Below are 243,829 nucleotides of genomic sequence, written 5' to 3'. Positions count from 1 at the left end.
TTTATGGGCTTTTTTCTCTGGAGATAGGCACTGATCAATCCACTCCTCCATAGTAAAGTTGTTTCCCTTTAACACCGAATGTGTCGGCGATTGCAAGCAAAATGTTTGGATTACCGTAATTATGTCATATTTTAAGTAATCGAAAAGATTTCAACGGTTTCTGAAAGCTGAGACTCTGCGCTTTATAGAATATATTGATTAATTACGGTAACTTCACTTACCGGAAGCCTGCGAAACAGCGCCTTTGTTCTGAGCGAATACACATACAGCGGATTTAATTAAAATGGAAGCAAGACGGTATGTAAATCAACACTTGTATTGCGTGGTGACTTGTTTAGAACAGTGTACCAAGTCTGTAAGGTTGTACTAGGTGTGTAATTATACTTAATCAACTAACGGACGTAATTTAACAGCTGTAACGGTGTAGCTTTTTCTCAGACGCGGAGGGATACTGACTTGTTGTGAAAAGTAACTACAATTCTACCCGTGATATACGCTCATTATATCATGGCTAAGATTCGTGATCAGATTAATCAGATCAGATTGCTTGATTTGACATGTCCGTTTTTATATTCAGTCTTATATGTCAGGGCAAAGATACTTTACATCCACTGCAGCCTTGCACTTCGCCGGTTTTACATTTATTGTCCACTTGATGGCGCAGTAGATCAAATGAAGCACCATGAAGCTTTGGCACATGTGCAAACCAATTGGATGGAAAGCTTCAATGCTTCATGAAGCTTCATCTCGCCATTACTACTGTAAACTCACTAACTTGATAATCAAGTTGTTCAGAGAGCCACAGTACAACAAACATGATGCATCTTAATTCAGTAGACAGGCTGGGTTGGAATATTTAAAAGCTTTTAAAAACATTTCACAGTAATAAACTATTTGCATAATGTGGATAATGAATAAGTAGCAGTGCAACATAATCCATCTTCCTTTTAATATCTCAGAAACATATTACGCTGAGGATCCACGTTGGAAAGCACCTGTCTTTTTCCATTAAAAAGTGTATCTACTATAATGCTTCATAATAACAAGAGTGTGTTCTAATGCAACCCTGTAAAACCACTGCAGTTTTGCCTGTTGTCATAAATTACAAGCAGACAACGTGTGATTGCCTCTCAAAGGGAAAACAAGTGGATGAGACAGGTTTAGTGAGAATTATTCAAATTAATTGCTCTTGTTTGCAGAGAGAAAGGGGGATTTTGAAAAGATGGGCTGCCTAGAATGGGATGGGTCCTTTTGCAGCCAACATATTTATGAGCACAGAGTTAATTCTCTTATTCACAGAGACATGTCAAGACTCTGGATGTGCGTCTCCTCCTCTTCCTCATGTCTGCAGGCATGCATGTTTGATTGACTGTGACTGAATCCCAGTATATATGGAGAATGTAAGGTGCATTGAATACACTGTTTAATTCAAACTGTGTGATTTACATGCTGTGCATCAGCATTGTGATGCCTTTAAATCATAAAAGCTATGAGAACGACAATACGTCTGTGTTGAAGGGGTTTTGGGGTTATTAACATGAGAAATTGCATGTTTTTTGTTTTTCAGCACTGAGACCTGAGCCTGGCCCATCTCTATCTCTGCATCCAGCTGAACCCCTTTTCCTATGAATTCTGTTTTCATACTAGGGACCACACATTACTAGAGACATTTTTTGAGTTCAATTTAGTTACTTAGAGATTATATTCTTTCTTTTGGGTTCAAACACAACAAAACCCACGAGAATTGGCTTCCCTTTATGGAGTGGAAGTCAGTTAGAGGAGTTTCCACAAATATGTATTCAATTATTCCCCATAGTCTATTTTAGGGGTCGGGAACCTTTTTGGCTGGGAGAGCCATAAAAGCCAAATATTTTTGTTATGTATTTCCTTGAGAGCCATATAAATTTGAATGCAACTTTATGCATGCATTTTTTAATATAACACGTCTCCGAGTACTAATAAAGGTATCAGTGTTTCATTGAACAGGTGCTCTTTTATTAAATAAACTAAACGCTTACGTTATTTATATCATTTATGTGCACGTTTCAGTGTTTACTGCACGGGTGTCCAACTCAAGGCAATTATATCCGGCCCGCAAGAAAATATCATATGTCTGTCATAACTGGCCCGCCGGTTTTAGTAATTAAATCAATGCATGGCACAACCACAGGGAAATACATTTGAGGAAGTATCTAAGTATGTGAATGAAATGAAAGTTTTTGGAAAGCAAAGAGAAAGACACCACAGATCTCTGGGACAATGTGAGCGGGACTGTTTGTGCGACATAACGAAGCAAACCTGTAGCTTCAGGGCCGTGTGATCACGGACATGTATGATGCCGAGCTGCCTGTGGGAGACTCTGATGCAGAAGGAAACTTTGGCACTACGTGTTTCCAAACACCGACAAACATTTCCACCGCTGTGTTCCCGACAGAATTCTGCTGATCAACTGAACACATTTGCCGACTTTGCAGCTCAGCAACACACACACACACACACACACACACACACACACACACACACACACACACACACACACACACACACACACACACACACACACACACACACACACACACACACACACACACGTGTGAACACACCTTAACCTACAGCCAGAGACAGAGCGGAGGATAGAGAGGAGAGAACTAAAAACAAATCCGCTGCTAAATGTTTTACTTTAAAATGACACGGTACAATTATGTATTACTTGTTAATCATGTTAAAAAATGTCAGCTCAAAATTGTCTGCGAGCCATATTACATTATCGAAAGAGCCTTATATGGCTCATGAGCCATAAGTTCCCGACCCCTGGTCTATTCTCTTCATTTCATATCTTTCCTCTTGGTTGCGCTGCTTCCAGCCTCAGATCGAGATTTGGAGGGCTGGCCTCTATGTTAGAGCTTTTATCCAATCATATTTCAGCCATAATGTGTTGCCAGGGTCCAAGAAATCTGCCCTTAGGCCTTCAGAATCAACAGTGCGGGCACCTGTCGCTTAAAGTGAACGGAGACAAAACTGTGTTAACCAATCAGATATCGAGTTGGGGGCACCGGGGCCAGCTAGCAGGCGTACGATAACGTCAGCACGTCCATGTCTTTTGATTGGATACGCACTATTTAGAGGCAGAGCTATGCAGAGCTAGCAAACTTTGAACAAGCTAATTTGTGTAGATTTCTACAACCCCACAATGGCTAAAGGAGGAGAAGAGATCGATTTGGTCACAGATTCTCTCCTCATCCTCCTTGATCTAACTGCAGCATTTGATACCATTGATCATGACATCCTCCTCAACCGTCTTCACTCCACAATCGGACTCTCTCACTCGGCCCTAAACTGGTTCACCTCATATCTCAATGGGAGGACTGAGCATGTCACCTTGGGAGTGTCAAAATCACAAACACACTCTGTCACCTGTGGTGTCCCTCAAGAATCTGTCCTGGGCCCCACTCTTTTCACCATCTACATGTCCCCCCTTGGTCGTGTCATCACCCGGCATGGAATATCGTTCCATTGCTAAGCTGATGACACACAACTCTACACCAGAACTAACCCAACCCCCTCTGCACCTCTGCCATCATCCACATTAACCACCTGCCTGGAGGAGATAGAGGCGTGGATGAAGCACAATTTCCTCCAATTAAACAGCTCTAAAACCGAAGCCCTTCTAGTTGGCACCCCACATCAGGTCCAGTCCTCCTCCATAACCTGCATCACCTTCTCCGGTCAGAACATTCCACTCTCATCAACAGTCACCAATCTGGATTTTAAAATGGATCCTCACCTGACCTTTGAGGCCCACATCAGACAAACATGCAAGAACTCCTTCTACCACCTCAAAAATATTGCCAAACTCCGCCCCACACTCTCTGTCAGATGTCCATGCATTTGTCTCCTCCAGACTTGACTACTGCAACGCACTTCTCATCGGGATTCCTAGCAAAAACATCCAGAAGCTGCAATACATACAGAACAGCGCTGCTAGGATCCTGATGAGAGTGCGAAAGTACAAACACATCACACCCATCCTCAAATCACTGCACTGGCTCCCGGTCTCACTCAGGATTGATTATAGAATATCCCTTTACACCCATCAGTGTATTCACGGAAATGCTCCATCCTACCTCAGAGAACTGCTCACCCCACAAACCTCCACAAGAAACCTCCGTTCTGTAAAGGCTAACCTCCTCCTTCCCCCCAGGACCAAGCTCAAAACCATGGGAGATCGCGCCTTCTGCTCTGCCGCTCCCAGACTGTGGAATGCTCTCCCTAAACATCTGAGGACGCCACAGACTGTGGTTGCTTTTAAAACAGGCCTAAAAACGCATCTTTTTAACAGAGCATTTTGCTAGACTTTAACCATTTTAAAGTGTTGTCTTGTTTGTCTATCAAATGTTTTTATTTAATTTTTTTAAATGTATATTTTGCTCATTGTTTTTACTCTGTAGCACTTTGAGGTTTGTTTACGCAAATGAAAAGTGCGTTTATAAATAACATTTATTATTATTATTATAGATATAATTACAACGCTATTTTCAAGACGAACTTTTCAAGAAAAGATAGACATCGTGAGAAGAGAACGGCCAACCCCGACGCTAGCGAGCCTATCACAGCTGGGAAAAGGGTTTGTCCGTCACTTTCAAATCACTAAATACGAGCGGTACCCCCGGTTCACAGCCTCCGAGAGGCACTGCACATTGTACTGCTGGGAATGCCTGCTATTTACAAATAAATGTTTCGTAAATATTAATATAACTCTGTTGTTAAGGTGATGCAACGCTCGGTTACGTCCGCCCAGAGGAAAGTATCTCAGAGGAGAGAAACATCAAATCCTGGCCTTTGCTTATCCGTGAGCAACAAAGCAGAGTCAGGATAATTCTTCTTGAACCCCGTCAAAGATGCACAATTGAAAGCAAGTGAAGCATCTTCAAAGGAATACGCTGTGATCGATAGCTCTGATGCACTTTGAGTGATGTGACAGCCTACTTACAGACAGGAAGGCCATGTGTGTGTGTGTATCTGCTGATCTCTTATCATCATCATACATTGCATTCAGGTAGAAATCACAGGTGGTGTTGACACAGTGACAATCTATCATCATCATGAATCACAGTCTTCAGCCGTCCCACTGAGAGTGGACTCACACATGTACAGGTCAATACCGAATCTGCTCTGCTTGTGCACATCCAGTATTTGATTGAGGTGACGATGGCTCTGAACAGCCAGACTCTCTCATAACTTGGGATAAGCTTTAGGAACAATAAATCAAAGGTGCAAAGCTGTCACATCATTATCAATTGTTTTGTTTATATCAATATTGAAGCAGTGATTCCCAACCACTTGTACTCTGGAGTTTTTTTTTGTTTTTGCAGTTGCCAGGGAGTACAAGCAAAGAATGTAGAAATAAAGTAGATCAAATATAAATTCTTATATTATCTATATATTTTTTTAAACATATTGAGCTGTAGAATCTGAACACTATTGGTTGCAACTGTGTAAAACTTGTTATTAAGCAGGCAGAGAAGTGTTACTGTTAACTTAAAGTCATGGATACATGATTGAAATACAGCTACAGCAAAGAATAAACATTTGAAATAGTTCACTAAAGGTAATGGATGTGTGTTGATATAGAAAGCTAACAATGAATGGATAAATACCGTGGTCAAAAAAGCTAAACGTGACGGAAATAAACATTGACAGTTCAATTGTGTGAGTAATATCTGCTTTAATATCACTTACAGTGTTTGATAGCATCCAGTCGAATGAACACATTTGGTGGATGGGGGTGAGTTCATGTGACAGGGCTGTAGGGGGACATCAGACGAAAGCGATTGGGAAGCACTGACCTGAAAGAGCTTTTTAATTGTTGAAGATGAGCATAGTGTGCAGAACATTTCAAGTCGTCAGCTCTCCTTCATGTGTCCTTGTGCAGGCAACCTGTGTACGTGCTCGGAGCCCTGCTGGCTGAGAGATGAGGATGTCCTCAGGGTCGGTTTAGCGTCAGGAGGCTGAAGCAGAGTGTAATTATATTTGTGGTGTGGGGTTAGGTGAGGTTCAGGAAGCCAGCTCCGGTGCGGTTGGAGCATGCTGCTGTGTGGGGGACATGATGGATGGACTCCTCCCCGGCTGCTCACATTGATTCCTCAAACTCTAATGGCCCAGGGAGAGGGGTCGGTATAGGAGCCTCTTCTCAGAGATGAAGGAGCTGTACCTGGAGCTCCTTCTTTCCAGGCCTGGACCATCACATCTTTATTACACATTGATTAGCAGTGACGATAAATGCCTTGCTGTGGTTAGATGAGCGGGCTCCTTTCTAGCAGAAACCAGGGATTCATTAGCAAAGCCACTGCAGCCCTGACCTGACATTCATACCTCAATATTTAATTATCCCACTCTGTAGGGCTGCAGAATTGTCTAAATCATGTGCTGTGTTTTGTTAGGGTAGAACCAGGAACACAGGACACAGCAGGGCCTGGTGTGATCAAAAGGTCCAGAGAAAGATCTGTGTCTGATGTCCTACACTGGGCTTTGTCTGGAACCTTACAGAAGACCTATTTCATGTAATGGCTTAGTCAGTGGTGGAAGAAGAACTCCACTTATGTCAAAGTAGTACCGCAGTTAAATTTCTACATTTCAAATGTAACTTTTTAAAAAGCCACAGTAAACTTCCTTCTCATCAGCAGACAGACGCAGTCAGAGCTGGTGAACATCGTGCAGCATTTAGCAGCTACAGAAACAGACACTTCCCTCAGGAGTCGATCTTTGGATTTTATTTGCTGTCTCTGCTTCGTGCCTGCCTGTTGCTTACAGTCAAGTCCAAGTAAGCCTCATTAATCCTTCCTGCTCTGTTTGTGAGTCCGAACACTGTTGGGTACAGTTTACAAAGGCATCATCATATATCATAAGCTGATCAAATGTCCTCTAAATCTTAACCTGCAAAGTAGCCAGTAACCAAAGTAGTAAGTAAATGTAGTGGATTAATAAGTACAATATTTCCCTCTAAAAGTATAAAAAATGAAAAGTAACTCAAAATTGTACCTACACAGAGAAGTTGAGTACATGTAGTGAGTTTTCTCTTCTTCACACCGACACACTAACATGCTTTGTAGTTTAAGCATAGCTTTAAAGAGCCATGTTCTGATGGATGATGTAGATACAGAAGTATTTTCCCCTCATAAACCTTTCTCTATTTAAACATTTAGAGCATTCGTTCCTTTCACTTACATCCTCAATTAAAGATCAGAATCTTTGCATTTTAATTGGAATTTTATTAGCCCAAAGTTTTATCCATAATTTTGAAAAAAGGATTCATCTTGATGAAAATGTCTCCGGATGACACAGTGGTGAAATGAGGCCATCACTTTGGGGCTGAGCAGTGAAGTGTTATTTGTACCTGTGACACTTGCCCAGCTCCTGAGAACTGAGTCACTGAACCTCCTCACACCATGTATGTCGTTATGCTCCATGACTCTCTAATAGGGCTGTCATTTTTGATTCAAACTAAAATGTAAACGTGTGGAAAAATATTTACTTTGTAATTTTCTGTGTGAATTCAAAATTCTAATTGTTCTCCATTTCAGGACTCCTAAAATGCACTCTCTGTTTGACCCATTGCATGCCCCGCTGTCTTCTCAGTAAACTATTGTTGTTGGTTGGAGAACACATGATACCAAACCATCCGAGAAGAAATGTGGTCCAACACCATCGATGCTTTACAGTCATGTTAACCTGTCAATCATCTGTCAGAACAACTTTAATTCTACAATGACGTTTAGAATGAAGTTATTAAAATGGTTTTAGTTTAAACAACCTCCTATTAAGGAATCCAGTATAAAGTGTTTATCAATTGTAACTAATGGGTTTATTAATGATTAACAGTTAAATCATTTACTAATACTTTACAGAGCACTAATAAGCCAACAATCCACCTACCTTCTGGATGTGAGCTAAATTCCATCCATCGATCCATCGTCTACCGCTTATCCGGGATCGGGTCGCGGGGGCAGCAGCTCCAGTAAGGAACCCCAAACTTCCCTTCTCCGGGCCACATCCTCCAGCTCCGACTAGGGGATCCTGAGGCGTTCCCAGGCCAGTGAGGAGATATAATCTCTCCACCGAGTCCTGGGTCTTCCCCCGGGTCTCCTCCCAGCTGGACCTGCCTGGAACACCTCCCTAGGGAGGCGCCCAGGTGGCATCCTTACTAGATGCCAGAACCACCTCAACTGGCTCCTTTCAACGTAAAGGAGCAGCGGCTCTACTCCGAGTCTCTCACGGATGGCTGAGCTTCTCACCCTATCTCTAAGGGAGACACCAGCCACCCGTCTGAGAAAACCCATTTCGGCCGCTTGTACCCGTGATCTCGTTCTTTCGGTCATGACCCTGCCTTCATGACCATAGGTGAGGTTAGGAACGAAGATCGACCGGTATATTGAGAGCTTTGCCTTCTGGCTCAGCTCTCTTTTCGTCACACCGGTGCGGTAAAGCGACTGTAGTACCGCCCCCACTGCTCCGATTCACCGGCCGATCTCTCGCTCCATCGTCCCCTCACTCGCGAACAAGACCCCGAGGTACTTGAACTCCTTCACTTGGGGTAAAGGCTCATTCCCTACCCGGAGTAAGCAATCCACCGGTAAATTATGTTTGTAAATATATTAACTACTTATTAAGCATTTATTATTGATTTCTAACATTGAAATATTTGTTATCACCAAGAAGAGTGGACAGATGGCACCGTGAGGAGTTTTCATGACCTCACATTATTTGACCACTTACCTTCTGGAAAAGGTATTTACGCATTATTACATTCATTAATGGCTTCCTAACATTAATAACTGCATTTTAACCAAATACAAAGTGTAAACCCTAGCCAACCGGAATTCTGTTAATAGATTATAACTGATCTATAGAAGGGGCTGATTTGGCAGAAAGACAACTTATCTTGTGAAAAACTACTGTAATGGTTCCAAAATCAATTAACTAACAACTTATCAAGCATTTAATAATGAATTACCAACATTCATAACTGCATAAGGACAAAGACCATCCAATGACATTTTTCACAACCTGGCAACCCACAATGTGTTCTGATTAATGGCTTATAACTATCTATAAGGTATTAGTAAATGAATTAACAGAAGTAAGGCATTATAGAAGTGTTTATAAGGTGTAGCTATTGGCTTTATCATTGTTGATAAATGGTTGTAGGTGTATGCTGTAACTAATTATTCTATCATTAGTTACAATTTATAAATCCTTTATAGAGGGTGCTTTTTAAGAAGGGGGTCCCACCATGGGAACATATTGATGTTTATAGCATAGGGCACTGAGAGGCATGCTTGGTGTTTACAGATGTCCACAGTGTGGTACCACAGTGTTCAGTGACGGCCATGTTGCAGTAACATGATTCTGACTTCAGCCAAGTTTCCTCACCTCTTCTGTCAAGGCTTCATGCTCATGTAGAGGGATCGTTGTGAAGGGGGCTAAATTAACCAGAATCCCACTGTGTTACCATATGCTTCACTCATTTTGTCAGAGGCTCACGTTGAGGAGCGGTCTGCTGCTGACTGTCTGAGATCAAAGGGAGAAAGAGACTGACAATATCTGAGCTTTGTTTTGTCGGAGGCCTAGGTTGTGTATAAAGCGGAGAAAATGGCGTGAAGTAGTTCTATTTCTTACCCACCTTGTACTTCAAAGTCAGATTTTTCTCTCTCCTTTCCGATTCTCATCAAAGTAATTATTAACACTACTGAAATCTCAAAGCTTGACGGTGCGTCCCTGCATCCCCACGGAGCTCTGAAAGCACTAGCTATCTATAAAGTGCTAATCAGCTTCTATCAATTTGAAAAATGAACTTGACAACAGATGCTTGTGTTTCTCCTAGAAATCAAATGCCTGAACAACAGCCAGAAATGTCCCTTTTCACCTCCGGACAATAAAGTATCTGCCTCGCCAAGTACTCTTTGACATTGGTCCAGATGTCCAAGTCTATCAAATGGTGTTCAAGGACTGCCATGACCATTGGCAAAGCTGGCCAAGAATGCACTCTGCTTTTCTAATTTCTTTGTGACTTTGAGTATACAGAGCTTGCCCTTCAACTTGGATGTCCCCTTCTTTTTTGACATCGCAGATAGCTGCTTTTTACTGACCTGCTACTGTTTCAAATCATCTGTTTGTGCTTTGATGTAAAATTAATTAACCAGTGGCAGTCTGTTTGTGTCATGCATGCACTGTAGTGACACAAGCTGACCTGATCAAAGTCAAATATTGTAGCTATGTTACTTGTTTGGATTTTGAGTGAGATATCGCCCGGTGTTGCCAAGATGAACGCTTGTTGATGACAACATCCCAACTTACTACTTCCAACTTACTTTCCCAACTCTGTCTGCATATGAAAGGATTGAACAAGTCAGTTCAAGTAATCTTCCCCCCGAGCATGATCAGAAGAAGAAACATTCAACAATCTTTATTTGGAGTTTGTCAGGGCCTCCGCTTCGCCCCTAAAGCAGAGAGATGATCGATTGCGGACCTTTGTCTTTCTAGCTCCTAGAAATGAAGATAGGTAATCATCCATCAGACCAGCGCTAGTGGCTGCTTCCCAGGGCCTGAATCTATGATTACATTTCTTTGACTCCATTTATCTGCATACCTCCGATTCAGCAGTGTGGACTGGAGTGTACTACTCCACCCCAAAAAACTGCAGCCTAGAAAATTCCTCACAAGATGTCCCAAATCCTCTTAATACTATCAATCCTGCTTTCACTCATTCCACTTCATTGTCTCTTTATTTCCGCACTTTCCTGCATGGGGAAGCTTGATTGATTTGGCTTTCAAGGATGGGAGACAGGAAAGTTGGGGGCCTAGGCAAAGTGTTTGGGTGCATCGTATAAACTCTGACACAGACAAATGGCCCGGGCCGGATCGGATGAATTATTTGACTTTCAAAATATAGCAGAGGTTTACTTTCAGACGAGCGGCCTCGTCATGCCTTTTCTCCTGCTTGATAATATGGTGATAGGCACATCTGTTTTCCTCTGGCCTGTATCACTTGAGCACAAGATGAGTAAACCCACAGGCTGATTTCAAATTGACCAGGAGAAAAGTAAAGTTTCCTGGCAAATAAATGACACCCTCAGAGAAATGAATAGAATCATTGTATTATATTTAAGCAGTGGACCATTTTGGGAATGTTCATGTTTTTCACTCAAAGTCAGATAAGAAGATCAATTTCATAATTTTGCTGCTTGTGTAACTCCATCAAACGAGAAGAACGTTCCCAACAACTCTCAAGATGTCTCTTGTGAAATACATGATACACATACATAATGTAACAATGAGTGCTGGCTAATTTTGTAGCGTAGCACCATCAGTGAAACAACACGTCCTCCAAAGACACAACACGTCCTCCAAAGACAACAAAGCTGTCCAATAACACCTTGTGGATGTAGAGGCCATGAGCCTGGCCAATAGTGCAAGAACTGTACACAATCCAAGTTGGAAGTATGGTAGCCTAATGTGTTCTCAGATGATCATTTTCCAATGGTCAATAACAGCATATGTGTTTTCAAATGCACTTAATGAAATTGGCTACAGCGCTGACATTGGTATAGATCTTATCAGCTGACTCAGATTTAGACCCGGAAATAAGAAGGAAAAAATAGAACTGCTCCTGTAAAACATGTTATTGAGAACTGTCTCTTACCCCACAGTGAGAGTATTTTCCTCTAACTGGATGGATCTATACGATGGAACAACTGCTCCTCTCCAGATACAGCACATTCTCAGCCTCAGCAGTGACTAAAGGAACATAAGGAGGGAATATAAAATCCTGTACGCAAACATAGTTACAGAGTTAGCCTTGTTATGGAAATAGCAGTGGCATTGATTAACACCATGTGCAGATTAGTCAGGCAGAGCTAAGAGGCAGCTGAGAGCCACACTGTGGGAAAGGGACTTGGGGGCAATTAACAGCATTGACACCATTTTGTGTGTTGATCCTGAGCAGCAGGGTTTTCACAGAGAAGTCGTACCAGTGCCAAGCAGCTCTCCCTCACTAATCTGCTAGATTTCCATTTTTAATTAACTTAATTTATTTTTGTTACAACTGCTTAAACATTTCAACAGGGTGTTTTGTGTTGCATATTGGAAGGGGCTTAACTTGATGTATTTCAAATAATTGATGGAGGAGGGGCAAAGTCAAAATAAGCATGAACTCATTTCTGACCATCCAGAAATGAGGCAGACAATGAAGACATCGCCTAGCTCCACACTACATCACAATGTGTGTGACTCTATGGCCGTTCTCACACCTGTGTTTTAGATGGAATCTGACCCTGCTGGGTTTCAGACAGCTTCAACTTCTCCCTGATCAGATTTTAAATTTAATGAGCCAAGTTACTTATTGTAACTTGTATATTGTGATCAGACAATGACAGGAAGTGTAGAATGAGAGAAATGTGATTTTCAAACTGTCAGTGAATTGACTGAACTGTGAGTTAAGATAATGGATATTTTCCCACACCTTTTTTGGTATGTGTCAAGTGTTGCAGGTAGTGGGTCTGTGGGTCACTTAATAATGCTAAGTATTAGAAATATGCAGCTAGTGGTGATGCTAATGGTCTGCATCTTGATTCATTTGCTACACCTGCACTTTAAGATCTCTGTAGTTAAATGCATACAAGGTTTTATAGGATAAGGATGTACTTTTTAGTTTACTGAAGTTATATGGTTTTACAAAGTGCTTTTGTGCCTCCAAACAAAGGTCAGACTGGTATTGGTTGTGGTTTAGGAATAGTACAACATTTTTACTGCTTTTTCATTTGTACTACAAGTTTGCCTATTAGCTTTCTTGCTAAGAGTAAGATGAGAAGATCAATACCACACTCATGTCTGTATGGTAAATATGTAGCTGGAGCCAGCAGCTGGTTAGCATAGCATAGCACAAAGACTGATAATGGCTAGCCTGGCTCTGTCCAAAGGTAACTAAATACATCTAGCATCTCTAAAGTGCCCTAATTAACACGTTGCATCTTGTTTGTTCAATCTGTGACAAAACTGAAGTGTAAAATCGAAACTTTAACGTTTTACAAGCAATTATGTGCCGGACTACGTCACGGCTGGAACCAGTTAGTTCCTGGAGTCTCCACTGGTTGCCTGGGCAACTAATCCCGAGCTGTTTCCCCTTGTTTCCTGTCTTTGTGCTAAGCCATGGTAACTGACTGACCATGGAGCGGCTGTTGCTCCATCACCTCAGACCCCAGGTTCGCCATGCACAAGATCCTCTGCAGTTCGCATACCAGGCGAAGGTGGGCGTGGATGACTCCATCCTCTATCTGTTACACAGGGCTTACTCTCATCTGGATAAGGGGAGTGGTGCGGTGAGAATGATGTTTTTTGATTTCTCCAGCGCCTTAAACACCATCCAGCCCCTACTCCTGAGAGATAAGCTAACAGAGATGAGGGTGGACTCACATCTGTTGAGATGGATCACGGACTACCTCACAGAGAGACCACAGTACGTCAGGCTGAAAGACTGCACGTCCGACACTGTGGTCAGCAGCACTGGAGCGCCACAGGGGACGGTACTCTCTCCTGTCTTGTTCACCATCTACACCTCTGACTTCCAGCACAACTCTGAGCTCTGCCACATGCAGAAATACTCAGATGACACTGTGATCGTTGGCTGTGTCAGGAATGGACAAGAGGGGGAGTACAGGAGCCTGGTGGAAGACTTTGTGAGGTGGTCCAAGTCGAACCATCTACAGCTGAACACCTCCAAGACCAAGGAGATGGTGGTGGATTTCCGAAGGATCAGGCCACAACTGCAACCTGTGTCCATCGAGGTGGTCGACGTGGAGGTGGTCAGGTCCTACAAATATCTGGGCCTGCAGCTGGACGACAAGCTGGACTGGACTGCAAATATGGACACTCTTCATGAGAAAGGGCAGAGTCGTCTGTACTTCCTGAGAAGGCTGGGGTCCTTCAAAATTTGCAAAAAACTACTGTTAATGTTCTACCAGTCTGTGGTGGCCAGCGCTCTCTTCTATGCTGTGGTGTGCTGGGGAGCAAGCAGCAAGAAGAGGGATGCTGGGCAGCTGGACAGACTGGTGAGGAGAGCTGGCTCTGTAGTGGACACAGAGCTAGACTCCCTGGTGACAGTAGCAGAGAGAAGGACCCTTGATAACCTGTCATCCATCCTGGACAACACCCACCACCCTCTGCTCAGCACATTCACCCGGCAGAGGAGCGTGTTCAGCGACAGACTGCTGTCCCTGTCCTGCTCCACAGAAAAGGCTCAAGAACTCTTTTGTCCCCCTGGCCATAAGACTGTACAACTCCTCTTGGTGATGGCATGGGGATTCATATTCATATTCAGATTCAATTCAATTTCAAATCACAACAGCCTGTACTTACACTTTCACTTTGTATTTATAACAGTTTTATTGTATTTGTAACATTTATCACTTTATCACTTAATTTCACTTTTTATTTTATTTTAAGTCTTATTTGAAATGTACATTTGTAATGGCGGGAGGGGGTAGATGGGTAATTGTTGTATGTCATGTTTTAAGCTACTGGATGCCTAAATTTCCCTCGGGATAAATAAAGTATCTATCTATCTATCTATCTATCTGCTTCACATCTCATGATGGCTGGTGCACACTACTTTCTACATGGCAACGTGATGGTATATTTAGAACTAGACATACCCCTTTAAGTTGTATTTGCTAACCAGTCAAGTTACAGTTTACATCCATATCTGTCTCAAAATGAATGATCCTATTAGACATTAGACACATAGTTAGCATATGAATTTTGACCTTTGACCACCAACATAAAATAATTTCATCCGTGAGTCAAAGTGGATGTTTGTGCCAAATTTAAAGAAATAACGAGGATTCTGAGATATTGTATCACGAGAATGCAATGTATGTAGACCTCTCGCCGGTGCAGAGGCATTATAAAGTCCGCAAGACAAGACCATTGCTGTGTGTAGAAGCAGTGGAAAGAGTAGCACCTACAAAAGCTCAAACTACAGCAACACAAAAGAAAAAACACATAACAGTTCTGACTGCACTGTTTGACATGTCACCATTATGGAGCAAAACTACGTCAGCAACAATTCCTTGCATCACCCCAAAAAAACCTAATGATTACCACTTTAAATGTGACTTCTGTAGAAGTCTAAAAAATAACACAAATAAATCAAACAAGAATCCTTCTTGTTTCCAGTGTACAGCTTTTAAGATGGACTAACATCTGTTGACTGCCACCGTTGTTTACAACTCAAATGTGCTTCTGTTTCAAGGTTGGCCTGCAGTGCAATGCAATATTTATTGAACCTTATGCTCCGCTTATTTTGACTTCCTCAAGGACAGAGGCAGAGATGTTTTGATATGTACGGGCAGGAAGGCAGGAGCCTCTCACTAATGATCTGGCAGATGATAGGAGCCTTGGGGGGCTCTCTGCTTGCAGACTGAAGCAACAAAACGCAAATTAGGAGGGTCACCACTTAACTAATGAGGCCCTATTGTCCAGGGACAACGGTAGGAGAACAAAAGAGAGAATGTGAAGACAAACAAAGATATCAGAGGAAACATTGGGTGTTAGGTGAATAGATAGGCAAATAATTCTGGAGCTTTAAACAACTTCTCAGAGTTTTGATCAGCTGATGGAATGTTCTCAAACACTTATCAGATATGGAGGGTCATATGAGAGTTGCAAATGAGTTGCATTACGGGAGATTATCAAGCGTTTTTCGGAGCTTGTAAGGCTCAAAAACACCCAAAAGTCAGGATATTGCAGGCTAATGCTTGGACTTTGACTGCTGGGTCAAATCGCTGGGGTAGCTTTTAAAGTTAATTATCAGGGAAATATGCCAAACACTGCTGCTCCAGCTTGTGAGGATGTGAGGATCTTTCAACTTGTCTCTGTTCTATGACTTCAGGATATTATTGGGTATAGGTGATTACTTCAGGGAGATAGATACTGAAACAATCCTTCAAAATATCTGTGAGTACATTAATATATTTTTTTCTTTGGCAGAAAAAAGAAGTTCCTTCTGGATATGATACATTCTAAAATTCCTGACAATAGTGTACCTTTCAATTGTATACAGTTGTCCAATATCCTGACCCTGAAGCCTGTCCGGCCCTAAGCCTGCTGCAGCTGGGGCAGTGCTGCTTCACTGTCAGTCTCAAATGAGAGCAAAAGTAATTGAGCTTGATTAACCTGGCCTTTTGCCACATCATTAGATTGATAGATGGAAGTGGCAGATCAGACAGGAGAAGGCGGGCAGCACTTAAGTCATAAAGCAAGGTCGTTCTTACCACGTGACTGACTCATTTGCACTGTTTGTTTCCACCTGCCTTGGCGCGCTACTCGCAATGTCAATTGCATGAAAGAGAGGCAGCTATTTCACTTTCCTGGGTGACCGTCTACGTGACGGCTGCATTGTAAATGCAAATTGAAAACAGCAGACCATGAATCACTATGCATATACATATATATATTTTATGGACGGCTGCAGTCGCTATCTGTTTCAGTGGCAAGAAAGCTGCCATGTACATCCTTTTATCACATTTAATCTGTGCTATCTGATAAGATGATCATTGAAAGCAAGTCAAACCTAGGTAGTGTTTAATAAAAAGAAAAGATAATGCAAGCAGATAAAAATAAGACATCTAAGGACAGACCGCAGGACAGAACGCGGGACAGACCGCGGGACAGACCGCAGAACAGAACGCAGGACAGACTGCGGGACAGAATGTGGGACAGACTGCGGGACAGACTGCCGGACAGAACGCGGGACAGACTGCAGGACTTCAGTGGGACGAGAGGAGGCAGACTGTGTTTACATGAATGATGCTTGGTGCTCTAACATCAAAGTTGATGGACAATATTTCCCTGATTTAATTATTAATGTTATGCCAGTCATATTATCTGCCCAGAGAATTCACCATTGTTTTTGTTGCTGTTTGTTTGTTTTTTGTTGTGTTTGTTTTTTGTTTTTTTTCATGTTTTGCTTGTGTAGCATAATGGACTACAATTGCATTTTGTTGTGCAACCCTGTGTTGCACAATAACTGATCCGTGAATCAGAGATATTTCAGTCTGAACCAAATTGGTGGACTAACAGACTAACATTCCTATCCCTGCTAGCATAGCTAATACATGCTGTCCAGTGGAGGAGAAATTAATAAAGAAAGAAAGAAAGAAAATATTAGTTGTAAAATCCCTTAGGTAGCCTATCGTATGTTTCACACCAAACAATCTCTTGATAAAGTCGTCAACCACTTCAAGAAAGTCCCAGAAAGTCTCCCCCCAGAGGCTAGGTTGCCTAAAATATAAGACATTTTCTAGGACCAAATATTTGTCACTGAGAATCTTTGTCTAGTTAGGACTGATTTCTATTCTAAGGCTTGGTAAATGTGGGCCCTGGCTTTCAAACCTTGTTGCCTGTCACCTAACCCTCATTTTTCTATGCAAATCTCCAGAAAGTCAACTGATTTCTTTCCTAATACTATACGAGCAAGTGCAGGTTTTGGCAGCTAACAAGATATACAACATGAAGCTACAGCCAAAGCTTGGTGAGACCTCCTTAACATGTGGATTTGTGTGCGGTCCTCAAACTCAAGAGGTGCTTTGGGATGCACTAAGCCGTCTGAGTCTGAAGCTCTTAGTAGATCATTTATATTAAAATGCATATGGAGACATCAGCTAATTGGTCTGTGAACATCTACAGCAGATGAGAATCCTCTGTGTCCGCCCTGCCTTCATTTAGGGAGAGAGCTCCGTCCAGGGAGTACACCATTACTGCTTTTAATGATGTGCTGTGGGCGTTCAGTGTTTTATGGTTTTCGTGTGGGAAGATTTTTGGGAGAAGGAGATTACACTGATCTAATTAATTACCATCGTAAAAACAGCAAACATCATTAAAGTGCAATTCCATTAGAACTCCACATTCCACCAGTATTCATTAGCAGAAGAGTGGGAAATGGGAGACGCTGAGGTAGAGAACGTGCAAGCGTCCATGCCCACACTCACACACACGCTTACATACACACACTCTCAAATGAGGCTGGGTGTGAGTACAAGAATTTAGATCAGTGTTATGCTGTTATAGTCAGAGATGGAGCAGAAACTTAAGACATTGAATTTGTTTGATTGGCTGTCACCAAAAACAGCTCTGCATTCATCTGATGGACCTGCACTCAAACCTTGGTGTTAGTAAGCTGTTTTCGCCTGGTGCAAATGGAAAAGGGCGACAGAGAGGAGACCATGAAAGAGATTGTTTTTTGTAGACACTTCAACCCCTTTGCAGAATGTTAGTCTTATCAGCTGACCTATAAGACAATCTAGTTTGCCACTGATAAACTCGGAGTAGCAGAATACTTTGGTTACTGGATCGGGCTCATTTGGGTGCCTGTCTGTCCTCTTGACAGACCCTGAAAGGTCGTGAGGAGACAATGCCTCCACCCCAGGTATATTGCTTTTGTGTTGTTGACTTCTATCTCATCAGACTTTTATCACTTAATCCATCTACTTAACCTTTGGAGGAGTCTCCAAAACTATTTATTTGAACAGATTTTGCATTGAGCTCAGATCCCCGAGGACAACGAAAGCCGTTTCTGAATGATTAGTGCCTCGCTTTGTTGTGCCTGAATGGGGTTTGTGAGAAAAGCTTTTTCAGCTGGAGATCGGTGGAGTGGAGAGACACTGACAATGCTACAGGAATAAATAAAATTCTCAAACCCAATAGTCATATCTCACCGGCTACCAAAACAGATTCATTAGGAAGAGTGGAATGCAGAGTGCCTGCTAGGTACTCCTATTCATTTCAATACGATGTATGGCAAGGACCTTGCCAGCAGGCTGTATTCTTTCCACCTTCGTCTTTCTTTACACATCACTGATGATCACAAGCTGCACAAGATGTCACAGAACTGTATTTGTCACAGAAAGCATTGCATTCAATCTGTAGTGATGGAGCATAGTGGCCAGTCTTCATGTCCATCTAGTCAAGTGTTGATTGTCTGAGATTGTCTGCAGTTCATGGCAATGGTGCAGGAGAGGCAGAGGGAGAGGCCTCTCAGACATTGATACCGTATCGAAGGAGTGGCAGAGGGAAAATGATGCAAAATGTGAATATTTAAATTCTCCACAAGTGTTTGTGCAATATTCATGCCAATACAACACTTCAGCTGAGAGAGAGGCAGAATAGAAGATGTCAGGGCATAACTTGGATTTGCTTGGCTCAAATGTCTAGTGCCAGGATTAAAGTACTTTACTTCAATGGACTGCTTTTATACAGCTCTTTTCCAATCTTTTACAAACACTCATAGCTCTTTACAACACATGTCTTCATTCACAGAGTCAGAGGCTACCATTAAAGATGCACAGCAAGCTTGTCAGTAGTGATAACCATTCTCACTCACATGTTGAATGCGTGGGCCGGGTATCGAACCACTGACCTTCCGTCCACTGGACAACCATTCTACCTCCTAAACCACAGCCACCCACTTCAGAGATTACATTACTGATCCTCATGTAACCGTTTTCTTGTTATAAAGGCATCCTTAAGTTTCAAATGAAGTACTTGTGGGATACTGAAAGCTCCTCCTACCACAGCTGTCTGTTATTCTTATATCGTAATTGCTATGTAATGTTATCTGTTCAGTTCTAGGGTTAGGGTTATAAGCAATTCTATATTGTTTTGATTATATACTTTTTTGAAATTAGTTTATTTCAGCAACAATTCAAATTTGAACAGTTTTTTAAATTGACTGCAAGTTATTTTATAGTTTATTTGTGTTGTCTTCCTTGTCATTTGATGTAAAGCAGTTTGAGTGGCATACAACTATAGAAATAATGTTTATTATTAATAACATATAAAATCTGCATTTTTTACTTTGGACATTTAGGGCTAATGCAACAACCTGCAAACACAGCATCTGTAATATTACTACACAAGTGTGTTAGTCTAAAGTGTTAGCATACAATAGCTTGCACAATGCTTAACAATGCAATTCAACCGACACAGAGCAACATTAGCGTTCATTTGGAGCTGTGTTTATAGTCACCTGACAAATCTAACTCTCATTTTAGCCTCCTTGTCGAACCAAAACAATGTGCTAAAAGATAGTACAATGCTGAATAAAGCTAAGGGGAGTTACAGATTGGTGATAGTTCTCTGGAGATTTGTCACTATGATTCAGCCCTTTCAAAAAAACCATAGCCATTTTTATCCTTTGTTAATAACAAAACATTGGTAAGCTTTGAGTCAAAACGAGTTGTTTCTGCCATTTAGTGATACCACAGTTCTGGTCCACTTGTGTTCATTCTTAAGTGAAGATTATAAATATGAAAAAATTGGTAAATGCAACTTGTTTTCTTGCATCACTTGCCACTAAAGAAAAATGTGTTTACAACCCCCAAATATCAGATCTCCTCCTGTCTCACTCTCTGCACATCTCTGCTGGACAAGATAGTCAAAGTGCTCTCTCATTAGTCAGCCAGCTGAGGTGTGCAATATCTTTAGCAGGAAGTGTGAGTAGGCAGTTAACAGGCTGGATTGTCCGAAACACTGGGCCGCTGCCAGTACAACAGTCCATTTGGCACAGGCCTAAGGACTTGATAAGGCGTGCTGACTTCACTTCTTCATATTCTGATGTAAATGCCAGAGCAATATTTTATATGCTGAACATTTGTTGGCATAGTGATTGCATACAGATGTCTTAATTCAATGTTTTAAGATATTATAAGGCTTCATTGACAGTGTGGAAATAATAATAATAAATTTCATTTATAAGCGCACTTTCATTTGCATAAACAGTGCTACAGAGTAAAAACGATGAGCAAAATATACATTTAAAAAAATAAAATAAAAACATTTGATAGACAAACAAGACAACACTTTAAAATGGTTAAAGTCTAGCAAAATGCTCTGTTAAATATACGTTTTTAGGCCTGTTTTAAAAGCAACCACAGTCTGTGGCGTCCTCAGATGTTTAGGGAGAGCATTCCACAGTCTGGGAGCGGCAGAGCAGAAGGCGCGATCTCCCATGGTTTTGAGCTTGGTCCTGGGGGGAAGGAGGAGGTTTGCCTTTACAGAACGGAGGTTTCTTGTGGAGGTTTGTGGGGTGAGCAGTTCTCTGAGGTAGGATGGAGCATTTCCGTGAATGCACTGATGGGTGTAAAGGGATATTTTATAATCAATCCTGAGTAAGACTGGGAGCCAGTGCAGTGATTTGAGGATGGGTGTGATGTGTTCGTACTTTCGCACTCTCATCAGGATCCTAGCAGCGCTGTTCTGTATGTATTGCAGCTTCTGGATGTTTTTGCTAGGAATCCCGATGAGAAGTGCGTTGCAGTAGTCAAGTCTGGAGGAGACAAATGCATGGACATCTGACAGAGAGTGTGGGGCGGAGTTTGGCAATATTTTTGAGGTGGTAGAAGGAGTTCTTGCATGTTTGTCTGATGTGGGCCTCAAAGGTCAGGTGAGGATCCATTTTAACATCCAGATTGGTGACTGTTGATGAGAGTGGAATGTTCGGACCGGAGAAGGTGATGCAGGTTATGGAGGAGGACTGGACCTGATGTGGGGTGCCAACTAGAAGGGCTTCGGTTTTAGAGCTGTTTAATTGGAGGAAATTGTGCTTCATCCACGCCTCTATCTCCTCCAGGCAGGTGGTTAATGTGGATGATGGCAGAGGTGCAGAGGGGGTTGGGTTAGTTCTGATGTAGAGTTGTGTGTCATCAGCATAGCAATGGAACGATATTCCATGCCGGGTGATGACACGACCAAGGGGGGACATGTAGATGGTGAAAAGAGTGGGGCCCAGGACAGATCCTTGAGGGACACCACAGGTGACAGAGTGTGTTTGTGATTTTGACACTCCCAAGGTGACATGCTCAGTCCTCCTATTGAGATATGAGGTGAACCAGTTTAGGGCCAAGTGAGAGAGTCCGATTGTGGAGTGAAGACGGTGGAGGAGGATGTCATGATCAATGGTATCAAATGCTGCAGTTAGATCAAGGAGGATGAGGAGAGATGGAGATCTGGCGTCAGCTGTCATCCGCAGATTGTTGGTGACCCTAACCAGAGCAGTTTGTGTACTGTGGCCAGGGCGAAAACCAGACTGGAATTTTTCAAAGAGGTTATTGACGTTGAGATGGTCCTGAATCTGAGTGGCAACTACTTTTTCCAGCACCTTGGATAGAAATGGTAGGTTGGGGATGGGTCTGTAGTTGGCAAGGACATCTGGGTCTAAGGTGGGTTTTTTGAGGAGTGGTTTGATGACAGCAGTTTTTAAAGGGGATGGAACATGACCAGACTGGAGGGAGGGGTTTATCACTGTAGCAATCAGGGGACTTATGGCACAAATGCTAGATTTGACCAGGGCTGTGGGAAAGGGGTCCAGGGCACAGGTGGAGGGTTTCATCTTTTTGATGATGGCCTCAACCTCTTGCTGCGAGATGTCAGTGAAGCGGCAAAGAGGCTGGGTAGGTCCGGGCTGGGGGTTGGAGAGGAAAGAGCCGATGGTATCTACTTTTTTTCTGAAAAATGCGATGAAATTGTCACATTGCTCCTCTGTGGTGTCTTGGTGTAAGGGAGTTTGAGGTTTGAGGAGATGATTTACTGTGGAAAAAAGTATAAAAAATACTGTTTTTTTCCAAAAAGAAAGAGAAAAAGTATTTTTCTTTTTTTTAGTTGTTATAGACAAATTCATATCGTCTAGAATTAATTAAATCTCCATTTGCCTATTTGATAAGGTGGTTTTAAAGCCACTTTCTGTGATTACACCTCAATGTGTATACCAGCCTCCTCGCATGTTTTTTCAGGAGTTTGGTGTATAGTTTTATCTTAATCTGGAAAGTGCAGCATCCCATTGATTCTGACACTGATGTGGGAAAAAAAGGTACATCTGTCATCAAGCGACACCATCTCCAGCCTGTCATGCTCACAGCCTAACCTGCCTGCCCTGCTGAGCTCCCGTCTCATAATTTCTCCAGCTACGTGCTGCCACGCCATTCACATGCTCATCCTGGTGTTTTTGGACAATAAAACCTTTCCATGCCTGCCTGCCTGGCTACATACTGCTCGCCAAAGCTTTGTATCCGCCCCGCAAAATATGAATGAATTCAGAAAATTTGATCCCTTACGACAGTGGTTCACAATCTTTTTTGGGCCAGCGCCCCCCTATCCATTATCCACATCCCTTAAAGCCCCCCATTGCCCTAATACACCATGTACCAAGGGAGCAAACAAAACCATGTAAATAGAAATTTTATTCAGGTGTGTTAAACAAATTTGTTTAGTGTTAAACACAGCATCCTCAGAAATGCAAAACAATTTGCACTCTTAAGTGTTCCAACAATAAACGAGCAGTCAAAAAAGGAGTCTGTCTGAGGTAAAGTAAAGAACACATTAATTAGAAATGAAGTGACGTCGACCCCAATGTTCAGGAACTTAGGCAAAAAATATCTGCGTGTTTTAAAGGCACACAGCCTGAATCAGCTCATCTGCTGCTGGTCCAAGTCCCGACCAGAGCGTTAGTGTTTTACCATTAATTCAGATTAGTTTTATTCTTGGCGTGTCCTTGGAAAAACTTTCATGCTTTCGAGCATGCCTTGAACTGAGGGGGGCGGCGCTGTTTTTTTAATTTTAATTTTTATCACTTTATTGCTCAGCAAAATAAAAATAAAAGTCTAAAAACACACAAAGTTGCCTGAACACTGGTCGGAATCTATTCAGAATTTGGTTTATTGCCAAGTAAATTTACACATACAAGGACTTTGCCTCGCTCTTTGTTTCAAATCTCAAGTTTTAACAACATAGCAGAGCCTATAAAACAAACGTCCCCCAAAAACACATAAACGCCCCCCTTTCAAAAATATTGCTTCCAGCCCCTGGGGGGCGCTACCGCCCCCTTTGAGAACCCCTGCCCTACGACAATCACTTTTTCTTATAATTACTGGATTCAGTATACCTGTCACGGCCACGCCTCCTGTCATTCCTTGTGTTTCCCCTGTTCGCCTGCTTGTTTTTCTCTTTGTGTATGTGTCTGTGTTGTGGGCGTGTCGCCCCCCTCACTCTCCCTTGATTGCAGTTCAGTCAACTCACCTGCTCCAAGCATCACTCCTGCCATCCATTAACTCATCAACCCAGCAGTATATCAACCCCAGTCTTCAGCCACTCGTCGCTAGATCGTCTACTCAGCTACAGTGGTAGTTTGCATCTCTGGCTGCCTGAATTGTGGATTCAAGTACATTTGCTTGTGTGTTATTTCGTATGAATTCTTACTGATTTTTGTGCTACAGGATCCCTGGCTTACTGTCCTACCTGCTACGCACTTCACCCTCTACCTCCACGAGCCGGATGTTCTCCCTCCTCCGTCCCCTTTCCCTGGAAACCCCTTCAATAAACCTCCCACCTATTGCTCCAAGTTTGTGTCCTGCATTTGTGTCCTTCCCTTGTTGCACATGTGACAATACCTCATGTTAAAAGCAGATGCATTTTGCTATACTAACCTAACTTGTGAAGAGTTGAGGACTGTACTCCACTGCAAGGAAATGCTGTTAGAAAATGTGTAGCCTATCATGAACATAATTACTGATAAAAATAGAGATGTTAAAATAACCACAGCTTCCCAGAGACTGTGATGGTGGAAGTGAAACATCTGCATATTTTTTCTCTTCTGCGTTGTTGTGGATGGTCAGAATTGCACCTTTTAGTTTAATGCTGTATTATAAAATGGACAGACTCACAGCCAAAGAAGTGGAAGACCATTTTTTGATAGGCTCACCCTTAGATTTTACCTCAAACGAAGCAAAACCGTCCAGCTTGCCCTCTCTCACCGCATTTACGTCTTCCTCCTAAACTAGTATCTAAACCCTTTCAAACCCATTCTCACCTGGATAACCAGAGACTAGCCGACCATGCTTCTCCACAAGACCCGCTCTTCACCAAAGAATCAGGCAGATTCACTACCTGCTTCTGGTTCCACCACCATCTCCGCCAAGTTCTGTCAAAATCAGGGATTTCTCCCAAACTATACTCAGGTCACACATTGGAGCCGCTTCCACTGCTTCCAGATAGGGAATGTCTTAATGTTTTAATGTTTCTGTTAAGCACTGAGTTGCCTTGTTGAAATGTTCAATATAAATAAACTTAACCTGCCTTGCCTTGCTTATAAGCTTATTGTCTCAATAAATCATTGTACTCTACCAGTCAGCCTGAATTTTGGTCCTATCCCTGTTACCCTGAGCACATCAAATGTGACACATTTATATTTAAGACATCCCTGTGTACAGTACAGCCTAACAGAGCTGCTAATATATGTAGACTTTTAGGCTTTTAGGCTATGGCTGAAATCACTCCATATTTACATGTGGTGGGGAATGCTCCACTCCACCGCACTTACACTGGGCTATGTAATCATGATGATATTGATGTGGGTCTCTTTTTTGGTGAAACTACAATTTTCCCAAGATAGACTACTAAAAGCACATTTAGATACATTGGTCCATGCGTGGACAATGGTGAAAATTAGTACTTCATTACAAAGGTTGGAATTCAAATAAAAAAAGGAAAGTGAAATTAAATGGATGTCACATTGAGACTGGTTGCTCATGCACACCCTCACACACCCTACTCATATTAATTCCCAATAAATCCCAATTAGTATTATTGTACGAAAATAATGAAATAAACAATACTTATGCAATATATGCAAAAAAGTGTTATGCCTACAAATCTGCTACTGTACATATCACCATTCTTAAGTTTCAAACATGTTGTCAAAAAATAAAAAGCTTAAGAAACACCGCACAACTCAGTAAACACTTTGAAATGTTGACTTCATTTGATAATTTTACAGCAATTATTTCATAGTTTGTCTATTGGTTAAACATATTGTTGAAAGTTCAAAGCATAAGAGCATTTTAGCAAGTTATGTTAAAGTGGTGAGGTTTGCTGTATTCAAAGGCACTGAGGCACAGGAGTTCACCTGCTTTCTGTGATAAAGTGTGTTTAGTTTGCTAACTGCACATGTGGTAAGTATATGCTAGCACCCTGAGGCACACCTAGTGTCGGCTGATACCCCATTAACCAGCCTCTCTCTTTAAATACAAGTAGACCACTTCAACTTTTAATAGTAAAATATTTTAATTTTGAAATTCTGTTCTAAAAGAATGCTACTTAGCTTTACATGTTTTTAAATAATTAACTACATTTTATTTTTCAGCAACATTTTGTTGTTTCCTTATTTGATTGAAGTAAATAAAAATAGATTAACTTTGAACCAGGTCTCTGTTCCCTCGGTGAAAAAATCTGTGTGCCTTGTTTAATTGTGAACTCGAGGTAATTGATAGCTGGTTATACATTTTCCCAGTTATATATTTCCGGGGTGCAATTCGCCAGGTGGCGTTGTCGGACATCTATCTCCTTCACCTATCAGATATAGTTTTGTGTGTTTGTAGTCATTTTGCATCACATACTTTCTATTTTCTTACTCTTAAGTAGTTTTGTGTCTTATTGTCGTTGCATCTCTTCATTGTTTGGATACTCTTTGTGTTCGTCTTGTGTTTTTGTAGCAATTTTCAGTCTCTTTGCAGTAATTGTGCGTCTCTTCATTGTCAATTAGGACATCCCTCCTTTTTAACTAAGCTCTATGACTTTCCAACAAGAAATATTAAGTCACTTCAAACATGTGGGCTCCATTTGAACTCTGGCAGAGAAGATGGAGGAGAGCGTTTGACCTTGACAGTACTCTGCCTCCCCTTCAGCAAAATTGTCCTCCCTCCTCCTCTGAGTTCATGCAGGCAGTCACTTGCCCACGCATCTTTGAAATGGCACATAAATTGGGCTGGGAAAAAAATCATTTCAGCTCTTTTACACAGAAAGGCAGAGGTGGGTTTCACTCTCAATCATAGCAGCTGGCAGGACAATGCATCTCGGCGATATTTCAAAAATCTGCAGGAAAACTCCCCCCCTCCCGGTGCAGCGAGATTATGTCTGTCAGCTCCATCTTCTCATGTCCAACCTTGGGGAAGGCCTCGACCTGCTGTCCCATAGGGCAGATGCAGAATGACAAGCAGAGCGGAGACAGACAGAGAGGCAGACCCGGAGAGGAACCTGTCGCTATGCTAATGCAGCACAGAGGCGCCACAGTGACACTCCCCTCCCCGTCTGGCTCAGCTGATTTTTCTCACTTCCACAGGCAGCTTTCATTTCCCACACTACTGGAAACTGGACACTGGATACTGTTATCTATTATTGAGTTTCTGTGCTGTAGAGCCTATCTCTGAATGCAGGGCTTTCAGGCTCTTGAGCAGGATTATAGTAGTTTGTGATGGGCCACTGGGTCACACCTGAAGACTCGCTGTTAGCAAATGAAAGCATTCATTCATCTATTTTATTCCATATGTTGTTTCAATGGAAACAGAGGTCTGCAGCCCCTAAAAACAATCTAATTCCAACCACTTGGAGATTTTGGCCTTAACACACTCAACAATAACCCTAACGTCAAAGTGAAAACGGATCTCTCACAAGATTCACATTGATCACAAATATTAAAATATTTGTTTGTAAGAGTATTCATGCTCTCTAACTCTCTAGTCACCTTTGGCAGCTGTTACAGCTTTATTTGGACAGGTCTCAATCAGCTTTGCTGCAATTATACTCCATTCTCAACAACCGGAGCATGGGGATTGTGAGTGAACAGTCTTTTTTGATTCCAGCCACTAAATCTCAGTTAGATTGAGATTCAACAGAACATTAACATTGTTGTTGTTGAGCCTGTGTAGCTTCAGCTTTATGTCTGGCTCATTGTCTCGCTAAAAAACAGCTTCTCCCTGAAACATTAACTTCCTCCAGGCATTGATTGAAGCCACAATAAAACCTCATTACTACTCAACGGGCCTGTGATGGAGGATTACATAAAGAAAGCTATTTGTAGTAGACAGATTGGGATCCAGTGGATGAATCAACATAATAAAAGAGCAAAACATCCATCATCCACCTAATTACCTTCCAGGCCAAATTACAGGGTGTCAACAAAAAGGTTACTTTAGCACTAAAATGTAGCACAGCGGTCACCTGTTTCTGATGCTTTTTTTCCTCTTGATTTTTCTTTAGTGGTGGAACTTTTCACATTCAGTGCTGTCCGTCAAAAGAAGTCAATATACAAAACCAAAAAAAAATGCCAGGGAATAAATAGGACTATTTAATAAAAGTCAAGAGATCGCATCTTGACAAGCAATGATTGTGTTCTGCATAAAGAGTAAATGCCACATGATGTACAGGTGTGCTAAATCAGCAGCACACGAATATGCTTGCCAGAAATATGGCACATCTTTGTTTAATGTCAAGGCTGGTTATACAGAAATCTTCATTTTGAGTGTAAAAGTGTAAAAATGAAGGTATTTAATTATTATTTGATCATTCTAGAAAAAAAGTGTTCAATCTGTCAACACAATTTTAAAATATTCTTATCCAACAACATTGTCACTTTCTAACATTTTCAAGCAGTAAATAAGATTCTTATCTGTGTCTATGAACACTCAACTTCATCTTTATGACCACATTTGATCTTAATATTAGGAGTCTGAGGACATAATAGAACATTTGCATTCTGTACGGCTGAAAAGCAAAAATCTTGCAAGTACATTAGCTTCAAATAGGTGAAATCATTTAAGTGCAGAACAATAGCTTCAAATGCAACATACATAAACAATAGAATAAAAACTCAACCATTAGCTTCAGATGAGTCAAACCAATGTAGTGCTAAATACAACATAATTATTATTTTAATACTATCATTGTCAACACAGGTGAGTTTTCAGTCTGCGATGGAAGGCGTGAAGACTGTCTGCTGACCTGATATCAATGGGGAGGTCGTTCCACCATTTTGGAGCCAGGATAGCAAACAGGCAGGTTTTGTTTTAGGGGAGTCTGGGTCCCACTCGCAGTGAGGGAGTAGCGAGCCGATTGGCCGATGCAGAGCAAAGTGAACGAGCTGGGGTGTATGGTTTGACCATGGCCTGGATGTAGCAAGGGACTGATCCATTCACAGCACGGTAGGCCAGCACCAGAGTCTTGAAGTAGATTTGGGCCGCCACTGGTAGCCAGTAAAGGGAGCGGGGAAGCGGTGTAGTGTGGGAGAACTTGGGTAGGTTAAAGACCAGTTGGGCTGCTGCATTCTGGATGAGCTGTAGAGGTCGGATTACACATGTGGCCTGCCTTGAAACCAGATTGGTACGGATCGAGAAGGTTGTTCTGGTAAAGTGTTTTGGAAAGAAATGGAAGAAGAGAGACAGGTCTGTAGTTGTTCACTTCAGAAGAGTTGAATGTGTGAGTATTGGTACATTACTTTAGTATTTCCATTTTACACTACTACTACTACATTTCAGGGGGGAAAATTGTGCCTTCTACTGCATTACATTTACTTAACTGCTATAGTTACTACTTATTTTACAGATTAAAATTTTACATAAAACAACACATGATCTTATAAAATATAATACATTGTTACAGAATTAACTGCTTAACAGTAATAAGTAGTTAAAATGACATGAAAGTTCTGCATGTTAATGCATCAATAATAACGATCCAATAATACAATGGTATTCAACTGACAAGGTTATTTAGAATACTTTTGATACTTTATGTTCATTTTGTTACCAATACTTTTTGTTTAAGTAGGGTTTTGAGTTCAGTGCTTTGACCTGTAATTATTTTCATAGTGTGGTTTAGTTTCTTTAACTTGAGGAAAGGAGCTGTCTTTTTCAAAGTGTCAAGTTAAAACGAATTTGAACTGACATGTAATTTGTTCAAATTAATTCAAATGTAGCCCATGTAAGCGTAATGCCTGAGTCAGAGAGACAGTGAGCTGTGTCACATACTGTAAGTGTGATGTGTATAGTCTTCAGTATAGTCTTCATGTTTTCATTTTTGGAATTGACAACAAATTGTCAATTTACAATGTATAATTATATGCACCAAACTGTGTCCTTGAATATTATACAATGAATCAAATCCACATAAGGTTAAAAGGTGTTTTTATATTAGAATTCAAACAAATAAGTCGGCGTCTTTAGACGATGATGAGTACATGACTGTTACAGCTACCAGAGAACCCAAGTGCAGAACAGAGGCTTGAGGCAAAGAGTTGTGCAAAGCAATCGTATTTAATAATGTAAAGTTCAGTTTGAGCTGCGGGGGGTGCAGTGCAGAGTGGAGCCAGGGAATGGAGAAGGCGGAGGCAGGATGGGGTTTATGGCTGAAGCCAGTGGGGAACCGAGCAGGCTGGAGAGCTAGGAGACAGCCAAAATAAAAAGCGAGGCCAGGATCCAGGAGAGGGAGGAGGTCTGGAGACAGTAGCAGGAGTCCTGCTGGAGGAAACTGCAAGCACAAGGAAAACAGGGATTAGGAACAGAATTGGCAGAGCGGTAAATCACAGAGCTAGGACTTGACTGACTGAGAATACAAAGTCTGAGATCTGGTGATGTGGAGGAGTCATAACCGGAGCTTTATAGCGGAGTTGAGGTGATTAGATTGGCAGCTGGTAACCTGGCTCCCACACACACACACACACACACACACACACACACACACACACACACACACACACACACACACACACACACACACACACACACACACACACACACCCTTGTGTCATGTCTTGTGTTTACTTCCTGTCTTTGTGTGGTTTCCCACCATCGTCAGTGTCTGCCCCGCCCATGATTGTTTTCACCTGTTCCCACTCACCTCTTGTATAAATTGTCCTGTCTCCCCTTGTCGTGGGATTCAGTTCGCCTTGTCTTATCCTTGTCATAGCATGTGTAAGTTCCAGTGTGCCAAGTACCAGTGTGTTTTTTCAGAGAACTTTGTTTATCCTCCTAGTGAGCGCTTTAAGTTAAGATTTTGTTTTACTGAAGTAAAGTATTGTTTTTTTTACACTTTACCATTGTGTCCGGAGTCGTGCATATGAGTCTTCCTTCCCTGTGTCTGAGGCGTAACAAATGCACACGCACGCACACACAGAGGGAGGGTGGAGAGAGAAATGGAGGCCATGACAGAGACTAAGAAGTCAAACTATTAAACACCAAACTATATATAAACTTTGTGGAAAAACTGCTCAGAAGTCGAGATGATTAAAAAGTCAAGAACAATAGTGACAAAACATCACCTGCAAAGCTCATTTTGGAAGATTTTTTTCTTATGAGCTTTTATGCTTCCTCTTCATTAATAATCTATATGCTGTGTGCAGAGATTCAGTTTCCCACATCACACACACCTTGAGCTCCTTGCGAGTCAAGTGGAGAAGGCTGGCCAGGAGCAAAACAGACAGATGGCAAAAAGTCAGGAGAGGGTGGGATGAGGGAAGGAAAAGGGGGATGGAAGAGGGGAAGAAAGTATTTCGGGGGAATCTCGGCTCGGTGGAGTCACGCTGAGAGACAAGAGAATCTGGCTGCTGAAGCTTACTTCTCCTCAACATCTTTTCTCCATCTCAGGGGTTGAATAGGAGGCTTAACAAGGTGAAGATCAAGCAGCTCTCATTCTGTTTTTACGAAAGGTATAGGGCCGTCTGCAACCGTAAGAATAACAACCAATAGGTAGTTTCATGGAAAAGAATCCAGGTCAGAACCAAAGCAAAAAACACTGACAAACATGTTCCCTCTCTGGGAACCATCACCTTATCGTGGTGGAGAGGTTTGTGTGTCCCTATGAACCTGAGAGCTGTGTTGTCTGGAGCCTAGTGCTCCTGGTAGGGTCTCCCAAGCCAAATTGGTCTCAGGCAAGGGGCATACTAAGAATGGTTCAAAAACGACTTCATGAAAAAAAAAAAAGGGAAAGGAAAGGAGAGGCCCTGCCCAGAGGAAGCCCGGGGCCCCTGTCTGGAGCCAGGCCCAGAGGGAGGGCCCGACAGCGAGCGCCTGGTGGCCGGGTTTGCCACGGAGCCCGGTCGGGCACAGCCCGAAGAAGCTACGTGGTGCCTCCCATCCATCCATCCTGTGGGCCCACCACTCATGGGAAAAACTGCTGGGGTCGGGTGCGCTGTCACACGGGTGGCAGTGATGGTTAGGGACCTCGACGGACCAGACCCGGGCAGCAGAGGCTGGCTCTGGGGACGTGGAACGTCACCTCTCTGTGGGGGAAGGAGCCGGAACTAGTGCGGGAGGTGGATCGCTACCAGTTGGATCTGGTGGGGCTTACCTCTATGCACAGTCTTGGCTCTGGAACCGTACTCCTGGATAGGGGTTGGACTCTATTCTTCTCTGGAGTTGCCCAAGGTGTGAGGCGTCGGGCCGGGGTGGGGATACTCACTAGCCCCCGGCTGAGCGCCGCTACGTTGAAGTTTACCCCGGTGGACGAGAGGGTCGCCTCCCTACGCCTTCGGGTTATGGGGGGGAAAACTCTGACTGTTGTTTGTGCCTATGCCCCAAACCGCAGTTCGGAGTATTCGGCCTTCTTGGAGACCCTGAATGGAGCCCTGCAGGGGGCTCCAGTAGGGGACTCCGTAGTCTTGTTGGGAGACTTCAACGCACACGTGGGAAACGATGGAGACACCTGGAGAGGCATGATTGGGATGAAGGGCCTCCCTGATCTAAACCCGAACGGTCGTTTGTTGTTGGACTTCTGTGATAGTCATGGAATGGCCATAACAAACACCATGTTCAAACAGAAGAATGCTCATAAGTGCACGTGGTACCAGAGCACCCTAGGCCAAAGGTCAATGATCGATTTTGTAATCATATCATCTGATCTGAGGCCGCATGTTTTGGACACTCGGGTGAAGAGAGGGGCGGAGCTGTCGACTGATCACCATCTGGTGGTGAGTTGGATCAAGGGGTGGGGGAAGACTCTGGACAGACCTGGTAAACCCAAACGGGTAGTGCGGGTGAACTGGGAACGTCTGGAGGAAGCCCCTGTCCTGGGGATCTTTAACTCACACCTCCGGCGGAGCTTTTCAGATATCCCTGTGGAGGTTGGGGGCATTGAACCTGAGTGGGCGATGTTCAAAACCTCTATTGCTGAAGCTGCGGTGATGAGCTGTGGTCTCAATATCTTAGGTGCCTCAAGGGGCGGTAACCCTCGAACACCGTGGTGGACCCCGGTGGTCAGGGAAGCCGTCCGACTGAAGAAGGAGTCCTTCCGGGTTATGTTATCCGGGAGGACTCCGGAAACAGTTGCAGGGTACCGAAGGACTAGAAGGGCGGCAGCCTCTGCCGTGTCAGAGGCAAAGCAGCGGGTGTGGGAGAAGTTCGGAGAGCCGCAGGGGTTGATGAGATCCGTCCAGAAATGCTGAAGGCTTTGGGTGTTGAGGGGCTGTCTTGGTTGACACGCCTCGTCAACATTGCGTGGAAATCTGGGACAGTGCCTAGGGGTTGGCAGACCGGGGTGGTGGTTCCCCTATTTAAAAAGGGGGACCAGAGAGTGTGTGCAGGGGTATCACACTTCTCAACCTCCCTGGTAAAGTTTACTCCAAGTGACGGGGCAAAAAAACAGAGCATTCAGACAATCAGGTTGTAAACAAACCAACAATGTGTCTAGATCATCCAACCCACTTCATCTTGAAAGTAAATAAAAAATAATGCACCCAAAATACAGTATAGGTCAAACATGAAGCAGGAAGCTGTTCTGTAGATTGTAATGGTTGTTTACCACAGTTTGAGTAGTTTAACTGTTCATCTTGGTTTTTTCTTCCAAATAGGTTTAGCTACCTGGGGTTAGTTTACAATGTGTCTGATGGTACATCCAGATCAGCAATTAACTTTTACATTACAGGTCATTCAGCAGACGCTCTTATCCAGAGAGACTTACAGTGAAGGGACAGCCTCCCTGGAGCAGCTCAGGGTTAAGTACCTTGCTCAGGGGCACAATGGTGGCAGTCCTGGTATTGAACTCACAACCTTCTGGTGTTTGGAAGCCGTACCACTAGACCATGAGGCCACCACCAACCTATTTTCACATACTTATTCAAATGTTAACAATGATTTTCAAAATCTTACAAAGTGAAATTAGCCATTAATGTTACCTCGTGGAATAAAAAGAAAACTTGTGTTTTCTGAAGTGGCTCCACTTTCCTCCATCGTACATTTTATTTTATGTAATGATGACATCGTATATAGTTATAGTTCTTTCCTTTACTCTTAGCCTGTATTTTTCTCATGGTCAGTTTCATTATTTAATTGTTTTCTTTTGGCCCTTTTATTTCCCATTTCGCAGCTTGTACTTTTTGTTTTTACCTTTGTAAACAAAGGTATGTGTTTGTATATACTTGTTGTATTAATGGAATGCTAGACGTTTAGTTGGAAAACAATCAAACATTTTTTTAAAAACTTGTGTTGCTGGAGCCAGTGGCAAATATTTTTCATCTTAAAGCTGCACAAATCAATATCTTTACATTAACAGTAGTTCAAATGACCATGTGTAATGTGGAAGGTGTTGCTCGTAGTGACAAACCCACACAAAATTATCTCCAACTCTCCTCACTTCTGCAGAGCATTTTAGCTTATTTTACCTTTGTTTAGATTTTATAGCCCTCTCTTTGGTTGACTCTCTGCTCTCATCAACTAAAAACTAATAATTATTACTGATAAAGCCACTGTACACTCCCTGCTCATCAGCAAACAACAGACTGACACAGTTAGACACGAGCTGGTGAGCATCGTGGAGCATTTAGCAGCTAAAGAGAACAATTGTTTTTTCAGTAGTTGGAGGATATCACAGAGCTGAAAGTAGAAATAAATACTGACTTTAGATTTAAACACCAATCCAAATGAAATGTCTCTCTGTGTCCCCTGGGAACTTACAGGAATGAGGCCATCATTTGTTGAACATGCATTTGATGATTAGTGATTAGTGCTGTTTGAAGTAACTTCAGAGAAATATTGGGTCTTTAAATGGATGTAATATTATGCAGAGAATAAAAGCATATTGTCTACCCTGTCACCCTTGGTGAGGGGAAAGAAGACATGGCATGTGAGTCGAGATGGAGATTTATGACTGTTGAAATGTTTCTAAAGTATGTGAGCGGAGTGAGGGAGGAGGACATCTGGGCTATGATTTGATCATGGCACCTGGCCCTGGGAGTGCATTCCCATGTCCAACACCTTAGATTACAGCCGTCCAGGTCATTAGCAGAGCTACTGCGGGAGTGTTTGAATCGGAAATCTATTCATCAGCTTTTCTCATATTGATTTGTGGTGGCTGACCCCCCCCCCCCCCCTACTCTTCTTCTCTTTCAGCTGCAGAATACTGTTACTGATCAGTATGAGTACAGCAAGCTATGGAAGTTCTCATAAACTCCCTCTCTTTCTCTGATGGTTGGGCAACTAAACTTCACACACGGGAAAAACAAAGCATTGTCATTCGTCTGTATCAACACATCGCGGTGCTGGCAGTGGACTCCTCTGCCATGCTTCAGTACACAGTGAGTGCAGAGAAGCTGGGAGCCATTTCCAGCCATCTCTGAGAGTGTAACAGACTCACTACCAGTAATGAGACTATTAAAGGAGTGCCTGGCTTCTCTTCCCCACTGCATTCACCTCCTCTTAAACACAATTATTCTGATAATACTGACACTTTCTGCTATGAACCGGCTCTACACTATTAGGCTTACTTTTAAGCAGAAAAAGCTGTTTTTACACATAATATGTGTAAATGTATCAACACCATATGCAAACAAAGATCTATGTGATTATAAATACAGCCCACAATAAAAACATGTTTTCTTACTAATCTTTATCAAGTCATCTATCTATCTATCTATCTATCTATCTATCTATCTATGTATCTATCTATGTATCTATCTATGTATGTATCTATGTATGTATGTATGTATGTATGTATGTATGTATGTATGTATGTATGTATGTATGTATCTATCTATCTATCTATCTATCTATCTATGTATGTATGTATGTATGTATGTATGTATGTATGTATGTATGTATGTATGTATGTATGTATGTATGTATGTATGTATGTATGTATGTATGTATGTATGTATGTATGTATCTATCTATCTATCTATCTATCTATCTATCTATCTATCTATTTATGTATCTATCTATCTATCTATCTATCTATCTATCTATCTATCTATCTATCTATCTATCTATCTATCTATCTATCTATCTATCTATCTATCTATCTATCTATCTATCTATCTATCTATCTATCTATCTATCTATCTATCTATCTTTTGTCCTGTCCATTATTACCAAACTGTTCATCACACATCACCATTGAGGGAGAAACCAATAGCAAGTTTATGCTGATGCATTTTGTTGATAATTACTGCTCTTTGCTCCTGATATCTCTGACAAACACAGTTGCCCAGATATTATAATGTTCATGATATATTTATTAGTGCAGTAAAACAAGATTTTGAAAGAATGAGTAGGTGAAATAATTGCCGTGGTAACTTACAGTAGATGAAACTCAATTCAGCCTGAGTGTGGTTGTGTGATTGTGTGCAGACGTGCTGCGTCCTCCTGCTGCTGATGATAATGGGACGTCGGGCTCTTATTGGGCTGTCAGCTATTACAGATGTGCTATTCCCTCCTGTAGGTCACCCCTAGGCTGCAGCAGCTGCCTCCGTCTGCTCGTCGCTCCTCGCCCACCTTCCCCCTGTCCTCCCATGTTGGTGGAACTGAACGCCAGCCAAGCAAGCTCGGCCCCCCGGCCAGTCGCTCCCTTATCCACCGGTCGCCTCAGGCAGGAGATGGGCACTCATTTACAACTGTCACACATCACGTGAAGTATCACCTCTGCAAAACGTTTGCTTTTCAAAATCCCATCACTGTTTTTATCCTTTGATTTCCCCAAAGTCTTTCTCAGACTGGAGATATTCAATAGCCAAGACTGATAGGGTGTGGCAGGAAGTCACTGGAAGCCGGTGATGAATCAAGAGGATGTACGAGCTTGTGTGAGCTGTAATTTTATTAACTGCAGCCCATGATGGATCATCCTCCCCTCACTCGACCATCTAAAATAAACGGTTGCTGCATAAACAAAACACACAAAAGCAAGGTGATGTGGATGTTAACATTGTGCTCAATTCCCCTCTGTCTAATGAACAAACAGCAGTGATGTGATCCATTTCCACGAGCCGCCGCCTTGATTTCCAGAGGAATTATGGGCCTGGGTAGGACCGTGGGGAGAGTGTGAACTGATACTTAAGATTCAGCTTCTTCTGTATTCCACTCTCACTATCCTTTAATGTGCCTCTTCATACATTGTACTTGTCAGCGTATACAGACTTGTCTATTCCTCTCTCCCCCTCCAAAATATAATGCTTTATTCCATCATCTCTGCGTTCCTCTTGAATCGGCCGCAAGATTATCACCATAACTATTTCACCAAGGTACAGGGCTCATACATCGACTGCAAGGAGCTTTCAGCCCTTTTTTAAATGTATTTTCCAAGAGCTAACTTCTTTTTCATGCATTTAAATCGTGCTTAAATCAGTACGAATGTCAAAAGCACATACAGGCCTGCAAATACTTTGCCTCAAAGCACAGATACATCATTACATTGCCAACAGGTGTTTTTTCTCTGAAATGAGAGTTAAAGTATTTACTTCACCAAAACAATTCACAGGCCAATAGTCTTGGTCAAGTAATATCTTGAAAGGATTAGAATGGCTGACCGGCCAGCTCTGGTGCAAACAGATGCATACACTGGGACTGTGCTCTCCCGAGCAGCTGCCAGAGCTGTGTGCACTTCCAGATTTTGTAACCAAAGTAATGTAAATCCAAATTTGCTGACCTAACATTCTGACACTGTCAAGAGATAAGTTATGACAAGTAAAATAAAGCACTATAGAAAATAAAGGAAGAGTACTTAAATTTGACCTCCCTAACTCCTCGAGCTTACTGGGAGCAATATCAATCTCATGTCTGTGCATTAAGTACAGGATATGGTTAGCCTAGCTTAGCATACAGACTGGAAGCAGGGGGAAATGGCTAGCATGGCTCTGTCCAAAGTTTAAAAATACATTAACTAGCACCTCTAAAGTAATGATTAACATGTTGCATTTGTTTAAAACATTTACATACAGGTTTTTTTTGTGATGGAACCATTTCTTGATGAGCATCACAGCAATGTTCTCCCAAGGAGTATCACACTTCTTACCTGCTTCAAGGGCTTTCCCAGCAACATCACACCTCATACTGTCTACCACTACAGGAGATAACCAGATGAAGAATATCTTATTGATGGTCTCCCTGAGACAATGGTCCTTTGTGTTGACCAACATTTACAGTGCAATTCATTTCCTGAACTGAATCTGAATTGATACCTTGACAAATATTTATGAGACTTGTGCACAGTAAACTCTTCAATGTAATGCAAATGAGTGTGTAAACCCTTTGCACGTCCATGTCCAATACATTATACTAAATCACCTTCTGAGAAGACATTGTTTTCGTTCTTTTATCACATCACCTCTGTAAGGATTTCTCTTTCATCAGTGATGCTGTCTGAATAGAACATTGTATCTATATTCAGTTGATTGCAGGACTATCTACTGCAATCAATACAAAACCTCTGATTCCTTTATTTCTCTTTATTCTTTTCATATTGTATCCTCTCTAGCCCAGTGAGTTAATGCAGTAGGGGTGGCGTACAGATACTGTAGGGAAGTTGTTAAAAGGTTTCACCAGAGGCCGGTGAATTACGGCTAGAGCCAGAGAAGAAGAAGGAGAGCCATCACTTTATCTCTCCTGGGCCGGGGTCACAGGAGTCACAGGGCTATCATGCATGTCAGGAGCTCAGTCTTTAATCACAGAGGAGACACTCTTATACTTTTGCTTCGGTCACCTCATTGCTTACCCCCAGATCAACCAACCTATCTGCCAGCTTCCTGTCCAAACAGCTGCTGAGTCAGCTAACGAATGGGTGCCTGAAGATTTGTGAGTTGTTTAAAGCTTTGATGTGACTGAAAGCTCTGAAAAGAAATTAGTAAGTGGACCTTAAATTGAGACATTAATTGTATCTTGTTTGAATAATCTTTACAAACAGATTTATTTATATATAGCACATACACAGTTAGTATGTATTGGATTGGAGCACAACGTTAATCCTGTTGTTTAGTTAAGCTGCAGCTTGTTTTGTTCGGAGCAGTCACTAGAAGTAATATTCATACATATATGTCACTACTGGTTAATATATACAGTACCATCATGTAAACGTTATGGCTGAGTTTATAAGGCACCACGAAATGTTTTATTTGTTATTTGTTGTTTCTTCATTTCTCACATGGACCTTTTCACTCAGTGTATAATGTTGTATATTCTCCATTTGTGCTGAAACAGAACTCTCTTCACATCTACTATAACATCCAGACATGGAAACTGACATTACATCTTCTGTGTCTTCCTCTTTAAAAAAAGAAAGAAAGATGAACACAGGCAGAAGTATCAGCCTGACTCTAGTTATATATATTAATCATGTTTCATAGCAAATAAAAGAGAACATTAATAAAGGGAAAAATGCTCTGGGGTGACTTGTGCAGCGTCATCCTGCCACTGAACAGATATCACTATCACTATGCTCTGAGTGTTGTCTGTAATTGTTTTCAGGTGTTACTCTGCACGGCTCATTTATTTCCTGAATAAATAACATAGAGTCTTGAAGTATTTTAATTGTATACCCCAGCCTGGGGGCAACAGATTTGATGGATTTCTCTCATGCCAGGCTACATGAACAATGAGACAGCGGTGCCTCTGAGGAAGAAGATAACACCTTTTCACTCTTTAAGGATCCTCATTAGGAGCATTTAAATGAACAATGCAGGACATTTGAAAACCAGAGGCAGCATTTAACAATGAGCTTCTCCTTGACCAGGCCTGATCCCACCATGCCTGCCTGCTGTTAAGACTGATCTCTATCATCAACCCCATCCAAGCCATTACACCTCCGGGTCTCATTCAGCACCAAAATGCCAATTTATGCATTAATCAAAGATGAGCACTCAGGGTAAAGGTGTTTAATTTCACATTATTGCATTAATTGTGTAAGAGTCCTTTTCACAGAGCAGCAGTAGAAGTAAAGGCTTATGTGAAGGTGCTCCGTGTCATCGAGACAGGTATCGTGGTGAATGATTTGTTTGTGCAGGTACTGCCACTCACTCAACCCGCAACCAAAGTTGTTATTTCTAATGTCCTTCCGTTCATAACCGATGAGTTTCTCAGCAGAGAGCTATCCAGACACGGGAAAGTTTTTGCCCCGGTGAAAAAAAAGATGTCTGGATGTAAGTCTCAGTTACTGAAGCATGTAGTGTCTCACCGTAGACAGCTGTATATTATTCTTAATAACCAGGAAGTGGAGCTCAACCTCCGCTTCCATATTAAAGTAGATGATTACGACTATGCGATTTTTGCTCAGGTATGATATGTTTTGGTTGCGGGGAGGAGGTACACACCGCAAGAGCTTGTCCGAGGCGCGGGGACCCAGCTCCGTCTGGTCCTGGAGGGGAGGCGGCTGCTGCGGCGGGGGATCTCCACCGAGGGTAGCCGTGGCTCCGGTGGGCGGATCTCCACCGCCCGCTCCGGTTGTGTCTGACCTGGCCCACGAGGTGTGTGGTGTTAATTTAAATAGTGTGGGGAAAAATAATGGGGAAAAAATGACCAAGATATTCTAGGTGAAGTAGGAGGAAGTGAGGTTGAAAAAAACAAGGAGGGAGAAGACGTGCAGGTAGAGGAGGCAGGTGGTTTGGGAGGAGAGCAGGTAAAGGAGGCAGGTGATTTGGGAGGATAGCAGGTAAAGGAGGCATAAGAGGTGCAGGTAAAGATGGCAGAAAAAGAAAGGGTTACATGGAGTGAGCAGGTAGAGGAAGCGGAGATGGAGGAAGAAGAGGCAGCAGCATCACTGGAGTCAGTACAGCATAAACTTGCTACTAAACGTAGGAGAATTAAGCCAAAGAAAGCAGTAAAGTTAGGGAAGAGGGACAGACTGTGAGAAGACAGGGACAGACGGACGAGAGTCTTAATGAGGACGAGTGTGTGTCGGACAGCAGTGGTATCCCTGGTTTTAATTTAAGTAAGTCAGAATGACTATATCAGGCTACATCCACACTAATACATTTTTGTTTTAAAATGCATAACTAGCATCCATGCTCCAGCGTTTTCAAACCCCTAACACAGAGACTTATAAGCCTTACATTGAGTAGCATGTCAGTGGCACGTGCATGCTCAGTGTACGTCAATGGTCATGCATTTTCAGGCATGTTCGTATGTACAGAGATTATTGTTGAATTATTATTTCTGTGTACGGAGATTTCGTATGAGAGAGGATTTAACCTCAATGTGCACATAGATTCTAAGTGTTGAATTAAAATGCACTTGAAACATTTCAAAGCTACCCTTTAAACCTTGATGAAGACCATGTGTGACATGCTTTGGCGAATAGTGCAGACTCCTCCAGAAGTTATCTTTTACATCAAATCAAATCAAATCAAATTTATTTGTATAGCCCAATATCACAAATTATACATTTGTCTCAGTGTGCTTTACAGACTGTACAGGTTACGACATCCTCTGTCCTTAGACCCTTGCATCGCACAAGGAAAAACTTCCTAAAAGAAACCCCAAAATTAAAGGGGAAAAAATGGAAGAAACCTCAGGGAGAGCAACTGAGGAGGGATCCCTCTCCCAGGACGGACAGACGTGCAATAGATGTCGTGTGTACAGGATAAACAACATAGTACAAATACAACATTTGACAGAAATTATGTTGTGTTGGAAAAAAAAGAAATAGAAAGTATGGATGAATCCAGGAAAATGTCAATAAGGCTTCCCGGTGTCCAGCAGGACCAGGTCAGCAGGCGCTGTCACGATTCATGATCCTGACGTAAACTTTATCAGTGGCAACCTGCCACATGAGAGACAGACACTCCGGGGATGATACATTACATGATACATTACCTTTTTGTCACAGAGTGTTGACAGGTGAGGCAGCAGCACTACACTCTTCTTTCTAAAATGGAAAAGTAATCTTTTTCAATGTGTAAAAACTAAGAAAATTAGCTAAAAAGGGTTATGGAACCATTACTACATGGTCTGTTAAATTGGTCTCATGCTGGAGCCCCAGAGGCAAATTAAAAAATGATGTCACAGAATGAAAACAGCATGTAAAACTCATCAGAGTGACAGCAGCAGCCACAAGCCCTGTTTTATTATCATATTATCTGACAACAGACGCAGCATTGAGCTAACTTTAGAACAAAAACATTTTCATTTTAGATGCTCTTGTGTCGAGTCTTACACAAGCGAGTCGAGTCAGTTGTCTTGCTCTTATCTAGATTTCAAGCTTTCTTTGAATATCTTTGCCATGCCAAGATATCTTTTCAGGCGGGTGAACTGGGACAGATTCACTCATGGTGCTTAATCTGTTTTGGCAAGATTAGTTTCACAGCACTCGTCTTTTCTAAGGTGGTTCTGACAGCACACTTTTTTTTGTACAAGCTTTAAGATGGAAAACACACCACTGGCTTTGCTGTCATTACTGCTGCCTCGTTCCAAGGTTATGTGGATTAGTGCTACATGTTGTTCGGGTGCACATGAGGAATATCTGCTGTAGCTAAAAGGAGATACATGCAGCTTTAGCACTCTGACCTAAATTAATCATTCAGTGCCCATGCTTCAAAATGCACCTCTTGCACTTAAGCTATTGCAGGCGGTACGGGGCAGTGGCCTGTTTAGAGGAAAGTACCTGCTCTTTGGATTGCATTGTCTGCAGTGTAAAGGTCTGGGAAGCAAAGTCTGTTGGATCTCATTTCTGTGCTTGTGATGAAATGGCCATGCATGGCTTGCTGGGCGGCGAGGAGGAGAACCATGGTTCACTTATACCACATTTGTACCCGCTGAGCACTGCAAATATTTGAAATGTCAATCCATTTGAAAATGTCAGTAGGCCTCAAAAAGCAGACTCTGCACTAAAGGCAACTCACACCGCTGAATATTAGCAGCTCTCTCTTCCCTCTCCCCCCATTTTCTCTATTTCTTCCTGTTTACTAATCCCTCTCTGTAGCGGCTTCAGTGCAGATTACCAGCAGAAAGCAGGGAGCTGAGCGGGCAGGCCACAGATGGCTGCTCAGCCCTCTGTAGCCCACAGTGAAGCCAGTAATAGATGTGTTAATAAGACACAGCAGGACATTTGCCTCAAAATACCATCAAGATGTATGGATGGGCCCATGCAGAGAAGGTATTTTTTGGAATAAAGGAATCTCATTTATATCATTGCACAGGTGTCATAGGAGAAACTGGTTAGCCTCAGTGTGCACTATCATGCAGATGTGGACTGGCTCATGTTGTCTTTCCTCTCACCGCTAACGTCACAAGCAAACACTTGCGTAGGTGGCTGAGCCGAAATGGTTGCTATGAGGGTGCGTGTTGAGCTTTGATCACGACGCCATCATTGTGGGTAGGGATGGTGTTATCAGCGGTAACTGCCGTATGAGCGCAGTGCAGAATGGCGGCCATTATCTAGCAAGTACAATCAAGGACTCACATGCAATAACAAGCAATAACATGCCGGCATGCATGGCCAGCCCAACTACATAAACAAAGAACAGAGAAACTGGGATTACATGGAGTGCTCATTGAGTGCAGCCGCTGTAACCCTGATATGTATTCTTCTTTTTTTGAAAACGAAAATAAAAATCATATATAATTATTTATTTTATTCAGTCTTGTCTCTTTTTATCGACAATATTGCATGTTAAAGTAGTAGTAGTAGTTTATCTGAATTTTTATCTGCTTCCTCACCCATTCATTTAACACTAGTGGAGCTAATAATCCACATAAACATACTCATCAGTTTACATGATTTCTGAAAAGTGACAAGTCCAATAATTATCTTGCACTATGAGCTCTGTCATCAACTGATCTTGATACAGTCGACACTTTTGATAAAAAGTATTCAGCATATGTTACTGTGATTACAACAATTTCCCCAACTCTGAGCAGAATGAACGGACCTTCTGTTAGTGATGGCTTTGTCCACAGAGACGACAGCCACTGTGTGCGCTGATGCAAAAATACCACCTGCTATCACACACTTTCATCGAGATTGAGTGTGACAGGCACCCACACAGATCTGGTATTGAAACGGCTCGGTGTAAGACCAGCAGACATGCTGACTCAGGCAAGCGTCTGCAGTTTGATTGAATTTATGGAAATAATGCTGCATGTTTTCAGAAACAGTACAATTGTTTTGTGTGCGACCTTGCATTCAAACAGCAGAGCAATTCATCACTGTGTCTGCCTGCCACAAGACAAACTGGACTCAGAAAGTATGAGCATGAAGGAAGCCGAGCACTGCTGTAATCGCCCTGAGCCCCTTCACATTATGGTGTGCACAGTAATGATCAGGGTTCTTCATATTTGCAGCATTAAATTAATCTATGAAATGTGGATAAAAAAAAGGCTACAGTGCAGTGTGTGTGTGTGTGTGTGTATGTGGGTGCGTGTGTGTGTGTGTGTGTGTGTGTGGGTGCGTGTGTGTGTGTGTGTGTGTGTGTGTGTGTGTGTGTGTGTGTGTGTTCCAATGAGCCTCATTGCCTTTTAGTTTACCTGCAGCTATCAAGATGAATGGTGTTTATTGTCATCTTTGCAAAGTTTGCTATCGCTTTTTATAATTCTTTGCTGTTCAGACTTGTGCTTTATCTGTTTCCTCATCATCTTGTAAGAAATCAAAATAATGTGCTGAAAAATAAGTCTGCAGCAAGCAATCTCAATCCCTCTTACACAGTTAATGATAATGATGACAGACATATTAATATCTCAATTGTGGGATGTGAGTGCACAGATCAAAAAGAAATATTGGGCTCGGTTTTCATTTAGTGCATCTCATCTGGCCTCTGACAGATATGAACAACTGAGGCCCAATAAGTTTCCCTCAGGCCTATTTCCCTTTTTCATTCATCTCCTTAATAGAGGCAATAACAGTGAATTCAAAGTGACGACACATCATACAGCAAGATTCAAAAGGGCTGCCATCACTAGACACACATGCTTAACATGCCAAACAAAGACCTGGAGATAACATACAAATAAATAAAACAACAGCAGTGTTTAGAATGACCATCTATACCTGGCAAACATATAAACAGGGAATGAAAGGTAAAACATAGGAAGGACACAATAAGTACCATCTACTGAAGTTTTAGCCTCACGTGGACATCGTGTCCATGACTCTAAAAAGAGTTGTTCAAAATATTGAAATGCTCATCTACAGCAGGTCAATAATGACTATGCATTCACAGCAATATGTTTTACAACCAGCAGCCACGGCTTTGAGGACTTTCTTTTTCTTTTTCACTGCCGAGGTGTCATTGAGCAAGGCACCGTCCCTCACACTGCTCCCTGGGCGCTGTGTAGTACCTGCCCACTGCTTCTAATACTAGGATGTGTTAAATGCAGAGTATACATTTCACTGTGTGTGCTATGCTGTGTACATGTGTGTGAGCATTAAAAGAGGATTCAAAATCCCTCATGTCCACCCCTGATTGGTGGTTGTTGGAGCTGTACGTAGCTCAGAAGAACATCTGCTGACACTACTCAGAGCTAAAAACAATGACCTGATCAAAATATCAAGTCACAGAGAAGGTAGTAAATGACTGATCATACTGATATTATAGAGAGTCTGTGTAAAACATTTAAATTGTTTTAGTTAATTAATAATCATTTCATTTACATACATACTTCTTCTTTAGTTTTTCTGCACAACTACTAACTTCATAATGTGTTATTTGCTAAATTGATTTAAAAGAAAAGTTTTCTGTGTCATTTATTTAATTTGGTTTACAAACCCCGGCCTTCATTGTGTCCCCCACCACTTGTCTTACACAGTGTGCTAGCACAGCACAGTGAATCCATCCGTTGTTTCTCCCTGTTCTGTTTGTGCATTCTGTGTTTATTCACACAAAACAGCCATTCGACTGTATAGAAGTGTTAGCTGTAGCTCACAACATTGTATAAGCAGATTTGTTTCTCTTTATCTCCTTTTTCCTATTGTCTCTTCACATTCTTGAACTGGAGCTTTGTGATCAATTAGATTTGTTGCCCAAATTGAAACCTTTTCAGCAGATGTGTTTTTAATTCACTTCCCACTAAAGCAACTTGTGTCTTAAGGTGACATCATACACAGTTTCACTGGCTGTGCACTTTGCTTTGTATCCAGTCTAAAGAAAGGGAATTGTTTGACCTTTTAAATGATGAAATACACTGCTTCACCATTCAGTTGTGGGGATGCTTGGTGCAGAACAACGTTTCTTCTATGGGGTTTTCTATTATATTCTTGGTAGGCAAAAGCGACAGAGCGTCTTGTGTTTTGTATCAAGCAAAAAAGCTTCACACATGACTGTAAGTATAACAAAAGGAACAGTCTAAAATCCTTCCCTCACTCAGAAGGCAATCATTTGAGACTGAATATCCCATATGCCTGAACATTGCGATGACTGCTATAGTAAAATACAGCGTGTGGTTGGCTGTAGGAGAAGGCTGGCAGCAGAGGGCTGAGATGGATCTGCATTAGATTCATGTGGACAGAGAGGCCAGCAGCAGCCGGTCTCCTGGGCAGCAGCACACACAGACGGCTGCCATGATTGGATTCAGATCAGGTGTCTCAGGGAGGCTGAGCTCCATGGCAATGAGGGCTTCCTCAGAGACCGTGGTCGTGTGGATCCATCTCTTCCTGCAGTCGCTAAGTTTACACAGCAGCAGAACAGACAGAGAGGCTGTCTCTGTGGTGAGACACTGACCCCAGAGTTTTATTTCCTGCCATCAGAGTCACCTTGTTGTGTAACGCTGAAACATCAAGCAGCTGCACAACATTTCTTCCATACATCAAACTTGAACAACAATGATAACACTAAGTTGCAATCCCTTACATGTGATGCAGCACCTGCCGTGATTTCTGCACCTTCCAAGATCAGGTGGCAGTCAGACACAGGGCTCTCTGCTGTAGACTCTTTTTCCTGTTTCAACAGACACTCATTGTTGATTTATTTGAACCATTAACACGATTGTTCCCTCACCTTAAGTGGTTAAGGTTCTATTCAGAGGGACAGAGTGTTTAAAAGGTTTAAGAGATCTGTTGGCTTTTCCAGACGATATTCTCTATGAGGGATACATATTCAGCAAACATTGTAAATACAAACTTAATGAGCCATAATGTTACCTATATGTTCTTGAAGCTGTGCAGCTACAGTAGCACAAACTGTGTGCATTGGATTGCACTTTTTTTACATGCATTCAGTTGGTGATAAAGAAAATGTAGACAAGAAGACTGTACGCTGGGCTATTCAAGCTGAACTACCAGGCATGCTGATAGGATTCAGTGTAAATGTTCAAAAATTCTAAATGTTATCCTTTTACTTTTATTGTCATCTATACTGGTATTTGCATAAAAACACACAATTCAAATAAATTATTGTTATTATTATGTGCTTTGATAAAAGCATTTAAAAAATATTTGCTTCAGGTAATATTAACACTTTACATTTTACACAGCATACATCATATTCTCCTTACACTAAACGAATAGTGAAGGCACAGCAATTACAGTAGGTATAATTTTGGATTATGTTTTTTGGCTTTGTCCTGATTTCTGTATATATACTGTATATCTAGTACATTGATAAAAAATTTTATTTGATCACTTTGATTTGGCCCAAAACTTCCCAAGTATCCTCTATTATGCATGTTTTTATGCAAGAGCCATGTCCAAGTCCGGCTAATTAAAGCTGCAGTTGTACATGTGTACCTGCTCATCAAGACCTTTGCATTCATGTGTTATAGTTCTTTGCACAAGCATTGATACTTTGTGGATGGTGTGTTGAGTGCCAAAGACTTTAGGACTCATATTTCCCTGTTCTCTGCACCAGCTGCATGCCCTCGTTCTCAGTCCCACACTCGTCTGCGCTGTTTGTCCTTCAAACATACAACAGCTTGCTGGTAACTCTTGTAATTTGTATCTGTTAATTGTGCATATATTGTACTACATCAGCTGATGATGAAGACTACTAAAACAGGTTTATTTGCATAAAAAGTCATTTTTTAACAACCCATTTGACAAAAAAAGAAGGAAAAATCATAAAATCAAAAACAAAGTTCTGCTTAAAGGGACAGTAGTATTTAGTAGGATCTATTAGCAGAAATATAATATAATATTAATAACTAGGTTTTTTCGTTGGTGTATAATCACCTGAAACTGAGAATTGTTGTACTTTCCTTACCTTAGAATGAGCCCTTCATATCTACAGAGGGTCCTCTGCACAGCGTCACGATGATGCAGCGTCATGTTTCTACAGTAGCTCAGAACAGACCAACCAAACTCTGGCTCTAGAGAGGACCTTTAATGGTTTTAGGTTACCTGAAGGCCACCGTAGATCTCCGACACTGCGGTAACGCTTGTCCTCCTGTATTTTGTTGCTCCTAAAGTACTGTTATGGTAAGGATGGCTGAGCAAAATGATGATCTTGAAAGAGTTACTCTGCGGTCGTTACCACAGTCTTGAAAAGGGAGGGCAAGCAGAAGGGGATTCAGCTGGTTACAATCTGTGACCGCAACCCTAGATGTCGCACACTCTCCCTTTAAGAGGATTTTTTAAAACATACAGACTGCCATATCATTATGTCTCGGCTCTTTATTCTTATTAAAAGCCAAGCTCAACGCAAAATGAACAATACGTTGTACTGACACTTCCTGAAAGTGAGTCCACCTTTCAAAATGATTTCAATGGGCAATCACATTGTGGAAGTTTCAGGTTCAGTTTTATAAATTCCACCAACTCAAAACTATCCAGGAATTCATGAAAAGAGATAATGCATTGTTTCTTTTTTTATTTTGTTCTGTAAAGGGACACAAAGAGTGGAAACAATATCCCATTCATTACCAATCTTGTTGTCCAATTAGAAAGATCTTTAGGAGCTGAATCTATAGGTCTCATGCCCTTTAATTAATCCAGTCCGCTGTAGATTGGACTTAATTAGCCTCTTCTGTTCTCATGTTATTATTGATTCTCATTATCTGCTAAATCTATTCTTTCATTCTCTCGCTTTCATTCATCATGACAGGATGGTGGTGGCATAGTGATCTGGTGGTTCAGCTTCCAAAAAGAATGCCGGAAGTTTGTGAGTTCAATACCAGGGCTGCCACCATTGTGCCCCTGAGCTGCTCCAGGGAGATTGTCACTGTAATTAGTTCACTGTAAGTCGCTCTGGATAAGAGCGTCTGTAAATAACATGTCATGTAAATCATTCTTTGATAACTGTAATGCACTAGAAATAAAATGTAGGGAGAAGTGTAGAAAATGAAGACTGGTGTGTGTTGTGTCTATATTTCTCTGCAAGACTGTTGATATTTTGTGTATGAATTTTCAGGAAGACAAAAACCCTTCTTTAACCCCCCCCCATAGTCAGATGAGAAGTGCCTCAAAACAATATATGTTTACATTCAAGTGACAGGATAATATACAGGTTTCACAGGGACCATACATGTCAACATTGGAATTTCAAAATAAGGGACATTTTCTGGCGGACTCCGTCCATACCTGAACAGCTCTGAGCCAGCCAGCCATATAATGACATTATATGGGTCCCTTATGTGTTTACATTTACATTATAATAATGTAAATGTAAACACATAAGGGACGGGTTCAGGAAATACATGTTTATTTAAAGTATGTATTACTGGTAGAGACATGTTTATAAGATGTATGTATTTTAATTGCATATACATTTTATTCAGTGTGGGAGTCCCTAGCATCTGCAAGGGACTTGTTGTAAACATAGGTTGCAGACTTGGGCGTGCTTGTGCTTGGACGCTTTTTCCAGTGCGTGCAAAGCTAACATCTGAATGGCACACTTTACAAAAAGCATTAGTTTGCCCGACTCTGCTTTTTATTAAATAAGGGAAGGTCTCCTCCCATTTGTTCAGGTACTTACATAAAGTTTTAACTTGTTTGGCAGGTACAACTGCGTCTCCATCTATCTCCCGTTCACTGTGACTCTCATCCATATGTTTTCGTCTTCTTCTGTGTTATTGTTCCTGTTTTCTTCTTCTGTATGTTTACTGGCGGATAACATTTTTCAACTAAAGTTAAACATAATACTGCCACCTGCTTTACCGGAGGCCACTTTACCACTGTACACTTTTTTAAATTAGGCCTATTTTTATTTTTGAAAGGTTAAAAATACGGGATGATTACGGGAAAATACTTAAATGGGAGGACAGCGGGATAGAAGGAAAAATACGGGATAATCCCGGGAAAAACAGGAGGGTTGACAGGTATGACAGGGACGTCCGCTCCGGGAGGAGGTTGGGATTTATCAATGGGTGTACAAAAAATCAACGTTATTATGGGAGACTGCTGTTGTTGTTTTTACAAACCATTACCACAGTTGTTCCCTAAAATAAACCTTATGTTTGTACTGTAACTGAGACGACTAAAGTCCCCTAATCTTAGCAAAGTAGTCCTATAAACCCAAACCATGATGTGTCCCGTTACTTATTATAACTCGTCATGAACAATCCCTAAACCTATCTATGTCATTATTTTATCTAAACCAAACCAAACTTTAACCAGAGCACTGTTCCATCATCAAACATCATTTATTTAATATGCATGTTACATAATATATCTAAATAATGATGTGTAATAGTGTTGAAGTTACATACAGATGATGTCCTCCTGTTGAGAGTAGGACCAGATCAGAAGATGTTTCTATTGATCGTTCTAAAGGTTGTGGACGCTGGAATGGAACCATTCTTTGTTTAATTTGAAGAACTTGTGGTTAGTTACTTTTTGAGCCTGATATGTCCTACTTATCCTATCTTACTCCTATTTCATGGCTTCTATTACTAAATGCTAATTTGCTGCCTGTTCATTGCTATATTGCTTTTTGAGAGTTTTTTAGCCCCACTAGACTCAGAACTGACCTATGGAAACAAGATTTAGTTTGTGGTCCAAAAACACTGCCAGCGAAACCATCAAATCATACACACTGCTCATAACTGAATGAACACACACACACACACACACACTTGTTTTTTTTGGATTTTTTGCCGCAGCCGCATTAACAGCTGACTAGGCCGAGTGAGTCACCTTAACATCGTATAAAATGTTAGTAATGAGTGTTGTCTTTGTAAATCCTTGGGAGCGAGCAACACACCTGCTGCATGTCTGTCTGTTCTCAGTAAAGTGATGAAAACAAAGGAACAAGAGACACAGAAAGGCCTGAAACAACAGCATAGGAGAGTGGTTCTCAACCTTTTTTGGGCCAGCGTCCCTCTATCCATTATCCAGATCCCTTACCGCCCAAATAAAATGTATTCATTTTGTATTTAAATTCTTATAATATTTTTCTTATTATTAGACTGCTATATTATGGTATTATACAAACTTAAATTCTCTGAGATTGAAGTTACATAATAACATTACTGAATAATAATAAATATTATATTATTAAAATATTTGTGTTGTTGTTGTTTTTACCTTCAATTGCCCTAATACGCCATGTACCCAGGGAGCAAACAAAGACATTTTATTCAGGAGTGTTATACAAATGTAACGATAATAAGTTTGTCATAGACTGCAGCCAATCAGAAACAGGTCAGACATTTAAACTTGAATTGGTGTTAAACACAGCAGCCTCAGAAATGTGAAACAATTTGCACTCTTAAGTGTTCCAACAATAAACGAGCAGCCAACAAAGGAACAAGTCTGAGGCGCTGCCCCCCCTCCCCCCAAACGGATCACCCTGAAATTCAGGGTGTTTTTTAAAAATAAATATAAAGCGCCAAATCACAACTCACTATTCACATTGAACAGGTTCTCTTTTATTAAATAAAATAAACACTTATGTTATTTATCTAATTCATGAGAACACTTCAGTGTTTACTGCGTTGCTGCTTTGTGCATTCACATTCTCTCCTCTTCTCTGTTTCGCGAAGGGCGGGGCTCCACTCCCGACACACACACGCACACACCTACATTCAGAGACAGAGCGGAGGAAAGGAGAGGAGAAAACTACAAAGTGCAAAAAAGTTAAAAATCCAACACACTAATTATAAATGGAGCGACGTCAACCCCAACGTTCAGAAACTCAGTCGGAAATATCGGCGTTTTTTTAAAGGCAGATGTGCTACAAACAGCCAGAGTGCAGCTTGTCCGCTGCTTGTCAAAGTCCCGACCAGAGCGTTAGTGTGTTACCATTAATTCAGATTAGTTTAATCATGGTGTATCCTTGAAAAAACATTCATGCTTTCGAGCAGTGGCAGCTGTTTTTTTTCAACCTGCACTTTATCGCTCAGCAAAATAAAAATAAAAGTATAAAAACACACAAAGTTGCCTGAACACTGGTCAGAATCAGAATTTGGTTTATTGCCAATTAAATTTACACAAACAAGGACTTTGCCTCGCTTTTTTCAAATCTCAGATTCAACAACATAGCAGAGCCTATAAAACAAATGCCCCCCAAGAACCCATAAACGCCCCCCTTTCAAAAATATTGCTACCACCCCCGTTGACAACCCCTGGCATAGAGTGTTAATGCCAGTGTTTTATCCATGTGGCAGTACAGATGTGCTTGAGGTCAAAGCGTCGGCTGCGAGGGGGAAGTGCCAACCTGAGCCAGACACATGTCGGGCCCCAACGTGCTGAGTCGATTTGTGGCGGGCTCGGGCCTTTTTTGTCTTTTATAGACCGTCTTAGGTCGTAATCGGATTTAATTAACTTCTCACCTTTTATTGTACACATATACACCTTTGCGCCGCAGAGAACACATATACTATTGGGTAAAGTTTTTTTGTGACATTTCTGAGGTTATTAAATACCTGCAACGATTCCACCGCAGCAGAAACAATAAGTGTGTCTCACCATTAAGAGACACTGTGCGCATTTACGCATGACACACAACAGCGTAACTTCATTGATTATTTAAATCATGTTTTTCTCATGTATTTTCAAAAATGACATGTAGGGGAGCTTTATTTTTTTAGTTTTCATGTCATTGCATGCTTTCACTGTGACAGCATCCCAAAATAGACAAGTTTGAGCAGACACTCCTTCAGTTACTACCAACTAATAATATTAATAATACCAAAACTAATAAAAGCGCTGATCTTTGGGAATTTGACTGTTTTAGCTATGAGGCTCATTTGCATAGAAAGTGACAGAACATGTATGTATGCACATTACCAAATGTTAAGATGTGCAAATAGCACAGGAGCATCAAGCTCTCTTTGGATCCCGCATGTCTTCATCTTGTTTCAAGTTCTTGCTCCTTGCTTGACAATAACCTTTTTTTGCTCTCACCTTTGTCTTTGACTCGGTTCTCTCCTTCCAATCAGTTTGATGTGATCCGATCACAACATGAAATTATCTGGTTTGTAAAATAGTTGACAATCTGTACTTTGGATAATTGTCGGCAGCTCACACATATCCTCACTGAGTCATAATATTTAGACCCAAGTTAGAGAACTCATCAGCATGTTTCCGGAGAGAGTGGTGCTTGTTACAATTTATGGGCCATTTCATGCTCCCATTTCCTTTAGTAGGTAATATGTGTCACTTTTATAACACTGAAGTTGGAAGTGTTGAGGTGAAATGTTAAGTGATGTTTCAGCGATATGCAAAAGGAAGACATTGACTTAGCCTTAAGTGGATATTCCAGCTTTCATCAAGCCATGGGAGGGATCACAGCCATTTCTGACTCTGACTTAACAAGGCGGAATGGAGTGTCTGTGTCCTTGACAAGCCCTCACAGCTCCACAGCCTGTGGGGCAAGAACATCCCACTGTACTGTCATGCAGTGCAATATAATGTGAATAGTTTGGTCAAGAAGTGACAGTCCTGTATTTGTTTTTCATTTGTGCATTTCAGTGAGTTTACCTGCACTATTGTTTGGTTTCTTTGTGTGGGTGAGCAGGATGTCACACATCAATCACCCTCCTCCCCTTGTTTCATTTAGCTATGTCAAATTTGTCATGAGCTTGGCTTTTAGTTTTTTCTGTTTCCTGTTTCCTGTTTCCTGATTATTTACCCCGCCCTGATTTGATCCTGTTGTAGGATCAGCCTGCTCCCCTTTTGTCTTTGCCTGCCTCCTCCAGGTTAGAGTTCTTTACAAAGTAAAACAGGAAACAGAAAAACTAAAAGCCAGAATCATGACAGAATTGCTTCCTTTTTATTGTCATTATACTGTATGTTACAGAGAAGCTGTCCTGTTTGTGGCAGTTAACAAATAAAAGCTTATGATTAAAGCAAAAAGATATTAAAATACAACATTTCTTGTGATGTAGACATGGGAGGCCACAGGTGTTTAATACAGGGACGCATCTTTTTAGTTTAAAGGTTCCAACTCACTGTAAGATATAGCCAACACTAGAGGTAACACTCTATACAAATGTAATCACGTTTGATACAGATTCCAGGCCCATACAGAATTTCTCAAACATCCCAGAATCAGTCTGTAGTAGTTCCATTGTGATGTTGCGCTGCTGCAAATCATTGTTTGATAATCTTGTCATTGAAACCAGCAATAACCATAATGACTAGATTCATATTTAAAATGAGTGATCACAGAGAAAGTTAAATATAAAAGTTGTCTTAACTTTTCTGCTACAGCCCCCAACTCTCTGAGTAGGCACATGGGGGGAAGTCAGCCTTCAGGGCTTTCTCGCAGGAATCTTCTTAGGTTTAGGCAACAAACTACTTGGTTAGGTTTAAGAAAAGATTATGGTTTGGGTTCAAAAAGACAATTTTTGGCAGAAAGCCCTGAAGGCTAACTTCTCCCATGAGCTCTGGGCAGGCAGCAGAGACAGCCTGGTACTCTAATGACCGTCAGCCAAACCGCAAGCCATCCCCCACAGAATTCCATGTAAACCTACACATCATGACAGTGCAGACAAAGCAACCATTGCTGAAGGACACTTCAGAACCATGGATGGTGAACCCTGCAGCACAAACAATATTGTTAACAAATAATATTGTAAATTGGCACAGCAGCTTATTAAATATACAGTATATGTTTTTATTTAGGTCATTATGCAGGATTAAGGAAAATATGTTGTTGGTACATTTACAGATTAACCGCTATTTCTGCATGATCAGCTTTTTTCAGTGAAAGCAGTGGCCAGATTAAAATCAATTGGCATGGCAGTTTAGATTTTGATTGATTTTCCCTTTGACAATCTCAGTACTTGAGGATTTCTATACATTTCCTAAATCTGAAAATCGATCTTTGGTCCCTGTGCAAAACAGTTAGCAAAGTTTAAATCCATCAAAAGCCATGTTTTCTGCACAATTAAGATCTGGTGTAGGTCTATTAACTTTTCATTAAAAATGTCAATCTGTAATCTTGTAGAAGGCATGGATACTAAACTTGTGGTGCTTCCATCATGAACCAACAGGTTAGCCAGCATGTCCTCCCCGCTTGCGTGAGCTCGTGATTGATGTCCCCTTTGCAGAACGTTAGCGATAACAAAAGCAGAGAAAGTTGAGAGCAGAACATTTTCTTCTTAACAGAGACAGCAATAGTTTTAATAGTTCCACAAAGAAAACATTTTAGATATTGATTCTCAAATTATGAATGGAGGACGTCCGTGCCATGAACCCAGCAGGCCAACCTCGTACAGAATGCTGGCTCAAAGTGGCAGTGATGCAAAGATCTCTTTTTGATTGACACTTCATTTGAGCCAATCGGAGCTTCCATGAGTTATCTACAGCCATCAAGAGCCGATGAGTGCCAACTTCATAAGGAGGTGCTCTTTTGTTTACAGACGGAGCCAGCAGCAGCCCAGTCTCCCATTGACTGGTGTATCGTGTAGCCAATGAAATGCGGAAGAGTTAGACATGCGTCAATGTTCTTTTAACACATTGTATTTTAGAATTAGTATTCAATGAGTCAAGCAATAGTTCAGGCAAATGATTTAAAAATACCAAAAGTCTAGTCCAGTTAATATGAAACAACCGCTCCGCGTTTTCCCTTGCGCCAGGGAAAGGGCGTGCTCCAGCTGGACTGTCGATAGAGTGCGGCGAGGAGCAAGAGGGATCCGATCCGGTCCGATCTGCGGGGAGGTAAGGCAACAACTGTCCTGGGAAACATCCTCCCGTCAGTGCACGGCGAAGAGCAAAAGGGATCCAATCCAGGCCGATCTGCGGGGAGGCAAGGCAGCAACTGTCCTGGGAAACATCCTCCAAGGTCTGGTTCATCAGACGACGAGGAGCTGAGGAGGATCAGTGCGCGGCGAGGGAAACATCCTGTAAGGGCTGGTTCACCAGATGAGGAGGAACTGAGGAGGACTTTTACCCTCTCTCTTGAGTTTTTCCTTTTTGAAGCAAGCAATCGACGTGCCTGGAACTCAATCGGATCCACTGAGCTCTAGCAATCAAGAACTTGCCTAAGACTTTGCAACTGCCCCAGCCTGTTCTACCTCTGTTTTCCGCAAAGCAAGGAACTGAAAAAAACAGTGCTTAGTATCTCCATTTTTTGTGCACTGAAACCAGATCGGAGTTGGAGAGACCGACAGCTGCCGACCCCCTGCACCGTGGGTTGAGAAACACAGAGTCCATCAGCATTCCAGAGAGAGAGTCTCAGCTCAAGCCTAACTACATAGTGGGTTCCGGACTGCTGGAACGCTCCAGTACATCAGATCCAACGCCTCCATGGCCTCCTCCGCCTCCTCCGTCGCCTCCCTTCAATCGAGTAGGTCAAACTTTGCATTTCTGTATTCTGGGTTTAGTGCTCCATCAGATATTGATTATAGGGTAAGAGATAGAAGTAGGGTCTCCCAATTAATATTGGCCGAAATGGGTTTTCTCAGACGGGTGGCTGGCGTCTCCCTTAGAGATAGGGTGAGAAGCTCAGCCATCCGTGAGAGACTCGGAGTAGAGCCGCTGCTCCTTTACGTTGAAAGGAGCCAGTTGAGGTGGTTCGGGCATCTAGTAAGGATGCCACCTGGGCGCCTCCCTAGGGAGGTGTTCCAGGCACGTCCAGCTGGGAGGAGACCCCGGGGAAGACCCAGGACTCGGTGGAGAGATTATATCTCCTCATTGGCCTGGGAACGCCTCAGGATCCCCCAGTCGGAGCTGGAGGATGTGGCCCGGAGAAGGGAAGATTGGGGTTCTTTACTGGAGCTGCTGCCCCCGCAACCCGATCCCGGATAAGCGGTAGACAATGGATGGATGGATGGATGGATGGAAGAGCAAGCAGAACGAGATACTTAGTAGCCCAGTAGTGTTGGCTGTGCTTCCCACTTGTCCGAAGACTCCTGCGAAAGACTCCTTTGTCTTTGTCTTTCTGAGTCTTCGTCTGAAGAGCTGCCGCTGTACACTGTTACCTATTTAAAGAAATACACTTTCTCACAGTTTAGCAGAAGACCCTCCAAGATTAAGATGAACTGAATCTGTTTATCTAACTTCAGCTGTGTTAGCCACACCCACTGTATTGTAATATATATATATATATATATATATATATATATATATATATATATATATATATATATATATATATATTACATTACAATACAGTGGGTGTAGCTAACACAGCTGAAGTTAGATAAACACACTCTGTAGAGGTTCCAGATATAATATATATATATATATATATATATATATATAATATCTATATATATATATATATATATATATATATATATATATATATATATATATATATATATATATATATATTAATTAAAAAGGACAAGGACACCACAGAATTTGGATCATATCTTCAAATTTCATTGCTAAACACAGAAAGTAAAGTTATTGCCAAAGTGATAGCCAGACGCCTCTGATTATCAGAGAGCAATGGAACTGTATCTTTGATCACCTAGCCACATGACTCCCTAACATTAAGTTATGCCCCAAGTAGTCTTGGTTTAACCAATTTTAAGAGCTGATTTAGTTACTAACTAACTAGTAGTTACTAGTAATGCCTTAGAGAGAATTTACGGCACAGTCCTTGTGTAACTCCCTCGAAGCACAGGCTTCTTTTAACGGGTTTATTGGAAGTTTTCTCTCCTCCATATCCACCATGAAAACTAAACATAAACATAGTCATAAACAGGAAACAAAAGCCATGTTACACAAACAATAGCATGCACCGCATGTAGCATAATCTCTTACCAACGTAAATAACAGTACAATACAAAACAACTATACCTTGTTGGCTGCATGCTAGAACATGAGGGAAGTCTTGTGGTGTAGTTAGAACCGCACTGAAGTCTTTTGTGACCGGCATAAAAAGTGTCCGTGCTTTCTGTTTGGTTGCAGGTGTTGTGAGTCTTATTCACACGTGAGCAATGAAATGAAATAATGTAAATAACAAATGCAACTTAAATACATTCTAAATCATGTTCGTCTTGGAAAAGGTAACAAATTATAATTATAGAAAACAATCTAATGGCTACAGTTGCACCTTGTATCATAAAGAATACAGTGAGACAATTCACCAGCATTGATATTGCTTTTAGAGTCCTCACTCTATCACATCCAGATATAAAAGTGGGAAGTTTTTTTGGTTTTGGTAAAAAAATGTCCAAAGTTAAGGTTAGGGGACCTTCGTCATCATGGTTACCAAAACATTACTTAGTTATTATTATTACAGTTCATTTAGCAGACGCTCTTATCCAGAGCAACTTAAAGTGAACTAACTGGAGCAACTCAGTTCAATGTGCCTTGAATTGAACTCACAAGCATCTGGTATTGTATTTGAACGCCACCACCCATAGTTAATGTTTTCATGTTTATAATACACATACAAAGTTGACTATCTACAGAACTTAAACACACAAACCTCTTTTATGAAGCCAACTGCTCTGCAAGTATGTCATATTTTTTAATGTTTCATGTAGTTTTTATAGGGAAGGACATGCCTGAAGACAAAGAAGAACAGCCAAGAGGAAATGAAAAGCTGATGGTATGTGATGGTTTTGTTTGGGCATTTCTTTAAGACCAATGCAGAGCATTTACTGAGAAACTTTACTTCTATTGCAAAATTTAATGATCTCACACTGAATAGTTTTGCAGCCCCAGAGGACCTATCATTTATTTGCAACGTAGCGAGCTCTGAGAAGGTGTTGTGTTTATTGTCAGGCTTTGAGGTAGGGCTGCGCAATATGGACCAAAGATCCTATCGCTGTATGTATAGGCTAAATGGTGATACATAATATATATCTCAGTCTTTTCTATGAAGTGGGATAAATGATTCATTTGTAAGTCAAAGCCACATGTCACATTTCACAAGCACTTTCATTAAAACAGATATCATTCAATGACGTGGTTAAGCTACGTGTGAGACAATAATTTAGGAAGTGGTGGGCTGTCAGGGCCAGCAAGGCCTTCTCTGCTGGCCTAAATATCATCAGAATATAAATTTCATTTTGATATATTTTTTCCACAAATATGTATTAAATTATTCCCCATAGTTTATTCTCTTCATTTCATAGCTTTCCTCTTTTTTGCGCTGCTTCCAGCCTCAGATCAAAATTTGGAGGGCTGGCCTTTATATTAGAGCTTTTATCCAATCATATTTCAGCGATAATGTGTTGCCAGGGTCCAAGAAATCTGCCCTTAGGCCTTCAGAATCAACAGTGTGGGGGCCTGTAGCTTAAAGTGAACGGAGACAAAACCAATCAGATTTCGAGTTGGCAAAACCGGGGCCAGCTAGCAGGCGTACGATAACGTCAGCACGTGCACGTCTTTTGATTGGATACGCACTATTAAGAGGCAGAGCTATGCAGAGCTAGCAAACTTTGAACGAGCTAATTTGTGTAGAAGCTGTTTTTTTTCAACCCACAATGGCTGAAGGAGGAGAAGAGATCAATTTGGTTGCAGATATAATTACAACGCCATTTTCAAGATTAACTTTTCAAGATTAACTTTTCAAGAAAAGCTAGACATCGTGAGAAGAGAACGGCCAACTCCGACGCTAGCGAGCCTATCACAGCCGGGAAAAGGGTTTGTCCGACACTTTCAAATCACTAACTACGAGCGGTACCCCCGCCTCACAGCCTCCGAGAAGCACTGCAAATGCTACTGCTGGGAATGCCTGCTATTTACAACTGATCGATTTGGTGTTTGGAGCCACACTGGGTTTACAAACTTGAGTTGTCTAACCAAGGCAGCAACGAGACACCAAAGCACGGCTGGGAACTTACAAGCAACGGTGCTTTTGAAAACCTTTGGGGACACCAAAGTGGATCTACAGCTCAACAAACAAGTGCGCAGGGAAACGGAGCTCCAGAATGGTGGAATAATTCAGGTGGGACTGTGTAGGACATCACTGAAGGCCTAGGTGTGAAATGCACGGCCCGCCACTGAATTTAGGACTGCTTTAAAGGTGCAATATGTAAGACCTTCCAGAATTTAAACTTAAAACATTAAAACAATGAACTAACATTATCACCAGAGTGTGAAGAGGTAACAGAGTTGACATTAAAGACGTCTATGTGTTGTGTTGCAGAGATATCTACTGAAGTTAGCATGCTAACAGCTAGCTGCCCTCTGTCCAGTCTGTAATACCACTTGTTCCTCTAGACGTGATAGTGAGTCAGTGTAGCTGCAGTCTGCCTCAGTACAGAGGGAGAAGAAGTACAGCTGCTGACTCAGCAGAGTCAAGGTCAATATCACATTCATGATCTCTGCACGCTTTGATAGTTTGTTTTGTTTAAATCCAACGTGGCAGAAATGAGAAAACAACTCGCAGCCTCGCCTCGTTTTTACCATATGCGGGAGACTTCTTCGCCAGGAGCAGAGTGTGCGAGAGAGACAAGAGACAGACAGATCTGCTGTTAGCAGATAGCTCTGATTCAGCCGACTCCCCCTGGATCGTCAAACTTTCTGTTGCTGCCGTTACTCAGGTAAGGGAAGTAGATATTCGAGTACATTGTAGTGGGAGGTCGAACGAATGTGAATTGGACTCGGCTATTGGCGAATCCCTGTTTAAAATGTATGTTAGACCCAGCGCTCCATCAGCCTGCTGTGACTCCCGGTGCTGAGATATACGCGGGCAGTATCCAAGCCGGATTCATTTGCTCCTCTCTGCCGCCCGAACTCTCTCTCTCTCTGACAACAGCTCAAAGCAAGGCCATTCAGACACTGTTTTTTTGTTGTTGCTGTTTTTGCTCGTTGGCTGTCACACACTGTCATAAGCTCTTGACTGAACTGACCTTTCAGGCCCATTAACAATTAAAGCCTGACATATTTCAATCTATTTGCTAATTAGCATGCAAATACACTCATGTATTATGGAAAAGAGTTAACTGCACTAAAGTTGAAAAAACTGTTGAGCAGATGCAGCACTCAGACTGTTATGCTAATAATGCTTTATCTATACAACCAATTCCTGAGTGTGTGTGTGTGTGTGTGTGTGTGTGTGTGTGTGTGTGTGTGTGTGTGTGTTTGTGTGTGTTAAGACAGAGTTTAAAATATCAAATTCATTTGTTTATTCTGTTTATTATTAAAGACAAGACAGAGTTTAAAAGTAACATTTACCTGATTTGTATGATTAATAGAAATAGAAGAAAGTCAGGACCAAAAGGTCAAAATATTAAATGTATTAGCTTTTTAGTATTATTTTGGACCATGGTAAATGGTCACGAATTGCGGTGTTTGACTTGTGCTATTAATTATTATTCATGCGCGCTTCCGGTTCATTCGTACAAAAGGTGGATGATTTCGGCCCCTTATTTTCTTTGTTCCATAGACTCATCACATGGCATCAATGTAGAGAAGGCTGCAGAGACGACATTGTTATGTTTCAGCCGGTTAAATGTATTTGTTTGTTTGGCGGATATGTTTGATAACTACGGCGGAGTGCATTTACTTATATAATTTCATGTGACGGCGCTGCGCCTTTGTTTGTGTCTACTGCGTTTAAACACGCGGTGTTTCTAATATTTATCATGTTTATCCATTTATCATAAGGATTTGTGGTTTGTGGTGTGATAAGGTTTAGTGACATTAATGATTAATTTTGATTTATTAAAGATAAAATATAACAGATAAAAACAATAATTATAAAATGCTGAAGGAAATATTTCCAGCACAAACATTTGTTCAATCAGGTGTTTAACATATATCATATGTCTAATATATCTTTTGTTTTCTATTTGAAGGTTTTCAACCTGTTGGAACTCAAATGAATTGATAAATAAATTAAAAATATGAGTTGAGTTGTCCAGGCGTCCTCTGTATTCTTCTGAGCCTTTCAAGTGTGGGCAGACATTGAATGAAAAACCACAGTAACTTGACAGTGTGTTTCAATTCAAAAGGTAAGGCTGATATTATTCTGCATTTGTCCCATTAAAAAAAACTAATAACAATGATGTGTTCTCTCAATACTTTCTTACTTCCCTACTCTGTGACTCACCACTAGGCCCGTTGGTAAATATTTGAATAGATTCAGGACATAAGTTAACATACTTTCATTTCATAATGTAATTTCCTAAAGCAGCTGGTCACTGTAGTCTTACTCACACAGGAAGGAGTAGTGTATTCATTGGGGACTATTTGTAGCGGTGGATTAATCCATATTCTGAGCTCTAGTGAGTGTGTGTTGCACGGACGGTGGTTGTGGGATTGAGTAAAAACAAACTGCAGTGTGTGTTCATGAAGGAACATGTCAGTCAGTGCAACAGTGTGGCTCACTGATGTGTTTTACTATGCCACAGAGGAATATATTGGGCTTTGTTGCTAGTTTGGGTCTTTTCATGAAATTTGTTGACAGTAAAGAATATATTCAACCTTCTCCTTTAACACTATTTTGTCATATCAACACTTCCCTGAAAATAATTCACTAATAACTGTAGCATAAAGGATCCATTTCCTAGAGGTTGTGGCTCACTGTGATGGAGCTTTCTGTGCATACTAGGGAAGTAGTACCAAACACGAGCAGAAGGTATTTGTCTGCAAATTTCCCAAATGCAAAAAGTGCAACAACTACATACAACGTGTACTGTTTTTACTGACATGATAGAAGAGGACTCCATTTCTGGCGAATTGCTCTGCCCGCAACAACAGCTAAAATGCGTTCCATGTGCCTTCTGTGATTACATATGGTTTGACCCAAAGACAAGTGTTTGAGGGGATTTTTGTTGAATGGAAGTTTTTGGCAAAGCTTTAGGAGGCTCATGCTTCTTGCCAGGAACACAATTAATACAATTCTTGCCGAAGAGTCCAGAGAGTCCAGCAACCTATCTGCAACGATCTCAGTACAATGTTCATTTGTGCTCCCTTGTCTTTCAACCATGTGCTTGAAAGCAACATCGACCATGACTTCAGTTGTTGCATGTAAACTCATTTGAAACACAAGTCAGACTCAGCCTGTGAACTTGAAGCTTTGCTCCAAACATTTTGGTTATGAATCAGTTTTATGCATCTTTGAGTTCTCAGAATGGAAAAGTATTAATGAGGTGTCAATGTTGGAAAGGCGATGGACCACACAAGCGATGGACCACACAAAGCTCATGTACTCATTTTCATGAGGTCACTGGGCTCACCAGGTGGCGGTGTGGCTACTTGATATACAAGGCGACAGTAAAGGGAAATGGAACTTGATTGTCATGCTGTGTTGTGAGTCGTATTTCTCTCTAATATTGTGAGACGCCAATAACTCTTGAGAGGCAAGTGACAGGGCCTGCTGGTGTGGAAAGTGATGCACCAAACATGGCAGCTGTAATGCTGAAGCAACTCATGCCTGTAATTAATTTTATCCTTAATTCCTCTGTGGATAATTATTAGATGAATTACATACTTAGCATTGCAATGAACAGTGACCAGCAAATAGAGCAGAAATAAATGCCTGCATTTAGTTATGCAGACTGTGTTATGGGTCACCTTGTGTTTTATGTGTTTGTTTAGAAGAGGAATGTGCAGATGTATCCGTTGATGCACTTTTTAAATTAATGTGAAAATATTTCTGATTGTAGATTTGAAGACCCACACCTTTGATTTTGTTTTGTTTATTTTACTGCTGACCATTTTTCAGAACATAAACCTAATGTTTGAGTTTCATTTTATATCTTTCAGACTGCCAGTGATTGTCCATCTCAAGTTCAAGTTTTATCTGTCAAATGTAGGTGAACACAGGGTGAACGGTACAAAGAAATGTGTTTCAGAGAGACAGCACGTCAGCTCAGCAGTCCAATAAGAAATATAAAATATGGGACTTCCGGTTGGGCGAACATGTGAGGGCAGCGTTGTCTCGTTCTCCCATGACTCTACTTTATGAACATTTCATTTATAACCACCGACTTTTAGCTAAAACAGTATTTGTGAACATAATTTGTACTCTAAATTAGTACAGGCCGATGTGATGTCGAAAACTGCATCGAAAATGGTGACGAATAAGGCAAAAAAGGCCGAAACTGCTGTCTCAGCTGCGAGTACAGTGGCTGGCCCGGACATGGCTAGTATAATTAGCCTGCTTGAATAGCACAGAGCTAGTATTTCAGCTGATTTTAAAGCCACCTTTGCGGTATTGGAGGTGAAACTGAGCATAACGCAGACCACGGTAGCAGGAGGGAGAGGGCGGGAAAGGGTGGGACATTTATCTTGATGGGGCTATGGGTTTCCATTTGTTGGAGGCAGCTATTTCATTTATATTCTGTTTTGTCATTTTTATGTACACTGTTCTCTCCATTTTTAGTTATGGATGTTCTAGGGCTGACCTGACACATGCTATATGTGGTGTCATGGCTAATGTAACTGGTACAGGGACTGGTGGTGGACAGGGGGTCAGGATACTATCTCTGAATACTGGTGGGTTGAATGCTCCGGTGAAACGCACAAAGATTATGACATCTTAAAAACTGGAATGCGGATATAATGTTTATACAGGAGACACATCTTTGTAACTCTGATCAGCGAAAGCTGAATAGGCTGTGGATTGGACAAATGTTTCATTCGCACAGCCATTTTAATTAGGAAAAATGTAAATTTCACCACTACTAATACAATTTTAGATCCAAATGGACGTTATGTCATAATTTCTGGCACACTCTATATCATAATTTTGTGAAATTGCTATTCTCCACCATTCCGGATTTGAATTCTCATCTATTAATATTGGGAGGAGATATGAATTGTGTTATAGACCCAACACTAGACAGATCTAGTTCCAGATCCGTTGCGCCCTCTAAAACGGCACAGACTATCTCTGCTTTTATGGATCACTATGGCTACGTCGACCCGTGGAGTTTTTTACACCCCTCGGTTAGGCAATACTTTTCCCATGCACATCGTTCATACTCGCGCATAGATTATGTAATTGTCGATAAAACATTTATTTCGTCGATTGTCTCAGTTCATTACTCACCGATAACTGTATCAGATCATTCATCTGTGATTTTGGATCTTAACTTTGATCATAAGCCTAAGGAATTTAGATTCTGGCATCTTGACCCTCTTTTACTATCTGATGCAGGCTTTGTGAGTGTATTTTGGAATCAATTGCATTCTTCTGTGAGACCAACCAAAATGAAGAGACCTCTGCGTCCCTACTCTGGGAAATTCTGAAAGCTTTTCTTAGGGGTAAGATCATCTCGCATACGTCTCATGTTAATAAAACTCGTAGAGCACGCCAAAAAGAGCTGGAGGAGGCTATCATTAATCTAGACAACAAACTCTTATCCACTCAATCACCTGATATATTTAAAGAACGGATGGGGCTCCAAACAGAACTTGACCTTCTCCTAACAAGAGAGGCTGAACGACTCCTTATACATTCACGAGGGTCTATATATGAACATGGAGATAAGGCTGGCCGTCTCCTGGCCCACCAATTAAAGGCTAGGGTGGCCTCGAATCAAATCACCCAGATTCGGGATGAGTTGGGCTCTCACACTTCTGACCCGGGAGAGATTAATAACATCTTTAAATCATACTACTCTCGTCTCTACACGTCTGAATCCCCTGATAGCGACGATCAGCTACTTACATTTTTTGATAAATTATATATGCCCAAGATTTCGACTATTGACCAACAGATACTAGATGCCCCCGTGCAGCTCGCTGAGATTAAAGAGGCAATACAGTCCATGAATAGTGGCAAATCACCCGGTAGAATTTTATAAAAAATTCTCAAATCAACTGGCCCCATTACTATTAGATATGTTTAATTTGTCGTACGACCTAGGCTCACTGCCACCCACCCTTACGCAAACCTCTATCTCTCTGATCTTTAAGAAGGGCAAGGACTCGCGAAGATTTTTGCTCGTCGGTTGGAATCTATTATACCCTCCATTATCTCGGAAGATCAGACGGGATTTATAAGGGGGAGGCACTCATTCACAAATGTCCGAAGACTTCTCAGCGTCATCCACAGTCCGCCTTCTCCTGTCGAACCGGAGGTTGTCATATCTCTTGATGCCGAGAAGGCCTTCGATAGGGTTGAGTGGGCCTATCTGTTTTCTGTCCTTCGACATCTGGGCTTTGGTCCTGGCCTTATCTCTTGGGTTAGACTTCCGTACTCCTCTCACCTTCTGTATGTGCGCGATCCTATAGCTAGTAATCCACATATACTCTCACTTTTGGTTCATTTTCAGGATAAAAATTAAACATCCAAAAGAGTGAATGTTTCCCTATCAACCAATCGGCTACAGAGTTACCTCCGTTGTCATTGGCTTTTAGAATATCCAACTCAAGGTTTAGATATCTAGGCATTGCAATCACGCAGTCTTTTAGTGCGTTACGAGAACAAAATCTTACTGTCCTGACGGCAACAGTCAAATCTGACCTACAAAGGTGGGGTCACCTGTTACTTTCTTTAGCAGGAAGAGTTCAGACGATAAAAATTAACATACTGCCCAGATATCTATACATCTTCCAATGCCTACCTATTTTTTGCCTAAATCTTTTTTCACTGCTATTGATAATATCATTTCCTCATTTATTTGGGCTGGTAAACATGCTAGAGCTAGTAGACCATTACTGCAGAGGGACAGGTCCCTAGGTGGGCTTGGTTTACCTAACTTTATGGGCTACTACTGGGCCACAAACACACATAAGATCATGCTCTGGTTCACTTCGCCCCAGAGTGACTGGTGTCTTATGGAGGCCAACTCATGTCGATCCACGTCACTTCAAGCCCTTGCGTGTAGCACTCTCCCCCTTTCCCCCTCACAGTTCACATCTAACCCCGTTGTAATTAACACTCTAAAGATCTGGGCACAAGTTAGACGTCACTTTGGTTGGCTCACTCTTCCTCAAGCAACTCCTGTCTGTAATAACCATCTATTTTTGTCAGCCACAATTGACCCCCAATTCTTTTACTTGGAGAAGGGAGGCCTCCACTGCATAGGGGAGTTATACATTGATGGCTTGTTTGCCAGTTTTGACCAACTACGGGTTGCCTTTCATTTAAAAGGATCTAATTTTTTCAGATTCTTTCAACTAAGGGATTTTGTTAAGACCCACTCTCCTTAATTCCCCCAAACTCTGCCTCCCAGTGGAGTGGATCTGGTACTTAAAGCAAGAACTTTATCTAGGCGCCATGTTTCTTATTTTTATGATCTTTTTTCTGCGGTTGATGAATCTGCCATTAATAAGATTAGAACTAATTGGGAGAAGGAACTACAGATCAACCTCCCTGATGACTTTTGGAGGGAGGCCCTGAGAGCCGTCAACTCATCCTCCAGTTGTGCTAGACTTAGCCTAATACAGTTTAAAGTTCTCCATAGACTACATTATAGCAAGGATAAGCTCTCCAGGATTTATCCAGATAGATTGGATGACAGGTGTGATAGATGCTCCCAGGCCCCCTGCGACCTGACTCACATGTTCTGGTTGTGCCCTAAATGATCTACCTTCTGGCAATCTTTCTTCGAATGTATTTCTGAAATTGTAGGTCTAAAACTCTCCATCCCCTCATGTAGCTATTTTCGGTAGGCCCCCAAATGGAATCAACATGACAAACATCCAAACCAATGTCATTGCCTTTACCTCCTTGATTGCTCGTAGGAAAATCCTTCTCTTGTGGAAATCTCCTTTACCACCCTCTTTTAAAATGTGGCTGAGCGATACTATGTCTCTCCTAAAGTTGGAAAAAATTAAGTTTACTCTCCGGGGTTCTTCAGATAAGTTCTATGCTCATTGGAGACCACTGATCAGTTATATAGACCGTCTTCCCCCTTGATATAGTGTCACTGTAGGGATTCTCCCTGTATCTGCCTATAATGCCAATATTTTTACTCCCCTGTCCACCACACATGCAGCCTATGTGACATCCCTTGATATATGTGTTAGTATGTGTACTTTTACATGTGTGTATGTATGCAGGCATGTGTATATATGTGCATGTATATTATTGTATCTATCATTTGGTATGTAATTGATGTACTGTTGCCTTAATGCTTGGGGAGAGGGGTCGGTGGGATGGGTTGGGATGGGGCTGGTGGGATGGATTGGGATGGGGCTGGATTGAGGGAAAAGGGTTCTTTTGTTTAAAAAAAAAAATGAAAATGCCTTATTTGCTGTAATGCACTGTTACACTTTTTCATGTGAATAAAAATGTAAAAAAATAATATATATATATATATAAAATATAAAAAAAGAGTACTATATACCATTAAGTTAAAATCAATATAGTGTATGTATATGGAAAAAAGGGTGGTTGTGCAGTACAATAAATAATGATATTTATACTTATTTAGAGCAGACCTCAGTCCACTATGACCTGAAAACGTGAAGACATGGAACTTTGAGATTTTTTCATCCATTTTAGTGAATGATGAGTTGCCTTTATTTTGTCAACATTACGTTATTGTCCAACTGGCGTATAATTAAACCAATAGTTATAACATCAATAATTTAATGGTTGTCATAATAATACAAAAATATATAATTAATTAATAATTCTTCATCAGGGTAATGAGGTCCTAATATGTGAATTGGGAGCGTCGTCATCAACTGGTTAGGAGAGAATAAACTAGTCAACGCAAAACGTAGTTTCAAATTTTACGAATGGTTGTTATCAGTAATGTGTTCCAGCTATTTCATGGAGTCTACAAGCAACATTCTGGTTTATTATAACTTGGTTCTTATTTTTGTAGCTTTTAAAATAATTTCTATTAGTTGGGATAAAATTGTGGTCACCAACGTAATAACTGTGATCTGGGAACATAACACAATTAAAAAGGAGTCTGGCAGATCAGGCTACACGAGCTGTCAGACAATGATGTACACAAGCCAACACTTTAGCCAGATTGTGTAAACCAATTTATTTAGAAGTAAAACCAAAGTCTGTATAAAAGGACAGGGTCTGAAATGTGAAGCCAATTAGTGATTCTAATTCAATGTGGAAGTGTCTTAAACCTTCATTATTGCTAATTGCCAGCAGGGGGCGCCTCCACTGATTACAAAAAGAAGTCCGACAGTATAGAAGTCTTCTTCTCACTTCATTTATTGTCTCAGTAAAAATGGTCCTAATGAGTTTATGGTCTCAATCGCTTGTTTAAAGTTTTCTTAAACTACAGAATGATATTCAGTTTGTAGATTATGGTCCAATTTAGATTCAAATAGACACTAAAGTAGGGAATGCTTTATTGCTTGGCTGTCTTGTGATTGAGAAGTTGTTACAACAGCAACCTGTCAATCAGGATAGAGGCGTGATCATGTGTATCCTTCTCTAGCGCCTCTCTCTCCTCCAAATATGGTCACTTCTGGCACTTAAAAACGGGCGACGATCAAAATGGCAAACTCAAGGCTTCCAAATGGTAGTTCACAAGTGGGCAACGTCCACTTCTTATATACAGTCTATGGCTGAAACTGAAATTGTTGTTATCTCTGGTTGCACAACTAAGTACTGGAGGTAAAAATTGATGAAATTGTCACAGGAACAACTTTTGTGCATTAGTACTACATGTGTACATCCCACTGCCCTCTGAGCAAAATAAAAACAGAAAAGTTGAAAAGGATTAAAATAATTTGATGTCATTAATGTAGGGGTCCCATCTGCATGCAATGTGACTGTATGTGCTTTGATCTTCACAGTGATACACTGAACCGCTATGCTTCGCTCCATCAGAGATATCCTCCTCTAGTCTCAGAATCTATCAAGTTAATTGTTAGTCATGCTTACACACCACATAGAGAGGATGAGCTGGCATTAAGTCAGCTCACTTGAAAGATGACTAGAAATACATAACCTCACTGACTTGTGCTTGCACATCATTTGACCCTTTGAACACTGATCTAGAGTAATCAAATCAAATGAAACCCCATCAATCCCTCTGAATGTGTTTCAGCTCTATCAATCCTTGTTAAGACACCCTCGTCGAACATTAACAGTGTCCAATATGCTATTAAATGAACATGACAAATATGTTTCTTTTAATCTAATTGATTTATTAAGGCCTTTCACGACATTACAGTAAAAATGATACAAGTCAGCAAGTTTAAATGGCTTGCTGATACTCAAAGCTGCACTGTTTTCACTCCGTCTGTGTCAAGGTTCGAGTGTGCTTTGCAGGGTTAGCAGTTCACTATGGAGCAGTGAGTGAGCAGTCAGATAGCAGCGCTGCTCCAGCAGACATGGTGACCCCCTGTACACTGTCCCTTCGCTCCAATTGGTCACACTGAAGTTCTTGTCTGGTGACATTCACAGGGCAAAATGTCAGTCCATTTAATTAATTTTCAGTTTTATGGTTAAGTATTAAAGCGTCTGAACAGTTCATCACTGACACTGTGCTCACACAGACTAATGCACTGCCATTCAAATGAGTGGAATCACTTATTTGTTGATTGTATATTGACTAACAGTTCTCCCTCGACTAACCTTCTTGTTAGAGGCATTATTGTGCACCTGACACTGAAACAGGAACCTGTTCCTATTTAAATATGCATACATTTTGATGCCGAGCTTCCAGTTTATTTTACCAATGACTGTTGATTTATCCTATTTCTATCCAACTGTTGCTTCTGGTTGAACCATTTCACAGCTTTTTTCAAATAAACCAATTCTAGCTGCAAATAAATTACTTACGTTAGATGCAAGACTAGTATATGATACTACGCCAGCAAGACCCAGCGGCCTCTGCAGCGGCGGAGCCTACCACCAGCACGAGCCGCATCAGGAGGAAGCGGTGCGATAGGAAAGGTAAACGCAGTGGTCGGGGAGGGCTATCGGCTAAGCTAAAGGCTAACCCCTACAGAATGCCACTACCTTCCATCCTACTTGCCAATATACGCTCCCTGGAGAACAAATTGGACTTCCTGAAGCTGGATATAGCGGCAAATCGGGAGATGAAGGAATCCATCCATCCATCCATCGTCTACCGCTTATCCGGGATCGGGTCGCGGGGGCAGCAGCTCCAGTAAGGAACCCCAATCTTCCCTTCTCCGGGCCACATCCTCCAGCTCCGACTGGGGGATCCTGAGGCGTTCCCAGGCCAGTGAGGAGATATAATCTCTCCACCGAGTCCTGGGTCTTCCCCGGGGTCTCCTCCCAGCTGGACGTGCCTGGAACACCTCCCTAGGGAGGCGCCCAGGTGGCATCCTTACTAGATGCCCGAACCATCCTTTCAACGTAAAGGAGCAGCGGCTCTACTCCGAGTCTCTCACGGATGGCTGAGCTTCTCACCCTATCTCTAAGGGAGACGCCAGCCACCCGTCTGAGAAAACCCATTTCGGCCGCTTGTACCCATGATCTCGTTCTTTCGGTCATGACCAAGCCTTCATGACCATAGGTGAGGGTAGGAACGAAGATCGACCGGTATATTGAGGGCTCAGCTCTCTTTTCGTTACAACGGTGCGGTAAAGTGACTGTAATACCGCCCCCGCTGCTCCGATTCTCCGGCCAATCTCTCGCTCCATTGTCCCCTCACTCGCGAACAAGACCCCGAGGTACTTGAACTCCTTCACTTGGGGTAATGGCTCATTCCCTACCCGGAGTAGGCAATCCACCGATTTCCTGCTGAGAGCCATGGCCTCAGATTTGGAGGTGCTAACCGCTGCACACTCGGCTGCGAACCGATCCAGTGACTGTTGAAGGTCACAGACCGATGATGCCATAAGGACCACATCATCTGCAAAGAGCAGCGATGAGATCCTCAGGTCACCGAACTGCAACCCCTCTCCTCCACGACTACGCCTCGATATCCTATCCATGAAAATCACGAACAGGATTGGTGATAAAGCGCAGCCCTGGCGGAGGCCAACATTCACGGGAAACGAGTCCGACTTACTGCCGAGTATCCAGACACAACTCTCGCTTTGGGCGTACAGGGATTGGATGGCCCTCAAAAGTGACCCCCTCACTCCATACTCCCGCAGCACCTCCCAGAGTATCACCCGGGGGACCCGGTCATACGCCTTCTCCAGATCCACAAAACACATGTAGACCGGATGGGCGTACTCCCAGGCCCCCTCCAGGATCCTTGCAAGAGTAAAGAGTTTGGTCTGTTGTTCCACGACCAGGACGGAATCTGCATTGTTCCTCTTCAATCAAAGGTTCGACTACCGGCCGAACCCTCCTTTCCAGTACCTTGGAGTAGACTTTACCAGGGAGGCTGAGAAGTGTGATACCCCTGTAGTTGGCACACACTCTCTGGTCCCCCTTTTTAAATAGGGGAACCACCACCCCGGTCTGCCAACCCCTAGGCACTGTCCCAGACTTCTACGCAATGTTGACGTGTAAACCAAGACAGCCCCTCAACACCCAAAGCCTTCAGCATTTCTGGACGGATCTCATCAACCCCTGCGGCTTTGCCACTGTGGAGTTGTTTGACTACCTCAGTGACTTCCATCAGGGAAATTGACAATGATCCCCCATCAGCTTCCAGCTCTGCCTCAACCATAGAGGGCGTGTTACTCGGATTCAGGAGTTCCTCAAAGTGCTCCTTCCAGCGGCCGATAACCTTCTCAGTTGAAGTCAGCAGGGTCCCACCCTTGCTGTACACAGCTTGGATGGTTCCTCGCTTCCCCCTCCTGAGGTGCCGGATGGTTTTCCAGAAGCACCTTGGTGCCGACCGAAAGTCCTTCTCCATAGCTTCTCCGAACTTCTCCCACACCCGCTGCTTTGCCTCTGACACGGCAGAAGCTGCCGCCCTTCTAGTCCTTCGATACCCTGCAACTGTTTCCGGAGTCCTCCCGGATAACATAACCCGGAAGGACTCCTTCTTCAGTCGGACGGCTTCCCTGACCACCGGGGTCCACCACGGTGTTCGAGGGTTACCGCCCCTTGAGGCACCTAAGACCTTGAGACCACAGCTCATCACCGCAGCTTCAGCAATAGAGGTTTTGAACATCGCCCACTCAGGTTCAATGCCCCCAACCTCCACAGGGATAGCGGAAAAGCTCCGCCGGAGGTGTGAGTTAAAGATCCCCAGGACAGGGGCTTCCTCCAGACGTTCCCAGTTCACCCGCACTACCCGTTTGGGTTTACCAGGTCTGTCCAGAGTCTTCCCCCACCCCTTGATCCAACTCACCACCAGATGGTGATCAGTCGACAGCTCCGCCCCTCTCTTCACCCGAGTGTCCAAAACATGCGGCCTCAGATCATATGATACGATTACGAAATCGATCATTGACCTTTGGCCTAGGGTGCTCTGGTACCACGTGCACTTATGAGCATCCTTATGTTCGAACATGGTGTTTGTTATGGCCATTCCATGACTAGCACAGAAGTCCAACAACAAACGACCGTTCGGGTTTAGATCAGGGAGGCCCTTCCTCCCAATCACGCCTCTCCAGGTGTCTCCATCGTTTCCCACGTGTGCGTTGAAGTCTCCCAGCAAGACTACGGAATCCCCTACTGGAGGCCCCTGCAGGGCTCCATTCAGGGTCTCCAAGAAGGCAGAATACTCAGAACTGCGGTTTGGGGCATAGGCACAAACAACAGTCAGAGTTTTCCCCCCCATAACCCGAAGGCGTAGGGAGGCAACCCTCTCATCCACCTGGATAAACTCCAACGTAGCGGCGCTCAGCCGGGGGCTAGTGAGTATCCCCACCCCGGCCCGACGCCTCACACCTTGGGCAACTCCGGAGAAGAATAGAGTCCAACCCCTATCCAGGAGTACGGTTCCAGAGCCAAGACTGTGCGTGGAGGTAAGCCCCACCAGATCCAACTGGTAGCGATCCACCTCCCGCACTAGCTCCGGCTCCTTCCCCCACAGAGAGGTGACGTTCCACGTCCCCAGAGCCAGCCTCTGCTGCCCGGGTCTGGTCCGTCGAGGTCCCTGACCATCACTGCCACCCGTGTGACAGCGCACCCAACCCCAGCGGTTTTTCCCATGAGTGGTGGGCCCACAGGATTTGATGAAGGAATGCTGCGCAATAATTCTGACGGAAACATGGCTAAATTCATCCGTCCCCGATGTCGCCGTTAGCATGGAAGGGCTAACAACTTTCCGGTCGGACAGGAAGTGCGATCTCAGCAGAAAATCCCGTGGGGGTGGCGTGTGTATCTACGTGAGTAACAAGTGGAGTACAAATGTCACAATGCTCTCTAGCCACTGCTCTCCTGACATTGAATTTTTAACAAGAAAATGCAGACCGTTTTATCTGCCCAGGGAATTCACCACAGTCATTATCACTGCAGTGTATGTTCCCCCCAGTGCAAACGTTAAAGAGGCAATGACTCTATCAGAACATCAGTGAGTTGCAATTTGTACATTCGGAGGGCGTTTTTATTGTAGCAGGGGACTTTAACCAGGCAAACTGTCACGGTGGGGAAAAGGTGAGGACTCAAATGCAAGACGACAGACGAGGAGATTAACAAAAAGAGGGCTTTATTCCAAAAAGCTTACAAAATAACAAAAATACAAAAGGTAAAAAGTAAACTGAAAAGACAAACCAGGATGACACAGGAAGCACAAGGAGACATCTGCAAGGGTGACACTTAGATGATGATCTGACAAGGAACACTGGGAAAGACAGGGATATATACACACAGACACTAAACGAGGGGAATGAGACACAGCTGGGGAGAGAAGCTAAAACACAAGGGCAAGGTGAACGGACACAGGAGGAACAAATCAACAATCACAGAGGGAAAACACAGACAGGAAGTACAACTAGACATGACATAAGGGGGAGTGAACATTTCAAAATAAAACAGGATATATAAAAATCCCGATCATGACACAAACATGAAGACCGTTCTCCCTCAGTTCCATCAGCATGTGGATTTTGCAACCAGAGGCTTAAACACACTGTATCTGGCCTACACAAACATTAAGACGGCATTCAAGGCAGCCCCCCGACCCCACCTCGGCTCCTCAGACCATCTCTTTGTTATGCTAATTCATGCATACAGGCCCCTGCTCATCAGAGAAAAGCCCACGGTGAAGCAGGTGAGGATCTGGCCTGAAGGAGCCATGTCAGCATTGCAGGATTGCTTTGAATGCACAGACTGGGACATGTTTAAAGAGGCTGCAACTGAAAACCACTGAATTGATGTGGAGGAGTATGCTGTAACTGTATCTGCATACATCCAGAAGTGCATGGAAGATGTCTCTGTCACCTCTGTCAAGTACATCACTACACGTGCCAATGAGAAACCCTGGATGACTATGGAGGTGCGTGACTTGCTGAAGGCACGGAACGCCGCTTACAAATCTGGTGACGTGATGGCTCTGAGATCAGCAAGAGCCAACCTGGACTGTGCCATCAGAGAAGCTAAGCACACCCATGGTCAAAAAGTCCAGAGTTTCTTTAATGACGCCATGAATACCAGGCGCATGTGGCAGGGAATTCAGACCATCACTGGATACAAGGCTGCTCCCCCACCCTGTGAGGACAACACAATCTTTCTCAACAACCTCAATAATCACTTTGGACGCTTTGAGGCACTAAACAACACAACTGCAATGAAAGCTGTTCCCAAGCATGATGAACAATCACTGATCCTTGACACAGCTGATGTCCGGAGGATGCTGAAGAAAGTTAACCCCCGGAAGGCGGCGGGCCCGGACAGTGTTCCAGGATGGCTGCTCAGGGACTGTGCCGACCAGCTGGCCCATGTCCTCACGGACATCTTCAACATCTTGCTGGACCAAGCTGTTGTTCCATCATGTTTCAAATCAGCAGCCATTGTTCCAGTGCCTAAAAAATCCCCAATCACTTGTCTGAATGATTACTGGCCGGAAGCACTCACCCCCATCATGATGAAGTGCTTTGAGAGGCTGGTCAAGGACCATATCATCTCCATACTTCCCCCCAATCTCAACCAGTTCCAGTTCGCTTACCGCCCAAACCGCTCCACAGAGGACGCCATCTCCTCTGCACTCCACCTGAGCCTGGCCCACCTGGAGGAGAAGAACACCCATATACGAATGCTGTTCCTGGATTTCAGCTCGGCATTCAACACAATCATCCCCCAGCATCTGGTAAGCAAACTGGGACCCCTCGGCCTCAACACCCCCCTGTGTAACTGGCTGCTGGATTTCCTCACGAACAGACCCCAGCATGTGCGGGTTGGAAACAGCACCTCCAGCACCATTTCTCTGAGCACGGGCTCCCCACAGGGCTGCGTTCTGAGTCCACTGCTGTTCACCCTGATGGCCCACGACTGTTGTGCCAGGTTCAGTACGAACCACATCCTGAAGTACGCGGACGACACAACTGTGGTGGGACTCATCAGGGACAACAACAAACTGGCCTACAGGGAGGAGGTGAAACATCTGACAGACTGGTGTCACACCAACAACCTGATCCTGAATGTTGACAAAACAAAAGAGATCATTGTTGACTTCAGGAAAAAACAGCACTGGCACACACCACTCCTCCTCAACGGCTTAGCAGTCAAGACTACAGACAGCACAAAGTTCTTGGGGATGCAACTCACAAACAATCTGACCTGGTCCCTTCACACCTCCTCACTGGGGAAAAAGGCACTTTCTGCGCAGGTTGAAAAGAGCACAGCTCCCCCCTCCCATCCTCACCACGTTCTACAGAGGCACCATAGAGAGCATACTGACCAGTTGCATCTCTACCTGGTCTGGAAACTGCAACACCTCAGACTGGAAGTCTCTGCAGAGAGTGGTGAGGACAGCGGAGAGGATCATCGGGACGTCTCTTCCTTCCATCAGAGACACTGCTAATAAACGCTGCCTCACCAGAGCTCTGAACATTATAAAAGACCCTACTCACCCCCACCACGGCCAGTTCTCCCTGCTGCCCTCTGGCAAGAGGTTCCGCAGCATAAGGAGCAGAACAACCAGATTCTGCAACAGTTTCTTTCCCCAATCCATCAGACTGTGATGTGAACTCCACTCTTATAACTCTTAAATGTATATACTTTTTAGAGTGTATATATGTTATTTATATAAAGTACATTTATATTTTAAGTACACATTTTATTTAATATTTTATATTTATGCATCAGCACCACGACACTTTTAAATATTTATGATCAATTACTCAGTCACTTTTACAGTAAGCCAAGACAATGAAATTGCATTTGAATTGTACATTGTATAATCTTGTAATGACAATAAAGTTTTTTGATTGATTAATTAATTGATTGACATTTTGATGCTGAGCTTCCAGTTTATTTTACCAATGATTTATCCTATTTCTATCCAACTGTTGCTTCTGGTTGAACCATTTCACAGCTTTTTGCCTCTACAAAACAAACCCTTCACTTCTATTTGTAAAGAAAACTTTCTACAGAAAACTTTCTACAACTTGCATGTACCCAATCAAGCTTTTGATTCAAAACTTTTGAGCGGCAGTGTGTAAATATATAAAAACAAAAAGACACTGACTGAATGAAATAACTTCATTTAAATACAGTAGCATGCTTCTATACCCTAAATTCACTTAATGCTATTTTCAGTCAGGATTTTCTTGCTGGAGGGAAATCACAGTCACATGATAACGTGTCTTTGTCCACATCATTGTGTCTTCTTATTTATTTTCACTGAAACAGGTTGCAACCAACGCACCTCTCCTTCTGTCTCCTGCTCATGCTGGTAGCAGCGTGTGTTGGGCCCCTGGACTCCAAACTAAAAGGGTCTCAGCTTTTTATGCATCACAAAATACAACTGTGTGAAAACAGCCCCTGAAATAGACTAAAACAGAGCAAACTGAAAATGGACTCGTTTCAAAGTGCTCTAAATATTGCACAGGAATCCATCAGAACAACGTTGAGAAAAAGCAAATAAAATAGAGAAATTAATCTCAGCTAAAAATGAATGACATTTTTTTTTGTACATTTTTTTTTTTTTTAAATAAACAAGAACTAGATTATAGTGATAAATTGTCCTGGATTGAGTGAAGTCCATAACAGTGCAGTAGAAACGTTTTTTCAATCAAAAGCACAGGAAAACGTATTTAATTGTAGTCAGCTCGCAGTACAGTGGGAGTTATTAGAAATCTCCTCCTCTAAAGTAGCACCACACTTTGTCCTCACCATAAACAGGCTTTTGACGGTGTCTGGGAAACTTGGCCCCAGCGCCACCACAACATGTGTTGAGCAGTCACCAAAAAGACTTTCAGTAAATGTGTATCTCCCTTAATGCTTTTTCAAAGCCCAGATTTTTTTTTTTGTTTGAAAAATGCTATATTTCTTCCTTATATTGCAATTCAATTTGATACAATTAAGTCTGAATATAAATATAGTTTTTTAAATGTTTCAGAATCTGTAAAATGTGAACTCTTCAAGTCATTACAACCCCATGTTCCCAGACAGGATACTGAGGACATGACTCTGGTTGGATAATAAATAATGATTACACGTATATTAATAATCAACCTTCCAATCAACCAATCATATCTGGAACATGATCAAACCCAGGATAAGACATACAGTAACAGGGTTTAGTGTTCATGTAGAATTAATAATTAACAGATGATGTTGATGACATGACACAGAGCAGAAGTTGAATGAAGTTTTTAAATAATAAAATATCAAAATACGTCGTACCCTAGGATCCAAAAAGTTTCCAGAAACGGGGCTGCTTTCCTGGATACTATTTATTATCTTCTTACTTTTGCCTATATCAAGATGCCACACTAACACAGACTGTGTGTGGTCCAAGACCTTGTTTTTCACTGCTCATGGTTACAGCTATTAATTTCTTCCTGTATAATCTGTCACAGAATTCAACGAGTGGTTTGAGGTCAAAAAACAAAATCCAAATAAAAAATTCTAAGAAAAAAATGAGATGACAACAACAAAGAAGACTTGAGAAAAGAGAGGTACTGCTCTCAAGTGTTTCACATTCTGCAGAAAGTAGCTCAGCCCGCTGAGGAGTGATGAATTTTAGAGGCTGCTGTGTAGTGTTCCATATGTGATCACAGCCTCATTTGCTCCCCAGTGTCTGAGGGCCTGGGAGGAAGACCCACCATCATTCTCAGTGTGAGCAGCTCGTCGTTCATAAGATCCCTCCCCATTATTGATCCACCAGGCCGAGTGTTAGAGGAAAGCTTCCGTCATACATCAACGCTCCGCCTCGGAACAGCTGATGAAAAACCCTGGCAGCCCATCACATCCTTCCCCCTCTAATCCGTCAGAGGGTCCATCCCTGAAGACGCAGCGCTCAAGTCGCCCCAGCAGCCAAGGACATCAGCCTGTCCACCCCGACAGTACTCTGACCTCTGTCCACTTGAGAAATGGCGCAGAACTTCCCCAAAATCAGTGATCATCTGTCTTCATTGGACTTGCAGTAGAGATCCTCAGCGTGCCAAGATGAGACAACGATTTCAGCCATTCATCTCGATCTGTCAGGTGAGATAACTTTCAGTTTCTGGCTGTAACAGCTGGTAACCAAGGACGGAGCCTCCTCTCTGGCCTTCACGCCTCTCAGAGCGAGTGGGAGGGATGACGCCATCAGGTTCAGTTCAATCCCTCAGAGTGGTCTTCATGTCTATTCTCTGGACTCAAACTTGGTCATGAGAGTTACCACCCTTCATTTGTCAGGTCAAAGGTTTGTGATGAGACGTGATTGAGCAGAAACTTACGGTCTGGTTTTGGGTACATGGACATATATTAGTTGTGGTTGTTGACTTTCTATTTAAAACTAAATCTTTAGTGTATTGTATATCGGACGTGTATAGCTCACTGCTGAAATATTAACAAAGAACATGAAAGAACAAAACAATATTGAAAGTGTATAACCATGACAAGAGTGTTTCCGCATGAAGATAAACCCTCCATTTATTGAAGGTACACCTTTTTATAACACAATCCAGTTAGGCTTAAACTACGTGCAGACAAACCACAAGACAATTCTTCTCATGACGTGAGGGTGCACAAACCACATAACTGATCTCAGAGTAGATGTGATGATCAAGGACTGGACTAAAGGATCGCTATAGTGCAAGAAAGTAGCATGAGAGGGCTCTGTGGAGAAGATTGCAGCAGTTTTTTCAGGTGCAAATGTGATGCATTCTTCCCCAAACATACTGTATGAGGTGTATGTATCAAACATTAACCTTGTTATTGAGGTAAAAAATAGTGCAGTGTCACATGATACGAGAGATCATTTGTATTTTTATTTCATTGGGTCTTATATACTCAAAACTCCACCATTATACTATCAAATGTTAACAACTTGTGGGCTTGTACAGGGCTGGATAACCAAAAGGGCAGGGCGGGCAACTGGGCACCATATTCTCCATTTGTGTCTCCTCCTTCTAGTCCCCAGCTGTCCCAGCTTGGACATTGGGGTTAAATCCTAGGCCGCAGGTATCCCTATTTGGAAATATGTTTTTTTCTGTCTTGCCAAGCGTTCTGCAGGGTATATATGAAGCAGCAGCCAGCTTGGTTCAAATCTTCGACAGTCAGGAAGGAGCTTACAACTCAATAAATACACACTGACAGACAACAGACTGGAACTGTGGAGGTATCCGACCAACTGTTACGTGTTATTGTACCAAAACATTGACAGCAACCAGCGGCTTGCACTGTTCATATGAATTGTTTTTTTTTCTTCACTCTAAATTGATTTTCCAGTTGCCAGCCACACAAGTGGTGTGTGTGATATTGAAATAATGGTCGATAGATAGAGAGAATTTCATTTTCAAGTTCTTTTCATCCCAATCAAGGCCAAAGAGGGTCACGTTTCCGGCACAAAAGGCCCTTGCCAAATGATGCTCTCTTCCTATTACAGGAGAAGACAGAGAGGGTAATTTCATACTTGTTTATGTCTCACATTCCCCGGCTCTTCTCACATCAGAGTAAATTGATTTCAATCTTCATATTACAGCAATTCTCCAGTTTCCTCCACTCCATGCTGAAATGAATCATGGTAATGTCCCCTCTAAGTGAAAAGAAAATTAATTTTCACAGCCATACTGATCTAACTAATAACAGGGTACAAGTAAAGAGAAAATGGGAAATCATTTCTCAGCGAACATTATCTTTATTATTTGTACCCACTTCTGAGCAGAAATGAAGGGTCAGCCGCGAAGGAAGTTCAGGCGGATACCTTGAAGTGTGTCTGACTTTCAACAAGATCCTGGAGAAGGCATTAAAAAGGCAATTGGCCATTGATTGTTTCTTAATAGCAAAAAGAGGAGTGAAAGAAAAAATTGCTGCAACAAACTTTTGTCTTGCCTAAAAAAACGCCTATCCATTCATGCATGTTATTAAAGCCATTGAGCTGAAATCCTCCGTTGAAAGACACAGGATATGGAAGATTGGATCTTGGCAACTCAGTAACTTATTAACGCTTATTTGACATCCATAAATCAAAATGACACCCTGCTAAAATCCTTATTTGTCATCTAAAGCAAATATCCTTCTATTCCCATTATGAGCCGGTTTTAAGTGCTGCACAGTTTCTGTTGCTTCTGTTCAGTCCACACTTTCATTACATACATTCACAGGATGTAATAGAGATGAACCTTTAATTCTCTTTATCAAGGACAGTAAAAACAGAAGGGGAAGCAAGGTCAAACTAAAGGGGCATTCCATCCATTTTACAAATGAAGCTAAAGCCAGGCTCAGACTACACAAGTTTTAAAGTCCTGAATGATTTTGAAATGGCGTTGCATCACGCACATAAGAAGAAACTTCACAGATGTTCTTCTAGTCTCAAACATGCACACACTACAGATTTGAAAATAATGGCGCATCACACACTACAGGATGTTATTAAGATTATCGTGCCAGAGGATCAGTGTACCGCCTAACATCATCGCACGTGATCTCAAGGTGCAACAACTTGCTTTATTAATGCTTTGCAGAGAGAAAAAACAAAAGCAGAAGGCACGAGTCAGGATGCTGACATGTTTGGGGAGACGCCGTCAACACGGGTTGTCTATTCTTAAGTGAGAACTGTCTCAATGTAAGATTTTAGCTCTCAGTTTTAATATCTGTCAACAGTAGAAAGCTAGCTCCTCAAAAGTTTGAATCCTCAAACTCAATGGATGTGCAAAATGTGAGAACTTGTAGAATACAATGTAAAAAACTGAACTTGTATGTATAAAATATTCACACACATGAAAGCTGAATTTAAAGTCACAGAAAAATAAGCAAAAGAAAACACAAGCCAAGAACGCTTTATTTATTTATTATTATTCCTGGCTTGACTTTTCTGCTTGCTTTACCTTTGATTTGGGGACAAACCAAGCAGCCAACCACTCACACTGCATTTTACATCCCTACTGCTCCATCTCTGATGTCAATTTAGGATACCTTGGCATGTTCCCTCCATACTGTCTCTCAAAACTGTATGTCTATAAACTCAACAAAGTAGCTACACATGCCACCGAGCTAAAGGTGGCCTGAGTGCTGCAGGATTACCATGTGTTCTCAAATCTACAACCAGTGTCTGCTCTTAAACATGCCTGCCTTAAAATGCTTCGCTCAATCTTTCCCCTGCGGGGACAAACCTGCTCATGGGTTTTACTTTGTGTCAGTTCACAAATTGATTTCTGACCGTTTGCTTGTACTGTAGCTCCTTCAGCACATGGTGGTGTTGTCAGGTGTATGGTCCTTGGGACAGACTCAGTCTACATGCTAACAGAACATGCAGAAGTAACTACCTACAGTCCATGTACGGGGCAAGTCGTATACATACAGAAGATTCACAAGAAGTCAGTTTGCCTCTACTCCAGTATAAAGTTATTTATTTGTTTATTTATTTATTTGTATAAACATGAAGCACAGCTATAATCACAGGCCTGCCAAATTATAAATTGATCAAAATCATAATCTTCGACCCTCAAACTTCATGGAATTAGTAAAACCCTCAAAAAAACTGCACCCTAGATTCCCTGCGGCCACGTTTCTTCCTGTCTACACTCTCGCTCTTCATCCTCTGGCCTAGTTTGACTCAGAGACGGTCTTGGTGCTTTTGCTGTCCTTACAGTCCTTCTCCTGATGAATTTGCTATTAAGCCATCTCTCTTTTCCCTGATGGAGCTGCCCTCCTCCATTAAGTTTCTTCTTCGTGCACAGATCTGAGCCTGACAAGGAGTGCTGAAATCAATAAAAAAACATCAGTTTAGAAAGTTAGCACTACATGTCATGGATATTGTTTTGTTTTGTATTTTCTTTAAAGGAGAAGTCTAGTAATACTTTTTATATTTTTCTTCATGTTGACAAATCCGATGTGCAAACCCAAACCAACAATAATGTCTCTACTAACTAAGTATTATATTTAGATAAATATTCTTCCTCTGTGCCATAGAGCTCCATTGTTGTCCAAATGATGACATGTACCTTCATTACTATGAACACACACACACACCGTCCTGCTGCCACAAATAGTCTTTAGAGCAGTGGTCCCCAACCACCGGGCCGCGGACCGGGCCGCATAGAAAGAGGTTTTATTTTTTTTAAATCCCCGGATACATCCGTCTGTGCGTCCGTGTCTCTTGTCAGTCACGTGATACTTTACTTCAAAAATTAAGCCTACAAGCAAAAATTAGTGGAAAACAAATGTCTTAGAGCTTTTTTGGAAAAGGGAAAAGACAGAAGAAGAAGAGCCTACGACTTCCAAGAAAAATAAAGCTGCATTTAAAAGATAATATCAGGAGTCACTTAAAATACGAGTTTATCGCTACAGGTAATTCTCATGCACCGCTCTGAATAATACACAGGCTCACAAATGAGGCAACGAAGCCTTCAAAACTGCTTCGGCACATGGAGACCAAGCACCCGGCATTAAAAGACAAGCCCTTGGACTTTTTTGAAAGAAAGAAACATGAACAAGAAGGACTTAAAAAATTACTGATGGCCATCGCATCAACAATTGCGAATGCACGGAGAGCGTCATACTTAGTGACTAACCGTATCGCTAAGGCGAAGAAACCTTTTACTATTGGTGAAGAATGTATCCCCCTATATTGGACCGGCTCGTTGCAGAGACACAAGCTCAGGGCTCACACTAATTCAGCGTGATGGTGAGTTTTTTTATGCACTTTATATTTGTTTTTATGCCGGTCGTATCATTTTCTTTCGTCACACTTTGAAGGCCTGTCCGTGAAAATATTGTCTTAGATGAAACCAGTCCGTGGCGCAAAACATATTGGAGACCGCTGCTTTAGAGCACCAAATGTGGATCAATCCTCCTCTGAAAATAGTCTGCACTATTTCTTTTAATAACGTTAAAACTGAAATGCTCCACTGACATTCCATAATTTTCCTGAGAACAGGACATACAGTACATCAGAGTGACACATCTGCTTTAGTACAATGATAAGCATTCATTTATGTCACCATATTGTTCAGAGCGTAAGTATTACTGGAGGAGTGGGGAACAACTCAGCTTCATGCAGTAGTTCTAATTCCAGGATTTTCTAACAGCTATGATATGTTCTAGTAAACTGTTGGCACAACTGCTGAAAAGCCACCATCACTGGCAATTACAAAAAATAAATAAAAAATCATTTAAACTCCAATTCAATCAATTCAGAAAATGTATATGGTGTGACTACAAGGCTAGCCATATGGGTAATCTTCTTGGCATAATGTGGGAACACTCCTGAGTCAATATAACAGAAGGTTTCCTATTCTGCCAATACTGCATAAATGCATGTGCCTAGGTCCAGACCTTTGAATCTGCCCACTGACAATTATGTCAGATATCAGGCAAGAAGTGCAGCATTATACACTGTGAGTTCACTGTGATATTAAATGTGCTATGCTCATAACAGATTAAATAAGGTTCCTGCTTTTGAAATCCGACAGCCCGATAATGTACTTAAAGTGTTTAAAGAATTGACTAGTGCTCTTTAGTTTACTCACAAGTTTTGAGTTAGACGATTAGTGTGGCCTGTTGGAGACTACAGCTGGATAGTGAATATATGGGATTATTGCACAGTATAAGACTTAGTTACCTTCTTCTCTAAAATAACAACACCTAGTGGGAATCATGCTTTAACATTTGTTTCATAAAGAAAAGAAGGGTCTTTCTAAGCCTCATGAAAGCTGTTCGATTCACAGCCCCATCTCTGATGTTTCCTTTCAGTGTCTGTTTGGATGAATTCTCAGGATAATTAACAGCCAGGACCTAGACAGCGTGAGAGGAATGGCTTGCAGAGGATAATGACAGATTTCTTCATCCTCTCAGCAAACAGCCATGGCCCCTGTCTGCCCGGTCTCCCGTCTCTGAGACCCACCTCTACATCAGCCAGGGTTCATGAAGCTTGAACAGAACAGGGGCCAGAGGGGACGGAGGAGGAACATCAGGATGTACACAGTGTCTCAGGCTCTGCTGCTGAATGCAAAAAGAGTACAGCAATGTGTATATATCTTAATATCTTTAATAGCAGTAAATACAGGTTCTCTTATATCAATGTATTGATCATTGGAAGAGAGTTTCTTATGAAAGCAATTATGTGGGCTGAGTCCCTTTCAGTGTGGATGAGTAATTATTACCTGAGACACCACTGTGGACAGGAAATCAATAGTCATAAGCACTGAAATGTAGTTACATACAGTATAGATATTATAGCCTAAGCTGCGTCTCATTTAAGAATAAATCAGCAAGAACTCTATGCAAAAGTGACCCATAGCAGTCACTGTGGATCTTGGAGGAGTGGAGATGTTCTGAGCTATCTCGAGGGTCTGTGAAAAGAGACATGAAACAGTGAAGACCTGGAGAGGTTCTACACTACATCTTGATCAGATTTTCCTGTTTTCCCCTCAGGAACAGCATGTTTGCCTCTTTTCTCTTTTTGAACAGATTGAACAGATAATATAGTAATATAATAAGAACTGATAATGTAGTGTAGAACCTCTCCAGGTCTTCACTGTTTCATGTTTCTTTTCACAGACCCTCGAGATACCTCAGAACATCTCCACTCCTCCAAGATCCACAGTAACTGCTATGGGTCACTTTTGCATAGAGTTCTTGCTGATTTATTCTTAAATGAGACGCAGCTTAGGCTATAATATCTATACTGTATGTAACTACATTTCAGTGCTTATGACTATTGATTTCCTGTCCACAGTGGTGCAGAGATATCATTGTTTCACACGTTTTTCTTCCTTGTTAAAACCTGCCGCCTACATTACCCACAATGCAACTCGATTGAGATTGAGATTCGGGTGTGTTGTGCTAGTAGCGACTAATGTAGCCTGCAGCAGAGATGAGCAGCGGGCTTTAAGTCGTTAAGATCAATTCTTTGTAACTCCACACTTCATTCTCAGACTTCACAGCTCCCTCTGGAGACTCAACATTTTATTTTCAGTCCGTACTCCCCAACATCTGTAAACAGACTTTGATGTGGAAAATCAATGAGGTTCTTCTTGAAGACTTTACCACTCCAATTAGTAATACTGTGGGCTACGATAAAGGAATCACCAACCAAAATAAACATTTAAAACATTTGAAGTTGATTTTGCTTCAGTATGCACACTCTTTTATTTAGTCATAAAGTTCTGGCAAAAAAAAATAGATGGCAGTAAAATATTGAAATAAGACATAACTCCTTTAAAGAATGTTTGCTTTGTGAAGCTTAATATGTTTAATATGTGTACATACTGGTATGCTTTGTTCATCTTGTGTACAGCACATTTTGCATTTTCTGGAATTTGTTTTTACATGAGGGAGAAAGAGGAATGTCATTCTAAATTATTTTTAATGAGGTTATTTAACTTTATAGTAAAAAAAAACATATCAGACAGAATATATTATTACACGCAGATTATTATTATTGCATGTCTGGAGGGGATTCTTCTTGAAATGCTTCTCAGCGGGGGCGGTAGCACCCCCCAGGGGGCGTTCAGAGAACGTCGGGGGGGGCGTGGAAGCAATATTTAAGAAATGTGTTCATGTGTTTTTGATGGCCGTTTGTGTGTACGGCCAAAACTCTACTCCAAAAAAAAGTATCCAAATCTAAACAGCAATAGAATAAAACAGGCGACTGACTGTTTTTCCTGGCCAAGGTCAGGGTCCTTGAACACAACACAAGCGGAACGTGTCATCACGTGGTCACGTCATGTAAAAGAACTTCAATATTAAACGAGACTGTCAATGACATCAGCGAATGCAGCATGGCGAGTGTAAAACAGAGAAAGGTACTTTCTAGGAGAAATAGACGAACGATTATTTCTTTGTGGAAGTTAAAGGCCAGTGTGTCTAGCTTGTGTGAACTCGCTTGCGATGATGAAAAAGGCTCTCGAGCATCATTACAGTACGAAACATGCCAAACTGCACGAGCTGAACGAGTGCGTTTGGATAAAGTTAACGCTCTTCGGCGGAGTTTGTGCCCAACAAGCAGCTCTCTCCAGAGCGTAACATGAAAACATGGAAGATACATGGGTGAAAAAGTTCGTTTTTTTGAACAGCATGAAAGAAAGGTGAAATTAATGGGCTGTGTCTTAAATGTTTTAGCAGAGGTTATGAATTCAATAATTAGTATGCCACTCAAAGGATTTTGTAAACATTTCAATGCCCATTGATAGAAAAAAGGTTCTCCCCCCCCCCTGTTTTATAGGCTCTGCTATGTTGTTAAATATGAGATTTGAAAAAAAGAGTGAGGCAAAGTCCTTGTTTGTGTAAATTTACTTGGCAATAAACCAAATTCTGATTCTGACCAGTGTTCAGGCAACTTTGTGTGTTTTTAGACTTTTATTTTGCTGAGCCATAAAGTGCTGCTTGAAAAAAAAAAAACACCACCGCCCCCCTCAGCCGCCACTGCTCGAAATAAAATGTCTTTGTTTGCTCCCTGGGTACATGGCGTATTAGGGCAATTGAAGGTAAAAACAACAACAAAAATATTTTAATAATATAATATTTATTATTATTTAAAAATGTTATTATGTAACTTTAATCTCAGAGAATTTGAGTTTTATATAGCAGCCTAATAATAAGAAAAATAATCTAAGAATTGAAATACAACATTTATATAATCAATATGTAATATAAATAATAAATACTAAGAAGAAGATTCATGACAATACAAACAGAATAATAATCAACATTAAAATTCAGGGGAGACATTTTATTTGATGGGGGGGTAAGGGACCTGGATAATGGATAGGTTGAGAACCACTGCTCTACGCCCTGTTTTTCTCATTCTTCCTCACTGTCCATCCCTTCAGCCACATTCACACTTCCCCAGTCCCCTGAACATTCTCCATCCACTCTCCACAATCTTCTGACTCAAACTCTCCCTCACTTCCACTTGCTCACCTGCTTCCACTTTCCCTCATCAGCCCTGCAGTATTTATACGAGCCCATCTCCACTTGTTTCTTGCCAGATTGTCAATGTAGTTATGTTGCTCATGGTCTTTGCATCCTGCCACCCGGTCTTTGTTACCTGTTTCCTGTTTTGTTTGACTGCCATCATGTTGCCAACATGTAAGACCATCGCCTTCTGTAAATATCCCTTTATCTTGGATGTGTTTTTCCGCATTAGAGTCCTACTCCCTATGTTGTCTGAATTCTCCCTTCTGACCGTAGCCATCAAGCCAGTGTTTACTTTACAATTTCCTCACTAGGTTTGCTAAGTTTTAATACCCAATATTAGGCCACTATTTGCTCAGTGAGCAGATCACAAAAGTGAATGCCATCCTAGTGTTCCTAACAACCAATCACCATTCTCCATTGTTTGGCTGGGCGTGTCCTTTTTGCTCTAAATTATTTAGTATTTCTATGAGGTTTAAGAGGGCTTAAGGGCTAATTACATGTTATATGAGAGAAAACTTCTCCCAAAATGCATTGGTAGCTGAAATTATAGACACTCCAATTCTGGAATCCATCATAATGGCTGATTTTTATGTTCATGCCCAATGTACATTTTACAACTAAGAATCTCACAGGCCTCCTCTGGGGTTTTGTTAAAAAGCATTCTGGGATATGTTGAAAGCACTAATTGTAGCCGATCGTTCAAAGCATATTTCAGGAAACAAGTAGATGAAAACTTAAATTCCCGCAGTCCTGCAGACAAAATGATCTTTTAGATCCTCTGATGTGCATTTATTTATAAGGATGATGTAGGGGATGATCAGCATGCTCCGTCTCCTACAGCAACTGACATCAAGCAGGTGGGAGAAAGGGCTCCTCTTCCCCCTCACTTGAGGTGAGGCAGGGCAGTCATTGGACTTGAATGTCATGTATGAGAGCTCAATGGAGTGACAGGAGCCAGCAGAGAGGCCCGGAACACTGACAGCTCCGCCATGAATATTTACATCCTCATCGAGCCCAGCACTCTCTCCCGTGTTGACACATACAGCCTCGTGTGTGTGTGTGTGTGTGTGTGTGTGTGTGTTTGTGTGTGTGTGTGTGTGTGTGACCAGTAGGTTTAAACAACAGACTGGTTATATATTTAAGTTCACGCAGCATTTGGTGCTTTAAAAAAACAAATAAAAAAACAACCAAGTTTTTAAATTTTACTGCATTTCATTTCCAATCTGTCATGTTCTTAATCTGATAAACATTATGAATTATTGTTATTGTATGTCAAAGCACAGCAAAGAGATGAGCTAGAGTCTGCAGTGTCGAACAGCTTCAGCTAGTTTGATCTGGCTGTACTCTCAAACATTCACTCCTCGATCTTATAGTCGCTCACAGTAGCTCCCAAATCTACGGAGCCCGTAGTGTTAAATACGTTTACTTAAATAAAACGTTTAATGCTTATTAGGAATGTTTTTCAAATATTGTGGAATGATACTTATAGATAATAAAGGATCTGGCTTCCTCTTCAACCACAGGTCCAGGACATCAACACTTGATATTTTAAAGCAAAACAATAAATGTATAAATTAACAAATAATGGAATGTATAAAACAAATACATAAATAAATAAAATAAATATCACAGCATGGCTTCTGTGTGCTACAAATATAGAGACTCTTAAATCAATATATACTTGATGTACTATATAATAATATAGTCACTACTGCATGATCAGATATAACTCCCTGTAGGAATATTACAGCAGGCCAAAATAACAGTAGGGTCACTATAAATGTACCATTCAGTGCAACAAAGTAAGAGGTGTTACTATGTCACCCTAAGGCATTACAAACATGCCATGTTGGATTTGGAAATCTCCACCATTAAATGTGTTGTTTCAAACATTAACATTAGCTGGGATGTCTTTGTGAAACCCAATAGTGCCGTAACCAAATCAGCACTTTTTTAAAGCACGGCTATGTAACTTTTGCTAAACAGCGGCAATTTACAGGATAAGATACAGGATAACTTACAGTATCCAGAAATAATTTGACTATACCTTAAAGCTGCACTAATCATTATGTTTTATATAACATAATATCACATCACTGTGTGCAATAAGAAGGGTGTCTTTTTGTAGAGATGAGTGCACAGAGAATTATTACACTCTGCCGTGTCCCTCAGCTCTATCCAGAGCTGTACGTGTCTGTTAGCCAACCCTGTCCCCTCCAAATGATGTTTGCATGCTGCATTAATGTAAGGAGTAGGGACATGGTTGTGTAAGATGGAGAAGACATCCTGACTGCTGCAGTTAGGCACTGTGGTAAAGGTTGGAAAAGATTGTGCTTTCAGTTATTATTACATCATGTCTCACGCAAACCTTTTCCAAGTGCTGTAAATGTCTAAGCACAACATACAGGCTAACTTTTATAACACTGTCGTCATGACAAGCTGCTGCTATATTTTGATGGAAAATAAAATGAATATCTTGTCAGATATATTCAGTATCGACATTTTTTAAACATATTTTCTGATAAAACATTCTAAGTAAGTACATGTAAAGGAAGGAGATGCGTTAAGCTCATTGTTGATTTTTTTTGGCATTAAAACTCCGAGAACTAAAAATATAAATACACAATTGGCCTGGCTCATCTCAAACAAGCCTAATATCTCAATAGGCTGTTCACAGTTTGTCAGTGCCTTCAAGTCTCTGAAAGGTCCATTAATGCTTATAATGTTTCAACTTAATAATCATGTCAAACTACACATTCATTGTAATGTTATCAGAACTTTAGCCTCCCTTTACCAGCGTTCACAATAAGATGTGGTGTGTCACTTTAAACAATGTTATAACTCTCCAGCCTATCACACAGCATGTGTCTGGATCCAACACATACACATGTGCACATGTACATTACTGATGCAATTAGCAGATACTTGCAGTAACAACTTTTTGTAATTACAGTGTGGGGATGATCAGATTGTTTAATTTCTTTCATACAGGTTGTTCTCTGGAGTGCATAACTACCTTGTTTCCCTGCTGTGAAGAGGCCCTCATCTGAAATTGGACTACTTATTGGAAATGAGCCTCACTTCTAAGCAGTGTGTACAAGCAGGACAGGCCTCTTGACTGAAGACGTGCTATTAACCCATTTCACATAAGAAATCTCCTTTCTAATTTTGAGTGATTCTTAGTGGAGGAGGTAAGCTCGAGAGCGTCGCTGTAGAGCCACTCAGCCAGAGATCAAAGCGCCAACCCCCAACTGGATTACTGGTCCGCTCTCAGGGTGATTACACCACACACTCTCAGGTACACACGCAGCGCCCTCCATGTGAAGTGGATTTCTTCATCTTGTTGTGAAAGGATTAGCCCCCCACCCACACTTTGACAGCCAACAAAAATAGGGACGAGACCACATCCGTGTGATTTAGTTCGGATCATCTCAACCTTGACAAAGTGTGGCTGGTTTTAGTTGGAGGCAAACGAGGTGGGTGTGAGGAGAAAGTGAAATATGGAACATATATCATTCCTAATGTGGTGATATATTATAAAGCAGTATTTTGTAATGGCTTGTATTCATAGTGTCAATGGCTCTGTTAAAGTGACAGGAGTTATCCTGCTAAGTTATGGCTCTCATCATGATCCCTGCCATCGGTAAAGCCTCACTCTAATATCACTAATGGCCAGTATGGTAATTGTAGCACATTAAATGTCTAAGGACCCACATGAAGTCTTTCAGGAAATTTATGACAGTGTTTTGGTTTATGGCTTTTCACACGTTCTTGTCTAACTTTAGTCATTTCCATAATTGTGTTTGACACTCTGCCTTAATGTGATGCATTAGAGAACGGCACAAACAGATACTGTGTATCTATTAAAAAGCTTAACTGCTTGTTTCTTGATGTGCTAGCGCCGCTGTAAGCTCAGCATTCACACATAAAAGTCGGATCAGGAGAATAATGTATGATTCTCATCCCTCTCTGTGAAAGCGTAACACACTCTGAGTCTGATCTGAAAAAGAAAAAAATGATTCCGTTGCTGCAGTAAATTGTGAGCCAGGCATAAATTGTGCATTCGTGAAATTTGAATGTGGAGTTGCATAACCTGATAGCATCTCTGCAGTAGCTGTACACGCTCATCCGCTGGTGTTTCCCGGCACAGGAAGAGGCCAGCCAAGTTGTTTTACGCACGACAGCTTCAATCTGCTGTGGGATGGCTGAATAATTCAAAGTTCTTACACAGGACCATCTGGCAGCCCAAAGCAGGCGCGTGAGACACCAGTCTTCCTCAAATAGCATTTGTAAAGCGAGTATGGGTTGAAGCAGCAGGACCCCTGCACAGGCAGATTGAGCTGCTTACCAGCAGACTGAAATGTGCTGTGTCAGACTGATGGCTTATTTGGGAGGATATAGGCAATCAGAGAGGGAGCTTAAATATTGTTGATATGACATAAAGTCCATTTCTCTCCACGCTCAGGCGGCATGTCAGCTGGAATGCCAAATCTCCTCCTGTCTGTTACACACACACACACACTCTCTCTGTTTGGTCAGGAGTTTGGAGACTAACAGTAACAAAGATGTCATTTTAACTTTAACTGTTGACATGAGAATCTCCACATCACATACACTGCTTTAGTATTTCTTTCCTTGTTTTTTATATTTATTTTTTGTTGAATCCATCATTCAGAAACTAGAAATCCTTCCCGTGCCATCCTATTTAACAATAAGGAATATTATGTTGGAATATAAACGTATAAGTAGATGTGCGCACAATCATGCATATCTTCTTATTTTAGGAATATTCTGTGGATGAATCTATAGATTCTTGGAGTTTGTGTGCATAATGTTTGTGTAGGTTTTTGTGCAGAAATATATAGTGATGTATATACATGAATAGAGCTACCTGCACTTGCATATATATAAGCTATATTATAAATTGGTGAAAGAAAGAAAAAATAATAAGGAAGTTTATGCTTAAGCTGAAATAATATACAGCTAATACTTGTTTAAAGCTGCTGTAATCAATATTTTCATATTAGCAATAAATCAAATGACGAGCAAGGTGTCACTCATGACAAACCCTCAGACAATTATCAGAACTACAAATTAGCTCTGAGCATTTCTTTATTCTTAAGATTAATTTCTTTTCTTTTTTTGACAGTTTGACAAATGACACAAAACGGGGGGAGCCCCTCTCCCCCCGTCTGACCATAGACTGTATAAAGTATGAACGTAGCCTCTGTGACGTCACCCACAGGTTTCTGAAGAGCCTTGTTAAGCTCAATGTGGGGGGGCTCCCACTGTCGCCATTCTGGCATGTGTAACTCCCGGCTAATCTAAAAAGGGGCCACATAGTGCATAGTTTATTGTCTGCGTGTATTTCTGTATATTTCTATGGGGATTGATTTGCTTTTGGAGCAGGCCTCAAGTGTCCATTCAAGGAACTGCACTTTAACAATGGTTTCAACCCACTTGGTTTAAAGAAAATTTTGTGTAAGCTTATCTCCAGTGGTTTCACTTCTCGGTTGTGTACAGGTGTGTGTGTCAGTACACTGTGACATCACTGGACAGCCTGGTATTTAGCTGCTCTTTAAGAAAGTGTTTAGAAGGTGATTTTTCAGGAAAGCAGAACATAAATGTCTTGTTTTTTCAGGTGTTCCTGTAATATTTGCTTTTTCATTTCCTTGTGATTCTCAGCATACATTCAATTATTCAAGTCTTCCAAAAATGCAGAAATCATTGTACAATGGAGGTAGGCATTGATTCATTGTGAGGACTTGCAAGCAAAAAGGCTGAACGCCTGTTTTCTGTAAAGCTACAAGTCTAGAAACATTTGAATTGTTCTTGTTCCTCTCATGTCGCTATGATCAATCCCATGTTACTCCAGGATACTGAGAAAGATATGCATTCCTTCATTCCTCCCTGTAATCTTCCTTTCAACTGCATACACTGTAAAAAGAGAATAGTTGAACCAATTACTTCAATTGGTAACACACAAATAAATTAAGTTAAGAAGTTAAATTAACCAAATTGCTTTAGGTTGAAAATGAGCAATATTTTGGGTCAATTCTATTCAATTGAGTTGGAATAACTTGCATTAAACTGCACAATACAATTTATTATTTATGCATTGGTTTCAAAAATTTATGCACAAAAGTTCTGAACAAAGTTAAGCATATTAGCACAACAGTCTCAACACATTATTGCAACACTATGGAAAAGTACCAACAGAGTTGAGCCACACATTTTATGCTCAGAGAAACCCCTTTAACCAACTAGTGCAAATTGAACGGTGTAATTTATGGGGTTGTCACAAAAGTATTTGCAAATGTGTGTGGAGATATGACACTGTATTTCAATCCGTGTGTGCGTAAACAGATTTGTACATTTGTGGAACATCTGTAAATGCATACTGAGATTTGTGAATGTGTAGAGCAGGGGCGTCCAAACTTGTTTCACTGAGGGCCAGATACAGAAACATATGCGAAAGGTTGGGCCACTCACTAAAGTTAAGGTATATCGCCTCATCGCTAGTGTATTAACAATTATACAAATCAATCAAATGTAGGTAAATTATGCTTGATAATTTAATATACATAAAGAACAAAAAACAGCAAAAATCACATGTCTCCACTAATGGGTTTTCATTTATCAATTTTTGTTTTTTACAAAAAAGGGTTGGCAGCTCACTCTCAAAACAGCAGCCTTAGATTGCTTCTTCATCAGGATGGGGACCCCCTTCACAGACCTGTATAAAGAGGGAAAAATAAGAGGGGAAGGGTAACGTTAGGCTATATTTAAGCTAGTTATGCAAATAATTCATTGCTGTTAACACATCAGCTAACGCTTTTTAGAAAATGTTATCAACTTTAACCCTTTAATATCCAAGCCTAAAAAGCCTCAACATTTCCACCTGGACTTTTTTGCTTATTTTGACCATAAAAATGTCCTGTGAGTAAGTGCTTTTGCCCATTTTCCAGCAATACCTGGATCTTTTGTAATAAGTGTAAAATGAAGAGAAACACAAAAGCGGAATTTGTTTAGTGAACAAAAAACACTGCAATTGTACATGAATAAGAGATTTGACATGTTACATTTGAAGTGTATAAAACTATTTCCAGTAAAAAGTTTTGAGTCTTTTACTCTTACATCTGCAAAAACAGACCATAAAATGGAAAATATGTCCAGGCTTTTTTCCCCACACAGGGTAATTCTCTCCTCTCTGAGTGTCCCTTCACATGCAGAGGTCTTGGTGGTACTGCCAGTGACTGTTCCTGTTGCTCCTGTTTTCTTTGGATCACTCGTATGAAGATTAGATCAAATGGCCATGAACTGTCCTGTACAGTCTGGGGACAGTTTGCTTACACCAAAAGTTGCTCATCTTTCTGCAGGTCCAACACTGACATGTACAGCAACATGCCTGTGGATTTCTTCATTTCTTCTGGAGTTATTTCAGTCCAGATGAACTGTCTCCCTCTCTCCAGGCTTTTGGCTGCATTCTTGTTTGTGTATTCAGAGAGGAGTTTGAAAACTGCAGCATCAAAGTGGGAATAAATGTCACCTGGTGCTGGGTTTCCCATATTGAGAGGAGGTTGGACACCTGGGGTGGTTGAGGGACTCCATCATCAGGCTCTGCCTCAGTCTGCCATCTTTGATGATGTGGTGAGGGGCTTCTGTGTCTGACAGCATCACCAGATCATCCAGCATCCCCACAGCTCCCTCTACAGGCCTGAATGTGATCTCTAGTGACACCTCGTCCTCTCCAGCTAGAGCTTGCACACAGCCTCTGCTAGGACGCAGGCTACTTGAAGAAGACGTGCACATTTACGCATATAAAGTACAATTACACACCTAGTACAACCTTACAGACTTGGTACACTGTTCTGAACAAGTCACCATGCAATATTAGTGTTGATTTACATACAGTCTTGCTTCCATTTTAATTAAATCCGCTGTTTTCCGGCTCCATTTCTCTGCTGTGTTGTCTGTGTTTCTCCAGCGCTCTGTGTGTATTCGCTCAAAACAAAAAAGGCGCTGTTTCGCGGGCTTCTGGGAGGGCCGTAAGGGAAGTTACCGTAATGAGGCGATATATGCTGTAAAGCGCAGTCTCAGCTTTCAGAAACCATTTAAATCTTTTCGATAGCACAAACCCTGACGTAATTACGGTAATTCAAAGTTTCGCTTGTGCAACGTGTCACCGACGACACATTCGGTGTTAAAGGGTTAATTGACTGAACTTATTAAGTAATTGGGCTTTTGAACACATGAATACTGTGTAATATATTTTAACTCTCCTATAATGGGAACAGCGTTGCACTCAATGGGAGCAGTGATGATGCGCTTTGGACTGAAGGATGCTGCAGGTCAGGAGTGAGTTTGGTGGTGATGCGAAGGACATCACAGAGATGGCTGTCGGTCAGTTTGGTTCTCAATCTGCTTTTGTTCAGCGTCAGAGTAAATGTTTGCTCACATATGAATGTTGTGCCAAACAGACTAGTCATTCTTTTTGCGTGGCGTCGCATCAGAGGAAACTTGGCCTTTTCTAAGCTGCGGTAGAAGTCGGGTAGGGAGAGGAGCTGATGATTCTTCAGAGAATTATCACACTGCATTTCGATGAGTTCTAATTGCAGACCCTCTTCCACTTCTTCTGCATCCACCAGGAAGGGAGTTGAGAACAGCTTGATTTCTTTCTCAATGATTGAATTCTGCAATAAGTGACGTGATCACAGACACATATTCCCCCTTTTTAGCAGAAAGGTTGGCCTTTTGACGAGCACATTTTATTTCAGATAGCGTGGGGAAGTGCGCAAGGTTTAAGTTGCGTAGTTGTGTCTCAAAAAGACGAAGCTTCGCACAGAATCCTTTCATGTGTGCATAAAGTTGTGGTACCAGCTGGTCTTTGCCTTTTAGGCCCTTGTTCAGTGAGTTCAGATGACCAGTGAGATAAACTAGAAAAGGCCAGGTCTGCCCACCATAGAGGATTACTCAGTTCATGAAGAGGTCGGTCCTTCTCTTTCAAAAACTGGTCAATTTCTGATCTCAGGGAATAAAACCGCTTCAGCGCGGAGCCGCGACTCAGCCAGCGCACATCACAATGATAGAGTACGTCCCCATATTCAGCATCGACATCAGACAGGAACGCTTGAAATGCTCTGTGGTAGAGTCCTTGTGCTCGAATTATGTTGACAGTTTTCACAACTGTGATCATCACATCGCCAAGCTGGACTGTCTTGGTGGATGATACAGTGCAATTTAACAGCCTCGCCTCCACTCTCACGCACCTTGGCGCACACCATAGATGCCATTCCTTTGCGCTCGCCTGTCATAGCTGGAGCCCCATCTGTTGCAACTCCACACAGCTTGTCCCATTTAAGTCCCATCTTGTCAATTGCAGCTGACACAGCTTCAAACATATCCTGACCCGTTGTGCCCTTTAGACTCCGAAGATCAAGCAGCTCCTCCGTAATGCATAAGTTATCGTCAACTCCCCGCAACAAAATGAACAGTTGTGCGGTATCGGTGGCATCTGTGCTCTCATCACATGCAATAGAGTAAAAATCAAAAGCAACAGCTTTATGTGACACTTAATTTTGTAAGTTAGCTGACAAGTCTTCGATTCGCAGCGCAATTGTGTTTCTGGACATACTCGCGTTGTTGTATTCCTGCATTATTCCAGCGACTTTAGTGAGGCACTTTTTAACGAAGTCACCGTCTGAGAAAGCTTTCCCGTGTCGCGCAATGAGTTGAGCTACCTTGTAGCTGGCTATTGTAGCATTTTCTTGTGTGTTAGCACGGTAAAAGTACTGTTGTTGAGTCTGCAGGCTAGTTGCTATTTGCTTTACTTTCTCCTCTCGCTCAGCATCACTGCGACTGCTTCATTGCAAATCAAACAGACACACTTCCCCTTGACTTCTTTGAAGAAATATTCAATTTCCCACCGTGTCTGAAACTTTCTGCATTCACTTGCTAGCTTGCATTTCTTTGGTTCTGACATTGTTGTCATCGCGCGGCAATTTCTTTGGTCAACATTTTTTTTTCTTTTGTGGCAAAGCGGCCTTAGGACTGCAGCTAGTGAGTCGAACTACAATTCAGTCAAGCGGAAGTTTCATGTGTGGGCTACATTCCATTCTATTTTTAGAATGTGCTGCGGGCCAATAAAAAATGGTTCGTGGGGCGCAGTTTGGACACCCCTGGTGTAGAGCATAGGTCAGTGTTACTCATTGCGCTGCTCCAGCTTTAATTGGTGGCTCGCGAGGCAGTGGGCTAAATAAAGGGGTGATAAATATGACTATGCAGTCAATACAGATATTTCATTAAAAAAAACCAAGCAGGGCTATTACATACAACCCATTAAAACACTGAAACAGTCTACTCTATTAGCCTAAAAATACATAATAATTGATAAACGATGCAAATATAGACTAGAAACAAGATATTTAAACTTGCTCGGCCGACACTGACTCACTGCAGAGTTGCCAGTTGTGGCGGTCTATCCCGCGCTACAATGGCGAATGTGCTCTTGGACGGGTAGATACATGGTGGGCTAGTATAGAAATAAATAAACTTAAGGTCATTAAAAATATGTTATCATAAGCATGCTTATGGTGTACATTTGCTAAAAATATTTATATTTTTATATATATATATATTTATAAATTGGAGCATTTAAATTGGTGGATACTACACCAACCTGGCACTTCATACTCGCATTAACTTGGCTACGGTCAACTCGTATCACCATTTCATGCTAGTTAGCACGTCTTTCTACGGAGGTACAATGGAGGGATTTCTTATCAAAAAAGGTTGCACAGGTGGACAGACACAAAACGTGACAAGTGAGGAAAATTAAGATTTATCTTTGGCGCATCCAACCACCTCAAATCGAGAGGAAGATGCCGGAGATAGGGTTTGTGGAGAGGCAACAGGTGCTCCGGTTAAAAAAAGAAAGGTACGAGCCGTACAAAATGAGCATAGGAAATTTCAACAAACGTGGACAGAGGAATTTTTATTTGTCCTCCACAAGTCGAACCCGCTCTGGTTTTAAGCGAAGAAATTTGGAGGGGCATTTCCAAACGACGCATCCAACATTCAATGAAACGTACGCACCTGGTAGTGAAATTAGGGGGAAATAAAATAGAGAAGCTTACTTCTTCTCTTTTTGGACAACAAAGGCTCATACACAAGACAACAAATACAGCGGAACGATTAACTGAGGCATCTTTTGAGATAGCGTGGATTTTGGCTCGGGCAAAAAAAGAAAATCTTCTCAGACTCAGAAATAGTAAAAGACTGCTTTTTGGCTTCAGCAGAAATATTGTTTGCAGAGTTTGACAACAAGGACGCTATTGTAAAGCAAATTAAAGGATTACAATTATCCGACTCTACCCTAATGAGGCGGATTGAAAACATCGGCAAAGATGTGAGTGACCAGCTCTGTGCAGATCTGTCAGCAGCACCATGTTTCAGCATCGCGGTGGATGAAAGCACCGATGTGACAGATGTTGCTCAGTTGTGTGTTTGGGCGAGGTTCCCAAAAGAAAAACTCTTTCCAAGAAGAAATGCTGTGCTTACATTCTGAATGCACTTCTGGCATTTTTTGATGAAAAACAAGCTCAGTTGGTCAGGTCTAGCAAGTGTATGCACGGATGGCGCCCCTAACATGCGAGGAAAACAGAAGGGGCTTGTTGGGCTCATGAAAAAAAGAAGAAATGCCCAACTTTATCAGTTTCCACTGCATCATACATCAGGAGGCACTGGTATCAAAACTCAGAAATGATACATTCCAAAAAGTGATGCAGACTGTTGTCCGTGTGGTAAATGTTATAGTCTCCAGAGCGCTGAACCACAGACAGTTCCGAGGTCTATGACACCGAGTATGGTGATTTAGTGATGTGCAGTGAGGTGAGATGGTTGTCCCGCGGAAAAGAGCTTGAACGGTTTCTGAGCCTCCTCCCTGAGATTCGCACATTCCTGGACAACAAAGGAGCGGGAGCCACAGCTGGAAGACCCAAACTGGACCACACAGCTGGCCTTTCTGACTGACATCACCTGTCACCTGAAAACTCTCAACTTGCAACTTCAAGGAAGAGATAAGCTTCCAAGCAACATGCTGAATACAATCAGAGCATTTCAGAAAAAAATAACTGTCCTGTATATACCTGATTCATTCACTTCCCCAAACTCAAAGCTGTCACCACAAATGACCCATCTCTGCAGAAGCACTTCAGCCACAGAGGATTTGTGGATGTTTTGGAAGAGCTGAGGGGGGAGTTTGAATCCAGATTCAGTGACGTGGATGAGCACAAGGAGATGTTCAAAATGTTCTCAAAGTTGAACTCAGAGCAGGTGTTGGTCACTTCTGGAGTTTGGTGTCTGAGGAAGATTTTCCGCATTTGAAGCCACTTGTGCAAAAAGTGATTTCCTTCTTTGTGAGCCCATACACTTGTGAGTCAACATTCTCAACCATGAACTCTATAAAGAGGAAACAAAGAAACCGCCTCACCAATGAACATCTTCAACACCTCACGAGGATTGCAACAACAAACTACAAATATGACATGAAGAAAGTCAAGGAGATTCATGCATGCTTCCGCTCATCCCAGTATTAAGGTAATCCTGCTTTCAATGTATGCATTTGTTGGCTGCATATTGTATGTTATGGGTGGGATGACAGATTAATAAACAGACATGCTTTTCATACTTTGCGGTAAGTGGCTCTCCTATTGACTTTGTCCCATCAATGTGGCTCTCGTGTAAAAAATAGTGAAGACCACTGGCATAGGTCTTCAACGGGGTCCGCGATCCCCAGGGGGTCCACGGAGGTACTGCAGGGGGGTCACGAAATTGTAGATAAAGCAATTAAAAAAACCAGTCCGAGACTGAAATTAAACAATTTCCTAAAACACACATCTGCAGTGCCAGAAGTGTAGCAAGTCACATGTACAAAGACAGCCAATTGAATGAAAGAACTTTGCAAAGGCTCTCTTTTACAGCATTATACATTTTGAATATTTGTTGTGTGTTCCTTTGATAAGATGTGCTGACATGCAAATTACCATTGAAACGTACAAGATATTCCTTGATCAGAGCATCTGAATCTTCTCTCAGGAAGAAGATTAGGGCTTTTAGGACACATTCCCGCTGAAGATGGGTTAGGGTTAGGCTCAGTCTAGAACAGGGGTTCTCAACGGGGGCGGAAGCGCAGAGCCCCCCCAGGGGCGTTGGAAGCAATATTTTAGAAAGGGGCGCGTTCACATGTCTTTGGGGGGCGTTTGTGTGTACGGCCCGCGAGGTAATTCATAAACACACGCAGAAAATCTACTCCAAAAAAATTAATCCAAATCTAGTCACATATAGAATATAACCAGCGACTGATTGTTTTTCCTGGCCAAGGTCAGGGTCCTTGAACACAACACGAGTGGAACATGTCATCACGTGGTCACGTCATGTCAAAAACTTCAATATTAAACGAGACAGTCATTGACATCAGAGAACGCAGCGAGTGTAACAAAGAGAAAGGTGGATGCGGAATGTTCCAGGAGAAATGGAAGAACGATTATTTCTTTGTGGAAGTAAAAGGCCAGTGTTTGTGTGGACGAGTTTGCGGTCATTAAAAAGGCTCTCGAGCTGCATTACAGCACGAAATATGCCAAACTGAAAGGACGAGTCGAGTGTGTTTGAATAAAGTTAACATTGTGTGTTTTTAGACTTTTATTTTTATTTTGCTGAGCGATAAAGTGCTGCTTGAAAAACAAACAAGCGCCGTCCCCCTCAGCCACCACTGCTCGAAAGCATTAATGTTATTCCAAAAATACAACATGAATAAAACGAATCTGAATTAATGTTAAAACACTAACGCTCTGGTCGGGACATGGACCAGCAGCAGACTAGCTGCACTCTGGCTGCTCGTAGTAGCGGAGCTAACATCAGTAGAGCTAACACCTTCAGAGCTAACGTTATAGCAGAGCTAACGTTATAGCAGAGCTAACATCTGCATCACTGCTGCCGATTCAGGCTGTGTGCGTTTAAAAAGCGCAGACTTGTTGCTTTGTGCTCGTTTATCGTTGGATCACCTAAGAGTGCAAATTGTTTCACATTTCTGAGGCTGCTGTGTTTAACACCGGTTACAGTTTGAATGTCTGACCTGTCTCTGATTGGCTGCAGTCTATGACACATATTAAAGTTTGAATCTTCTTACCGTTGCATTTGTTTAACACTCCTGAAAATAATGTCTTTGTTTGCTCATGGTACATGGTGTATCAGGGCAATTGAAGGTAAAAACAACAAAACATTTGTTTAATATAATATTTATTATTTTGAAATGTTATTATGCAACTTCAATCTCAGAGAATTTGAGTTTTTACAACATAATATAGCAGCCTAATAAGAAAATTATAAGAATTGAAATACTAAATTAATATAATCAATATGCAATATAAATTATAAATACTAAGAGTAATAATTTGAATAATACAAACAGAATAATAATCAACATTAGAATTCAGGGGAGACAAACAGGAAGCATACATTTTATTTGATGGGGGGGGGGGGGGGGGGGGGAGGAGCGGTGGCTTTAAGGGACCTAGATAATGGATAGGGGGGCGCTGGCCCAAAAAAGGTTGAGAACCACTGGTCTAGAACAACATAACATTTATTAATTTTATTTTTCCAAATCTCTGATGGAAGTTGCCTTACTCTTACGGCCAAACTCCAACACATACTTCATATAAAAACAGACATTTAGTTTTTTGAAAAAACGGGGAAAAAAGAAAAGAAAAACGATACAAGCTCAATGGTACCTTCAAGGAGCTGAAAACATTTCATGCATATTCCTTGTTATGGAGTGGAAAGAGATGAAAGAGATGAAGCAGAGGAGACAGAGGACAGGGGAAGAGTAAGTGCATGGAAATGAGAAAGAGGAAAGAGACAGCGCTGCAGATCTACCTGGTCCAAAGTATTTATGATGTCAGCAGTCTTTTGGCGTGTTGCTCCTCCTTTGGTGCTGATGACTAATCAACTGGCTTTAGTGCATGTCTAACTGGGCCATGGACTTCTCCTCAAGAGGAACAGTAGTAATTCTCTGAAACTCCACATTGATCTAGAACACAAAAACAAATGACACTAGATATATCATCCTGAATGAAAGAAAATACAACTGGCCTAGACCTGTAAACAATTGACATTTTCACAAAGTAACCACTGGAGCATACCCATGCGATGGGGGGGGGGGGGGGGGGGGAGCGTGCGTGTATGCACGGTTTCTATTTAGTTCTCTCCTCTCTTCCGCTCTGTAGGTGTGCGCGCACGTGTGTGTGTGCGTCAGCTGCGAAGCCCCGCCCTTCGCAAAACAGATCATATATATATATATATATATATATATATATATATATATATATATATATATATATATATATATATATATATATATATATATATATATATATATATATATATATATATATATATATATATATATATATATATATATACATACATACATACATACATACATACATACATACATACATACATACATATATATATATATATATATATAGCTTATATCAAAAATGTAAAACAAACTTGCATTAAACTTACCTTATTTTTAAATCCAAATGTAACTGCCCCGGAGAAAAGTCCAACCACTTGCAGTCGCGAGGGAAAATCAAGATCTGAAAACGGATCTGACGTCACCACGTCAGGTGCACACAACCTAACTGATACGAGTTCGCTGATAATAGAATATCAGGTTGAGGGAACAAAGTATAATTTCAAATTGATATAATCCACGAAAGTAGATTGCAGACTTTTTTTAACTAAAACTGCCTGTTTGAAATTGATTTTAAGATTGTTTTCATCAGCACATATTAAGAATATTGAATCTTTATGCAAAATGTAACGTGTGCAGCTCCTAAACTCTGGAACCCTTCACTATAAACTGTAGAGCATCTGGAGACCATGGTTTTTTTAGCCATGATGTACTTTTAGAAACTTTTTAACACTCTCATTCTGAGCTGAGCGTCGTCTTGCATCCGCCCTCTTTCTCTTTCTCTTTCTCTTTCTCTTTCTCTTTCTCTTTCTCCTCCTCCTCCTCCTCCTCCTCCTCCTCCACCTTCTTCAGGAAAACGCCCCAGCTCTCCCCGTGCAGCCTCCCTCCTCCAGCTGCACTACAGCAGTACTACAGCGAGCTCCACCAATCCATGGGGTGCTGGAGGAGGGCGCTCCGGTCTAAGTGGACTTCAGGAAGGCTTTCTGTTTACCTTCGCGGTCCTGTGAAACGAGAGAAAAGGTAACAATCTCGTTGCGACAGGACGCATATTTCTTCCTGCATGTTCTTTGCGCACCTGGCTGTCCGAGCGCGGACATCCGAATTGGACCCCGCTTACTTGCACACCTGACGCTACGTGTCCTGTTTAACCTGAGGCCACACGCCTCTGAGGGACATGTGGAGAGGCTTTCTGACCTCAGCTGCATCCCGCCTGTTCCTCCTGAGCGTCTGGCTGGAGGGGTAATCGCCGCGTCCCGAGGAGGATGCCGAACAGGTAAACGAGCCCCACGCATCTTTTTGATTTTCCGTTTGTTTAGTCTAATAATTTGCAAAATGGGCTCTGCATGCAGGAAGCAGAGGATTAAACATAACCACACACTGTCACCGTGCTACCCAGAATGAGTTGATAGTGACCTCGTGGCACTTCGTGGTGTGTTACATTCTTCATTAAATCATTAGGACATTCCTGCAGAGAGACTGGACATGCTGGTGTGTTATTTCTGTAGTTTCCTTGTCTCATCAGGATGATAAATCTTTTACATTTTTCACATCAATGATCAAGTTGCAGCAACACTTCAACACACTTGAGTTTACCCAGGCATGATTGCTGGTCCAGCATCTTAATGATCCAACTTCATGTATTCAAAGACAAACACATCTTTACATGTGCACAGAGCAGCTCAACCTGAATCACTGCAGTGAACTTCCCTCCACATCTACAGTTTAATTTAGATTTCAGGAGTTCCTGTGTTAACACTTTTCACCGGCACAGTTACTCTGAGACTCCCCTTCTCTGTGTTTGATAAGGTGGAGAGGATTAGTTAAAACTGAGTGTTCCGGTTAACACATTCAGTGCCTCAACATTTCTTACTTTCCCCCTGTGTTTGTGTCAGTGCACCATCAGTCTTGTCTCAGGCAATTTATTATTGTCTCAGGAGACAGGTGCTATTTTCAGTGCTGCTGCTTGTCATCATTACTCTGCATTAACTCTCTAATACGGCTTTTGTTATTGGTTAAGTGCCTACAGCTCTGTGGCAGCCTATGAGAATGAAGATGAAAAGACGGAGAGCAAAAGTGCAGATAAATAAGCAACGTTATGTTAGGGGTGTTGGATATTTCTATGCTTTGCTTTAATAACAGCATCAGCATGATAATGCTGCTTATGTAAGCTCCTCCAGATACTTGGTTATCCCAGACAGTTCTGCACTGTATCTACCATATTTCAGGCTTCAACATGCATGGCTTGCACTGCTGGACTCCACACCAGTCAACAGCTCTGTGCTCTGAATAAATAGAGTCAACAGGGAATACTTGGAGACAGGAAGTAACAGCAGTTTGTATTAGTGAAATAATTGTCCTTGGACCTACAGTCACTTTGTAATCTGAGACTGTTCTTCCAACCCCTCACAAAAGGACAGCGCTGGTTGTTAACCAGTTTCTTAAAATGTGTATTTGTCCTGACCAGCGACCTCTTGTGGTCAACGCTTGAAACTGAGAAGCAATCGCGGAAGTAATGTGACATTTCTGTTGCCCGCCCTTTTCTGTAAATGACCATAGTCTTTCCCTTACCCTAAGCAAGTCATTTCAGTTTCCTAAACTTAATCATAGAGTTTGTATAGACACAATCATCTTTGTAAACTTCATAAGCGTTTGTAAAGGCACTGAGGCTGCAGTCAAAAAAGTGAGCTTTTTTCTGATAATATGTGGTAAAAATATTTTTTTAATTTATGGTTGAGTGGGTTTCAAGTATGATGGCATACAATGGTAAATGAGGAATAAACAAAGTTATGGTATTATTTTAAGCTAGGGCGGGAAATTTATTTAAAAAAAATGTTTTGTTGTATTTGTTGAAATACTCTTTACATCCCGACAGCAATGGACAAATCAAATGCTCTGAAAATAAATTATAATATTAATAGTGAGATTTTTTTTGCCATTTTACATTTCACAGATACGTTGAATGTTAACGTCTCATAAATATACATATCAGCCTTGTATCACACTTGCAGAAACGCACATTATTATGTGGTTAATGCTGTGAAACGATTAGTTAGGTTTAGCCAGTTGGTCAGTTAAAACAAAAAGATCATGGTTTGGGTAAAAAAAAAAGATATAGACATAACGTCATGTGATTGACAAGACAACCTCACATGACAAAATATTGTCCGTAAAAATAACAGAACTTCTGGTTTCACGCGGGACACGGACATTCTTCTGGGTGAAAGTCCTGTGTGAAAAATATTAACAAAAAATGAGAAAGCTATTGACAAAGTATTGAAAGTTAATGTCAGTAGCAATCTTTCACTTCGACGTCTCCTCACAATGGCTCCCATACATCAGTCCTTGAGTTTGGATCTCATCACAGGATAACAGTAGATGTGTTCCTGAAGGTGTAATTTGAGCGATCAGAGGTCATGATGGCACACAGTTAGCAGCACCCAGGACAGCATATTGTCCTATTCATCTTAATGACTCCTGTGGGCAGGGCTGCAGAGGACATTGAGGAAGGGCCTGAAAATGCTCTCCGATGACCTTCTGCGACTAACAAATGGAGCGCAGATGAAACAAGCGCGCCCTGCCAGGGAGGCTGCCGTCTCCAGTAAAACTGTAAAAAGAGAAGAGAGCAGGAGAGAGTTAGTCTATCACTCGGATTTTACAGCAGAAGCGGCTGCTTCCTCACTCCCGAGCCAGTTATTACATTTCACTCACGTTTGCCTTTGCAGAAGCGCTAATTTATTGCATCCGATATTCAGGAAAAGACCCACCTACTGTACCAACATGATCTTGGTTACTGGTTCCTGATAACTTTAGTGAGTGAGACACTTCAGTGGAAGTAAAGCCCTGCGGTGTGCTGCCTCATCACTCCAGAGTCATGATGGTCAACCTGATACAACCAATTACCAAAGACGTGTGTGGGTAGCTACAACATGGATTAATTTCTGACTTGGCAAGCTATTATTGAGGCAGACACAGAGAGGAGGAGGGTGGCTCTGTGGTTTTGAAATCGGAGGATGGTGCAGAAATTTGTCAGCCCTTCACGCTGACACCCTTATCCAAGTCATCTTCTCAGGATGGTGATATATGACAAAGGTGACCGTGCTCATTATTCACAGACTGGTCTTCTTCTTCTTTCCCTTGGCATGCCTTCCTCCTGGGTCTGATCAAGTGCGTTCTATTATCCCGCAGTAATGATTTGTGGAGGTCTGTGGCGCAGTAGCATCTGAAGGACGGTGCGTTGCAGAGCCTTCCAAAACAAATAATAACACACATCCATTAGCCATATGGGTTCCATTCCCCAGATTTGCTTGATGAAATTTGGGTGTCCTCCCACAGCGGAGCCACAGTGCAAGCCTGGGAGTCATTTCATTAGATTTTTTGCTCCTCTGGTTTCTACACGTTTCTCAAAACGTTTCTCAAGTGTTAGAATAAAGGCTGCAACTGAGAATTATTTACTGATCATTCTCACAATTACATTTTGGATTAATTATTTAGTCAGAAAAATATCATAAAAAAACATTACAATTTCCCAAAATTGTTTGTTTATTTTTTCCAACCAACAGTCCCAAACGGTACAGTATTCGATTCACATTGACCTTAAACAGAGAAACATGGTACATGGCTGGTACCAGAGAATGTATGGATGTTTTGCTCAATTTAAACAATTATTTGATTATCAAAGTTGTCAATTTTCTGTCGGATCCGATTAATTAACTAATTGAGTTTGAAGTTTTATTCTTGACTTTGGACATAGTAATCAAAATAAAAAATCATAACAGTGGAACAGCATGGCATCATCAGCAGGAATGTGAAACACGTTGTGTGCTTTCATGTGTGCATTTGCATCCTCGATCACACTCCTACTGTACAAACATTGCTCCATAGTGTAACTAGTGGTGAACAACTCTACAATGTACTTTTAGGTTTTTACAAAGATTATTTAGAAATATTTGTGCTAAGTCTTAAAGATAATTCTTGTTTCATTGCAAAGAAAATACAGCATTTGTCTTCTTAAAAACTGACACCATTTGGTAGGCTAATAGTGTAGTTTAATCTTCATGTAAAGCTATTAGATCAACAAAAAAACACAAGAAAAGATATTTACAAACTAAAGGCAGGTCATTAAAATACATTTAAAAAAGCAAGTGGCCAATAATAGATCCTTGAAGGACCCCTTAAGGAAACCTGTTGGCATGTAAACAAGAATAGATACTAATTGTGCTCCGTCAAATACATAGCTAACACACTGTCTTAAAGCATTGAAGCATTATATAATCAAGTGTATCAAATCACTTTTGAGAAATCAAAAAATACACCAAGGGAACATTTCAGATAGGATACTTTGAACAAGTTGCAACGGCAATTTAGTTTTCTTCTCATCTTTATACAGAATGTGTTTACATATTCTTATTTATAGTCAAAGGATGACATTTTTTTTTCTAAAGAGCCTCATAAAGATTGAACCAGTTTGTATGTACAAACTGGTTCAATCTTTATGAGGCTCTTTTTTTTTTTTACATGTGTGCCATGCTCACCAGACTTGGTGATGTGTATTACTGTGTGTCACCTGGATGTACAGCTGCTTGTGTGTTTTATGTTTTATTTTTGCTTCAGTGCAGAACAATGAAATCCAACAGCTCTTCCTCTGCAGCGCTTGCATTTTAAAGCCTGTGATTGAAGTTGTGCCGGTGTTTTGCATGGATCCATATTTATTACTGCTGCTGTGTTCGCTGTGTAATTGACTTCTGAACACATAAATAATGGCCGCAGTTATGGCTTACCTTCCCCTTCTCCCCCTGCCTGCTGCATTTCTCATTGACTGTTCATCCCCTCCTCTGTCTCACCTCTACCTCCTATCACAGCAGCCCTACAAAGAGCAATCTGTTTGAAACATAGAGTAAACAAAGCCGGAGTCCAGCTGGATGAGGTGTCTGGAAATAAAATAAGATCCCATCTAGCCGTGAATATTGTTTATAGGCCTGTGTGAGGGGTTTAATTCCCATGGGGGTCACTCATGCTTAAGATGTAAGCGCTCAGGGGATCAGAAGGTGATTGTGTTTAGTTGGCACTGCTATATCCGCTGTAGCAGGATATAATTGAAGAAGTGTCAGTAGATAGAGCTTGACTTTATGAGGCAGACATTAACATTAATTAATTAAGAAATTAACATAATATATCTTGGAGTTTAAAAAAATTAAATAGCACTTCGCCAAGGCCAATGGTGCATTCACTTGCTCTTTGGATGGTCCCATTTTGAGAGTTGGTAAGCCGTCCTTCCGACTTTGGTGTGTTCATGAGCTTTAAGTCGTAATGTGCAAACATCATGGACGCCACAAAGAAGATGTATTTTATTATATTGCTCAACAGCACATTGATATCTGTGTTTTGTATTTTCGGAAAATCTTACCTGTTTAATGCATCACAATTGCTCTATCTTGCAATGTTAACAAAAGTGAAAAATTATTTATGATTCCCCGCGATTCAGATCCGCTCCAAAATGTAATGTGTTCTTCCTCGGCCCATGCTTCACTCTTCCAGTTCCATGAAAATTAGGCAAGTGATTTTTCTGTAATCCTGCTGACCGACAAACAAACCGAGCAGGAAATATAAACTCTTTGGCCGAGGTAATGATAAGATCCCTGTGAAGTTGGTTATTAGTCCAGATTGTACTCTTGACCATGATGTGTACTCAGCAGGATAATTTATGTTGAGCATGACTAGAGCTGGTTGGTGTACATTTTAATTTAATTTAATTTAATTTAATTTAATTTAATTTAATTTAATTTAATTTAATTTAATTTAATTTAAATAATAATAATAATAATAATAATAATAATAATAATAATAATAATAATAAAATGTAACTATATTTTAAACAGTAAACTTCCATGGAAATGTTATTATTTTCAATAAAAACTGTAACTGTACAACACAACAAAAACACCAAGAATATACTTAAGGTAAGAAAAATAATCAACTATTTATTCAAATAGGATCATATCTGTTCTGTCAGACGCGTGAGACTGAAAACGCAGCTGAAACGCCTCGTGTGCAGCCAAGCTGTTAGTCTTTAGACGCTGGGCTTTTGGTGCCTCGAGACATTTTGGCCAGTTTGTATCCAGCTTTGTATACAATAACTCAAATGAACCAGTAATACAGAGCTCTAATCAATCTGCAGTGGCAGGCTCACTCTGTGCTCAATGTTGCGTCAAGTCTGGTGGAATCAATTTAGTGTGCCTGAACTTCATTGTATTCTGAACTATTTCATCACCATTATAATGGTTCACATTTCAACTCTTTCATTTCTGCTGGTATGTCTGTCAGGTCCGTTATACGCCCAGTATAGATATGTAATTTGAAAACAAGCAACCAGAGCAAATTTTTCGTAGGCAGAATTTCAAACTGTGCAGTCTGTGTGAGCTTTTTCATCAGCTCACTGTGTTGACTAAAAAAGCTGTAGTCTCCGAGCTCCAACTGTCTGCCGACAGACAAACAGAGGCAGCAGAGGCAACGTTAGTTCTTTTTTTTCTCTCAACTTTGGCTTCTGTTGAATCATGGCTCAATATTTCTGCTGCTGCTGAAACACTGCCATAAAAAAGACTTACCACTCAAGCTTTATTAAGATGCGTGGATATAGAGCTGCCATAGTAAACGCAAAAAACATTCATAATTACATTAATTGCAGGGAGCGAGAGTAATGTCTCTAACTAAACGAGAGGCCCGTTCATCACATTTTGCGGGATGTGCTTTCCCTTGGAGCAATTCAGTACGGGTGAAAAAAAGACAGAATGAGACATATTAAACTTTGTAAAAATGATTTGCAAATAAAAAAAACTAATACATTAGCTTAGAAAATGTTTTTTTGAGACATGAACCTCAAATGTGGGTTATTTAAGGATGATCTCGGATTTTTCCCAGCAGAGCACCCTTCCATCTGAAGCCTGGCCCGGCCTCACAGGGCTCTGCATGGGTTTTGTCTGGCTGTCAGTGCCTTTGTCTGCACGTAGCACCAGTGATCTGGGCATGATGCTTCATTCTCTGCAGCTATCTGCTGCTATCAATTAGAGCTTTTATGGGGAGGTGCTGTCAGAGTTACCAAGGCAACCAATGTCTTTGGCAGTGCGTTGCATCCCCTGCAGGGCTGTGGATGGAGCGCTTGCAAGTATTACTGCACAGTACATTTTAAAGATTCAAAATCTTCAGCGCCTGGGGACAGGAACAATAAGCATGAAATACATAGCAGTGTTGTACTGCACTGTTTGTGGATGTTGTTTCTCCTCAGATGGTGTTGTAATGTATAGCTTTGACAATTTGAGTGGAAGTTGAAAAAGTGTTAGCAGGCAGAGGTAGTAAGTTATACAACAGCATGTACTTACAAATTATCTGCTCACACTTTACAAGCTGCTTTAGGATTCTGTCAAATGAAAATGTCTGAGTTAACAACTAACCAAACTTCTATAAGACACTATAGAAGTTAGTCATGACCGGATTTCTTCAAATATTAGGATTAAGTGGTGCTTTGTACAGTTAGTGTTAAATTGAAATGTCAAGAGATGTTGACTCTCAGGGATCAGAGCCAGAGCTACCATTGAAAATGCAGAGGTCATGTTCTCTGTTGATCTCATATTTTAGAGTTTATAGTCTATGATTAAAACCTATACATGATGGGTATTTTACAGGATAGCTCCTGTTCATTTAGATAGATAGATAGATAGATGGATAGATACTTTATTAATCCCGAGGGAAATTTAGGACTCAATATACTTGTCACAGTGCCATTAAAAAGAGGACCTAAGCGCAGTACACACAACAGGCAGGTAGTAATAACAAGAAGCAAGATGTAATAAACAAAGCTGAATACAAAACTCAGATATAAAACTAAACTGAGGGAGCAGGTTAAGGTAACAAGAAACAGGACAAACCAGGATGACACGAGGGAACACCAGGATCAACGTTAATATATACAGTTAGGTCCATAAATATTTGGACATTGACACAATTTTCATCATTTTGGCTCTGTACACCACCACAATGGACTTGACATTACAAATCAGATGAATGGTGGAGGAATTACAACACATTTTATACGTGGTACCCCCTTTTTAAGGGACCAAAAGTAATTGGACAATTGACTGTTCAGCTGTTCCATGGCCAGGTGTGTGTTATTTCCTCGTTAGTTCATTTACAAGGAGCAGATAAAAGGTCTAGAGTTCATTTCAAGTGTGGTATTTACTTTTGGAATTTGTTGAGGTCAACTCTCAATATGAAGTCTAAAGAGCTGTGACTATCAGTGAAGCAAGCCATCATTAGGCTGAAACATCAAAACAAACCCATCAGAGAAATAGCAAAAACATTAGGTAATGCCAAATCAACTGTTTGGTACATTCTTAAAAAGAAAAAACGCACTGGTGAGCTCAGCAACACCAAAAGATCTTGAAGACCATGCTGTCCTTCTGTCATCCACTGTGGTGGGAGAATTCTTCTCCTGGTGAAGAAAAAGCCCTTCACAACAGTTCAGATCAAGAACAAATCAAAGTCAAAGTGAACAATCAAGAGAAGACTTCACCAGAGTAAATACAGAGGGTTATCCACACGATGTAAACCATTGGTGAGCCTCAAAAACAGGAAGACAAGATTAGAGTTTGCTAAAACGCATCTAAAAAAGCCTGTAAAGTTCTGGAACAACATCCTATCAACAGATGAGACAAAAATCAAGTTGTACCAGAATGATGGGAAGAGAAGAGTATGGAGAAGGGAAGGAACTGCTCATGATTCAAAGCACACCACCTCATCAGTGAAGCATGGTGGTGGTAGTGTTATGGCATGGGCTTGTATGGCTGCCAATGGAACTGGTTCCCTTGTATTTATTGATGATGTGACTGCTGACAAAAGCAACAGGATAAACTCTGAAGTGTTTCGGGCAATATTATCTGCTCATATTCAGCCAAATGCTTCAGAACTCATTGGACGGCGCTTCACAGTGCATATGGACAATGACCCAAAGCATACCCAAAGCAAAGATACTGCAAAAGCAACCAAAGGAATGTTCTGCAATGGCTCTCTCTCTCTCTCTCTCTCTCTCTCTCTCTCTCTCTCTCTCTCTCTCTCTCTCTATATCTATATATCTATATATATATCTATATATATATATATATCTATATATATATATCTATATATATATATATATATATATATATATATATATATATATATATATAAAAACACACACACACACATACAAACTGGAGGAGGCAGGCAAAGACAAAAGATTAGGGAAAGGAGGATCAAATCAGGGCGGGGCACACACATCACAAAGGGCGGGAAAACACAGGAAGTAAAACGAGACAAAACTGAAAGCCAGGATCATGACATCACATATTGTATATACTGATTCAGTTTTGATTAAATAATATTTCAGCTCGAGCTTGAACAGGATTAACAGTCTTACTTTTTTGTGATTTAAAATGTATTACTATCAAATAACTATATTTCTTTTAAAATTGGAAATGTATCAGCGTTGCACTCAGGGGGAGCTGTTTTTCAGCTTTGGACTGAATGATGCTGCAGGTCATGGATGGTTGTCGCTCATTTTGGTTCTCAACCAACTTTTGTTCACATATATGAGCCGAACAGACTCATCATTCTTTGTGTGTGGCGTTACATCAGAGGAAACCTTTCCAAGCTCCAGTAGAAGTCGGGGATGGAGAGAAGCTGATGTTGATTATTCAGGGAATTATTGTATATAATTATTATATATAAGTTTTAGTTGCAGACTCTCTTAAACTTCTTCTACATTCATCAGGAAGGGAACAACTCGAGTTCTTTCTCAATGATAGAAAAATCTTGGAAGTGCTGACTGAATTATGTCATGAGAGACGTGACATGAGATAAGAGACGTGATCACAGACACACATTTCCCCTTGTTATCAGAAAGGTTGGCCTTTGGAAAAGCACATTTGATTTCGGACAGCGTGAGGAAGTGCGCAACATTGAAAAATGCGTAGTTGTGTCTCAAAGAGACGGAGCTTCACACAGAATGCTTTCATGTGCGCAGTAGGCTCTTGTTCCGTGTTGAGATGACCAGTAAGATCAACTAAACAGGTCTGCCAAACATGGAGGGTCTCTCAGCCCATGAAGAGGTCGGTCATTCTCTTTAAAAAACAGATCGATTTCTGATCTTAGGGAATAAAACCCTGTATTCAGCATCGACATCAGACAGGAAAGCTTGAAATTCTCTGTGGTAAAGTCCTCGTGCTCAAATTATGTTGTGCCCTTTAGACTCCTAAGACCAAGCAGCTCTTCCGTAACGCAAAAGTTATCGTCAACTCCCCGCAAAAAACAGCTGTGTGGTGTTTGTCGCATCTGTGCTCTCATCACATGCAATCCAGTAAAAATCAAAAGCACAAGCTTTATCTGACACTTGATGTTTTAAGTTAGCTGACAAGTCAAAACTGTGTTTCTGTGTTAACTAAGACGTACAATACATTCAAGCACAATTTTCTATTTGGGCCATATTCCATTATACTTTTAGAATTTGCTGCAGGCCAATTAAAAATGGACCGCGGGCCGCAGTTGGCAGTCTGTATTAAAATTAATCGAAGCATCAGACTAAAAATGGTATGGAGGGTGCAGAGCAAATACATGTACCTCTCTGAGCCGCTATAAATGTAACGTTCTTGTGTGTGTGTGTGTGTGTGTGTGTGTGTGTGTGTGTGTGTGTGTGTGTGTGTGTGTGTGTGTGTGTGTGTGTGTGTGTGTGTGTGTGTGTGTGTGTGTGTGTGTAAAGAATGCTGATATGAGATATGAAAAATAACCGGTAGTCAATGTTCATGCTGCTAAGATAATGGTGAATAAGCTACTCAGTTGGGTTCATATATTTGTAAATCTGACTCTGAAAGAGTCAGTGCCTCCCCAGCCATGAACCTCACCGCATGTCACTGACTTACACTGACAAACACACACACATGGAAGGACTAGAGTTCACACACACACATGGAAGGACACAGACAGATAGAGAAACCTAAACAGTTGCTTCCCAGTTTTGTAATGAATAGATATTAGCTCATCTTTACAGCCCTAAAGCTGGCTAGACCTCGTGAGTTCTATTAATCTTGTATGATGATCACACTACATATTATAATCGGCCTTTCTGCATGCAACAACCTCTGACTTTTATACTCGTACTGTACGAATCAATAGACCTTTTGTCCTCTGACGATTCCAAAAATGTTTATTCATCAATATGGATGCGCACTCAACAATGCTGACTAAAAGGAGAGATTGTTTCTTCGTGCAGTTCTGCGGTGAACAGAAAATAATAAGAAAAATAAACCAAATAGAGCTGCAGATGGTAGAAGATGCTTACTGTACGATCTGTGTGTTCTGTGGTGAAGTTCAGTTTCATATCACAGCAGTCTCAACAATATAGTTTTAGTCAAAAATACTAAAATACTACTTCAGTAAAATTTAACAAGCTCACTACGGCAAATAACAGATCTTTTGACAGCAGCGATGTTGGGAAATCGCTCTGTTGAACTGCTTAAATTGCAGACAGCCGACCCAAATGTTCAGACATTTCATCCTTCCTCAAACTGCACATCAGTCCACTGATCCAGCAGACGTTTGTCCCGGCTCTTAAATTAGTGTCGGGTGACCAATTTGGGCGAAAACCATGTAGAACAGTGTCTAAATTTAGACATGTCGGATAAAAATACAGAAAATATAATATTTATATAATGTAAATGTATTATTACTTGTGTATTACTTCCTGAGAGGAGGTTGTATTGTATTGTGGGGCTCAATACTCAATTCTGACACTTTTCAAACTAAATATCTTTACATGTGACTGTTTTAGGCACAAAACACATTATATTAAGAAAATACGATAAAAGGATTTAGTATTTCTCCACCAAAACTATAGAAACGTTACATAACAGCACATAGATCTTTATGGAGGGAGATAGAATTTTCAGAAATTGTTATGGAAAATAACTGACTTCTTTTGATGGTTAACATCCTGGCTATGGCTCTGTCAAGGATCAGCAGATAGAGAGTGGTCCTCATGTGCAGGAGGTGGCCGGCCGGCAGCCTGTGGAGAGACGCTGATGAGCCGTAATCTGAACCTTTAAAGTGAGAAAAACAACCGTGAGTTATGGCTCTCTGTTATCACATGGAGCACTTAGTCTCCAGCCCGGCCTTGTCAAGTATTCTTTTCACTTATGCCCGATCGATCACTGTTGCCAAGTGTTAATAATGAGTCATACTATTAAATGCGATGACCTGCGGATGTATTCTATTGCATTGTTTCTTGCACAGCAGAAACCCCGTAATTAAGGTTCAAGTGGAAGCAGTAGGAGAAGCAGGTTGGAGCCAAAACTCAATTAAAAATAGCGTAGATGAATGAATGTAAAAATGATTAGAGTTTAAAAGTTGTATTGCTTTATTGGTTTCTGTCGTCTGAGGAGATGAATGTTTTCTAAACTGATGCTGCTGAGATGAAATACTGCTGTACGAGTGGCAGGATAATCATTTACTGAAATTAACAGCCAGTGCCAGCCTTTTTAATTCATAATGTTGTCATTTTTCTACGGAGTCTGTGGGGAATGTATGGTAAAAGACATCACGCAGAATGCTCTGGTCAGACCGAGTGGTTTTACCCTCATTAATAATGTAATGTGACAAAGCAGGATGTGACAGTGTTACGCAACAAAAAGGTGGTTCACTGTGCTATCAGCTGTCTGTTAACCTGTCAGAATTGTAAAGAAATGCCACGGAGTAGATACATTATCTTTTTAGACTTTTACCATCTTGATGTCGGAGGTCAGTGCATCCTTCAGATTGACTGCCACAGGCCACTTTAGAAGTGTTCTGCTGCTCACATGTGGATCGTCGATACGAGCAGATCCAACATTAGATCAGTGGTGTGTGGCTGTTATCTGTGTGTGTTCTCTTTTGATGTAAACAGTTGATACTCCACTCGAGAACCCACGTGTGTTTTAAGGTTTGCTTTAATATGGCTATTTTGTTTTACAGTGGAGACAGAGAGATGAAACATGGCATGGTTTTAAGGTTCCAGTGAGACTACAACACATTCAACTTATCTTTGACTCTGCTAGTTTTTATTTGTATGTGTTATAAAGTCTGTTGCATTGAAGGGTGGGGGATTTGCTTCCATCTAGCAAATGATATACAAACTCATATTATAATAACATCTGGCTGTTTGTCCTATTCAAGTCTAACAAAAAAGATTTTAAATGTGGTCTAAATGTCTGCAACCATAATGAAATAAACATGAAAATGTTATTTATTCATTGATAGCAGGGCAAATAAGGCAAATGTTTGGGTCCCCAGTTGCAATGACAACTATAAACCCCGTTAACCCTGCCCTGTAAAATCCCTAAATGTGTCCCCTTCAAGCTGGAGACTGTTATTTAGGACAGTCAGCTCTACCTGTAACTGTCTCACATACAACGCTCTCGTACATGCCCCCCAGAGTCTATAGTTGCACACTATGCACTAATGTTGTGCTGTTTTGGTTGTTTGTGCAAAGAAATGTCCTTTTCAAGCTTTACTAACATGAAATGATACAAGATGCCCACCCCCAGACACCACGCTGAACCTCTGGAACGCCACTGTCAATGAAATCTTTTCCAAGATTTTACTCGTTAATCATTTTCTGGCGTCAGTATCACTGAGCCATTGCAGCACCATCCAGCTGTGAGGAGCTCTATTTTCATTGGGTGTTGCATTGTGGGACTGCTGTGTCCATCAAGTTCAGTCAACAAATATTTGAGTGTTTTTTAAGGCATACTTAATTTGAATTCTTTCTTGCAGTGGACTGCTGAAGGATTTGAGATGTTGGTGTAAGGAGATAGTAGGAAAGCAGATTACTAAAATGTATGATTTGAATCTTCTGTTCTTAGTCCAACACTTACTTTGTTCAGTAAAACAAACTATATTTTACATTCCATTGATTAAGGCTGGGCGATATGGAGAAAATCAAATATCACAATTATATTGACCAAATACCTTGATTTGCGATAACCAAATACATTGCGACAATATTGTAGGGTTTGACTGTGCTTTCACAAAATATTTACACAAATCATCAGTTATGTGGATATAATGACAGATAATAGAAGAGCTAGAACAGTCTCACTTCATTTAATGCAGCCTTTTAAACCAACTACAATATCCAAAATCTAAGATGATATTTAGTCTCATATCACAATGTTGATGGACAGTTTGTGAAGAAAATGGATATTTCCTAACTTGCCTTTGCTCATGAATTTATTTCCAAGCTTGCAGTCTTTCCAAAAGAAGGCAGCAGTCCTCTCAGGTTTATTGCATTCAGGTCAGCTTTGTAATGCTCTAAGGGATTTAATAAAGGATGTGTCAAAGGCCATAAAGGCTGGAAAACTGGAAGTACTCTCAAGTCAAAATAGGAAAATGCTATTAATATTTAATATGTTCCACTGTGAAAGAGCTGGGCTGAGACAGATTCCCCCTTTTTTTTTTGTCAATTAGCTGTGTCATCTGTAATCATAAGGCACACCTACCTGCTTGGTTTTCATCATACGATGTTGTTTTATGTAAGTTGTACAGAACACTGCTGCACTGCTGAAGAAGGAGGTAGTGAGTGCAGAAAAAAGGGGAAAGACATCAGCATATCAGTGATGTTCTAATGCTTTGTGCTGTAGAGTATAGGGGTGGACAAAAGCTATTCATCATATTTACTTTGTCTTAAATATTATATAATACATAATATATTTCTCTTTTTAAGAGAGCTCTGGATGCACACCTTTTGACCTTTTGAGAGGTTTTTATTTTTTTATTGACGAGATATAAAATGGAGGATGATCACGACACTGAAGCATCTGAGAAACAGTGTGTGGAATGATTTTGGATTCTTCACACGACTGTATAAAATATGTACGTAGTTTCCGTGATGTCACCTTTTGTTTCTGAAGAGCCATGTAGCTTAATGTGAGCGGCTCCGGCCGTCGCCATCTTGGCAGTGACGACGGCATCTAATTCCCGGTTAATCCAAAAATGGACAAAGTGGTGAATGGTCGGCGGGCCCAGATGATGCAGCAGAGCAGACAGCTAGCAGCTAGCAACCTGTGACGGCAACCACCTGACTCTCAAAGCAGCCACGCCCCTGATAATGCGTAACGAGTCTTCATTTAATTAGCTAAAGAGATCAAAACCTTTTTTTGTAACAGTCTGTAAACATGTTTATTTGTGCTGTAAAATTTGGCATATTTGGGCTCTATGGAGAATGACTCGCGTTCGAAGCCTCATGTGGCCACTCGAGGAACTGCAGTAGCTTCATTTTTCAGCAGCGGAGGTTGCTGCTGAGTTCTTCCCCGTAGATGTCAAATAACCAACAAAGATATGGCTCTTTGCCGACTTTGCTGAAGTAGCTGCCTTATCCACAACTTGAAATCTCAGGACTAACCTGCTAGTGAGAATTGTTTTATGTGATTTTAACATAGAACAGGATCACATTGTGATTAAACTGATATCATACTAACCATTGTCTAAAACAAATATTTAATTTGTAAAAATGATCACAATTTAAATCACATGCACTTCGGTCAGAAAAATTGCAATTATATATTTTCCTCAAAATGTTCAGCCCTAATTATATTTCGGGCTGAACAAGTTAACAATATTCGTAACTCAGAATAGGATAATATTTGCTAACCAGTGCTTCTTTATTTTGGTTGCACTTGGATGCTACACCACTTTAAAATCTCTGTACGTGCATCTTTTTTAGATTTCCCTCCTTATGTAATGTCCTAGGCTTCCCTCCCTGCTCCCAGTTGGTTTTGTTTCCATTTCAACCAATTAATTTCACTCCTGAAATATGAAAAAAAATCCTGTATATGATTTTATGATAGTTGTTCATTATTAATTTCTACCAGAAATACTAAAGATTTCATACAAATAAAAGTAACTTATGGGGTTCTGCAGGCCATGTGAGTCCTGGTGGGGCACTGCATTTCAAATCACTATTTATTCGTTTCCTGAGTGCTCTTTTTTCAGCAATATTGAAATAATACTTATTTCAAAAATACCACCAACTCTAGCTGGATTCCAGTTTACTTAAATATTGAAAATCCAAAGCCAGAAAAACACAATATGTTTTCAGATACCTGGACGATGCTCCTCACGGGGAAGCTGTGGTGGTAGATAGTATAAAATCTCTGAGGCTGCAATTATAAGTGCTGAAGGAAACACAGCAGGGCACAGTTCTTATTCTCCAGAGCGGTTCTGCTGACTTTCCTCTTTCAGTTTTCCCTCACCTGCACAAAGTACAGCAATGACCCTCTCAGTTTTGCTCCTGCATGTGCCAGAATAGTGCAAAACAATGTGAATAGAGTAGAATACAAAATAGAACAAGATAAAACAGAATGTAAAATTAAATACTCTACAGTAGAATAAATACTGTATACTGTAATAATATATATATATATATATATATATATATATATGAATATGTTTGTGCACTATAAACATATGTAAGTAGGGACACTTCACAGAGCTCAGGTGTTTAACAGAGAACAAACAAACATTTGAAAAGAAATGCATCTCTAAATTATGATTCTAGTTTGTAGTGTGAAAGCAGAACGTTCTGTGACTCTTTTAAGATAAATGACAACAATATCGTTTGTAATTTATTTCTGGGACGATCTAACGTCCAACAAAAATAGTTATTGTGTCAGGCCTGACTCTAAATCCTACCTAGCCCGGTAGAGTCAGTAGTTTCCAGTTAAAGGCTGATGCTGCCCTCAGTTATGTGTGTGGATACCTGCAGGTGGAAACAGTGTTGTGGTATCTCAGTCAGCTAGCCAGGCTGACCGGAGGAGAAACCAAAATAATCTTCATAATGAACAAGAGTAAAAATACAAATGCAAACTTTACAGGAAGTGTAAACAGATATCTGGGTGCTGGTGGAGTAGGAGGTGAAAGCAGGGACGAGACGGGCCAGCTCTTTAAAATGACCTCAGGGTTAACACATGCATTCACAGGTCATGAGTGTGCTCCCTCTCTCCTGTTACCTCCATCGAGTTGAGGACACACAAGCATTTTCCATGATTAGGTGCTGCTTCTGCCTCACAACCACAATGGAGATGAGAGAGATGGTGGGGGATGTAAGGGGGGGAAACGGAGGAGAGTGTCCAGCTGGGATTGGATTGGAGATGAGTGCAGCAGGGCCATCCATTCAGAAACGCCAGCGAATGGCTGGATCACTACATCTAATATGTGGATGAATGTCTCGACCTGCAGTGGTTATCTTCAGCAGAGACCACTGATCTGCACATCGCCCTCTTTGTCAACATTTTCTTAAAGCTGCACTCAGCAAGATCCATCCTACAAAGCTAAATCACAAAGTAAGGCTGTAGTGCAGAGGAATATCTGATTCTGATGAATTTGCTCTATATTTCCCAAATTTCCCAAATGACATTCTGGTTGCAGATATTGTCTCTGTTTCACCCACAGGAAGTGACTATATGCTAAAGAGAAGTGGTTTGCCGAGAGAAAGCTGCATTAACTAGCATCTGTGGTATAACGCATTACTGATGTTGTGTTGCATGATTTTTGGACAGTGAAGCTAAACATAACGGCACAGCAGCCATTTGTCAACTAGCGGCCTTGAGAGATACAGTAGACAATATGGAAAACATTCATGGAAATCTAGGTTTAAGATTTAATATATAGCTTTATCGCTTCCAGCAAGTGACCTCCTGTAGTTGTGACAAGGCTCTACTCACTTTTGGTACCAGGTCCTTTTTTCTATTTTGTTTTCCACTGCAGATGGTTTCCCTGAGGTCAGGCGCCATTCTCAGCTGATTGCCATGAAACTAGAGTGACATCATCGTCAACGCGACACTCGTGAATCCTTTCATTGGCAACCAAACAGAGGAATGTCTGCACTTTGTCAATTGTACAGCGTAGGCTTGCGAGCTGTCATTTAAAAAAGTTGAATCCAGTTATTAAAAAAATTGCAATTGTTATAGACTATAGGCATGGCTATTTAAAATGTTTTGCTAGTTACGATTCTCTAGCAGTGATCTGCAGTGTTTTAACTCCACCTTCTAGTAACGGCTAGGCTAACTTGGAACCTCGACCGAGGTGAAACCAAAAAAAAGGAAGAGGTATCCACAACTTTTGCAAAGAAAAAAAGAGTTGTTCTGTCCTGCAGTCACAATGCCACGTAGCAAAGGTGGAAGTAGCTTGAATGTCTGATTGAGGAGTACAGTTTTATAAAAACATGTGAGTTTAACACCAGAGACCATTTCTAATAACAAAAGTCAATGTTCTTTACTTTTGGCTATGATCACAATCTTTCCCTAATCTTAAGTAAGTATATTTTAGCCATGCTAGCTGTGTGGTTCGGGATGGTAATGCACAGTGCATCTTTTCAGCTGCTGAGGTATTGCACACATGATGTCATGACATTTTAACAGGCATTAATGTTCCCCAGAGAGACAAGGTTGACATTTTTAATTTGGAGGGAAACACCATTGATGTGGTTGCCAGGAAACATGTTGCAGTTTTCTGGAAGTTTTTTTTCCATAAGATACTTTCTTTGTACCATCGTCTGGTCGAAGTTTGTCCAATATTATTTGGTTTATGTCTAAATTCAATGACTCATTTCTGAATGAGTCTAAATGTTCCTAACCTCCTAAAACTTCTTACAGACTCTTAATGATTCTTAAAATCAATATATTTGCAAATTGACTCATGACAATTTAAACTGAGCAGAATTACACATATAAATACATATTTGTGGAAGTAGAGGAAGAATCCTGCGAGACCTTGGTGCTGTCCAGGGTGCTGAATAAGCCTCTTCCCCAGGATTATCCTGTACACTGACACACAATGAGAGGATCAAAGCTGAGGGCAGTGTGCTCATCAGCTTTTTGTCACAATAATGGGTTTTACCATTTAAGAAAACGAATGTAATGATTCTCCGCTTATCTCCCTAGACAGGAAGGTATTTTTACATTGAAGGCAAAATAATTAATAATAATGAACAAGCATGTCAGCGATATATGTATTGTCTATGTAATTGGTAAAGATATGTATTTTGTGATGAATGTGGTCAGGGTACAAACCCATTTAAAACCAGGCAGACCACGATACCATGGATGAGGTACAACTCTGCATTTCTTACTTTACATTGTATCAGTGCATTCTGCACTAAGCAAAAGGAAGTTATAAATAAATCTGTTACGATGTGACATGGGCTGCATATAAAGTGTGCTGCTGTAATATCCTATGTGTGGCACAAAGCAAATATGACGATCGAGGCCTGGGTTATGAGGAAGACTTTATATGAGCTCTGTGATCACTGGAATGCATTTTTTACTCCGTTGTTAATGACCGGTGGCCCATGGCTGTAAAACAGCAGAATACCATTTATTTTTCTTTCTTTAACAAGAGGGCCCATATTTTATAAAGCCAACTTGACTCATTATTTGTGTCATGGTCCATAGCTGGGCATTGGGATGTGGGCTCAGCAGGATCCCATTACAATGTGTACAGGCCTATACAATAACACATGTAGATGACAGGCTGCACAGACATGTAAGCCAATGTTCAGAATCAGAAATCCTTTATTAGTCTCACAACGGGGAAATGTACCTTGTTACAGAAAAAGAACAAGAAAGTAAAGAGGTGAGTACACAATAATTAAATAGAATAAATAGAGTAAAAGTAATATAAGTAAGTAGCACAAAGAGGTTGATAAAAAGTTGTAAAAGTGAATATTGCACATGACAGTGATAATTGCCCACAATGGTGGAATAGTGTGTTCTTGGTGTGGTGGTCCACCAGTGGCCGTGGTGATTGTACAGTCTGACCGCTGCAGGGAGAAAGTTCTTCTGTCGCCTGTCAGCTGTCACATCCCTTCTTCCTTTTATCTCCTTTTTCTCTTTCTGCTTCATTTCTGTCATATAACAGACCATAAGAGATTTAAAACAACCCTTATGCCTGTGTGGTAAGGAGCTGGTGCCAGCTTGTGGTTATCTTAGCTTAGCGTAAAGACCGGAAGCACTGGCAAACAGCTAGCCTGACTGTCCAACATGAAAAAGTACAACAACTCTATAGGGAAGCATGACTGTACACAGCACACAGGCTGGGCTTTCCTCACTGAAATAACTCCTGATAACTTCACTGACTTGATGTTTGGCTGCTCATGATGAAGTCATTTGCTCCAGGCCCCCAGCTGTTGCTCTCCACACTATTTGTCAACACAGCAGAGCATTACTTATTAACGAGTTCTTTATGCTTTATTAAACTTACTGTCATAACACCTCATCGGGGACTGTGAAGGGGGTTCACTCATACTGCTCCCACGAGTGAAAAGTGACTATTTTAAGGTAAGACCTAACGTTCTTTATTTCTCATATTTACTCCTAATTGCATACAGGCTGTGACAGAGTTTACAGAGCCTGGAGGAAGTTAGATAATTTTGGAGGTCTTTGCCTACAGCCTGCGTGATGTGTGCCGAACATCTTAGAGGAGACTGTTACTGTTATTTACAGTAAATTGTGTGTTTGCATCCTTCAGGCAGGCAGTGCATTGGCTTTGGACCGCTCACTCATCACTATTTATCTTTGCTGTTGATGTCCATTTACAGAGCTTCACACCTGATGATTTCAGCAATCTAAAGTTATCACCGCCTCACCAACGAGTGCTGTAATACCAAATGGGCCCGGTGCCTGCCAACAGGAGCACAGCTACACCTGCCACTTCTTATCTGAGTAGTAGTACCTCCTGCGTCCCTCCCAGCGTCTCCTGCAGGGCTCTTTATGGATGTCACACACTGCAGGAGGACACAGCCATGCTTGACTTGGCCCTGAAGTCCTCTGGTGGGGACACAGTGCCAGGGCCAAATGATTTGAAACACTTCCTAAAGAGTCCGTTGTTGCTTTACGGAAACTCTGCAAAGTCATTCTGTCTTTTGAGACTTTTCTAATAAACTCACCCCTCTCTTTAATTCACTTTAAATATATAAAGATATCCTCAGAAGCATGTGTTTGTTATTTTTACTGCTAAAATCTTGTTCATCTGCAGCGCCACGATGCAACACCTGGACATATTACAACAGAACAGATGTGATCTGTTCTCAATGTATGCTTTGACATGCAGACAAATGAGATAATTCCATCACTACCTGAGTGTGGCATGGTGTTGCACCATCTCAGCTCAGATGATCAAAGACAGGAAAAACAACCTAATTGGCACTCCCTGGAGACTCTGAGCTGGAGGAGAGATCCAGCCTGTCTTAAAACAGTAAAAATATTCTCTTTGAAATTATGCACTGTTAAAGTATGCAATGCTCTACAGTATGTCATCTAAACAGGCAATTTAAAAATGAAACCATACAGAGGATTCTAAAATACTTTCTGAACTCCCTCTAAGTTTTTACTAAACTGGCAAAAAATGCCAGCGTTACAGAATTAAAGTTGCACTCAGCAGGATTTCTGTACATAAAAATACAGCTGTCTTGTTAGCTGAAATCACAACGGGAAGCTGCAATAGTTCTCTATTCTCATTTCATTCCTTCCTATGGGTGGAATGTCCAATCTCCCATAGATTCTTCCTGTGTGCCCGAATAAAACTCTGTGTCACTTTGTGTGAACTGCTGAATGCAAACTAATGGAGCATACTGGTGCCTCTGCATGTTTCCCCACTAACTATACATTCCAAACTTCATAGAAGTGCTGACGAGTTTCCAAACTATTGTTTCACTTCTTTGCAGTCATTTCACTACATTGATCATTTAAACAATTATCCTTTTTCGGTGCAATGTGTACAGTATTCCTATGCTAGAAAATTACACGGCCCTAGTTTGCTGTGTAATTTGACTAAACACAAATTAATTTAGGAATATGCACGTATGTACGTGCAAGCATAATATCAGCTGACACGATGAAGGTCCTAAAACAAGATTTTGAGACAGGGCTACAACACTAAGTAATAAAGCAGGGCCAATCTTAAGTAGGTGTGCATATTCCCTTTCAAATGAACATTTGGTAAAATCACTACAAACTACGAGTAGAACTAAGGATTTTGGGGACCCTGGAGATCTGGGCCCTGGAACAGGTGCCGACTTTGCCCAATTGAAAGCCCAGCCCTGGTCATGAAAGAGTGAATCCTTTTTTGTCAAAATGACTTTATGTTTGTCTATTACTGCAAAAAAAACTGCCTGGGTGTTTTCATATCTGAGAATTCAGATTAAGCAGTCAAACAATAAACGTTTCTCAGTAAGAAATGGCCAAATGTAGATTACCCTTTTTCACAGTGGCCATGCTTTTTGTGCAACTCTCAAATCTTGCATGTGAAGCTTCTGTGAGCCTTACGAGGGTCAATGGACAGTCTATGTGTTCTTTGAAGCATTTATGGTGTCGATGTCCATCACTCCATCACATTACGTGTTACATCATCTCCACATGTAGCTGTTTGAATCCCATGCTGTGAAACTATTAACTGTATTTATACTGATGGATCAAGGTCCCCACTTTCACTCTCAGCTTTCAGGTTTCAACGGGGGCGTATAGAGTGACAGTGAGCTGAAGGAAATCAGACAAATATTTCGGGTGCGCTGTCACATGGGTGGCAGTGATTATCTTGTCTTATACTGTCCTATTATTCATATGCTCATCTTATGTTTGTCCTACTTACAGCGATTGGGACCAGAGTACACTCTGGTCATGTTCCCTTGATATTCTTGTATCTCTTGTATCAGCTAGATGTGCGTAGTTGCACAGCCCATTGTCTGTAAACATAGCCACCCACTTGGTGACTATATAGTCTAATTGTATTCTCTGTTCGTTGAACTTCATGGTAGACTGTTTGAACTTCATTGTAGACTGTTTGAACGTCACGACAGACCGTTTGACACTCTGTTTTGTTGTTCCATTCCTGTAGGAAGAAAGAGCTCACTTCTAAAACCAAGTGTCTTTATTTCAGTATAATAGATTTACTTCTCACCACCCTTTGGTTTTGTTTGTATCGGCAGAATTCCACGATAGGGGATACTCACAAGTCCGCGGCTGAGCACCGCTATGTTGGAGTTCACCCCGGTGGACGAGAGGGTCGCCTCCCTACACCTGCGGGTTATGGGGGGGGAAACTCTGACTGTTGTCTGTGCTTCTCCAGCTCGGAGTATTTGGCCTTCTTAGAGACGTTGAATGGAGTCCTGCATGGGGCTCCAGTAGGGGACTTTGTAGTTCTGCTGGGAGACTTCAACGCCCACATGGGTAGCAATGGAGACACCTGGAGAGGCGTTCTTCAGAGTAATGGCCTCCCTGATCTAAACCTGAACGGTTGTTTGTTATTGGACTTTTGTGCTATTGATGGAATGGCCATAACGAACACCATGTTCAAACATAAGGATGCTCATAAGTGTATGTGGTACCAGAGCACCCAAGGCCAAAGGTCAATGATCGATTTTGTGATCTTATCATCTGATCGGAGGCCGCGTGTTTTGGACACTCGGGTGAAGAAAGGGGCGGAGCTGTCAACTAATCAACATCTGGTGGTGAGTTGGATCAAGGGGTGCGGGAAGACTCTGGACTGACCTGGTAAGCCCAAACGGGTAGTGCCGTTGCAGAGGCAAAGCAGCGGGTGTGGGAGAAGTTTGGAGAAGTTATGGAGAAGGATTTTCGGTCGCCACCAAGGTCCTTCTGGAAAACCTCAGGCACCTCAGGAGGGGGAAGCATCCAAGCTGTGTACAGCAAGGGTGGGACCCTACTGACTTCGACTGAGAAGGTTATCGGAGCATTTTGAGGAACTCCTGAATCCGACTAACACGCCCTCTATGGTAGAGGCAGAGCTGGAAGCTGATGAGGGATCATCGTCAATTTTCCTGGTGGAAATCACTGAGGTACTCAAACAACTCCACAGTGGCAAAGCCGCAGGGGTTGATGAGATCTGTCCAGAAATACGGAAGGCTTTGGGTGTTGAGGGGCTGTCTTGGATGACACGCCTTGTCAACATTGCTTGGAAGTCTGGGACAGTGCCTAGGGGCTGGCAGACCAGGGTGTTGGTTCCCCTGTTCAAAAAGGGGGACCAGAGAGTGTGTGCAAACTACAGGGGTATCACACTTCTCAGCCTCCCTGGTAAAGTCTACTCCAAGGTTCTGGAAAGGAGCGTTCGGCCGGTAGAGGAACAATGCGGATTCCGTCCTGGAACCAGAACCCAGACTGACTAACTTTCAGAAGCTGAGCCCTATCAACTCTGTTGCTCTGATAACAGCAAGGCATTCAGTAAGCTTTGTCTTTGCTCAGGACAAAGACAACAGCAGCTGTGCGGAGGGTCCCTGTCATCTTAGAGATTAAATGTTCTAATATAAGACTGCGATCTGGTTATGATCAGTTAACACCCCCTACAACATTTCAAACTCCACTTTTGACAATCACATCCCGTCTCTATCACAGTTCATTTAGCCTTATTAAAGAGTCACTAGCAGGAAAATTGATCAAGTGGATGATGAATTACTAATTAGTTATGAACTTGAGTTATATATTTTTAACTAAAACTTTGTTAGATCAAAGAACAGTCAAACAGTGCAGCAGTTCTGAGTCAGCCCTCTCTCATTTTAACTTCATGAATGAGGTCAGAGCTCATGAGAAAGGAGGTGCAGCAGAAGTTTTATGTAATGACATGCAAGCTGATGCATTTTAAATATATTTCCTATTGACTTTGTTTGTGTAGTTATTACTAGTGGTTCTAATGATCAACTGTTCATAATGATGATAATAATAATAATAATAATAATAATAAGCTTTATTTGTATAGCACCTTTCATACAAGAATTGCAGCCCAAAGTGTTTCACAGCAATGATAGTGCTAAAGAACTCTAGTCTCCATCATTTTAAACTGTCTCAGAGTGTGAGCCCATAACAAGGTTTGACGTTTGATATCTCTAAGTCAACATCACTCACAAGGAACAATACAAGGAAATAAAAACAATGTATAGCAGGCAGAAATCACAATACAGAAATGCCACACTAGTAGAATTTCATAAAACCGATTGTTGTAAACCTTAAATTGAGACAAAACTCCACGTTGATTATGACATATACATATACATCTTCACTATACATTTTATTCTTTTTCACTTCTTATTCTTTTTCTTTTTCTTTTAGCCAGAACAGCAGCATGGCTCAGGGCTGGCTGAGGTAAGACCGAAATATCTCAACAACTTTGTTACGCACATCAATGTCCCACTCAGGAGGACTTGAACTATGTATATATATTTTTAACTAATGACATTCATATCAGCCTCAGCTTTACTTTGTGTTTATTGCTAGTTAGCAAATGTCAGCATGCTAACACTGTGAAGTAAGTGGCCGAACATGGTAAACATTATACCTGCTAAATATCCCTTAGTCTCTGCCTCAGTCACTCTTTGCCATGTTAAAATTCCCACAAGCCTGTAGAATCTTAGTTTTGTATTCATTCATTGATCTCAGTGTCTAAAACACGTTGAATTATCTTTTGCATGAATTGCACTGTACAATAATGTTGCCTAGTTTTGCCTCAATATCCATCAATCACAACATATTGTTTGTACTGTATACACATATACTGATGTGATGAAGAATTTCTGGACTGCTCACATTTTTGCGTTACTTCGCACTGTCCTGTGGAATTGCCATTGTGAGCCGTGCAATGTATTTATCCTGGTATATTCAGATAGGGCAAGTGCTTGTCCTGCCCTTCTACATTTGTTGAACCTCAGTTAAAAACACAGCCTAAAATAGCAGTTTAATTTGCTGTGTGAGCAAAATAGGCAAAACACAAAATGTCCTGCTGGCTTCTTGGTTCTATTCAGCCTAAATGGGTCTAAATGTCAGGGAACAAGAGGAGCTGCTGTAGCCTAGCAAGCCGCTGTCATACTGGTAATAGTCGACTGGCACATAGAGTCTGCCACAGGAGCTGGGCAATTACATGGGCAGACTAACTCCCTTATCTCTAATGAACACTTGCAGTTGCTTTAAAAGCTTTCACATCTGTCCTGATAGGAAGGGTCAGGGATGTCTTCTCTGAAGTGCTTCAGTAATTCAGTATTCTTTAGAGAATGTGAGCAAATGGGCTTGATGGGCTTTAAGGTGAATAATCTTTGGTTTGTTTAAGAAGGAATATGAAGTCGTGTTGCACACCATGAACGTAAGTCCCATCTTGACTCCTTTTAACTCTGATTTGGTATCTGTCTCTTTAGCTGCTAAATGCTCCACCATGTTCACCAGCGAGTCTCTGTCTGCTGAGCAGGGATTGTACAGTGGCTTTATCAGAACCTTTTCACTGAAAACAGCTGCTGCTGCTGGAAACCAGCAGTTGATGAGAGTGGAGAGACAGTGAAGTTGTGGACCGTAAAACCAAAACAATGAGCTTAAAGATGTTAAAAGGCTTTGTAGGGCAGAATGGAACTGCAGCGTTGGGTAATAACTCTCTGAGAGTGTATTACTATGAGTATATCACATAGCTATTTGATCCATTGTTATAAATATATTGATTAATGCAGCTTTAAAATCCGGGCAAATAAAACCAAAACTATCTGCAAGACCAAGCACCTCTCGAGTGAGAATAATATGTTAATGTTAATTAATCCTAATTTGGGTGAATTGACCCTTTAAAGAACCAACCTGTAGTTAACACATATTCACAGTATAATCAGGCTGCAGTATTTGTTTATGTATGGTACATGAGGTATTGATTTCTAACAACAATGTCTGTGTTCATTTATTCATCTACCACTTCCTGATTGAGCTTATATTTGCATACGTAGATGCTAAAGATGCTTCTTTTCACTTCAAAGCTCAAACCCTGTCAGTATTCAAGACACTTGAAAATAGACTCTCAACAAACAGAGAGAAAAGAGAACATATATTTGCATAACTTAGCTTTAACTGGTCACATCTATGTACCTGACAAATTGCATCTGCTAAGACCATTAGCATGAATCAGTGTGGAAGCCTGACACAGCAATATGAAAGGCTACAGAAAGGAATGAGGATGATTAAATGGAATCTCAGAGCGGGCCTATCTCTGGCACACACGCATGCCGTGGCTGCACGCCACACTGTCACAAGACGAGCTGTTGCCAGTCAGCAGAGGAGCGTGTAGATGGCGAGGAGACGGAGAGCGGCTGGTGTTTATTCTCCATGAAGGCTGCTGGTGACAGGGCAGCGCAGCGTGATTGACTGCGCGGTCTGTGGAAATTATCACTGGGGGCTGAGGAATAATGCAAAATAAGCCTGGTGCTATCACATGTCACTGTCCCCTGTGCAGAGGAATACACATGTCACCAAAGTCTGAGGGACTGTCTGGGCAAATGTAGCGGTGTGTGTGAGATAGCGAGGGATTACATTTCTCATTAAAGCTGCACAAGGCAGCCTGGAATGTTGGCAAGCTCTGCACATCAAGAGGTCACATTATGTGGTGTGATGTCAGTAAACTACACACAGCATGCTCACATTCACAATGCCAGTGATACACCAAAGACAGCAACAGGACAAGAGGTGAAAGGTCAGACATTGGTCAGTCGTGCTTTCTATTTCTATTTCACTTTTTCAGTTTGCCACTGATGACTGCCTGTAGAAGTTTGTTTCAACCATAGACCGTATAAAATATTGACGTAGTTTCTGTGAGTCGTGGTGGTCGGCTCCAGCCATCGTTATCTAGGCAGTGATGACATCGCCCAACTCCCGGCTAATCCTAAAATGCAAAGAGGTTGATCGTTGGTGGAACTGAGGCGGGCATGTTTATTTCGGTCTCACAGGAGAGACACAGTCCCCTCTGGTCTTGAACCCAGCAGAGGAACAGTGAGCAGCTTCTTCTCTGAGATCTCCAGGCTGTGCACAGTTTGTATGATCCCCTGTCCAGGTTTTAGTTAAAAATGCATTTTGCACTAGTTGAAGTTGATTTATTTCTCACCTGTTAAAAGACTACTGTATGTGGTCAAGTCGTGAGGAAACAAAGGCGCAACATCTGCATTTTAGACATTTTAAATCTGTTTAATCTCGGGATCAAAATTTGGAACAGATTAAAAAAAACACCAACATTTTTCACCACAGGATTAATAAATGAGATATGTCTAATACAAAGCAAATTTACACATTTGCTTTGTATCTCTTACACAAAATGAAAACAACAAGTCTGATAGATTACCTTTCTCAAGAAATATTAAACTCTTTGCAAGGTAATTCTCATTCTGTAGTGAAATGAACTGCAACCAGGAAGTACCCTGAAGGATGGAAACTGATGCCTGCAGCTAACCAGTACATAGCATGAGGGTATTTTAGTCAAATCTTTTTTTTAAGCAAAACTTATTTTCTAACATCCTCCTGTTTATGTGCCATTGACTGGGGTCGGTTTAGCGGCATGACACATGCTGAACGACCTCAGGCTCCTGACCTTGAACAAGAACGCACCTTGACGTGAATCTTGTCTGAATACATAAATAAGTTCTTGCACCGTTCACCAGCTTCATTGTTGTTCAGCAGCACATGAAAGTCCTGCAAGAGCAACATTCAGCTTTGTGCTTAACAACTGCTCATAAATTATGCTCCATAAATTGTATGATCCTAGTTGGATAATAGATAATAATTGTAAAAAAGATTCCAACCATTTGGCTCAGTTACTGGGCATTTTGAAAACTAAAGCAGATCTTTACTGATTGACCTTGCAGCCTTTTCATCACTGGTGCTGTGATTTCAGCTAATAAATTAGAATAATGTTGACATTAATTATTTGTCGATGCAGCAGCCACTGATATTTTTCATTATTCCACCAGTCTCTGCCCATTTTCCTCACAAAACTTAGATCCATTAAATAGATGGACTGTGAGCTCATGATTGATCAGGAAACCCAGTGACACCTTTCGCTAGGCGCCACACAAGAGCAAATAAATTCTGAAGTTCAGCCTTTAAACTCTTTATGGAAGCTGCCAAGTAATTGTCTGTCCTCAGTTATGAGTACCATATTTTATTGAACCAACTTTAAAAGGCCTTCACATGGGACTGGGTCATGCTCCCATTTCAGCTGGCCAGTGGCTGGACAAACGGCGGCTGAAGTTGGAGCGAGCTTTCTTCATGAAGCCTTGGCTGATGATGGTGAGCTGGGCTGTGCCTGAAGGCTGTCACTTTTACAGCTGACTTTGATCAGAAATCTTAACAGCAATTTATGACAAATAATGTACTAAGGAGTCCCATTTCCAAGATTCACTGTCACTTTGCACTCAACCATCACTCTGTGTGAAAGACAATCTGCACTCCTGACAGGGAGTCCAATAAAAAATATTGCCAGCCACCTTGGTGTCCTATCCAATTATGTAAAGAATAATTAATTATATATTTTAAAAAGCTGCTAGTTTTGAACAGTTATTGCAATGTATGCTAGCTGCTACCAGCCACATTTAGACTCACTGACTTGAGGCATCATTACTTTCTGTTTGGACTAACTGATGAAATAATTACTGAATATTCAGATTTTTCTCCAAACCCGACTCTTACTGCCGGCAACATGCAGGAATGTATTATGATCATGTCTTGAGAAAGTAAGCAGAGCTTACTGTTGCTGATGTTTGTTAAAATACACAAACATCTCTTTGATCAGTTTCTGACTTTTTTGTTCAGTGATGTTGAACTAAGGAGAAGCTAAGACTGAGGGCGAGGGTTTACCAGTTGGATCACATTATAATGCTCACTTATGACTTTGAGCTTTAGAGCAGGGGTGTCAAACTCATTTTAGTTCAAGGGCCACATACAGCACAATTTGATATCAAGTGGGCCGGACCAGTAAAATCACAGCATAATAACCTATAAATAACTCCAAATGTTTCCCTTCGTTTTAGTGCAAACAAGTACAAGTACATTCTGAAAATGTTCAAATGTAATCTTTTTACAAAACATTATGAACAACCTGAAATTTCTTAAGAAAAAAAGGTGCAATTTCAACAATAGTGTTAGTTTATCATTTACACATGTGCATTACAACTTACAGATCACAGTGTATCTACAAAGGCACAACACATTTCGTCACAGGTATCTGGAACTGAACAATAATCAACTAATTTTTACACTTTGCAAAGTCATCCCGCGGGCCGGATTGGACCATCTGGCGGGCCGGTTTTGGCCCCCGGGCCGCATGTTTGACACCCCTGTTCTAGGGGGTTACCAAAAGAGTGAGACCATTAGCAACAAGCCAGGATGTGCTGAGGAGCCAGTGTGATAAATGTTTGCTCTTCAGGTTTCTAGTTGTTCATAATGGGAAATAAGACATTGGCATATCCTGATAAACCAATAAACAGAAATGCTGATGTTTTTGAGATACATTACACTTGAACTGACATAGGGCATATACAGGAGGTTTCATTAGTTTCTGTTGGAGTTTGAGGTGATTATCTTTCCTTTTTAAACATACAGTATGTGGCTTTTCACCCAGAGGCAGGATTTTTATTGTTTTCCTCTTTAACCTCAATTTATCAAGTTACACTTATGTTAATGAGTTGTCTACCGTACAATGGCTGAGCGAAGAAGAGTCTGCAAAGACTGCAGAGATCTCCTATGTTTAGGCTTCACATTTAACTTTGCTTTTCTGACATTTTTTCTGTTTTCTATCATTCTTGTTGTTCCTATAACTTCCTTATGGCCTACAGCAAATGGCATACATTCCAAAACGTCCTAAAGATTAATTACATTACACTAATCACGATTTTGTAATTTTGTAATAAATGTAGGATACTCTGTTGGAGATTCAAAGTGAAGGTTATAGGTAAGGCTGCTTAACTCAAAACAAGAATTTTCCCATTTACCTCTAAAATGATTAGTGCAATGAAAATACCTTTTTCAAAGAATCAGTGCATTTCTCATGTAAACTCACTCCTGATATGTTTATCATGAATGATTACAGCATGATCAGTTAATGGATAAGAAAAAGACTCAAAACAACAGTGAATGTATCTTCTAACAAGTATCATGTGTGTGTCACAGCCTGATATATCGTCGTGTTCTGTCACATAGAGCCCCATTGTTGCACTAGCTGACATGTTCCACACACACACACACACACACACATACACATACACACACACACACACACACACACACACATATATACACACACACACACGCATACAACGTACTGCTGCCACAAATACTCACTAGATCACCAAGTGTGTATTAAGGAATGGAAGGAAATAGTCCCCCACGTATATTTGACCCATTTGAGTGGGAGTCACACAACGTCAATTTCATTAATTGAAAATTAAATGTAACGTTAGGTCAAGATGAAAAATAGGGAATTTGTGGTAGATATTCATTTAAGTTTAAGTATATAAAAACATTTTTTAAACTGCAATGAAAGTAAATGTAGGTCAGTAAGAGATTCATAACGTCAGTGATTGGAGAGATTCCAGATTGTCCTGATGTAGTTGTAGGCCTTCTCATGGTTCAGTTAGCTAACATCATCCCTCTGTCTCTTTCTCTTCCACCCAATCGTTCCTGTCTCTACCTGCTCTCACATTATTCTGAGCCATGCTTAATGTGTAGAGTCCTCCTGTCCGTCACTGAGAGATCAAGCCTGCATGTGGTGCTATTCTTTGATGAAACCAGCAAGTCTAACCCATTAATAATTACAATCAGGCACACAAGGACATCTGTTTCCTGGGGCTGTATCAGTGCTTACACAGTAACCTGATGCAAGAGGGCTAAAAGTGGACTTGTGGTGACACTGCAGTTTTTCACATAACCTCTCTCTCTCTCTCTCTTTCTCTCTCTCTCTCTCTCTCTCTCTCTCTCTCTCTCTCTCTCTCTCTCTCTCTCTCTCTCTCTCTCTCTCTCTCTCTGCGGTGCATGTTGGGAGTTTGTGTGTGAGTGAGACACTGAGCGTGGGTTTTTCGATTTCATTCTTTTTGATATTTTTGTTTTGTAATGGGATTTAATTTATTGGTGATAGTTTGATTTAGTTGACTTTTGGTGCATTTGGGTGTGGTTTTTGATGTGTGTGGGGTTTTCTCTTTCCGGTGTCTCGCCGGTCGGCGTCTGACGCCATGGTAAATGGAGAATTCACCAAGCTCACAAGGATGCACGGCATAACATTTTCAGCCCGCTTCCCGTGTAGCGTAGAAGATATAGGTTTAGCTGTGGCAGAAAAGGTTGGGCACGGCAGTGTAAAATCACTGGCGCGGATTAACAGCGCCGTTGTCATCTTCCTGGACCAGGTGGAGAAGGTGAACCGCGTTATCGGAACAGGTATCGTGGTGAACTATTTGTTTGTGCAGGTGTTGCCACTGGCCCTGCCCGCAAGGAGAGAGTGGGAAGAGGAAGTCATTTTAAGCCACAACACTTCTCTCAGTGGAGGAGTGGGCTTTCTCTTCTCCAAGTCTTTTACTCCAGTCTCACTGGAGGTCGAGCATTTTATCGAGGGGAGGTTGCTTTTGACCTTTTTACAGCTGTTTTTATAAATGTGTACACTCCAACAATCGGTGCAGAGCTGTATTTACAAAAGTTAATGATGTTTTAAATGGCTGTGCCTCGGAGGATGTTTTATTCTTGGGAGGGGATTCTAACTGCACAGAAAATGCATCTTTAGATCGCAATCATGCAGAGCCGCATCCTGCGTCCCAGAATGCTCTGAGGCAGCTGGTCCACTCCCATGGTCTGGTGGATGTGTGGAGAAGGATGCACGCAGATGATAGACAATATACGTGGTCTCACCACCGAGATAATAGTATTTCCTCAGCCAGGTTGGAATTAGAAATAATTAGTGAGTTCACAGGAGATCGTGGATATATTGAAATCCTCTGAAAAATACGCTCCAATTTGCAAGGTTTGTTTTTACCTGGTTTTAATGGCAATATTGTTTTATCGGCATACGCGGATTACATTATTGTTAGAAGCCAGAGGGATGCAGAACTGGCGGTCTCCCAGTTCTTCCCCAGAGCCTCACCTGGAGAAAGGACGGTTTTAAATATCTAGGTGTGTTTTTAGGTAAAGAAAATATAGTCCAGAAGAACCGGGAAAATGTCACTGAAAAGATTGAGGGAAAGCTTTCCAAGTGGAAATCGCTGCTCCCTCAGATTTCTTTTAAAGGTAGGGTTTTGGTTTTAAACAACCTTGTGGCATCCCAACTGTGGCACCGTCTGACATGGCCTTTACCAAAATACAGAAAGAAATGGTGGATTTATTTTGTACCACAATGGGTGCTGTTTTTATCCAGAGAGGATAGTTCACCTGGCTAGTCGAACAGCCACGTTTAGACTCCAGTTTTTACAAATATATCTTACAGGTCCAGCTGATTTGGTGTGGAGAAAGGTGCCCAAAGTCTGATTCTCTGCACTGGTTGTTGAAGGAGCCACTGATCCACAGAGCCATGCTGGACATCAGCAGCAGCGTCACACCCGGCCTGATGGTGGCTCTGTGCAGGTCCAAGACCCTATGCCTGCAGCAGCTGGTAGATGCAGTGGGGCCGGTGATGAGTGATGCCCGGGCCCTGGGCTCTCTGCTGGGTCTGAACTCTGTCCGGGTGACTCAAAGGATCTTGCAGCTCTGGAGCCAGAGGCTTACTGGAGAAGAGAGGAGCCTCCTCACCAAATACAGCCAGAGAGAGGCTGATCCAGACCCAGCGGACCCAGCATGGCAGCTTCTGTGACACGTACCGAAGTGTCTCCACAATGTGGCGCTTTGCAGTACCCCGCAAACGAGATATACACACTTTTCTTTCACTGTTGTAAAAAAGAATTCTTCCTCCCAATCATTGTCATCATCACCTAGCGCCCCATCGTAGCTGCTCCCGCTATCTTGTCTCAGCGAAAAGGGAAATGGAGATTTAGCTTGCGCGTGGAATTGAACTCTGACCCCAGACTGGGTACAGAGTATACATCATTTTTTTTTGTTTTTTTAATTCTATATTCAATATTGTCATTTTAAAATAAAGAATAATTCAAGTGTTATTGATTTTTTAAACAGCAAAACAATTAAATACAAATTTTAGACAGAGCATCATGGTGACTAGTGCTATTCTTAGAACATGCCCTGCGGGCGTCTCACATGCTCCCTGCGTAGTTTTTACTGAGAGTGTTTTTATCATGGGAGCTGCCTACAAAAAAGATAACAAAGAAACATGGCAACTCCTAAACTTCCTCTCAGGAGAAGCCAAAATGTCCATATACATAAGCAGGAAGATCACAATAGAAAACAGAGAAGGGCAGGAGGCCCATTCAGTCTGGCTCTGTAACATCTGGCTGGAGTTCAGATTTTTTAAACACAGTGATGATTTAGAGACTTTTAAACAGGGTTGGTGCTTCAAGGATATTAATTGTTTCATTGTTTTTTATTGGATGAAGAACAAATATATACATATATAATATATATATATATATATATATATATATATATATATATATATATATATATATATATTCTAAAACAGAAATGGATTTTCTTTGCACTTTATTTGTAAACTGTTTGTGAAGTTAGAATTGTTTTGTAAATAAAGTGTTTTTTGAAAAATCAAAAAAGAATCTCTCTCTCTCCCTCTCCCTCTATCTCTCTTGGCTGTCTCAGCCTAATGCCAGGCCATGTTATAAATTAATGCATTAGCAGTTTTGGTTTGGCTCCTGTGGCCTGATAAAATCAGGTTGCAGAAGAGCGAGATCCCCACAGCTGTGGAGGTGGGATAAGCGCTGGTGGACATGAAAGCTATTTGTCATTGTTAATTATTTGACTGCTATAGCCCCACAAAAGACATCCAAACTAATTAACAAACACAACTAGGAGAGCAGCAGGGGACATTGTGGACACATTAACACAGGGGATTGTTTCGGAGTTCTTGGGAAGGAGTTTGACTCCAGAAGTGACTTTTATTAAATAAACTTTCAAGAACTTTGGGAAGAGACTTTGCCTACTTATAATCCTGTCATCTTTCAACTCGAGAGCTATTTTTTGCTTGGAATATGGAGAAGTAATTGTGAGATTAAATATACAATACATCTTTGTCCGCCCTCATTTCTTTATTGTTTTTTTTCTTTCTGTGAGAGATGCCTGTCAGCATTATAACAGTGCAATCCCAGATATGCACAATCACTTACTGTAAATGTACATCATATGAGGAAATCTCACTTTAAGGATGATCTTTGTCATTGAACGTGAATGTCTCCCATGATCTCTTTTCACTGACTCCTGGTTGATGACCTTTGACCTTTTCCCAGTTGAGTGGTTTATAAATGATACGTACCAGGTTACCATCCTGTTTGTGTTGACTGGTAAACCTGATGATTAATACTGGTGATGTGATCTGAGAGAGCTCCATCTGCTGAATGTAGACTGAATAGCCTTAAAAGCTCAGATTCACTGCAATAGGTTGACTCACTATTAGATTAGTGATTTGTCTGGATTAGAAGTGGTTGGATAGGTCAAGGGTTCTGTGTGCTTCAAAGAAACTACTTTGTACAGATTGTACGAACACGTCTAAGGATAAAAGCATTTATACGGCTGTGGCTCAAGAGGTAGAGTGGTCGTTCAGTGGTCGGAGGGCGGTTGGGGTTGTTCGATCCCCAGCCCCTGCATTCAACATGTCGAAGTATCCTTGTGCAAGATACTGAACCCCAAATTGCTCCGAATGGACAACCGTGTGTGAAAATGGTTATCACTACTGACAAGCTAATGAATGTGTGTGAATTGGTGAAAGGTGACATGTGTTGTAAAGCGCTTTGAGTGATCGCAAAGATTAGAAAAGCGCTATATAAAAACTAATAATAATTAATAACTAATAATTTTTCATTTACCATACCTGTTACAAATGGCTACACTCGAAAGCCATGATCAAAAACAAACAAACGCTTTTCCTAAGAAGCATTCATGATTTGGCAGCGGCTGTTCACACAAATAACAAAAGAAGTGAAAGAAGAATAAAAAAAATAGAACTTAAGTGAGAAATTCAAATATTGCCTATTTAACAACTCTGTCCACCTGGACAAACACTGCATGAGCTGGGCATGCAGTAGGATTGTTGGTACTGTAAGTTACCTTATAAACAAACACAATTGCACTTAAAATGGTATGCTGATGCCATGTTATATCATGTGATATGTTTACACTTTGAAATGAGCTAATACTGTTAGTTGGGCTGCCAGGGTAAGTCTATTTATTCTACATCCACAGCGTAGTCATTTCTAGACACTCTTGCCAAAGGACACTTTGACTTCCAGACTAATTATCTGTGCCTTGATAAACTACCTAGAAGACAACTGAGCTCTGCTTGAGCACTTTCTGCCAATTATCAGTACAGAGTGTATGTTGATACAAACTATTAGACTGGTAAAAGCTGTGGAGACACACTCTCCTCAAGAAGACATACAGTAATCTGATGGAGAAAAGCAGAAAGGCTAGTTTGAAAAATGTTTAAAGATTTGACAAATATGTTTCATTTAACAAGCTGGATGGTAATTAATCTAAAAGGTTCAGTTCTTTAAATGTGAAGCAGTATATAGTTGTGTTAACTGCATTCCCAGGATAGTTACACCAATACTTAATATGATTACACATAGTAAAAGTTTTACATTTATATTAGAGGGAGCTTTTTTTTATAATGCAAGATCCTTATCAGCACATCAAACAATAGCTTCCATTAAAAAACTCTTCTAAATGAAGAGCCTTTGTGCAGCTGGGAAACGTGTTTGACAAATTAATCTGGCTAATGCTACTTATAGTAATAGCTGGCATGGAATTGTTCTTTTTATATTATAAAAGTAAGCATGTTCTTTCACAAGCATTGGGGGGAAGGAGGAGTTGTCTCTCAGCTACTTGAGCATTCAACCATAATTCAGTGATACAACTAGTATTCCCTCTCTCCCTATATTCCTGTGTCTCTCTCCTCCACTCCCTCTTTCATCCATGAGGCTTCAGTGTCAGTGATGCTAAAGTTCAGCCACAGGAGAAAGATCCTCGGGAACACAAAGGGCCACTAAGACTAAAAGAAAAAGAAGGCAAGTGCAAGTAATAACTGAGATCATCCAAACTATAAAATATGTAGTTTCTCATTGCCACCTATATTAGCTTTAGCATATAGCCTATGGCACGCCTTCAGACCTTTTTCTCAGCAGACAGGTTGACTTGTGATAGCAGGTAAATCCGTACAGTACTACAGTCACAACTAACAATGGAGCTGTTCTATTCAAGTGTCTTAGTGAGTATGACAGTGAGCCACAGTGCACTATACCAGCACTATATATATGTATATATTAGGGCTGAGAGAGAGAGAGAGAGAGAGAGAGAGAGAGAGAGAGAGAGAGAGAGAGAGAGAGAGAGAGAGAGAGAGAGAGAGATAGAGAGAGAGAGAGAGAGAGAGAGAGAGAGAGAGAGAGAGAGAGAGAGAGAGAGAGAGAGAGAGGAGATAGAGAGAGAGAGTATGTGAAAAACTGCAGTGTCACCACAAGTCCACTTTTAGCCCTCTTGCATCAGGTTACTGTGTAAGCACTGATACAGCCCCAGGAAACAGATGTCCTTGTGTGCCTGATTGTAATTATTAATGGGTTAGACTTGCTGGTTTCATCAAAGAATAGCACCACATGCAGGCTTGATCTCTCAGTGACGGACAGGAGGACTCTACACATTAAGCGTGGCTCAGAATAATGTGAGAGCAGGTAGAGACAGGAACGATTGGGTGGAAGAGAAAGAGACAGAGGGATGATGTTAGCTAACTGAACCATGAGAAGGCCTACAACTACATCAGGACAATCTGGAATCTCTCCAATCACTGACGTTATGAATCTCTTACTGACCTACATTTACTTTCATTGCAGTTTAAAAAATGTTTTTATATACTTAAACTTAAATGAATATCTACCACAAATTCCCTATTTTTCATCTTGACCTAACGTTACATTTAATTTTCAATTAATGAAAGTGACGTTGTGTGACTCCCACTCAAATGGGTCAAATATACGTGGGGGACTATTTCCTTCCATTCCTTAATACACACTTGGTGATCTAGTGAGTATTTGTGGCAGCAGTACGTTGTATGTGTGTGTGTGTGTGTGTGTGTGTGTGTGTGTGGAACATGTCAGCTAGTGCAACAATGGGGCTCTATGTGACAGAACACGACGATATATCAGGCTGTGACACACACATGATACTTGTTAGAAGATACATTCACTGTTGTTTTGAGTCTTTTTCTTATCCATTAACTGATCATGCTGTAATCATTCATGATAAACATATCAGGAGAGAGAGAGAGAGAGAGAGAGAGAGAGAGAGAGAGAGAGAGAGAGACTGTGAGGATGAAAAGAGAGAGAGCCAGAAGTCAACACTGCATGAGAGGAAGTGGAAAGATGCTTGCCCTTTTGACTCACATTGTGTACCAGACATAGGGAATCCTGCTCTCTCCCAGTTCTCTTGTGTTTCATCAAGTACAAGTACAATGTTGCTGTTACTAATTAGAAAGGAGGTGTAAGACGCTGCCGATTCACCAGCAGAACAATCTGTTGCACACAGAGCTGTCTCATTTTAATAATTAGAATGAATTTACTCTTGTGCATATTTGCATAAAGTAAATGAATATTTGTTCTGCAAGGCTTGGCAAAAACATTCCCATCACTACAATGTGTAAGCATGGTTATGATTGGCAGAGTCTCTTGTCTTGCAGGAGTGGTAATCTCCACACTGTGGCAGTGATATCAGGGAACAGCTCAGGTTCACTGCCTTTTGTTTGACCCTATCATGTGTGATTTACTGGATTTCCTCCCGATGCAGTCACACTTTTACGGTATTAAAGTGCTCATAGTCCTCCTGGACATCTGCTCATTTGAGGGTTTGCCAACAGTGTTTTCTTCCGTAGCCTACATATATAAATAACAAACATTTCTATATAAGGATACTTTAAATTGAGCTCTTAGTAATTTATCGTAAATAGTTTTTTAACATTAAAAGGAAGATAAATAAAAGTATTTGAGGAAATATCTTTTTCTGTTAGCCTCTGGGTAGGTGGGCCTGTGTACATGTTAGACAAGTAAAGGCCAAGCTATGGACCGCAGCAAATTGTAGCAGTGCATTTTTCTCTTGTGGATGTTTGTTTGTTAACATGTTTAATCAGCTATGTTGTCCGACAAGATGGGCTCTTTTTGTGAGTGAAAGATACACAAACGTCTCTGCAAACCTACCCAGAGAAGGGCATTATGGGTAAACGCATATTGCAGAGGATTGCATTGAAGCCAAAATTGTGCGCACAAGCCTGTGAGTCAAGCAAGCTGATTGGTTGACCCGGCTTTTGTTAAGAATAGACCAGGGGGAAAAAAACATAAACTTCAAGAAGTTGTACATACAAAAATACATACATACATACAGCCATGCAAACATCTCCGTCAGTGACAGGATGCAAGGACAGCTGTGTCTTCAAAAATGAACTAACAAAGCTCCCCAGTCATTATGTGCATTTTTGCCCTGTATTAGGATTAGCTATTTTGAACCGGGTTAGGGTTAGGTTTAGGGTAACCCTAACCCTAACCCTTGAGACGGGGCAGACTGCAGTTTCAAATCATGCACATTTCATGGAGCCATCAGAGGCCACAATCCCTTCTTTGTGAATTCACCCCTCAGAGTCTGCAGCCATGCTAGCTGTAGCTGCACTTACTGTAGACACAGTGCTACATGCTAACATGTTGAGGATTAGCAGGTTTAATGTTTACCACGTTCATAGCATGTGCTAATAGGCCTTTTCTTAAAGGAGAGCATGGGACCTATATATATATATATATATATACACACACATATAGATATATATATATATGTGTGTGTATATATATATATATATATGTGTGTGTATATATATATATAAGAGATAGATATATATATAGATGGGGGATATATATATATATAATAATAAGATATATATATATATAGGGGGGGATACATATATATATATAATATAGAGAGAGAGATAGGGGGGGATATAGATATAGAGAGAGATATATATATATAGAGATAGAGAGAGAGAGATAGACACACAGATCTATAGAGAGAGAGAGATATGATATATATAGATATAACACATATAGTCTATATATATATATATATAGATGGTGGGTATATATATATATATAGACATCTATATATAGAATAGATATGTGTGGATAGATATATATATATAATATATATACATATCTAATATATAGATATGTGTGTATATCTATATATATATATATATACATAGATATATATATATATATGTGTGTATATATTATATATATATATATACATATATATATGATATATATATACATATATATATATATATATATATATATATATATATATATATATACATATATATATATATATATATATATATAATGTGTGTATATATATATATATATATATATATATACATATATATATATGTATATGTGTGTATATATATATATATATACATATATATATATACATATACATATATATATTTATATATATATATTCTATATACAATTTTATTTCAGTTAACTTTGAATCATTTTGAAAAAGAAAGGTAATGAGGTGTGACATACAGCGTGGGAAAGTAACTTGGGAGTGCTCTCTGCTCGGTACAGTATGTAACAGAGACACTAAGCTTAACGCATATCTTCATCTTCTACCATTCTGTAGCTGCGGTATCTTGTCATTTATAATCTGACACATACGCTGATAGAGATATTATATGATCAGGTGATTTCAGCCGATAATATTGGCTCACTCATCCATTGGCCAGGCTCCAATGGCTAGTAGCTGTTTCTGCCTCTATCTCTTTTAGTGCAGTCTTGGCTCCAATGAACACAGTGTTTGTCGCCCATTTTTAGTATAAATGACCCCAGTGGGAACTGACCCCCTGCCTTTGCAGTGGTAGTGGTTTGCTCCTCCAACTCTACAGTTAAGATAAATTCAATTCTTTACATTTTCTGTGAGGACAGGGATTTTTATGCTTTAAGTTTTTGCACAGCGATGGTCACTGTTTACATAACTGGTTTCTGACATTCTAATACTGTACAAAACTCCTCTCTATCCAGAGCATCCACACACTTAGAGGGCCGGTTTTAATTAACGGACAGGAGGGACAATTTTACACAGATGAATTATCATCTGTGGGTATATATCAATTGAGCATGCAGCCTCCTAACTGGATGCCAGGAGCTGCATCAAATTAGCCATGCAAACAAGGAACTGGATGAGCCTTTTCCAGGCTGGGAGCTGAACATCAGTCAGTGGGATTGTTCAGGCATTTCCATGGTGTGATGGTTTGTAATTCAAAATTAGTAGGGCAAGAAATGTTTTATTAAAGTATCTTCTCTACTATATGTGCTCACCAAAGTTATTTTGTTTTCTTCATAGAATAGATTTAAAAACAGCGACTTTCCATTTGCTTTAGTCTGAATATTACTCTCTGTATTATAGATACTGGATCTGAGTGTGTGCATAAAGAAGTATCCTGGAGCAAAACATCACCTCTGGCAGTCATGAGGAATAGAGGGTATGTATTGCTATCTCTAATTCACACGATCCCACACTTCTCACTCCTGCTGAGTAGCGAAAACAACATACTTTCACTGATATATGAGGGGCAATACAGTGTCAGAAAACGTACAATTTCTCTGTCCAAATACTATAATTTATATAGGTTTTGTGCTAAATTAAAGGAGTATAGTGATTTAGCTCTAACATAGGCTTTCTGTTATAAACATATATTCTCCAGACCCAACCCGGGATAACCCTATTTTTCCGACTTTAGACAGCTCTTCCAGAGCCACAGAACACATTGTGTGTGCAGGCCGAGCTTCCTGCTCAACTTCATGTGTAACTTCACTTTGATTCTCTTTACCTAAAAGGTGCAGAGCCACCTGCTCCAAAGAAGTAGGGCGAAGTATTTCACCTTATTTTGTATTTCAATACAATCAAAATGTATCAATCATCAAAATCATCAGTTATTAAAAGTATATTAACCTGTTTATATTTTAGTTGTATTTTGTCATATTTATTGTATTCTAAGTTTTAGAGTATGTATTATTTATATTGTATATTGTGTTCTACAGCTCTCTCTTATAGTATTGATATATTAACTGTGTATCTTTTACTCCTGTATAATGCAGAATATATACTGCTATTTAATATAATTCACATAAAGCTTAGATATCTGTGTTTACTGTGTCACTGTAAGCTGTACAGTCCGTGTAACGTTACGTTTTGATAGTTTGTATGTTGGCTCGGGGCAGCAGAGAAGAGGGAACAACTCTTGTTTATTTCCTCCTCTGCTCCGGGGCGTAGAGCGGTCGGCAACCCTATCAGGAGGAGCTTCCGTTTGAGGCTGTGGTGGCGAAAACCTGAGCACTGGGATTCACTGCAGGCTGATGGAGCACTGGGTCTAACCTGTGTAACGGCAACAAGACAAAGTTTGCAGTTCCCCGGGATTAGACCATCCGTGGTTGAACTAAAGCTAATTGCTAACTGCTAGCTGAAGCTTACATATAGAATGGTCTGTGGCTATAAGTAGCTAACTGACCTTGGCTTTCGACTTTTTCGACGTTTACCTGTCCTGCTCACGGCTGATGAGACTTGCTGCTGTTAGTTTAGTACCAACCTCAGCTGGTTGAGGGTGGAATTGAGCGTAGGTAGGCAGAGCAGTAAATCCACACCAAACTCATCCATCATTGTGCCCATGTCGCTGCTCTCTCCCTCCCTCTCTCTGCCTCTCTCCCTCCAGTTTAGCTGAGCTACGTCCCTCCTTATACACATTCTGTGGCACATGATTAATCCTACCTCTCATATCTCTTCTCGTGTCAGCACCTTCGCTGCTTTATAGGCTTATTCTGAAATGAAGTGACATATAGTGACAGTTAAGTGTTGAATTATCACCAAATTAGGACTGCTGGCATGTGTAAACAACGCAAATATACATCAAAAAACATAAATCAAGTGAAGTGTGATGCCTAACTCTCCTATTAAAACTTTGTTGACCCTGTTATATTGAAAGGTTGTCTTGTGTGGTTGAGCCTTTTTAGCTGATTCTATATTAGTCATCTCTCAGCTCACTACTCATTATTGATGATATTTGTTAAGTTCTGTGCCTTACTTCTTGAAAAGTTGTATTCATAAATCACACATAGATGTGTTAGGTCCAAAATAAACACACGCATTTGGGAAATGGTAGATCTTAAAACGCCATTTCACTGATACGATTGCATTTACGTGCAGGAGAATAATATAAGTCATAAAACTCAGATATCAGTTGAAAATACATTTTAATTACAAAAAGTAATAGACACCATTCAAAAAGGTTCATGGAGTTTTTATGTTATTTTAAATATATTCGTTACTCGAATTAAGTTAAACTGAAACTTGAATTCTCTTCCCTTTTTGTATTAGGAAATATAAACTTTAATGTGGTGCGGTTTTGAAATGGGGTTTAAGTTTTAGGCCTCTGGGCAGATCCCAAAGCAGTAGTTGACTGACATCTGAGATTCAGTCTCTGTTGTTACTGACTGGATGTCTTGGCTCTCCATATATCTCTATATATAACAAGCTAGCAAGCTAGGCTAACTAGCTTACACTTTTTTACTCTAGACGTAACTTTTCCTTCAGGTCATTTCAACAGCTACATAACAGTGTTGTGTTTGTCCCACAGCATACAAAGGTCAGGTTTGGTCAGAGGTTACGGCCCGAACATTTTGAGTGTAGCCCCAAATACAATTTTAAATGTATGCCTGTAGAGCTCGACAAAAAAATTAATAGGCCTTATGTGTTTTTGTTTTTGTTTTTTTACGTGTGAATGTCTTCTTATCATAACAGCCTGTCAAAACAAATGCAGGTCTCTAAACTAACTCTTTGTGTCTGTGTTTGTGATGATCATTACTCTTCATCATTATTGTAAATGGTGTTTATTTTTTATTTTACTAACCTAAGGTTGCATAACATTACGTTACGGTGGTGCTCCAAAACAAATTAAAAAGGTAAATCACTCCTTCATTTTACTAGGCTATAATTTAAAACTCCATGCCCGAACAAACTTTCTTAAAGTCGCAGTGGAGAGAAAGACAGACAGCAGCAGCAGAGGATGGAGGGAGAGAGAGAGATTTTTATTTTTATTTTTCAAAAACACTTTATTTACATATTCTTAAAACAAACAGTTTACTAATAAAGTGTAACGAAAAATCATATCATATCAAAAATATATATTTATAAATAAGAATTCTATAAATATATAAAAATTATCCAATCAAACACTGTGCAAAGTGTAAACATTCATTATTTACAGTGCAGATAATATTTTTAAAACACCAACGTTCTTAAAAAGTGTCGAGATCCCCGGTATGTTTGTAAAACCTAAAATCGAGCCAGAGTCTTGCCCTGATGTTACACAGCCACACTGTCTTGGCCTACTGCCCCTCTCTGTTCTCAACTCTGTTCCTCCTGCTTATATAAATCGCCATTTTAGCCTCTCCCGAGAGGAAATTTAGGAGCTGCCACTTTTCTTTGTTGTCTTTTTTGTAGGCAACTCCCATGATAAAAACACTCTCAGTAAAAACTACGTTAAAAAGACTAAAAACAAATGGTAAAAGAGAGAAAAACTCTGTGAGTTTCTTACACTCAGTAAAAACATGGAAGACAGTCTCACGTAAGTTGCAGAATGGACACTTGTTAAAAACAGCAGGATTAATGACAGAGATAAAAGCGTTACAAGCGACGGCACCATGTAAAATCCTCCACTGGAGGTCGGCTGTCCTCTTTTTGAGGGGAGGTTTGTAAAAAGACCCCCACTGTGGGCTTGGTCCACTTCCTCCACACAGTCTGTTACTCCATACAATGGAGGGTCTGCTGCACAGGCCTTTCTTGTGGATGCTTTTTACACAATTCGTATATAGATTCTTTTTGTCGGCTCTGTGCAGCGTCAGTCCTGCCGGGTTAGTGACCTTGCGCAGGGGACCGGTCAGTTCTCCCAGCCCTGGGCTCAGGTTGATCTCCGGAAAAGGGTCTGCTGGGTCTGGAGAAGCCTTCCCGTCACTGTAGTCTTTTATTAGGCTCTTCTCCTTCCCAGATAGCCTCTGGCTCCACAGCTCCAGAATCCTCTCAGCCACTCGAGCGGAGGTCAGACCCAGCAGAAAGCCCAGGGCTCGGGCATCACTCAGCGCCGGCCCCACTGCATCCACCAGTTGCTGCAAGCACAGGGTTTTGGACCTGCAGAGCGCCACCATCAGGCTGGGTGTGCTGCTGCTGCTGATGTTCAGCCTGGCTCTGTAAATCAAAGGCTCCTTCAACAACCAGTGCAGAGAGTCCAACATTGGACACCTTTTATGATTAAAAAGGGCCCAAGACTTAAAAACACCCTGATTAAACGGAGGCAGCCCATTTAACTTTAAAAAATTAGAATCAGTTAAAAACAGAGCAGCATTCAGCCCCAGGTTATTTACACGTCTGAGAATGCAGCTGGTCACATCTCTCCACACCAAATCAGCCAGGCCGGTAAGATATTTTTTTTAAACTGAAGTCTAAAAGTGGCTGTTCGGCTGGCCAGGTGGACAAGGCCCTGTCCCCCCTCCTCTCTGGATCTGGGTCTACACAGGTCAGACGGTGCCACAATTGGGATGCTACAAGGTTGTTTAAAACCAAAACCCTACCTTTAAAAGACATCTGAGGGAGCAGCCACTTCCACTTGGAAAGCTTTCCCTGAATCTTTTCTGTGACATTCTCCCAGTTCTTCTGGACAATAATTTCTTTTTCTAAAAACACGCCAAGATATTTCAGGCCGTCAGTTCTCCAGGTGAGGCTCTGGGGAAGAACTGGGAGACCGCCACGCCACTCCCCGACAGCGAGGGCCTCACTTTTCTTCCAATTTACCTTCGCTGCCGATGTTACACTAAAACTATCTACTATATCTGTTAAAATGTCCGCATCTCTCTGGCTTTTAATAAAAACAATAATATCGTCTGCGTATGCGGATAAAACAAATCTGCTATTAAAACCAGGTAAAACCAGACCTTGTAGGTTGGAGCGTATTTTGCAGAGGAGAGGTTCCAGGGAGAGCGCATAGAGCATCCCCGACAGAGCACAGCCCTGCCGGACCCCTCTACACACTCTAAAAGGAGCACACAGACTACCATTAAACTTCAGCACACTCTCAACTTCACTGTACAACACCTTGATCTTGCCTATGAAACCAGCGCTGAACCCAAACTTCTCCATTACTTTCCAGGGAAGTTGTGCTCAACGCGGTCAAAGGCCTTTTCCTGGTCTAGAGAAATCAGACCAGTATCAAAGCCCAATGAGCTGGAGACCTCCAAAACATCTCGAATTAGGTAGACCTTGTCTACCATGGACCTGCCGGGCACACAGTAGGTCTGGTCCCGGTGGATGACCTGCTCCATAGCTCCCCCCAGCCTGGTGGCCAGAGCCTTGGACAGGAGCTTGTAATCCACACACAGCAAAGACACAGGGCGCCAGTTTCCGATGTCCTGCAGGTTTCCTTTCTTGGGCAGGAGCGTTATCACGGCCCTGCGGCAGGACATCGGCATGGAACCAGAGGCCAGACTCTCGTTAAAAACATCTAAAAGATCTGTTGCTAAAATGTCCCAATATGCTTTAAAAAACTCAACAGTGAGGCCGTCGATACCGGGAGCCCGCCGTCCTTGCATTTTCTGCAGAGCAGCCTGTAGCTCCCGTGTAGTCAACGGCCCCTCCAGCTGTGAGTTGGTTTCCTCGGCTACCTGAGGTAGCCCCCCTAAAAACCCCTCTAAAAGTGTTTCCTCCCCCTCATACTCACTCGAGTATAGGGAGGAATAAAAACTCACAGCCCGTGTTCTGATCTGGCTTGGTTCCGTTATTTCTTTCCCTGTGACTGAGAGCAGTGAGTGGATTACCCTCTTCTGTCCGTTCTTCTCCAGGCCGAAGAAGAAGCTAGATGGAGCATCCATTTCGGTGGCGTTTTGGAACCGAGACCGGACCAGTGCGCCCTGGACTTTAACGTCTAGCAGGTCGGCTAATGCCATTTTTTTTACTTTGAGGATTTCAATATATCCTCGATCTCCTGTGGACTCACTGATTTGTTCTAGTTCCACTATATCACCCTCCAGGTCTTTCATAGATCTGGTGATGTCATGTGTGACATTGAGGGTGTGTTGCTGACAAAGCATTTTAATTTCAGTCTTACCATGGTCCCACCACTGCCTAAGACTGTTAAAATCACCCTTCCTCTGCCTAAAAACACTCCAGAAATAAATAAAAGCTTCTCTAAAAATTTTATCAAATGTTAAAACTGAGTTAAAGTGCCAGTATGCGCTTCTTGGCAACACATTTCTAATAAAAACATTACATAAAAGCAAAGAGTGATCTGTAAAACCAACAGGTATAATATTACACATTTTAAAAATGTTAAAATGATGTTTAAAACAATAAATACGATCTAACCTGGCAGAGGAAATCCTATTTTCTCTGCAATGGGACCATGTGTATTGTTTAGCCTCTGCGTTCATCCTCCGCCATACATCCACCAGACCATGAGAGCGGACCAGCTGCCTCAGAACATGCTGGGACGCTGGATGCGGCTCTGCGTGGTTCCGATCTAAAAAAAAAAGCATTTTCTGTACAGTTAAAATCCCCCCCCAAGAATAAAAAATCCTTAAAATGTATTCTCTTTGCATTATTTCCTCTCTGCAACCGATTGTTGGGGCATACACATTTATAAAAACAGCATTAAAAAGGTCAAACCGGGCTTTTACTAAAAGCAACCTCCCCTCGATAAAATGCTCGACCTCCAGTGAGACTGGAGTAAAAGATTTGGAGAACAGGAAGCCCACTCCTCCACTAAGAGATGTGTTGTGGCTTAAAATGACTTCCCCTTCCCACTCCCTCCTCCAGTCTATCTCGTTAAAGCCGTCGCTGTGCGTCTCCTGTAAAAAAAAGACATCAATGTGTTTTAATTTTGCAGTTTCATATATTTGTGTCCTTTTTTTAAAAACTCTGGCTCCGTTCACATTTAAAACACCCATTTTAAAAGTATCCATGGCTGAGATTTTAAAATAAGAAATAAAAACAAATAAATAAATTAAGACACCCATCATCACTGTTTATTTGTTTTTTTACTCTATAAACCTCCTGCTCAATGAGGCCAGACTCTTTTTGGCTCATATGGAATCTGGTTGAGCTAATAAAAACGAGTACATCCGGAAAGTAATCCTCCACTTTTACTCCGTGTTGGTTTTTTGTGTGTTGGAGAAAAACTTTCAACATTTCAACTGGGTACATTTTTGTTTTCTGGCTGTTGCTCAGAGTAAAACCATGGATGTCGCTGCTGTCTGACACACACTCCTCTTCACTAAAACTGTCTTCTGCCTGTCCCTGCTTCCTGCCTGTCTGTCCTTCCTCCCCGACTTTACTGTTCTTGGCATCACTGGATGCATTCTTACTTTTCTTTTTCCGTTTTGTGGCAGGTTTTTGTTTTATTACCTCTTCCTCCATCTCAGCCTCTTCTACCTGCTCACTCCACGGAACCTGTATTTTTTCTGTCCCCTCCCCTACTACATCGCCCGCTTCCTTTACCTCTTCTACTCTTACCTCACTCACCTGCTCTGCACCACCCACCTCCTTTACTACATCACTCACCTCCTTTACCTCTTCTACTCTTACCTCACTCACCTCCTCTGCACCACCCACCTCTTTTACTACATCACTCACGTCCTTTAAATCTTCTACTCTTATATCACCCACCTCCTCTGCACCACCCACCTCCTCTGCACCACCCACCTCTTCCACACCACCCATCTCCTCTACACCACCCACCTCCTCTACCTCTTGTCCTCCCATACCACCTGACTCCCCCTGCACTTTTTCACCCCGACTATCCACCATAACGCACCAAAAAGTAAACTAAATCAAACTGTCACCAATGAACTAAGTTAAATCAAACCCATTATTAAATAAAGAAAGAAAAAGAAAGTATCGAAATAGCACCCGCTCAGCGTCTCACTCACACAACCAAATTCCCAGCATGCACAGAGAGAGAGAGAGAGAGAGAGAGAGAGAGAGAGAGAGAGAGAGAGAGAGAGAGAGAGAGAGAGAGAGAGAGAGAGAGAGAGAGAGAGCAGATGATGGAGAGAGAGGTAACCCCTCTAAAAGCGTTTCCTACCCCTCATACTCACTCTAGGATAGGGAAGGATTAAAAACTCACAGCCCGTGTTCTGATCTGGCTTGGTTCCGTTATTTCTTGCCCTGTGATGATGGAGATGGAGAGAGAGAGAGACAGCAGCAGATGATGGAGAGAGAGAGACAGCAGCAGAGGATAGAGAGAGAGAGAGAGAGAGAGAGAGAGAGAGAGAGAGAGAGAGAGAGAGAGAGAGAGAGCTATCAGCAGAGGATGGAGAGAGACAGACAGACAGCAGCAGATAATGGAGGGAGTGAGAGACAGAGAGAGACAGACAGACAGCAGCAGATGATGAGAGAGAGAGAGCAGCAGATAATGGAGAGAGAGAGAGAGAGAGAGAGAGAGACAGACATACAGCAGCAGATGATGGAGGGAGAGAAAGACAGAGAGAGACAGACAGCAGATGATGATGAGAGAGAGAGAGAGCAGCAGATGATGGAGAGAGAGACAGACAGACAGACAGCAGCAGATGATGGAGGGAGAGAGAGAGAGCAGCAGATGATGGAGAGAGAGCAGCAGATGATGAAGAGAGAGACAGACAGCAGATGATGGAGGGAGAGAGAGAGAGCAGCAGATGATGGAGAGAGAGAGAGAGAGAGAGACAGCAGCAGATGATGATGGAGAGAGAGAGAGATAAAGAGAGAGCAGCAGATGATGGAGAGAGATAGAGAGAGAGAGACAGCAGCAGATGATGGAGAGAGAGAGAGAGAAAGAGAGAGCAGCAGATGATGGAGAGAGAGAGAGACAGACAGAAAGACAGCAGCAGATGATGGAGAGAGAGAGAGATAGAGAGGGAGAGAGAGAGAGAGACAGCAGCAGATGATGGAGAGAGAGATAAAGAGAGAGCAGCAGATGATGGAGAGAGAGAGAGACAGAGAGAGACAGACAGACAGCAGCAGATGATGGAGAGAGAGAGAGAGCAGCAGATGATGCGAGAGAGAGAGAGAGCAGCAGATGATCAGATGATGAAGAGAGAGAGAGAGAGAGAGAGAGAGAGACATACAGACAGCAGCAGATGATGGAGAGAGAGAGAAAGCAGTAGATGATGGAGAGAGAGAGACAGAGCAGCAGATGATGGAGAGAGAGAGCAGCAGATGATGGAGAGATAGAGAGAAAGAGAAAGAGAGAGAGAGAGAGAGACAGCAGCAGATGATGGAGAGAGAGAGAAAGAGACAGACAGACAGCAGCAGACGATGGAGAGAGAGAGAAAGAGAGAGACAGACAGCAGCAGACGATGGAGAGATAGAGAGACAGCAGATGATGGAGGGAGAGAGAGAGACAGCAGCAGAGGACGGAGAGAGAGAGAGAGAGAGAGAGAGAGAGAGAGAGAGAAGCATATGATGGAGGGAGAGAGAGACAGACAGCAGACTGCTTAGACTCTAAGGCTTAGAGAGTCACCTAGCTGGTTAACTTTACGGTTAGTGCTCGCCCTCTTGGGCTGAACAATTACTCCAAATTTACTTTGGACATGGACTGCAATTTTCAAATCGCATGAGGCACAATATTTATTAAAAGGTGAAATGTATGTCAAAATAATTTTTTTTAATAAATGTGGTGGTGCTGCAGAGATGTCCTGGCCTACACATCATATTCTACAGACTTAAGAAAACAACACTGTTCTCACAAAAATAATTTAAAAATGTTTTTCAATGAAAATTAGATTAATGACTCAAAAATGATCATTTCCTCTAATAATACATTGCATTATCATTAAAAAATAATCACAATTTCATATTTTTTCAAAATTGTTCTGCCCTACCGCCCACTACCGACTTTTTTGCAGGTGATTTCTCTCAAACATTTATTTAGTTTTCAATGCGACTTTAACAACAGCAACACCTTCTACCTGATTCATTTACAGTCAGTGTCTGTCAGGAGTACTGCGAAAAGCCCACCGTTGTGTAAAGTTGGATAGGTATACAGAGGATGTGAGAGAGTTGGAGAGCTAGAGCTGTGGAGGTGTGTGTGTGTGTGTGTGTGTGTGTGTGTGTGTGTGTGTGTGTGTGTGTGTGTGTGTGTGTGTGTGTGCAGCTCTCTGAAAAGCCTTCACTGGCCCCTGGCTTCTGAGGCTGACTCGCCTGCATATGCATGAAGTTGAACATTTTGAGCGGATTGAACTGATTGAAAGGAAATGTAAGCAGCTTCGCCGTACAAGCGCTCATATATGGACTAAAGATAATGCAAGGCGCAGCACTGGAACCAGCTGTTTCACTGTGTTTAAATTATCACCTGTCAGCACAAATATAGCCTGCGTCTGAAGGGGCTGGAATTCAAATTTTCAGATTTGCTATAGAAATAACCCAGCACCCCTCCTTCCACTGTCACAGAACATAAAGTATAGGCAATGGAGGCATAGCCATCAATTTCCCTCATTTCCTTTTTGAGATCACAGGGTTCAGTCTTACTCACACTGCACACCAGTTTCTATCAGCTAGCTAAGATATGGTAAATGTCAAATCAATAGATACTCTTCTAGTACTCAGTATGTATCTGTTTCTCTTTATTTCATTGATAAATAATGAATGAATCTTCTCTTAATAAAGCAAGATATTCTCTAATGATTAGAGAATAACGATTTTCTCTTATGTTCCATTCAGATTTGACATCAAGCAAATTTTTGCCACAATTTGTTCACACACATTTGACAGCTGTCAACAGTTTGACAACTGTTTTTCCAAGATAGATTTGCATTTTGGCTTTTATTAATACTGTTAAACAATCTGTGCCCATTAAATGCTGGACATGGCTGAAGCAGCGGCATCGCAACTTGGTCCACGTCTCATATTACATATATTTATTTTCAAAGTCATTGCAGAGTTCAATCTTCAGAGTAAACAACGGTGAATGACAGGAACAGGAGTAAGAGTGTTCTCTCCACTCATGCACGACCAAGACTTCATAGTGCAGACCAGTCCAAACAAATAGAAAATATGATCTTTAAAATCCCCTGCAGGCAGTTGATAAGATTGGGTCAACTCCATAACTTATTTTACTTTCACTAAGCCCTTAAAAGCAAAATGTCACTTATGTTGCACAATTTAGGTGCAACATAACACTTGGTGTGGATTGTTCTTGTGCAAATTTATGCACATGGTTTTCATTTCACAACTTGTACCCTGCGTGTGATCTCAGAACTGTAACTTGACTTGTGTTGCTGTACATTCAAGAAGGAAAGCCATAAATCTCAAGCTGCACTACCAGGAGAAAATGTGTCTGTTTGCATCCACTCACATCTTTGCTTTGACTTTACATGCTAGAGTGTCACCGCTTTGCTCAGTCTGAACACACATTTATCCCCACATAGTCACACTGTATGTCACAAGCTTGACAAGACAGAAAAGTCCAGTAACATTAAGCAGGTGGTGCGTTTGTCCAGTGGGGTGCAGGGAGGGTTCATGTTGATGCTTGAGTAAAATCTCTGTTAATTCAAAGAGTTTAGAGAAATAGAAGTCATTATGTCCCTTTGCATTTCCTTCAGCCGTATTAATATTTCAAATGAACTGATCGAGCATACAGGAGCAGCCAGGCCCTTTGTTCTTTGGCTATGCTGAGCGAGGTTCGCATCTTTCCCCAGCAGCCCCGTAGTTGAAAGCACATCAATAACAGCTCGTCCTCAGAGGAGTTTCATTTTAATCCTGGCTGTGTCTCTGACTCCCGTTTGTCCTAAGTCAAGTCATTGCCTCCTGTGTAGGCCATTGGTAATGAGCAAGTGGTAATAACTATAATGACACAATTACCTGTAATTCAATGCAAACGTCGTGCATTAGACCGAAAACGCTCCATCAGCCCCAGGGCATCAAAGACGGCCGTCGTGTTGTGGCTAAAATGTTGCCGAGTAACTATTAAAGGCTGAACACTTACTTTCCACACCTCCAGGCGTCTGGATATTTCACCCCTTCACAATAAAATATATTGTGTAGTCCGATATTTATGGATTGACGCGTTCCCTCTTGGCTTGCAGGGCAGAGCTCTGCCACGTTCTAATGAGGCGGAAGACAACCTGAAATCAATAGTTGCTCCCAGCGCAATGAGAACATCCCCAACAGAGGAGTCCAGTAATTAAATGTATTTCACCATGTATAATGGCCGGCTGGTTAAATGTTGCACAGCAGGAGAGTTGTTTTGCAGAGTTTGTCAGAATTTAGGTTAAGTCTATTTTCTTTTCCCTCCTACTTTATCCATCTGTGAGGTTAACAACACAGGAAGTCAATTGGAAATTCATCCTGTCACCCACGTAGACTAATCTAATATTTCTTTCTAATCATTTATTTATATTATTGGGGAGTATGGTGATGAAAGCTCCACAAAAGCAATATCCAGGGCTGCTGCCTCAGGCTTCCTGGCTTTTTATTGCTGCATATCGCTGACGGGCAACTCAAGACAAGCTGCTGGTATTGGGCCATAATTGAAGTTGATATTAAAAGACAGGAGAAACGCGTAAGTCATGAGAGGAAGGCAGCGGGGTCATCTCAGCCAAATCACACGCCGCTTTAACTGCTGTCACCTTCCCAGTATACATGACAAACTGCTTCCAGAAGGCTACACCGGGGACACAATAGATACATAAAGCACTGCCCTTCACACAAGCCCTTGACTTCAGTGATTTTGCATCATAGCTTTGTCACCACTTAAGATGTACTCACAGGACAATAACTTGAAGGAGAAAGTAAAATCCCCTCCAGCTGTTTTTATGTTAAGGGTAACTGCTGCATTACTGAAACACCTGCCGGGCATGGGATATTATGGGCTTCACACATCATTTTTCAGCAACATTAATTTTTGGCCATACTAATTTCAGCCTGTATTGTGCTGACAATATGATTTCTGCAGTACATTTTTTATGAAGAAAAGGCTCATCCTAAACAGGTGTGTCACAACAGTAAAATGTTATAGTCACTGATGCCGAATGTAAACACAATAGTCACATATTCGCAATATTAGAAAATATAGCCTTGCACTGCATCACGTGGTGCTGTCTATTTCTCGGATCATGTGCTGTAAAGTGGAGTTCATTTTAATCATAGTGGGCCACTAATGGGATCCGACCCCAGCAGCAGCACAAAATATACACTGCACAAATGTTTTGTCTTTAAGTTATTTTTCGGATATAATAATATGATCCAATTTAAATTGTTTTAAACGGTTTGATATATTCTTGAAACAACTTTGCTTTGGAACATTTAAAGAATATGTTTGCATATCAGATTAAAGATACATGTAGGTCATTTTGAAACCTCTTATTTCTAGAGATGATGCATCGACTCAGACTGCTCTAATCAGATTTCCAGCTGTAATTTACTGCACTTGGATCACTTAACACCGACGTCAAGTCCAGTGTGTTGTTGGCGTGACATGACTGCATCATCAAACTCTCTGATGCTGTGTGGCTTATTCACTTCAGCTGCAGAGGGACCCTGGCCTTTTATTTGAAACATGCTTGTATGAGAAACAGGTCTTCTTTAATTTGCTGTTTGCTGTATTGAGTGATTGAGACCTCCTCTTGATGAATCCAGTATAATGTACAATCTGTACTATGAGTCGTGGCATACTTACTACTCTGCTGCTCGGAGTTCTGTTTACACAGAAACACTATTTTAAATGAGTAGTTATTTCAAATCATTTTTTCTTTCATCATCGTTTCTTTCTATTGCTGTTAAGCTAATGTCATTGAAACTCAACACTTCCTCACAGAGGTTTCACATTAAAAGCTTTTAATCTGCATATCTAGCCTATATAAACCTTGTATGCAGTCTCCTCTCAGAAACCCTGCTGAAGCGTGTGTCACTATATTCTTTAATTTTTTAGGCTTTTAATTGGAAACTTCTGCAAGTGTTGAGTTTCATTGACGTAACTTCACAGCGCTTATCCATCCATCTATCCATCGTCTACCGCTTATCCGGGGTCGGGTCGCGGGGTCAGCAGCTACAGTAGGGAACCCAAAACTTCCCTTCTCCGGGCCACATCCTCCAGCTCCGACTGGGGGATCCCGAGGCGTTCCCAGGCCAGTGAGGAGATATAATCTCTCCACCGAGTCCTGGGTCTTCCCCGGGGTCTCCTTCCAGCTGGACGTGCCTAGAACACCTCCCTAGGGAGGCGCCCAGGTGGCATCCTTACTAGATGCCCGAACCACCTCAACTGGCTCCTTTCAACCTAAAGGAGCAGCAGCCCTACTCCGAGTCTCTCACGGATGGCACAGCGCTTATGAAAATTACAAAAAAGAAGTGATCTGATTTACAGAGTGCATTAAAAGGTTTGAGCTTCGCCGTGCAGTCTGACACTGTTCTGTTGAAGGGCCAAAGTGTCTCAGAGAGTCTCCGTTTAAAGGTTTACTGGCAGGACTTTGTGACATCACAACTTCGGAAGCCAATCGTGGTCCAATGAGCAACTTGCATGAGTGGGATGTAGACATTTAAAGCATCCAGTGCACATACACTGAGAATGGACTTAAGTGTAGTTAACGTTTTGAAATATTTGTGTTTATAGATGTGAGAGCGAAGAAGGAGATGTCACTTTAAGATTTTAAGTAACTTCTTTTGTGGGAAATTTAATCTCACAAATTATTATTATGTAAAGATTATTCCATTTGTATCTGGAGGTGATCTTATATTTAAGAATTTTTAGTAATAAAGTTGAGTTTAGCAATCTTAGCTGTTCTTGAAAGGGTGAAGCTGAAAGCAGCAGTGACTCCACAACTGTGCTTTTAATGTGCTTCCTTAAAAACAGCAATACATGGGATTTTCATGAATAAATATACAGTACATTACAGTTTTAGTTTGCTTTGTGATCTACTTCACAGTCTGAACAAATACTATCTCTATCACTTGATAGATGAGATTGTAGTATTCAGCACAAAGAGGGATGATGTGCTCTGATCTGTGGGAGACATCTGTCATTGTCTTCTAGTTGTTTATTTGAAGTGATACTTTGGACATTAAAAGCATCCTTTATGTATTTTAAACATGTTCTGTGTACTGAGTGCTGCGTTTATACGACACAGAGAAGAGGAACATCATTATTCAACATCAACACATCCCATCTATTGCTCATGGCTCGTGGACTTGCTGCAGTCATCATTGGCTTGTAACAAGGCTTTTCGGATCTCTACACTCGGACACACACGCACGCACGCACACACACACACACGCACGCGCACACACAAACACACACACACTCTCGCTCTCTCTCTCTCTCTCTCTCTCTCTCTCTCTCTCTCTCTCTCTCTCTTCATGCCTGCCATGTGAAATTGTAGATTTTACTTAGTTAATGCAGTCATATGAATTATTAATTGTAATAAGTTGAGCTTCAAGTCTCTGTTTTTTTAGTGTCCTCCTTCACTGCTCTGTGACATTACAGAAATGGCAAATGTGTCCGAGACAGACTGAGCCCATTAATAACAGAGCTGAGCTCCAGACCTCTTTTGCCTTCAATAAGGCTTCCACTGTCTGGCTGTGTGGGATCTGAAGCATTTTAATGGATTCCCCTCCAACCCCTGCATTATAATCTTATGTTGAGTGTTTATTTAGGGGCAACAAGAATGCTACAAAGGTTACTTACACCAAATAAAATGGGAGTGCGTGAAGCTTCAGCCAGTTCACATTTGTGAACCTCTTAAGATCTTTAAATGTGACACCAGCACAGCTCTTATGTCTTTTTTAAAGGAGCATTATCGTCTGAAGATTAAGCCAGATTTCTTTAGATGAATTCTTCCTCTTATTGTCACCTAGACAAATGCTTTCTCGTAAGAAATTCTAATTAAGAGGGGACCTAGACCTCATGTCTAAATGAGCTCTTGTATGCTAAGGTCTCTAAACCAATCTATGGACCAGAGAATATACTGCACTCATGGATTTATACTAAGTAGAAGTAGAAGACATGAAACTGTCTCAGGGTCAGGCAGACCAAGTGCAGACAGTGAGTAAGTCTTCTCTCTTGGCAGTTGCACAAACATCCAGGATGAAAAAGTATTTCAAGCTGTTCTGAGTGGCATTCAAAGAAAAGAAAAGCATATGTGTATCTATATTTAGATGTATTATTCATAAATAATCGGTATTTGAAGCATGCAGTAAACTGTATACTCCAGCGTATCTTGAACACAGAATATGTCAGGTTTACATTTTTAAATGAATAATCCAAAACAAAATGATGATTTGGAAGATGATATGCAGATGTAGACACCATGACTCCATCCCTCCTTTTAAAGGATTCAGTGTAATGTACAACAACACTTATTCCATCTGTGCCATCCTAACATCTTGGGAACGGATGTCACCTACAAGAAACACTGTTTGATTGACAAGTGATCAGCTAACTCTAAAGTGATTTTGATGTTTAAGCTTGAATGACAGCTGTTTGTATCATTTTATCAGCTGTAGCTAGCTAGCTAACTTTAACTATGCAATATGGTTACAAACACTGTCCTTGCCTCACTTGTTTTAAAAGGAGAATCCAGAAATGTGAAGCACTGGTTGGCTGTGCTAACAGACTGAAGCTAAAGTTGCATGTCCCAGATGTCCTCACCAGATGATGATCCTTGTAGAAGACATGGAAACAAAGAAGCAGCATTCTTCTTGAGAGAAAACGAAGGATTAGGACCAACCAATGATTTTTTACAACGTAATGCTAATTCGGGTAACAACTTTGGCAATATTTTGGAGTTGTATTTCTGGCAACCTAATAAACTTAAAGGTATTCTGTAGACTTATCTTGTGAACAGATCGATTTAGGTTTATATTCAGTGTTGTGCAGTGGCGGGCCATCAGGGCCAGCAAGGCCTTCTCTGCTGGCCTAAACATCATCAGAATATAAATGTAATTTTGAAATATTTTTTTACACAAATATGTATTAAAATATTCCCCATAGTCTTTTCTCTTCATTTCATAGCTTTCCTCTTGGTTGCGCTGCTTCCAGCCTCAGATTGAGATTTGGAGGGCTGGCCTTTATGTTAGAGTTTTTATCCAATCATATTTCAGCCACAATGTGTTGCCAGGGTCCACGAAATCTGCCCTTAGGCCTTCAGAATCAACAGTGCGGGCGCCTGTCGCTTAAAGTGAACGGAGACAAAACTGTGGCTTTAGCCAATCAAATGTCGAGTTGGGGACGCCGGGGCCAGCTAGCAGGCGTACGATAACGTCAGCACGTCCATGTCTTTTGATTGGACACGCACTATTGAGAGGCAGAGCTATGCAGAGCTAGCAAACTTGAACGAGCTAATTTCTACAAGCTGTTTTTTCAACCCACAATGGCTGAAGGAGGGGGAAGAGATCGATTTGGTCGCAGATATCATTACAACGCCATTTTCGAGACAAACTTTTCAAGAAAAGCTAGACATCGTGAGAAGAGAAAGGTCAACTCCGACGCTAGCGAGTCTATCCCTGTGTCCACTGCTTCTGCCGAGCGGTCATTCTCGGCCTTAAAGCGAATTAAAACTTATGACAGAAATGCTACTGGACAGACTCGGCTTTCAGCATTAGCCTCCATGTCTATAGAAAAGGACTTATTGGTGGAACTGAAACGCACAGATAAACTGTACAACAGTCATTGAAGTCTTCTTGAGGAAAGAAAGGAGGATGGATTTTGTGTTCAAATAATCAGTTGTTTTGGTGAGTAACAAGCATTTTGTTTTTTGACAAATATATAAAATGTTTGATGCTTCTGCAAGAGATGTAGAGATGTGTGTGGCGCGCTGGCTCAGCTGTGCAGCAAAAGTACTCAAGGAGACTTGTTGAATTGTTTTGGTTTAACCTTTATCAAAGTGGACATTCAAGGCTAGGAATACACTTTCACCACTGTCGCAAATATATCCTCATGAACAAATGCTAATTATTTGTTTGTTTTCTTTTATTTTCAGTGAATAGTTTATGTGTCTTTATTCTTTATCATCACGTTTCTTAAATGAAACTGCTTTAGGTGCGACAATGTGCTGTTTAGTGAACACACTTGTTAAAGCTCACATACTTTTAGTGGAGTTAATAAAACTTTGTAGACTAATCCCTTAAAAGCGCCTTTTAGGACTGTGTATGACATCACTGAAGGCCTAGGTGTGAAATGCACGGCCCGCCACTGGTGTTGTGTGTATTCTTGAAACAAAGGTGTGGAGTGCATTTCCTTTCTCTTGAAACCTTTGCAAAAAAAATATTTGAAAGTATTTTAAACCTACTTTGTTTACATCCATATATGTTACTTATTAGTTTCCTCCTTCCTGCTCTTTGTTTACACATTGTTATGTTTAATAGTGTGTTGCTGCCACTAACTCTGAATCAATCGCCTGAAACTGGCGTTGGGAAAGTGTATCGCTGCACGCTCGTGTACATGTTCATGTTCATCCTCGTGCCTGTGTACTCAGAGAAGCAATTATCCATAGTGCAATCAGTGGTCAAAAACAAAACAGTGTAGCTTAAAATTAATTATTTAAAGTCCTGTTTGATCTAACAGAGAGAATTTCAGCTTGCTAACTGTTTGATTGTTTTTGCTGCTTTCTAATTTGTCAACTGATGGTTGGTGCTGGGCATGTAGTGTACAGTGGGAAAGTGCAGAGTTCAACATTCTTTGTGTGTTGTCACTATGAGCGACACATTTCACATGACACAATCATTTGATCCATTGACCTCATCTGAAAAATATTTATTAAACCTCACACAATGTTCTTCATGATGCAATCTGACTTCTCTTCATATCTATTCTCTTTGGACATGTTAGTTCATACTTCAATGATGCCAGGCTGAGGCTGTGGAGGGAGACACCGTGAATTGGACATGCAAAGCAGAGCTCCTTGCCCTGACTGGCCACAGTTGACTGGCTCCCTGAGCAGATGATAGGCAGCTCATTGTTGCTTTCTCCACTCTTACAGCACTGAAGTGGGATCCTGTAGAGCAGGGCTGTCAAACTCATTTTAGCTCATGCAGCCCAATTTGATCTCAGGTGGGCCGGACCAGTACAATCAGAGCATAATAACCTATAAATAACGACAACTACAAATGTTTCCCTTTGTTTTAGTGCAAAAAAAGTACATTCTGAAAAATGTCAAATGTAATGAACTATCTTTTTATAAAACATTATGAACAACCTGAAAATTCTTAAGAAATTTCAACAATATTATGCCTCAGTTTATCATTTACACATGTGCATTACAACTTATAGATCATAGTGTATCTACAAAGGCACAACATATTTTGTCACATATATGGAACTGAACAATAAAGTATTTTACTTTATGATCAAAACAACTATTTTTAAACTTTGCAAAGTCATCCCGCGGGCCGGTTTTGGCCGTATGTTTGACACACCTGCTGTAGAGTCTTTTTTGGACTACCTTTACACTTCACCTCATCTTTCAGAGACACCTCTAAGAGCTTCATGGACAGATACACTGCTTCCTCTGGCAACACAAAGCTGTTTCTGTCCCTTGGGGTTTTTTGCCCATAATTTCACCTGTGGTGTATTTATGACAATTTATTCATTCGATTGCCACTCCGTGATACATTTTCTACTCACTGATGCAGAGAAGGAACTGGGAGAGTACACACACACACACACACACACACACACACACACACACACACACACACACACACACACACACACACTTTCCTCATTCAGATGTGCTCCACACTGTGTGGAAAACTCACAGCCAGTTTTCCCAGGGGGGAGAGGAAAATCTTTGTGAAAAAGATGCTGATCACAGGATCCTCATCAGAACCTACTCGGTAACATCCAATCACTAATACGCTTTATTACGAGGGTCTAAGGACAGAGGGTGTCGTATGCTGTACAGTCTGTAAAACCCACTGAGACAAATGTGTCATTTGTGATATTGGGCTATATAAATAAATGTGATTTGATTTATTATGGTGCATTTTGAAAAGAACACTCCTATAGTAGGTGAGACATTACCCCTACACCAATACCCCTCTCATATCTCTGGAGTCAGGATGTGATTAGCCTAGCTTAGCATTAAGACAGGATTAGGGGGAAACAACTAACAACCATATTTTACGAGCACCAAAACTACAAACAGAACTTATGACCATAGCTCATCCACAGTGGATCAGACACACCAGGTCAGCGAGGAGGATTGTTACTATAATTAATCACAAATTGATAAATAAACATTCAAAGATGTGGTAATTAAGGAGTCGGGTAAAGTTTGTTCTCATATTACACTTTAATGGGTCACGCTGATGAAATGTTGTCATTGTGTGAAAATGATATGGCTTTCTTTACCAGCAGTTAGACCCACCACTCAAAAATAGAATAGTTGCAAGGTAATTGGACCCAGCATTGCCCTGCAAGGCATTCCTAGCAGTCAGGTATCATACCAGACTGACCTAGTACTAATACCATAGACTGTATATAAGAAGTGTACGTGACCACCGTGACGTCACCCATTGGTTTTGAAGCCTCAACTTGGGCATTTTGGTCGTTGCCATCTTGGGTTTTTGGAACCTAAAATGACCACATTTGGAGCTAGGCCCAGCGGGGCCAGTTGTCGTTAGCATAGCAAACGTTAAATCACCAGCTAATTCTAATACTAGCTAGCGTGTTTAGCAAGGTGCACCCATAGTTCAGGTTAACTGTGATATTAATTGGGATGTTTTGGAAAAGTGTGCTGCATACACACATGCATACACATTGCTATGCCTGTATCCTGATTGACAGGTCGCCGTGCTAGCAAGTTGTCAATCACAAGGTAGCTACACCATTAATAATATGCTGCTTTATCGACTTTAAATGCAACTATAATTTACTAAATGAAAATCATGCTGTATTGAAGAAGACTTGAAACTAGCGATTGAGAACATAAACTCATCAGGAAAATGTTTGAGGTAATAATTAAATTAGTAGTGTCACTTTCTTATAGAAATCTATATTCTTGATTCCTGCAACTGACAATATTTATATTAACAGCTGTGTGTACTGTCACTGTGTCCTTGAGCAAGACGCTGCACTGTTTCCTGTTCGCTTCCCCGTACGTCTCTCTGGATCAGTGTCAGCTTAATTTAAATGCATTTCAAAGGAGCGGTGATCAGCACAGACAATCTGGGACTGACACGAGACAATGATGTGACTTGACAGAGATGATAGAGATGGAATAGTTCTGGTGTGGAAACTCATGTAGCCAATGTTCAGTATCAAAATTATTAACTGCAGTCTCGATGTAGTGTTCCTATCATGCAGACACTGGATATTGAATATGAACATGACACCTGCCTGGGAGATAAATATGATCAGTATCCTTGGAACAGAGCTTAGCAGCAGAATATTTATTTTGACAAACGGTTTTATTGGTTTAGTCAGCACTTCTTGAGAAAAATCTATATCAAACACAGAAAACAACTGTTAACCTCAAGATTGTCTTGGTATATTGACACCTGATAGCCAGAAGTTAATTACAAGCATAACACAATGAAAACAAGTTAATCTGAACAGATGCTGATATTGAGTTAGATCCTCACATCATATTCATAATTATTACAGGTGGGATCAATTATCACAGTGACATTGCTATAGTACAACAAAGTCTGACAGGGGAAGAAACCTCTTCTGATCAGACAAATTGTACCCAGTCAAGCCAGATCATCTAAACTGCCTATTTGTAGGTAAACCTAAAGTGGGCACATTGCCCAAGAAAACAACTGTTTCGGAACAACCATGGTAATTCAGTCATGGTGACGTTCAACAAGGAATTGATAATCGTTTATAGCAAATGGTGAAATGATTAGGTTTGATGGCGAAGGCTCTGGAGCCCGCTTACACTGAAGGGTGCTATCCGCAGTGGAAAACTGTGAAGTCTGTAAGGTGAGGCGAGTAAATCCGTACCTTGGGGTGGAAAAGTGGCATAAGTGTGTGTTCAGACAAAATGTGGTGCGAATTTCAAAGGCGGAGTAATTGTATACAGCATCAATGGAAAGATGAATTTCCCTGCTCGAAAATGTTCTGTTTAGGCTAATAATTCATGGTCATTTAGGGACTTTATGAATTTACTTCATAAATATGCAGAGATGAAGGGAAAGAGCTGAAAGCAAACAGACACATGTAAACTCCCATACACACGGTCAGTGCTTATGTTGCTAGCTAGCTTACAGCTAATGTCTGTACAGTCTAAATATTGGCTATTTTGGGAGAATCAACATTGCCAGCACAAACGGTGCAGGAATCAAATTTGCACAATGATGCAAAGTGAAAATGTATCTTTGCTAAAGCGTGACTTCAGCTCCCTGTCAGAAATAACGCTATGTTACATGTATGACGGTAAATCTGAACCAGGAAATTGCTCTGTAAACTATGTTTAACGTTTACAACAGTAAAAGTAATACTGACTGCTCTCCTTTGTTCTCTCCAGATAAAGTTTGATTAACCTGGGTTTTGTAAAATTCTGTCTGAAGGTCTGACTGCTTGTGTCTCTTGCCCGTTGCACTTCTTGTTAGCAGTCTTGCTGCATTCCAAGATATATGCAATTAACTTTGTTAAGTATAATGCTTTTATCGCTAATAGGAATGATCGACAAAAGTACCAAAATTAGTCCCAAGTTGTAAAGAAATGGAATGTCTGGGATATAATGGCCTTTTCCCCTTTGGTACAGACTAGAAGAGAGTTGGTATCATCATACAAGAGCTGCAACTAAAGAACACTATCATTATCAATTAATCTGTCAAGTATTGACATTGAAATGCTCCTCACAATTTCCCAGTTCAGTGTGACGTCTCAAATTGCATTTTTTGTTGGAAAATGTAACGACTGAAGCTCAAGGTTATTGTGAACAGACAATCAGCAAAGCTTTTATCAGATAGAAGTGTGACACACACTTTCATTAACATTACATGCTTCAGTGAAATCTTGATATTGATTTGAACAGCCTCCCAAGAGAAAAGTATTGCACCATCTGATCAGTCTGAGTAAGGGTTAATGAAGCCCAGATGATAGCTAGGTCCTGCTGAGCTATACTACTTGCCAACAGCCTGATGGAGAAATGATCCCGGGCAGTGATACGGTAGTCCTCTGCCGGATGACATTTTAAACAGCCACACTGGCGTCTTTATGCAAAGCAAAGCAGAGGGCCTGTCAGAAGGAATCACAAGGTGCTGGATGGCTGGAAACAGTTAAAATGTTTTTGCATAAGCGCTGCGTGGCTAATTAGCTCAATGCATATGTCGACCTCGTGCTGAGGACTGCCCTACACCTTAAGCCACCGCTGATTCCCCTTCCGCCCATCTTCACCAATCCCCAGGATGTTCACACAGGCTGTCAGACCCCCGCTTACATCCTATCAGCGTCAGTGTCACTTACAGTTGAGCATGGCAGATAGACGCTCCCTGGCTCTTGATGCGGTTTTCAAAAGGTGTACACATAAAATATCTATGGCTGAGTCTTTAATTGACGCTGCACAGCAAGGATGGGCCAAGGTTGCTGCATTTGTAGTCAACAAAGAGGAAATGATCAGAGGCTGAGCTGACGAACCAGGAGGTGAATGGCGTGATAGCTCACCAATTCCTGCAGTGTTTTCATGACTCAGAGTCTCATCACTTACACATTACTCAGCTTTAACCTCTGCCTGGCACCTTCCTCCCTCTACTCCCCCCAGGCCCTCTGCTAGTCCAGCTATGAAATGAGAAGACAAGGTTTTCCTGTGTGGACGGGCTGTCCCTGCTTCAGTCTTGAAGGCATGAATGTGTTGTTTATCCTGGTGGGTGTGTATGTGTGTGCATACTTTGCTGAAAATCTGGTCTTTTTATTACTCTTTCATCTGTGTGAACAAAAGAAAAGTACCCAGCATGTTTATCTATCTCCTGTTGGATCTTGGGAAAGAGACGGGTGCTGTTCCGCAGGATGATCAGGTGTTAGTTTGCTGACTGATACAGATTCGCATACAGATATCTAGAGACGAGGGAGGATTTGGTTTACCTGCCGTCTGAGTTCTTAAAGGGGGAGCTTGAATCAATTTTAAAGGAATAGTTTAAGATTGTTAGGAATACATTTATTCACTTTCTTTCCAAGAGTCAGATGAGAGGATCAGTATCAGCATCTGTGTGTTAAGGATGGAGCTGGAGTCCTGTTGTGATTAGCCTAGCTTAGCATTAAGACTGGAAGCTGTTTGGCTAAGAGGCAATGTTCAAAGTTCACAAATATACAAACCAACAACTCTAAAATTCACCACATAAAATGTATCTTGTTTATAATTAAACAATGTTTTGAGGATAATCAAAATTTAAAAAGGTACATACATCAGATTCCACTATCTAATTTACCTCTTAGGATTTGGTATGAACACCAAGTGAAGTCCTAACTCCAGAGGTACTCCCTTGGCATGGCATGGTCACTCCAAGCTAACCATGAGGCAATGGTGCGTGTAGAGCCTATAAGGACAAAGTTCAGTTCTGGTTCATTGACTAGAGTTGGTCAATCGGCGTGGATAAAGATATAACATTGAAAATGTTATATTTTTAATATTAAATAATCAACGAAAATGTTAGATACAAACACAAATCAGAGTTTCTCTAGTAGGGCCTTTATAAAATTGAAGAGCCACTTTTGCAGAAAAAAGTCAAGCATCCATTGGATGGCTTTGCTGTTAGTAGAAGAAGCAGTTATCTGTGTGGGAGGTAGTGTCCAGTGCTTACAATAGTTCACAGCATCTAACAAAACAGCACACAGTGTCTAGACCACAGAGTGGAAGTTCAAGAAGTCTGATGAGTGCTGACCACTCCTGAACTGAGATGATCCGACTTCCTCTGGATATCTGGATGTAGATGTTTTCAGCTGACCAGTGTTTGGAAGGATGCCCATTGTCGTCGCTTCTCCTGCCTGTACAGTGAAGAAAGGCAGCTGTGCTCAGTGTGGGGAACAGCACGTCAGGCTAATAGAAGAAAATCTAGAAGCTACAGAGACAAGCTGCTGCAGGGAGTGCTGGGAATTGAGCGCAGACACAACCGGTAGTGCTGAGAGGCCCGGTAGCGCTGAGAGGCCCGGCATCACCGCCCGCCTGTCTGTCAGTCTGACTCCAGGGCCAGAAGCAGACACCAACAGCTCCCTGCTCCACCCAGCGCTGCAGGACACAGAGGACAACATGGAGCTGGTTGGTTAGGACATCACTGTCTCCTCAGCAGGGGGGGAGTGATTCCGGATTGTCCCAGAGAGCATAGAGACCCTCTTATCACACACACACGCACGCACGCACGCACGCACGCACGCACGCACTCACACACGCACGCACGCACGCACACGCACACGCACACGCACACGCACACACACACACACCTCTATGTGTTTACACTCCATTTTGCAAATGTTTACATACAGTTGTAAAAACTGGTGAATTTACATTAAAAAAAAATCATAACAGTGTTACTGTAAATTATACTGCAATTTGTTACATTCTACTACATCTACCTCTAAAAAGAAATGAATACAAAAACACTGAGTGCCTGTTTCCATCCTTACATGAAAGACTTGTCACTGTACAGGACTGTTACAGCTCACCCTGGATGGAGTCACTTGTCCTTCCATCTTACTCCATTCTTTTTTTATAAGTTATATTTTTGGGCTTTTCATGCCTTTATGATAGAGAAGTACAGATTGTGAAAGGGGGAGAGAGAGGGAATGACATACAGCAAACGCCACAGGTTGAACTTGAACCAGTGGCTGCTGTGGGCAAGGACTAAGCCTTTGTATATGGGACGCCTGTGCTACCGGTTGAGCTACCGGGACACCCCTTACTCTCCATTCTTAAACCCCAAAGAGGAATTATTTTTGTCATCGAGGTTGAATGTTTGTGACCGGGAGACACATGATCAGATGTCCCACTTGGACACAATGCATGCTGGATGTCTGGACATATCTGCAGAAGATTGCCAGAGATGGATCAGGCCTGCAAACACATTATTTTAGTGTAATTGCAACACATGATACTGTTTCAAGTGTGTGTATGCTTACTACTCAACCTGGTCTATTTTGGGAAAGTTTTTATTCCCTTTTGGCATGTGCTCGAAAGCAGAAAGTAAAAAAGAGAGAAGATCGTGTTGACGCTCTAATGTCTGAAGTGATGTGTACTCAGCGGTATGTTCTTACTCCTCCTAAAAGGATATATCTTGTCATTCATCTGAACATCTCAGAGGAGCGTCTTTGTGTTTGTCTTTGTGAGTACTGTGCTTGCATGTGTGTGTGTGTGTGTGTGTGTGTGTGTGTGTGTGTGTGTGTGTGTGTGTGTGTGTGTGTGTGTGTGTGTGTGTGTGTGTGTGTGTGTGTGTGTGTGTGTGTGTAGGAGTTGAGTGTTAAAATACACACAGGGCCTTGAGATGAAGAGAACGTAAAAACCTTGTGGGGGTATCTCCTCCTGTTTGTCTCTCAGCTCAAAGTTTATGGTTGTTGTCTTATTTGGTGTTTGAAGGTTGCATAGCAGTCGTGAGTAAAGCCAGACACTGCTTCAAAGTTCACTCCTCATGTTGTATTCCTCTGCTGTCATGTCAGAGCTGTGTGAGAGACACGCACAGGCTCGTTGTTAGATTTAGTAATCAAGCCCTTTGGGGATGAAAAGGAGGTTCACTCTGGGACTACATGAGAGGTCAACTGCTCTCTCAGTTGCAGAGCCTGCAAACCCAGAGAGCTAATCAGGTTTGGGATTTCTAATAAGTATGTGTTTACTGAGAAGCTGCAGTTCTGAATTTAGTGACTCATCATGCTGTGAGAGTTTGGAATTCACACCGACGACATGAGCAGGCAGTTTGGTGCACTTTAAAGTGCAGCCTTGTATTTTAGAGAAGAGTTGTGCAAATAGTTTGATGGCTTGGTATTGGAACTGTGTGCCTTCTCAAAGTGAAAAAGACTTTGACGTCTGAATAAAGTTATTTAGGTTCAGAGATGGAAAGTTATCCAGTGCAGGTTGATTATATTGATATTATTATTATTCTCATTATATTATTTTCTGTAAGTATATGGGCAGACATAAAGGAGATGCACATGTCTAAATGCAGACATGTGCCTGTGTGTAGATGCTTCTTGTACACTCTGTGGAGATGGAGACAAAAGGTACCTTCAGCGACGGGTGATAAATAATGTAGATGTAATATCACAAAATGGATGCCTGGTTGATAGGAGTGGAGGTCAGCTGAGGGCGGAGCTCTGAGCTGAACAGCAGAATCATTCCCTTGTGCATAAGCAGAGATCAATAATAATAATAATAAAGCTCATAGTGGTGAATTATTCATCAAGGCTCGACCCTCTCTGTCTTCCCTCCTCTCTTCTCCAGAGAGGAGAAGAGAGGAGTGCACCTGCTTTTGGTCTCCATCAAACTTTGGAGGATTTATTTTTACTAACAAAGAGCCAAATACATATTATTAACTTTGTTTTTTCTTTCCTGTAAATGCTTTTGACAACTGGATGACTAAAAATGTGTAAAGGCTGTGTGAAGTACCTGCTGTGTTCATGCACATGAGTCGGTTTGTTTTAAGAGTGAGTCCACATTTTGCTGCAGCTTGTGTGTTTTATGCAAATCTCAGAGAATGGCGTGCAATGGTAATCATGAGATAGTTAGTATCCCCATAAGTGTTATATTTTATTATGTTATGTTTGCTCGTACATTTAGTGTAAACAGCATTTTGCTATGCAACTTGTTTTAACCACTTTACTGTTGGATAATTTAATCTGTAATAATACACAGAAATAATAAACTGATCGTTTGTAAACTAAAATGACTAAATGTAGTGGTTTAAAAAGTACATTACTTCCTTTGGAAACATAGTTGTGTGAGTTGAAATTAAAAAAGTTGAAGTACTTACTTTACCTTTGTTGAAAGTAATGTAATTACTTTTTCAATAAGTAATTTGTTACTTGTTGCATTAAATACTGTCCGTGAATTAGAGTGATGCAAGCTAGCTACAACACATGTGGGAGTGTGTGGGAGAAAGAAATGGGTCATGCCTTGTACATGAAAATATTCACACAGAAACAGTTCTTCAGTTCTCTCACGTCCCTCTGACTGGATATTCCACACTCCTGCTAACATTATACAAACAATCAGTTTAGTTTTATATTAAAATATCAGAATTTTACATAACATTAAACCTACCTCAGGGCACCACCCATCGGAAGACCATAATATTTCATACACTAACAAAGCACACAATCAAGTTATTTTTAAATATGAAGAAATTCAATATTAAATGTTTTGGTCTAAAGCTTATTTACTAATGCTTATTATTTTCTTGATTAGCAAACTAGCTTTAACCCTCTTATTCCCAGGAATGGTTCATCTGACGGTGTCGATGGACAAATGACAAGTTACGCTGGAGGGAATAGCAGCAGACTCAGCTGTGACAGACCTTGTTACGTTCAGAGTGTCTTTCCTTCAAAGTTTCTGGATGCAGGTCTTCAACCCGTTTGTCTGGGTGTGATTTTGAGGGCTTTTTGAAAAATAAATCAAGTGAGAAGTAGGGTAATGTTTTCTTAGACTTCTATAGAACCGGACTTCTTTTCGCAACCAGGAGTCGCCCCCTGCTGGATATTAGAGAGAACGCAGGTTTAAGGCACTTTTTCATTGGCTTCCCTTTTCAGACCACTGCCGTCTGGCCAGAAGGAAAGATGGAAGACAGGATGTTGTTTTAGTGATGAAGTTTAACAGTTCAGGCCCATCCTGTCATCTACTGGGGGGTTGTCACTGACCTGTCCATCTGTGCCCTTGTTAAGTTCTTAAATTCAAAGTTCTCTGGGGAGTTGCAGTCTCCACTTCATTGGCTACACCACTTAGCTGTTGCCACTGCTGCTCCACCGTTTATACTACATATGATCAGTATGTGTGGGATACTTTGCTATTCCAACAACAGTGTTCTCAGTAACACAATGTATTAACAGAGTCGAATGAGAGCTCAGCTGCTGTTGTCTATTTTTACCAGTGCCCTCATGTACTCCTCTAAAAATGAGAAGCGAGCAGTGCAGATTATTAGCACAGCACAGCAAGTTTTGATAACTAAACTGTTTTTTGTGCAGTGTCTCTGCAAATAGCCACCTCTTAACAAGCTCATATAGTCCACGATCCAGTATTTGGAAAGTAATTATAGTTGTTATCAGGCCTGTAAACAGCAACGCCTTTCAGTGTTTTAATTACATACAAAAGGCCAGTCAGCATTCCCCTAATCGCTCAGTGTTTCTGCTGCGCTCGTTCTCAGCACATTAGCTCAGAAGGCTGTGAGCTCACGTATGATTATTCACTGATGACACATGTTGGTCAAACTGTAAAACAAATGACCTGCTTTTTATTTCATCCCAGTTGGACATGTAGTGAAGGTAGAGGATGGTGGTTGGTGATCTGAGACGTGAAAGGGGCAGGAGCTGAGATGAGAGAGCGGTGCGGCACTGCTCTCTCCATTGGAAAACAACGGACCAGCCAGCGCAGAGCTGTTTCACCGCTGATCATGTGGAAGCAGCTTCAGGAGATTGCTGTAGTGAGCACAGGATAACAGACATCATGGTCCTCAGAGGGTATATCCAGATTATTTATTTATTTATATTTATATATATATATATATATATAGTTATATATAGTATATAGTATAGAGAAGAAATATATATAATAGATATAGAGAGAGAAGAGAGGAAAAAGATGAGAAGGAGGAGAGAGAGATAGAAAGAGAGATATAGTGAGGTAGAGATAGAAAGTAGAGAGAGGAGTGAGAGAGAGAAAGAGAGAGATGGTATATCGAGAGATAAAGGAGATCTAGGTAGTTAGTAGTAGAGAGAGAGAGGATAGAGGGAGAGGAGAGAGAGAGAGAGTTAGAGATGAGAGAGAGAGGATAGGAGGAGAGATAGTGAGGATAGATATAGAGAGAGAGAGGATATAGATAGATGAAGATATATATAAGATATATATTAGGATATATATAGAGATATATATAGGATAGATATGTATATTATATATATAATATATATATATTATATATATATTATTTATATATATTATATATAGATTTTATTTATATATATATATATATATATATATATATATATTTATATATATATATATATATATATATATTTATATATTTATATTTATATATATATATATAGGTAACAAACACAGGTGACCCTGTGCAACGTTTGGGAGAATAGTGGTCACTGTGGCCACATACAGTACAGGATAATGGTGAATGGTCAAATAAAGTGTAACTAACAGTAGTTTAAGTAAGCAACAGTTATAAATTAGCTCCATGATGGAGTTATAGAGCAATATATACCTAAAGTTTGCTAACATTAGCCACAATTGGCTATTAGTTACACCAGACTAAGTTAAATTATAATAGCAAAGCACCTGAATGTTGTTTGTTGCTGCAATATTTTTGTATTTGGGGTGTAATAAACAAAAATAAATAATTTCCACACTTTCTTTTCAGGAGTGATCTAACTTGGCAGGAGCAGAGGTATCATTTCAGAAGTGAACAGCATGAGACATTTTACCAGCTCTGTAGATTAGAATGATACTGTCACTTTAGCATTTACTGTACATCAACATTCAACAGGGATTTTTCTTTTCTCTAAAGTATATGATTCTAACTGCCGGGCAGTCATGGTAAAGCATCTTTCTCTTTAAACAAAAGGTTTGGCCCAGTGCAGAGGTTATGAATAGAACTTCTCCATAATTGATCATTCTGTATGGCCCCCTCTTTGCTCACAGCCTGGCACAGCAATTAATTTCTCTGTTTGCTTATAAATAAGTCATGAAGACTGTGGTTCTCTCTGTTCATCACTACAACAGAGTTGTGAGTGGTGAGAGCTGCTGTGGATCTCTGCAGGTCAAAGACTCTGTTGAATGGAAACAGTTTGAGTTTCAATTTTTTACAAATAGTTTGACAGTTTAGTCTTCAAAACATGGAAAACATGGAAATCTTTCACATCTCTTCCATCTGAACCATATGACATGCATGTGGCATTGGAAAAGTGTCAGTTATGGGATAATGATAAATTATCAGAAGAAAACTGACATAATAATATATTTGCAAACTTAAGCTGACATTTGCTAACTTCTTAGCATTTAGCTAACAACTACTGATTCAGACCATGTGCTTGTTGTCATGGTGGGGAAAAGGTGAGGACCCAAACGCAGAGCGGCAGACGAGAATGATTTAACAAAAAGCAAGCTTTATTAAGACAAAACTGAAAACACAAAAGGTACAAAGCAAAAAACAACAGAGGGATCAAGTTATCAAAATGCAAAAGTTAAAACATAAACTGAGGAAGCACAAGGAAGCATCAACAAACAAGGGTGACACATGGATGACTAACTGACAAGGAACACTGGGACAGACAGGGTAATATCACACAGACACAAACGAGGGAACGAGACACAGCTGGAAGAGAAAGGCAAAGACACAGGAGGACCAAATCAACAATTAAAGTGGGGGGAAAACACAAGGACAGGAATTAAACAAGACATGATACACGGGGGAGTGAACATTTCAAAATAAAACAGGAAGTATTTACAAGATCGTGACACTTGTGGCAGCAAGTGTATTGCATTTAGCCTGGATGCATTTCATTGCTTTGGAATTAAACATTAATTATAAAAGATAGTGTTATTTTTAATCTTTGAAAAGTTACATAGTCTAGCTATAAATGTTTTATAGTGTTACAGTTGCTGTTTTGCAGATTTTATTGCCACAAATGACACACTGAAGATGGATTACTTTATTATCAGAGTGGTGTGTCTTGCTACTAAACAAATACTAAACAGAATGTATTTCCATTGGAAACAATTAAATGTATTTCTGCAGAGATACAAGCTGTAATGAAAAACATTCACAAACACAAGGCCGCCCCTGGATAACTGGCTTTAATCTTCTGCTTTGTCAGACTGATGAAATTGCAATTGCTCTGCTGGTCTCTCTTCAGAAGTCACCACAAGGCAATATGAGTGAAATGTTTTCCAGTCACACCGGGGTCAAAAGCTTGCTCGACTTGTTTATGAGATGCTCTAGAGAATGTGCTCTGTTGGTAATGGTAGGCAGTTTTAAAAGCTGGATTAGAGTGCAGCTGGCCCTTTTGTAATGGTGCTACGACTTCTGTATGGATCTGTTATTCCATAATGTGATTTAGCCAGTCACACTGTGGAAAACGTGCAGATGCAGAAAGCGCTCAGGTATTGATCTGCAAAGAACTGAAGAAACTCTTTTCTTTAATTACAGAGAGACAAACATTTCTGTGCTCCATCTGTATGAAAGGATTTAGTGCCCTCTCTTGGATAAAGACATGAATTTTTTCATTTTCTTTGAAGGTCAAAAGAGCCATAAACCTCAACATAATGTGATCATTCATACACTTTGTCCTTATCTGTACCGCTTATCTAAAGAGGTTTCCATCCTTTCATTCAAGTCAAGAAGAAAACCTCATATTACACATTCCTGTCTCAAAGATGGGCCATCACAGCATGCCTGCACATTACATTAAATATGATCCAGTTGACAGGAATACATAAATAAATGACAATAACAAAGCAGCGGTTGGTGGGTGAGCATTTTCTCTAATAGCACTGCAGCACTTTTTAGGCGTGTGTGAGTGTGGCTTAATCATTTGTAAGACTTGATTTAGTGTGTGTTAATAAACATTAGACTGTCTCTCTTCCCCTGGTGATTAGTGTTTTATGCACTCTGATCTCTGCAGGCTGAAGACGCAGTCCTGAAGATTGATGGAGGGCCATGCTATTCAAACAGCAGGCATTGCTGAGACAGAAGCTCTTCGTTCTGGGCAGCCTCGCTATCGGAAGTGTCCTCTATCTTGTGGCCAGAGTTGGGACCTTGGATAGGTAAGTCATCACTGTCACAATACATTACTTTTATTCACTGTTACTTAAATAACAGCAAGTAACAAGATTCACACTCTATATAACTGATACAGAGTTTTAGTGAATTAGTGATTCAATGCAGGCAATTTTCCACTTCATGAACATATCATATCTTAGATGTGCTCCTGCCTGGCAAGCAGCAAGGGCATCCACCCAGAAGTGGACCTGTCAGTGGTGACTAAACTGCAGAAGTTATTTCACCTCTTTAATCTGAAGTTTAACCAGATCACTGGTAGGACATTCAGCTGGCCATGATGAGCTTTGGACTCCTCCAATGAGATTCCTTTGAAGAAGTTGGCACTTTTGTGTTTACAGTTGTGTCAGCCTTGAGGCAGTGCAAAGGTTCTGCCAGTTTTTCATTTTTCCATAACATGAGGAAACGCATCCTAAGAGTCTGGGCTCAGTACAAGAAGTTCCCCCTCAGCAGCAACAGCAGCATCAGTTAATTTGTAAAGGGTAGAAAAACGTCATACTTTAAGTTGGTTTTAGTTTACCTCTTAAAAATATCACATGCTAGGAATAATGATGGGCTATTTATCTTTGTATTTACATTATTTCAGTATTTTAAGAAATAAGGATATTGATTTCTCCCAGACAGTGAGATAAGAAGATCAATACTACTCTCATGCCTGCATGTTACACATGGCGCCACAGGCACCTCTAAAGTTCTGATTAACAAGTTCACATTTGTTTTGCTAAGTGGTGTAACTATTTTCAAATTGTAAAACTACAAAGATTCCTGTAATGAGTAAGTTATAAAAAAGTGTTGAGACTGAGAATGTCTTTTCTTGCTTTTGTCTCCTTCAGGCTGCAGCCCATTTGCCCCATTGAAAGAAGGCTGCCCCTTCCTGAGCCAGAGCAGATCCCTCTCCGCAACCTGCAGTTTAAGCGTGGCCTGCTACATGAACTACGCAAGGGCAATGCCACGAAAGAGCAAATCCGCCTTCACAACCTGGTCCAGCAGCTGCCTCGGGCCATCATCATCGGGGTGCGCAAGGGGGGCACCCGCGCCCTGCTGGAGATGCTCAACCTGCACCCGGCAGTGGTCAAGGCCTCACAGGAGATCCACTTCTTTGACAATGACCAAAACTACGCCAGGGGTATCGACTGGTACAGAGAGAAAATGCCCTTCTCCTTCCCTCATCAGATTACCATTGAGAAGAGCCCGGCCTACTTCATCACAGAGGAGGTCCCTGAACGCATCTTCAAGATGAATTCCTCCATCAAGCTGCTGATTATCGTCCGCGAGCCCACCACCAGAGCTGTGTCTGACTACACGCAAGTGCTGGAGGGCAAGGAGCGCAAAAACAAGACCTACCACAAGTTTGAAAAGCTGGCCATTGACTCCAACACCTGCGAGGTGAACACAAAGTACAAAGCGGTGCGGACTAGCATCTACACCAAACACTTGGAGCGCTGGCTGAAATACTTTCCTGTGGAGCAGTTCCACATTGTGGATGGGGACCGCCTCATCACGGACCCACTGCCGGAGCTGCAGCTCGTCGAGCGCTTCCTCAACCTTCCCTCAAGAATCAGCCAGTATAACTTGTACTTCAATGCCACCAGGGGATTTTACTGTCTGCGATTTAACATTGTCTTCAACAAGTGCCTGGCAGGCAGCAAGGGCCGCATCCACCCAGAAGTGGACCCGTCAGTTGTGACTAAACTGCAGAAGTTCTTTCACCCCTTTAATCAGAAGTTTTACCAGATCACTGGTAGGACATTCAGCTGGCCATGATGAGCTTTGGACTCCTCCAATGAGATTCCTTGGATTGGTGTCTTTTTTACATGCCAAGCTATGATCTCAAAAAAATATGCACTTTGATTGAGTTTAATACAAGAATGACAGTGTGACCAAATATAAAAGGGACTTGATGTTAGTTTGTTTTTACGTGTGTGAAAATAAAAGAAAATAGTTTGATGGTTTGACTAAAAGATTCAGTTCAAAGCAAATGAATTCACTTGTCATTGTTCCCCATAAAGAGAAGAAACAGTACTGTGTGATTAACTGAAGAGATTATTTTTGTTGCTCTTTAAAAGACTATCAAACACTGATCATGCTGTTAAGATAAGCTTTAAGTGTGTTGTTTTCCTCATGATAAAACACCTTAAAATATGACAAAATGACATTTGATAAACAACATAATTGTTCATTTGTTCCCCATCAGGTTGTTTTTATTTGACCAAAACTGCATGTTCAATCAAGATGCCGTTATAACATTGTAGACTTTTGAAATAGTTGTCTTCTGTTGATCATATCGGTTGTCACTACATTTTATGTTGAGTTCAGGCTGTGATTAATCCAGTAGAAGGTGACCTCTTTTAATTCTCAATACAATACCCTGTGTGAAGATCAGAACAGGCTTATCAGAATAGGATCTAGTGTTTCAAGCTTGACTCAAATCATGACCCTCAAAGCATTTAGGACTCAAGCTTGTGTTTTTAACCTAATTGTGTTGGTTCCTTCCCCATAGAGCATTTCCATTGGTTTGCAAATCACCTGGCAAAAAAAGCCATAGTGAGAAAATAAATGGTTGTCCTCTGATGATTGTTGGCAAACCAACAGTTTATTCTATAATGATTAGCAAATGGTGTCTGTTTCTGTGCAAATATTCATTCTGTATCATTAGTGTGTTGTTAAAAAAGGTTAAATTAAAAGAACATGTCAATATTTATTGTTCACTTTTGTTTCACTTTTGCCATTGAAAGGAACAGTTGAACATTTTGGGAGATTGATGCAGAAGGTTGACGCCACTCTGATGTCTGCATTAGGTATGCAGCTGGAGTCATGAGGTGATTAGCGTAGCTTAGCAAGAAGCAGGGGGAACACACAGACATGAGAGTAGGTCAATTCAAATCAACGCAATTGTATTTATACAGCCCAATACCACAAATCACAAATTTACCTCAAGACGCCTTACAATCTGTACAGACGTACACTGTGTATCATTTTTGTTGCTCAAAATGTTGAACTGTTCCTTTACCTTGATGAAGCTGGATACTACATTGATAGGTCAAGGCATAAAACCAAGCCCATTGTATTTCAGAGGACTTTTCAGGACTGTAAATTCAATCAATCTGACAGAAGATAAATCACAATCTTGTCTGTACAACGACATACAGAAAATAAATGTATATACCTACATACATGTCCTGATAATGCATTTGCCCTGCCTGACATAATTGTCAACTTGTGGAGTGGGCAATTCAAAGGTCTGGTCCCAGCCAAGCATTTTCCAAAACTTGATTATAAATTGGACAAAGTGGGCAGAGCACTCACTAGCAGGTTTATAAGCAAAACTCTACCTGCTTTGAAAGCTTTGTTCGGAGGTGAACCCCGACCTCCTAGATTCTTGTAGAGGAATTAGATGAATAGCCAATAAAAAAAACATACCTTGCACATGAACTAAATCACATCTCCAACTTGCCAGATGACGGGGTCAGGAACCGGCCGTCCCGGTGCAGCTTTGCCTCCCATTCAACAACGCCGTGTGTTCTCCTCTATGGTTCTCCTGTGTTCATGCCGTCCATCCTGCTCTCCATCTGTGACAGCAAATCCAAGCCAACTTTTTGAAAAAACACTGCAAACATGGCTTACATGACTGTGGGTACAAGAAGAAGGTCTGCTCCTGCTATAAGCACTGGGACAACCCGAGTATCTGAACGACGAGCCCAAATAGGCATCTGTCAGGCTAAGTGCTTAGCTAGTGCTGCTGGTGAATGTGTGGCGGTAACACAAGCTAATGTTAATGACCTCGCTGATTGCCTTCATTGTGCTAACTCGTGTCACTCTGCGTGATAGCTGGTTAAAACACGGAGCTAACCTTATGTGCACTTTGCACCTTACGTAGAGCGAGCGAGTACAGATGAACACAAAATAAGCACAACATTAAGGTTACTTTATCCAGTGTTGGGATTACTCATTACCATCATTGTTTGAGTTACAGATCACGTTGGTCCAGGCGTTGTGCACCATAAGAATAAATGGGAATGATATCAAGTTTAGACCCAGCAAGTCAAAGTTTCATTTTTGAAACCACAAAGTGAAATGTGCAACTATGTGAGCACAATGTGCACACTGCACAGGCCTGATGGGTTAGGAACGTTACTCAGTGGACTGAGTGTTCAGGTCCAGATGAGCAGGATTTCAGTCCTAACCCTCAAAGTTTACCCATGCCCTCCCCCCGAGGAATCACTTATTTTTAAACTCAGCAGTTCAGGTCAGTGAGGACATAATCAGTCACAGTATATGCTGAGCTGGCTTTCCTCTTCATTTACAATGGTGCAGTGCTAAAGGGGTCACTTTGTTGCCATCAGTGTTCTGCCCTGCTGTTTTTAGCTTTTGGATAGAGTTGTTCATATACACTAATATCACCCTCATTTTTTAAATAACTAACCACATTTTTCTTCACATGCTGAAAATAGTCCCTGCAGTGGCTAGCAGATTTAGGACTTAACTTAGCCTTTTTTTAATTTCAAGGATCTAGTGAAAAAAAAAAAACTGAAAAAATAAACATTAATTGTTAAAAAAATAAACAAAGTAAATATAAAAACATTAGCTAAATACCCATATCCCAGAGCAGGTGGCAGTATGTATGTTTGTTTTAAATATTACAACTAAAGCACCACTAAGGTGAAAAGAATAGATAACAGTGATGAAATAAACAACATTTTAGGAGAAAGTTAAGAATAAATTAGTAAATAAGTATTGAGAGACGGACTAACACATGTTGTGCTCTTTTCATGGGATTTGATGTGATATTATTAGTGATCTGTGATGATAACTATGTTTTCATATCCCCGTCAGCATATCCATATTTCTCAACACGTTATAACATGTGAATATAGTTGAGAGCCACACTAGTCATCACTAACATGTTGTCAACTTGTCACAGTACTAATATTGAAGCATTTGTAAAACAAATTGTGATATTTGATTTGTGTCTGCTTCAGTCATCCCTGCTTATTAGATTTAACAATAATACTACATGACACATAGACATACTTTTGCTTATTAATGTGGTCTTTAACGGGATATATTTCCCTTTGCAGGTGACATATGAAAGTATTACTATGGACAAGGGCATCCCATGAAACCACATAGTATGCAGATGACCTGCTTCTGAACTATGGCCTGTACTGGGAAATGGAGATCTATGTATGTTTCTAAGCACTCATTTATTTAATAACAGTTATTGTATGCTGCACTGTTCTAACATAATGTGGGATGTAAATAAAACATGAATAAAGCTTCAGTCTTCTTCTCTCCCCTATTTTTCATCCAGCTGCTTAGTTTTGTGTTTCAGAGACCCCACAAAGCCACAGCAGAGGACATGACAAAAGATCACAGTGATGACTACATCAGGTCTCCTCCATACGGCCAGACAACATTCAAGATTCAAGATATTTATTGTCATATGCACAGTTAATTGACAGTTACACTGTACAATGATACACTTACTTTGCAAATCCACCGACAGCAGAAAGATAAAGATAAAATTAGAACTAAGTAAAAGAGATATACGCAATATAAAAATAAATAAGAGGTCAGAAGTATTGCACATAGGTTCACAGTACAGTGTTAGTACTGTGAAATATTGCACAAAATAAAATAAGGCAGACAAAGTGCACTATGTTGTGTTGTGTTCATAGTTCATGTTCTTGATGTTCTGTTGTGTGATGTGAGACCAGGGGAGATCCTCGCTGATGAGGGTTCCGAGGAATTTAAAAGGTTTTCAATCTGATGAGGAGGCCGCACAGTCATATGTGAAGAGGGTGTACAGCAGGGGACACAGCCCTGGGGGGTCCCAGTGCTTACAGATCTAGTGCCTGATGTGCGGTTTCCAACTCTCACTGACTGGGGTCTGTCTGATAGGAAGTTCAGCACCCAGTTACAGAGAGCAGGTGTCAGTCCTAGAGTTTGTGTGGGATGACCGTGTTAAAGGCAGAACTGTAGTCAATAAAGAGCGGTCTGACATATGTGTCTCTGCCCTCTAAGTGTGTGAGGGTGGTGTGGATGACTGGGTTGATTGAGTAGTCAGTGGACCGGTTCTGACGATATACAAACTGCAGAAGGTCCAAGGTGTCTGGAATGTTCTTTTTGATGTGGATCATGACTATCCTCACATGTCTGAGTTGGTAAGTAGTGTGCAGCTTCTTGTACAGGGTTCTCACTAGGGCTGCAAGTAACAATCACTTTCATTATCCATCCTTTTGTTGGTTATTTCTAGAGCGATGTAACAAAAGACAGACCTCAAGACGACATCTTCAAATGCCGCATAACAGATAACATTTTGCATCAGCCACTGCATGCTGTGAATGAGAGGCAGAGTACACCCTTCAGAGTTCACCATCAGAGGGCTAAAACACACAGAGAAACTCCTTCAAACTCACATTCAGCTAAATTCACTTAAAGGTCACTTCAAATGTGTGAATTATTGCAGATTTTTTATATCTATAAACTAACTAATAAAATTGCTAACAGAAGTCCCTGAAATATGGAAGTATGTGACATCACGTTTATATTTCGAGGACAATAATAATGCGCATCAGTTGCAGCATGGACACACTGGTAGTTGTAGTTGGATGGAATGACACATCTTGTGCTACCTGACAGTGTTACGGGTCAGGAGACTTTGAATACAGTAAGCAGTGGTTGGATACAACGGATTCAAGCCAACATGAACATGTTCTGTGGCATCCCGTATTTGTGACAGCAAAAAACGTAATCACCAATTTGTCAGACCAGTTGAGACTGCGTAGCCTCCGGCCACTTGGTGCGCTGGTTCATTTGAAACTGTTTTTTTTTTTAATTTAAAATCCTGTTGGAAATGAATTCATTATAGATTGGTCATATTGATGATTGAGTATCAGTCATATATTTATTAAAAAGTAAACCAAACATGTGTCTCTGTTGTGCACAGCTGGTTGAGTGAAACTAAACCTACGGCAGACTGACATTGCAGTGAATGTGCTGGAGGACTTCACCATGCAAAGAAGTTTGAATCGGGATCCTGCTGCGTTAATGACATCGTGCTGGCCATGGAGCTGCTCATGTCAGTTTCACCAACATCTTGACAAATTTCTATTTCACATGATGTGTTCACAGTTTGTACAAATCCCAGCTGTTTGTGTTGTTCCTCTCTCCCAGCTACCACTAGAGGGTGCTGTTCATTGATGAAGACATCCACTGTGGGGAAGGCGCAGAGGAGGCCTTCTACTCCACAGACACCCCTGGAACTGGAGTTCACGTAAGAGACGTAAAGAAAGATGTTTCGTGTGGAGAGTAGGTGGGAATGAAATGGAAGAAATGAGGGGGAGTAATTGAATTAAAAACAGTTTTTATATGTTTTCTTGTTTGGCTGCAGCTAACTGTCCTCTGTCACACTGATTACATGTTAATTCAGATCATTTAGTGATGTATCTGTGACCCTGCTGCCCTTCTCTTAATTTAAGATATTGGAGCTGGAAAAGTCAACTATTACGCTGTCACCTTCTCCCTGTGTGATGGCATTGATGATGAGTCCTACCAGCAAATCTTCAAACCTGTGCGTATCACTCTTGACTTCTTTCTGATTCCGTCATCTATAGAAAAACCCAATTTTGCTCAGAAGATCATTTTAACCTTTATACCAGAAAAATATTTTTTAACCTGAATGACCTAGACTTTTATTTCACTGTATACAGATTAAACTATGTCAAGGTTGTGAGACTTAAAGCTACAAACAATTAATATAATTGTCTCCATGTCACACCTGAAACATCATTGAGTGTAGTGTATACAAGTACAAAAAGAGGATGGAAGGACAAATACAGCTGCGAGGCTTTTCCTCTCTGACTCGTCAACAACCTGTACCTCCAGTCCCCACTGCTACAGTCCATGGTTCAGTGTAGAATTACTGGTAGAGGCCATTAGACAACATTGTGTTGTCTTTGACACCCCTCAAATATACAGTTTGTTAAATCACCAACAGTATGTTTGAATATATATATTCTGTCAATTTGTGTGTTCAAATTGCACATTACAATTACTACTGTAGTTTCTATCTGCTAAGCTCTGTAGTCCCCAAATGTATGGGAGAGCAATAATTAACTGCCGTCGTAAAATGCTACGGAGACCAAACACATTTGTGTTCTGTGGCGTTAAACTGATTAAAAATGATTATTAATGTTTCATATCCAATTAACCACAAACAAATTCTATTAAGAGAAGCACAGGGCTGTGTAGATCTGATGTAATTGCCTCTTTTATGAAATGATATTAGTTCTTATTAGCAAAGGAAGGCATCAAAAGGAAATAATGGAACAGGAAATTAAAAAGTTTAAAGTCTGCAGCAACTTTCCTGCTTGACTTGGTTCCCTCCTCCACCTGTGGAGGATCTGGAGTTAGTGGTGAGCAAATGCTATATGACTTCACCTCTGTGACGGGACAGCCTGATTGCTACCTTTGCTTTCAGGGAGCCGAGTCAGCAGACTGTGTCCTCCACTGAGTGTGTGAAACATAGAGAGGGGATGTAATCACAGCCTGTCCAATGGGCCAACAGTTCTCTTAATAGAATTTTGGGACATTAACTGAACTCTACACTTCTTTCAATTCATACCCCACTCACTGAGCATCAGTGAATCATAGTAACAGGTGTGTTATCACTCAGTTTGCTTATTTTTCTTATAGATGTTTCTATTGCAGAGCTGCTGTACAATAACTACTTTGAGTACTTTGGGCCTGACTTTAACTCCAACATGACCAACCAGAACACACAGGAGTACATGGACAAGATCAAGTATGTGCAGTCCTTTTATTTGATATTATTTGTCTCTTAACAAAGCTGCAGTGGATTTTAAACATTGTATATACAATTATAATCTTCAATTTTAAAAATACAACTCTTCTTGCCAATTATGCTCTGAGATGGCCCATTATATTATTATTTTTCTGGTGTAGCAAGTAAGCTTTGTGAACGGTAGTTTGACAATAGATTATTGAGTTTAGGTCCAATTGCTAGTTTCTGGCATGTAGAATAGCAAAGAGGGCAGCAGTGAAGCAGTATTGACAGGTGCAGTTATTTAAAAGGCTCCAGAGTTGCCTGAGTACTTTTGCTTTGTATATGTGATGTTCAGCCAGCGATTGTTTGAGAACCTGCAGATGCTGCTGGAGTGCAGATGCAGGCCATCCTAGAAGATGCTGTCCACGAGGACACAGAGGATCCCGACAAACGCTTCTCTGATTTACAGTGAGGATGAGTTGATGTGTTTATATATGTGATATGTTCATGTTTATTTACTGTCATGTGTTAATGACAAATACTGATTTTTGCTGAATCATGACTTTCTTTACTGTTTACATAGCATTGCCAATGAGCGTTAAATAAACTATATTTCGGTTAGCATCACCCCATAACTCAGTTCAGTACAGATATACGGGGAGGGGAGATGTGGCCAATCACAAAGAGGGCCAAAGTCAAACAAGACCAGAAGGAAGAAGAGAAGAACACTGGTGGCTATTCTTAACTTGGAATTCTTCCACAATGATGAAATTGCTTGTGTTAGTTATTTTATTATAGTTATTTGTTAGTTATCAAAATGTTTATTTTCTTCTCCATCCCATCTTAGAGATAAAAGATGACGAGAAAACAAAAAGGACAGCAGTGACTCACGGTGGGGAAAAGGTGAGGACCCAAATGCAGAGCAGCAGACGAGAAGGTTAACAAAAATAGAGCTTTATAAAAAAAAAGTAAAAAAGTAAAACTGAAAACACAAACCGAGGAGGCACGAGGAGGCACGAGGAGGCACGAGGAGGCACGAGGAGGCACGAGGAGGCACGAGGAGGCACGAGGAGGCACGAGGAGGCACGAGGAGGCACGAGGAGGCACGAGGAGGCAAGGGCGTAACATGGATGACGGACTGACCAGGAACACTGGGACAGACAGGGTTATATACACACAGACACTAAACGAGGGAATGAGACACAGGTGGAGGAAAAAGTCAAAGATACAAGGGCAGGGTGAATGGACACAGGAGGATCAAATCAACAATCATAGGGAGAGGGAAAACACAGGAAGTAAAACAAGACATGACACAAGGGGAAGTGAACGTTTCAAATTAAAACAGGAAGTAAAAAATCAAGATCATGACAGTGATGAGAAGACTGAAAAAGGAGATAAGCCACAAAAAAAAGATTATTTCGTAATTCTGTATTTACTCACACACATATTGTGCTTGTGCCTGGAGCAGTGGGTGTGACCACAGCCCGTAGATATTCTGAAAGCGTGTTTGTAGTTAAAATCACAACTATAATTAGACAAATAGTTGTCTAAAGTGTATAAAAAAGAATGGCTTTTTGAAGATTATCTGCTTGAAAGTAGCATTTACAATTTTATTGACACATTTTAATTGTGACAATTAAGACACAGGGCACGGTAACACATGGCATCAACATTCCTCCCGTTCCCTTCCGATGGCAAAGAAAACTTTGCATTTACATTTTAATATTTTGTATTTCTCAATAAAAAAAAATCTTCTATTTTCTTGAATTGTGTATTAGTTGAGTTCCATTTGTGGAAATAATACAAGCATATTGTGTCCAGTTCTCCCACCCACCTTCTATTAGCAATAGAAACTGAAATGATTGTGACACATCACAGCAGTCAGTGGTTCACAACCTTTTTCCTTAAGGGACTTCTTTTCTATCATTAAGTAAACGGTTGACTATGACTAAGTTACATTTTTTATGGATATTTCATATGCATAACAAAAACAGTGCAGAACAACTGATAAACTGTACAATTAACCCAAATAGAAAACGCAATACCTGCAGGAAGTTTGTGTAAAACGAATTAATTCTAGTCAAATTATTTCCTTTGAATATTGAATATCAGAGATCAGTTTTTAATGTTTTGTTTTTTTTAACAATCATACATACTTAATAGTCTTATTTTTAAAAAGTGTTCCCTAACACTTGGCCATTGTCCTGTTAGCTCTTTGGGTTTTTAAACTGTGTGCTTTCTAATGCAGGACAAGGCTGTTCAGCAGAGGGAACGCTCTGTGAATCTTCACCGTGCCCTTATCCTGTGAGATTAAAACAAAAATTACATTTTAAATAATAATCCAAATTTAACAACAAAAATTACAATTTCATTAGTTTTCTCAACAGAAAGGAATAAAGTGCTGAGATACTGGTGAGTTCCGATGTCATCTAAAAGTATTGGCCCAAAGCTAAAGTACAAATGGTTGTAAGCATATACTGACTGGAGTTATGATTATGAAGGGTCCATGGAAAACGGTCCTCCCTGTTAGAGGTCCCTGCAGGGTCCCCGGCCCCAGAAGGTTTGAGAACCCCTATATTACAGGATGTATGGTACTTGCACTTTTGAGGTCTGTGTAATGATGATGTACAGCCACATGGGGGCAATCTAAGTGCCATTTATCGGTTAGAATGCTCCTCGCAGGCCTCAGTGAATAACAGGTCATGTCTTCTTCGTGAATTTAAGGCACGCCAAATCGAAACATATCTCTTAATTATTTGCAAATGTCCGTAAATCAGGAATGTGAAACTGTCCGTTTCTCCTGTGTGAGGGACAGCTGCATGCTAGGCTGCACTAACTGAGAGGTAAACCAATTAGTAAAAATATATCAACCTTTCATTTGAGCCACTAGCTTAATGTTTGTTTACAGAAAGCCAGAGGACGAACATCAGCCATGATCAGGTAAAATGATGTTTGAAGGATACTGGAAGAAAATTGTCTGCCATAAAATTATGCAATGTGAATTGAGGGACAGGGATATCTCAGCCCTTGTGCACCTATACATCTCTGCATGCAAGTGGATACATGCAGATCTCTGACTGTATGCAGAGATGTATGGGTGCACAAGTCTGAGGAATCTGATCACTGCGCAGCTTCTATCGTACTGAAATAAGATACTTCTGCTCTTTTTCAATCATCAGTCTATTGAGTTTCACCTTCTTCCAATGTAAATGTGTAAATGTCCAATAATCAGGATGGAAACCGATTGTAGTGTTATACAGTAGTATATATGGGATTATTTCATTTCCTCTTTTGAAAGCTGTTATCACTGACAATGACTCCTGGTTGCACTTGAGATGAGATGTGTAGACACACTACATGTGTATTTGCTTTTATTCACCACTACCTATTTACTTGAACTTCTTTTACTCACTGTACTTATTTAATTGTAGTTTTATGTTTACACTGCTGAACATATTTCATTGTTTGAAGCACAGTGGTAATAACGATCTATTCTATCACTTATTTACTTCAAGCAAAGCCTGTAAGAGGCACACATTGAAGTGTTCCTGTTTCAATGTGTTGTCAGGTCAGACTTCACCTTTGACAAACATTGTGTGTGCAGATGTGCACGTTCGGCCAAACACTGGATGCACTGTGTTTAGTCATTATACTGGAGACAGTTTTACTACCAGACTGTAAACTGCAGCATCTCTCTCACACACTGTTTCCAGTATTTCCATATTAACCACATTAGAACCATGACATCACATCTCATCCTGTTCTGGGGCAGTTTCATTGTACAGAAGACAACTGAGACCATCCCTTTAAACCAACTGGGGTTAAGTTCCTTAATATGATCTTTGTAACATTAACCTAAAACACAGCTTAGGTTGGTGTGTGGGGCACCAGCTTCAGCCGTCCACAGTGACAGAATATTTTTTCTTCAAAACAAAATCTCAGCACTAAATCACGACAGAGTTTTGACAACTCTGTGGGTGATATATGCAGTTCAAAGGGCCGTGTCTCTATCCATGAGGCCATTGTACTACATGAACACGCTTGCAATATAGCCAGTTTATCTTCAATATATGGCCAAAAGTATGTGGACACCCCTGCCCAAACACTTTTGTGAACTCTTTATCTCATTTGGGCACCTTAGATGTAATCAAGGGAAATCTTAATGCTGCAACATGCCCATTTTAGACACGGTGCCCCTTTCCTCCAGTTTCAACATGACAATGCCCCTGAACACAAAGCCAGGTTCTTAAAGAAATGTTTTTCCCAGTTTGGTGTGGGACAACTTGAATGGCCTTTGGGATGAACTGGAAGCAAATCCCTGCAGTCAGGGACCAATGTCTGGTGGAGAGCCTGAAGAGTGGAGGCTGTTTATAGCTGTAGATTAATGCTGCTGTAGAACAACTTGTAAGGCAATATTAGTGTAATGCTCTGGTGTCCACATACTTTTGGCTAAATAGTGTAGGTTACAATTATCCAAATGCTTTTATTTTCCTCATTGTCACATTTGAAAATAAATGTTCATGCCAATGGGTTTAGCACAGAGCTGCCGCAGTACAAATGAATTGCAGGATGTCAATAATTAACTTGAAGTCGAGTCACTCAAAATGACCCTCTACGGTGAGTAATACACAAATAACGACAGATGCAGCTCCAATTTTATTCACATTTATTTTTTGCTTTTAGTGTGCTCACAGAAAATTAGAACACCTTCAGCAGAGGAGTTTAATAGCAATTTTTTGTAAGCAAAGTTACATTCCATCTCTAAGTCAAACTGGTCAAAGCTTCTCCAGTATTTACAAAAGGAAACAAAGAGAGATAGAGAGACAAGATGCTACACAAACATTTGCATCTGATAGATTCCTTACATTTTGTGAAAGACCACTGAAAAAGCATTGCCTGCTGTAATCAAAAACATACCACAGTATATAAACAGTTAACCATTCCACTTATCACAGCTTGGTTTTGAGTTCAAAATTGTTTAAGAAGGTCTTCTGGGATGACTTTTTGTGTGTGTTGTTATCTTACAAAAATGAGCGGGTGGAAAAAGAGCTGCAAACTTCATGTGCTTCTTCTTGAGATCAAGATTTCATTTTGTACAATAATCACAGTTAAAAACACCCCGCCTATACATACTTACATTTGTATTAAGGTCATAAAACCAACAATAAACAATAAAGCCTATACAACTTGTATTTCTACTGAATCACTGACTGGTACAGCTAATGAGAAGTGAAAAGCTCCTATGACTTTATATGCCTTCCTAAAAATCTAAGTCTGGGATTTATTTTTGTCTTATTGTAAAAATGACTTAGTGTTGTAAACCGTATGGTATATATAGATGTTGGTCTCATAGTTTTTTAAACTACTCCTTTCATAATAGTCTGTGGCACATCCAGGTCCCCCTACCCTCCCTGAACTCACCCCCCCCTTCATTTACAACTCCACCCCAGTCTCCTTCATACCATGGGCATGTCCATACTATTTTGTTTACATTTTGTATAAAAATTTGAAAGAAAGAAAAACGTAATACTGATGAAAAAATATATGGCAGAGTGTGGATGTATTTAATCTGTTGTACATATTGAAGCCGCCCACCTCCCGAGCCCGTTGGAATGAAAGTAACAAAGGGCCGAGATGGGTTTTGTGTAAGGGGGAATGGAAACCAAAAATAAAAAAATAAAGAAAAACCTTAAAATATCCCTGGTTGTAGACAAGTTCTTCAAAGCCAGGACCTGGCATCACTCCAACATACAAACAGGGAAATGTTCTTTGATTATCTTCTTTTCTCTTCTTTTCAAATTTCTCCCTCTTTCCAAACTTATTCAGCAGCATCTGCTGCTGCAGCCGGAGCCTCTGCTGACGCTGCTTCCTGTGAAGCCGGGACGGCCTCCTCTGTTTTGGGCGCCTTCTCGGCCGGTTTCTCTTCTGCCTTTGGCTCCTCTGCCTTAGGCTCCACTGCGGGCGCGGGCGCGGCCTCCTTGGCCTCCTCAGCAGGTTTCTCTGCTGGTGTTGCTGCTGCCTCTGGCTTGCTCTCTGCCTCCTCCTTGGCTGGCTCTGCGGCAGGTGCAGCATCCCCCTCAGCAGGCTTGGCCTCCTCACTCACAGCCGCTGCTTCCTCTGAGCCCTCAGCCTTGGCCTCCTCTGTGGATGCTGCTGCTGCTGCAGCTGCCTCCTCCTCATTCTCTGCTCCCTCTTCTGTCTCCTTTTTGGTCTTCTTGAAAGAGAAGCCACTGAGCTTGAACGACTTCTTGAAGGAGAACCGCTTCTTCTTCTTCTTCGGGGTTTCGTTGCTGGTGGAAGGTGTGGCGCCGTCCTCTGTCTTTGCAGCTGCCTCTCCCTCAGCAGGAGCAGGAGATGCTGCCTCTACCTTCTCCCCATCTGCAGCTTCTTTCTCAGCAGGGGCAGCCTCTGCCTTATTGGCCTCCTCCTTGTGGCTCTCCTCGGCCGCCACGCTGCCATTGGCCTGCACCTCCTCTTTGCCGTTCTCGGCTGCTGTAGGAGAGGCTTCTCCGTTCACTTTAACATGGCCGTTTTCCTAAAGAGAGAAACAGTGTCTGTTAATGCCATGTAAAGAGCTGACATGGTTTCAAGAAGCAAGCTGGACAGTGCCACTGATGGACACCAGGGGCAGCAGACACCAACAAAGCAGCAATGACAAAAGCAGACTCTCCCTTCAGCCTGGACTCACTTTCTACTTTTGAGCTTTTACAGACTTTACATGGAAACAGTCAAGCGAAAATTCACAGTAATGCACCAGATTAGAAAATGTATCATGTTTTCTTATCTTTTCACTCTGTATGTGATTCATATTCTGAGTGAGAGTGAACACAGTGCCTCCGCTGGATCACAAGAGGTCGGTGCCGGCTCAAAGCAAAGCAGCTGCTCATTAAAACAGCAGATGCTCATTAGTCCAGCATATCCTGGAGAGCAGAGTTCGGATATATTCCCTAAAAATGTATAAAATCTAAACAAGGTACTAAATTTCATATTTTCTCAAATCCACACTTGAAAAAGGAGTCTCTCTCTCTCTCTCCCTCTCTCCCTCTCTCTCTCTCTCTCTCTCGCACCACTGGCTCTGAGCCCGTCTCCCCTCCTGTGTGATAGCAGACTGCCATCTCCACTTTCTAGTCGACCATCTGTAACAAAAGGAGTGGTGCTCGGAGCACACACACAGTCTTTGTTGCTGTCGTGCATCTTGTCTTATTCAGCAATTTTCATATTACGATCGAAAGGCGACTTCATTCAAAGCCAAAACCGTTCATTGTTATCCTGAAATTCGGAGTACATTTACACATCAACCATTCAACACATGGTTTCATTCAAATCCTACAATTCAGAGTGATTTAATCAACAAAAGATCCAACCAACTCCTCAGAAATAAGCGCTTATTTTGTCAAATGTCCTTTAAATATCCGCTCAATAAACCGTTTTCAATGAAAGACTGCAAATATCAAATAATCAACTGTTTCTCATGAACGATAGAAAGAATATACGATGAAAGATATAAAAACAAGTATTTCCATTTATTCCAAACCGGATCTCCATTCAATCTATCCACAATTACGCACGGATTGCGCCCTCAGAGCTCAGCCCCCTCCAGAACGACCAGATGCTCTCCTGATGGATGGCAAGAGCTGGATGATAAAATATAATTTACCTGTCCATTGGTCTTGGTGGGTGAAGCAGCAGCCTCTCCGGGCTTTTCGGCCACGGTTTCAGCCTTTCCAGCTGTCTTGGACAATTGCGCTCCCATGCTTTTCGCTCCAACAAAGAAACTCAACCGATCCAAAAAACGAACAAAGACCCTCAAGCCTCTTTGTTGAAACGCAAAGCTCTTCACTGCTTTCTCCCTCTCAACGCAAAGAAAAAGTTCAAAGCGAAAATGTAAGGTCCAGTTAGAGTGACGAGGGTTTTTCAAAATAGCAGGAAAAAGCTGACAGTTAAGGAGAAGTAATAAAATCCCAGATTGGTGGCCGTGTCGCTGTAGACAGGCTGCAAAATGGAGAAATTTCCCTTGTTGCTAATAAGATGCGGAGTCCAACGCCCAAGTGAAGAGATGAATGGGCACTCCTCGCGATGACGGCACCGCACTCATATTCAGCCAATCACAGCCACCGCTCAGAGCGTGGGCGGGGTTTGGGAAAGGGACTGAACAATAGATTGTAGCGATGCGTTCATTGTACGTTGGGATAATGTTTTTTTTTTTTTTAAAGGCAACGTTGAACTAAATCACTGGAATGAAGTCTTACCAACCACATGATCATTTGTTTAGCATTTAAATTGAGAATACTCGGCCATGATGATCAAGTCTGAAAGATTTTTAAAAACAACACATACGAATGTTTTCTTTTCCATTTTTTTGCACTAGTAAGTTATGTTATTATAGTTCACTCAGCCTACTACTTGTCTGGAACTATATTTCAAAGATAATAAGTTAACTTTTGCACACAGTATTTGGATCTTGTGCCCACTAGCTGAATCAATATTTAAACTTTTTTTCGGGACTTTGGGGGCTCTAAAATTAAAATAGAATAAATTTAAATCATTTTGTTTTTCATTATTAATATTTGATAAATAGTTTTGTATAGCTTTGTCATAGTTGATTTTTTTGGTTATATTTTCATACAAACTAAATGTATTAATATATGTGATGTAAGAAATACCTTAGCGTCAGATCAGACTTGAGAATAAAATAGATCCAAAATGTAGTGCATGGCCCTGTCAGACCCAGCATGTATCACATCATCAGAGCTGATGGCGAGCCAATAGACTACAACCATCTTAGCCTGAATATACAGTAAGTTGGACCTGGCCTGAACTGAGTCTTGGTCGGAGATCGTACTTAGAAATGTGAACCATGAAGATCTCTAGACTACATAACAATTTATATTTGACAATTAACAGTGATAATACGTCAACTTGTTGCTCACATGATCACATTTAGGGTAGGGAATACAAATGGCCTGTGTGATAAAATCATTCATCATAAATTCATCATAAATCAGCAGTATGTAATTTTGAAGTCATTCGGCCACTTACAGTGATACATACATACATACTTACATGATCTTTACACTTTGTCAAAACATGTTTATTTACAATGTTTGTACTGTGCCTTGAATGCAGCATTGAAGATGGTAGCATCAACTTGTGGCCACAAATGTTTTGCTTCACAAACCATATATTTCAATTAAATAGCTGTACTTTTCAGGATGTTTTAAATATATTCTAATGTTTTCTTGGTGTGGAATAGACTACACTTTATATTTACCAATCACCTGTGATAACGCTGTTCTAACCATTCACCTGGGCACCTTTCCAAGTATCACTTGCATTAAGATATGATGATTGAAACTTTACCAAACAGATAGAAACACAGTAGTGTGTGTGTGTGTGTGTGTGTGTGTGTGTGTGTGTGTGTGTGTGTGTGTGGTGTGTGGTGTGTGTGTGTGTGTGTGTGTGTGTGTGTGTGTGTGTGTGTAGTAGAAGGGTTGGGGGATGGGAGCGTACCCGGTGCAGTCGTGTTGACGACTATGTGATGTGCCCCATGGGGAAGGTTGTGAGTGTTCAAACAGGTCCCCCAGCCCACATTTGCAATGCAAATGCTCCCACAGACAGAGTCAACTGTCCTCTGCAGCACTGGTAGAGAGAAACTGCACAGTACACACTGCTGGGCTTCCTGGAGTAGTTTCAGTATGCTGCTTTAAATGTTATCAAGTGAAATGCAAAACATCACTCTCACCTTTACAACACTTGATTCAGTTTCTGTTAATGACCTGTGAATGTGTCCAATAACACAAAAAGCCCACATTTTACTTATTTTGTTCACATGGGTGAAAAAAATACATTGAATTCTGAATGACATGTGTTTACATTGAAGTGACAAAATCCTCTTGCTAATAGTTATTATGACAGAAGCAAAGGGGGAAGTCAGGTGACTGTTGACATTGGGTGCTTTTCCTTATACTAACTTATGCTTTGTTGCGTCCTCTCTCCTCCTGTGTTCCCCCTTCGCCATCATGGAGGATCTTAAATCTCTTAAATGCACCTTGAGGAGCCAGAAGAGAGGAGGCTTTTGTAGGAGTTGATCAACTGGCGTGACGTGTAAATGCCTTTTCTCCACTTGCAACACATAGTTATGCAGCACGTCATCAGTAACTGACGTCGCTTGATCCTGACGCTTTGGAGCCGAGGACTTCAAATTTGACAGCTGTTACTAAGAAAGAAAGGACATGAGTAAGGGAAGTGAGGAGACATTAGCATAATGAAAAGCACCCAGTGTGTTATTTTGTGTATTTTTTTAAGGCATGACCGCTATCGCTTCATAAGTTTAACCACATGTTTATTATTGTAAACAAGTTGAGATTTCAACCCAAAGATTGTATGAGTCAGCTGGTAGCCAAAGAGGTTACGCATTGATGAACCAATGCAACTGAGCATGACTTACACAGCTTTAGTGCTCTGAACTCTTTCAAAGCTTTGGGCAGAGCAACACAAATGCAAAACAGATTGTAATAAACCATCACAACAAATCACAATTTTCAAAAAAACTGAAAACAATGCGTCCCATCCCATGATTTGAGTTAGCGTTAGTTTTCCAATATTTAGCCAAGACTAGTGAACATTTTACAAATCTATTCATCATAAACTATTTGCATTGCAGATCAATACAAATGTTCGCTTATTACTCTGATTACAAACAGAATCTGGGCAACATTGTGTGTCTTACAAAATATTGCTCTCATGCATTGGACGTGAACATATTGTTTGGCCGACACAGTTGGAAGAAGATTCTGTTGCTTTCCTTAGAAACGTTGACATTGATTAAGTTTAATTTTTCCTTTCTACCTTGGAGTGTTTACTCAAGCCTCAAAGTGTTGCTCAAAACACTTTTCCTTGCTGAGGAATGCCTGAGTTCATTTGTCCGGGGTCAGTGTTGTTTGGCGAGCAGAGGATAGAGGAGAGAGTTGGAGGAATTGAGTGATGGAGTGCTTTGAATGGCATCACACAAAACACCAGGGAGGAGTCCACTGACCTGTCTGAATGGAACAAGGACGGGAGGAGAAAAGAGCCTCTTTTAAACTCAATCTGGCCAACCGTAAATATTTGTCCACAGCTTTTCTGCTGCCATTACAGGAATGCTATTAGCTGGGTCTATTGTGCCTTGTGGGAATAGCCTGCCTCAACCTGGCAGCTAAGACTGGAGATTTGGCTATGTACTTCCTATACAAAAGGTATAGGAACCAAACACTCAGGCCCACACAAAGGCTGCGGAAACGTGATCGTCTTTTTCATAGGCCTGAGATTTGTGTGAGAGAGAGAGGTAGGTGCTTCCGCTGGCTTGTATAATTGCAGGTCTCCACTCCCCACTGTGGATCTGGCCCCGGTTCCTGCTCCCGTCGCTTTGTTTCTTCCTCGGCTCAGGTCTCCCACCCTGGCTGGAAGCGTTCAGGGAATATCTCCTTCTGTTTTGGGTGTGCCTCTGTACTCTCAGAGATGGCCATTCAGGCCCCCTGCATGTCAAACATCACGCTGGGTTTATCGCTAGCAGTGACTTCATGCTCTACCAACAGGCTTTTATTTGCATATACTACATGTTTGAACAAAACAGGGGCTGTTTTACCGAGGGGGGAGAATCTGATAAGAAATCTGAGGAGGGTTTTTCTTACTGCTCTCTGCCGGGGCCATTTATGAACAGCCAGTTAGCAAGCAACCTCTGAACACGGAGCCAATCCAAGCCAGCTCTCGCCACATCAGTCAGTGAAAGCAACCACATCTGTGGTTTGTTTATTTATTGCATTTAGAACTATTTCACCACCTAAAATCATGAGTTCAAAAAAGGCGGGGACACACATCAGGACTTAATGATGAATAGGATTTAGGTTTTTAACATTAAGTGAAAACAAATCCTCAGAGAATACAAAGGTGAATGCTCAAATTACAAAAATAAGACCCAAGTCATAGTAAATCCTCATTTAACAAGTGGTCTCATCATACATAAGGCCGGTACCAAGACAACTGTCCCGACCATATGTGAGTCCCAACCACATCCTTGGAGACACTACATCCACTTTCCACAGATATAGCTCTTAAACCACTCTCAATGTGAGTGTGAGCTTGTATAGCAGAAACTGTCACCTGGTAGTAATATTTGTCCAGCATTCCACCACTGTTGTTAAGTGTTTCTCATTAGTGAAGGGAAACGTCCCTCATGTTCAGAGTGGGCACGGCTGCATTCCTTCAACCCATCCTCAGGCTAAAGCTACTTTATTTCCATCTACAGTGCTCAGCCTCCTCTACCCTAACAGCGTATTCATCCAAACAGCAGTCCACACAGTGTGGGAATGTGATCTGTTGTTGTTCAGTGAGTAGTGAACCTGAGGCTGATCTGAAAGGTGCAGAATTATGTTTTGATCATTTTGCATGAACATTTATTTTTCTCCTTTTAATAATTTGATTAAAAGCAGACCTACAGGCAGAGACAGACAGTGAATAGCAGTGTGTGTCTGTTCTGTTGCAGGGGGGTCACAATGCTGTTTGTGCCTGTTGATAAGACTTTTGTCTGTGCAGATTGCTGCCTCAGCACAGGCTGCAGCCACAGGGATGCCAGTGGCTGACACATGCAGCAGTGGATGTTTAGTCTGCCAGTGCACCGCATGCCAAGCTCACAACAAGTCTGTCAGTCCTGCATTTGTCAGAATATAGTTCTTTATTTAAAGCAAATCAGTTCTACTCAGATTGTTGAAACCATTATAAAAATAACTTCTAAATAATTTTTGTTGCTGACTCATTAGATGGGATGTTGATGATGTTTTCAAGATATTCAAGAAAACCTTCATGTCATCAGTAGAGATAAACTCACAAACTGTATCAACCGATCCATTTTCCAAGGGAAATATTAATATTAATGTAATATGACTAGTATTGTTAATATTTTTGCGGTTTTGGGAATTGGCTCTGTTTGTGATTTTATTTCAATTAATGTCTATCTTGCTCTATTTATGTTGGATGTAGGATGTGTGTGTGTGTGTGTGTGTGTGTACGACAAAGGAAAATGGTGTTTTCTGTTGTATTATATGATGCCTTTTTGATGATTGCTGGAGGGTTATCTGATTTTATATTGTTTTTATGTCATTCTGTTGATTGTTTGGAGCAAGTGACACATTTTTGTGTGAACGAACATTTATGTTTTATCTTCAATGAATCCAACTGTAAAATGAATCACATGTTGCTTAACCCTTTAAACCCTGAAGGCCACCGCAGCAGCAGCAGAGGGTCCATCTCTACTAACTCATGTTGTTAGGCCAAGCATTACTCAAACCAGATCAACGTTATTCTGCAAAGGAGTATAGATCCTACATTTTACAGATACCAAATATGTCGGGCTGAATTAGGATACAAGACAAAAACGTCTTAACTTAAGTTTTATTTGCTAGATTTCCAGTGCTTTCAACTGCCTTTTGTGGTCTTCTTCAGAGGATGTAGATAGCTCAGTTTTCATCACAATAAAAAGTATGAAGCTCCTGCATAACTGAGTGAATTTCATCTGTTGAGAAAGACTGTGAGATGCAGCTGCAAAACAAGTGAGTGAACATTAAGTTCAGATTTGTTTGTGAACTACTGTTTCCAAAGGTCATAAAATCATGGCATTCTGTGTTTCAGAATCACTCAGTGTGTTATCGTATAGCTTCAATAATATGAAAGAACTAGAGATGAAAGAACAAAAGGATTATGGAGATCAGCATTGGCGGTCAGTTTTAGAGGCTGTGAAATCTTGATCTAAAATATTTGATTTAATATGAGCTCCTTTAGTTGTCACTGTGCTGATCCAGCTGCACATCGCTTCTCTCCTCAAAGGCTGTGACAGTGTTTACATGTGCGCAGCCACTCCTTTGATCGTTCTTTCGGCCAGTTGCTCCCAATTAATGACAAACGCGTGGCGAGAATCCCTGACCCCTCACTTCAGTAAACAGGACTGCCGCTGTGTGTGCTGCTTCAGATCAGCAGCATTTAAAACAGGAATTTAAGGGGCAACAGGAACTGGACCTATATTATAACTGTGAAGCCCCCGAAGCCTGGGCCATTTCAACTACAAGGCATTCCTACAGTGTCAGACCATCAGGTAGAGCTGTTATGAGATGCTTTAAGGGCCTGCTCCCCTTGGCTCATTTGATTGATATCTATGCCACATCCATTACTGTTCACGATCACATTGGTCTTACTAATGTGGTACATTTGTGTAGGGGGATTTGCACCACATCGACCTTTGAAGGGATATCATTTAACAATAATGCAACATATATTCCAAATTTCTGGTTTAATGTGAAATCTCTGGGGAATTATTTGTGCGTGTTTTCAGCTGAAGCTTTTTCCAGTTTGAACCAACATCCATCCATCCATTCTCTGCTGCTCAACTGGTCCAGACATTATTTATCTGTCTAAATAATGCTTTACAAAGTATTTACTAACCATTTAACAAAGTATTAACTATCTGTATAAATAACATTTATTATTTAACCTTGTGAGAATATTCACTTTTAACGATAACTATAGAAAATGTGTGGTCCATAATTATCTTAAAATTGTGTAAATAAATATTATTTTTTTGTTGTCATCCCAACACTTGGTGACAGACTGAACATGTGCCTGTCCCTGCCATTAAAGCCAGAGGAAGACTGATGTTAGATTACCCATGCCTGCAGCTGTTAATAGTGAAAGCACAGCTGGAGGGAGCAATGGTCCACTGCTACGCTCCAAATACTGCCTTAATGATACTTTGAAAGAGTCTCTTTCTTGTTAAAAAATATTTGAATCAATTGTGCATATATACATAATTGTAGCTGAAAAGTGAACGTACCATTCTCTTCATGGCAGAGTGATCATGATGTGCGGAAAGGGAGCTAGTGGCTCTGCCATCGTCATTGTGTGTTTTTGTGGACACGGAAATAGGAACATCAATGTGCCTAAGAGGAAGTGACCCTATATTTTCAATTGAACACCAACTTGAAAATGTCCACTGAGAGTTTCATGTTTTGTTGGCTTGAGCACCTTCTTCAAATCTACCTTCGGTTCACATGCAAATGTTGTTTGCAGTTCTGGGGAGAGCGGTGAAAATGGCTGGTTGTAATTCAAGGTGTTGCTGGGGTGGGTATTGTCCTTTTTAAAATCATTTGGGCTTTGCACAGGCACCTCCTCCTGTCCTGGGCCATGCACAAACTATGCCAGTTTATAATGTTTCCAGTAGGGTTGGGCGATATGGCGGTGGTTTCAATCCTCTGCTTTTGGATTATCTGTTTGGATTATATTTCTGCCTGATTCCTATGATTTACTGTACCTGCCGACGGTGAATAAACCTCCGTGTTCACTATTTCAGTTTTTTTGTGTGCGGCATCTGGTTCCATACACCTCCCGTGACAGAGGTGACATTGTAAAATCAGAATGAAGAAGAACTCGTAGGATTACCAGCCATTTGCACAGTATTTTGTCCATTTTTTTAATGAAAGCCCACCCCTAGTTTCAGGATGCCATGCCACCATGTGGAACACACTGTTGCATCTCATAGCCATATCAGTCAAATAATCCAGCAAGTGTCCTTATCAACAATATTGCCTGATCTGCAGCTTTGTGCGACTACTCATTCACATTTTAACTTGTGAGTGGTGACTTTCCTTAAAGCTTCCCTGACCTTTTCTTTCCTCTCCCTGTGAAACTGAGGTACGACTCTCTCTGGTACGTTATACCTGTATATATACCTATATACTATGTAACCCATTTTATTTATATATATATATATATATATATATATATATATATATATATATATATATATATATATTTGTTTCTTTACTCTATTCATCCGGCCACATTTATATATTTTTTACTATTTAACCAATGAAATGTTAAAAAATAAATAAACAAGACAAAGATCAGAAATCAAACCATAATGAACTATGCACACATAATACATGTTCCAAAGATGTAAAGGATCCAGGATCGCAGAAGATAGGTATCACAACCAGGGATGGATGGGCTTTGATAGAATTTTACCAAATCAGAATGCAGTTCTGAATCTACTTATCATATCAGAATCTTTTTTTGAATCACTTTTTATTCTTTTTAGGTAGTTTGTTTGGTGTGGGACGAAGACATCTCTTCATATCTACAGTTTTTGTCAGAGATTTTACTTTCATCACATTTTTCAGTCCTGATGGCATTTGCTCCCAACTGGAGGGTTGTGGTACAGATGCAGAAGCCGAAGAAGCAATTATTAATCAGTGCTTTTGGTTGTTTTACCTACCTGAATCAAAAATAAACCAAACTACCGGAACCAACCCGAAATTGACCCTCCCACCTCACCCCCAATGTTGAGTCTTTGCAAAGGATGTTTTTCAGTCCTATTATTTTTATATTGTACAGCCAGAGCCAATAATGCCTACACAAGGCCTTTTCCCTCAGATAGTCCAGCCTGTCTATCAATTTTGGGGTGTACAGTCACCTGGACCTGTGTAGGACAGCTAAATTGATTGATATGAAACTGGTAGGTCAGAGCAGGGCCGTGTACTGATAATCACAGAGAGGCCAGCTGTGAGAAAGGCTCCTTGGCTGCTGGCCAGCTGGCAGCGTGCTAACCTTGGAGGGGTTGTTTTGGGTGTTAGAGGCATCAGTTCCTGGATATCTGCTCTAGGCCACAGCACTGCCCTGCTGCACCTGGCATGTTTACACCAACAATGATTGTGGCAGTAATTCATTCCAGCCCACACCACATTCACAGCACAGTGTTAGTCTTGTTCTTTTAGCTAAATGTATGAAAGTAAAATTACGAAATATCAAAGATCTCATAGGGTTAAGGCTTTTCTTGTAAACACCACTAACAGACATTTTTAAGGAGATTCTACACTACTCAATTCTTGAAAATTGTCAATGACTAATGGTATGAGTTGGAGGAAGCAGGTTATAATTAAAAGGAAATAGGGACATCTATCGTCAATGGGAAAGGTCAGAGCAAATGAGGGTAGCTTCTCTTGTATGACCTTCTCATCCATTGTGTCACCATAGAAACAAAGAGAGGAAGCAGAAGTCATGTCAGTCTAAATGTTCTGGTACATGGCAAAAGCAAAAACTCTTTATATGTGTATGTAGCTCAAAGAATTATACATATGTAGTTTTCAGGAATGAACAATGAACAAAAAGGACAGACTATTTTCTCTTTGTCCCACTGATCAGATTTTAATGAAGTTAAATCCTGTGTTTTTAAAATGACCATTACAGCCCTTAAGGACCCATAATCACCTATTGCTATGGCCTACAATAAACCAAGTCAAATCCCAGCACAAGACATAAGATACAAAGGACTCAAGGCATAGGAGCAGATCAGGCATGAGTCATACCAATGGGCAGTGAGTTGCATCACAATTATGGGGCATTTCCACTGAATGGTACGTCGCTACTCGTCTTGCTCATTCATGGTTTTCCACTTGGAATAGTACCTGGTACTTCTTTTGGTACCACCTCAGCCGAGGTTCCAGGCGATACTAAAAGGAGACATTAAAGCACTACAGTTGACCAATCAGTGGATTGGTCAAAGAGGAACCACAGGACATTTTGCACAAACCTGGCAATTTCAAATAGCAAATTAGTGTCAATAGCGATCGCATTCTCTTTTTTCTACTAAAAATAAATGGTAGATGGCAAAACTGTGCAGCACAATACGCCTTACAATTGACGCAGACATTCCTCTGTTTCGTTCGCACTGAAAGGAATCAGCGAGTCTCCCGTTTACACAGAAGTTTCATGTGGCATTGCTATGCCGAACAGCTGATCACCCCACCTACAATGAGGGGGTACTATCTGCAGTGGAAAACTAAATCCTGCGAGTCAGGTAGAACCGTACCATGCGGTGTAAACACGGTTTTACGTGCCCACGAGCAGTGACACTTGAGTATTTATAATTTCTTCCCCCTTCCTCCTTTAAATTTAATGAGAAACTGATTTAACGAAGGACGAAATGTTAAGTGAAATTAAGTCACTTCCTAAAGCAGAGGTTCTCAACAGGGGCGGTAGAGGCCGTTTAGAGAATATTTTTGAAAGTTCATGTGTTTTGGGAGGCGTTAACCCTAACCCTAACCCCAACCCTTTTATAGCAGGGGTGAGGCTCCGGACCATTTGATCCGGCCCTCGAGGTAATTCATAAACACACGCAAAAAATCAACTCCAACAAAATAAATCCAAATCTAGTCTGCAATAGAAAAAAACCTTGCGACTGACTGTTTTTCCTGGCCAAGGTCAGGGTCCTTGAACACAACACGAGTGGAACGTGTCATCACGTGGTCACGTCATGTCAAAAAACTTAAATATTAAACAAGACTGTCATTGATATCATTGAACGCAGCATGGCGAGTGTAAAACAGAGAAAGGTAGATGCGGAATGTCACACTTTCCAGGAGAAATGGACAAATTATTATTTCTTTGTGGAAGTTAAAGGCCAGTGTGCCTAGTTTGTACGGACGTGCTTGCGGTGATAAAAAAGGCTCTCGAGCTTCATTACAGCACGAAACATGTCAAACTGGACGAGCTGAAAGGACGAGTGCGTTTGGATAAAGTTAACGCTCTGCGGCAGAGTTTGGCCCAACAAGCAGCTCTCTCCACAGCGTAACATAAAAGCATGGAAAGATAAAACAGAAAGATACATGGATGAAAAAGTTGAAATGAATGAGCTGTGTCTTACATTTTTTAGAAGAGGCTATGAGTTCAATAATTAGTATGGCCCTCGAAGGATTTTGTAAAAATTGAAATGGCCCTTGATAGGAACAAGGTTCCTCACCCCTGTTTTATATGCTCTGCTATGTTGTTAAATCTGAGATTTGAAAAAAAGAGCGAGGTAAAGTCTTTGTTTGTGTAAATTTACTTGGCAATAAACCAAATTCTGATTGATTCTAACCAGTGTTCAGGCAACTTTGTGTTGTTTTTAGACTTTTTGTTTTATTTTGCTGAGCAATAAAATGGCGCTTGAAAAAAAACATTGCGTGAGTTTCCGAATGTTGGGGTAGACGTCACTCTATTTATAATTAATGTGTTGGATTTTTGACTTTGTAGTTCTCTCCTCTCCTTTCCTCTGCTTTGTGTCTGACTGGAGGTGTACATGCGCACGTGTTTGTGTGTCGGGAGTGGAGCCCCGGCGCCCTTCGCGAAACAGCAGAGGAGAGAATGTGAATGCGCAAAACAACAACGCAGTAGACACGGAAACGTGCACATAAATTAAATAAATAACATAAGCGTTTACTTTATTTAATAAAATAGCACCTGTTGAATGTGAAAAGTGAGTTGTGATTTGGCGCTATATATAAAAAATAAATAAAGGTAAGGGACCTGGATAATGGATAGGGGGCGCTGGCCCAAAAAAGTTTGAGAACCACTGTCCTAAAGTGTTTATCTTATTATTTAACACATATTTGTGGTCTTGACTTCATGATAAAACAACCTGGTTTGTTTGGCGCATACTGACCCTTTTAACCCAATGGTTAAGAGCATGGAGTGTGTCTAATTTACTAATTTATCATCCGTCTCTTTTTCCCTCCTGCTGTAGCACCTCTTCATAGAGCATAGTGCGAGGGTAGTGCAGGCAGATCGCGCACCATAAAAAAAAAAATATATATTCCCCCAACAGAACCCCGCGGCCCGTGAAATTCAAGTTTTTAGTTTTTTTCTTGCCTTGCGCATTCACACTCCCTCCTCCCCTCTGTTTCGCTTCCACACACATGCAGTCAGAGACAGAGCGGAGGAAAGAAGAGAAGAGAACTACGCACCGGCACTTAAAGTTAGTTAAAGTTAGTTAAAGTTAGTTAAAGTTACTTAAAGTTACTTAAAGTTACGATAGATCGCCCTCAGTCAGTGCTGTAAACGGTGTTCAGATTTTTAAAGCTTTCTTTAAAAAAATCAATGACGGAGAATATTTGGTCAACGCAACCTCTAGATCAGGGATGTCCAAACTACGGCCAGCGGGCCAACCCATTTTTAATTGGCCCGCAGCAAATTCTAAAAGAATAATGGAATATGGCCGAGATAGAAACTTGCGCTTGAATGTATTGCACTTCTTAGTTCTAACACAGAAACACAGTTTTGACTTGTCAGCTAACTTAACTTAACTTAAGTGTCAGATAAAGCTTGTGCTTTTGATTTTTACTCGATTGCATGTGATGCGACAGACACCGCACAGCTGTTAATTTTTTTTGCGGGGAGTTGGCGATAACTTTTGCGTTACGGAAGAGCTGCTTGGTCTTAGGAGTCTAAAGGGCACAACATAATTCGAGCACGAGGACTTTACATCAGAGAATTTCAAGCTTTCCTGTCTGATGTCGATGTTGAATACGGGGACATACTCCACAGTTCTGATGTGCGCTGACTGAGTCGCGGCTCCGTGCTGCAGCGGTTTTATTCCCTGAGATCAGAAATCGATCTGTTTTTGAAAGAGAAGGAGCGACCTCTTCATGAGCTGAGAGACCCTCCATGTTTGGTAGATCTTACTGGTCATCTCAACACGGAACAAGAGCCTACTGCCTACAATGTTGCGCACTTCCCCACGCTGTCTGAAATCAAATGCAAACCTTTCTGATAACAAGGGGAAATATGTGTCTGTGATCACGTCTCTCATGACAGAATTCAGTCAGCACTTCCAAGATTTTTCTCTCGTGGAGAAAGAAATCGAGCTGATTAATGCAGAAGAAGTTTAAGAGAGTTTGCAACTATATAAACTTATATAATAATAATAATTATATACGATAATTCCCTGAAGAATCAACATCAGCTTCTCTCCCTCCCCGACTTCTACCGGAGCTTAGATAAGTTTCCTCTGATGAGACGCCACACACAAAGAATGATGAGTCTGTTCGGCTCATATATGTGAGCAAACATTTTCTCTGTTAACAAAAGCAGATTGAGAACCAAAATGAGCGACAGCATCTCTGTGATATCCTTCGTATCTCAACCACCAAACTTACTCCTGACCTGCAGCATCCTTCAGTCCAAAGCGCAGCATAACTGCTCCCACTGAGTGCAACGCTGTTCCATTATAGGAGGGTTAAAACATATATTACACAGTATTTATGTAAGCTCAATGTTTCAATAAATTCAGTCAATTAAAGTTGATAACATTTTCTAACTAATGTTAGTTGATGTGTTAACAAGCCCAATAACTTATTTGTTTAACAAGCTTGAGATATATCCATATCGACCATATCGACTGAAGAAGGAGTCCTCCCGGGTTATGTTATCCGGGAGGACTCTGGAAACAGTTGCAGGGGCTGTCTTGGTTGACACGCCTCGTCAACATTGCGTGGAAGTCTAGGAAAGTGCCTAAGGGGTGGCAGACCGGGGTGGTGGTTCCCCTATTCAAAAAGGGGGACCAGAGAGTGTGTGCCAACTACAGGGGTATCACACTTCTCAGCCTCCCCGGTAAAGTCTACTCCAAGGTGCTGGAAAGGAGGGTTCGGCCGATAGTCGAACCTCTGATTGAAGAGGAACAATGCTGATGGACGTGGAACAACGGACCAACTCTTCACTCTCGCAAGGATCCTGGAGGGGGCCTGGGAGTACGCCCAATCTGTCTACATGTGTTTTGTGGATCTGGAAAAAGCGTATGACCGGGTCCCCCGGGTGATACTGTGGGAGGTGGTGCTGGAGTATGGGGTGAGGGGGTCACTTCTGAGGGCCATCCAAACCCTGTACGCCCAAAGCGAGAGTTGTGTCTGTATACTCAGCAGTAAGTCGGACTCGTTACCAGTCAATGTTGGCCTCCGCCAGGGCTGTGCTTTATCACCAATCCTGTTTGTAATTTTCATGGACAGGATATCGAGGTGTAGTCACGGAGGAGAGGGGTTGCAGTTCGGTGGCCTGAGGATCTCATCGCTGCTCTGATGATGTGGTCCTGATGGCGTCATCGGTCTGTGACCTTCAGCAGTCACTGGATCAGTTCGCAGCCGAGTGTGAAGCGGTTGGGATGAGGATCAGCACCTCTAAATCTGAGGCCATGGCTCTCACTAGGAAACCGGTGGATTGCCTACTCCGGGTAGGGAATGAGCCCTTACCCCAAGTGAAGGAGTTCAAGTACCTCGGGGTCTTGTTCGCAAGTGAGGGGACGATGGAGCGAGAGATTGGCCGGAGAATCGCAGCAGCGGGGGCGGTATTACAGTCACTTTACCGCACCGTTGTGACGAAAAGAGAGCTGAGCCAGAAGGCAAAGCTCTCAATATACCGGGCGATCTTCGTTCCTACCCTCACCTATGGTCATGAAGGCTGGGTCATGACCGAAAGAACAAGATCACGGGTACAAGCAGCCGAAATGGGTTTTCTCAAACGGGTGTTTGGCATCTCCCTTAGAGATAGGGTGAGAAGCTCAGCCATCCGTGAGAGACTCGGAGTAGAGCATTGAAAGGAGCCAGTTGAGGTGGTTCTGGCATCTAGCAAGGATGCCACCTGGCCGCCTCCCTTGGGAGGTGTTCCAGGCACGTCCAGCTGGGAAGAGACCCCGGGGAAGACCCAGGACTCGGTGGAGAGATTATATCTCCTCGCTGGCCTGGGAACGCCTCGGGATCCCCCAGTTGGAGCTGGCGGATGTGGCCCGGAGAAGGGAAGTTTGCGGTTCTTTACTGGAGCTGCTGCCCCCGCGACCCGACCCCGGATAAGCGGTAGACGATGGATGGATGGATGGAGATATATCCATCCCCTTCCCCCCCGAGGCTTCTGTTTTGAGAATGAGCTGCAAACCCTTGTTGTTACAAAATAAATGAAACCTCATTAATAGCAAGCTGTGATGGAGGCTGCCTCCCCCTTTAAGCATATTCAATTATCAAGCTTAATTTACCTACATTTGATTGTTTTGTTTTTTAGGGAATATACCTCAAAAGTATGAGTGGCCCAGCCACTATATATTTCTGTATGTGGCCCTTAGTGGAAAAACGTTTGGACACCCCTGCTCTAGATGAAGGCTGCAGTGTTGATTACACCCAACAAAAGAGCAGCCAGCAATCCTCTGGGGATCAAGAATGTGCTCAGTTCTTCGTGAAATTTGTATACATTTCCCTTGGGATGAATAAAGTATCTATCTATATTGGATTTACAACTTTGGTCTGATGTTGGTGCAAGAAGAAAGGTCAGGTGGTCATCAAAACGTAAGGAAGATCATGAATATCATAGCAATCTGGCCTGTAGTAGAGGTATACAGATCAACCAACAGCCTTCACCAATTTAAGGCCCCTGCACTGCTGTGAAAGGAAAATAACCTTTAAGGCCAGAAGAGTTTCCCATGTTCCGTGAGTCAGACTGGGGGGGGGGGGGGCCTCAGAGAAAATGGATCGTTTTTTAATGAGCCTTTTGGTTCTCCTGTTGGTCTGGGTATAGAAACACTGTAGGCTTCTCCTCCATCCATAGGATATATTAATTATTCAATCAAATGTGTAGCGAGTGTGATAACACTGGCTTGTTAAAGCAGACAGAGACACAATCAGTCTTCACTGCATACCAATCAGTCTTCAAATATTTGTTGTCCCTCAGCTTTTCATTACATACATGACACCGGGCTGCAGTGATTCACACAGTGTTGGCATGATGTTTACTGCAGCAATCATAAAGTTTTTGTGTCTTTGTTTGAACATTTGGTAATCCTTCCAAGCCCCACACCCAGTCAGTCCTTGTTGCATCACAATTGCAAGTGATAGTGACAGTGTCCTGAGTTATTACATTGTTAGGCAAAATAATAAAGGGTGCTTTAATTGTAGTGTATACTGTATATTTACGAGTTTCAGATGCAGATTTGTTAATTTCTCTAGTGGTAAAAGAAAATAAAGAAATGCCGCCGATTCACCACAGAACAAGTCTGTGGTTAAATAGTCCGTCATGTGCATCTTAGACCATTTGTTAACTGTAACTAATCTTAGAGCAATGAGGGGAAATCTGGGGCTGGGAGTAAAATCTCTAGTCAAAAGCATGAGCTAGCTACTTCCTTAATAGAGAGTTAGAATTAACCGTCTGGTTTGTGGTAGAATTGATGCTCCTGGCTTATTTTGTCTTACCAAAAGTCTAAAACCCAAAGATATTCACAGTAATTTACAATGATGTGAAACGGAGAGAAGCAACAACTGTTCATATATGATAATTCTTTAACGTACATGTTCATTTTCGGTACATCAACTAATACAAGTATTGTTTTAGCTCTAGACTGAAATATTGGTATGATAAAAAAAAAATATATTTTTTATTTTATTTTATATATATATTTTTTTATTATGGAGCCTATTCAAGGTCAGTTAGTGTATTTTAAATGATGTCTGGATTGAAAATATCGGTGTCTGTTCACCTGATTACACTGTAAAAAGGTGATGCTTTATCACCCTGAGGCATCATCTTTGATGGATTTGCAGTTACACCCCAATCCATATACTCCCCAGATATCTTCAAACTGGGGACAAAATAAATTTGACCATTTCTGGTCCCGTCACGCTTGTAATTACCTTTGATGGATGGAAGGAAATTATTCACTATATTACACATATGTACTGCTACCCATTCTCTATAGGGTGTATGGGAAACAGGTTGAACATGTGCCCCGTGTGCTACAGAACATTAGAACTCATTGAATTGACTGGAATTAAACAGTTAATCTCATTCCGGCTTTTTCATCCTTGACAAGACCTCTTGGACCTCTTTCTGTTGTACTTAATCAGGGGCTAAATGTGTTCCCTCTAGACCGGGAATTTGAGCTCTCCCACTTCTTGCTCTAGGGCATATGTACATATTATCTGTGGAATGCTGGAAAGGCATTGTTGTCTTCTTTAGAAAGGTCTTCCAAGGTCTATAAATGTTATGTTCCCAAGCCCTCTACATAGTGTAACTCACAGTGCACTAATTGCTGTCGTTGGAGTTTTCATGGAAAGAATGGCAATGATGTGGTCACAGTCGCTTGAGATTTGTCTGGAGGGATAAAGTCAGTGGGCATGTGAACAATTTTGGAGAGGGATACAAAAGGAGTATGAATTAGGGACCATTCCCAAATACCATGGCTGCTGAGCTGAGAGGCATTCAGTTTTTTTCAGGAAAGTCCTCAAAGTCACTCAGACAAATAGAATTGTAAAAGTTGTTGACCTGACTGTATCAGTTATTATACTTTGTGGTTGTAATTTTGCAGTTTTACTGTGCCAAACACAAGACCAAATATCACAAAACCAAACTGTCTTCTATAATGTCTGACAAGGTAATACTGACAGTAAGTTGTTAATTAAAGCTGGACCAGGCAACATCACCTATTGGTGTCTCCAATGGGCAGCAAGATGTAACTGTTTATATTTATATTTCACTACTGGAAAATGGCAACAGTGTGGTTATATTTACTACGGACAAACATGTCACCAAACCATCTGAGAAATAATGTTTGGAAGCTTCTTGGATTTGACACCATTGATGGAAAGCTGATAAAGGAAAGCCTATACACTGCCATATAAAAGTGCAACTGCCTGCAGCAACTCTACCACGACAACAAATCTGAAGTCACTTGTTAGCTTTTTACTCAAGTGAGGCAAGAGTTGGCAGCATGAATACTGTATACCAGGGGTCTTCATCTTTTTTCAAGGACCCCCAAACTGGTGTAGCGTGGAGCAAGGATCCCCTTCTGTATATATTGTAAAGAAGAGGCTTGAAGAGGTCCATGCGACAGGGGGGGGCACATTTCTTTTAGTTCACCCCTCTACTTTCCTCCGCTCTGTCTCTGACTGTAGGTGTGTGTCGGGAGCGAAGTCCCACCCTTCACGAAACACAGTGGAAGAGAGAATGTAAATGCGCAAAGCAAAAAAGAAAAAGATATAAAAAGATATATATATATATATATATAATATTATTTATTTTTGTTTTATAAAATTTGCTTTATCTACAAACAATTTTGCAACCCTGCAGTACCTCCACGGACCCCCTGGAATAACCCTATGCTAGGGGTATTCAAATACAATTCTAAGAGGTCCAGTTAGAGAAAATTTCCACGAGCAAAGGTTCGGAGCATCATAATGTCTAACGTGCGTTATGAATTAATGTGATATATATTGAAGTAGCCTAGTAGCTGTATCAACGTCTGCACATAATCAACAACTGACTGTCAAATCTAATAAAGAAAGTACAATTTAAAAACATTTAGACAATATTTATTGTCACTTAACATTGAACTATACAGATATATATATAATACTGTAGATATGTATAGTGTTCTTCTCGGGATGCATTGAAAAATAAAATAGAGAAAATAAATAAAATAGCTTTTTGTGTTGACCCAAAATCCAAGCACCTCTGAGGGAACATTCATGAGCAGGTCGTTGGGCAGTGAATGAGTCAGGACACTGCTGGATTCATCATATTGGGCTCTGAGATTTTCTGTGACCTCAGTTCAGACTTGAGTGGGTATGTTTGGTCAAAAACGTTGTTCACTTTTCTCTTCTTAGAAAGGGCCATGTGTAGTTATTTTTCTCTCCCTGTCTGCGGCTCACTTGTCTCTCCGTCTTCTCTACCTGTCTCCGGCTCACTTGTCTCTCCGTCTTCTCTCCCTGTCTCCGGCTCACTTGTCTCTCTGTCTTCTCTCTCTGTCTTCTCTCCCTGTCTGCGGCTCACTCGTCTCTCCGTCTTCTCTCCCTGTCTCCGGCTCACTTGTCTCTCCCTGTATCGCTAACTCGTCTTTCCGTCTGTCACGTGCCTTTCGCCCCTTCATCTGTCTGTATAATTCAGAGTCGCAATGTTTGCCGCCTGGAATGCTCAGATTTGATTGGCTGAGTAGCATCACGTGGGATGGCTTAACTCGATGTAATTGGTCTGTGAGTTTCCTGAACCGCTAAACCAGTGCCGTAAAAACGAGAAAAGCTGCGTCGGTTAAAATAGAAACCGGGTCCGGATAGGTTGGCGTCTGGGTCCGGACTCGGACCGCGGTCCGCCTGTTAGTGACCCCTGGTCTAAAACCTCCTGTTTTTCAAGAATATTTGAATATTAGACTAACTAGATTTTTATTTTGGTTATTTGAAGTATAATGGACGGGTGCAGGACAGATTTGACCCAGCAGACATGCAGCAGAGGTACAGGCTGTTACAGTTAGCTGGTATGTGACAAAGCGAGCTGAGCCCCCCAGATGCCCAGTACCTTCAGGGGGTTTGCTCAGCAGTAACACCGTAGTACAGAAACCTAATGCAACCTTTATCTGCTATTTTAATTCAGTTATTTCTATACCATTTTAATTCTGCTATATTATATTATTTTAATTCTGCAATTTGATATTATCTGCTATTTTATCTGCTATTTTATTTGCTATTTTATACTATTTTAATTTGGCTATTTTTATAATGGTACTTCAGACTCATTTACATCTACACTGTGATTATTGTACTGTAAATGCTCTTATTCTGTCCTTGTACTAATTGTTATGTTTTTGCTGTGAAGCACTTTGGGCTGCAATTCTTGTATGAAAGGTGCTATACAAATAAAGCTTATTATTATTATTATTATTATTATTATTATTATTATTATTATTATTATTATTATTATTATTATGATGATGGAGGTAAGCAGTAAGTCCTTGATGTTTGGCCTGTTTCAACATTTTCTCTGCCATCCATCCATCGTCTACCGCTTATCCGGGATCGGGTCGCGGGGGCAGCAGCTCCAGTAAGGAACCCCAATCTTCCCTTCTCCGGGCCACATCCTCCAGCTCCGACTGGGGCATCCTGAGGCGTTCCCAGGCCAGTGAGGAGATATAATCTCTCCACCGAGTCCTGAGTCTTCCCTGGGGTCTTCTCCCAGCTGGACGTGCCTGAGACACCTCCCTAGGGAGGCGCCCAGGTGGTATCCTTACTAGATGCCCGAACCACTTCAACTGGCTCCTTTCAACGTAAAGGAGCAGCGGCTCTACTCCGAGTCTCTCACGGATGGCTGAGCTTCTCACCCTATCTCTAAGGAAGACGCCAGCCACCCGTCTGAGAAAATCCATTTCGGCCAGTTGTACCCGTGATCTCGTTCTTTCGGTCATGACCCAGCCTTCATGACCATAGGTGAGGGTAGGAACGAAGATCGACCGGTATATTGAGAGCTTTGCCTTCTGGCTCAGCTCTCTTTTCGTCACAACGGTGCGGTAAAGTGACTGTAATACCGCCCCCGCTGCTCCGATTCTCCGGCCAATCTCTCGCTCCATCGTCCCCTCACTCGCGAACAAGACCCTGAGGTACTTGAACTCCTTCACTTGAGCAATCCACCGGTTTCCTGCTGAGAGCCATGGCCTCAGATTTAGAGGTGCTGATCCTCATCCCAACCGCTGCACACTCGGCTGCGAACCGATCCATTTTCTCTGCCCATTTTATAAAAGAAACTCTACTAAGAGACATATAAATCACCTTCTGAAATCCATGATGCAGCGTTTCTTGAGTTATTGTTTCTATCAGAGAAGCCTAGTGGATGATGCCTTCATAAAATATCATAATATCATAAACCCTTCTTTTTATTATCCAAGCTCTCACATACTCTCACCTTGAAACATATTATTATAATATAACATAATATTAAATGGGTAGCTAAATCATATCCAATAAATCTGTATCCAAAGCACATTTTGATGATTGTGTGTGAAGAGAATAAATGCTTTATCTTAACTAATTTTGTTTTGCTTCTTTTTTCTTGTTAATAATAAAAGGTCTCCAGGTTTACCCAGTGATATGGCCCTCGCTGGTTACATTGTCATCTTGTGTAAAAGGGGAATTCAGTTACAAATGACAACAGTGTTGGCTGAGAGTCTCTGGCTTGTGTGTCAGCAGCGTCTTAGGAAGAGAAAAGACATTTAAAGCAGTAGAAACTGCCGGAAGCTGTCACAGCTGCACATCCATCTTCCATCTTACATTTTCATTTTGGTATATTGTATTTAACCCGACAAATCTGTACCACGAGATGCTGTTATGTAGCATGATTATTTGTTGCTGTTTTGTGGTTTAGTAGTGTGTGTTGTAAACATGGCAACAGTAGTCAGCCTTTTTACATGGGCTTCACATATTCAAATATTGAACTTCATCACCTGTTGCTCTGTACAACGTTATGCAAATCACACTGCTGTAGTGAGTGATGAAAGTGGTTTAGTATGTTTAGTCTATTTACTGAAAATCGCATGCACTTTACATCACAATGAACGTTTTTCAAAGCACGTGTGGAGTAAAGCCATTATTTAAGCTTATAGTTAGGGCTGGCTCAGGCTTGCCTTGGATCAGCCCCTAGTTATGCTGCTATAGGCTTAGACTGCCGGGGGACACCTCCCTGCTCTCCTTCTCTTCTTCTCTCCTCCCCTCCCTCTCTATTTGTATGCATTTATGTAAATGTTTTGACATTTTCCTGGATTCATCCATACTTTCTCTTTTTCATTTCAACACAACATAATTTCTGTCAAATGTTGTATTTGTACTATGTTGTTTATCCTGTACACACGACATCTATTGCACGTCTGTCCGTCCTGGGAGAGGGATCCCTCCTCAGTTGCTCTCCCTGAGGTTTCTTCCATTTTTCCCCCTTTTATTATGGGGTTTCTTTTAGGAAGTTTTTCCTTGTGCGATGCGAGGGTCTAAGGACAGAGGGTGTCGTAACCTGTACAGTCTGTAAAGCACACTGAGACAAATGTATAATTTGTGATATTGGGCTATATAAATACATTTGATTTGATTTGATTTGATGTTTCTATTGGTTTATTAGTGTTTTGTGTTTTAATGTGTATGAACATCACTATGCTGACAATTTATACTTGTTTGACGCACTCAATCCCTCCTTTCTGCTTTCCATGTTGTCTGTGTCACTTATTGTGTGATAATGTAAGTGTGACTGTATTACCAGCAATAGCCTAAGTAGCTTCCTGATAGGTAACAAACGCACATTCAAAAATCAAAAAATTGCACACCTTGCTTTTCAGAGGGTCATCTTTTTTATCAATTAACATAAATGGCTGGTATGTTCCTTTTTAAGACAAGAGTCTAATCTTTAACCTCTTACGAAGTGGGCAAATTTTGAAAGCTGTAAATTGAAAGCTGCTCTTCAACCATTTGCACCAGCTGCATGATTTTGGTCTCATTCAAAAGATAACTCTCTTATTGTTCTTGCAAAACAGTGAGGAATCACTCCAAGTGCTTCTGGCACTGAGTAATAGTGGTCTGAATATACTGAATTTGAAGAAAATACACTCTGTCTGAAGTTTGTTGTTGAAAAAGATGTCTGAAAATGGGTATAGCTGGTAGTCCAGAGCTGAAATACACAATAGAAACATAGAACCAAGTGTTATCAAATTCACCACCCAATTTCAGATAAAAAGGGATAAAAATGTAATTTATTAGACAGGTTTGTCCAAGAGTAACACCAGGCGTACACCAACTGTGCAATATGTACATGTACATGTACATATTATAATATTTATTAATATTTTGTATTTATTTTATTTATAAATAACTATTATATACCCATATTACCTGTTAGTAGTAATCACACAGAGTAAGTGAAGTATAAAGACATTTTTTTTTATAATATTTGTATGTTTTTTTGTATTTTTTTTGTACAATAAATAATTATTATTTTGAAAAAGCAAACCATGGGAAGTGACGCATCTAACGAAAGAGGCGCACATTTCCTTTACGATGCGCGCGCCACCAGGACGCTGAGCTGTTCCAGGGTCAGTTTGTAACAAAAGAAGTGGGTGGGCACTTTCTTATCAAGTTCTTATCAATGAAGGTTGTAAAAGACTCATCGAAGCTCCGATTGGCTCAAATGAAGTGTCAATCTAACGCTGAGAGCCCGCGCTAAAACCAGGATGTGTCTGTACCGTGATGAGAGCACGAGATATTAAGTTATGACTGTTTATGATCACACAATGTAAAAATCGATCAGCTGATTTCACAGATTGCAACACCTGTTCATGGACTTTTATCGATGTGACGATGTTCACGGTGGATATCTTTTTCCCGGAAACGAACGTGTGAACCTCTGGCAGTGCCTTAGGAGCGTCTTTTTCAAAATATTGTTGAAAAGAGGATATTTATGAGGCTTTATAGGTAAGTTGGCTCAAAGTTATGATTTCAGAGTTCAAAAATGTCCATGTACAGGCGCGTTAAAACACCTGCTGGGCCCGCCGGCGGGCCCGCACACTCTATTAACTACATACATTAAGGTAACATTTGTGTAATGTTCCATTGTATGTAATCGGTTCTATCGTATGAAGACCATCTTAATTAAACTATGGTATTACAGCTGTTTTACATCTTGTATGCAGTGGACCAGTGATTGTAAACACTTTGCTATTGAGGGCTTTGTTTTTGATTTGTAACTTCCTTTTGGCAAATAAATGTCCTTGCCTTGCACAAAAAACAATATATGGGCTAAAAAAAAAACTCTGATGATTGATTAATGCACTTCCATAAAGTTTGGCGACTTGTTGTGTGGAGAGACAGCATAAAAAAAAACTGTTCAAAACATTAAACGAGCAGTGGCCAAACTATATCCTACATTTCCCATAATCCTTCTGCATAGCTAGTGCCTTTCAGTCTGTACTTCCCTTTTCAAAAGTAGTTGTGTCGAAGCCCAAGCTTAGATAACCCCGATTACATCATTATGACATCATCAAATAGGACATTTACAGACTTATTTCCTCCAGAGCCACAGAGGACATTTTACAGATTGGTACTCCCCATGACAAAAGTGATTGTTTTAGTTTACTGTCACTCCCGTCATCAACCTTGTGTCCCAGCAGCAGGCAACTGTTTTCAGTGGAAAAGCTCTAAACCCCATTGTACACATTTCCTATGTTATTTCATGCATAGCTGAGTGTTTATTAGCTATATTTTTGGAAATCAATTTATTTAATCATTTAATATTCCAAGTATTCATTAAATATCTTGTTTTTGATTACTACAAATCATTATTTTCATTCCCCTTTCTTAATTTATGAACTAAAATAGTTTTTGTATTACTACATCAGGTTTACACACATAGGTCTAAAATGACCCATGTGTGTAAAGTGTGATAACAATGAAAAAAAGACATAATATAATAATAATAATAATAATAATAATAATAATAATAATAATGTGGTTAAAAAATAATTATTTTAGCAGTGGTTTGGACCAAACAACACATTTAATATTTGAAATCTTTATGTGTCACTTTGTCAAACTCACACATAACACATCATACAGCCGATAACACTGTGATATATTGAACTGTAAGAGTATCTGTAGTGTAACTGTACTGAACTCTGGTGAATGTATATAATGAATGTACTTAATTTAATACCAGGACTCAATATCAATATAATGGAGGAATCCAATGCTAACTTTAGTCCCTCACAAATTAATTATCTTGTTGATAGCGCTGCAGCCTCACTGTGAATAACACTCGACACTGTCGCTCCTCTAAAGAAGAAGATCATAAAACAGAAAAAGAAAGCTCCATGGCTTAATTTACAAATCCGCAAACTAAAACAAAAGTCGAGAAATCTTGAAAGTAAATGGCGTTCCACTAAATTGGAAGAATTTCGTTTAGTCTGGTTAGATCATCTTAAAACGTATAAGAAGGCTCTCCGTAATGCCAGAGCAGCTTATTACTCTTCCTTAATAGAAGAAAATAAGAACAACCCCAGGTTTCTTTTCAGCACTGTAGCCAGGCTGACAGAGAGCCACAGCTCTACAGAGCCTTCTATTCCTATATCTCTCAGTAGTGACGACTTCATGAGCTTCTTTAACGATAAAATTATAATTATTAGAGACAAAATTAATCTCCTCCTGACTTCAATTGGTAATGACTTAACTTCAACTGTTGGAATTTTAAAAACATCTGTAACTCCTGAAATATATCTAGACCAGGGGTGTCAAACATGCGGCCCGGGGGCCAAAACCGGCCCGCCAGAGGGTCCAGTCCGGCCCGCGGGATGACTTTGCAAAGTGTAAAAATTTGTTGTTTTGATCATTAAGTAAAATACTGTTCTAGATACCTGTGACAAAATGTTTTGTGCCTTTGTAGACACACTGATCTGTAAGTTGTAACACACATGTGTAAATGATAAACTGAGGCATACTGTTGTTGAAATTGCACTTATTTTTCTTTCAAGAAATTTCAGGTTCATAATGTTTTGTAAAAAGATAGTTCATTAAATTTGAACATTTTCAGAATGTACGTGTACTTCTTTGCACTAAAACGAAGGGAAGTTATTTATAGGTTGTTATGCTGTGATGATACTGGTCCGGCCCACTTGGGATCAAATTGTGCTGCATGTGGCCCCTGAACTAAAGGAGTTTGACACCCCTGATCTAGACTGTTTTACTCCAATCAACCTTAACCAACTAACTTCAACAATCTCATCGTCTAAGCCATCAACCTGTCTTTTAGACCCGATTCCAACTAAACTGTTTAAAGAAGTTTTACCCTTAATTAACACCTCGTTATTAAATATGATCAACCTGTCTCTATTATCTGGCTACGTACCAAAATCCTTTAAAGTAGCTGTAATAAAACCACTTCTTAAAAAGCCTAGTCTTGATCCAGAGGTTTTAGCCAACTATAGGCCGATATCTAACCTACCCTTTCTCGCTAAAATCCTTGAGACAGCAGTCGCAAAACAGTTGTGTGACTTTTTACATAATAGTTTATTTGAGGTTTTTCAATCTGGATTTAGAGTTCATCATAGCACAGAGACGGCACTGGTGAAAGTTACCAATGACCTTCTATTGGCATCAGACAAAGGACTTGTCTCTGTTCTTGTCTTGTTAGACCTCAGTGCTGCTTTCGACACTGTTGATCATGACATTCTACTACAGAGACTGGAACATTGTGTTGGCATAAAAGGAACCGCACTAAGCTGGTTCAAGTCCTATTTATCTGAGCGATCTCAATTTGTACTTGTTAACGATAAATCCTCCATGACAGCCAAAGTCAGTCTTGGAGTTCTGTACTTGGACCGATTCTATTCACCTTATATATGCTTCCTTTGGGCAATATTATAAGGAACCACTCTATAAACTTTCATTGTTATGCGGATGATACCCAATTATATCTATCAATTAAACCAGATGAAACCAATCAATTGGCTAAACTTCAAGCATGCCTTAAGGACATAAAAACTTGGATGTCTAGCAACTTTTTGATGTTAAACACAGACAAAACTGAAGTTATTATACTTGGCCCTAAACGCCTCCGAAACGCATTTTCTAATGACATAGAAGCTCTGGATGGCATTAACTTGGCCTCCAGCACCACTGTAAGGATCTTTGATCTTTGATCTTTGATCAAGATCTGTCGTTTAACTCCCACATAAAACAAATCTCAAGGACTGCCTTCTTTCATCTACGTAACATTGCAAAAATAAGACACATCCTGTCTCAAAATGATGCAGAAAAACTAGTCCATGCATTTGTTACTTCAAGGCTGGATTACTGCAACTCATTGTTATCAGGTTGTCCCAAAAAGTCGCTTAAGACTCTTCAGTTGATCCAAAATGCAGGATCATATTACTCCTGTATTAGCTGCACTGCACTGGCTCCCGGTAAAATACAGAATAGAATTCAAAATCCTTCTCCTGACTTACAGATCAATTAATGGTCAGGCTCCAGCATATCTTAAAGATCTCATAGTACCTTATAAACCAACTAGAGCATTACGCTCCCAGACTGCAGGTTTACTTGTGGTTCCTAGAGTCTCTAAGAGTACAATGGGAGCCAGAGCCGTCAGCTATCAAGCTCCTCTCCAGTGGAACCAGCTTCCAGTTTGTGTTTGGGAGGCAGACACACTCTCCACATTTAAGAGTAGGCTAAAGACTTTCCTTTTTGATAAAGCTTATAGTTAGGGCTGGCTCAGGTTTGCCCTGGATCAGCCCCTAGTTATGCTGCTATAGGCTTAGACTGCCGGGGGACACCTCCCTGCTCTCTTCCTTCTCTTCCTCTCTCCTCCCCTCCCTCCCCTCTCTTCTTCTCCCTTCTTCTCCCTCTCTATCTGTATGCATTTATGTAAATGTATGTTACTAACTCACCATCCGGGGTATCATCCCCGGAGTGTCTGTCTCTCATGTGGCAGGTTGCCTCTGATAAAGTTTACGTCAGGATCATGAATCGTGACAGCGCCTGCTGACCTGGTCCTGCTGGACACCGGGAAGCCTTATTGACATTTTCCTGGATTCATCCATACTTTCTATTTTTTTTCCAACACAACATCATTTCTGTCAAATGTTGTATTTGTACTATGTTGTTTATCCTGTACACACGACATCTATTGCACGTCTGTCCATCCTGGGAGAGGGATCCCTCCTCAGTTGCTCTCCCTGAGGTTTCTTCCATTTTTCCCCCTTTAATTTTGGGGTTTCTTTTAGGAAGTTTTTCCTTGTGCGATGCGAGGGTCTAAGGACAGAGGGTGTCGTAACCTGTACAGTCTGTAAAGCACACTGAGACAAATGTATAATTTGTGATATTGGGCTATACAAATAAATTTGATTTGATTTGATGAATAAAAGAAAAGAAAACTGATTAAATAAAAACATATGGGAACAGCGCAAATTACCATCTCAGTGCATACATGCCTCATAGATGACAGTCACATGTGTTTGCTCCTTGCACACGGGGCTGTTGCACCTTTTGGGTCTTTGGCAGCTGTGCAGATCTTCCTCTTCACCTGGCCCTCCTGTCAGGTGTCCTCCTGTAGTGGTGGCTGCGTTTGTTCTTTTTAGCCCACATCTTTCCTTTGCCCCTGTAATGTGCTTTTGGAGGTGTGGCGTGCCCTCCATGCGCATACATGCCTCACAAATGACAATCACAAGGGACAACTTCTTAACCAGTATCCCTCTGGCTGAGAAGCTCCTGGAGAAGAACCTGATCATTGTGGGGACTCTTCACCAGAACAAGCCGGACCGCCTGTCATTATTATTACTACAGGTCATTTAACAGACTCTCTGGAGCAGCTTAGGGTTAAGTACCTTGCTCAGGGGCACAATGGTGGCCGCACTGGTATTGAACTTACAACCATCTCAGCCTGTTTGGAAGGTGTACCACTGGACCACTAGGCCATCACCACCACGAAGCCATCCAAATCGAGGGAGAAGCATAAATCAGAATTTGGATTCAGTGGCAACATGACCATGGTGAGCTATGTGCCGAAGAAGGGGAAGGCTGTTGTCCTCCTGAGCACCTTGCATGATGACACATTTGTGGATGACAACAGTGTGAAGAAGAAACCAGAAGTGATCCAGTACCATAACAAAACAAAATCAGGAGTGGACACAATGGATCAGATGGTTTGCAACTACACATGTAAGCGGAGAACAAGGAGGTGGCCCATGGTGCTCTGGCACAATGTGCTGGATGTTGTCACCCTCAATGCCTACACCAACTTCACTGCACAACACCCTGATTACATGGGTGGTGTGACCAATGCACGGCGGCTATTCATCAAGGTGCTGGGCAAAGAGCTTATCATGCCACATATGAAGAGGCGCATGGAGGGCATGCCCCATCTCCAAAAGCACATTACAGGGGCAAAGGAAAGATGTGGGCTAAAAAGAACATACGCAGCCACCACTACAGGAGGACACCTGACAGGAGGAACAAGTGAAGAGGAAGATCTGTACAGCTGCCAAAGACCCAAAAGGTGCAACAGCCCCGTGTGCAAGGAGCACAAACATGTGACTGTCATCTGTGAGGCATGTATGCACTGAGATGGCAATTTGCGCTGTTCCCATATGTTTTTATTTAATCAGTTTTCTTTTCTTTTATTCATTGATTTTACACATTCACCAGAGTTCACTAGTTACACTACATATACTCTTACAGTTCAATATCTCACAGGGTTATCGGCTGAATTATGTATGTTATGTGTGAGTGTGACAAAGTGACACATAAAGATTTAAAATATTAAATGTATTGTTTGGTCCAAATCACTGCTAAAATATTATTTTTAACCACATTATTATTATTATAGTATGTCTTTTTCGTCATGTTTGACACATGTGATGTAGTAATACAAAAATGTATGTATGTATGTATGTAGTTAATACAAAAACTATTTTAGTTCATACATTAAGAAAGGGAGAATGAAAATAATGATTTGTGGTAATCAAAAACAAGATATTTAATGAATACTTGGAATATTAAATGATTAAATACATTGATTTCCAAAGATATAGCAAAGAAACACTCCCATGTTGTGCCTTAGAAGTGATACAAAACATATTTTTATTAAAAAAGAAAGGAAAAATGAAAATAAGAATTTGTGATGATCAAAAACAAGTTAATTGTGGAATCCCTGGAATTCTGAATGATTAAAGTAATTTATTGCAAAGATATTTATAATTAAAACTCACTCAGGTCACTTTGGACCGATGTTGTGTATCAAAGGGTATTAAAGATATTAAGGCTTTTGAAGTCCAGAGTGGCAACATTGAGGCATTTCTTAGTGACTCAGTTTCACTCCAGCTTACCAGAAACTAAGTTAGTCAATTATTTCTTCTGTCAAGGTTGTGAATCTGAATCACAATTGCTGCACGATGACAGTTCTACTGCTTCTCTATTTGCTTCCAGCACCGTCTCACTGAAACCTGGCTGAGACATGAAGAATATGTCAGTCTAAATGAATCCACTCCACCTGGTCATATTAATACTCACATTCCTCAAGGTACTGGCCGAGGAGGTGGAGTTGCGGCCATATTTGACTCAAACCTCTTGATCAATCCTAAACCTAAACTAAACTATAACTCTTTTGAAAGCCTTGTTCTTACACTTTCAAACCCAACATGGAAAAGAAAGCAGCCAGTTTTATTTGTTATAGAACAACCCCAGGTTTCTTTTCAGCACTGACAGGCTGACAGAGTGCCACAGCTCTATTGAGCCTTCTATTCTTATATCGCTCAGTAGTGACGACTTCATGAGCTTCTTTAATGATAAAATTATAATTTTTAGAGACAAAATTAATCACCTCCTGCCCTTAATCCGTACCGATTTATGTTCAACCACCGGAACCTTATAAAAAGCTGTAACACCTAATATATATTTCGATTACTTTTCTCCGATCGACCTTAACCAACTAACTTCAACAATTTCTTTGTTTCTTCTTTCTCTTAGACCCGATTCCAATTTAGCTATTTAAATAAGTTTTACCCTTAATTAACACCTTATTATTATATATTATCAATCTGTCTCTATTATCTGGCTATGTTCCACAATCCTTTAAAGTAGCTGTAATAAATCCTCTTCTTAAAAAGCCTTGATCCAGAGGTTTGAACCAACTATAGACCGATATCTAACCTTCCTTCTCTCTAAGATCCTTGAGAAAAAAGTTTCAAAACAGCAGTGTGATTTATTTTTTTAACATAAAAATAGTTAATTTGAGGTTTTTCAATCTGGATTTACAGTTCATCATAGCACAGAGACGCACTGGTGAAAGTTACCAATTACCTTCTATTGGCATCAGACAAAGGACTTGTCTCTGTTCTTGTCTTGTTAGACACTTGACCATGACATTCTACTACAGAGACTGAAATATTTAATTGGCATGAAAGGAACCGCACTTAGCTGGTTTAAGTTATTTATCTGAGCGATCTCAGTTTGTACGTGTTAACGATAAATCTTCCATGCAAGCCAAAGTCAGTCATGGAGTCCCGCAAGGTTCTGTACTTGGACCTATTCTATTCACCTTATATACTGTTTGCTTCCTTTAGGCAATATTATAAGGAACCACTCCATGAACTTTCATTGTTATGCGGATGATACCCAATTATATCTCTGTCAAGACAGATGAAACTATTATTATGCTGCTATAGATTTAGACTGCAGGGGGACTTACATCTCTCCCCTCTCCATCTCCTTGCACTGGTCCTGCCTGACACCCACGTAAATCCTTTGGAGGCACCGGGAAGATTATTTGACATCCTCCTGGATCCATATTTTTCATATTTAATCACATCATGTTGTAATTTTACTGAGTTGTTTATTCTCAACACACGGCATTATTGCGCGTATATCCATCCTGGGAGAGGGATCTCTTCTCAGTTGCTCTCCATGAGGTTTCTTCCTTAAAGTGTTTTTTTAGGGAGTTTTTCCTTGTGCGATGGGAGGGTCTAAGGACAGAGGGTGTCATATGCTTTTCAGTCTGTAAAGCCCACTGAGACAAATGTGTCATTTGTGATATTTGGCTATATAAATAAATTATATTTGATAAATTATATTTGATCATGGACTGTTTTAAAGACCTCTCAATTAATCTTAACAGTGTTACCAGATTACCACTCAATCCACACCAACAGCTCCCCCTCAGACCCCTAGCCCCCCTCTCTCTCACCGTGAACCTTGTCCTGGCACCGGAACACTTTGACCTGGTTCCTGCCGAGCCTTTTTAATGCAATGTTCCCTTGTTTTTGAGAAGCAGCCCTATACATACCCCTCAGACCGTTCCTGCATCTCTTACCCATTGGGCTCACTGAGAGGAGCGGTGCTCACCTGGGGATCAGCAGTGTGGGAGAGGTAATCTGCTACCTGTTTTTCATATCACGCATTCATCACAGAGATCAGGCAGTTTTACTGAATTGCTAATTAATTGAGTTTCGGACACTCGCCGTGGATAGTGGCTGCAATGACCAGTCTCTTCAGGGAGCGTTCCAGAACTCTCTTCACGACAGGGTTAAGAATGAGCTTGTTTCCCGTGACAAGACTTCGGGCCTTGACCAACTGTTCTTCCTTGCCATACGGGCGGATAATCGGCTGTGTGAGCACCATAGAGAGAGGAATTCCAGGTCGACGCTATAATCTTCTTTCCCCTTTGGCTGCTCCCCGCGGCCAACTGCTGTTTTTTCTGGAGTCCCGATGGGAGACCACGAGAGATCCCAGGCCTGAGCCCTTGCAACATGGACTAGCCCAGTTAACCCCAGAGGAGAAGGTGTGCCAAATCAATTCAAGATCCTGCCTGTACTGTGGCAAGGCTAGCTACCTGATCTCCACCTGCCCAACTTGCCCATTAAAAGGGCCGGCTCTTCAGTAGTAGGAGAAATGCTGATGAGCCAAGCAGCCTGTTGTGGCGCTCCCAGATTTTGTCTCTTTTTGCCCTTATAGACTTTGGAGCTCATGAAAGCCTCATAGATCATAATGTGGCCGTGCAATTAGGTATAGAGATTCAGTCTCCCATTGAAGCTAAAGCCCTAAATGGTTTGTTGCTTACTCAGATTGAACAGAAAACAGTTTCTGTGACATTGTTGCAGTCATGTAATCACAGCGAGAAGATCCGGTTACATGTTATTGCCTGTCCCCACACTCCACTGGTGCTTGGGTATCCTTGGCTGAAGATATAGCATACCATCTGGTCCGCACCCGTGAAGGGGATGAGTGGAAAACAGCCTTCAACACTCCTCTGGGACACTTCGAGTACCTGGTAATGCCTTTTGGTTTAACTAACGCTCCTGCTGTTCCAGGTATTAGTTAATGACATCCTCTGAAACATGATCAACCGGTTCATTTTTGTTTATTTGGATGACATCCTGATTTTTCTCCTGCAGAACATGAGCAGCATTACCTGGTACTTGCCTGCTTTAAAACAGGTTGTATGTAAAGACAAAGAAGTGTGACTTTTGTCTCCACAGTCTCCTTCCTTGGTTACGTGATTGCATAGGGGCAGACCAAAATAAGGTCACTACGGTGTCGGAGTGGCCAGCACCTTCCAGCCTGAAGCAGTTGCAGAATTTTTTGGAGTTTGTAAATTTCTACTGGAAGTTTATTTGCAACTATAGCCGCATTTCTGCCCCGCTCACAGCCCTCACCGCCACCCTCTTCCGTTGGACCCATGAGGCAGAGCTTTGGGAGCCCCTACCAGCATTTGTTCTGGGTACAATCCCTAAACAGGCCAATGAGGAGATGGAGGCTGTGCTCCGTTGTCTCTCTTACGCAAACCCTTCCACTTGGAGCTCTCAGCTGCTCTGAGTGGAATACGCTCACAACTACCTGCTCACAACTACCTGCCCAACCAACGCCTTCTCAGGTATGTCCCCTTTTTTCTGCTCTCTTGGCTATCAACTCCCCCCCTACTCATGAAGAGTAGTAACCTGTACAGTCTGTAAAGCACACTGAGACAAATGTATAATTTGTGATATTGGGCTATACAAATAAATTTGATTTGATTTGATTTGAAGAGGAGATAGCAGATCATCGGTCAGGGCTCACATGCACTGCTGCCACAGGATCTGAAGGCATGCCCACACGGCCTTTCTCCAGTCTGTAACTAAGTCCCAGAGCCAACCACTGCCGCACCCCATGTCCATGTCTCCCAAATTAAACAAGTCTCCACCAGTCCTCTGTCCCCCCCTGCACCTGCTCCTTCCCCACCAAGTATTATTTATGATCACCCTGCCTACACAGTTCTGCTAGACATGCGCCACAAGGGTCGTGGCTTTCAATACCTGGTTGATTGGGAGGATTAAAGACCTAAGGAACGTTTCTGTGTTCAGCGCAGCCGGATTTTGGACCCATCCATTATCAGAGATTTTCATTAGGATCATAAGGGATTCCCCAGACGGGCGCCTGTAGTTGGGGGGGTAGACAGTCCTCCCTGTGTGTGTGTGTGTGTGTGTGTGTGTGTGTGTGTGTGTGTGTGTGTGTGTGTGTGTGTGTGTGTGTGTGTGTGTGTGTGTGTGATTGTAGGAGTGGAGCCAGGCTACCAGCTGCCAATCCAATCACCTCTGCTATAAAGCTCCAGTTCTGACTCCTCCACATCACCAGATTGCAGACTCTGTATTCTCAGTCAGTCAAGATCTAGCTCAGTGATTTACCGCTCTGCCAATTCTGTTCCTAATCCCTGTTATCCTTGTGCGTGCAGTTTCCTCCAGCCTGACTCCTGCTACTGTCTTCAGACCTCCTCCCTCTCCTGGATCCTGTCCTCGCTCTCCCTGGCTTTTCCCCCGTGCCTGTCTCATAGATCTCCAGCTTGCTCGGTTTACCTATTAAATACAATTACTTTGCCCAACTCTTTGCCTCAAGCCTCTGTTCTTTACTTGGGTGATCTGGTTGTTAAAACATTTCAGTGTGGGCCAAAGTTGTTGACAGACTGACAATAAATCTATAATTATATTTACTTAACCTATAATCGAAAATGTATTTATTTCCCATTATATCGATTTAATTGATATATTTCATGTAAATATATTTATGTATTCATACTATTATTTAATTAAAAACATATGTGTTTGGTTTATACTTTTTTTGAGTTCCATAGTTTCGAGGTGAAGACATGTCTGCTTAACTATTTCACATCCACAGAATTCACATGTGGAGTCACAAATATCTCAACATGTCCTTGGGCTGTGGGTAAAAAAGAAACAGACTGCTAAAACATTTTGTGTTTGAATGTGCAATTGGTAAAGAATTGTAGACATTAAAATAAAATAAAAAGCTAATCACATTCCCGAATCCTCCTCTAATCAATATTAGTTTGATGTATTGGGTTTGTAACAGCAATCAAGTTATGTCTGAGCCGGTATTCCCCAGTCCTATAACATCCCCTCCCACAACTTCGTTCCCTCCTGCAGTAACTTGTGCCTCAGCCTGCTTCTGCTCTGGAGAGTCCTGGTGACCTAGATTCAGCCGGAGTTTACTGCAGACTCCAGCACGGGCTGTTTTCACTCCGCTGCCAGCGCCAAATCCACGCTTTGCTTGCACATCAGCGCTCTGACCCATTTCTCCATGGCAACAGCTCCACATGCTCTGACGATGCAGTGGCGGAGGCTGGCAAGGAAAAGAGAAGTGCAAGGCTCCCTGACCTGCAGAGTAGTGAATGGTGGGGCTGTACCTTCTCTCATATTGGTTTTACCCTCTAACCCCTTTCACTCTCGCTCCCCATTCAGTGCCCTGCATATTCATGAGTGGATTACGCAATACACATATGAAGATGCAATGACTGCATGGTGTTTGATTTCCCCAGTTTTGAGGTAGATGTTTTTCGTTAGTGTTGCCAGTGATTTTTCTTGTCTGTGTGTCCTTTAAACTACACTGGTGACTCCCGTTGTTCCCCTATCCTGTGTCATATGCTGCTATAATTCACTGCCACACCCCAGTTGAGTTGCTCTGTCAGTGGTCTAGACCCTTTCTTCATCTTGATTATTCTATTGTTGATGTTCAAGAATAACCACACTCAGGAATATTACTTTTAAAACAGGTCAAAGTGTTTCCTTGATATTTCACAGGAATTTATTTGGATATTAATTCAGAGGTAGGATTTGAATGAACAGCGACCGTAACAGGTTTTGCTGCTAGCTACAGCAGTTGGGTTCAGCTCGCATTACAAAGTTGGCCAGTATCAGTGTCCTTGTCTCTTGCCAGCAGAACTGCCTAGAATAAGGCTGGCCCTGCTTGATTTTATCACAATAACACAGTCACTTCACATTTACGCCGGGTTTAAACCTACCCTGCCAACTGCCACCACTCGGCTCAGATAACACCAGTGACAATCAACACTCTGTCTGTCTCTGCGTACCTGCTGGGGCAGTTTATAACATGGCTAATATCCATGCAAATCCCAGCCTGCCAATGTTCACCCTAATATTCACAACCACAGAAACTGTTGTGCTTACTGGACAATAATATATTTTACAGTCAAGTCTACATGCTGCAACTACAAGATTGAAATTGCTTGCAAACTAAAGCAGGATGACAAATAAAGTCATGTTTCCTATCAGACTAATTGATTCAAAATTCAAAATCCATCATCCAAACTGGCTTACCATGCTCCCAACTGGGGTTTAATGAACACAGGTTGAAATAATTACCATAGGATAATTATAGGATTACTTATTCAGGATTCATAATATCTGCTATAAGCTTGTAGTTTCAGTCTGAGTCCCCATTAACACTTCATTTAAAGTGTCTCATTTCCAGATAAAATCCATATACTGTTCAGTACACTTTTGTTTGCACAAGTAGCCTGTGTTAACCAGTGCAAGGGGGTACTTAAGTGGGGCGTGTTGTTTCGGGTACAGGTGAATGAGTGAGCTGGGCTTATTCATGCGGGGCTATTTTCGTTTGGAGCGCAGCCATATCCTATATAAATCTCTGTTAACCACATCATAAATCTGGTTGCATCTGTGTTGCTTTTTCTGCACTACATGAAAATCTGAATCTAACCTACTCCAGTCCAGGGGAGGTTGTAATGCAGCTCAAGCTTGTTGCTAAAATGCCAGAGAAGAATAATCAATGAAGCATGCCTGCAGGATAGTAAGGGCAGTCAGATTGAGGCCACTGCCAATTTCACATGACACACTCTTATGACTAGGACATTTAGGAAATGCTTTCTTTGCATTACAGCAGTGTATGGGAAACGCATTACTGTCACTCCCCAATCCCTCTTGTGCTGGGAATGAGGATGTCAGAGCCTCAACGCCAAATATTATCTCTTTACATATTCTACATTCATATGATTATCCTTTTCACATAAATTGGCTTACTGAACTAATTACAGTTTACCTCAATATCTGAGAGCCACCTTTTAAAGCCAACACATGGATGGACTATGAACTAGATACAAGTGTTTTCATCATGGGTACACGTTACGCACTCTTCCTGCTGCTTGAGATAACCTAATAATACTTGGAGAGACAGGTGCATTTAATTGCAACTTTTTTTATTTATTTGGTTGAATGCGAGTAGAACATGAGTTTGTTAGCCCATTTCAAGCACAAGCTTTAAGCTTTATTTAATTTCTCAGGTGAAGATTTTGTGTTCAGTAAAGAAGTGTAGCAGCTATGTACTGATATACTGTAAATAGCTTGAAAGGGTGCCCAATGGAAAAAGGAAAATAGTTTTCTGGTCAAGAACATTAGTGATAGTGAAAGTCTTTTTAATCCTAGTTGCATTATGAATACTAATAATGCACCATGTTTCACTTCATTATATCATTATATATTGAGATTGCAGCTACTTCTTACAGTCAACATATTTACCCAGAAATTGCCGCAATAAAGAACTGTTAATGGGATACAGTCTGCTTGTGCCTGACAACACCAGTGCAGCTGTTTGCTTCAGTCAATGTGTAAAATAGGAATCTTCTCACTCTTGTAATACTGAAATCTTTCATCCCTGTAACACTTCACACCTGTTTTTTTGCCATGTACATTTACTAGGAGAATCACAATGATACAATAAGAGAGACCCCCACCACCACCACCACCACACAATCTCAGAGACATACCCTATTCGTGGCCAAAGGGTCATTGGTCTGATATTCCATCTGGGCCACCTTCTTCTGCCTTAAACAAGATTATTCCATGGCAACCAGAGAAATAAAGGTCTGCAAAACAAAGACTCCAGAAAACATAATGTGTTGAGTACAAATCTCCACCCAGTCAATGCAATTAAATGCCTTTAGTTGTGTCAGAAACCCTATAGGGAGTTTGTCCTTACTCCATTTTCAGTACAACCTCTGAAACTGATCTTTTAGACTAAATATCAGCCCAAGGTCACAAACAAAGTCTCTTTAGATTATTGTCATATACTACAAAGCTTTCACTAGTTAAAGGATACTTCCAGTTTCTTACTACTTAGGAATGATGGCCAAAACTACAAAAACAAGACCTATGGATCCTGATAACAATGTGCTCACCATAGTATTTTGCAGGAATCTAGGAATATGGTGACATTTCTAGAACAAATTCCAACAGAGCAAGAAACAGTTTGTACACAGGTCCACTCTCTTGCCGGATTGTCTAAATCTGATTGTTTGCTCATGTTTCTGACCCATGTTGTCGCCGCATTCTGAGATCACAGCAAATAACTTATTGAGTACCATGTTATTATTACCAATAGGCATGATGGCCACTACTGGGGGAGGGGGCTTCAGAGGTTCTTCAGATCGTCCAAGAGATTTTTACTGAAGCTGTCTTCCCCTCTTTTCTCTTCTAATTCTCTCCTTTGCATATTTTGGAGGACTTTCGGTGCTAGACTGATCCCCCAGGCCCCAGTTCCCAGCACCTCTAAGCCTTACAATAAATCCAGACTTGCCAATTGTATTCCAGCTGTTGGGTACTTGTGCCATGATCACAGACTGATGTGTGAGTTGATGTGAGCATAGGCTGGGGGCTGAACACATCGCTTCCTCACACAATGAACCACCCAGAAGTCCCTAAAGTGTCTAATCCTTTCCCACCATTGTCTACGTATTCCTATGACGAGAATGACAACCAATATTCATATGATTGCAATTGTTGTTGCAAATGGTGTCGTTGAGAGTTGTGGTGCCCAAGTAGTGTTTGTGCCTAAGAAAATACTGGAATCCTTGATGTGACTCACAAAAGCAGCTTGAATAGGTGTCCTCTCATGCCAGTCTCTGCTCTCTGTTTAACAGGGTTTTGACTAACCTTATTGCCACTGTTGTCAGTGCCCAGACATCCAAACAATCTAGCAGGCTCATTAAACCTACTCAATAACTGCTCTCTTTGTTTTCCCAAGTTGTGCCTTTTAGAGGAAGTCTCATGTATTGGTTGACCTGTGACATTGTTCAAATTCTTAAAAAAATATATATATATGTGTGTATATATATATTACAATATCTTTCTAAATGGATGATTTTGACCAAACAGGAGCTTGTCACATTGGATCACCGCCCAAGATCCCAGAAGGCAGTACTAAAACATTGAACAGAGTTATTTTCAGCACAATCCATGAATTATTTCTGCAGCTGTCCGACTTCTTCCATGTTTTTTTCATATCAGGCAAAACATTTATTGTTGTCTGTTTGTAGCTTACCATTAAACATAATCTTTTCAAACCAGGCAGACGTGTCAGACTAGGTCTGAGAGACGTTTGTGTAAAAGTGAAAGAGGGAAATAAATCAATTGAAGAACTTGATGTGCCAGCCGTAATGACTCCAGCATTGTGTAGTTATGTCTGCGCCATCACTGCCTTCAATGGTGCAAAGTTAATGTGAAGAGGCATTTGGCTGATGGCTTTCTCTTCATGAAAGGATGTGAATAGGGATATTTTTCTCCTTTTCTTTCTCTTCCTGTGATCTCTCCACAAGGCACCAGAGGCACAGAAGGAATCAGTGGACACACAAGAGACAATGACACTCGGCATTCAAAAGTTAGTAAACTTGCGTTTAGTGGCTGAACTCCTATTTGTCCCTCTACCCCTGCTGTGGGCTGTGAACAGGACTATTTTGTCTTTGGTCTTCTCTGTTTGTGAATAGCTACTGAGGGTCTCTCAGATTTAAAAAGCTCAAAATTGCGCAGCATAATGAAGAGAATACTGACGATTTCTGACATGAGCTTTCACAACTCATTCTTCATCTTTTAGACCCAGCTATTGTATCTAAGGGCAAGCCCCTTCCAGCTTCAAAGATCTGGTGCACCACCAGATTGTTGCTTTGTTATTACTGTTCAATTTTACAAGTTATATTTGAAAGCTCCACACGCTGCTTTAAACACTTTAAAAGCTGCTTTAAGGTTTTAAGGATTACACGTCACATATATTTGACATATTATGGTGTTATGATGTTGGGTATGACTTGTTAGCTAAATATTGCCTAATTACGATAGATAGATAGATATTTTATTTATCCCGAGGGAAATTCAATTACACAGACAAATAGCAAGATTAGCATTTAATCGTTGTGTGTTTTTGGCCTCCTGACGAATGCATGTTCAACATTCTCTTTTTAGCTCTGTTTTGGTCTCCACCAATTCTTGAGGGAAATATCTGCTCAGGAAGTTTTCTGTGAAGCGCGTATGAAGGTTTATATTGTTTTAGACCTCTAAAAAACAAAACAACGAGATGAGAGGCTAAAAAGCTCTGTCGAGATCACATTACACATAGTATACACATAGTGTGCAAGAAGCAAAAAGCATCTTGCACACACCCAAGAAGCAAAAAGCCTCCCAAAGCTATTAGTAACCTTTTTTACCACCACTGTTAGTGCCTGCTTCTAGCTGGGCTTCTTGTTTCACAACTAAGGTCTCAATAAGCTATTTGTGAACAGCATCCTAACTCACAGTCAGTTGGTTACTGGGACATGGACTTGGGCTATTAGAGTTACAAATCCCTTAGTCATGAAAGCTATTATAATACTACAGTAGTCTTATAAAAATTGTGAAGTACCACAGAGGAGCATTTGGCTTTATTGTATCCCACTGCCTGCCTGTACGAGGCTACCTGACTAATGACTGTTATTTGTTCAGCTCTAGTCTAATTAGGCAGACAGGCAGGGATGAGAGCTGTTCCACCTGCTAATGTGAGAACAAGAGCAGACAAGGTCAGAAGTCCAACGCACCTTGACCTGCAACATGGGAGCCTGATTTCCCACACACAGGGACTATATTAGGATTATTGCAGATAGTGAATTTCCCAGCATGATCTGTTAAACATAATTGGAGAACATCCCCCTTCTATTGGTGCAAGGAAGTATTAATTAAGTATTTGTTGTTGATCTGAGTAATTTAATACAATCAGTCTGTAGCTTCTAACCATCCTTTCCAATGTAACATACAATTAGCTAAATCAAATAAATGCAGCTTTAGAAGGGCAACACAACACTGACAAGATTAACTGTGTAAGTATCGATACGTGGGAGATCAAATTAAAGTCCATTTTTACATACTTCATCAAACTGAACCAGTCTGTGACCTTCAGCAGTCACTGGATCAGTTTGCAGCCGAGTGTGAAGCGGTTGGGATGAAGATCAGCACCTCAAAATCTGAGGCCATATCTCTCAGCAGGAAACCGGTGGATTGCCTACTCCAGGTAGGGAATGAGTTCTTACCCCAAGTGAAGGAGTTCAAGTACCTTGGGGTCTTGTTTGCGAGTGAGTGGACGATGGAGCGAGAGATTGGCCGGAGAATTGGAGCAGTGGGGGTGCTATTGCATTCGCTTTACCGCTCCGACGAAAAGAGAGCTGAGCCAGAAGGCAAAGCTCTCGATCTTCGTTCCTATCCTCACCTATGGTCATGAAGGCTGGGTCATGACCGAAAGAACGAGATTGCGGGTACAAGCGGCCAAAATGTGTTTTCTCAGGCGGGTGGCTGGCATCTCCCTTAGAGATAGGGTGAGAAGCTCAGCCATCTGTGAGAGACTCGGTGTACAGCCGCTGCTCCTTTGCGTTGAAAGGAGCCAGTTGAGGTGGTTCGGGCATCTAGTAAGGATGCCACCTGGGCGCCTCCCTAGGGAGGTGTTCTGGGCACGTCCAGCTGGGAGGAGACCCCGGGGGAAAACCAGGATTCGGTGGAGCGATTATATCTCCTCACTGGCCTGGGAACACCTCGGGATCCCGCTGTCAGAACTGGTGGATGTGGCCCAGAGAAGGGAAGTTTGGGGTTCCTTACTGGACCTGCTGCCCCCTCGACCCGACCCCGCATAAGGGGTAGACGATGGATGGATGGATCAAACTGAACCATATTAGTTGTTATTATTAAAGTGTTACCCAGCCCTCAATAAACAACTGTTTATGACAGCCTTATTTTAATTTGACTACATCAGCGGGTCAAAAGTATCGTAAAGTAAGTAGGAAGGTTGACAAGATATCTTTAGAAAATGTAAGAAGAGGAAAAAAAAGAAAACGAAGAAAACGAAGAACAAAGAAAATAATGAATGTCAAACATGACTTTTTTAACAAAACATACTTTATTAGGTTTCATTATGTTTGATGTTATTATTCTCTTCATCAGCCAGCCTTCAGTCATACACATCTGTCCTGTGTAGTTCAGTAGTTGTCACTTTTTTTATCCATTTGCTGCAGTCAACATCCATTGTTTATTGCTACAGACAAGTAGCTTAGTCACTTATTTTCAAGTATTTGTTTAGAAACTAATTTCTGCACCGTGATGAATCCTCGTCTAGTAGTAGGAATCCATGATGCATTTCATGCTCATGAACCTCATGCTGCTCATGCCAATGCTCATGAAGCTCCTGTACTCTCCGGGCCTCATGTACATCATCCTTCCTCTGAAGTGGGGCTGCTCGTACATGAGCCAGTGGCCCTCCATCACATTGCAGGACATGAAGTTGGACATGCTGTAGTGGTCCATGATGTTCTCACAGTTCTCCATCAGCTCGTGCATCTGACCCTGGAAGTTGTCCCTCTCATAGATCCTCATCCTGTAGGACCCTCTGTGCATGGGAATCATGCGGCAGGACCTGATGCAGTCGCTCATGCCCATCATGCTCATGTAGTCGGCGTACTCGCCCTTCCTCATGAAGTACTGGTTTCCCATGAAGTTGGTGCGATCGTAGACCATGAAGCAGCCCTTCTCCACCCTACAGGAGTGGCAGCGGCTCAGGTAGGAGGACATGTCAGTGCAGTCGCTTAGGCACTCGTAGGAGCGGCCCTGGAAGTTCCTCTCCTCGTAGAAGGTGATCCTGTTCATCATGTTCATGTTGCTGGAGGTCATCTTTGCCATATGTTGTCAGTAGAGTCGATGCTGCTGCATTTGGGGCTATTAAAAACCTTCCTTTTTATACCTGACAAGCAGAGGTCCCCTTTGTAAAAACAGCCTGAGCCAGCAACATACCATAGAATCACATAGAGCACTGAGGGTTCTCCACATTTACAGCTTTTCCCCTAAAAGGACAAAACCTTTTTCAAAGGGTTAGCACAAAACAATAGCACCTTTGTAACACCTGCAAAGGCTAACATCACTGCAGTGCAGACAATCGTCCTTAGCTTTGGAATTTTACTTTGTGTTGCTGTTTCATTCTTAGCTGTTTACCAGACCATTCATTAATATTGTCAGTGAAGAATACAAAAAGGTTCCAATATTCTAATAAACTTACATCATTTCTAATGATTTACTTAATATTTTAGTGTGTCACTGAAATGACTGTTCTGATGTTACCAAAAACATTCAATTGTTGGGGCTTTCTAATAATCACATGGCTGTTTCCTTTACATACTGACAGGAATAACTTTAAGTTTCAAGATATATTTGTCTCAGTCTTTAAAGTGGAATGAGGTTTCCAGTAGGGCATAGGTCTTCAACAGGGGGTCCGCGACCCCCAGGGGGTCCTCAGAGGTACTGCAGGGGGGTCGCAAAATTGTTTGTAGATAAAGCAATACAAATAAATTATTAATAATAATAATATTTTTATTTTTTTTGCGTTGCGCATTCGCATTCCCGCTGTACTTTGCGAAGGGTGGCGACACACACCTACAGTCAGAGTGGAGGAAAGGAGAGGGGTGAACAAAAATCACCCTGTAGTAGGGTGTTGTAGATTATAAAACATTCAGGTACAACATACCCTGGTGTATACATTTGCTGAAGGAATGTATCTTGGTCAACACAAGTATCCCTACTAGTGGATTCTCTGTTTTTCAGCATATTGAGTTTTATGTTTATATAGAAGCATATAAGTTTATAAGAAACACCTTGAAAGTGTTGAACTGAGGTTATTACTCTGTGTGTGTGTGTGTGTGTGTGTGTGTGTGTGTGTGTGTGTGTGTGTGTGTGTGTGTGTGTGTGTGTGTTTTTGAGAGAAAGAGAACGATGACCCATGGATCACTGTTTGATAGGCTTTGAGTGTGAACATATCAGTATTGCTATATTTCAATATCTTTGGTCTGATAATTAGCCTAATCGCTTTGATTGAAATATAGGTAATGAATATATAGATTAAGGAAGTTGATGTAGAATTGGTGAATGCTTTTGGCTGACTTCAACTACAGACATACCAGCCCGTTCACAGCTGACAGAAATGGTTTTAGTCAAGCATTAAAAGTGACAATAGAAATATTTAAAATGAACAGGCAGCCAGTGTAGAGAAACTAACCAAATATACTAGGTATAGCTACAAATGTCAAAGGCTGAACATTGAAGAAGTTGTGGGTGACTGAAACAGACTCCAGTTTCATGTAAACTGTGACCATATCACTTTCACTTCCTGTTGCTTCCAGTATTGCTTTACTAATCATACTGCTCTGTTTTATTTATCTTTTTCTTGGATGTTTTCCTCCCTTGGCCATGACAGTGAGATGAAAGTGTTCAGGCAGGACTTGGAGTAAATGAGGTTGATCATGTTTTTTAAAAATGTTTTACTAAAGATGAAGACTCCCCGAAGCCCATAAAGCTCAGCGGCTCCACTGTATGTTGCAATCAGTTGACTGAACCATTACAGTGGATGTTATCATACTGCCAACAACACTTTGCTGTGTGGCCACTCCATTAAACTCAACATGGTAGTAAAACTGAGTTATGGTATGTCTGGCTGCTGTTCCATGTTGAGCAAACAGCAAATGTTAGCACGAAGTGCTCAAAGTCTCCCGCGGTGTTTGTCCACAGAAAGTATAAGGTGGGGAAGAGACTGAGCAGCAGAGGAGTTCCTGTGCTTTTGCTTTAGGGAATGTGCCTCGACTGTAATATAAGGTCTGTACTATAGGTTCAGTGCTATGAATGGTTGCAGAATTACCATTAAGAAGGAATAACTAGGGAACAGAATACCTTTATTACATACCCAAGTCTGAAACCTGAAAATTACATTAAGGCAAAATGAGCATAAAATAAGAAACTTTAATTGGCAATAGTTCAAAATATTGTGTATTCCTCAATGTACCTTTCAGGGCTTCATGAAAAGTGAATTCATAAAACATACCACTTCTAAATCAGTTTTTTTTTCCACAGTAATCTAGTATTAGCAAACTTTATTGTTGCATAACTGAGTCAGTTCACCGACTTTATGACTCTTTTTTCCTCGCGCTTCTGTTACACTACGTTCGAGCAGCTCCCATGAATGTTGCAATGATTAATAAGTAAATCAAGAAGTAAACAAAATCACAATATTTAGTATATCTTTAAAGTTATAATCCTTAATATTTTTATCAAATCATACAATGCATTTACATTGTGTACCTACCTCTCCAGTAAGTTTACATTGACAGAAAATGTTCCATGCACGGCACATACCAGACAAATTGCAGAAAACAAAAGCAGGTGCATGTGCACATTTCATGCAAGACAATGTTGAATCATTAGATCGGTCTTAACCATGTCTTATTTAGTGTTCTTTATTAAAAAAGTTGATAAATCATCTCAGCCCACAGTTTGTTTGGCTGTGTTGTAAAAACATACATCAATTGTTCCTCTTCTCTTGCATTTCTGACAGAGTAACTGTTAGAGGTGTGTTTGCTGCTCTCAGTGGTCCATACATGTGTCATTTCTAGCCGCACTCTGGAAATGTATAATTAAAACACACTTAAATCTCTTAAGTCCAATCTTTACTCGTCTTTTAGCTCTGGTTTGGTCCCCACCAACTCCTGAGAAGAACATGTGTCTCTTTAGCTGCTACAAGTCACTATGAGCCAAAGCTTTCAGACTGCATATAGTCATTTGATGACCTGAAATTTAGCCTTTGTGTTGACATGTCTCACAAGTTGTACAGCCCCCCCCTCCCCGTGCCTCACTTCCTTGTTGCGATATGTGCTTCTGCTAATATGTATTAGATCTGTTTTTTCCTTTTATTTCAAGTAATTTCTTGCAGTATGTGTCCATTTCAGAAGTATTCCATCAGAAATCAATCACTTTCTGACTTCAGCTCTTTCCATTTGAACAAATCAAATCAAATCAAATCAAATGTATTTATATAGCCCAATATCACAAATTATACATTTGTCTCAGTGTGCTTTACAGACTGTACAGGTTACGACACCCTCTGTCCTTAGAGCCTCGCATCGCACAAGGAAACATTTCCTAAAAGAAACCCCATAATTAAAGGGGGAAAAGTGGAAGAAACCTCAGGGAGAGCAACTGAGGAGGGATCCCTCTCATACCTGTCAACATTGGAATTTCAAAATAATGTCTTTCCTTATTTGAATTTGTTATCTCGCACTTATACAAACATCATAAAGACATTTAAGACAAGTGAAACAGAATTGTGTTTAGAAAGAGCTTACAGCTCAAACATTCTGAGGAACAACATTGTCATAATAGTGACAATAATGTTTAATTGCCAAATAATTCTGGAAAGACACGTTGCTTCTTTAATATTGCACATATTTGCAATCTAGGAAAACAACCAAGTGAACAAGCTTGTGTGGGAAAAATAAAATCTCTGAACCAAACTGTGTATTTGAAGGCCGGCAGCCAGAGAGGTTGAGCAGCACAGCTGTTGCTACAGGATGGCTTCACTGATTAACGGAGCTCTGATAAGAAGAGTTGAGCTCAGTGTGTCGGGAGCCTTGACTCACAAGCCGCTCCCTCAGGGTAAAACACACAGTGCAGCAGTGCTGGCAGGGGACGTAATGTTAACTTGTCATACAGAGTAATTACTACTTATTATATTGCACACGGCTTCACACTCTAACTGCTGTTCTTTAAGCTAAAAACCAGAAATGTCTACTCCATTTCCACAGCTGTTAATGTTCTGCAAAGAGGCTGCAAATTCTCCATGTAAATGATGTACGGAAAGCAGAAATGAGCCCATGTTCAAGCCTGGAAGAAGGGGAGTTGTGCGCTGAGTAGTTATGTTATTGAGAGTTGTCCAAATGTCTCCATTACTCATTATGTTTTACAAAAAAGGAACTTAAAGGCAGTGAAAGCACTTCCTCTAAATGCTCATTTGTGTACTTTTAGTATCATTTCAGCTAAGCATGAAACTTAAAAGTCAGACCCAATTGTAAATATACTTTTTATTGTACTGAACAAGATACTAAATAACTAATTTTATGTCTGAACAATAATTAGTTTGGACTAGAAACGTTGTTGGCTGAAAGCAGTAGAGTTGAGTTGAGAGTACTGGAAAAACTGTGAAATGACATAAATGAATGAGATACCCTTAAAGGAGTTGATGCCTCCTCTCTCAAGTGTAAAAACTGAAAGAATTTTTTTAAAGTTCAGTTAAATCTCAAAATCTAAATAGACGAGATTCTAAGCTTTCTGATGAGGTATGGCATGGGTACCACATCCAGCATGGTGGACTGTACACAACACACGGCACAATAAAACTCCATGCGGGCCGTCGACACGGTAAGAGGTTAGAGTGTTTGCATTAAAGGCTGAGTAGAGGTTGGAGTAAAAAGCATTGAAGAATTAGTACTGAATGGAGATGAGGGCAGTTGAGGGGTTGAATGTATCACTTTGAGGGGAATCATTGAAAAACTGTAAATCCTGTGGCTTAAATAGGTACAATTAGTTAAGAATGGTGTTTTTGTGTCATGCTGAATTTTGAAAATTGGTTTTGGGTGTGGTAGTCTTTTTCAGCATTTCGGTCTGAAATGGCTTTAACTTTACTACTTATGACATTGAGTAATTAATGATGTCATAATGGTCAGTAGGCATTTTGCACGATAGAACACAAAGCAATGACACCATCCGGTGACCATTGCACATTTATCCTAACTTAATAAATGCATTGATTAATTGAGCTTTATCTGATGGTTTGAGCTTTAGACCTGTACTCTAGCAGAGATAAATTGCAATCTTAAATGCTTTATAAAAAAGGGAGTTCCACCTTACAATCAGACGCCATTATTACCTATGTTAACGTGCTAAATTCCGACTGCTAATGATTCCCTTGCACAAGAAGAGAGGCATTCACTGCACTGTTGACATTTTAGTCCTCATTTTAGGGCTGCGGTTTAAGCACTTATGCCCATATTTCTTTGCTTGTCATATTACTTTATCTGCCTAAAAACATGAATCCCTAATGGTGCAGTGAGATAGCTTGCTGCTACAGAACAAATGGGTCCAGTCAGCGATGCAGCATGCAGTTGAGTACTAACACGTTTAGTGTTCTTGAGGCCCGGCGTATACAGAGGTCACAGAGCAGCAGCGGTGGCTGGGCGCTGATGTGCTTAGAGTTGGATCGACCATAGAAGCTCAGCCAGCCATTCCTAATCACTTTGTCAGTGACGACGACGCTGATTATGTGGTTGTGCTCTTGTCGGGCCGGGGAATGAGTGTTGACAGTCACATTGTGTTGTGAATACCCTTGGAGGTCAGGGGAGCACGTGTGGCCTGCAAAGTGTGAGAGAAGGCTTGACCAAAGTACTTCACCTAAAATTAAAGTTCAAGTGGCTTTTTCGATGAAGGAAATACAATTTATTATTTAAGACGTGTGAAACTCATTGCATCTGTAAACACTGGCTGTGAAGCATTTATCACTCGTTTTTTTTGTATTTTAATTGGAATATACATTTTGTCTAGGTATAGCCAAAATAAAGGAGCAGTTGGTAGTTTTTTTGATGAGAATAGTGATTGTGAAACGTAATGTTTGTGCTTAATTTTCCCTCTTAGAGGCCCAGGGGTGAATGTAAGTAGTGAAATGCAGAAT

The 243,829-nt window shown here is 41.1% G+C and overlaps 3 protein-coding genes and 1 long non-coding RNA gene across 9 annotated transcripts; 1 reads left to right on the top strand and 3 right to left on the bottom strand.

Moving 5' to 3' along the window:
- The first annotated feature begins 60,629 nt into the window (after positions 1 to 60,629).
- Positions 60,630 to 181,942, top strand: LOC115003980 (heparan sulfate glucosamine 3-O-sulfotransferase 5). 6 transcript variants are annotated; one of them, XM_029425924.1, is made up of 6 exons: positions 104,670 to 105,078; positions 129,971 to 130,003; positions 146,243 to 146,318; positions 175,228 to 175,439; positions 178,611 to 178,752; positions 179,599 to 181,942. In XM_029425924.1, the coding sequence occupies exons 5-6, from the start codon at positions 178,646 to 178,648 to the stop codon at positions 180,527 to 180,529; spliced, it is 1,038 nt and encodes a 345-aa protein (XP_029281784.1). In that variant the 5' UTR covers positions 104,670 to 105,078; positions 129,971 to 130,003; positions 146,243 to 146,318; positions 175,228 to 175,439; positions 178,611 to 178,645; the 3' UTR covers positions 180,530 to 181,942. The 6 variants fall into 6 exon arrangements, with proteins under 6 accessions (XP_029281785.1, XP_029281784.1, XP_029281782.1 ...); XM_029425925.1 differs by lacking the exons at positions 104,670 to 105,078; positions 175,228 to 175,439 and adding an exon at positions 60,630 to 60,881; XM_029425922.1 differs by lacking the exon at positions 129,971 to 130,003.
- Positions 93,721 to 104,544, bottom strand: LOC115003982 (uncharacterized). Its single transcript, XR_003831720.1, has 4 exons — positions 104,135 to 104,544; positions 103,481 to 103,634; positions 95,228 to 95,285; positions 93,721 to 94,486 (listed from the first exon to the last, which is right to left on the bottom strand). It is a non-coding gene; the product is annotated as an uncharacterized LOC115003982 (long non-coding RNA).
- A 10,260-nt stretch (positions 181,943 to 192,202) lies between the features above and the next one.
- On the bottom strand, positions 192,203 to 195,606 carry marcksa (myristoylated alanine-rich protein kinase C substrate a). The gene is made up of 2 exons (XM_029425916.1): positions 195,211 to 195,606; positions 192,203 to 194,088 (listed from the first exon to the last, which is right to left on the bottom strand). Exons 1-2 carry the CDS (start codon positions 195,304 to 195,306, stop codon positions 193,372 to 193,374), a joined length of 813 nt encoding a protein of 270 aa, XP_029281776.1. The 5' UTR covers positions 195,307 to 195,606; the 3' UTR covers positions 192,203 to 193,371.
- Positions 195,607 to 237,405: 41,799 nt separating this feature from the next.
- LOC115003468 (gamma-crystallin M2-like) lies at positions 237,406 to 237,960 on the bottom strand. Its single transcript, XM_029425260.1, has one exon. The coding sequence runs from the start codon at positions 237,958 to 237,960 to the stop codon at positions 237,406 to 237,408; it is 555 nt and encodes a 184-aa protein (XP_029281120.1).
- Between the last annotated feature and the right edge of the window lie 5,869 nt (positions 237,961 to 243,829).

Source organism: Cottoperca gobio, chromosome 24, assembly GCF_900634415.1.
Source record: "Cottoperca gobio chromosome 24, fCotGob3.1, whole genome shotgun sequence".
Taxonomy (NCBI): Eukaryota; Metazoa; Chordata; class Actinopteri; order Perciformes; family Bovichtidae; genus Cottoperca; species Cottoperca gobio.
This window is presented reverse-complemented; position numbering and strand designations above follow the sequence as displayed.

Bases quoted from the DNA above. Each gene is read 5' to 3' on its own strand.
- LOC115003980 (XM_029425925.1), top strand. From the start codon at position 178,646: ATGCTATTCAAACAGCAGGCATTGCTGAGACAGAAGCTCTTCGTTCTG. The intron at 178,753-179,598 runs GTAAGTCATCAC...TGTCTCCTTCAG, and splicing joins AGAGTTGGGACCTTGGATAG to GCTGCAGCCCATTTGCCCCA.
- marcksa (XM_029425916.1), bottom strand. From the start codon at position 195,306: ATGGGAGCGCAATTGTCCAAGACAGCTGGAAAGGCTGAAACCGTGGCC. The intron at 194,089-195,210 runs GTAAATTATATT...TTCTCTCTTTAG, and splicing joins CCACCAAGACCAATGGACAG to GAAAACGGCCATGTTAAAGT.
- LOC115003468 (XM_029425260.1), bottom strand. From the start codon at position 237,960: ATGACCTCCAGCAACATGAACATGATGAACAGGATCACCTTCTACGAG.